The sequence below is a fragment of the Dromaius novaehollandiae genome, chromosome 35 (genome assembly GCF_036370855.1).
Source record: "Dromaius novaehollandiae isolate bDroNov1 chromosome 35, bDroNov1.hap1, whole genome shotgun sequence".
Taxonomy (NCBI): Eukaryota; Metazoa; Chordata; class Aves; order Casuariiformes; family Dromaiidae; genus Dromaius; species Dromaius novaehollandiae.
This window is the reverse complement of record NC_088134.1, coordinates 571,860-815,662: the sequence shown is the minus strand read 5'-3', so window position 1 is coordinate 815,662 and position 243,803 is coordinate 571,860. Positions and strand designations below refer to the sequence as shown.

At 74.1% G+C, this 243,803-nt stretch overlaps 23 protein-coding genes across 49 annotated transcripts; 14 read left to right on the top strand and 9 right to left on the bottom strand.

The window, feature by feature from the left end:
* The first annotated feature begins 1,745 nt into the window (after positions 1–1,745).
* On the top strand, positions 1,746–3,199 carry LOC135325261 (transcriptional-regulating factor 1-like). Its single transcript, XM_064503142.1, has 6 exons — positions 1,746–1,907; positions 1,989–2,064; positions 2,248–2,336; positions 2,440–2,517; positions 2,617–2,687; positions 2,765–3,199. Exons 1-6 carry the CDS (start codon positions 1,746–1,748, stop codon positions 2,913–2,915), a joined length of 627 nt encoding a protein of 208 aa, XP_064359212.1. The 3' UTR covers positions 2,916–3,199.
* Positions 2,982–7,439, bottom strand: B3GAT3 (beta-1,3-glucuronyltransferase 3). 2 transcript variants are annotated; one of them, XM_064503247.1, is made up of 6 exons: positions 7,252–7,439; positions 6,543–6,641; positions 5,765–5,978; positions 4,670–4,997; positions 3,720–4,010; positions 2,982–3,647 (listed from the first exon to the last, which is right to left on the bottom strand). In XM_064503247.1, the coding sequence occupies exons 2-6, from the start codon at positions 6,622–6,624 to the stop codon at positions 3,549–3,551; spliced, it is 1,014 nt and encodes a 337-aa protein (XP_064359317.1). In that variant the 5' UTR covers positions 6,625–6,641; positions 7,252–7,439; the 3' UTR covers positions 2,982–3,548. The 2 variants fall into 2 exon arrangements, with proteins under 2 accessions (XP_064359317.1, XP_064359316.1); XM_064503246.1 differs by lacking the exon at positions 7,252–7,439 and adding an exon at positions 7,087–7,221.
* A 338-nt stretch (positions 7,440–7,777) lies between these two features.
* On the bottom strand, positions 7,778–15,852 carry GANAB (glucosidase II alpha subunit). Of its 3 annotated transcripts, none has more exons than XM_064503197.1 (24): positions 15,770–15,852; positions 14,897–15,010; positions 14,705–14,813; positions 14,316–14,443; positions 13,575–13,754; positions 13,332–13,397; positions 12,893–13,077; positions 12,720–12,816; positions 12,465–12,645; positions 12,240–12,393; positions 11,924–12,159; positions 11,721–11,847; positions 11,570–11,649; positions 11,356–11,499; positions 11,169–11,265; positions 10,993–11,094; positions 10,666–10,909; positions 9,676–9,740; positions 9,519–9,595; positions 9,371–9,445; positions 9,175–9,288; positions 8,988–9,100; positions 8,797–8,897; positions 7,778–8,680 (listed from the first exon to the last, which is right to left on the bottom strand). In XM_064503197.1, the coding sequence occupies exons 1-24, from the start codon at positions 15,787–15,789 to the stop codon at positions 8,571–8,573; spliced, it is 2,919 nt and encodes a 972-aa protein (XP_064359267.1). In that variant the 5' UTR covers positions 15,790–15,852; the 3' UTR covers positions 7,778–8,570. The 3 variants fall into 3 exon arrangements, with proteins under 3 accessions (XP_064359267.1, XP_064359268.1, XP_064359269.1); XM_064503198.1 differs by having other exon boundaries at positions 12,240–12,360; XM_064503199.1 differs by lacking the exon at positions 13,332–13,397.
* Positions 15,853–16,837: 985 nt separating this feature from the next.
* Positions 16,838–19,148, top strand: ZBTB3 (zinc finger and BTB domain containing 3). Its single transcript, XM_064503245.1, has 2 exons — positions 16,838–16,885; positions 17,408–19,148. Exon 2 carries the CDS (start codon positions 17,422–17,424, stop codon positions 18,685–18,687), a length of 1,266 nt encoding a protein of 421 aa, XP_064359315.1. The 5' UTR covers positions 16,838–16,885; positions 17,408–17,421; the 3' UTR covers positions 18,688–19,148.
* A 593-nt stretch (positions 19,149–19,741) lies between these two features.
* RCE1 (Ras converting CAAX endopeptidase 1) lies at positions 19,742–22,462 on the bottom strand. Of its 2 annotated transcripts, none has more exons than XM_064503258.1 (8): positions 22,216–22,462; positions 21,074–21,176; positions 20,898–20,981; positions 20,735–20,813; positions 20,497–20,664; positions 20,312–20,383; positions 20,157–20,219; positions 19,742–20,073 (listed from the first exon to the last, which is right to left on the bottom strand). In XM_064503258.1, exons 1-8 carry the CDS (start codon positions 22,401–22,403, stop codon positions 19,856–19,858), a joined length of 975 nt encoding a protein of 324 aa, XP_064359328.1. In that variant the 5' UTR covers positions 22,404–22,462; the 3' UTR covers positions 19,742–19,855. The 2 variants fall into 2 exon arrangements, with proteins under 2 accessions (XP_064359328.1, XP_064359329.1); XM_064503259.1 differs by having other exon boundaries at positions 21,074–21,140.
* Positions 22,463–23,356: 894 nt separating this feature from the next.
* TOP6BL (TOP6B like initiator of meiotic double strand breaks) lies at positions 23,357–27,031 on the bottom strand. The gene is made up of 11 exons (XM_064503141.1): positions 27,008–27,031; positions 26,247–26,376; positions 25,916–26,025; positions 25,359–25,442; positions 25,197–25,252; positions 24,527–24,933; positions 24,329–24,448; positions 24,131–24,252; positions 23,945–24,055; positions 23,748–23,850; positions 23,357–23,553 (listed from the first exon to the last, which is right to left on the bottom strand). The coding sequence occupies exons 1-11, from the start codon at positions 27,029–27,031 to the stop codon at positions 23,357–23,359; spliced, it is 1,464 nt and encodes a 487-aa protein (XP_064359211.1).
* Positions 27,032–27,652: 621 nt separating this feature from the next.
* Positions 27,653–47,548, top strand: SPTBN2 (spectrin beta, non-erythrocytic 2). 3 transcript variants are annotated; one of them, XM_064503186.1, is made up of 36 exons: positions 27,653–27,750; positions 30,260–30,423; positions 34,327–34,478; positions 34,561–34,734; positions 35,491–35,582; positions 35,689–35,769; positions 35,847–35,962; positions 36,048–36,160; positions 36,260–36,447; positions 36,529–36,646; positions 36,737–36,895; positions 36,978–37,280; positions 37,381–37,534; positions 37,612–38,482; positions 38,561–38,698; positions 39,307–40,063; positions 40,142–40,344; positions 40,418–40,508; positions 40,603–40,749; positions 40,818–41,081; positions 41,321–41,545; positions 41,656–41,745; positions 41,835–42,089; positions 42,174–42,304; positions 42,677–42,881; positions 42,965–43,339; positions 43,622–43,866; positions 43,948–44,086; positions 44,470–44,554; positions 44,641–44,837; positions 44,933–45,081; positions 45,517–45,592; positions 45,710–45,921; positions 46,520–46,693; positions 46,774–46,816; positions 47,146–47,548. In XM_064503186.1, exons 2-36 carry the CDS (start codon positions 30,276–30,278, stop codon positions 47,380–47,382), a joined length of 7,107 nt encoding a protein of 2,368 aa, XP_064359256.1. In that variant the 5' UTR covers positions 27,653–27,750; positions 30,260–30,275; the 3' UTR covers positions 47,383–47,548. The 3 variants fall into 3 exon arrangements, with proteins under 3 accessions (XP_064359256.1, XP_064359255.1, XP_064359254.1); XM_064503185.1 differs by having other exon boundaries at positions 30,228–30,423; XM_064503184.1 differs by lacking the exons at positions 27,653–27,750; positions 30,260–30,423 and adding an exon at positions 30,702–31,541.
* Positions 47,549–48,478: 930 nt separating this feature from the next.
* LOC112996590 (RNA-binding protein 4B) lies at positions 48,479–54,287 on the top strand. Of its 3 annotated transcripts, none has more exons than XM_064503252.1 (4): positions 48,479–48,578; positions 49,172–49,594; positions 52,327–53,025; positions 53,842–54,287. In XM_064503252.1, exons 2-3 carry the CDS (start codon positions 49,183–49,185, stop codon positions 53,016–53,018), a joined length of 1,104 nt encoding a protein of 367 aa, XP_064359322.1. In that variant the 5' UTR covers positions 48,479–48,578; positions 49,172–49,182; the 3' UTR covers positions 53,019–53,025; positions 53,842–54,287. The 3 variants fall into 3 exon arrangements, with proteins under 3 accessions (XP_064359322.1, XP_064359320.1, XP_064359321.1); XM_064503250.1 differs by having other exon boundaries at positions 53,665–54,287; XM_064503251.1 differs by having other exon boundaries at positions 48,513–48,604; positions 53,665–54,287.
* A 2,129-nt stretch (positions 54,288–56,416) lies between these two features.
* On the bottom strand, positions 56,417–65,837 carry RBM14 (RNA binding motif protein 14). The gene is made up of 3 exons (XM_064503224.1): positions 65,374–65,837; positions 59,584–61,222; positions 56,417–58,606 (listed from the first exon to the last, which is right to left on the bottom strand). Exons 1-3 carry the CDS (start codon positions 65,717–65,719, stop codon positions 58,399–58,401), a joined length of 2,193 nt encoding a protein of 730 aa, XP_064359294.1. The 5' UTR covers positions 65,720–65,837; the 3' UTR covers positions 56,417–58,398.
* Positions 65,838–66,297: 460 nt separating this feature from the next.
* Positions 66,298–68,801, bottom strand: CCS (copper chaperone for superoxide dismutase). Its single transcript, XM_064503261.1, has 7 exons — positions 68,657–68,801; positions 67,926–67,998; positions 67,214–67,562; positions 67,064–67,124; positions 66,779–66,856; positions 66,568–66,671; positions 66,298–66,494 (listed from the first exon to the last, which is right to left on the bottom strand). The coding sequence occupies exons 1-7, from the start codon at positions 68,690–68,692 to the stop codon at positions 66,359–66,361; spliced, it is 837 nt and encodes a 278-aa protein (XP_064359331.1). The 5' UTR covers positions 68,693–68,801; the 3' UTR covers positions 66,298–66,358.
* A 411-nt stretch (positions 68,802–69,212) lies between these two features.
* CCDC87 (coiled-coil domain containing 87) lies at positions 69,213–71,586 on the top strand. Its single transcript, XM_064503229.1, has one exon. The coding sequence runs from the start codon at positions 69,473–69,475 to the stop codon at positions 71,426–71,428; it is 1,956 nt and encodes a 651-aa protein (XP_064359299.1). The 5' UTR covers positions 69,213–69,472; the 3' UTR covers positions 71,429–71,586.
* Positions 71,587–71,594: 8 nt separating this feature from the next.
* On the bottom strand, positions 71,595–74,420 carry LOC112996591 (putative nuclease HARBI1). 3 transcript variants are annotated; one of them, XM_064503243.1, is made up of 3 exons: positions 74,338–74,420; positions 72,654–73,381; positions 71,595–72,371 (listed from the first exon to the last, which is right to left on the bottom strand). In XM_064503243.1, the coding sequence occupies exons 2-3, from the start codon at positions 73,369–73,371 to the stop codon at positions 71,974–71,976; spliced, it is 1,116 nt and encodes a 371-aa protein (XP_064359313.1). In that variant the 5' UTR covers positions 73,372–73,381; positions 74,338–74,420; the 3' UTR covers positions 71,595–71,973. The 3 variants fall into 3 exon arrangements, with proteins under 3 accessions (XP_064359313.1, XP_064359314.1, XP_025977946.2); XM_064503244.1 differs by lacking the exon at positions 74,338–74,420 and adding an exon at positions 73,886–74,195; XM_026122161.2 differs by lacking the exon at positions 74,338–74,420 and having other exon boundaries at positions 72,654–73,879.
* Positions 74,421–74,645: 225 nt separating this feature from the next.
* Positions 74,646–79,754, top strand: LOC135325301 (RNA-binding protein 4B-like). Of its 3 annotated transcripts, none has more exons than XM_064503254.1 (4): positions 74,646–74,752; positions 75,161–75,583; positions 77,895–78,593; positions 79,622–79,754. In XM_064503254.1, the coding sequence occupies exons 2-3, from the start codon at positions 75,172–75,174 to the stop codon at positions 78,584–78,586; spliced, it is 1,104 nt and encodes a 367-aa protein (XP_064359324.1). In that variant the 5' UTR covers positions 74,646–74,752; positions 75,161–75,171; the 3' UTR covers positions 78,587–78,593; positions 79,622–79,754. The 3 variants fall into 3 exon arrangements, with proteins under 3 accessions (XP_064359324.1, XP_064359325.1, XP_064359323.1); XM_064503255.1 differs by lacking the exon at positions 79,622–79,754 and adding an exon at positions 79,085–79,216; XM_064503253.1 differs by lacking the exon at positions 79,622–79,754 and having other exon boundaries at positions 77,895–79,225.
* Positions 79,755–80,290: 536 nt separating this feature from the next.
* ZNRD2 (zinc ribbon domain containing 2) lies at positions 80,291–82,539 on the top strand. Its single transcript, XM_064503269.1, has 4 exons — positions 80,291–80,423; positions 80,889–81,040; positions 81,390–81,474; positions 82,154–82,539. The coding sequence occupies exons 1-4, from the start codon at positions 80,408–80,410 to the stop codon at positions 82,501–82,503; spliced, it is 603 nt and encodes a 200-aa protein (XP_064359339.1). The 5' UTR covers positions 80,291–80,407; the 3' UTR covers positions 82,504–82,539.
* A 916-nt stretch (positions 82,540–83,455) lies between these two features.
* Positions 83,456–100,375, top strand: EHBP1L1 (EH domain binding protein 1 like 1). 3 transcript variants are annotated; one of them, XM_064503191.1, is made up of 18 exons: positions 83,456–83,653; positions 86,139–86,196; positions 86,839–86,934; positions 87,698–87,751; positions 88,356–88,534; positions 89,068–89,219; positions 89,873–89,950; positions 90,068–90,165; positions 92,341–92,492; positions 93,215–93,263; positions 93,689–95,704; positions 95,801–95,855; positions 95,982–96,022; positions 97,163–97,274; positions 98,169–98,268; positions 98,502–98,575; positions 99,324–99,438; positions 99,953–100,375. In XM_064503191.1, exons 1-18 carry the CDS (start codon positions 83,550–83,552, stop codon positions 100,038–100,040), a joined length of 3,621 nt encoding a protein of 1,206 aa, XP_064359261.1. In that variant the 5' UTR covers positions 83,456–83,549; the 3' UTR covers positions 100,041–100,375. The 3 variants fall into 3 exon arrangements, 2 of the variants coding, with proteins under 2 accessions (XP_064359261.1, XP_064359260.1); XM_064503190.1 differs by having other exon boundaries at positions 97,154–97,274; XR_010386385.1 differs by lacking the exon at positions 99,953–100,375 and having other exon boundaries at positions 96,396–97,274; positions 99,324–99,397.
* Positions 100,376–101,383: 1,008 nt separating this feature from the next.
* On the bottom strand, positions 101,384–123,716 carry SIPA1 (signal-induced proliferation-associated 1). 3 transcript variants are annotated; one of them, XM_064503193.1, is made up of 16 exons: positions 123,507–123,716; positions 120,156–121,335; positions 118,945–119,069; positions 118,139–118,327; positions 116,974–117,148; positions 116,412–116,515; positions 115,814–115,971; positions 114,232–114,829; positions 111,771–112,045; positions 110,457–110,726; positions 109,474–109,546; positions 109,302–109,407; positions 107,763–107,861; positions 103,489–103,558; positions 103,173–103,245; positions 101,384–102,452 (listed from the first exon to the last, which is right to left on the bottom strand). In XM_064503193.1, the coding sequence occupies exons 2-16, from the start codon at positions 120,874–120,876 to the stop codon at positions 102,300–102,302; spliced, it is 3,189 nt and encodes a 1,062-aa protein (XP_064359263.1). In that variant the 5' UTR covers positions 120,877–121,335; positions 123,507–123,716; the 3' UTR covers positions 101,384–102,299. The 3 variants fall into 3 exon arrangements, with proteins under 3 accessions (XP_064359263.1, XP_064359264.1, XP_064359265.1); XM_064503194.1 differs by lacking the exon at positions 123,507–123,716 and adding an exon at positions 122,219–122,380; XM_064503195.1 differs by lacking the exon at positions 101,384–102,452 and adding an exon at positions 102,496–102,825.
* Positions 123,717–123,913: 197 nt separating this feature from the next.
* Positions 123,914–151,223, bottom strand: PCNX3 (pecanex 3). Of its 2 annotated transcripts, XM_064503188.1 has the most exons (35): positions 150,981–151,223; positions 150,260–150,441; positions 149,449–149,551; positions 149,229–149,268; positions 148,682–148,777; positions 147,834–148,580; positions 146,753–146,876; positions 146,515–146,684; positions 146,343–146,433; positions 145,505–145,640; positions 144,543–144,703; positions 143,740–143,893; positions 143,612–143,644; positions 142,847–143,018; positions 142,629–142,739; positions 142,463–142,554; positions 141,583–141,692; positions 141,376–141,481; positions 140,273–140,365; positions 140,042–140,192; positions 139,814–139,958; positions 138,179–138,356; positions 137,579–137,687; positions 136,692–136,821; positions 136,176–136,234; positions 134,938–135,153; positions 133,172–133,425; positions 130,995–131,225; positions 130,107–130,210; positions 129,880–130,027; positions 128,131–128,361; positions 126,530–126,804; positions 125,511–125,650; positions 124,944–125,191; positions 124,656–124,817 (listed from the first exon to the last, which is right to left on the bottom strand). In XM_064503188.1, the coding sequence occupies exons 1-35, from the start codon at positions 151,131–151,133 to the stop codon at positions 124,725–124,727; spliced, it is 5,586 nt and encodes a 1,861-aa protein (XP_064359258.1). In that variant the 5' UTR covers positions 151,134–151,223; the 3' UTR covers positions 124,656–124,724. The 2 variants fall into 2 exon arrangements, with proteins under 2 accessions (XP_064359257.1, XP_064359258.1); XM_064503187.1 differs by lacking the exon at positions 124,944–125,191 and having other exon boundaries at positions 123,914–124,817.
* Positions 151,224–151,575: 352 nt separating this feature from the next.
* MAP3K11 (mitogen-activated protein kinase kinase kinase 11) lies at positions 151,576–162,466 on the top strand. Its single transcript, XM_064503192.1, has 10 exons — positions 151,576–154,157; positions 154,978–155,158; positions 155,711–155,859; positions 156,524–156,696; positions 157,842–158,097; positions 158,760–158,873; positions 159,479–159,560; positions 159,695–159,771; positions 159,853–161,295; positions 161,931–162,466. The coding sequence occupies exons 1-10, from the start codon at positions 153,548–153,550 to the stop codon at positions 162,119–162,121; spliced, it is 3,276 nt and encodes a 1,091-aa protein (XP_064359262.1). The 5' UTR covers positions 151,576–153,547; the 3' UTR covers positions 162,122–162,466.
* Positions 162,467–163,468: 1,002 nt separating this feature from the next.
* LTBP3 (latent transforming growth factor beta binding protein 3) lies at positions 163,469–187,699 on the top strand. The gene is given in 26 exon segments (XM_064503273.1): positions 163,469–163,705; positions 164,500–164,859; positions 165,392–165,627; positions 166,188–166,293; positions 166,476–166,568; positions 167,476–167,598; positions 168,452–168,610; positions 170,317–170,502; positions 171,637–171,656; positions 172,043–172,124; positions 173,057–173,152; positions 173,918–174,043; positions 175,940–176,071; positions 176,911–177,039; positions 178,227–178,350; positions 178,352–178,560; positions 179,654–179,773; positions 180,405–180,533; positions 181,647–181,814; positions 182,242–182,325; positions 182,650–182,778; positions 183,975–184,112; positions 184,793–184,954; positions 185,586–185,666; positions 186,744–186,875; positions 187,489–187,699. Coding segments are annotated over 26 exon segments (3,714 nt in total). The 5' UTR covers positions 163,469–163,470; the 3' UTR covers positions 187,644–187,699.
* A 1,209-nt stretch (positions 187,700–188,908) lies between these two features.
* Positions 188,909–196,907, top strand: MEN1 (menin 1). Its single transcript, XM_064503274.1, has 10 exons — positions 188,909–188,937; positions 190,132–190,614; positions 191,508–191,716; positions 192,259–192,387; positions 192,847–192,887; positions 192,980–193,067; positions 193,167–193,303; positions 194,012–194,141; positions 194,927–195,097; positions 196,068–196,907. The coding sequence occupies exons 2-10, from the start codon at positions 190,173–190,175 to the stop codon at positions 196,551–196,553; spliced, it is 1,833 nt and encodes a 610-aa protein (XP_064359344.1). The 5' UTR covers positions 188,909–188,937; positions 190,132–190,172; the 3' UTR covers positions 196,554–196,907.
* Positions 196,908–197,472: 565 nt separating this feature from the next.
* Positions 197,473–210,529, top strand: MAP4K2 (mitogen-activated protein kinase kinase kinase kinase 2). 5 transcript variants are annotated; one of them, XM_064503209.1, is made up of 32 exons: positions 197,473–197,653; positions 197,807–197,864; positions 198,509–198,599; positions 198,687–198,751; positions 199,348–199,403; positions 199,515–199,562; positions 199,933–199,975; positions 200,077–200,149; positions 200,263–200,394; positions 200,474–200,536; positions 200,908–200,989; positions 201,076–201,183; positions 202,239–202,317; positions 202,448–202,506; positions 202,721–202,761; positions 202,964–203,002; positions 203,118–203,148; positions 203,237–203,375; positions 203,449–203,534; positions 203,656–203,697; positions 203,791–203,875; positions 204,059–204,138; positions 204,260–204,320; positions 206,359–206,473; positions 207,073–207,131; positions 207,927–208,030; positions 208,107–208,269; positions 208,348–208,416; positions 208,509–208,595; positions 209,307–209,377; positions 209,458–209,513; positions 209,923–210,529. In XM_064503209.1, the coding sequence occupies exons 1-32, from the start codon at positions 197,558–197,560 to the stop codon at positions 210,008–210,010; spliced, it is 2,469 nt and encodes an 822-aa protein (XP_064359279.1). In that variant the 5' UTR covers positions 197,473–197,557; the 3' UTR covers positions 210,011–210,529. The 5 variants fall into 5 exon arrangements, with proteins under 5 accessions (XP_064359279.1, XP_064359278.1, XP_064359280.1 ...); XM_064503208.1 differs by having other exon boundaries at positions 203,425–203,534; XM_064503210.1 differs by lacking the exon at positions 204,059–204,138 and having other exon boundaries at positions 203,425–203,534; positions 207,073–207,127.
* Positions 210,530–211,692: 1,163 nt separating this feature from the next.
* LOC135325290 (splicing factor 1-like) lies at positions 211,693–220,477 on the top strand. 6 transcript variants are annotated; one of them, XM_064503215.1, is made up of 13 exons: positions 211,693–212,362; positions 213,936–214,061; positions 215,109–215,184; positions 216,981–217,133; positions 217,218–217,307; positions 217,390–217,573; positions 217,653–217,768; positions 217,855–217,962; positions 218,056–218,227; positions 218,342–218,583; positions 218,689–218,743; positions 218,917–218,989; positions 219,855–220,477. In XM_064503215.1, the coding sequence occupies exons 1-13, from the start codon at positions 211,726–211,728 to the stop codon at positions 220,178–220,180; spliced, it is 2,358 nt and encodes a 785-aa protein (XP_064359285.1). In that variant the 5' UTR covers positions 211,693–211,725; the 3' UTR covers positions 220,181–220,477. The 6 variants fall into 6 exon arrangements, with proteins under 6 accessions (XP_064359285.1, XP_064359284.1, XP_064359283.1 ...); XM_064503214.1 differs by having other exon boundaries at positions 218,914–218,989; XM_064503213.1 differs by having other exon boundaries at positions 218,684–218,743; positions 218,816–218,989.
* A 996-nt stretch (positions 220,478–221,473) lies between these two features.
* PYGM (glycogen phosphorylase, muscle associated) lies at positions 221,474–243,218 on the top strand. Its single transcript, XM_064503225.1, has 20 exons — positions 221,474–222,263; positions 223,564–223,665; positions 224,396–224,474; positions 224,911–225,014; positions 226,087–226,218; positions 226,857–226,968; positions 227,709–227,791; positions 228,421–228,564; positions 229,359–229,451; positions 229,968–230,114; positions 231,159–231,322; positions 232,337–232,451; positions 233,534–233,635; positions 234,776–234,923; positions 235,970–236,028; positions 236,598–236,739; positions 239,299–239,506; positions 241,323–241,457; positions 242,019–242,085; positions 242,286–243,218. Exons 1-20 carry the CDS (start codon positions 222,021–222,023, stop codon positions 242,436–242,438), a joined length of 2,532 nt encoding a protein of 843 aa, XP_064359295.1. The 5' UTR covers positions 221,474–222,020; the 3' UTR covers positions 242,439–243,218.
* The last annotated feature ends 585 nt before the right edge of the window (positions 243,219–243,803 follow it).

Genomic DNA, 243,803 nt, shown 5'->3' with positions numbered 1-243,803 from the left:
CAGCCTGGACGCCGGGGCCCTCGGGTGCGGGGGGGCCCTGCCCGCTGGGGTGGGGCTCCCCCTGCGCCCCCCCCCACACCCCGGATGCTGCCGGCGCCGGCACCCGCTTTCCGCCCTCCGGAGAGAAGCGGGTGCCGGCGGCGGCAGGGCAGGAAGCCGGGGGGGGAGCGGGCGGGGGGTCACCGCGTGGGGGGGCCCGGACGCCTGGGCCCCCCGGCCTCCCGCCCGCCTCCCCCGCAGCGCCATGGAGCCGCCGCCGCCGGGACCCTTCGGCCCCCTGTTCGGCGCCGCCGGCCCCTTCCCGGCGCCGGGGCAGCCGCTGTGGCCCCCCCCGGGGCCCCCCCCGGCCCCGCCGCCGCCCCCCCGGCGCCTGGACCCCTTCGGCCAGGCCTTCGCCCGCCGCCCGCCCGGCGGGGCCTGGGGTGCCCCAGCGTCCGGGCAGCCCGGCTACCTGCCGCTGCCCTACGGTGGCCCCCCCCCCGAGGAGCCCCCCCCGGCCTGCCTCTACCAGGAGCTGCCGCTGCCGCCCTTCCCGGGCCCAGGTGAGCACCCGGACGCCTGGGCCCGCTGCGCCTCCTCGGGGGGGGCTGGGCGCAGCCCTGACCCCCGTCTCTGTCCCCCTCCCCGACGCAGCCCCGCAGGCGCTGGGGGGGGCCGAGAGCTTCGCCGGACTCCTGGGCCCCCTGGACTGGGGCCCGGACGGCGCTCGGTGCTTCCAGGTGAGCCGGGCCCGGACGCCTGGGCCCCGCGGGGGGCAGCCCGGACGCCTGGGCCCTCCCCGCGCCTCACCCGCGGCTCCGGCAGGACCCCGAGCTGCCCTTCGGCGGCCTCGCGCCGTGGCCGGCGACGTCGGGGGAGCCGGGGGGCAGCAGCGCCGCCCCCCCCGAGGCGAGCGGAGCGCGCCCGGACGCCTGGGCCCCGGCAGCAGACGAGGACCTCGGCCGCCTGGGCCCCTGCGGGCAGGTGGGGCCCGGCCGCCTGGGCCCCCGGGGGGGCTCCGGACACCCCGGACGCCGGGGCCCCCCCGCGGGGCCGTGACCCCCCTCCCGCCTCCCGCAGGCGCCCGCCCGGTTCCGGAGCCGCCTGGGCCTGTGCGGGGGCCCCCCCCGGTACCGGCCGGCCCCCATGCTGGACCCGGCGCGCCGGGGCACCGGGCTCTTCCGGCCGCCGCCGCCGGGTGGGTGCCGCGTCCCCCCGTGTCCCCTGTCCGTCCCCTCATCCCCCCGTGTCCCCCATCTGCCCCCCCGTCCCCTGTGTCCCCGTGTCCCTCTGTCCCCCGTCCACCTCCCCGCGTCCCCCCCGTCCCCCCCGCTGACGTCCCCCCTCGCTCCCGCGCAGGTGACGGGGCCGAGGCCGAGGCCGAGCCGCCGCGGCTGCACCCGTGAGTGGGGCACCCGGGGAGGGGGGGTCCGGGGGGGGTCGGTGCCGGTGCCGGTGCGGTCCCCCCCGACGCCGCTGTCGCCCGCAGGCGCGTCAACGTGGGCCCCGGCTTCCAGGCGGCGGTGCCGGCGGCGCGGGGGGGCGGCCGGGCGCCCCGGGGACCCCCCCGGGCCCAGCTGGCCTGGCGGCCATGGCCGGGGCTGGCGCGGGCCGGGGCGGCACGGCGAGGTGAGCGCGGCAGCGGGGGGGTCACGGTGGCCACGGGGGGGGGTCACGGTGGCCGGGGGGGTCACGGTGGCCCCCCCGCAGTGGAGGCGCTGCTGGACCTGGCCTGCTCCAGCGCGCTGCCCAGCCGTGGCGGGGGGATGTGGGGGCCGGGGGGGTCACGGTGGCCACGGGGGGGTCACGGTGGCCCCCCCGCAGTGGAGGCGCTGCTGGACCTGGCCTGCTCCAGCGCGCTGCCCGGCGGCGGCACCAACCGGGAGCTGGCGCTGCACTGCCTGGCGCGGGCCGGCGGCAGCCTCACGGTAAGGGGGGGCGCGGGGGGGGGGGACGCGGGGGGGGGACAGACGGACTGACACCCCCCCCCCCCCCGTGCCCGTGCCCAGGGCGCCCTGGAGCTGCTGCTGCTGGGGACGCCGGCCTGGCCGCCCGCCCACCCGCTGGCCACCTACCGCTACACCGGTGAGCGGGGGGGGATCCGGGGGGGATCCATGGGGATCTGGAGGGATCCAGGGGGATCCATGTGGATCCAGACCCCCCTGACTCCCCCTGCACGCCCACCGCTACACGGGTGAGGGCTGGGGGGGATCCGGGGGGGGGATCCGGGGAGGATCCGAGGGGATCCAGCCCCCCCGCCGCCCGCAGGCAGCGACGCCTGGACCCCGCAGGAGCGGCGGCTCTTCGCCAGGGCGCTGGCCCGGCACGGGAAGGACTTCGCCCGGATCCAGCAGGCGGTGAGCGCGGGGGGGGCCGGGGGGGGGCTCGGAGGGATCCGGATGCCCCTGGATCCCCCCAGATCCCCCCCATCCCTGGACGGACCGTCCCCCCCCCCCCCAGGTGCCGTCCAAGCGGCTGCCGCAGTGCGTCGAGTTTTACTACCTGCACAAGAGGCGCCTGGGCCGGGCGCGGAGGCAGGTACGGGGGGGGTTGGGGGGGGCCAGAGGGGGCCGTGGGGCGCCGGGGGGGGTCTGGGGGGGCCAGTGCCACCCCCCCCACCGCCGCTCCCCGTCCCAGGCGCTGCCCGGCCCCGCGGCCCCCCTGGATGCAGCCCCCGGCTCCCGCTTCCCCTGCAAGCTCTGCGGCAAGTGAGTGTGTGCCGTGCCGGGGCGGGGGGACACGCGGCGGGGCCCCCCCGGCCCCGCTGACCCCCCCCATCCGCCAGGATATTCCCCAAGGTGAAGAGCCGCAACGCCCACATGAAGATCCACCGGCAGCCGCAGGGCTGGGGGGGGCCGCTGCCTCCCCCCCCGGCCTGGCCCCCGGCCCCGGCGTGCGCCATGGGGGGGGCCGGCACGGGGCAGCTCTTTGCCTGAGCCGCGTGTCCCCCCCCAGCGCGTTCCCCCCCCCCCCCCACCGGCGCGTCCCGTCACACGGCCGAGGATGGAGCCGGCGGTTTATTGCGGAGGAGCCGCGCGGGGCCGGGGAGGGGGCCAGGGAGGGGGCTGCGTCCAGGGCCCCCCCGGCGCGCGGGGGGGGGGTGTGTGTGTGGGGGGGCCGGGGCCCAATAAATAAACGGGAGCGGCGCGGCGGTGCGTCCCTGCCTGCGGAGCGTCCCCGTGTCCCCGCGTCCGGCTGCCAGCGCGTCCCGTGTCCAGAGCGTCCGCGTCTCCGACTGGTCCCTGCGGCCGGGGGGTCCGTGTGTCCCCATGTCAGGGGTGTCCCCATGTCCAGGATGTCCCCGTGTCCTGGGTGTCCGGGGTGTCCGTGTGTCTGGGGTGTCCCCGTGTCCAGGATGTCCCCATGTCCGGGGTGTCCGTGTCCCTGTGTCCAGGATGTCCCCGTGTCCTTGCGTTCGGCGCATCCTCGCACCCGGTGCGTCCCCACATCCAGCGTGTTCCCACCTCCGGCGCGTCCCTCCGTCCAGCGCGTCCGTGTGTCCGCTGTGTCCCCGTGTCCGGCGCGTCCGTGCGTCCGGCGTGTCCCCGTGTCCGGCGTGTCCCCGGGGCTCACACCTCCACGCGGGGGTCGGAGCCCAGGCCCTGGCGCTGCAGCTGCTCCTCCTGCCGCATCTTGGGCTTCTCCGTGCGCGTGTGCCACACCAGCACCTGGGGGGGGCCGGGGGGGTCAGCGGGGGGCCCCGGCGTCCGGGCGGCGCCCGCGGGCCCCGGCGTCCTCACCCGCGTGCAGTTGTCGGCCTTGGGCTCCAGCTGCTCGCGGGAGACGAGCCCCTGCAGCAGGCTGCTCTCCAGGTAGCCGCGCTCGGCGCGCGGGTCGAAGCGGGCGCCCGGCCGCGCCAGCAGCAGCCGCAGCGCCACGGCGAAGCCGGCCATGTCCAGCGGGAAGGGCCGCTCCGGCTTCCAGGCCGCGTGGAAGCCCACGACGCGGCCCCGCTCCACCAGCGGCCGCTCGAAGCGCAGGCCGCCCACCAGCCCCACCGGCCACACCGCCACGCGCCGCGTGCTGCGCATCTGCCCCGGGGCCGCGGCGTCAGGCCGGGGCCGCATCTTCCCCGCGTCGTCCCCGTGTCCCTCTGCCGTCCCCACATCCCCTCGTGTCCCCCCGCCGGCACCGCCTTGTCCCCGTGTCCCTCTGCCGTCCCCACATCCCCTCGTGTCCCCCCGCCGGCACCGCCTTGTCCCCGTGTCCCTCTGCCGTCCCCACATCCCCTCGTGTCCCCCCGCCGGCACCGCCTTGTCCCCGTGTCCCTCTGCCGTCCCCACATCCCCTCGTGTCCCCCCGCCGGCACCGCCTTGTCCCCGCATCACCCCCACTTCCCCGCATCGTCCCCACATCGTCCCTGTGTCCCTCTGCTGTCCCCACATCCCCTCATTTGCCCCTGGCGGCACCGTCTTGTCCCCGCATCGTCCCCACCATCCCCATGTCCCCCCACTGGCACCGCCTCGTCCCCGTGTCCCTCTGCCGTCCCCACATCCCCCTGCGTTGTCCCCATGTCATCCCTGCGTCCCCCCGCCATCCCCTTGCGTCATCCTTGCATCGTCCCTGTGTCCCCCCCGCTGTTCCCGTGTCGTCCCCGCGTCCCCCCCGCATCGTCCCCCCGTCCCCCCCGCTGTCCCCACGTCGTCCCCGCGTCGTCCCTGCGCCCCCGCGCCCCCCCGCGCCCCCCCACCTCCTCGAAGAGGCGCAGGCTGTAGGTGTTGTCGTCGTCGGCGAAGTAGACCACGGCGGGCTCGGCGGGGCGGGTGTCGCGCAGCCACTGCAGCGCCCGGTTGCGCTGCTCGGCGCCGCGGGGCCGCAGCCAGGCCGGGTCGCCGGGGCGGGGGCGGCGCGGGGGGGGCGTCGGCGCGTGCAGGTGGGTGAAGCGCAGCCCGCTCTGCGCCAGCAGCGCCGCCACCAGCGCCGAGGGCCCCGGCGCGTCCTCCACCACCACCCAGTGCAGCCGCGGCACGTGCAGCAGCGTCTGCGACAGCCGCACCAGCTCCGCCTTCTGCACCAGCCTGCGGCGGTGGTGGGGGCACCTCAGCACGCGGGGGGCTGCCCGGGGGGGCTGGGGGGGGCCGGGGGGGGCTGCGGGGGGCTGGGGGGGCTGTGGCACGTGCAGCAGCGTCTGCGACAGCCGCACCAGCTCCGCCTTCTGCACCAGCCTGCGGCGGTGGTGGGGGCACCTCAGCACACGGGGGGCTGCCCGGGGGGGCTGGGGGGGGCCGGGGGGGGGACTGCGGGGGGCTGTGGGGGCTGTGGCACGTGCAGCAGCGTCTGCGACAGCCGCACCAGCTCCGCCTTCTGCACCAGCCTGCGGCGACGGCGGCGGGGGCTCAGCACGCGGGGGGCTGCCCGGGGGGGCTGGGGGGGGCCGCGGGGGGCCACAGGGAGCCAGGCCAGGCTGTACGGGGCCGTGGGGGCTGCAGGGGCTGTGGGGGGCTGGATAAGGCCGTGGGGAGCCCCGTGGGGCTGGGGGGGGGTGGGGGGGGCAATAGGGGGCTGCGAGGTCTCACCTGGCGTAGGTGGGGGGCTATAGGGGGCCATGGGGGGGCTGCGAGGTCTCACCTGGCGTAGGTGGGGGGCTATAGGGGGCCATGGGGGGGCTGCGAGGTCTCACCTGGCGTAGGTGGGGGGCTATAGGGGGCCATGGGGGGGCCGTGGGCTCTCACCTGGTGTAGGTGGGGGGCTATAGGGGGCCATGGGGGGGCCATGGGGTCTCACCTGGTGTAGGTGGGGGGATGTGGGGGGCTACAGGGGGGCCGTGGGGGCGGTGGGGTCTCACCTGGCGTAGGTGGGGGTCACCACGTAGATGGTGGGTAGCTCCGGGGGCAGCTCCGGGGGGGGCAGCGCCGGGGGGGGCAGGCGGGGGCCCCCCGGGCCGGGCGGGCGCTGCCCCCCGCCAGGTTCGGGGCGCCCCGGCCCCGCCGCCCCCCGCTCGCGCCCCTCCCCGCCGTCGGGGGCCCCCCCGCGCCGCTGCCGGCAGTCACAGGGCTGCCCTGGGGGCGCGGGGGGGTCACCGGGGTGGGGGGACGAGGGGGTCGGGGGCCCCCGGGCAGGCAGGGCCCCAGCCCCGGCCGGCCCCAGCGCTCCCAGTTGTCCCCATTTGTTCCTTGTTTGTCCCCATTTATCCCCATAATCCCCGTTGTCCCCACGGGCCCTGTCGTCCCTGTTTGCTCCTCTTTGTCCCCGTTTGTCCCCACAGTGCCCTTTTGGTCTCTGTTTGTTCCCGTTTCTTCCCGTTATTCCTGTTTGTCCCCATCTGCCCCCATCTGTCCCCACGGTCCCCATTTGGTCCCCATTTATCCCCGGTTTGTCCCCGTTAATCCCCGCTTGTCCCCATGGTCCTTGTTTATCCTTGTTTATCCGCGTTTGTCCCTGTCTGCCCTTGTTGTCCGCACGGTCCCCATTTGTTCCCCATTTATCCCCATTCGTTCCCTGCTTGCGCGTTTCCCCCCTTTGGCCCCGTTTCCCCCCGCAGTCCCCGTTTCTCCCTGTTTCCCCCCGTTTCTCCCTGTTGTCCCCGTTATCCCTGTCCCCCCCGCGGCCCCCCCGGCGCTCACCGAGCTGCAGCAGGGCGTACAGCAGCCCCCCCAGGGAGGCCAGGAAATAGGCGACGAAGACGTTCCGCAGCTTCAGCCTCATGGCGGCGGGGGCGGACGCTGGGGGGGGGGCGGGGGGGGGTCAGCGGACCGGCACCCCACGGCGACGCGCCCCGGTGCTCCCAGTGGTCCCAGTGCCCCCCCCCCGCTGCTCCCCGTCCCCTCCAGCGCCCCCGGCGCCTTCCCTAGCACTTTAACGCCAGCCCCAGTGCTCCCAGCACCCCACCGCACCCCCACCAGTGCTCCCAGTCTCCCCCCGCACCCTCACCAGTGCTCCCAGTGCCCACCAGCATCTTGCCACTGCTCCCAATTCCCCCCAGCACCTTCCCAATGCTCCCAGCACCGCCCACCATCAGTGCTCCCAGTGCCCTACCGCACCTTCCCAGTGCTCCCAGTGCCACCCCGCACTCCCACCAGTGCTCCCAGCCCCCCCAGCACTCCCAGTCCCCACAGCGCTCTCCATCAGCGCTCCCAGTGCCCCCCCAGCGCCCCCCAGCCGCCCCACCAGCGCTCCCAGTCCCCCACAGCGCTCCCAGCCCCGCCCCGCCGGGCTCGTCTCCATGGCGACCGCGGCAAGGGCGGGAGCGCGGACGTGGCGCCGCCGCCATGGAGACGGCGGGGCGCCGCCGGGTGGGGGGCCGGCGGCGGGGGCGGCGGTGCCGGGACTCACGGGGCGGCGGCAGCGGCGGGGCCGGAGGGGTCGGACCGGAGCGGGCCGGGCCGGGCCGGAGGCGGGACCGGGGCCGCCGCGGCCGCGCAGCCTCCGCCGGGCCCGTCCACGGCACTTCCGGTCCCTCCCCGCTCCGCTCCGGGCAACTTCCGCCGAGGGTCCGTTCCCGCAGAAGCCCGGCTCGGAAATGCGCGCCTGCACTACAGTTCCGGAGGGAAAGAGCAGTCCCGGACTTCCGGTCCCCTCCCCACTCCGCTCCGGGCCACTTCCGCCCGCGCTCCCGGGGAGGGTCCGTCCCCGCCGAGGCTCGGCCCAGAACTGCGTCCCGGCACTTCCGTTCCGGAAAGGGGAGCAGCACACGCGGACGCCCGCCGCCCCGCCCCCCCCGGGGTGGGGGGGAACGGGGCACCCGGACGCCTGGGCCCTCGCCGGTTTGGGGCCAGTCCCCGGGAAATGGGGGCTGGCAGGAGCGCGGCCGCCCCCCCCCCCCCCCCCCCCCCAGGCAGCAGACGGCAGCACCTCCAGCTCAGTTTTTTTCCTGGTTTTATTGGTCTTTTATCAAAACGCCGCGCGGGCGCCGGCCCCCCCCGCCCCCCCGGCACCGCGCCGGGGCGCTGGCTCAGCAGCTAAAAATGGAGGGGGGGGACGGAGCCCCCCAGGGTGGCGGGGGCCGGGGCCAGGGCAGGACCAGGGGGGATTCCCAGGTGATCCGGCCCCCCAGATCCCTGCAGGCGGCACCACGGCGGGGGCGGAAGGGGGAGAGGGGCTGGAGATCCCCCCCGTCCGCCCCCCGGGGTCACCCGGCCCCAGCCAGGGCCGAGGGAGAAGAGGGGAGGAAGGAAAAAGGAAGAGAGGAGGAAGGAGAAAGGAGGAGGATGCACATGGGGCAGGGAAAGGGGGGGGGACAATAGGGGGCAGGGAAAGGGGGGGTGAGGGAGGAGGAGGAGGCAGGATGTGGGGCAGGGAAAGGGGGAGATTGGGGGGGAGGAAGATTGGGGGGGAGGAAGATCGGGGGGGAGGGTGGGGGGCTCCCCGCGTGGGGTGGGGGGAGCAGCGCTGGCTTGGTCCCCATCTTGTGCCAGCCCGGCCTGGGCCCCACGGCCGGAGGCGCCCCCGACCCCCCCAGCCCCATGGGTGTGGGGGACAGGGCGGGGGGGAACAGGGCAAGGCCCAGAGCAGCGACCCCCCCCAGCCCCCCCAACCCCCAAAACCGCCTGAACAATAACCGCTGTGACGATTCCCCCGGGGGGGGGGTGTCCTGGGGGGCGACGGGGTCCCGGGGGGGCCGTGGCAGCGCCCCCCCCCCCACGGCCCCCCCATTATCGCAGCAGGATGCTCCAGTCGTCGGCCATGCGCACCCCCGGCTTGCGCAGCGTCAGCACCGACGTCTCGGCCTCGTGCTGGAAATCCAGGCGGGTCTCGGGGCCGGCTGGGGGGGGGGGGGGGGACACCGGGATGATGGGGGGGACACTGGGATGGGGCGGGGGGGGAATGGAATGCGATGGGGGGGGCTGGGATGCAGCCCCCCACGCGGCAGGCGCTCACCCGCGGGCCGCAGGACGACGGCGGCCGGCTTCCCCGCGCCGAGGATCACCACGCGCTCCAGCCAGGCCGGCGTGTCGAAGGCGCCGCTGGGGTCCGCGGAGCTGCGGGGGGAGAGGGGGGGCGGGTGGGAGCCGGCCCCCCCGCGCCCCCCGGGACGGAGGGAGGGACAGACGGACGGACGCAGCGGGTACCTGGCCGTCAGGGCGCCGGCGGCGAAGGTGAAGCGCCGGTGCAGGAAGCGGCCCCGCGTCTGGAAGTCGAACGTGCGCCCGTCGTCCAGGAAGAGGTCGCCCTCGGCCGTGCCCTGCGCCGGGGCGGGGGGGTGAGCGTGGGGCGGCCGTGGGGGGGCCGCCGTGGGGCTGGGGCCGCCGCGCTCACCTGGGGGCTCAGGGCCACGTAGAGGGTGAAGGGGTCGCCCCGCATGCACTCGCTCGAGCGTCGCACTCGCTCCTGCCGCGGCACCACGGTGCCGCCACGCTGGAACACCGGCACCTGCGGGGGGGGGGGGGGGGGGGAGCGTCACAGGGGGCCCCGCTGCGCCCCCCCCCGCGGCCCCGGCCCCCCCGCCACTCACGCTGCTCATGGTCACCGGCACGTAGAGCGTCTGGGGCGCGTGGTGCTTCTGGTGGGAGGTGGCGTCGTACCAGACCTGGGGGGGGGAGCGCGGTGAGGGGGTGCTGGCCCCCCCGCGGTCCCCCCGGTGCCCCCCCGGCCCATCTCACCTCTCCGCTGCCGGGCAGGTAGACCTGGACGCCGCGGGCGCCCTGCTCCGTCACCGGGTGCACCAGCAGGGCCCTGTCTGGGGGGGCGGCGGGGTGAGCGGTGCCGGCGGCGCGGGGGGGGGCTGCTGCGCCCCGGCCCGGCCCGGCCCCCCCTCACCGATCAGGTACTGGTCATCGATGGCGAAGGTGGCGACGTCCTCGGGGAACTCCATCCACAGCGGCCTGCGGGGACGGGGGTGAGGGAGGGGACGGGACGGGGGTGAGGGAGGGGACGGGGCGCCGAGGGCACGGGGAGCCGTCGTGGGGGCCGAGAACCCGCCCCAGGGGCTGGGGACCCACCCGGGGACCCACTTGGGGCACCAAGGACCAACCTTGGGGCCCAAGGACCCATCCCGGGGCCCCCAGGACCAACCCCGGGGGCCGAGCACCCACCTGGGGAACCATTCTGGGGCGTCAAGGACCAACCTTGGGGCCCGAGGACCTGTCCCGGGACCCATTCCAGGGTGCTGAGGACCCGAGGACCCATCCCAGGTGCCAAGGACCGACCCCAGGGGCTGAGGACCCACCCGAGGACCCATCCCAGGGCTCCCAGGACCAACCTGGGGCCCAAGGATCCGTCCCGGGACCCATCCCGGGCTGCTGAGGACCTGGGGAGCCATCCCAGGTGCTGAGGACCGACCTTAGGGCCCAAGGACCCACCTGAGGACCCACTCGGGGTGCCAAGGACCCAGGGACCCATCCTAGGCACCGAGGATCAATCCCAGGGGCTGAGGACCCACTTGGGGAACCATCCTGGGGCCCCCAGGACCAACCTTGGGGCCTGAGGACCCGTCCCGGGACCCATTCTGGGGTGCCGAGGACCCAGGGACCCGTCCCAGGCATCGAGGACCGACCCCAAGGGGCCAAGGACCCACGTGGGGACCCGTCCTGGGGTGCCAAAGACCCAGGGACCCATCCCAGGGGGTCAAGGACCAACCTTGGGGCCCAAGGACCAACCTGAGGACCCGTCCCAGGGCGCCGAGGACCCGGGGACCCGTCCCGGGCACCGAGGACCAACCCCAGGGGCCCAATGACCCACCTGGGGACCTGTCCCCGGGCCCCTAAGACCCACCCCAGGGCCCGGGGCGCCGTCCCCGTCCCCGCTCACCTCATGACGGGCAGCCCGCGGCGGTGGCTGTGGTAGAAGGCCGTGTACCAGAAGGGCAGCAGGGCGTAGCGCTGGCGCAGGGCGGCGCGGATCAGCGCCGTGTTCTCCTCGCCGAAGAGCCAGGGCTCGCGGCGCACCGTGTCCATGTGCGCGTGCGCCCGGTAGAAGGGCTGGTAGGCGCCCGCCTGGTACCAGCGCACCAGCAGCTCCGCGTCGGGGTTCTTGAAGAAGCCGCCCACGTCGGCTGCGGCGGGGGAGCGGGGGCTCAGCGCGGCGGCACCGGGGGCCCCGTCCCCGTCCCCCGCGGCCCCTCGGCGCCCCGCTCACCCCCGCAGAAGGAGAGCCCCGCCAGCCCCATGCTCAGGCACATGGCGATGGAGATCTTGAGGTGGTCCCACTCGGCCGTGTTGTCGCCCGTCCACACGGCGCCTGCGCGGAGGGACGCGACGCCGTGAGCCGGGAGCGCGTGGCGGGCGCCCGCGGCACCGTCCCGCCGCGCTCACCGTAGCGCTGGGAGCCGGCGAAGAAGGCCCGGCTCAGCACGAAGGGCCGCTCCCGGCCGCCGGAGCGCTGCACCTGCCCCTGCGCCGTCGCCATGTGCTGCGGGACGGGAAGGAGGGAGGCGGTGAGGAGGGGCCGGTGGTGCCGGAGCCGGAGCCCCGCGCGCGCCCCGAGCCGCCCCGCGCTCACCACGTAGAGGCCGTAGAGGTTGTGGACGTCGCGGTGCTCCCAGCCGCCGTGGTGCACCGCGTCCTTGTGCATGGTCACCTCGGGGCCGCTGAACACCGACGGCTCGTTCATGTCGTTCCAGGTGAAGAGGTTCTCGGCGGAGCCCTGCGGCGGGGGGGCGGTGAGGGGGTGGCGGGGGGGCAGGGGGGTCGTGCGCCCGGCCCCCCCTCCTCACCTCGTACTGCTCGTAGGAGAACATGTCGGCCCACCAGGCGCGCACGGCCGGGTTGAGGAAGTCGGGGTACCCGGCGGAGCCTGGGGGGGTGGCGGCGGTCAGCGTGGCCCCCCCGCCACCGCCGCGGCCCCCCCGCGGCCCCCCCGCTCACCCGGCCAGCACCAGCCCTCGTAGTCGCTGCCGTCCTTGGTCTTGACGTAGAAGTCGCGGGCGCGGAGCTCGTTGTGGACGCGGTAGGCGCTGTCCACCTTGATGTGGGGGTCCACGATGCTCACCATCTGCGGGGGGGGCAAAGAAGAGCCGCGTCAGGGCCGCGGGGGCGGAACCGCGGCCCCCCCGGCCCCCCCGCCCCACCTTGCGCTTCTTGGCGGCCAGGCGCTGCAGCATGGCGCGGGGCTGGGGGAACTTGCTGGGGTCCCAGGTGAAGTAGCGCTTGCCGTCGGCGTGCTCGATGTCGAGCCAGAGCACGTCGCAGGGCAGCCCGTGCTCGTCGAAGCCGCGCTCCACGGCCGCCACGTCCTCCTCGTCGTTGTAGTTCCAGCGGCTCTGGTGGTAGCCCAGGGCGAAGAGCGGCGGCAGCGCCTGGGTGCCTGCGGGACGGGGGGCTGGCGGCAGCGGGGCGGCGGGGGGCGGCGCGGAGCCCCCCCGCCCGCGCGGCGCGGCCCCGTACCGGTGAGCGCGGCGTACTGCGCCGAGACGTCGGCGGGCGCGGGGCCCAGCAGCAGGAAGACGTCGATGACGCCGCTCTCCGACATCCAGCGCACGTCGGTCTGCGGCGTCTCGCCGCCGCCCTGCATGTAATCCAGCACCTTCCCCAAGAGCGTCTGCACGGGGGGAGCGGAGGCAGCGTCGGCGCCGGCCCCGCGCCCCGCCGCCCCCCGCCGCCCCCCCGCACCTTGCCGGCCGTGTTGGAGCCGATGTCGACCCAGGTCTCGGCGGCGTTGAGCCAGAAGAGGCCGAGGGAGCGGCGGGCGCTGTGGGCCAGCAGCAGCGGCACCGAGCCGTACAGCGCCATGGGGTTGCGCAGCTCGTACTGGAAGACGTCCAGGTTGTAGAGGCGATACGGGTCGCCGCCCCTGCGGAGCCGAGCCGTCAGTGCCCCCGCCCGGCCCCCCCACGCCACGGCTCCCCCCCCCGTGCCCCCACTCACTCGGTGGTGCGGAGCCGCAGGCTCTCCGCGTGCTCCGGGATGCCGTAGACGTGCTCGAAGCCCGGCAGCGAGAAGTCCAGCCCCACGGAGGTCGGGCCTGCGGCGGCGGCGGGTGAGCGCGGGCGGCGGCGGCGGGGCGGCCGTGGGGGGGCACGGGGGGCGGCGGGGCTCACCGTGCGGCTTGCTGTCCGTGTGCGTCTTGAACGTCTCCTCCCAGGCGCCCGGCTCCTCGGCCGCCTCCCCGGGGGCCCCCGTGGGCTGCGCGGCGCCGTCGCCGTCGGCCCCCGCCGCGCTCTCGCCCTCGCCCTCCGCCTCCGCCGCTCCCTCCGCCGCCGCCGCCGGCTCCGCGGGGCTCTCCCTGCGCGGGGAGAGGTTTTGGGGGCGCCGGGGGCCCCGGCTCCGCGGCCGCTGCAGGCGGGAGGTGCACGCGGGGACGGCGCGGGGACAGGGACGCGGGCGCGGCGCACTCTGCCTAGCTGCCCCCCCCCCCCCGCCCCGGCCCCCCACCGCGCCCGCCCCGGTGCCGCCGGGAGCCCCGCGGGGCCGGGCGGGGGGCTCGCCGCCCGGGGGGGTGGGGGGAGGCAGGGAGAGCAGCAGAAGCCGTGGATTTACCTACGGAAAAGGCTCTTGATCTTATCCCACAAGCTACCGACCGAGCCACTAAGCTTATCCGAGAAACTGGGGCCCGGCGGGGGGGCGCGACCCAACGGAAACAGAAACACAGCGAGAGTCAGCGCGAGCCCCCGCCCGCCCCGAGCCCCCCGCGGCCGGCAGCACGGCCCCCCCACGCCGGCCCGGCCCCCCACAGCCGGCAGCACGGCCCCCCCACGGCCGGCGCGGCCCGGCCCCACTCACGGGCGCCGGCGAGGGCGCAGGGGCTCGAAGAGCAGCAGCCCGCGGGCGTTGACGCTGCAGAGCAGCTCGCGGCCCCGCAGCAGGTCCAGGCGGAAGGGCTTCGCCGTCACCAGCAGCCGGTGGCCGCCCGCGCCCAGCGCCAGCTCCACGCTGCCCTCGTCCCGCCCCGTCACCGCCAGCCTGCGGAGGGGGGCGGCGCTCAGGGCGGCCTCGGCCCCACGGCTCCCCCCCGGCCCCATCCCCGTGTCCCCGGCCCCACGGCTTCCCCCCAGCCCCATTCCCATCCCTGCCGCTTCTCCTTGTCCCCATCCTTGTGTCCCCCCGGTTTCCCCCCCAATTCCTATCTCTGCATCCTCGTCCCTCTGCTTTCCCCCCATCCCCCCATCTCCGTCACCATCTCGTGTCCCCTCCTGGCCCCCGTCCCCGTCCCTGCGCCCCCGTCCCCGCAGCCTCCCCGTATCCCCCCGTCCTTGTCCCCACAGCTGCCCCACATCCCCATCCCTGCACCCCTGTCCTGCGGCCTCCGCGTGTCCCGGTGGCCCTGGGGCCTCTCTGTCCCCCTGTCCCTGTCCCTGTCCCCATGGCTGCCCCACATCCCCCCGTCTCTGTCTCCGCAGCCTCCCCATGTCCCGGTGACCCCGTAGCCTCTCTGTGCCCCCGTCCCCACGGCTGCCCCCCATCCCTGTCCCCTCATGCACACGCCCCACACCCCCCATCGGCCCCCCGGCCCCCCCGACTCACTGCTCGGCGGGCGGCTCGGCCACCAGCACGTCGGGGACGCGGAAGCGGGGCCGCGCGGGGCTCAGCTCGTCGATGCGCAGCCGCGTCATGTTGCCCCGCAGCCCCCACAGCTCCAGCAGCAGCCGCACCTGCGACGTGGCGGCCTCAGCGCCCCGCTGCCCCCCCGGGTGCCCCCCCGCCCCCCCAGAGCCCCCCCGCAGCCCCCACAGCCCCAGCAGCAGCCGCACCTGCAACGCGGCAGCTTCAGCAACGCGCTGAGCCCCCCAGGTGCCCCCTGGCCCCCCAGGTGCCCCCCACAGCCCCCACAGAGCCCCCCGCGCCCCCCAGCTCCCCCTCACTGCCCCTGGTTCCTCCCCCGGCCCCCCCTCCAGACCCCCCCGTGCCCGGACCTGGTTGGCCTCGTTGACGAGCTGCAGCGTGGCCGAGTCGGGGCCGAGCTGCAGCGACTCCAGCAGCGCGCGGTACGGGGAGCTGCCGGGCTGCAGGCTGCGCTGGCGCCTGGGGGGGCCGGGGGGGTCAGGGCGGCCGGGGGGGCCCCGGGGGAGGGTCCCGGGGGTCCCGCCGTCCCCCCCGCCCCGTACCTGCAGAAGCTGCTCTGCTCGCACGTCTTGAAGTTGCTGCGGTCCACGGCGAGGGCGGCCGCCAGGCACAGCACCGCCCAGGCCAGCGCCGCCGGCCCCCGCCGCGCCCCCCGCCTGCGGGCGCCCATGGTCTGAGGCGGCTCCGCGGCACCGACACGGGGCGGGGGGGGCGCCCGGGGGGGAGAGGGGACCCCGGACCCCTGGGCCCCATGGTGGGGGGGAGAGGAGCCCAGACCCCTGTGTGTGGGGGGGGGACCCCGGACCCCTGTGTGTACGGGGGGGACCTCGGACACCCGGGCCCCATCTCGGCGGGGGAGGAAGGGAACCCCGGACGCCTGGGCCCCATCGGGGGGGGGGAAGGGGACCCCGGACCCCTGTGTGTGTGTGGTGACCCCGGACGCCTGGGCCCCATCTCAGGAAGAGGGGGGAAAGGGGACTCCGGACGCCTGGGCCCCATGGGGGGGGAGGGGCCCGGACACCCAGGTCCCATCTGGGACGGGGAAGGGGGAGGGGCCCGGACGCCTGGGCCCGATCGGGGGGGGAGGGGGGAACCCCGGACTCCCGGGTCCCGCCTGGGAGGGGGGAGGAGCCCGGACGCCTGGGCCCGATCGGGGGGGGGGAGGGGGGAACCCCGGACTCCCGGGTCCCGCCTGGGAGGGGGGAGGAGCCCGGACGCCTGGGCCCCATCCGAGGCCTTGGTGGGGGAGGGGAGAGGGTGCTCAGGCGCCCCGGTGCCACCCGGGGGGGGGGCTCGGACGCCTGGGTCCCGTCCCGGGGCAGCGGGAGGGGGAGGGGCCTGGGCGCCCCGGTCCTACCGGGGGGGGGGGGCGGGTTGGACGCCGGGGCCCCCTCCCCCGCCCACCCCACGCTCACCTCCCCGGCGCCGCCGCCATCTTGGATCGGACCTGACCCTTCACCCCGCCCCTGCCCCCACGCCGCCGCGTCCCACTGGCTGCCCGGAGCCCCGCCCCCTACGTCACGGGTGACCCGCCCCCCGGAGGCGGGGCTGCGCGGGGGCGGTGCCCGGGCCCCATCGGCGCCCCGTCCGCCTCACCTGGTTGCCAGGGAGACGGTCGCCCCGCACCCTCCGCCCCCTGATTTGCGCGCGGCGGCAGACGGATGGGGGCCGGCGCCAATCAGGAAGCGAGTTAGGAAAGCGGCGGGACGGCGTTTGGCGGGACAGGACCTGTGTGGGGAAACGCCGACCAATAGAAGCACAGAAAAACCGAGTGACAGCTAGAGATGGCCAATCAGAGCGCCGCACAGGAAGAAGGGGCGGGAGCAGCAGCAGAGGTAGCGTGGAGGCCGAGGAGGCGGGCCGCGCCTGAACCAACCAATCAGTGCAGGAGAGCAGGACCGGAGCCAATCAGAGGCAGCAACAAGGCCAGAGTGGCATTGCACACCAACCAATCAGGCGTCGAGCTGTCTGAGGCGCCCGGAGAGCGGGAAGGCGTCGAGGCGCTGTGAGGGGGGGGCCGCCATTACCGGGGGCCGGGGCAGCCGCGCGGGCCCAGCCCCGGGGCGCCTCTCCGCCGGCCGCCGCCGCCCTCGGCGCCCTCCGGGGGGGGGGCGGCCGCCAGGTCGGGTCAGAGCCGCTGAGGATGAGATCCCCCCAAATCCCATTTTCTGGCCCCAAACTCTGCCCTCCCCCCCCGGTCCCGCTCCGCCTGTCAGACGCTTCCTCCCGCTGTGCCCCGTCGCCATAGCAACGACGCGCCCGCCTCTTTCCCGCCGATTAGCTCCCCAGGAGGGCGGGAGCAGGAGCAGCCGCCAATCGGCGCGCGGGGGCGCAGGGCCCGCCTCGCCTCCACGGGCCAATCAGCAGGCGGCGGGCGTTGAATGGCGAGAGGCGCCTGCCAATCAGCGCGGGGGCGGGCCGCGGCCGCGTGAGCGGCGGCCGAGGAGGCCAATGGGGGCGGGGGCAGCCGGCGAGCAGGGCCGCCAATCAGCGCGGGCGGGGGCGGGCCTTTCCGCCGCCGCTGCTTTGTGGTGAGTGGGGCCGCGGGCGCCGCGGGACCGGGCCGGGCCGCGCCGGGGCGGGGCGGCGCCGCCCCCGCCGAGCCCCGGGCCCGCCGGCACCGCCCCCGCCCCCGCCGAGCCCGCGCCCGGCTGACACCACCCCCCCGGCCCTGTCACCGGGCCCCGCTGTCCCCCCCGGCCCTGTCGCCGGGCCCGGCCCCAGCCCCCCGCCCCCGATCACCGGGCCCCACTGTCCCTCCTCCCGCCCCCGGTCACGAGGCCCCGCCGCCCCCCCTCAGCCCTGTCCCCGGTTCCCTGCCGTTCCCCCCCCCCCGGCCCTGTCACGGGTCCTGGACCCCCTGTTTCCCCCCCACCCTGATCACCGGGCCCTGCTGTCCCTCCGCCCCCCCGGTCACCGGGCCCTGCCGTCCCCCCTCAGCCCCGCCCCCGGTTCCCCGCTGTCCCCCCCCAGTCCCTGCCGCCCCCCGATCCCCGTCCCTGTCCCCACCGCCCCCCGCCCCGTGCCGACGCGGCGGCGCCGTGTCCCCGCAGGGCGCGGCGGCGCCATGGAGTTCCCGGAGCACGGGCGGCAGGTGCTGCGCGGCCTGCGGGAGCAGCGCGGCCGCGGCTTCCTGTGCGACTGCAGCGTGCTGGTGGGCGGCGCCCAGTTCCGGGCCCACCGCGCCCTCCTGGCCGCCTGCAGCGCCTTCTTCCACATGTGCTACGAGGAGCGGCTGGACAAGGGCGACCTGGTGCGCGTCAACGGCGAGATCGTCACGCCGGCCGCCTTCGGGCTGCTGCTGGACTTCATGTACGAGGGGCGCCTGGCCTTCGGCGACACCCCCGTGGAGGACGTGCTGGCGGCCGCCAGCTACCTGCACATGAACGATGTCGTCAAGGTCTGCAAGAAGCGGCTGCAGGCGCGGGCGCCCGCCGAGGCCGACAGCACCAAGCGGGAGGAGGCGGCGCCCGGCAGCCCCGCGCTGCCGCCCGGCGCCTCCAAGCCGCCGCCGCCAGGCGCTGAGGTGCCGCCGGGGAGCGGCCCGGCCCGGGCGGTGCCGCAGGGCGAGCGGGAGCGGCCGCCGGGCGCCCCCGAGCCGCCGGCGCCCACCGTGGACGCGGCCGACACCACGCAGCCCGGCATGGAGGGCGACTCGCCCCGCGGCCCGCTGCCGGGGGGGCCGCCGCTGCCGGGGGGGCCGCCGCCGCCCGCGGACCCCTCCCTCTCCAGCCCCAGCAGCTCCACGGAGACGCTGCCGCCGCCCTTCCCGGCGCCGGGGCGCCCGGCCGAGCCGCCGGGCCCGGAGCCCTGGGCGCCCGGCGGCCTGGGCGGCTTCGGCGGCCGCCCGCGGGGCCCCGGCGCCGCCGTCAAGGTGGAGGCCATCGTCATCTCCGACGAGGAGCCGGAGCCGCCGGAGCCCGGCGCGGAGCCGCTCTTCGCCCGGCCGCCGGCCGAGGCGCCCGAGGAGGCGGCGGCCGAGGGCGGCTTCGCGCTGCCCTTCGCCGCGCTGCCGCCGCCCTTCGCCGCGCTGCCGCCGCCGCCGCCGCCGCCGCTGCGCGAGCCGCTCTTCCTGCCCAAGTTCGAGGCGGGCGGCGGCCTGGGGCTCTTCGCCGAGGACGTGCCCACGTGCCGCACCTGCGGCAAGACCTTCTCCTGCTCGTACACGCTGCGGCGCCACGCCACCGTGCACACGCGCGAGCGCCCCTACGAGTGCCGCTACTGCCTGCGCAGCTACACCCAGTCCGGGGACCTCTACCGCCACATCCGCAAGGCGCACCACGACGGGCTGGCGGCCAAGCGCTGCAAGACGGACGCCGACAGCCCGCCCTAGCCGCGGGGGACGCCCGGACACCGGGACACGGGGACACCGGGACACGCGGGCACCCAGGACACTGGGACGCCAGGACACTGGGATGCCAGGACACTGGGACACCCGGACACCTGGGATACCCCGACGCTGGGACACCGGGACACGCAGACACCAGGACGCCCAGGACACCGGGAGACCCGGGTGCCAGGACACCCGGACACCCGGATGCCTGGACATCCAGACCCTGGGACACCCGGACAGCAGGACTCCCGGGACACCCGGACACGGGGACACTCGGACACGGGGACACCCGGGTGCCACCACACGGACACCGGACAGGGGCCGTCCCAGGGGTGGCAGCGGTGCGGGCCGGGCGCCAAATGTACGGCGGTGACGTAGCTGCCCGTGACGCGGCTCTGCTGCCCGTGACGCGGCTGCCCGTGACGTAATAAAGCGCCTCCGGTAACGGGGAGCAGACGGTGCCTCCCGCCAAGCGCGGTTGGGGGGGCGGGGCAGTCGCGCCGCGTCGCTCCCCATTGGCTCCCGCGCTGGCCAATGGCGGGGCCGCGCTGCTGCTATTGGCTGGGCGTGCCTCTGCCCGGTTGGCCTCAGCGGCCGCGGGGCGCATGCGCATGGTGCGGGGGGGGGGGTGCGGCAGCGCTTCCGAGTGGCGGCGGGGGCGCCGCGGCGCTCCCTGGCGGCGCGGAGGAGCTGGAGCGGGCGCGGCGCTGCCCGGCCCCACTCCCAGTCCGGCCAGTCCGGACCAGCACCGAGCCCAGTCCGAACCAGGCCTAAACCCGGTTCGGCCCAGGCCTAACTCCAGCCCAGACAGCCCCAGGCCCGGGTCAGGCCTGTCCCGGCCCCAGCGCAGCCTGACCCCAACCCCAGTCCGGCCCAGTTCAGGGCAGCCCCACTCCCAGTCCCAAACCCAGCCCATCCCTGTCCCCATCTAACCCCATCCCATCCCAGTGCTCCCCCATCCTGTCCCCGTCCCCCTCCCAGTCCCCCCCCATCCCATCCCAGTGCCCTCCATCCCATCCCAGTCCCCCCCCCCCCCCATCCAGGCACAGGCAGCTCCGCTTAAAGCACTTTAATCATAAAAATAGATCTCTCTGTGCGGGGCAGGAGCTACAAAAAGGGGTCAATGGGGGGGGCAGGGGGGGTCCGGGGCGGGCGCCCCGCGCCCGGGTCAGGAGCAGACGGCGGCGGCGGGGGGGGCGCAGCCGGGGGGGGCCCCGAAGAAGCGGGGCTGGGTGAGGGGCCGCAGCAGCAGCAGGAAGAGCCCCACGCCCAGCGCGTAGCAGGGCAGCAGCGCCCGGCGCCGCGGGTGCTCCAGCGCCGCCCACACCGCCGGGAACCCCACCGAGTTGCAGAAGGAGTGGCAGAGCACCGGGCCGATGAGGTGCCCTGGGGAGGGGGGGCGCGGGGGGGTCAGGAGGGCGCCGGGACGCCCCCCCGGGCCCCCCCCCGGCACCCCCAGCCACCCTCACCTGTGCGGAGGAAGATGAAGGCCGTGTAGGCGCCGAAGACGGCCGTGTAGGAGAACTGGAACGCTGCGGGGAGCGGCGGGGGGGTGAGAACGGCGGGGGGGGGGCATGTGAGTGGTGCTGCCCCCCCCAGCCCCCCCTGGACCCCCCCCCAGTACCTGCCGACATGAAGATGCTGGCGACGGAGCCCTGGCGGAAGCGGAGCTGCTCAATGACGTGGTGGAAGTGGGCTGCGGGCCGGAGCGGAGGCAGGGGGGTGAGAGCGCGGCCGTGGGGCACGCCGTGGGGCGGGGGGGGTGCCGTGGGGCGGGGGGGGCGCCGTGGGGCGGGGGGGGGCACTCACCGACGCCGAAGAAGAGGGGGCAGGCGACGACGGCGGGGCCGGGGCCGGCGCAGGGCACCAGCATGGGCAGCATGCAGGCGCGGAAGACCAGCTCCTCGGTGAGCGGGGCCACCACCTGGTTGCGCAGCCACCGCACGTCGCCGAGGCACCGCGCCCAGGAGCGGGGGGCTGCGGGGACACCGGGCTGGCACCGGCGGCCCCCGCGCCCCCCCCGGCCCCCCCACCGCCACCCCCTTACCCAGCAGCGCCTTGAGGCCGGCGAGCCAGTCCCAGGGGCAGTCCATGGAGAGCTGGATGAGCGGCCCCAGGAAGAGCACCTGGGGGGCGGGGGGGGCCGGGGGGGGTCAAGGGGGGGTCGGGGGGGCCCAGAGGCCGTGGCCCCCCCCCAGCCCCCCACCTACCATGGTGAGCAGCAGCGGCAGCAGCGTGGCCGGCACCAGCCCCTCCAGGCGCAGGCCCAGCAGCGCCGGCAACGGGGTGTCTGCCTAGCGGGGGGCGGGGGGGGGGGTCAGCGCCGCCCGGACGCCTGGGCCCCACCGTCCCAGACGCCGGGGCCCCCCCCACCACCCCCCCTCACCTTGACGCCCGTCAGCTCCTTCCAGAGCCAGACGAAGGCCGGGGAGATCCCCGAGACCACCAGGACGCTGGTGAAGCGGCGCTTGATCACCGACGGGTGGTCGCTGCGGCCGCGGGGGGGTCAGCGGGGACGTGGGGCGGCCCTGGGGGGGGCCCCCCCTCCTGCTGCCGGGACCGGTCCCCCATAGACCCCCCTGGACCCCTATAGACCCCCCTGAGCCCCCCCTCAGACCCCCCTGAGCCCTCTGGTCCCTCCCAGACCCCCCCCAGGACCCCATGGAGGCCCCCAGGACCCCCCTGGTCCCCCCCAGGACCCCATAGATGCCCCCAAGCCTCCCTGGACCCCATAGAGGCCCCCAGGACCCCCCTGGTCCCCCCCAGGACCCCACAGAGCCCCCTGAGCCCCCCATAGACCCCCCCGAGCCCCCCAGTCTCCCCCAGGACCCTCCCCAGGACCCCATGGAGCCCCCTACTCCCTCATAGGCCCCCCGGTCCCCCCCAGACCTCCCCAGGACCCTATAGAGCCCCCCAGGACCCCATAGAGTTCTCTGAGGCCTCCCATATGCAATAGACCCCCCCTAGATCCCACAGACCCCCCCGGTACTCCACAGACCTCTCCAGGATCCCATAGAGCCCTCTTGTTCGCCAAAGACCCCCCCCGGCCTCCCGAGATCCCCCCAGGACCCCATAGACCCCTCCTGTATCCCCCAAGACCCCTCTCGGTACCCTGCACCCCCCAGTACCGCACTGGCCCCCCCCAGCCCCCCGGCACCCCCCAGCCCCCCCGGTACCCCCCTGCCCGGCCCCAGCCCCCCCGCGCCGCAGCTGCCCCACACGGACCCCGTCCCACAGACCCCCTGGACCGGTACCAGCCCCCCCCCCGGTCCTCCACCCGGTCCCGGGGTCCCCCGTCCCCCCCCCGTCCCGCGGCTGGAGGCTCCCTGCTCCCCCCGGTCCCGCTCCTGGTGCCCGGTGTCGCGGCGGGAATCCCCCCGGTTCCCCCGCCCCCCGGTCCCGTCCCCCCCCCGCGGTGCCCGGTCTCGCGGCAGGGGTCCCACCCCCTCCACCCTGGCTCCCCCGGTCCCGGTCCCGGTTCCCCCCCGTGCCGGTGCCGGTGCCGGTGCCGGTGCCCGCGCCCCGTACCGCGGCAGCGGGCTGCCCCACACGTAGAGGCTCCCCACGTAGGAGCAGGCCAGGCTGAGGCAGGCGAGCAGCGCGGCCCAGCACGGCCCGGCCGCCGCCGCCGCTCCCGGGGCTGGGACGGGGCCCGACCCCGCTGCCGGCGCCGCCGCGGCCCAGGACGAGCCGCCCGCGGCCTCCGACACCGCCATGGCGCGGCGCGGCGCGGGGCGGGGCCTCAGCGCGCGGGGCGGGGCCGCGGGGGGTGGGCGGGGCCTCCGGGCGCGGGGCGGGGCGTGGGCGGGGCCACAGGCGCGCGGGGCGGGGCCTCCGGGTGGGGCGGGACCACGGGGGCGGGGCCGGGCGAGCAGCGGCGCTGGCGCCGGGATCGGCAGCGGCACCGGGGCGGGGGCAGCCGGGGCCGGGACCGGGCAGGGAGACCGAGCCCGGCCGGGGGCCCCGGGGCAGCGGCCCCGGGGCGGGGCGGGGCGGGGCGGGGGGGACCCGGACCGGACACCAGCACCAGGGCCCGGGGCAGCGGCATCAGGACCAGGGACGGGACAGCGGCACCGGGGACAGGGCTGGGGGCGGCACCGGGACCGGGAGTGGGACCGGGCTGGACCGGCGGGTGCCAGGGATGGGGACTGGGACCGACTGGGGAGGACTGGGACCGACTGGGGGAGCCAGGCTGCGGCAGGGGAATGGGAGGGAACTGGGACTAACTGGGGGAGCCAGGCTGGGGCAGGGCAGGAGAAGTGGGGGAAACTGGGACTAACTGGGAAAGTCAAGCTGGGGCAAGGGAACAACTGGGGGACCGACTGGGGGAGCCAGGCCCGGCCAGGGCAGGGGAGCTGGGGGGAACCGGGACTAACTGGGGGAGTCAGGCTGGGGCAGGGCAGGGGAATTGGGGGGAACTGGGACTAACTGGGGGAGACAGGCTGGGGCAGGGCAGGGGAACTGGGGGAAACTGGGACTAACTGGGAAAGTCAAGCTGGGGCAAGGGAACAACTGGGGGACCGACTGGGGGAGCCAGGCCCGGCCAGGGCAGGGGAGCTGGGGGGAACCGGGACTAACTGGGGGAGTCAGGCTGGGGCAGGGCAGGGGAACTGGGGGGAACTGGGACCAACTGGGGCAACTGGGAAGGCCGGGGGAGCGGGCCAGGCCCTCAGGCCGCCCACTCGGCCAGGTTGGCCACCTCCCGCAGCCACGCGGCCCCCTCGGCCGGCGTCGGGGGCCCAGGCGTCCGGGGGGCCCCGGCGTCCGGGGGAGCGTCGTCGGCGTCCGGGCTGGGGGGCCGGGGGGGCCCGTCCTGCCCTGCAGCCGCCTCCCCGCTGCCCTCGCCGGCAGCCTCGGGTGGGGGCCCTGGGGGGGGCACACAGAAACGGGCTGGAAACGGGGCCCTGCGCTGTGGTGTGGGGCGGGGGGGGGGGACGGGGCTGCACTCACCCGCCTGGTCCGGGCCGCGGTGCCGCTCCGCCTCGGCCTCCCGGGGCTGCGGAGGGGGCGGGGGTCAGCGGCGGGGCTGGGGGGGCCGGGGGGGCGCGGGGGGGCCGTACCCACCGCGGCGGCGTCGCAGGAGCCGGCGGGCACCCGGCGGCGGCGGGTGACGTCGTCCAGGCTGCGCCGGGCGGCCGCGGCCAGCGCCGGGGTGTCGGCGGCCTGCGGGGAGGGGAGAGCAGGGGAGGCGGGCGGGGAGCCGGGGGGGGTCGGCGGCGGTGCCCCCCCCCCCCCGCGAGCCCCCGGGGCGGCTCACCTGCAGCGCGCGCAGGCAGCGGCGGCGGAAGCGGGCGCTGGAGCTGGCGGCCGCCACGGCGGTGACGGCCTGCAGGGCCACGGGCAGGCAGCGGGCCAGGCGCGCCTGGCTCTGCCGGGGGGCACGGGGGGGGTCAGGGCGGCCGGGGGGGGCACGGGGGGGTCTGCCCCCCCCCGCCGCCCCTACCTGCGCGCGGCGGCCCAGCGCCTCCAGCACGGGGTGCAGCAGCGCCCGCAGCCCGCGGCCCAGGGCCTCCCGGCTGCTCCGCAGCGTCGCCTCCAGCTGCGACGCCAGCAGGCGCCGGGCCCCTGCGGCGGCACCGGGGGGGGGGTCACGGCGTGGCGGGGGGGGGACGGGGGTGCGGACGCGGGGGGGGGCACGCACAGGCGTCGTAGCCCTGGAAGGGGTCGGCGCGGCGGAGGAAGAGGAAGAGCAGCAGCGTCTGCGGGCGGCCGGCGGCCGCGCCGGGCTGCAGCGCGAAGGCGGCGGCGGGCGGCACCACGTCTGCGGGGACGAGGCGGTGCTGGGGGGGGGGGACACCGCGGCGGGACCCCCCCACGCCCCCCCCCCGCGGCCCCGCACCTTCCTCGCCCGCCGGCACGGCCGCCGGCGCCGCGGCGCAGCCGAAGCGGCCCCAGTCCGCCAGCCACGACGGGTCGCGGAGCAGCCGGGAGCCGCTCGGCGCCGCCGGCAGCCCGGCCGGGTCGAAGCAGAACACGTGGCGCCGGTCAAGGCGAGCAACGGTGCGGCCCGGCCCCCCCGGCCCCCCCGGGCCCCGTCCGGTCCCGCAGGATATGGCGACGGCGGCGAGGCGCGCGGGCAGGTTGGGGTACTGGCGCAGGCAGGGGCACAGCGCGGCCGCCGGCACCACGCTCAGCTCCCCGCCCAGCCCGGCGGCGGCGGCGGCCGGCGGCACCCGCAGCGCGATGGCGGCTCCCGGCACCGGGTGGATCTTGCCGCAGAGCGGGACGTCCCCGGCGCCCGGCGGCCTGCGGCGGGGGGGGGACGGACGGCGCTGGGGACGCGGCCGAGGCCGGGCGGGGGGGGCCCCGCGGTGGCACCGGCGGCGGCGCGGTCTCACCGTGCGAAGTGCCGGCTGCGGGCCAGCAGCCGCGCCGGCCCCAGCTCGCAGACGCTGCCGCGCGGTGCCGGGCTGTGGGACGGGCCGTCGGGGCGGGCGGGCGGCGGGGGGGCCGCGGCGGCAGCGGTGGCGGGGGGGGCCGCGGCGGGGGGGGGTCGTGGCACCGCTCACCCGTAGGCGTGCGAGGACGCGGCGCCGTCCACGCGGAAGCAGTAGTGGAAGGCGAGCTGCGGCACGGGGCGCGGGCTGGGGGGGCGGCCGGGCCGAGGGGGGGGCCAGGCCCGGGGGGGGGGTCCATCCCCGCGGCCCCCCCCCCCACCGCCGCGGCCTCACCTCCGGGCGCGCCACGCTGGTGCCGTGGATGAAGCGCCGCAGAGCCACGCAGCCGGGCCGCAGCGTCCCGCGGCGCGCGCTGAGCTGGGCGCGGGGTGAAAACCCCAATCCCACGGGAAAATGTGGACCCCCCCCCCGGGCAAGGAGACCCCCCCATGGGCAAGGAAACCCCCCCCGGGGTGAGGAGACCCCCTGGGCAAGGGGACCCCCTGGGCAAGGAAACCCCCCCCCAACTGAGGAGCCCCCTCGTTTGCACCCATTTTGGGGACCGTGGGACGGGCAGGTCCCCCCCCCCCGCAGTGGGGCCCCGGTGACCTGCTTCCCCGCAGCCCCGTTTCCCCCCCGCCCCCCCCCGGCCCCCCCGGCGCCCGAAACCAGGCCGCTATATTTAACCGCCCGCCCTAGTTCCCGGCCGGGGTCCCCGGGGCCCCGCGCGCCGTGTCAGCCCGTCCCCGCGTCCCCTTGCCGCAAGGTCGAGGCCGAGCGATGCCTCCATTGGGGGCCGGGGGGGGGCCGGGGGGGGGCACAGGCCGGGGGGGCGGCGGGTCCCGGCCAACCTCGAAGGCCGCGCGCAGCGGGGCGCGATCCAGGACGCGCCGGCAGCACGGGGCCACGGCGCGCGGGGGGGCGTCGCGGGCGCCCAGGGGGGCCAGGGCCTCGCCGGCGCCTGGGGGGGCGAGACGGGCCGGGGGGGGCGAGGACGGTCTGTCCCCATCCGTCCCCGTCCCCATCCGTCCCCCCCCCGGGAGGTTTTACCTCTCCAAATGCCCTCGGAGCGGATTTCGGAGCAGATCTCTCCCGCCGCGGCGACTGCGGGGGGGGGATGGACGTCAGGGCCGCCCGTGCCCCCCCCCAGCCCGGTCCCGGTCCCGGCCCCCCCCCACGCACCGGTCACCGTGCAGCGGGCCGCGCCGCCGTCCCCCGCGTCCCCCTCGGCCGCCAGCGCCACCAGCAGCGTCCCCCCCCCCGGCCCGGCCCCGGCCGGGGGCTGCAGCCGCAGCAGGAGCCGCTCCAGCACCTGGGGGGGGGCACAGAGGCCGTGGGTGCCCCCGCCTGCCCCCCCGCACCGGGGCGGGGGTCCCCGACCGCCCCAGCGACCCCTCTGACCCCCCCAGGGACCCGCTGTTCCCCTTGGAGACCCCCAAAAGCCCCCCCAGGGACCCCCCAGGGACCCCCCAGGGAGCCCCTAAAACCTCCAAGGACCCCCCCTGAACCCCCCAGAGACCCCCTAAAGCCCCCAGAGACCCCCTGAACCCCCCAGGGACCCCCCAGGGCCTCCCTCTTCCCCTCAGGGACACCCTAAAACCTCCAGGGCCCCCCCGACCCCCCCCAAGGACCCCCGACCCAAAGGTACCCCCCAGGCCCCCCCCATCTGACCTTGTGCCCCCCAGGGTCTCCCTGACCCCTCCTGAGACTCCCTGAGCCCCCAGGAGCCCCCCCCCAGGGACCCTCTAAAGCCCCGAGGACCCCCCGAACCCCCCAGGGACCCCCCCCAGGACCCACCCCCTTTGCCCTAGACCCCCTCAGGGACCCCTGGACCCCCCCGGGAGCCCCCCCTTGCCCTGGACCCCCCCGGGGACCCCTGGACCCCCCCCCGGGAGCCCCCCCTTGCCCTGGCCCCCCCCCCGGGCCCCCGCCTGGCCCCGCACCGCGCGCACCGCCTCCTCCACCATGACCCGCCCCCCCCCTTCCGCGAGCGCCCCCTGCCGGCGGGGGCGGGGCTGACACGGACCCCCCCCGGGGACCCGCCCCCGGTCCCGCCCCCGGGACACACCGGGCCCCCCGATAGGCCGCGCCGGGCCCCGTCGCCCGGGCAACAGCGGCGGCAGCGCGCCCCGGCCCCATCCCCGGCAGGGGGGCGGTCGCCATGGCAACAGCTGGGGGCAGAGCCCCCCGCGCGCGGGGCCGTCGCCATGGCAACAGCTGAGTGGCGGGGCAGAGCCCCCCGCGCGCGGGGCAGTCGCCATGGCAACAAATGGGGAGCGGGGCAGAGCCCCCCCCGCGCGAGGCCGTCGCCGTGGCAACCGCCCCTCCCCCCCGCGGCTGCTCCTGGAAGGCGGTAACGGCCCGCGGTCGCCATGGCGACGGGTCCCGTCAGGGCCCGCAGCCGCTGCCCGGGGGGGGTGGGGGGGCGCCCCGGACGCCTGGGCCCCCGGGGCGGGGGGAGGGGCGCGGCGCGGCACCGGGCGCCGCCGGCCGGTTCCCCGGGGCCGCGCGCGGCGCTGAGGGGCGGCGGCGGCGGCCAATGGCGGCGCGGGGCCGGCGGGGGCGGGGCTTGCCGCGGCCCTTCCCGCCCCCGCCCCCGCCGGTCCCGTTCCGCCGCCGCCGCCGCCGCCGCCGCCGCGCGGGGCACGAGCCGCCGCCGCCGCCGCAGCCTTCGCCCGGCGCCCAGGTAGGACGGCGCGGGCGGGCGGCACCGGCACCGGCACCGGCACCGGCACCGGCACCGGCGGGACCCGGATCGGGATCGCGATCGCGCCCCACCGGCCCCGCCGCCCCCGGCAGCATCCCCGCGACCGGCCCCGCCGCATCCCCGGCTCTGCCCCCGACCGGCCCCGCCGCGTCCCCGGCTCTGCCCCACAACCGGCCCCGCTGGGGCCCCCCGACCGGCCCCGCTGCGTCCCCGGCTCTGCCCCACAACCGGCCCCGCTGGGGCCCCCCGACCGGCCCCGCCGCATCCCCGGCTCTGCCCCGCAACCGGCCCCGCTGCCCCCCGCAGCATCCCCGCAACGGGCTCCACAGCCAGCCCCGGCTCTGCGCCCCGACCGGCCCCGCTGCGTCCCCGGCTCTGCCCCATAACTGGCTCTGCTGCATCCCCGGCACTGCGGCACCGCCAGCCCTGCTGCATCCCGCAGCGTCCCCGCGACCGGCCCCGCTGCGCCCCACGGCGCTGCCCCCCAACCATCCCTGCTGTGCTCTCCTGCGCCCCACGGCGCTGCCCCCCGACTGGCCCCACTGCACCCCACAACATCCCCCCGACCATCCCTGCTGCGCCCCACGGCGCTGCCCCCCAACCGGCCCCGCTGCGCCCTACAACGTCCCCCCGACCGGCCCCGCTGCGCCCCACGGCGCTGCACCTAGACCAGCCCCACGGTGCCCCACGGCGCTGCACCACGGTGCAGGGTGCCCGGGGCCTGGTGTCCCCCCCCCCCGGCGTCCCCGTCCCCCCCCCCGTGCCGGTGTCCCGGCGTCCCCACAGCAGCACAGCACAGTGCAGCACAGCGCGCACCGGCCCCGCGGCTTTGTGTGGCCGCCCGGCCCCGTCTCCCCGCGGCCCCCCGGGAACACGCGTGTGCTCGCATGTCCTCCCCTGCACACGCGTGTGCCCGCGGAGCCCCCTCCCCGTGCCAGCGCGGCTCCCGGCTCCCCCCCGCGCGGCCGCTGTGCACGCACGCGTGTGCTGTGTCCCCTCCGTGCACGCGTGTGCCGTGTCCCCCGTGTGCCGTGTCCCGTCTGTGTCCCCCATGTGCTGTGTCCCCTCCGTGCACGCGTGTGCCATGTCCCCCGTGTTCCATGTCCCCTCCGTGTCCCCCGTGTGCCGTGTCCCCTCCGTGCACGCGTGTGCCGTGTCCCGTGTGCCGTGTCCCCTCCGTGCACGCGTGTGCCGTGTCCCCCGCACAAGCGTGTGCCCAGACCCCCATTACATGCAGGGATCTGTGTGCACACGTGTGCCCAGACCCCCCCCAGCACACGTGTGTCTCCGTGTCCCCCCGTGCATGCATGTCCCGGCGCCTCTGCATGCACACGCGTGTCTCCGTGTGTCCCCCCCATGCACACGCGTGTCTCCGTGTTCCCCCCATGCACACGCGTGTCTCTGTGTGTCCCCCCCATGCACACGCGTGTCTCTGTGTCCCCCCTCCATGCACACGCGTGTCTCCGTGTCCCCCCCCATGCACACGCGTGTCTCCGTGTCCCCCCTCCATGCACACGCGTGTCTCCGTGTGTCCCCTCCATGCACACGCGTGTCTCCGTGTCCCCCCCATGCACACGCGTGTCTCTGTGTGTCCCCTCCATGCACACGCGTGTCTCCGTGTCCCCCCCATGCACATGCGTGTCTCTGTGTGTCCCCTCCATGCACACGCGTGTCTCCGTGTGTCCCCCCCATGCACACACGTGTCTCTGTGTGTCCCCCCTCCATGCACACCCGTGTCTCCGTGTGTCCCCCCCATGCACACGCGTGTCTCCGTGTCCCCCCCATGCACACGCGTGTCTCTGTGTGTCCCCCCTCCATGCACACGCGTGTCTCCGTGTCCCCCCCATGCACACGCGTGTCTCCGTGTCCCCCCCTCCCCTCCCAGCCCCCCCGCGCACACGCGTGCCGGACCCCCGCCGCGGGGCTGGGGCGAGGGATTGGGGCCTGCGGCAGCTAATTGCCAGCCGGCACCGGGGGGGGGGGGGGGGGGGGGCGGCCATTTATCCGCGGCCTTAAGAGCCTAAGCTGCCGCCGCCGCCGCGCTCGGCTCCGCGGTAAGCTGGGGGCTGGGGCTGGGCTGGGCCTCCCGGACGCCGGGGCCCCGGGGGGGGGGGGGTTCCCCCCGGACGCCTGGGTCCCCCAGGGGACATTCCCGGACGCCTGGGCCCCCGAGGTGGTTCCTGGATGCCTGGGCCCCCCGGGGGGGGGGGGACATTCCCAGACACCTGGATCCCTGGGGGGGGGGGGACGTTCCCAGACGCCTGGATCCCTGGGGGGGGGGAATGTTCCCGGATGCCTGGGCCCCTGGCGGCTCTCAGCGGGTGGGGGTTGCAGCCTTCCCCCCCCCCCCCCCAGCACGGGAGCCGGGCACAGCGCAGGGCCGCACCTGCGCCGCGGGGGGGGGCCGGGCCGTGGCGGTGACGGCGGTGCCGGTGCCGGTGTTGGCGGCTGTGCAGGGCCGGCGGTGCCGGTGTTGGCGGCTGTGCAGGGCCGGCGGCGGGACGATGCTGTCGCCCACCGACTACGACAGCCTGGAGATCCAGCAGCAGTACAGCGACATCAACAACCGCTGGGACGGCGCCGGCGACGACTGGGACCATGAGGGCAGCTCGGCCCGGCGCTTCGAGCGCTCCCGCATCAAGGCGCTCGCCGGTACGGGGGGGGCACGGGGGGGCCGCGGCGCCGCGGAGAGGGAGGGGCGGCCCGGACGCCTGGGCCCCCTGCGGGGCCGTGGGGTTGGTGCCCCCCCCCGGCTCTGGGGCCCAGGCGTCCGGGCGGCCCCGATGCAGCCTGTGGGCCCCCCCCCCCCCAACGCCCGTCAGCTCGGGGCCCAGGCGTCCGGGTGCTGCGTGGGGTCCCAGCGAGGCCTGGGGGGGACGCGCACACGCAGGCACACGCAGGCACACGCAGGCACACGCAGACACGCACACACACACGCAGACATACAGAGACATGCACATGTACACGCAGGCACATGCACACGCAGACACGCACAGACACGCAGCCCTGCACACGCACACACACACGCACACACATGCACACACTCACGCACACGCAGCCCTGCACACGCACACGCAGCCACGCGCATGGGCACACGCACACACACACGCAGCCCTGCACACACACATGCAGCCACACGCATGGGCACATGCTCATGCACACGCAGCCACACGCTCACGCACATGCAGCCACACGCATGGGCACACACTCACGCACACGCAGCCCTGCACACACACATGCACACGCAGCCCTGCACACGCACACCCAGCCACACACATGGGCACACGCACATGCAGCCCTGCACACGCACACGCAGCCTCACACATGGGCACACGCTCACGCACATGCAGCCCTGCACACGCAGCCCTGCACACGCACATGCTCATGCACACGCAGCCACACGCAGCCACACGCTCACACACAGGCAGCCACACGCATGGGCACACGCACACGCAGCCCTGCACACGCACACGCAGCCCTGCACACGCACACGCACACGCAGCCGCGCAGCCTGCGCCGAGCGGCCCAACCTGTTTTTATGTAAATGCCCCGGCGCCTCCCTCGCCCGCCCGGCGCTGCCAGAGCTCCGGGTCCCGCGGCGCCTGCGTCCCCCCCGCGTCCCCCCCGCGTCCCCCCCCGCGCCCCGGCCATGGCCCGCTGCGAGCCGGGGCCCCCCGAGCCCCCCGGCAGCCCCCGGCTCTCCCCGGCCGCCTTCGTCAACGCGGCCCAGCACGCCGGCGTCCTCGAGGGCCGCTTCAAGCAGCTGCAAGGTGAGAGCGGGGCCCCCCCGGCCCCCCCGGACGGGGATGGGGACCGCCAGCCACCCCCCCCGGACGAGGACGGGGACCCCCAGCCACCCCCCCGGGACGGGGATGGGGAAAGGGACAGACCCCCCCTGGACAGGGACGGGGACGGACACCCCCCCCCCGGACAGGGACCCCACGGGTCCCTCCAGGTCCCCCCCCCCCGTGGGTCCCCTCTGGGCCCCCCCCCAGACCACGCAGCTCCCCCGGAGCCCTATAGGGTCCCTCCGTCCCTATGGGGCTCCCCAGACCCTGCAGGTGCCGCCTGGGTCCTCCCAGGCACTAGAGGTTCCCCCTGTTCCCCCGTCCCCCCTGTCCCTATAGGGCCCCCCTGCCCCCCCCCCCCGTCCCTATAAGGGCTCTGCAGACCCTGCGGGTGCCCCCTGTCCCCCCCCGGGTCCCCACTCCCTTGGGACCCCCTGGGTCCCCCCAGGCCCCATAGGTCCCTCCCGGTTCCCACGGGTCTCCCCGACCCCCCCGTCCCCCCTCCCGGCTCTCCTCCCCCGAAACCGCCCCCCCGCCACCCCCGGACCCCGAAACCGGCACACCCAAACCCCGCCCTGCCCCCGCCTGCGGCACCCCGCCTGGACGCCTGGGCCCCCCCGGGCGCCGGGGTCCCTCCCCACGCGGCCCAGGGCCCCCCCACGCCGGGGTCCCCGGGGGGGGGGGCAGGAGCCGGGGTGGGAGCCCGGATGCCGGGGTCCCCTGGGGGGCGGGAGCAGGGGGCCCGGACGCCTGGGCCCTCCCCAGCGCCGCCCCGGGCCGTGGGCACCCGCCGGTGACACATCCGCGCCCCCGCGGCCGGGATTATGGTGGCGGTAAACAACCGGCCGGGCGCCAGCGCTGGGGGGGGGCCGGGGCCTGTCCTGCCCCCCCCCGGGGCCCGGACGCCTGGGCCCTGCGGCCGGGAGCAGCGAGTGCAGCCGCAGGGCCGAGCGCCCGGCGTCGGGGCGCGGGCAGGAGCCCTGGGGGCACCGGGGACCCACGGCGTCGGTGACCCACGGCGTCAGGGGCCCAGGCGTCCCGCCCGCGGCCCCCCCCCCCCCCCACCGTGCCCCGGGGCCGCGGTGTCGGCTGGACTCTGCTCCCGGGCTGCGGCGAGGGAGGAGCGGGGCCCCGGCGACCCCGGCAGCCGGACCCTGTCCCGGCCCGGCCGGGCGCGTGCACACGCGTGTGTCCCGTGTCCTGCTGCGGGGCGCCAGCCCCGGGGGTGCACGCGTGCGAGCACGGCGCCCCGGTGCACGCCAGGCCCCTCCCTGTGTGCACTCACGTGTGCCCTGCGTGTGCCGGGCCTGTGCATGCGTGTGCACCCAGTGTCTGGCACACGCGTGTGCACCGTGTCCTGGTGCGTGCAATTTGTGCATGGCACACGTGTGTGCACCGTGTCCTGGTGCATGCACTCTGCGTGTCACACGTGTGTGCCATGGCCTGGTGCGTGCTGGCCCTGTGCGTGCACGTGCACCCAGTGCCTGGCACATGCGTGTGCACCGTGTCCTGGTGCGTGCACTTTGTGCGTGGCACACGTGTGTGCACCGTGTCCTGGTGCATGCACTCTGCGTGTCACACGTGTGTGCCATGGCCTGGTGCGTGCTGGCCCTGTGCATGCGTGTGCACCCAGTGCCTGGCACATGCGTGTGCACCGTGTCCTGGTGCGTGCAATTTGTGCGTGGCACACGTGTGTGCACCGTGTCCTGGTGCATGCACTCTGCGTGTCACACGTGTGTGCCATGGCCTGGTGCGTGCTGGCCCTGTGCATGCACGTGCACCCAGTGCCTGGCACATGCGTGTGCACCATGTCCTGGTGCGTGCACGTGCACCCGGTGCCTGGCACACGCGTGTGCGCTGGCGCACACCTTCCCTGCCCACGCTTGTGCAACCGGGCCCGTGTGTGCGACGGGCCGCAGCGCCGGCCCCCCCCGGCGTGTGCAACGGCCCCGCGCGTACGCTCCGTGTGCTCTCACCTCCCGCCCGCGCGCCCCGGCCTGTGGTGCACACGCGTGTGCGAGGCTGCGCCGTGCCCCCCCCGGCCCCCCCGGCTGCCGAGCACCCCCCTGCCGCGCGCCGCCGGGCCCCCCGCCGCCCCCCGCGCCCCGGCCCCAAAGCCTCTTAGCCGCTAATCCGGGGCCGGCGCCGGGCACGGGCCGGCACGGGGAGCCGCGATCCGCCCGGCCGCAGCCCCGTGTGCTGTCGCGGGGCCGCCCGGACGCCTGGGCCCCTGGGGCGGACGCGGCCCCCGGACCGTCTCCCGGCTGCGGGGGGGGCTGCCTGGGGCGGACGAGGGTGGTCACTGCCGCGGTCCCGGGGGTCTCCGGGAATCTCCGGGGGTCTCCGTGTGTCACAGGGGTCCCTGGGGGTCTCCAGGGTTCCTGGGGGTCCCTGGGGGTCTCGGGGTTCCCGGGTGTCTCCGAGGATCTCTGGAGGTCCTGGGGTCTGCAGGGGTCCCTGGGGGTCTCAGGGGTCTCGGGGGTCTGCAGGGGTTCCTAGGGGTTCCCGGGGTTCTCCAGGGGTTCCCAGGAGTCTTCGGGGGTCCCTGGGAGTCTCCAGGGGTCCAGGGGTCCCTGGGAGTCTCTGGGGGTCTCCGGGGGTTCCTGGGGGTCTCCAGGGGTCTGGGGGGGTCCCTGGATGTCTCCTGGGGGTCTCAAGGTTCCCGGGAGTCTCCAGGGTTTCCTGGGGGTCTCCAGAGGGGTCCGGGGGTCCCTGGGAGTCTCCGGGGGTCCCGGGGGTCCCCGCTCACGGCCCGCGCGTCCCGCAGACGAGCGCGAGGCCGTGCAGAAGAAAACCTTCACCAAGTGGGTGAACTCGCACCTGGCCCGGGTGACCTGCCGCATCGGCGACCTCTACGCGGACCTGCGGGACGGCCGCATGCTGCTGCGGCTCCTCGAGGTGCTCTCGGGGGAGCAGCTGGTGAGCCCCGGGGCCCCGGCGTCCGGGTGGGCCCTCCCGGGGGCCCCGGCGTCCGGGCGGCCCTGACCCTGCCCTCGCCCAGCCCAAGCCCACCAAGGGGCGGATGCGGATCCACTGCCTGGAGAACGTGGACAAGGCGCTGCAGTTCCTCAAGGAGCAGCGGGTGCACCTGGAGAACATGGGCTCCCACGACATCGTGGACGGCAACCACCGCCTCACCCTCGGCCTCATCTGGACCATCATCCTCCGCTTCCAGGTACCGCCCCGCGGGGGCCGCGCCCGCCGGGGGTGCCCCCCTTTGCCACGGGGTGCCGGTGCCCGCCGCGGGGTCCCTGCGCCCACCACGGGGTGCCGGTGCCTGTCACGGGGTCCCTGCACCCGCCATGGGGTCCCTGCGCCCACCATGGGGTCCCTGCACCCACCACGGGGTCCCTGCACCCACCACGGGGTGCCGGTGCCCGCCGTGGGGTCCCTGCGCCCGCCGCAGGGTCCCTGCGCCCACCACGGGGTGCCGGTGCCTGTCACAGGGTCCCTGCGCCTGCCATGGGGTCCCTGCACCCGCCACGGGGTCCCTGCGCCCACCACGGGGTGCCGGTGCCCGCCACGGGGTCCCTGCACCCACCATGGGGTGCTGGTGCCTGCCACGGGGTCCCTGCACCCGCCACGGGGTCTGTGCGCCCGCCGCGGGGTCCCTGCACCCACCATGGGGTCCCTGTGCCTGTCACAGGGTCCCTGTGCCCGTCACAGCGTCCCTGTGCCTGCCACGGCGTCCCTGTGCCCACCATGGGGTCCCTGCGCCTGTCACGGGGTCCCTGCACCCACCACGGGGTGCCGGTGCCCGCCGTGGGGTCCCTGCGCCCGCCGCGGGGTCCCTGCACCCACCATGGGGTCCCTGCGCCCGCCGTGGGTCATGAACCCTCCTGGAGCGCGCAGCCCCGGCCCTGGCTCCCCCCTGTGCCGTCCCCGTTCCCTGGGGAGGCCCCGGCCCCGCTCACCCCCCGACGCCGCCCAGATCCAGGACATCAGCGTGGAGACGGAGGACAACAAGGAGAAGAAGTCGGCCAAGGACGCGCTGCTGCTGTGGTGCCAGATGAAGACGGCGGGGTGAGCGCCGGGGCGGGGGCCGGGGCCGGGGCGGGTGCCGGGAAGGGTGCCGGGGCCGGGGCGGGTGCCGGGGGTCCCCGCCAGCCCTCACCCCGCCGCCTTGCAGCTACCAGAACGTGAACGTGCACAACTTCACCACGAGCTGGCGGGACGGGCTGGCCTTCAACGCCATCATCCACAAGCACAGGTCAGCGGCGCGGGGTGACGTCCCGGCGCGGCGCGGGGTGACGTCCCGGCCCGGGGTGACGTCCCGCCCGCCGCCAGGCCGGACCTCATCGACATCGACACGCTGCGGCGCTGCAACGCGCACTACAACCTGCAAAACGCCTTCAACGTGGCGGAGCGGGAGCTCGGCCTCACGAAGCTGCTGGACCCCGAAGGTGGGGGGCGGCCGGGGGGGCGGCGGGGGGGCGCGGGGCGCCGCCGGCCCCGGCTCAGCCCGGCCCCCCGCTCCCCCTCGCCCAGACGTCAACGTGGACCAGCCGGATGAGAAGTCCATCATCACCTACGTGGCCACCTTCTACCACTACTTCTCCAAGATGAAGGCGCTGGCGGTGGAGGGCAAACGCATCGGGAAGGTGCCGGCGCGGGCGGATGCGCGGACGGACCGAGGGGGGGACGGGCAGAGGGGGGAGGCAGACGGCGGCGGGGGGCCGGGGTGACGCCGCGCCCCCCAGGTGCTGGACCACGCCATCGAGGCCGAGCAGCGGGTGGAGAAGTACGAGACGCTGGCGTCGGAGCTGCTGCAGTGGATCGAGCAGACCATCGTCACGCTCAACGACCGGCAGCTGGCCAACTCGCTGGGCGGTGTGCAGAACCAGCTGCAGGCCTTCAACACCTACCGCACCGTGGAGAAGCCCCCCAAGTGAGACCGCGGCGGGCGCCGGGGGGGGGGGGGCCGCGTGGGGCGGGCGTGGGGCTCAGCGCCGCCTCTCCCCCCGCCCAGGTTCACGGAGAAGGGCAACCTGGAGGTGCTGCTCTTCACCATCCAGAGCCGCATGCGGGCCAACAACCAGAAGGCCTACGTGCCGCGCGAGGGCAAGCTCATCTCCGACATCAACAAGGTGCGGGGGGCGGCGGGGGGCTGCGAGGGGCGGCGGGGGGCTGGGGCTCGTGGTGGGGGCCGGGGGCTCACGGCGGCGGCCGCCCCGCAGGCCTGGGAGCGGCTGGAGAAGGCCGAGCACGAGCGGGAGCTGGCGCTGCGCGACGAGCTCATCCGGCAGGAGAAGCTGGAGCAGCTGGCGGCTCGCTTCGACCGCAAGGCAGCCATGCGGGAGACCTGGCTCAGCGAGAACCAGCGCCTCGTGTCCCAGGTGGGGCCCGCCGGAGGGGCCCAGGCGTCCGGGCCGCGTCCCCCGCCCCGGGGCCCCCCTCACCCCCGTCGCCCCGCTCCAGGACAACTTCGGCCTGGACATGTCGGCGGTGGAGGCGGCGGTGCGGAAGCACGAGGCCATCGAGACGGACATCGTGGCCTACAGCGAGCGGGTGCAGGCGGTGAGCGCCGTGGCGGCCGAGCTGGAGGCCGAGCGCTACCACGACATCCGCCGCGTGCTGGCGCGCCGCAACAACGTGGCCCGGCTCTGGGACTTCCTGCGGCAGCTGGTGGCCGCCCGCCGCGAGCGTCTCCTGCTCCACCTGGAGCTGCAGAAGATGCTGCAGGACCTGGAGCACCTCACGGGCTGGATGGAGGAGATGAAGGTACCGCCGGGGCCGGGCGGCTGCGGGGGGCGGGGGGGGGGACGCCGGCGGCCCGTCCCGTCCTGTCCCGTCCCTCACGGCCGCCGCCCCCCCTGCCCAGGGCCGGCTGCAGTCGCAGGATTTCGGCAAGCACCTGCACGGGGTGGACGACCTGCTGCAGATCCACGCGCTGGTGGAGGCCGACATCGCGGCGCAGGCCGAGCGCGTGCGGGCGGTGAGCGCCGCGGCGCAGCGCTTCGCCGGGCCCGGCGACGGTGAGTGCGGCCGGGGGGACGGCCCCGGCCCCGGCCCCGGGGGTCCCCGCCGCCCCCTCACGGCCCCCGGCCCCCAGGGTACCGGCCCTGCGAGCCGCAGCTGGTGCGGGAGCGGGTGGAGACGCTGGAGCTGCGCTACCGGGAGCTGGCGGAGCTGGCGGGGCGGCGGCGGGCCAAGCTGGAGGAGTCGCGGCGCCTCTGGAAGTTCTTCTGGGACGTGGGCGAGGAGGAGGCCTGGATGCGGGAGCAGGAGCAGCTCCTGTCCTCCGAGGACGTGGGCCGAGACCTGACGAGCTCGCTGCGCCTCCTCAGCCAGCACAACGCCTTCCGGGACGAGATGAGCGGGCGCGCGGGGCCGCTGCAGCAGGCGGTGGCGCGGGGCCAGGCGCTGGTGCGCGAGGGCCACTTCGGGGCCGGCCGGGTGGGCGAGCGCCTGCGCGAGATCGAGGGCCGCTGGCAGCAGCTGCAGGCGCTGGCGGCCGAGCGGCAGCGGCGCCTGCGCGAGGCCGCCAGCCTCTGCCAGTTCCAGGCGGACGCCGACGACGCGGAGGCCTGGCTGGAGGACGCGCTGCGCCTGGCCTCCAGCCCGGAGCTGGGCCACGACGAGTACTCCACGCGCAGCCTGGCCAGGAAGCACAGGGAGGTGGAGGAGGAGGTGCTCAACCACCGCCCCGCCATCGCCGCCCTGCACGAGCAGGCGCGGGCGCTGCCGCCCGCCTCGGCCGCCGCCCCCGGCGTCGCCAGCCGCCTGCCCGCCCTCGAGCGGCGCTACCGGGAGCTGGCGGCGCGGGCCGAGCGCCGGCGGCAGCACCTGCGCGACGCCCTCAGCCTCTACACCATGCTGAGCGAGGCCGACGCCTGCGGGCTCTGGGTGGGCGAGAAGGAGCAGTGGCTCCACGCCATGCTCGTGCCCGACAGGCTGGAGGACCTGGAGGTGGTGCAGCAGCGGTGAGCGCCGCCCCGCGCCCCCCCGGCCGCCCCGCTGCCCCCCCGGCCGCCCTGAGCCCCCGTCCCGCCGCCCCGCAGCTTCGAGACGCTGGAGCCGGAGATGAACAACCTGGCGTCCCGCGTGGCCGCCGTCAACCGCGTGGCCGCCCAGCTCCTGGACACCGACCAGCGCAACGGGGAGAGCATCCAGGCCACGCGGGAGCAGCTCAACGCCAGGTGGGCGGCGGGACGCGGCCGGCGGCGGGATGCTCCGGGCAGCGGGATGCTCCGGGCAGGGTGATACCGTGGGCGGCGGGATGCTGCGGGCACTGGGACGCGGCAGGCTGGGCGATGCTCCGGGCAGGATGCTCTGGACGCAGAGGGTTGCTCCAGGCAGGGAGGGATCCTCTGGGCAGGGTGCTCCGGATGCAGAGCGTTGCTCCGGGCAGGGATGCTCCAGGCAGGATGCTCCAGGCAGGGAGTTTTGCTCCAGGCAGGGATGCTCCAGACGGGGATCGTTGCTCCGGGCAGGGATGCTCCAGGCAGGGATGCTCCGGGCAGGATGCTCCAGATGCGGAGAGTTGCTCCAGGCGGGATGCTCTGGGCAGGATGCTCCGGACAGGCAGGGATGCTCCAGGCAGGACGCTCTGGATGCAGAGGGTTGCTCCAGGCAGGGAGGGATCCTCCAGGCAGGATGCTCTGGATGCAGAGCATTGCTCTGGGCAGGGATGCTCCGGACGGGCAGGGATGCTCCGGGCAGGACGCTCCGGATGGGCTGGACGTTCCGGCAGGGCCGCGGAGGCGTCGGCGGGCGGGAGCAGCCCCCTGACCCCGCTGCCGCGCAGGTGGGAGCGCTTCCGGGCGCTGGCCGAGCAGAAGAAGGAGGCGCTGACGTCGGCCCTGAACATCCAGAACTACCACCTGGAGTGCGACGAGACCACGTCCTGGATGCGGGAGAAGACCAAGGTGATCGAGTCGACGCAGGGGCTGGGCAACGACCTGGCCGGCGTCACGGCCCTGCAGCGCAAGCTCTCGGGCGTGGAGCGCGACCTGGAAGCCATCCAGGGCAAGGTGCGGGACCTGCGGGCCGAGGCGGAGAAGCTGGCGGCCGAGCACCCGGAGCAGGCGCCCGCCATCCGCGCCCGGCTCTCGGCCATCGAGGCCGTGTGGGCCGAGCTCGGCCAGAGCCTGCGGCGGCGCGAGGAGTCGCTGGGGGAGGCCAGCAAGCTGCAGGGCTTCCTGCGGGACCTGGCCGGCTTCCAGGCCTGGCTGTCCCGCGCCCAGACGGCCGTGGCCTCCGAGGACGTGCCGGCCACCCTGGCCGAGGCCGAGCGGCTGCTGAGCCAGCACGAGAGCATCCGCAAGGAGATCGCGCACTACGGCGACGACTACCGCAGCACGCGGGCCGTGGGCCGGGAGGTGACGCGGGGCCAGACGGACGCCCAGCACCTCTTCCTGCAGCAGCGCCTCGAGGCCCTCGACACCGGCTGGGAGGAGCTGGGCCGCATGTGGGAGAACCGGCACCACCTCCTCTCCCAGGCCTACGCCTTCCAGCTCTTCCTCCGCGACACCAAGCAGGTCGAGGGCGTCCTCAGCACCCAGGTGAGGAGCCGGGGCGGGCGGGGGGGCCCCGGCGTCCGGGGGGGGCCGCCGCGACGCCCCCGGCTCCCCCCCGCCCAGGAGTACGCCCTGTCGCACACGGAGATGCCCGGCACGCTGCCGGGAGCCGAGGCGTCCATCAAGAAGCACGAGGACTTCATGGCCACCATGGACGCCGGCGGGGAGCGCGTGCAGGGGCTGGTGGCCGCGGGGCGCAAGCTGGTGGCGGAGGGCAGCGTCCACGCCGACAAGGTGCAGGAGACCGTGGACTCGGTGGAGAGCAGGTGAGGCCCCCGCGTGCCGCCCGGCCCCCGCGCCCGGGCTCCCTGCCCGGCCTCACCTCGCGCCCCGTCGCAGGCACAAGAGGAACCGGGAGGCGGCCCAGGAGCTCCTGGGGCGCCTGCGGGACAACTGGGAGCTGCAGCGGTTCCTGCAGGACGGCCAGGAGGTGAGCGCGGGCCCCCGGCGCGGCGGGACGGGGACGGGGACGGGGACGGGCCGGTGCCACGGCCCTCCGCTCCGCTCCGCTCGTCTCCCGGCAGCTCGCGCTCTGGATCAACGAGAAGATGCTGACGGCGCAGGACGTGTCCTACGACGAGGCCCGCAACCTGCACACCAAGTGGCAGAAGCACCAGGCCTTCGCGGCCGAGCTGGCCTCCAACAAGGACTGGCTGGACAAGATCGACAAGGTGGGGCCGGCGCGAGGCCGGGGGGCCGGGCCCCGCCGCCGCCCCGCTGACGCCCGCGTCCCCCCCAGGAGGGCCGGCAGCTGGCGGCGGCGAAGCCGGAGCTGGGGGCGGTGGCCACGGAGAAGCTGGAGGCGCTGCACCGGCTCTGGGACGAGCTGGAGTCGACCACCAAGACCAAGGCGCAGAGCCTGTTCGACGCCAACCGCGCCGAGCTCTTCGCCCAGTCCTGCTCGGCGCTGGAGGCCTGGCTGGCCGGCGTGCAGGCCCAGCTGCAGTCCGACGACTACGGCAAGGACCTCACCAGCGTCAACATCCTGCTCAAGAAGCAGCAGGTGAGCGCGGGGCCGGGAAGCGCGGGGCAGGCGGATGCGCGGGGCTGGGAAACGCGGGGCCGGGGCGCGTGGGGCTGGGAAACGTGGGTCCGGCCCGTGCGGGGCCGGGAAACGCGGGGCTGGGGCACGTGGGGCTGGGAAATGTGGGTCCGGCCCATGCGGGGCCGGGAAACGCGGGGCTGGGGCGCGCGGCCGCCCTCCCGCGCTCACCCGCCGCCTCGCGTGCCGGCCGGCGGCAGATGCTGGAGAACCAGCTGGACGTGCGGGAGAAGGAGGTGGAGGCGATCCGGGCGCAGGCGCGGGCCCTCAGCCAGGAGGACGCCAACACGGCCGAGGCGGAGGCGCAGTTCCGGGCCGTGGAGGAGAAATTCCGGGGGCTCCGGGGGCCGCTCCGCGAGCGCTGCCGCAAGCTCCTGGCCTCCAAGGAGGAGCACCAGTTCAACCGCGACCTGGAGGATGAGATCGTGAGTCGGGGCCCCGAACCTGGGAGAGAACCGGGCCCCCGGGGCCCCCCGCGCCCCCCCCGGGGCCCCCGGCGCCCGGGCCTCCCTGACCCCCCGCCTCGTGCCCGCAGCTGTGGGTGAAGGAGCGCCGAGCCCTGGCCGTGTCCACGGACCACGGCAAGGACCTGCCCTCGGTGCAGCTCCTCATGAAGAAGAACCAGGTGGGCGGCGGGGGGCGGCGGGGGCGGCCGGGGGGTCCCGCCGGAGCCGGCCGGCCCCGGGACGCCCACGGCCGCCCCGCCCGCCCCAGACGCTGCAGAAGGAGCTGCAGGGCCACGAGCCGCGCGTGGAGGAGCTGCTGGGGCGGCGCGCGGGGCTGGCGCGGCCCGCCGAGCGGGTGGCGGAGCTGCGCGAGGCCTGGCGGGAGCTGCGGCTGCAGGCGGAGCGGCGGCACCGGCGCCTGGAGCAGGCCCACGCCGCCCAGCAGTTCTACTTCGACGCCGCCGAGGCCGAGGCCTGGATGGGCGAGCAGGAGCTGCACATGATGTCGCAGGAGAAGGCCAAGGTGAGGCCGGGGGGCGCCGGGGGGGGCCGGGACACCCCCGCGCCCGCCCCGGGCGCCCCTGAGCCGCTCGGCTCCGCTTCGCAGGACGAGCTCAGCGCCCAGGCCATGGTGAGCAAGCACCTGGTGCTGGAGCAGGCGCTGCGCGACTACGCGCACACCGTGCACCAGCTCTCCGGGCAGAGCCGCGAGCTGGTGGCCAGTGGGCACCCCGAGAGGTCAGTGCCGTCCCCGCGCCGGCGCGGCGCGTGCTGGGGGACCGGGGCGTCCCTGCACCATGTCCCATCCCCGTGCGCTCGTCGTGCCACGTCTCCGTGCTGCGTCCCATCACCATACGCATGTCGCGCCACGTCCCCACCCCGTCCCATCCCTATGCGCACGTTGTGCCGCGTCTCCCTGCTGGGTCCCATCCCCGCACACGCATCGTGCCGCGTCTCCCCGTCCCCTCCCCATGCCGCCGCGCTTCCCGCCGCGAGTGCCGAACGCCGCTGGGCTCCTCTGCACCTGCCCCGGCAGCGCCCTGCCCTCGCCGTGCCCTTGCCGTGCCCTCTGCCCTGCCCCGCGGGGCTCACGCGCGGCCGTGCCCGCAGCGAGCGGCTGACGCTGCGCCAGGGCCAGGTGGACAAGCTCTACGCCGGCCTGAAGGAGCTGGCGGGGGAGCGCCGGGCCAAGCTGCAGGAGCACCAGCGGCTCTGCCAGCTCAGGCGCGACCTCGACGACCTGGAGCAGTGGATCTCGGAGCGCGAGGTGGTGGCCGCCTCCCACGAGCTGGGCCAGGACTACGAGCACGTCACGGTGCGTCCCGGGGGCGGCGGGGCCGCGGCGGGGCCCCCCTCCGCACCGCCCCGGCACGGCCCCCTCCGCTCCCCCGCCCGCAGATGCTGCGGGACAAGTTCCGGGAGTTCTCGCGGGACACGAGCAGCATCGGGCAGGAGCGCGTGGACGGCGTCAACGGGCTGGCGGACGCGCTGATCGCCGCCGGGCACTCGGAGAACGCCACCGTCGCCGAGTGGAAGGACGGCCTGAACGAGGCCTGGGCCGACCTGCTGGAGCTCATCGACACGCGCTCGCAGATGCTGGCGGCCTCCTACGAGCTGCACCGCTTCTACCACGACGCCCGCGAGACCCTCACGCAGGTGCAGCACAAGCAGAAGCAGCTGCCGGACGAGGTGGGCCGCGACCTCAACACGGCCGAGGCCATGCAGCGCATGCACACCGCCTACGAGCACGACATCCAGGCCCTGAGCGCGCAGGTGGGCGCTGCCGCCCGGCCAGGGGACCGCGGCGAGGCGAGCGGGGACCGTGGTGCGGCGAGGGGGGACTGCGGCAAGGCGAGGGGGGACCGCGGCGTGGTGAGGGGGGACCGCGGCACAGCATGGCGCAGAGCGGCACAGCACGGTGGGGGGACCATGGCGCGGTGCAGCATGGCACGGTGCAGTATACGAAGGCCTGGCGCGGTGCAGCACAGCCCGGCGCGGTGTAGGAAAGCCCGGCACGGCGCAGCGCGGCCCGTCTCAGCGGCCGTCGCCCCGCAGGTGCGGCAGGTGCAGGAGGACGCCTCGCGGCTGGAGAAGGCCTACGCCGGGGAGAAGGCGGACGACATCCGGCGGCACGAGCGGGCCGTGAGCGAGGCCTGGGCCGAGCTGCGCGGCAGCAGCCAGGGCCGGCGGCGGCTGCTCCTCGACACCGTCGACAAGTTCCGCTTCTTCCGCACGGTGCGCGACCTCATGCTGTGGATGGACGGCGTCTGCCTGCAGATCGAGGGGCAGGAGAGGCCGCGGTGAGGGGCGGCGGGGGCCGGGGGGGCGCGGGGGGGCGTGGGGGGGCCGCCGCCTGACGCCCCCGCCCCGCCGCCGCGCAGGGACGTGTCCTCGGCCGACCTGGTCATCAAGAACCACCAGGGCATCAAGGCGGAGGTGGAGGCGCGGACGGACAGCTTCAACGCCTGCGTGGCCGCCGGCACCGCGCTGCTCGACAAGGGCCACTACGCCTCCGACAAGGTGGGCCCCGTCCCCCCCGGCCACCCCGTGTCCCTGTCCCTGTCCCTGTCCCCATGGCTTCTGCGCTGTCCTGTCCCCCCATCCCTGTCTCCATCCTCCTGTCCCTGTGGGTCCCCCAGGCCCCACACCGTCCTGTCCCCATGGCCCCCGTCCCCACAGCCCCCCGTCCCCGCGGCCCCCCCGTCCCCATGGCCCCCGCCCCTGTGGCCTCCCATCCCCACAGCCCCCCGTCCCCGTGGCCCCCCGTCCCCACAGCCCCCGCCCCTGTGGCCTCCCATCCCCACAGCCCCCCGTCCCCGCGGCCCCCCCGTCCCCACAGCCCCCATCCCCGCGGCCCCCCCGTCCCCATGGCCCCCGCCCCGCGCTCACCGCTCCGCGCTCAGATTTCGGAGAAGCTGTCGCAGCTGCAGGAGCGGCGCCGGGACATCGGGGAGCGCTGGAAGGAGAAGATGGACTGGCTGCAGATCGGTGAGCGCCGGGGCGCCCGGCCGCGGGGGGGGGAACGGGGGGGGGTCCGCCCGGACGCCGGGGCCCACGCCGCGCTGTGCCCGCAGTGGCGGAGGTGCTGATGTTCGGGCGGGACGCCAGCATGGCCGAGGCCTGGCTCGCCAGCCAGGAGCCCATCGTGCGCTCGGCGGAGCTGGGCGGCAGCGTGGCCGAGGTGGAGAACCTCATCAAGCGGCACCAGGGCTTCCAGAAGGCCGCGGCGGCCTGGGAGGAGCGTTTCGTGGCCCTGGAACGCCTCACCACGGTGAGGGGGGGCCGGGGGGGGCCCGGGGGGGTGCTGAGCCCCGGCCCGCTCGCCGCACGCACCCCCGTGCTCACCCCCCCGCCCCGTGTCGGCAGCTGGAGGAGAAGGAGCGCCAGCGGCGGGAGGAGGAGGAGGCGAGGAAGAGGCGGCCGCCCACGCCGCCCCCCCCGGTGCCTGAGGCCGCGGGAGCCCCCCCGGCCCCCCCCGACGCCCCCAACGGCCTGGGGACGGGGGACCTGCACCGGTGAGGGCCGGGGCCGGGGGGGCGCCGGGGTCTGGGACGCACGGGGGGGCTCGGGGGTCGTGGGGAGATATGGGGGGACACTGGGGATATGGGGGGACATGGGGGTCCTGGGGGGGCACAGTGGGACCTGGGAGATGGGGGGGACACAGGGGACATGGGGGGACATGGGGGTCCTGGGGGGCACAGTGGGACCTGGGAGATGGAGGGACATGGGGGGAGATGGGGGGGGACAGCAGGGGCTTGGGGTGTCCCGGGAATGGGGGGACACAGGGGACATGGGGGGTCCTGGGACGGGGTTGGGGGGCAGAGCAAGTCTGGGGGGGGACAAGGGGGGCCTGGGGAAAGGGAGCACGGGGGGGAGCACAGGGGCTGGGGGGGGTGCAGGGGCCGGGGGGGGCCTCGCCCTGGCCCCCCGCCCACCCCAGGCCCCCCCAGGCCCCCGGCCCCGCAGAGCCGCCTGCCCGAGGCGCCGGCCGTGAACGGGATCTGCCCCGACGCCGCCAGCCCCCAGGTAACCGCCCCCCCGGGGCAGAACCTGGACGCCTGGGCCCGTCCCTCCCCCCCCCCCTGCTGCCGAGGGGGCCCCGGACGCCTGGGCCCCCCCGACCGCCCCCGCTGTGCCCCGCAGGTGCCGGGGGGGCCGCTGACCAACGGGGCGCGGGAGCGGGGCCCCAGCGCGGGGGGGTCGCCCCGGGGGCGGCCGCGGGGGGCGCCGGCCCCCCCCGACCCGGCCCACGCGGCCACGCTGCCCCCCCGGGCGCCCCCCGCCCCCGAGAGCCTCGAGGGCGGCCTGTGCCGCAAGCAGGAGATGGAGGCCCAGGGCAAGAAGGCCGCCAACAGGTGAGGCCCCGCCCCATTTGGGACACGCCCCCTTTGGGACACGCCCCTGGGACACGCCCCTACAGGCTCCACCCCCGGGACACCCCCCCCAGAGCCCCCACACCTGCGGAGCTGCCCCATGGGCCCCGCCTCTGGACACGCCCCCATGGGCCCCGCCTCTGGACACGCCCTCCTGGGCACACCCCCATAGGCCCCGCCCCTGGGTGTGCCCCATTGGGCCACGCCCTCCTGGGCCCCGCCCTCTCAGACACGCCCACATAGGCCCCGCCCCTCACAGGCAGGATGGCTGCAGGCCACACCCCCTTGCAGACCCTGGCCCCGCCCACAGGGAGCACGCCCATCACAGGCCACGCCCCCATGGAACCACACCTAGCCACACCCCAGAGCCACGCCTCCTCACACTGGCCACGCCCCCTTCCTTCCCACCCCTCCCTTAAAGGGGCAACGCCTCCGGGTCAGGCCAGGCCCTCCAGCTCCTGCCCCAATGGCGCCGCCGCGTTGTCCCTCCCCGGGTCTGGGTGTCCCCCCCCTCACTCCGTGCCCCCCCCCGGCCTCGGCGCCCCCCGAGCCGGTGCCCACGGCGGCGCCGCCGCGGCAGGTCGTGGCAGAACGTGTACTGCGTGCTGCGCCGCGGCAGCCTGGCCTTCTACAAGGACGCCAAGAACGCCGGGCTCGGGGCGCCCTACCACGGCGAGGCGCCCGCCCCGCTCCAGGGCGCCCAGTGCAGCGTCGCCCTCGACTACAAGAAGCGCAAGCACGTCTTCAAGCTGGGGTAGGGCCGGGGGGGCCGCGGGGGGGGTCCCGGGGGGGGGGGCCGCGGGGCGCCGGGGCTCAGCTGTGTCCCTCCCGCAGGCTGAGCGACGGCAAGGAGTTCCTCTTCCAGGCCAAGGACGAGGTGAGGCCGGGTGGGCGCGAGGGCGGTGGGCAAACGCGCGGCGTGTGCGGACACACGTGTGTGCGGCTGGGCAAATGCAGTGTGCACGGACACGTGTGCGGCTGGGCAAATGCAGTGTGCGCGGACACGCGTGCAGATGTGCAAACGTGCAGCTGTGCAAACGCTGGTGCATGTGCAGACACGTGCGGCTGTGCAAACACCCCGACGCGTGTGTGCGTGTGTGTGCACGTGTGTGTGTGTGCGCGCACTCATGCACAGCCGCGCCAACACCGGTGTGCACACACGTGCTCGGGGCCGTGCGGGTGTAACCATCGCCACCGTGTCCGCAGGCGGAGATGAGCACCTGGGTGCGGGTGATCCACGCGGCGGCGGGCGGCGGCGGCCCGGCGGCACCGCGGGAGGCGGCGGAGGCGGCGCCGGCGGGCGGCAAGGGCATGACGCGGGCCATGAGCATGCCGCCGGGGCCGCCGGCCGGTGTCACCGAGGGCCCCGCGCCGCTCCGCGCCCGCGACGGCAAGGACCGGGACCGCGAGAAGCGCTTCAGCTTCTTCAAGAAGAACAAATAGGCGCCGGGGGGCCGGGCGCGACGGAGGGACGCGGCCGGCCGGGGCTGTGGGGGGCTCCGCAGCCGGCCCCCGCCGCCGGCCGTGCTGCCCCGCGTCCCGGTGATGTCCCCGCGCCCGCCCGCGCCCCGGCTCCCGCCGGCACCCCAATAAAGAGCCTGTGTAGAGACGCCGGCCCCGAGCCCTGCTGCTGCCGGGGGGGGGGGGGACGGGATGGGATGGGAATGGGATAGGGATGGGGACAGGGATGGGAATGGGGAGAGGGATGGGAATGGGAAGGGATAGAGCCAGAGAAGGGATGGCGATGGGAATGGGATGGGGAGAGGGATAGGGATGGGGATGCGATGGGGATGGGGACGGGGATGGGGATGGGATGGGGAGAGGGATGGGAACGGGATGGGATAGAGCCGGAGAAGGGATGGCGATGGGAATGGGATGGGGGGGGAGGGATAGGGATGGGATAGGGATGGGGATGTGGATGGGATGGGATGGGGACAGGGGTGGGATGAGGGCAGGACATGCAAGGGATGGGGATGGGATAGGGATGGGGATGGGATTTGGGATGGGGACCGGGATGGGGATGGGGATGGGGACGGGGATGGGGACAGGACAGGGATGGGGTTTGGGATGGGGATGGGGACGGGATGGGATAAGGACAGGGATGGGGACGGGGATGGGATGGGGACAGGCAGCCCCACGCGTGTGCGCCTCTGGGGGGAGGATCTGCCCCACCAGCTCCCAAAGGATCCCCCCGGTGACCCCTGCTGCGTCCCAGCGGATCCTCCCAGTGACCCGCACTGAAGCCCCGGTGGATCTCCTGGTTCCCGTCACTAGATCCCAGCGGATCCCCCAGGCCCCAGTGGATCGCCCCAGCACCCCCCCGCCAGGCTGCTCTGGCGACCCCTCCTCAGTCGGGAATGGTTTGCTCCAGCCCCCCCGACCCAGTGGGTCACTCCAGCTCCCCCCCGACCCCGGTGGATCGCTCCGCAGGCCGCTCGCCACGCCCCCTGCCCTCTCGCGCGCCTGTGATTGGCTCCGGTGAGGCCGTGGGCGGTCCCGCCCGCGCCGCCACGGCGCAGAGCCCCACCCGGCCGGCGCTTGACGGACAGCGCCGCCAGCCAATGGCAGCGGGAGGGTGGGGCCGAGCCGCGCTGCGTCGCCGCCATTTTGTGAGGCTCGAGCGGCGGGCAGGGACGCAGGTGGGGGTGGGGCTGCGGCGCCGCCGGTACCGGTACCGGGGGGTCCCGGCTCCCCAGGGGGCCGCCTGGGGGGTGGGGGGGTCCCGTAGGCGCGGGGGGGGGCGGGAGGGGCGAGTTGGGGGGGCTCTGGCGCGGCTCTGGCAGCGCGGCCCGGCGCGGCCTGGCCGGCGGCTCGGTGGGGGCGGGAGGCCGGGCCCTGTTCGGGGCTCTGGGGAGGCGATCCGTGGGGCCGGGCGCCTTGAGGGGGGCCCATAGGGGCTGTGGGGCAGGGGGGCCTTTGAGGGGGGCCCATAGGGGCTGTGGGGCAGGGGGGCCTTTGAGGGGGGCCCATAGGGGCTGTGGGGCGGGAGGTTTTGGGGGGGGGTCTATAGGGGCTGTGGGGCAGGGGGGGTTGGGGGACCCATAGGGGCTGTGGGGCAGGGGTGCTGCGGGGTTTGGGGTCCGTACCCCAGTATAAGCAGTGCTGGGGGGGGGCGGGCCCTGCTCATTGCAAGGCTGTGTTTTGGGCGCTGGGGGGTGTCCGTGGGGGGGGGGGGGGGTTACGGCAGTACTGCCCCCCCCCAGCGCCCCCCAACCGCCGCCTCCCGGCGCAGGCTTGGCCACGATGGTGAAGCTGTTCATCGGGAACCTGCCGCGGGAGGCGACGGAGCAGGAGATCCGCTCGCTCTTCGAGCAGTACGGCAAGGTGCTGGAGTGCGACATCATCAAGAACTACGGCTTCGTGCACATCGAGGACAAGACGGCGGCCGAGGACGCCATCCGCAACCTGCACCACCACAAGCTGCACGGCGTCTGCATCAACGTGGAGGCCAGCAAGAACAAGAGCAAGGCCTCCACCAAGCTGCACGTGGGCAACATCAGCCCCACCTGCACCAACCTGGAGCTGCGGGCCAAGTTCGAGGAGTACGGCCCCGTCATCGAGTGCGACATCGTCAAGGACTACGCCTTCGTGCACATGGAGCGGGCCGAGGACGCGGTGGAGGCCATGCGCGGCCTGGACAACACCGAGTTCCAAGGTGAAGCGTGAACCGGGCCGGCGCGGCCTTGCCTGGGAGGAGGAGGAGGTAGCGCCAGGCTGCGCCCCGAGGACGCGGGTCGGGCGAGAACCCGCCGGGAGCAGGGCCGGGGCAGAGTGCCCGCGTTCGGACGCGGCCTCGCCTTTGAGCGGGCTCCCCGGGGCGCAGGTTTGCCAGGGAGGCCAGGGAAGGGGAGGAATCCCATTTTTCTATTCTAGGAAAATACTTCCCGTCCTTCCGGGAGTAGGCTGAGGAGGCCGGGGCTTTCGAAGAGCTCTGGGAGCTTCTTCGTCCCCCATCGGCTGCAGATGCTCCTTGGGAAGGGCAGGGCCGAACGGGGCTCCGGGCAGGACGCCGGCGCTCCCGGCTGGGGAGTGGGGAGGGTGACGATAAAAGCTTATTTCTGCGAGTGCTTAAAACCGTAGGCTGTTAAACGGGAGCTCCTTTGCAAGACGTTAAAGGTGGCCTGCCAAGCGGGGCCAGGGGCTTGCCTGCCTTTCCTCTGCCTTGAATTAAGTGCAAAAGGGTTTTTCTCCATATTCCAGCTCTTGAATTAAGTGCAAAAGGGTTGTTTTTCCCGTATTCCAGCTCTTGAATTAAGTGCGGAAGGTTTTTCCCCATATTCCAGCTCTGCTTGTGCCCCGCAGTGCCGATGCGGTGCACCCGTTTCTTGCACGCGGCGAAGACGAGCAGGTCAGGTCCCAGCTGCAGTGGCCGTTTCCCCTTCCAGGAAGGAAGGCTCTGGCGGAGCGGGCGCTCCTCCGCCCTTTCTCCATAGTCAGCTTGCACGAGGCCTTGAGGTTCCTGATCCTTCCGAGGCAGCTGGAACCAGGGCGTTTCGGATGGGGCCGGGGAGGACGGGACCGACCTGATCTCCGACTTGCCCGGATCGCTGCAGGAGGACGCGGGAGGCCAAGCCCAAACTCTTGTGCGAACGGCCGCTGCTCTGGGTCCCGCCGGGCCCGAGCGACGTGCGAGGCGGCGGGTCCCACCTTCGCAGCGCGAAACCGGGCTGCCTGCCGCTTGTCGCGTTCCCTCCCCAGTGAACGGAGGCGCCTGATGTCCGGTGCCCGCGTCCCCCCGCTTCCGAGGCCCGCGGCCTCCCTCGCTCTCTTGATGTGCGTTCCCAGGCCTCTGCCTGACTCTTGACGACCCGAGACGGGTGACGTTACAGCCTGAGGGATCCCACAACGTTGGCACACATCGCCTTCCCCATGCTGACGCTCCGCTGTCAGCGCAGATTTCCTTAGCCAGCGCCCCGGTCTCTTCCGTAGCCGACGAGCTAACTTAGCAGCTCGGCAGAGCGTCTGGATTTCTGCACGCAGCAAGAATCGGCCTCGTTTATCAGCTGAGCTTTGGTCCCAAGCAGACGGTCACACCCCGTCGGCTGTGGTGGTGAAAAGCCGCCTTCTTCCCCGCGCGGCGCCGAGCGCTTGTGCTTGTGCTGCCTGGAGGCCGCAGCGTTGGGTCCGGCCGGGTCCGAGCAGAGGAAGGCGGTGAACGGAGACGTGTCCGGCGGCGAGCTGCAGCAGTCCCTTGTCTCGAGTCCCGTTTGCTCGTCTGGCCCGCGCTGTGCCGGGACCGGCGCACGAGGCGCTCCGTGTTCCCGGGGGCCACGGGGAGTTCAGCAAACCCCAGTGCCGTTTCCAGGCGTTTCTCAGAGCTGGTAGCTTGCAGGAGAATTCAAACGGCGCTGCCGTCTTCCCGCTCCTGACTCTTGTGCCCCGGCGCTGGCAGGGCTGGCGGTGGCTCCTCGGCAGAATGGCGGTTCACCGCGGGCAGCCCGCTCCAGACCCGCGCGCTGGTTCTTCCCGCCGGAGCGGCGTGGCTCGCTCGGGACACGCTGCGGGTCCGGTTCGGTGTCCCTGTGGGGTGGTCTTCTCCTTCAGCGGGGGTTTGTCCCCTCCGCCTCGCCTCGGGCAAAGCCGTGCCGGCGGCGAGCAGCAAACAACGCTGCTCTGCGAGATCGCGACGAGCTGCTCATCCGCGAACGCCGGCCGTGTCCAGGGCAGCTGGCGAGACGGCGCTCGTGAGGCCGGTGCGGGAGCGGAGGGAGCAGGCGCTCCCCGCCGAGCCAACGCGCTCCCTTTGGAAGGGCTCCTTTCCCAGCAGCTCGGTTCTCTTTCCCTGTGCCGCGCTCGACGCGCGCTCGGCAGGCGGATTCCTGCCTGGGCCTCGCCTGCTCCGGGGCGCTTGGACGCGGCGTGTTCCCCCGAGCGGCAGCGTTTCCGCTGCGCCGAGCACGGCGCGAGGACCGGAACGCGGTTTGCAGTCAGCGAAGCCGCGGGGGCCGTTCAGAGCGTGGTGTAACGCCCAGAGGAGAAAGGGCTCGTTAGTAAGCGGCTAATAAGCCGCTAGACCGGGCTTGGCGCTCCCAGTGTCGTGGCAATGCCGGCGTGCGTACCGCCGCCCCGCTTCCCGGTAAGTCGGTTGCAGTTGGCCAGAACGCGGCTCCACCTCGAGCCCGTCGCTTCGGGCCGGGGCAGTCAGCGCGCCTTCCTCCCGCGCCAGGGCCGCCCTCCTTTCGCCGCGGTGACTCCCAGCGTTGCGGAAAGGGAGGCGCCGGGACCGGCAAAGCCGCGGCGAGCAGCTCCCGGCGTGGATTTCGGCCGGCTGCTGGGGGGAAATGCAGTCGGCTCTGTCCTCATGTTTGAATTACTGTGCTGTTTTTATAACGAATGTTTTGGTGTGGCCTCACTTATAGCAACCCTTCTTGCGTCTGTTTCTTCAAGGCAAGCGGATGCGCGTGCAGTTGTCCACGAGCCGGCTCAGGACCGCGCCCGGGATGGGAGACAAGAGCGGCTGCTACCGGTGCGGGAAGGAAGGGCACTGGTCTAAAGAGTGTCCGGTAGATCGCCCGGGGCAAGTGGCTGACTTTACCGAGGCCTATAATGAGCAGTACGGAGCGGTGCGCACTCCCTACCCCGCGGGCTATGGGGAGACCATGTATTACGATGACGGGTATGGCGGAATGGTCGACTACTACAAGCGCTACCGCGTGAGGTCCTACGCGACGGCCTCCGCGTACGACGCCTACGCGGAGCAGACCATGGCCCAGTACTCGCAGTACGCGCAGTACTCGCAGGTGCAGTCCACGGCCATGGCCGCCACCACAGCCATGGCCAGCCGCATCCCCACCACCCTAGACCCGTACGATAGAGCTCTGCTGCCGACCCCGGGCGCGGCCGCCGCCGTGGCCGCCGCCGCCACCGCGGCCGCCGCGGCCGCCTCCTCCACCTATTACACCCGCGATAGAAGCCCCCTGCGCCGCACGGCAGCCGCGGCCACCACCGTCGGAGAGGCGTACACTTACGATCGTAGTCAGCTGTCGCCGGTCTCGTCGGTCGCTCGGGCCTCCCTCTACGACATGCAGCGGTTCGGGCGGGACCCGTACGCGGACCGGGCGCGGTACTCGGCGTTTTGAGCCGGAGGTGAGAGCGTGTTCAGGTCCAGCTCGGGCGCTTGTCTCCGTTTCCGCAGGGCCGGCGCGTTGTAGCGGGCTCCGCGCGCGGGGCCGCGCTGGGGCTCCGTAGCGACGACCGCTAGAACTAAGCGCCCCGCATCTGTTAAGCCCAGATGCGCCGGTCGAGCATCTAAGCTGTAACTGCTGCTTGGAGCTGGGAGGAAGGTAGAAGGACCCGGCTTAGGCCGGGCCCTTTCGGGGGCCAGGGGCGGACGTTGGGCGCTGAACTCGTAAATCCCTGCCGCGCGCGGGGAGGTGCAGCCGCGGGTGCCCCCGCCACGCCGGGCAGCCCCACGCACCGGGGGGGCACCGGGGAGCGGGCGCGAGCCCGGCTCCCGCCCCGTCCCGTCCCGCCGGCGAGCCGCTGCTTCACGCAGCCCTCCCGGGCCGGGCCGCTCCGCCTAACGAGGAGAGGCCGTCGCCTCCGCTCCGTCCCGCGCGAGGGGCGGCCCCGGCGCAGCCCTCGCCCGTTTCAGGAAGGTTCCGGGCCTCCTCGCCTCCGGGAAGCCGGGCTCCTCCGCCCCCGGGAGACCGGGGCGCGGCCTGGGGCTTTCAGGGCAGCCGTTCGCTTCCAGGCCCCTGAACCCACTGTGCTTTTCTCTTGCAGGTAAGATATTTGCGGCTGGACGTCGGGTTCCTGTTGCACATGAAATCTGTATCACGCGCGTCAAACCGTGCTGGGCTTCAGAGCATACCTATTGCAGCTAACGAATTTGTTCCTAACGGACACTTCGGCTTCTTCGTAGTCTAGCGAGGAGTAACTTAACTTCCCTTTGTTTTTCAGGAATCGCTTTGAATTAGTTTTGTGGCCCCCGCTTCCCTGGCAGCAGCCCTCCCCTCCCCGCTGTCTCCAGCCCCAGGCCGCCCCTAGCTGGTCTAGGCCCAGGTTGAGCTAGCGTAGCCGTAGCTCCAGCTTCGCTTCCCGCTTCCCTCCGCAGCCACGCTCGGAGCTGCTCCTCCTCTGGCAGTTTGCGCTGTAGCCTCCCTTTTTTATTTTTTTAAAGAACGTGTTTATTTTTTAAAGGGTGAATAATCAGTCTTAACTTTTTAATACTAAATGATGTCGCTTTCTTGATACTGCTGAGCCCCGCTCCCTCGAGCCCGGCCCGTGTTGTGCCACCCGTGCGGGAAAGACATTATGTTTGGAACGTAAACTGTGATTCTCCTCTCGGAAGCTTAGCGTCGCTTGAGCGCTCTTTCCAGTAAAATAAACTCTTACATGGATACGAAGCGGTGTCTGCGTGGGTGAAGTGAGCGTCCCGCGCCGCTGCCAGCAACGGGGGTCAGCGGTGCTGGCGGCACGGAGCGGGACGGTTCCCGTTCAAAGGAGCCGCTTCTCCAGCCGCGGGGGGGGGACGAGGGGCTCCCGGCCTCCCCAAACCCCGCGGAGGGGTCAGAGGCGTCTCGGCGAGCGAAAGGCCGCGTGCGGAGGAGCCGGGGCGAGAGCACGGCGCGGTGGGAGGGAGCGGGCGGACGCGTGGAGCCGCCGCGGCTCGTCCCAGCCCCGCGAGCAGATGGTGCCGCGTTAGCCGCGCGGAGCCCCTCGGCCGGCCCCGGGGATGAGCCGGATTGGCGGAGATTAGCGCCGACAGCAGCTCCGCGGGGCGCTGGCGCCCGGCCCGGCCCTCCCCTCCCCGCTCTCGTCTCAATTAACCCCCGGCCTCGCGCGGGTGGTCCCCCTTCCTCCCCCGTAAGCGCCTTGCTCGCGCGCCTCCCCTGCCGGTAAAGCGGCTCTAAGGCTCCCGCGTCTCCTGCCGCGCGTGCGAGCGGGGCCGCCTCGCTCGCTGCTTCCCAGCCCCGGGCTGTGCAAAACCCCGCTGTCGCGGCTCCTCGTTTTGTCCCCCGGCTCCTGCTCGGGGACGCGCCACCCTCGCTGGGGCTGATGGCAAAAGCGGCCCAAAAGGCTAAATAATAGAAATCACCCGGCGCCAGGCCCGGCTGGGCTTCCGGGCTGGGCCGCTCTCCCCAGCTGCTGCGCTGGCCTGGTCTGACGCCGCCGCTCGCCTACGGGCTCATCCAGCACCTGCCTTTCACCGCTCCCTGGGGACGAGGATGGCTTCTAATTCTGGTGTTTCAAAGCGAACTGCGATCTTTGGGGCAGCCTCTCTCGGTGGAGAACTACTAATTTTTGCCACTAGTTCAACTATTTTTTTAAATTTCTTTGGCCGTGGCTGCGACCAGTGGGGCCTCAGCATTTCTTGTGCTTTAGCTTAAAGTACTTCTCGGTCTCTGGGCGCGTCTTGTCTTTGCTCGTTCGAGAGCAGACGTAATTATCCAAGTTTTGGAAAACGAGGGGAAGAACCAGGCTCTCTCCCTGCCTCCCTCCCCTCCCTGTTCCCGAGCTCGTTACCCTGCGCTGGTTAATGATTCTCCTGCTATGGCGATAAGGCGCCGCGTGGCTCCAGCAGCGTCCACGGGGTCGGACTTCCCGATCCGAACAGGACCACGAAACTGGGTCGTTCCAAGTCTTCTCTGTGAGGTGGCTCCGTATTTTTAATTAATAGTTCTCAGCTAGAGGCGATTCCTCCAAAAAAAAAAGACGCTAACGGTCCTCGCGGCTGCCGCCGCGGAGCTACGGCTGGGACAGCGCGCGCAGCGCAAACCTGGCCGCGCGTCTGGTACCAGCGGCAAGCGCGTGGGCGTGCGCTGCTTTTCTGTAAACACCTGAACTGCTGCTTACTGCGGTCTGGCCCCGATAACGTAGGTCGTGCCGACCCGAGGAGGCGCGCGGCGGCCCTTCCACTGCCGTAACACCGCGGGAGACGGGGATGGTCTCGGCCGCGGGCTGCACACGCGCTGGGCGAGCGGCTTCTCCCTGTGCAAACAAGCAGCGACAAAACCGCCCAGCCGGTCCCAGCCGCCCCCGCGAAAGGCGGACGTTAAACGGGAGCGATGCAGCCGACGTGCGAGCGCCCGTATCGTTCCAGGACGCCCGGGAAGCCCCGGGGACGTTTCCCTCCCGCAGGACGGCAGTCCGGGGCCGGGCGACTCGCCGCGACCCTCCCTCCGTCCCGCCGACCGCTCTTACCGCAAGAGGCGCGAGCCGCCGCCGAGCGCTGGACTTCCACGGCAGAGCTGCTCCCGCTTCCTCCGCCTCCGGCTCCCCCTCCGCCGGCTCAGCGACCGCACCGAGCTGCCCCTCCGCAGAGCGGCCGCGGGCCGAGGCGGCGCCGATCTCACCGGAGCAGGGCGCGCGCTCGGCAATGCGGCTGCTGGACGGGGCTATTTAAAAGATCTGCATTTACCAGAAACCTGGGGGTCTCCAGGAAAAACGCAGCCTAAAGAGCGCGAATACCTTTTCTTTCAGAGGAAATGAGCTACTGACTCCCCAGCTCAGAGAACAGATAACGCAGCAGACAAAACGTTTTAGAAACTTTAATAATCGCTCCAGTAGTGAAAAACACAAGTCGGCCTACGAGATACAAGTTGGCCACACGTCGCTAGTTGAATGCACAGAGGAATCATGAACGTTTATCCGGTTATTACTACGCTGATGAAGTTTTGTTTAGTGAGCTGCTCAGATTAAAAGGAAGTATTGGCCTGATAGAAAAGCAATCGAATGTCGTATTTAAACAAAGGCATTTTGGATTCAAAACAAGGGAACAAACAGTAATCTGTATCCTGCAGCACGTCACACATTCAGCTTTTCTTCTCAAAACCAGTTTCTGTAACAAAGAAATGGTACTGGGAATCGGTTACCCGAGACGGATCGTTAATAGCGCGTGTCGGAGATGCCACCTAACGAGCCCGAAGCCACCGAGCAGCGAGCGCAGCTCCGGGATGTCCGCGCCGGCCCGGCGGTCGGCATGCCGCGTCAGCGCTTACCGCGCCGGGGCTCCGGGACGGGGCCGCTCGCTCCGAGTCCGAGCGCGTCTCCGGCGGAAACCGCCTCGGTGCTTTTAACCGCTCGCTTGTCCGCGCTCGTCCTGGGCGGCAGCGGCTCTGCGGCAAACGAGCTGGTTAACGAGCCAGACGGCCGCGGAACGGTTTGCACCGACAGCCGACGACGACAGCGCGCGAGGAGCTGGCGTGCGCTCGCCGGCCCGGGAAGTTGGCGAAATGCCGGGGACGGGCGGAAGCGCCCCGCGGCGCCGGCCCAAAGCCGCTCCTGCGCCGCCCGCGAGCAGCGCCGACCCCCCGGCCCCGGCCCCGGGGGTGCCGCCAACGCCGAGTCCAGCGGGCGCAGAGGCACCTCGGTCCCGCTGCCGGCACCGCGGGGCTCCCTCCGCCCGCGCCCGCTCCCTCCCGTGCGCCGGGCCGCCCCGCGCGCTCGCTCTCCCCGCTCCTCCGCTGCCCCGCCGTCCCCTCCGCACAAATTCCTCGCAGAAATTCACCCCCCAGCTTTCGCCAGCCACATACGACAAGACCGCGCGTCCCCGCTCCCTTCTCCCCTCGCGTCACCACCCGCGCGGTGGCTGCGCGGACGCTGTTTTTCCCTTGGTTCGCCTCTAGCACGAAGGCAAAGGTGCCGAGAGAACGCGGGACGGCATCCCTGAAGCCGCTAAAAACACGGGAGTATCCCTGAAACCGGGGGGAAAGCAAAACAGAAAACACTGGACAACCGTTTCTAAACTGTAAATAGCCCAGCATTTTATTTACAGTCATACAAAATCTCACTCGTTTCCCATGTATCAGTTCTAACGTCACGCCTAGAGCAAACTTAACACTGGTGTAAGAAGAAAAGGGGACTCTCACGTCGTATAAAAGAGCGCTCGCTCTTCCCTTCAGCGGCAGCAATCGCTCGGGCTGTAAAAACAGCGCTGAGCAACAATTGTGGGGACGCCGCATCGGAGCCTGCCAGGAGCAGTCTGCCTTACTAACGAGCCCGAAGACGAGCAAGGAGCCGCAAGCGGAACGATTCCACGTGAGCTACGGCATCGGAGCGCGACGGCAGCGGGAAGGACCCGGCGGCGGGGGCTCCGCCGCGGGCAGCGAACTGCGCAGCCACCCCAGCGCTCCCGGGCTCGGGGCGCCGAGGTTCCTGAAACCGTGAGTTGTATCGTTCTAAAAACCCAACGAAAAAGAAAAAAAAAGAACAAGGCAGCTAAAAATAACCGTCCCCCGCCCCGCGCGGAACGAAGGCCGGGAGGACGCTGAGGCGCTGGACTCCCGCGCTCGCCGAGGAGGGACGCTGGCGTCCTCAGCCAAGCGACACAAGGAGCGAGAGCCAAACGCGCGGCCGCGTCGACACCTGAGAGCGCGGGAGGGGGAGGAACGCGCGATTCGGAGAACCGAAGAGAAAGCGAGCCTAAGAAAGAGGCGGATTGGCTTTATGCTAAGAAAGAACGTCCCGACGGGGAATGTTTAACCGTGGCCCGCACCCGGGATGGGGCCGCCCCCGCTACAGGCGGCGCTGGTAACCGGAGTGCATCCGGGCCGTGTGCATGTAATCGCCATAGCCGCCCGAGTAGCGGGCGTAATCGGAATGTGCTTCTGGAAGGCGGCGGTAATCCATCGGGGACTTTGTCGGCGAACGGCGGTACGCGAGCGGCGAGTCCGCTAAACGACGGTAATCTGAGAGGTCAGATAAACGGCGATCGGAATTGTACCTGGTCGAGAGAAGAGACATTTCGTGAATAGAGCGAGGGGGTTAGGAGAGCCCAACGCCGCGGCCGGGAAGGCGCGCGCGCCGCGGAGATCCCTCCAGGGCCAGACGGGAACCGCTTCCGGCAGGAGGGCGCCCAGAATCCTGAAACGCGCCGGCGCGGAGACGGCTCGTTAGCGCTCGTCTCGCCCGGGCGTACCGCGGGAGCGCGCGGCTCGATCCGCTCTGCTCGGAGCGGTCTGGCCTCGGACAGCGAAACGTTGCTATTTTTAAGCCTCCCGCAGTGGATGCGGGGAGCGCTCGGGACAAAACCGAAGCCAATTTCCCCCAGTTCTCGGGCAGCCGGGAGGCGAGGGGAGGACGGGGCTGCCGCCCGCAGGGATCAGGATTCTGGGCGCCGCGTCGCTGGGCCGCCGCTCCGGATGGGCGCGAGGCGGCAGCCGGCCCCCACGAGCGCGCCCAGGGCTCTGCCCGCCGCCGGGACAGTCGCGCCCTTCGCCGTCTCAGCGGGACGCCGACATCGAGACGCAGCAGCCGCACCCCGCCTGGCCCCCCCCCGGACGCCTCCAGCCCCCCAGCCCGAACCTCGCGCGCGGCTGGCGGGAGGAAGCCCCGCGCGCATCCAGCGCAACCGGCGGATCTGGAAAAAAAGGGGGGTGAGCCCAGCCCCGCACCCCCCCCGGGCAGACGCACCGCGCGCTTCGCACAAGCGGAGGGGTTACGCGAGGGGCTGCGACCGGCGGAGGGGAAAGCCGCTTCGTCGCCTCGCCGGCGTGGTGTGAGTAACGCCCGCGCCCCCCCAGCGCTTCAGAGCGACGCGGTTTAGTGTGTTAGCGGGACGCGCTCCGCTCCGGACGGAGCTCAGAGGCGGAGGCCTGCGCCGCGCCGGGCGCTCGCGCCCTGGACGGCGCGGCGGGATCCTCGGGGCGGAGGCGCTACGCGCGCTACGCGCACGGCACCGTCCCTGGCCTGGGTGCGTACCTTTTAGCCAGAGCAGCCGACTTTTTGTAAGGATCGTCATAGCCAGCGCTCCGGGGCGGGGAGAGGCGGGTGCGCTCGTACGGCGGTGCGACAGCGGCAGCGGCGGTCTGAGAGATGCCCAGGTACGAGGCTGCCTGCTGCCCCAGCTGGCTCGGCCCGTCGTACGCGGTCCCCGGCTGAGCTCGGTAGGCGGCCAAGGAGGCGGCGGCGGGCTGCTGCGCTGCGTACGACGCCGCCATGGAGCCGGAGGCCTGCGCCCTGTAGGCCGCGGCGAGCGGCGCGGAGGCCTGCGCCTTGTAGGACGCCGCCGCGGCCTGGCTGTTGTAGGAGGCGGCCAGCGAGGAGGCGGCCTGGGCGCCGTAGCCGGCGGAGAGGGCGGCGGCGGACTGGGCGCCGTAGGAGCCGGGCAGGCTGGCGGCGGGCTGGGCGCCGTAGGAGGCCGAGTGGCCGGCGGCGGGCTGGGCGCCGTAGGAGGCCGAGAGCGCGGCGGCGGGCTGGGCGCCGTAGGAGGCCGCGTGGCCGCCCAGGGGCTGGCCGCCGTACGCGGCCGCGTGGCCCGCGGCGGCCTGGGCGCCGTAGGAGGCGGCGTGCGCGGCCACGGGCTGGGCGCCGTAGGAGGCCGAGAGCGCGGCGCCGGGCTGGGCGCCGTAGGAGGAGGCGGCGTGGCCCTCGGCGGGCTGGGCGCCGTAGGAGGCGGCGTGGCCCGCGGCGGCCTGGGCGCCGTAGGAGGCGGCGTGCGTGGCCACGGCCTGGGCGCCGTAGGAGGCGGCGGGGCCCGCGGCGGCCTGGGCGCCGTAGGCGGCGGCGTGGGCGGCCGAGGCCTGGGCGCCGTAGGAGGCCGAGTAGCCGGTGGCGGCCTGGGCGCCGTAGGAGGAGGCCAGGGCCGCGGACTGGACGCCGTAGCCCGAGAGCTGGGAGGCGGCGGGCTGGGCGCCGTAGGAGGCCGCGGCCTGGGCGCCGTAGGAGGAGAGGGAGGCGGCGGCGGGCTGGGCGCCGGAGGCCCCCAGGGAGGCGGCCGCCTGGGCGCGGTAGGCGCTGCCCAGCGAGGCGGAGGGCTGGGCGCGGTAGGCGGCCGCCTGGCCGGTGGTGGGCTGCGGGCGGTAGGCCATGCCCAGCGAGGCCGAGGGCTGGGCGCGGTACGTGGCGCCCAGGGAGGCGGAGGGCTGGGCGCGGTAGGCGGCCGGCTGCGCCGTCATGGGGAGCGTCACCGCCGAGTAGCCGGCTCTGGAGGGGGAGCGCCGCAGCGGGCTCCGGTCCCTCCCGAAGTAGGAGGGGGAGGCGGGCCGCGCCTGCGCGTCGAAGGAGTCGTACTTGCCGGCGCCGCTGCCGCCGAAGCGCTGCTGGTAGTCGTACAGCGAGGAGGAGGCGTATCCCGCCGCGGCCGAGGGGAAGGTGGAGTCCGCGGCCCTGCGCTGGTCAAAACCGTCTATCTTGGGCTGAAACTTTTCCCTATACTCCAGACCTATTCTCTTGTTCTTGTCAACAACGATGCCTGCCTGGATAGGCTGGGCCGCTCCCTTTTTCTGAACGTTAGTAGAGAGTTCCACATTGACTCTTCTTCCTTTCACTTCCTTCCCATTAAGATTTTCGATGGCAACTTTTGCATCTGCTTCGTTCTCCATGTGAACAAATGCATAGTCTGATAAAGCAGCAGACAGAGGGTTATCAGTGGGGGAGAAAACAACATTTTGTTACAGGATCGAACTTACTTAACGAGGCGCGCGTCTCTCGGCTGCCGCTCACACGCAGCCCGGCGCGCGGCCCGTCGAACGAGCTGCAGCAGCGCCGCGCGGCTTAGCAAGGTCCGCAGCTGTCACGGTCTAACGAGAACGGGAGAGAGGAACAAGCACTGGTATCTGAACAGGCTCCTTTCACGTCCTACCTGCCCTGCCGCTAGAAAAATCCCAAATCCTTCGAATCCCCACATCTAGCTCGCACAGGGCGGTGCAACTGCAGCCATCTCTGCGGTCACAGCTGCAATTTAAAACAACAGCGGCGTCGACAGCCGGGACTCTCCCCAGTTACTGGGTGAGACTTTGCGCTTCCCACCGATCCGAGCAGGGCGCTCGCTGTTCGAGGCCGTTCGCGACGCGATGAACCCGTCTGCCGGCACCGCGACACCAACCCGCCCGGCGCCACGAGCCGCACCGAGGCCGGCGCTGCTCCGGGGCTCGGGGCGCTCCGGGGCCCCGCCAGCACCGCCAGCCTCCGCGCGCCTCCACGCCCATCGTCTACGGAGACCTGAGCTCGAGCAGAGCAACCTACCGCATCTCAGCTTGTCTGGCTTACGGGAGCAAAACGAGTGTTTTCTTATGACCCAAACTAGCTAATGCCTTGAGGCAACCGCACGTTCTCCCAGTTTAGTACTGGAAAAGCAGGAATCGCCAGGAATTTTAAGGAAGAAGTACTGTTCCCAATGAAATTCACCCCCCACCTATTGTTTCCACACTGCGTCCGTAAGCTCCCAGGAGCCTCGAGTCAGCTAGCGCGCTAGGAGAGCCGACATCCCAGCTAAGAGGGACGACGATAAACAGTAACACAAATATCTGCTGGTTTCGTTAAAACGCTAATTATACCGTGGTGGCAGGAGTTCAGACGAAGCCTCCCCAACACGCACCGGCCCCCTGTGCGCTCACACGGGCCTTCGAGACACAGGTATCCGCTCAATCCGCTCAGGAATTTAACCTCCCGGGAGGGAAAACCGGCCGTGCTCCTTGCTAAGGTCACCAGGGAACAGGGATCACTCAACACACAGGGATTCGCCAAGCCTTTCGGAAGCAACGAGCGTCCCACACCCGAGCGGGCGGCAGAGGCGACAGCTTACGAGGGGCACTGAAGCAACGCCCCACCCGCGCGGGAGGACGGCCGCCGCGCTCAGCGCTGGGGACAGCGGAGAAGGGCGCTGTGACACCGAGGGGGCACCCGGGGCCACCGCAGGAAACTCTGCCCCTTCGGCCGAGTCGGGAAAGTGGAAGCCACGTCCGAGAGCGGCAGAAGCGGAAGCTGGGCACGGCCGTGTTCGGAGGGGGCCTCTCCGCCCGCGCTGCTGGGGCCTGGAGGCTCTTTCAAAGCGCTCACGCCGGGAGGGACGGAGGCCAAGGACAGAGGAACTCGGGTCGGTGACATGTTACACGTGTCCAGAAGCAAAGGAAAAAGGCTGCAAGGAGCCAAGCAAACAACAGACAGCGCAGCGAAGGGAATCATTAACGAGGCATCGAAGCAGAGACGTCGGAAAGCCAGTCAGAAGAGACAGGAGAGAGAAGCGTGAGAGACAGGACAGCTCCAGCCCAGAAGCTCGCTGCTCCCCTGCGCTAGGCTTTGCTCCCGGGGGGAAAGCGGGCTATGCTGCGCGGTGCGGGACGCTGCGGCCAGCCCGGACCCGCATTCACTCCCCGGGGGATGATACCGAAGTGTGGCCTTCCCCTAGAGCCACCACAGCTGATTAATTGAGCTGGCACCGTTAACGACAGCACGTGAGGCAGGAGGCGGCCGGAGGGGGGCTCGAGCCATGCCCGTGTCAGAGCTCAGGGCCGCCGTGGCGCTGATGGAAACGCGGGCCGAGCTCCAGGCCCGTTCCGCGGTCACGTATCCCATAGGAGAGCGGTTCCCTCCTCCGCAGCGGGGGGAACGGGCGAGGGACAGTCGCGTGGCGTGCGCCTGCGAGCGCCGCACTGCCCACGGGAGCCCCCGGCGGCTTCCCGCGGGTCCGGGGGGGGCAGGGAGGGGCTTCGTCCCAGAGTCGCGTCACGACGGGTCCGGGAGGTCGGGAGGCGGCGCAGGGCGCAGCGGGCGTTTTGCTCCGGGGCAGGACGGGGGCTGATTTCAGCACCTCCCTCGGTGGCGGAATCGTGCTGCCGGACAAGCGCGCAGCCCCGGGCTGCGTCCCAGAACCGGCTAGAAAAGCAGAGACACCGCTTGCGGCATCTTCCTTTCCATCCGTGCGCGGTCGCGCGGGCTTACCGCGGCCTCTGGTACGTAACCAGCGCTGGCACAAACGAGCGTGCCCGCTGACAGCTAGCCTAAGTCTACAGCCAGGTCCTTTGCCTCACACCGCTCCCACTTACAGCTTTTCTGGGGCTTTTCTGAGCTTTGTTTCAGCTTTTAGTACCTGGGTTCTAGGACTGAGCAAAAGGGACAGAAAGTTTCAGACAACGCATTCACAGCATTTCAGCACACTCAGAGGTATCGCTCGCTAAGTGACACAGCCAGCGCTAGAGCTGGGTGAACAGCGCGCCATCGTCTCGAGTTCCAGCTAAAACGCAGTAAATTTGAACGTTACTGTGCCTGTCGCTGCTGGTTTTGCTCCTCTTCCTCTCCGCACCAAGATCCCACCCCTCTCTCTGCTCCTTTCAGCGTTTCACAGCAGACTAAGGAGCCGCAGAGCACGCTTGCTGCCGGAGACGACACCGCGTAGATGCTACACCTGACCGACGGCCCCGCGACTGAAAAGCTCCTGCCCTTCCGTCGCACACCTCGTTCCGGCAGCGCCTAGCCCAAACCCCACCTGCTCTGCCCGGTTCCGCCTCCACCCCCCTCCGGGGGCCCTCGGGGAGCCCACAGACCCTCCGGGGGCCCTCGGGGAGCCCACAGACCAAACCCAGACTGAAGCAACGCCAGAGGCACCGCTTAGGTGCCGTTTCTTAATGGTAACGGACTCCACGGGGAAAGTCTGCTCCTGGCGGGGCAGGATGGATCGGGAAGGAGCCTTTGAGGCTGCGACCTGGGACGAGAGAGCAGAGGTAACAAGATCACCTACCCACGAGGGGTTGGAGCTGACGGAGGCGTCCGCCCCGGGAACGAAACCGTGTCCGGAGCAGCCGCCGCACCTGGTGCCTCCCGCTGAGGGGAGGCTCTGCGCCCCGGGCACGACACGTGGGGAGCAGCTACTCCGCACCAAGCTCAGGGGAACGGAGAGCTGTCTCAGCACAGAGCAGTTTGTGCCAGTGACTCTGTGTTCCCCAGTTAAACTGTGCTGACAGGGTCCTCGATGCAGATCAGAGGCCCCTCAGGAACTTTTACAGCGCGTATAAGAGTTTTACTGCTTCAAAAAAGGTTTTTTGCTTCAAAACCGCCGCTCCAGCAGATGGGGGAGCGGCTCGCTACGAGCTGGAGCGGACATGGAGGGGCGCGGGACCCGGGCAGGACCGCGGGACGGTTGCGGCAGGGCAAGGGGAGGCACGGGGCAAACTACGGGAGGACGCAGAGATGTGAGCGGCACGCGCGCGGGCGGTGGGTTATCCCTGCCGAACCAGAGCAGGGCCGGTGAGGTGATGGTGAGAGCTGCAGCCTAATAGCAAAAGCAGGAGAAGGCGACCCCGGTTAGAAGGGGGGCGGGAGGTGGTGGGTTTGAGCGGGGCAGACGGGAGGCGCGGGGCCTAGGAGAGGGAGCGGCACCGGGACCACGGTCCTGGGCAGTGCACGGGGCCGCCACCGGATCAGACGGGAGGGGAAGGCACGACATCCCCTCGAGCCGGACGGAAAACGGGTCATCCCGAGCCCGACCCGGGGGACGGAGCAGCTCCGAGGACGGAAGTTCGCAACCAACCGGCCGGGGCCATGGCGGGAAGCACCCAAGGGACGGAGAGAGGCCCTGGGCGCCCGGCGAGGGCTCGGGGGCCGACCCCCACGCTGGGGGGGGCGGTCGTTAACGGCAGCAAGGGGGGCGCGAGCCCCCGCCCGCACCGCGGCGAGCTGCGGAGGGCGAAACGGCGGGAGAGGGGCCGGGGGGAGGCAGCACGCTGCCTTAAGGGCGGGGGAGAGCGGCCCGGTCCGTGGCGGCGGGTCGGGTACCTTTGACCACGTCGCACTCGACGACGGTGCCGTACTGCTGGAAGAGCGAGCGGAGCTCGCCGCTGGTGCAGGCGGCCGAGACGTTGCCGACGAAGATCTTGCAGGTGTTGGTGGGCCGAGGCCGGGAGGGCTCGACCACGATGCGGCGGCCGTGCAGCTGGTGGCCGTTGAGCTGGGTGATGGCGCGGGCGGCCGCCGCCTCATCCCGCAGGTGCACGAAGGCGAACTGCTTCATGAGGGCGACGCCGAGCACAGGCCCGGCGACGCCGGCGAACAGCTCGCTCAGCTCCTCCGCCGTGGCCTCCTCGGGCACGTTGCCCACGAAGAGCTTTATGCCGGGACGCATGGCGGCGAGCGGGAACGCGGCACCGCGGCGCCCTCACAAAATGGCGACGACACCGCCTCAGCGCGGAGGGGAGCGGCGGCCGCGCACTGCGCCTGCGCGCTGCCCGCCCCCCGCGCGCCGCCCCCCACCGCGCCTGCGCGCCGCCCGCCCCGCGCGCGCCTCCCTCACTGCGCCTGCGCGCCGCCCGCCCCGCGCGCGCGCCTCCCTCACTGCGCCGGCGCGGGCCCCTCCCGCCGGCTTCACTGCGCCTGCGCGCCCCTTCGCCCCGCCCCCCTCCTCCGCGGCGCTTAGCAACGCCCCCATCACCCACCCTCCCCCCCCGGCCACGGCGCGTAACGGTCCTAACGGCCGCCCCGCGGCAGCGCGCATGCGCCAGCGCCCTCCCGCGCCACAAAATGGAGCCCGCCGAGGCCACGCCCACTCTTAAAGGGGCCGCGGGCCACTTCTTCTTCCGCTGGGGAAACGTACAGCGCCAAGCACACACAAACGCGCCTTTGTACAGCGCCAGGCACACACAACCCCCGTGCCGTGCCGTGCCGCGCCGCGCGGGCCCGAGCCCCCAAGAAAGACACGCCAAGGAGGGAGCGGACGGAGGGTTTATTGTCAGCCTAGGGGCGGCGGTGGCGGTGGCGGGCGCTCCTAGAGGTGCGGGGCCGGCTGCCCCGGGGGCCGCTCCCGGTCCCGCTCGTCCCAGAGCGTCAGCCCGTCGCAGGTGCAGAGGCGCTTGGGGTTCTCGAAGAGCCCGGCCGCCCGGGCCACCACGCCGCAGGCCAGCCTGCGGGGAGGGAGGGGTGAGCGGCGCCCCCCCGGCCGCCCCCCGCCCCCCCCCCCGGCCGCCCCCCGCCTACCTGGGCCCCGAGTTCCCCGTCACCGCCGAGAGCGGGTGCGAGCCCCGGCCCAGGTCGTCCTCGCCCGCGTCCACCACCACCGAGCGCCCGATGATGTCCCAGACCTGGGGGCGCAGGCGGCGCAGGGGGGCTCAGCGCCCTCCGAGGGGCCCGTGGCCAGGCTGCAGCCCCCCCGGCCCCCTGCCCCCCCCCCCGGGCCCCCCGGCCTCACCTTCAGGCGCGAGTCCTCCAGGCGGAAGGTGGCTCTGCCCGTGGCGTCGGCCCAGATGTTGCCCAGGTCCCCGACGTGCTGTGGGGGGCGGCGGGAGGGGGTCACATCCCCCTGGGGGGGTCACGGCCATGTCCATGTCCCCATGAGGGGGTCACAGCCACATCCCCATCCCCATGGGGGGGGTCGTGGCCATGTCTCCATCTCCAAGGGGGGGTCACAGCCATGTCCCCGTCCCCACAGGGGGGTCACGTCCCCGTCCCCGCTGCCCCCCGGGGCCCGACTCACCCGGTGCTCGTCCTGGGGTCCCCCATGGCGCTCCCCGTCCGGGTTGAAATGGTCCCCGCAGCTGTCGGGGGGGGACACGGTTTGTGAGGGGGGTGACATCGGGGCAGAGGCATGCCCCGGACGCCTGGGCCCCCCCGCCGCCCCCGTTACCTGTCGCAGGCGTCCGAGAGGTCGCCAAACTCGTGGACGTGGAGCCCGTGGGGCCCCGGCTGGAGCCCGTCGACGGTGCCCTCGACCAGGCAGCGCTGGGGGGAGACCTGCACGAAGCGCAGCAGCCCCCACACCGCCCCGGGGCCCCGCAGCGCCGCCACCGCCGCCGCCACCGGGCCCCCGGGGCCCCCCGGGCCACCAGCGCGCTCGCCTGCGGCGGGGCCGCCCATGCCGCGCAGCACCGCCCGGCGCCCCGAGGCCTCCAGCCGCTCCCGCACCTGCTCGGCCGCCACGCTGGCCTCCACCAGCACCGTCTGCGAGTCCAGGCGCACGTCGAGCACCCGCACGCCTGCCGGAGAGGGCAGGTGGCGGCGGGGCCCGCGGCGGGGACGGGGCACAGGGATGGGACGGGGACAGAGATGGAGATGCGATGGGGACGGGGACAAGGACAGGATGGGGACGGAAACAGGACGGAGCACAGGGATGGGACGGGACGGGGATGAGGATGGGATGGGGACAGGGACAGGACAAGATGGGGATGTGGATGGAACAGGGATGGGGATGGAAATAGGATGGAGCACAGGGCTGGGGACGGGGACGGTCCAGGGATGGGGATGTGGACAGGGACAGGGACGGGGATGGGGACAGGACCAGGACAGGGATGAGGATGGGATGGGGACGAGGACAAGTGGATGACGGGGACGGCGCTCACCTGCCAGCCCCCGCAGTGCCTCCCGCACGGCCTCCACGCAGCTCTCGCAGGTCATCTGCACCGAGAACTCCAGCTGCAAGAGGGGACGCAGGTGAGACGGGCAGGGGCTGCGCCCCAAAATCCCCCTGCTTGGAGCCCTGCCCCCCCAACCCCTCACTGCTTGGGGCCTTGCACCCTCTAAACTGCCCAGCGTGGGGCTCTGAACCCCCAACCCCCCTTGCTCAGGGCCCTGCACCCCCAAAGTCTCCCTGTATGGAGCCTTGAACCCCCAACCTCCCCTGCACGGGGCTCTGCACCCCCTAAACCGCCCAGCGTGGGGCTTTGCATCCCACAAAAAACCCTGCATGGAGCCCTGCACCCCCAAACCCTCCTGTACAGGGCCCTGCACCCCTAAAACCCCCCTGCACAGGACTCTGCACCCCAAAACCCCCCTGCACGGGGCCTTACACCCCCAAATCCCCCCTGCACGGGGCTCTGCACCCCCAAACTCCCCCTGTACAGGGCCTTACACCCCCAAACCCCCTCTGCACCCCCAAAACCCCCCTGCACGGGGCCCTGCACCCCCAAAACCCCCCTGCTTGGGGCTCTGCACCCTCAACCCCCCCCGTACGGGGCCCCAAACCCCCAAACCGCGCTGCACGGGGCCACAAGCCCCCCTGCACGGGGCCCTGCACCCCCAGGCCCCGTCCCGCCCCCCGCCCCGTGCCGCCGCGGCCCGCGGCGCCCCTCACCCGGCAGCTGGTCGCCGCTGGGTCCGGCGTCGCCATGGCCGCGGCCTTTGTCCCCGCCGCGGAACCCCCGCGCAGGACGCGCGGCGCGGCCGGACCGCCGCGGCCACGGACCGGAAGCGCCGCCAGACGGGGGCGTGCCGCCCCCTCGGCCACTTCCGGCGTGCCGTCGCCATGGAAACGTTGGGCCGCCGCCGGGCCCGGGGCGCGCTGGAGCCGGTGCGGGGGGGCCCGGCCGGTGGGGGCGGTTCAAGGGGGATTTGGGCTTTTTTGGGAGTCCTGAGGGGGTGTTTGGGGGGTCTGCGAGGGGGCTGGGGGTCGTGAGGGAGCGTTTTGGGGGAGTTTGGGGGGGTTCAAGGGTATTTTGGGGGTGTTGGGGGTCTTGAGGGGGCTGGGGGATTTTGAGGAGCATTTAGGCGGTTTGGGGGGTTTGAGGGGGTGTTCTGAGGAGGCGTTCGGGTGTCTTGAGGAGGTGTTGGGGGTTCTGGGGGTGTTTAGGGGTCCTGGGGAGGTGTTTTGCGGGGCGTTTGGGGGTATTTGGGGGGCATTGGGGGGCTTCTAGGGCTATTCAGGGGGCTTGGGGGTGCTGAGGGGGTGTTTTGGGGGTATTTGTCCTCCTCAAGGAGGTCAAGCGATTTGGGGGAGTGTTCAGGTGCTTTGGGGGTGCTTTGGGGGCACCACAAAGGGAGGCAGGGGCGGATCTGGGACCCCTGGTTTAAGGGGGAGATTCAAGGGTGCCCGTTGTGGGGGGAGCCTTTGTTGTAGGGTGATTTTGGGGCGGTTCAGGACGGTTCAGGGTGCTCCGCTCCAGGCCCTGCCATGAGCCGAGCCATGGCCCAGGCCCCCAGGGCCAAGCCAGGGCCGCAGCCGGCGGGAGGAGGCGCCCAGCGGCCCGAGGAGCCCGGCTGCCCCGTCCCCACGTCGCTGCCGGTGCCAACCCGGCTGCTGGAGCAGTGCCTGGCGCCGGCCCGGCAGCCCGAGGAGCCGCGCGTCCGGCGCGCTTTCTGCGACACCATCCTGGCCGCCTCCCGGGAGAGGCTGGCGACGGACGTGCGGGAGCTGGGGAGCATCCCGTCGCCGGACCTCAGCCGCGTCCCCCACTGGCTTTCCGCCGGCGGGACCCGCTTCCCGCTGTCGGCGCTGCGGGAGCTGCCCTGCGAGGCGATCCGCACCGCCTGCCCGCAGCCCTCCTGCTCTGACCGCCGCCCCGGCGCCGAGCGGCCCGAGCCCGGCTCCTGCTCGCTGCCGGACCTGAGGGAGGGCCGGCGGCTCCTGGACGAGCTGGGGCTGCCCCGGCCCCCCCGGCGCCTCTCCCCGCTGGCGCTGGCTCCCCGCGGGGAGCCGGAGGCGGCCGGCAGCCTCGCGGCCGTGGCGGAGGATCTCCGCCGGCTGACGCAGCGGGCGGTGGAGCGGGAGCCGGGCGAGGACCCGCGGCTGCCGCCCCTCCTCGCCGCGCTCACACGCCGCAGCCAGGACGACGCTCGGCTCCGGCGCCTCCGGGCGCAGCTCCGGCAGGATGAGCCGCCGCCGCCGCCCCCCGCGCGCCCGCGGCCCCCCGGCACTCCGCGGCCCATCCCGGCGGCGAGGGCGGCCGTGCTGCGGGTGCCCGGCCGGGCCTCGGCGGCCGCGGTGACGCTGCGGGGCTTCGCGCCGCTGTGCGGCGACCTGCTGCGGGACCCGCACGCGGCCGCCCTGGACGCCGGGCTCTGCCCGGGCGCGGAGGTGCGGGAGGTCTACGCGGAGCTGCGGAAGATCCTCCCCGGCGAGCGGCTGCGCTTCGACCGCGAGCCCCTGGTGCAGCCCTCGGCCGCGGACCGGGATCTCTCCTCCGCGGCACTGCCCCGGGCGCGGGAGGAGCTGCCGATCAACGCGGAGCTCCGCACGGCGCTGCCGGCGGCACGGCACGGCTCCGAGGCGCCCGCCGCCCCCGGGAACGCGCCCTGGAAGCAGAGAGGCTCCTGGCAGCGGTGCTGGAAAAGCGCCTTCGGCTTCGATGACTACCTGAAGTTCGTCTCCACCGCGGAGACCGACTACCTGCACGTGATATTCAGCCTGCGCGGCCGAGCCGGCGAGGAGGAGGAGGCGGCGGCGGCCACACGGGTCTGCCGGGAGCAGCGGGAGCTGCCGCCGCAGGAAGCAGAGCAGCGAGCCCCACGGGGCAGCTCCGGTGCGGAGCCGTTCGAGCCGGGGCTGTGGAAACCGGGGGAGCCGGAGCCGCCCAGGGAGACGGGGCCGCTGCAGAGGCGCCTGGAGCGGCTCTGGGCCGCGCTGCGCGTCCCCGGCCAGGAGAAACTCGCCATGGCCGTCAAGTACGGCAGCGGCGCGGGCTCCGCGCTCCTCCCGGCCGCGCTGGAGGCCTGGGAGGCGGCCGCCGGCCGCATCCGGGAGCGCGAGCTCCTGCTCGCTCGGCTGGAGGTGCTGGAAGCGGCCGCCTCCGACCCCAACCGCTTCTTCGCGAGGGAGCCGGGCCGCCGCGCGAGCCGGGCCGGAGAGGCGCGGACCCGGAGGCGCCTGCACGCCGCCATCGCCCGCCGCGACGCCGCGCTCTCCGCCGCCCTGCGGACGATCCGGGCCCGGTTCGGCGACACGGTGACCTTCCGGGGCCGCCCCTACCTGGAGAAGATGCGCTGGGACAAGGTGGAGATGCTCTACTGGCTGCAGCAGCGCCGCCGCGCCGGGCTGCTGGCCGGGGCCCCGCCGCCATGGAGGGAGCCGGCGGGGAGGCTCCCGCCGCTGGGCCACGAGGCACCCGCACGCCTCGCCGGAGGCTCCTGACCCCGAGCCGGGCCCGGAGGGTGTCGGAGCGTCGGGAGAGGGCGGGAAGTGCTGAAAACGGTCAATAAACGGGCGGGAGAGGGGCGGCGCGGGGGTTCCCTGCTGCGAGGAGCCCCGGCAGCCCCCGGCGCGCCGCCCCCCGTCCCAGCAGCAGCCCAGACGCCTCTACTAGAAAAATATGTTTATTTTCCCCCCCGAAAACGAAGGAGTGCCACCAGGGCGGGACGGGGCTCCCGTCTCCAGCGCCGAGGCCGCACAGGGAGTGTCGCCAGCTCCCCCCGGCCCCAGGTCCCCGAGCGCCGGAGGCGTCGTGCTGCCGCTCGCCCCGTCTCCATCACCCCCACGCGCGGGCAGGGCCCGGCGCTCGCTCCGCGTCCGCGTCTGGGAGGCCTCGGGGCGCCCGCTGCCCCGCTGCCCCTCTGCCCGGCGCCCTCCTGCCCCTCAGTCACTAACCTCCACGGGGGGAAGGAACCGGGTTTCCCCGCGGAGCCGGGCGCCCAGCTCGACGCCGGGTCCGGGGCGCTTCGCGGGGCGGCGCGGGCGGCCTAGGCGAGGCCGTCCTTGACCTGCTGCACGATCCGCGCCCGCACGGCCCGGGCCTCGCTGGAGATCTGGACGTAGGGCGTCTGCACGGGCAGCTCAGGCTCGGCGTCGGCGCCGGGCGGCTCGGCGCCCTCGGGCAGCTCCAGGGGCATGCGGCGGCTGAGGGCGATGTTGTGCAGGATGCAGCAGGCCAGGAAGATCTGGCAGACCTTCTGCGGCGTGTACTGCAGCGAGCCGCTGGCCTTGTCCAGGCAGCGGAAGCGCAGCCGGAGCAGGGCGCAGGTCTGGCGCAGTGCCGCCAGCGCCTCGTGGTGCAGCGCGTTGTAGCGCTCCTCCGCCGGGCTGCACGGGAACAGGATGGGCGTCATCAGCCACGTTTTCAGCGGGTAGCTCCGGTCTCCTGCGGACGGGGGGGAAAGGAGGCGTGAGCGCCCACGTCCCCGCGCCGCCGCCGCCGCCTCCAGGAGTGCTGAACCCCCCTGGGAGAGGACAGCCGCTCCCGGCGCTCGTGCGGCGGGGAAGCGGCGTTTGCTCCGTGTTTATCCCCCCTCGGGCTCCTGCGGCTCCCTGCCAACCCTGCGCATCCCGATCCGGCCGGAGACGCCCCGGCCCTGCCGCAAAGGGACCCGCGGGCCCCCCGTCCCGCCCCCTCCCTCCGCGGCCCGGCGGTGCCGCCACTCACCCAGCAGCCAGGCGCCGTCGAGCCGGGCGCCGTCGAGCAGCCGGGCCAGGGCCGAGTTCTCCAGCACGGCGGCGTTGGGGCAGGAGCCGGGGAACTTGGCCACCACGTTGGTGATGGTGCCGCGGGCGTCGCACACCACCTGCATGTTCATGGAGTGGTAGTTGCGGGCGTTGCGGTAGGCCAGCTCGTTCTCGGAGGGCGCCCGCAGCGCCACGTGCATGCTGCCCAGCAGCCCCAGCACGCCGGGGAAGGGCCCCGCCGGCGGCCCCGGCGCCCGGCCCGGCGCGGGGAAGGCGATGTAGCGCGCCGCCCGCCGCTGCAGCGCCTCCAGGAACTGCGCCAGGCAGTTGGACATGGCGGACTGGCTGATGCCGGTGGTGTCCCGCGTGGCCGTCTGGAAGGAGCCGGAGGCCAGGAAGGTGAGGGCGGAGGTGACCTTGACGGCCACGGGCAGCGCGTGGCTGCGGCCCGTGAGGCTCTCCAGGTCGGAGCCCAGCTCGCTGCAGAGCCCGGCGATGGCGGCCTTGTCGAGGCGGTAGCGCCGCAGCACCTGCTCCTCGCTGAGGTCCAGGAAGGAGCTGCGGGCCCGGTACACCCGGTGCTCGGGGTAGAAGCGCCGGCGGCGGCCCCGCTTCCGCCGCGCCCCGGCCGCCGCCGCCGCCGCCGCCTCGCTGCTCCGCTCCCGCACCCGCCGCAGCAGCAGCACCGAGTCCGACATGGCCCCGCGCCTGCGGGCGGGAGGGAGGGGGGGCGTCAGGGCGCGGGGGGGCGCGGCCGACGGGTCCGGGGGGCAGGACGGGGGCAGGAATGGGGCCGGGGGGGGAGGACGGGGGTCAAGGGCTGTACAAGGGGCAAGATGGGGGGCCGGAGGGGGAAGGGGGTCAGGATCAGGGCCGAGGGGGCAGAATTGGGGCCAGGGGGGCAGAACAGGGGCAGGGGGGCAGGATGGGGGCCGAGGGGCCAGAAGGGGGGTCAGGATCAGGGCCGAGGGGGCAGAATTGGGGCCAGGGGGGCAGAACAGGGGCAGGGGGGCAGGATGGGGGCCGAGGGGCCAGAAGGGGGGGGTCAGGATCAGGGCCGGGGGGGGCAGAATTGGGGCCGGGGGGCAGAACAGGGGCGGGGGGGCAGGATGGGGGCCGAGGGGCCAGAAGGGGGGTCAGGATCAGGGCCGGGGGGGGCAGAACAGGGGCGGGGGGGCAGGATGGGGGCCGAGGGCTGCGCAGGGGCAGGACCGGGGCTGGGGGAGGCAGTGGGACAAGGGGGAAGGGACCCTGGAGAGGGCGTGGCCAAGGCGAGGGGCGTGGCCAAGGCGAGGGGGCGTGGCCAGCCCGCTCCAGGCGAGGCCGCTTGAGGCCCGGCGGGGGCGGAACCTCAGGGCGGGGGGCGGGGCTCGCCTTGGGGGCGAGGCCTCCCGGCGGCGGCGAGGGGCGGGGCTCCCCGATGGGGGCCGTTCCAGGCCCGGCGGGGGCGGGGCTCCCCGGTGGGGCGGGGCTCCCAGCGCCGATGAGGGGCGGGGCTCCCCGGCGGGGGCGACTCCAGGCCCGGAGGAGGCGGGGCTGCTGGTGAGGGCGGGACTCCGGCAGGGGCGGGGCTCCCGGTGACGGGCGGGGCTCGCCGCGGGCCCGGCGGGGCGGTTCTCCCCCCTCCCCGCGCCCCTCCCTCCGCCCCCGGCGCCGGCACCGACCCGGCTCCGCCGCTCGCGCCGCTCCGACCCCGCCGGGCTCCGCGGCGCCGCCAGGCCCCGCCCCCTCGCCCCCTCCCCGATTGGCCGCCGCCGCCCTCACGTGACCGGAACCTCCCCCTCTCTCCGGCCCCCGCGCTCCACATCCGGGCCGCCGCGCGGCGCGATTGGCCGCCGGGCGCGCGCGCCTCGGCCCTGACGTCAGCCCGCGCGCGCGCGCGGGCGCGGGCCCGGCCGCGCCCCGCGGCGGCTCGGCCAATCGCGCCGCGGCGCCCGGGCGGCGGCAGCCAATCAGCGGCCGCGGCGCCGCGCGCGGGGCGGGGCGCCGCGGAGGGGAGGGGGCGCCGCGGGGTGGAGCCGCCACCGCCGCCATTTTGTCGCCGTCACCCGTCCCGGCGCGCGCGGAGGAGACGTTGTGGTGAGCGGCCGCCTCCCCCCGGCCCCGCGCGGGCGCCGCGGCCTCCCGGGGCCTCCCGTTGTCCCTGGGCCGCCCCCGGGCGTCGGGGCCTCGCTCTCCGCCCCGAGGCGGCCGCCCTCGGGCCTCCGGGCCCTCCCCCGCCGCGGCCCGCCCCGCGGGGCGGCCCTGAGCGGCGCCCCCCCCCCCCCCCCCCCCGCCGGGCGGCCCGGCCCAGCCCCGTATCAGCCTCCACCGCGGCCCCGCGGGGCGGATGGGGCCCTTCCGCGGCCCCCGGGGCTGCCCGAGGTGTCCGGGGCCGGCGGCGCCGGGGGAAGGGGTCCTGCCCGGGGGCGGGAGCCGGGAGGGGCGGCCCGAGCCGCCGCCGCGCGCCCCGGCGTCCCCGTGACCGGTTGTCTGTCCCCGGCGCAGGCTTGGCCGCGATGGTGAAGCTGTTCATCGGGAACCTGCCGCGGGAGGCGACGGAGCAGGAGATCCGCTCGCTCTTCGAGCAGTACGGCAAGGTGCTGGAGTGCGACATCATCAAGAACTACGGCTTCGTGCACATCGAGGACAAGACGGCGGCCGAGGACGCCATCCGCAACCTGCACCACCACAAGCTGCACGGCGTCTGCATCAACGTGGAGGCCAGCAAGAACAAGAGCAAGGCCTCCACCAAGCTGCACGTGGGCAACATCAGCCCCACCTGCACCAACCTGGAGCTGCGGGCCAAGTTCGAGGAGTACGGCCCCGTCATCGAGTGCGACATCGTCAAGGACTACGCCTTCGTGCACATGGAGCGGGCCGAGGACGCGGTGGAGGCCATCCGCGGCCTGGACAACACCGAGTTCCAAGGTGAAACATGAACCGGGGCCGGTGCGGCCTTCGCTAGGAGTAGGTAGCGCCAGGCTGTGCCCCGAGGAAGCGGGTCAGGTAGGAGAGCAGGGTGCCGAGGCCGTCTCCGAGCGCGGGGAGGGGCCGCTCGAGGCGGGCGCTCCGGCTCCGGCGCAGCTCTCGCCTGCTGCCTGTGCCAGCTGCAGCCCGTGGCAGGGAGCCCCCAGCCTGCGGTGGGGCCCAGTCCCCTGCGCGCTGCCTCCTCCAGGGCCTCATGCCGTCACCCGGCCCTTGGCGGCCAGATTCGGATCCCTCTGGGATCCGCTCGCCCAGGCAGCGAGGGGCTGCCCCTCCCCAAAGGCAGGGAGACAGGGAACCGGGGCCGCCCGCAGCGTCACGGAGCTCCCCGCGGTCGTGGGCCCGCCGAGCTAGTGCAGACCGTCCCGGAGACGTCCCGGGGGAGACGGCAGGCAGGCGTGGGGGGGAGTGTGGGGGGCGGGCGATGGTCCCTGGCCATCGCTGTGGTCTGGGGGGGCTGCGGGGCCCCTCGGGGCTCTGGAGCCAGAAGCTGGAGTCGTTTGTGGCCTCTTGTCCTCCCCGGCAGCACGTGCAGCGAGGGTCAGCTCCTGGCCTCGTGCTGCTGGAGGGAGAGAGGGTAATGGCAGAAAAAGTCACTTTTCCCGAGTTTCCGACACCAAACAAGCAGGCGCATGGACTCAGAGGCAGCCTCTGCCTGTCCCTAGGTGCCCGGCTGCTCTTCCGGCTGCGATCCAACACTGGCCACGCAAAACACTAGCTTGCACGTCCCGTGCTGTCCCCAGCCCGGCCCGTGGGGCTTCTCTGTGCGCAGAGAGGCCCGAGCCGTGCGGACGGTGCTCCGTGGCCGGTGCCGGCAGCCAAAGCCGGCTTCGGTGGCCGGGGAGGGGCGCAGGCGCGGGAGGGAGGCAGGACGGGCGCCGCAGTGGGGAGGGAGTCGCTCCGAAACGGCGCTCCGGCTCCGGGGGACGGAGTTACGCCCCGGCTCCTAGGTAAGAGCGAGGCTGTCGGTGCCGAGAGCCGCGACCCAGAATCCGCTGGTCAAACGCAGGCGCTTTCCCTGAAAACGTGCGGGAAATGGTTCCCCCGGGCTCTGCGGCGCAGCCGGGGCCAGACGGAGCTGCGGGGCTTCCTCCTCCCGGCCTCGAGCCGGGGCTGTGCGCTCCCCCGCTGCAGGCAGGTTTACACGGAAAATCCGGGCGGGAGCCTTTGGCGAGCGACCTTCCCCGAGCTGCCGCCTCCCCTCGGAGGCGGCCGAGTGCGGATGCGGAGCCGCGACGGCTCCGGCCTTAGCGTTCCCGTTAGGAAGAGCCTCGGAAGCAGCGGCGTAAGCGCTGCCTAGCCGGGGAAGCCGTGCGGAGCCGCCACACGCTCGTCTGCTTCTGCCCCTCTGGGCCGGGCTCGCGCGAGCGAAGCAGAGTCCCAAGAGAGGCTGCTTCCGTGCGATTCCTCGTCCCCAGGGAAGTCGTGTCCGCGCTGGTCCTCGTCCCGCTCCCCTCCCTGGGCAGAGCGGCCGTAAACGGCCTCCCGCCGGGGCTCCCCGCCCCCCTCAGCGCCCGCAGCCCTGGCTCTGCTCCCGGAGCTTCCTCGCAGCCTGCTCCCCCTCTTCTTCCCCGTGTCCCGGCGGAGCCCGGCTGCCCTTCCCTGCATCCGCGTGGCCCTGGCCCGGCACCGTGCTGGGAGGCGGCTGCGCTCCCCGGGGAACGGAGAGGCTCTGGTGCGGCGGCACCGCTGGCGGCTCTTCCCCCCAAACCCTTCCGCTTCTCCGGCTCGTGGCTGGCGCCGGGAGGCCGCGGATGGGCTCTCGCCGTCGAGTTCCGGCGCGGAAGCCCCGGGGAGTCGCTGTCGGTGTCCGAGCGGGGCAGACGAGCCCGGTTGGTCCCACGACCCCCGTGGGAAGCGGAACGGGCTGGTTTTATTCCCCCCCTTCCCAAGAGCCTTTTCTGGATGCCGTTTCGCAGCCCGTCTCTGGGGGCAGAGCCCGGCTTCACGCTGGCTCCGAGTCTGGCTCCGCGTCCCCTTGCGGGTTGCGTGGGGTGTCCGAGCGCGCTGCCCGGCGCCGTGCGGCTGCGTCCGCCGGCGGTATCCAGAGCCTCCGGGGCCGCCCGGCTCTGCCGGAGCGCGGTTCCTGCCGGTGAGCCGGGGCCGCTCGGGCCCCGCGCGGAGGAGCGGCCGCCGGTCGGGCTGCCTCGCCCCGCCGGGGCGGTGGGTTCGGCTCGCTCTCGGGTGAATCTCTTGCCTCCCCTCTGTGGCCTCCGTTAATTATAGCAACCCTTCTTGCGTCTGTTTCTTCAAGGCAAGCGGATGCGCGTGCAGTTGTCCACGAGCCGGCTCAGGACCGCGCCCGGGATGGGAGACAAGAGCGGCTGCTACCGGTGCGGGAAGGAAGGGCACTGGTCTAAAGAGTGTCCGGTAGATCGCCCGGGGCAAGTGGCTGACTTTACCGAGGCCTATAATGAGCAGTACGGAGCGGTGCGCACTCCCTACCCCGCGGGCTATGGGGAGACCATGTATTACGATGACGGGTATGGCGGAATGGTCGACTACTACAAGCGCTACCGCGTGAGGTCCTACGCGACGGCCTCCGCGTACGACGCCTACGCGGAGCAGACCATGGCCCAGTACTCGCAGTACGCGCAGTACTCGCAGGTGCAGTCCACGGCCATGGCCGCCACCACAGCCATGGCCAGCCGCATCCCCACCACCCTAGACCCGTACGATAGAGCTCTGCTGCCGACCCCGGGCGCGGCCGCCGCCGTGGCCGCCGCCGCCACCGCGGCCGCCGCGGCCGCCTCCTCCACCTATTACACCCGCGATAGAAGCCCCCTGCGCCGCACGGCAGCCGCGGCCACCACCGTCGGAGAGGCGTACACTTACGATCGTAGTCAGCTGTCGCCGGTCTCGTCGGTCGCTCGGGCCTCCCTCTACGACATGCAGCGGTTCGAGCGGGACCCGTACGCGGACCGGGCGCGGTACTCGGCGTTTTGAGCCGGAGGTGAGAGCGTTGTGGGTTGCAGGACGCGCGCGGTGCTGCGGGCGGTCGGGGCCGCCCCGGCGCCAGGTCGGGCCGCGCTGGGGCTGCCGCTCGCGCCCCTCCCGAAGCGAGCGGTGGTGGTGGGAGCCCGGCGGCGCCGGCCGCTTCTCCGCGGCGCCGAGGACGGGGCTTCTTGACCGGCGGCTGCTCCCCGCCCTCCCGCCCCAGCTCCGCAGCTCAGCTAGAACCCGCGGTGGGAGCGGAGCAGCCTCCGTGCCCGCGCGGAGCGGCACGGCCACGGTGCTATCCCGGCCCCCGCCCTGGGACGGGCCGCGCTCCCGTCTGTCCCCCATCCCCCCCCCCCCCCCCCCCCGAGCCGCCCGGCTCCACCGTGAAGCGCAGCAGCCCCCGCCGGGGCCTCGCGCCGCTCCCGGTCTCCCCCCGCTCCATGCCGGAGCCGCCCCACCGCCTCCCGGCCCGCGGCCCGGTTGTAATCGGCCTTAATCTCCCAGGAGGTGACCCCAGAGAGGAAGAAGCTTGGCAGGAAAATCCCTCCCCGAGGAAGCGGCTCTGGGCTTTCCCCGTGCGCTGGGAATGGCAGAGACTTTGCCGCGGCACCGGAGAGCGGCGCCCGGCGGCGCCCGGAGGCTCGGCGCAGCTCCCGGCCTGGTCCGTAGCCGCAGCGGACGGTGCAGCGTCAGGTTAGACGTGCCCCGGGCCGCCGCCGCCGCCGCGGGTCTCGCCTCGCACAGACAAAGCTCCTTCCCGGCGCGCTCCACCGCGCGGCCCGGCCTCGGGGGCGGTGTGGGGGGAGGCGGGGGCCGAGCCGGTGGCGGACCCCCCCGCCCTGCGGGGCGCTGCGGGCAGCCTGGGAGGAGGAGGAGGAGGAGGAGGAAGGAGCCGCGGACAGCCCCGGCGCCGAGCCGCCCCGCAGCAGCGAGGGAACAGAGCGGCCCGCCGCGAAGCCCGGCCCTGGCTCCGGGGGCCTCGGGGGGCCGCGGCCATGGCCCCCCCGCAAGCGCTTGACCCTCTGCTGTGCTTTCTTGCAGGTCGCGTGTGCCGGGGTGGAAGCGTCCGGCCGGACCCCCCGCGCCCGCCCGCCCGCCGCCCCCCCGCCGCGGGCCCCGCGGCGCCGCCGCCCTGCGCTTTTTTTTATGGAGGTTCCTGCGTCTCGGTCCCGCTGCGGCCCCCCCCCGAGCCCCCCCCTTCCCCCCCCCCCAGTCCCTAATTTAACTCCCGGTGCCCCCCCGACCCTGCTGTGGGCTCGCTGTCTTCCAGGTAACTCGCCCCCGCGGGGCCGGGCGCTGCCCACCCCCTCCACCCCCCCCACCCCAGTAGACGCTGTGTCCATTATTGCCCCCCCCTCCATCTCCCCCCCCCGGCTTTTCCAGTGAAATAAACGTTTCCCACAGAGGCGCCTGGTCCTGTCGTGCTTGGGGGGGGGGGGGAAGGAGGGGTCTGGGTCTGCGGGGGGAGGGAACCCCTGGATGGGGGGTCCCCGGGGGGGCAGGAAGGGGAGGGGTCCCTGCATGCCTCCCCCCCGGGTGGGGGGCTGGTGGAGGGGGCCCCCCTGGCTCTTTGGGGGGTGGGGGGGAGTCCCCCCCTTTCCCCAGTCTCGTGTGTGTGCGTGGGGGGGCCCACAGTGGCCTCCTTATTCCTTTATAGCCCGCGCCCCCCCCCCCCCCCCCCCCGCCTTAGCGCTGCTGCTGGCGGGGGGGCCGGATGCCCGCGTCCCCCGCGGCCGGGGGGACCCATTTCCCGGCCGGACCTGCCCGCCGGCGCCGCTTTTCCGGCCGGACCCGTCCGGTGACGTCACTTCCGGCGGGGAGCGGACCATGGCGCTGAACGCGGGTGCGGGCGGCGGCGGCGGGGTTCCCCCCCCCCCACCCGCGTCCCTGTGTCCCCCCCGGGCCCGGGGCGCCCCCTCGCGGCCGCCCCTCCCGGCACAGGGGCCCCGCGGAGCCTCTGGGGCCCCCGTTACCGTCCCCCCCCCCCATCAACGCGTCCCCGTGTCCCCCCCGCAACTGCCCCCTCGTGACTGTCCCTCCCGGTCACCGTGTCCCCGCGTCCCCCGGTGCCCGTGTCCCCATGTCCCCCGGGTCCCCCACGTTCCCCCCGCCCGGGTCGCCGGGTTCCCTGGGTCCCCACGTCCCCGTGTCCCCCGCGCCGGTGTCCCCTTATCCCCCCCACGCGTGTCCCCATGTCCCCCCCGCCCGTGTCCCCACGTCCCCGTGTCCCCCCCGCCCGTGTCCCTGGGTCCCCCGGCCCCCCCCCACTCCCGTGTCCCCACGTCCCCCGGTGCCCGTGTCCCCGCAGGGGCGTCGGAGCCGGGCTGGGAGCCGCCGCCGGAGGCGGAGCGGAAGGTGCTGGCGGCGCGGCGGGAGCGGCAGGAGCGCATCAGCCACGCCATGGGGGAGTACCTGCTGCGGGGGTACCGCATGCTGGGGGAGTGCTGCCCGGACTGCGGGGTACGGGGGGGCACCGGGGGGGTCTGGGGGGGGCACCGGGGGGGGCACACACACCCCCACCGCCCCCCATCCCGCCCTGCTGCGGGGGTACCGCGTGCTGGGGGAGTGCTGCCCGGACTGCGGGGTACGGGGGGGCACGGGGGGGGCACCGGGGGGGTCTGGGGGGGGCACCGGGGGGGTCACACACACCCCCACTGCCCCCCATCCCGCCCTGCTGCGGGGGTACCGCGTGCTGGGGGAGTGCTGCCCGGACTGCGGGGTATGGGGGGGGCACGGGGGGGGGTATGGGGGGGGCACGGGGGGGGGAAGGGGGGGGCACACACGCTCACCCCCCCGCTCCCCCCCCCAGACCATCCTGCTGCAGGACAAGCAGCGGCAGCTCTACTGCGTCGCCTGCCAGGAGCTGGACTCCGACGCCGACAAGGACGACCCCGGTACGGGGGGGGGGGGACGGGGGGGCTGGGGGCGGGGGGGGATCCAGGGATGGGGACGGGGACGGGGTGGGGGCAGGAATTGGGGAGGGGGATGGGGACGGGGGTCTCGGGATGGGGGCAGGAATTGGGGTCTGGGGTCTGGGGCTGCGTTTGGGGACAGGAATTGGGACCAGGGATGGGGAGGGGGGCGGGAATTGGGGAGGGGGATGGGGAGGGGGGTCTCGGGATGGGGAGGGGGGTGGGAATTGGGACCGGGGATGGGGAGGGGGGCGGGAATTGGGACCGGGGATGGGGAGGGGGGTGGGAATTGGGGAGGGGGATGGGGAGGGGGGTTTCGGGATGGGGAGGGGGGTGGGAATTGGGGAGGGGGATGGGGAGGGGGGTCTCGGGATGGGGAGGGGGGTGGGAATTGGGGAGGGGGATGGGGAGGGGGCGGGAATTGGGGAGGGGGAGGGGGAGGGGGGTCTAGCTGTGGGGCTGGAGACTGGGAAGAAGGTTGGGGTCTTGGTCTGGGGACGGGAACTGGGGACTGGGATGGGGAGGGGGGTCTAGTTGTGGGGTTGGGGACAGGGCCGGGGATCCGGAGGATCCAGGGGGATCCAGGGGGATCCAGGAGGATCGGGGGGATCCGGGGGGATCCGGGGGTCCGGCCCCGCTGACGCCGGCCGGCGCCCCGCAGCGCTCAGCGCCCAGGCCGCCCTCTCGCAGGCCCGCGAGCACCAGCGGGCCGGAGCCTCCCCGGGGCCGCGGCCGGCGGCGCGGCGGCCCGAGCACTGCGAGGGGGCGGCCCCCCCCGAGCCGGCGGCGATGGCGGCAACGGCGGCGGCGGCCCCCCCCCCGGCCGAGCCGGGGCCCCCCGAGGAGGCGGCGGTGCTGGCGGCCGCCCGGGCCGCGGTGCTGCGCAAGCTGGGCTGGGCGGCCCGCGAGCTGCCGCGCTGCTCCTCCGCCGAGGCGGCCGTGCAGCTCTGCGCCCTGGTGCGCGCCTGCGCCGAGGCGCTGCGGGGGCTGCGGGGGCTGGCGCCGCCCTGACCCCCCCCCGGGCCCCCCATAAAGCTCTGCACCCGCCGCCGCCTCCCGCTGCTCATTTGGGGACGGGGCGGGGGGGGGACACACACGCGCGCCGGGGGCCCCTCTTCCCCTCCGCCACGGCCCCTGCACGCTGCCCCGCCGTGGGGCAGGGCCCTGGGGCACATGGGAGGGCTGGGGGGCAGGTCGGGGGGACTGGGGGGCAGGTTGGGGGCACTGGGGGGCAGATTGGGGGCGCTGGGGGGCAGGTTGGGGGAGCTGGGGGGCAGATTGGGGGTGCTGGGGGGCAGGTCGGGGGGACTGGGGGGCAGATCGAGGGGCTGTGGGGCAGGTTGGGGGGCTGTGGGGCAGATTGGGGGAGCTGGGGGGCAGGTTGGGGGTGCTGGGGGGCAGATCGAGGGGCTGTGGGGCAGGTTGGGGGAACTGTGGGGCAGATTGGGAGGACTGGAGGGCAGATCGAGGGGCTGGGGGGCAGGTTGGGGGGCTGGGGGGCAGGTTGGTGGGGCTGTGGGGCAGATTGGGGGCACTGGGGGGCAGGTTGGGGGTGCTGGGGGGCAGATTGGGGGAGCTGGGGGGCAGATTGGGGGAGCTGGGGGGCAGGTTAAGGAACTGTGGGGCAGGTCGGTAGTGCTGTGGGGCACTTTGGGGGGCTGTGGGGCAGGTTGGGGGGGCTGTGGGGCAGGCTATGGCCCGGGGGGGGTATATGGCGCGGGAGGGGCCTATATGGCCCAAGGGGGCGGGGCTATATGGGCCGGGGGGCGGGGCTATATAGTGGGGGGGGACCGGCAGCTGCTTTATCTCCCCCCCCAGCCGGGCAAAGCAGACCGGGGGGGGGGCGGCGGGGAAGCCCGGGCCGGGGGGGGCCGGGGGGGGTCAGGCCGGTCCGGGGGGGGCCGGGCGGTGCCGGGGGGGCGGTGCCGAGGCGGTGCCGGGGGGGGGGGCGGTGCCGGGGGGGGGGGCCGGGCGGAGGCAGCCGCCCGTCGGGGCCGCGCGCGCGGGGCGCAGCGGGGGCGCAGCGGGGCGGGGGGGCCGGGGGGGCCGGGGGGGCCATGGGCTCGGTGTGGAAGCGGCTGCAGCGCGTGGGCAAGCGGGCGGCCAAGGTGCACGTCGTGGCCTGCTACGAGGAGCTGGTGGTGGAGAGCACCAGGAAGTGGTGAGCGGGACGGCCCGGCCCCCCCGGGCCCCCCCCGGGCCCCCCCGGGCTCCCGGCCCCCCCCCGGCCCCCCCGCGGGCACCGCCCCGGCACCCCCCGTGGGAACCGCCCGGCAGCGCCCCAGGGTCCCCGTGGGAACCTGCCCCGGGACGCCCCCCCCCACGTGGGACCCCCCCAGGGGACCTGGCCCGGGGGCACTGGGACCCCCCCCGGGACCCCCTCCAGGACCCCCCCCGGGACCCCCCCCAGGACCCCCGTGGGTACCTGCCCTGGGATGCCCCCCCCCCGTGGGACCCCCCCCGTGGGACCCTCCCCCTTGCCCCCCCCTTTGGGGCCCTGCTTTGCCCCCCCCCCGTCCTGTCTGTCCCCGGCTGCCCCTGCCCTGGGCTCCCCCCGGCGGGGGGGGGGCACCAAGACCCCCCCCCCATCCTGCCCCCACGGCGGGTTTGGGCCCGGGGGGAGGTGACCGGTCCGTACGGGGGCACAGGGACCGTATGGGGGGGACGGGGCCCGTATGGGGAGAGGGGGCCCCTATGGGGGGGCAGGACCCACTTAGGGGGAGGGTCCCTATGGGGGGCTGGGTGCATGTGGGGGGGTGGGTCCCTATGGGGGACAGGGCCCATATAGGGGACAGGACCCATATAGGGGACAGGGCCTGTATGGGGGGGCTGGGCCCTTATGGGGGGACAGGGCCCCTATGGGGGCCAGGTCCATATAGGGGACAGGGTCCATATGATGGGCCAGGGCCCGTATAGGGGCCAGGGCCGCTATGGGGCTGGGTCCGTATGGGGGGGCCAGGGCCCGTATAGGGGCCAGGGCCGCTATGGGGCTGGGTCCGTATGGGGGGGCCAGGGCCGCTATGGGGCTGGGTCCGTATGGGGGGCCAGGGCCCGTATAGGGGCCAGGGCCGCTATGGGGCTGGGTCCGTATGGGGGTGCCAGGGCCGCTATGGGGCTGGGTCCGTATGGGGGGCCAGGGCCCGTATAGGGGCCAGGGCCCGTCCGGGGCCGCCAGTTCCTGCCGGGGCGAAAGGGGAAGCGGGACGTTTCCGCCCGGGCGCCCGGGGGGGGGGCTGGAGCCAGGGGTGCGGGCGGGGGGCCAGGCCCTGCCCCCCCCCGGCTGGGCCCCCGCTGTGGGGCTGGGCCCCCCTGGTGCTGCCCCCCCGCCCTAGACGCTGCCCCCCCCCCCCCGGCCGCAGCTTTCGTTTTGAGCCCAAAATGCCCATAAATGGGGCCCTGGCGGAAAACGGCAAATATTTAGTCAGAGCAGCTAAAAATAGCCCCGGGGGGGGGTGTGGGGCAGGGGCCGGGGGGGCCGGGGGTGTCCGGTTTCCTCCGGCCCCAAATATAGCCCTGACCCCCCCCGGGGGCTAAACTTAGCCCGAGCCCCCCCCCCCCCCCCCAGAGCAGCTGTCTGGGGCTGGGGGGGGCCAGGGCGGGGAGGGGGGGCCTGGGGCAGGGAGCAGCGCTGGGGACCCCCAACTGCCCCCCCCCAGGACCAGGGGAGCCCCCCAACTGCCCCCCCATGGCCTAGGGGCTCCAAACCTGCCCCCCCCCAGGACTGGGGACCCCCCAAACCGCCCCCCCGGTGTGGGGCGAGGTCCCCCCGGGGACCCGGGCCGTGGGTGCCGTGGGGCAGGGCCGGGTGCGGCCCCGGGTGGCTCTTGAGCAACGGGTGACTCACGCCATTGCTGGGGGGGGGTGTGGGGCAGGACGGGGCGAAGGGGCCGGTGGGGGGCAGCAGGGCCTGCCATGGGGCTGGGGGGGGCTGCAGGGTTGCAGTGGGTCTAGGGGTGCTATAGGGCTCCAGTGGGGCCGTTATGGGGGTTGCAGTGGGGCTGGGGGTGCTGTAGGGCAGCAGGGGGGCAGGGGCTGGTGCAGGGGCCGTGGGGCAGGGCAGGAGCCGTGGGGCAGGGTGGCCATGGGCAGGGCGGGAGCCGTGGGGCAGGGCAGCCGTGGGGCAGGGTGGGAGCCGTGGGGCAGGGCAGCCATGGGGCAGGGTGGGAGCCATGGGGCAGGGCAGCCGTGGGGCAGGGCGGGAGCCATGGGGCAGGGCAGCCATGGGGCAGGGTGGGAGCCGTGGGGCAGGGCAGCTGCGGGGCAGGGTGGCCGTGGGGCAGGGTGGGAGCCGTGGGGCAGGGCAGCTGCGGGGCAGGGCGGCCGTGGGGCAGGGTGGCCGTGGGGCAGGGTGGGAGCTGTGGGGCAGGGCAGCTGTGGGGCAGGGTGGCCGTGGGGCAGGGCGGCCGTGGGGCAGGGTGGCAGCTGCGGGGCAGGGCGGCCGTGGGGCAGGGCGGCCGTGGGGCGGAGGCCCTGGCAGCGTCTCCCCGCCGTTATCTCGGGGGCGCCCGGCCCCACGGCGCCGCCCCACGGCCGATAAGGGCTGCCCCACGCCCTGGGCGAGCCGGGCCGGGGCCCCGGGGTGGGGGGCGCGGGGGGGCCGGGGGGGCCGCTCGCCCCTCGTTAGCTAACGAGCCCGGGGGCCGCAGGCAGCCCGACAAACTCGTCGTGGTGTGGACGAGGCGCAACCGGCGCGTCTGCTCCAAGGTGGGGGCCGGGGGGCGGCCGGGGGGCTGGGGGGAGCCAGGGGGCAGCTGGGGGGCTGGGGGCAGCTGGGGGGCTGGGGAGAGCCGTGGGGCAGCTGTGGGGGCAGCCGGGGGGCTGGGGGGAGCCGGGGGGCAGCTGGGGGGCTGGGGGCAGCTGGGGGGCAGCTCTGGGGCAGCTGTGGGGCTGGGGAGAGCCATGGGGCAGCTCTGGGGCAGGGGGCAGCTCTGGGTCTGGGGAAGCTGCTATGGGTCTGGGGGCAGCCATGGGGCAGCTCTGGGGCTGGTGGTGGTTGGGGGTCACCTATGGGTCTGGGGGCAGCCATGGGGCAGCTCTGGGGCTGGCAGTGGTTGGGGGTCACCTATGGGGCTGGGGGCAGCCATGGGGCAGCTCTGGGGCTGGCAGTGGTTGGGGGTCACCTATGGGGCTGGGGGCAGCCATGGGGCAGCTCTGGGGCTGGCAGTGGTTGGGGGTCACCTATGGGGCTGGGGGCAGCCATGGGGCAGCTCTGGGGCCGTGGGCTTATGGGGGGGCTCTGTGGACCCCAGGGTCCGGGGGTGGCTGTGGGGTGGTGTGGGGTGGTGTGGGGCGCCGTGGGGCACCGTGGGGCTGAGGCCCCACAGCTGGCCCACGGCCATGGGGCAGCCCCACAGCTGGCAGCCGGGCATCGGGAACCCGTACCGCGGCACCGTGGTCTGGGTGGTGCCGGAGAACGTCGACATCGTGGTGACGCTCTACCGGGTGCGGCACGCGCGCGGCCACGGCCCTCGCACACGCGGCGGGTCCCCTTGCACGCGCACCGGGTCCCCTCGCACGGCCATGGCCCTCGCACACGCACCGGGTCCCCTTGCACAGCCACGGCCCTCGCACACACGGCGGGTCCCTCGCACACGCACCGGGTCCCCTTGCACAGCCACGGCCCTCGCACACGCGGCGGGTCCCCTTGCACGCGCACCGGGTCCCCTTGCACAGCCACGGCCCTCGCACACGCGGCGGGTCCCCTCGCACACGCACCGGGTCCCCTTGCACAGCCACGGCCCTCGCACACGCGGCGGGTCCCCTTGCACGCGCACCGGGTCCCCTCGCACGGCCATGGCCCTCGCACGCGCACCGGGTCCCTCGCACGCACACCGGGTCCCCTGGCACGGCGGGTCCCTCGCACGGCCAGGCCCTTGCACGCGCACCGGGTCCCCTTGCACGCTGTGTCCCCTTGCACGCGCGCCGGGTCCCCTCACAAGGCGGGTCCCTCGCGCGGGCCGGGGTCCCTTTGCACGCACAGCACCTTGCACGAGGGGTCCCTCGCACGCCCCTGCCCTCGCACGGGTCGGGGCCTTGCACCAGCTGGGTCCCCTCACACAAACGGGGTCCCCTCACGTGGGTCGGGGCCCCTCACAAGGGCCCTTTGCACGCCCCAGTGCCCCCCCAGCCCCCCCCCGGTCCTCGTGTGCTCACGGGGACACCACGACCCCCCCCGCGCTCACGGGGACGCCGTGCCCCCCCCCAGGACCCGCACGCGGACGAGTATGAGGACAAGGAGTGGACGTTCGTCATCGAGAACGTGAGTGGGGCGGGGTGCCCGGACGCCTGGGCCCTCGGCGGTGGGGTCCCCCGGACGCCTGGTCCTGGGGGGGGGGGAGGAGTCCCCCGGACGCCTGGGTCCCCATGGGGGGGGATGGGGTCTCCCGGACGCCTGGGTCCCTGTGGGGGAGCCTGGACACTGGGTCCCCGTGGGGGGGGGGGAGGAGTCCCCCGGACGCCTGGGTCCCCGTGGGGGGGGGATGGGGTCCCCCGGACGCCTGGGTCCCCGTGGGGGGGCCTGGACACTGGGTCCCCGTGGGGGGGGGGGGGAGGAGTCCCCCGGACTCCTGGGTCCCCGTGGGGGGGGGATGGGGGTCCCCCGGACGCCTGGGCCCCTGTGGGGGGGATGGGGTCTCCCGGACGCCTGGGTCCCTGGGGGGGAGCCTGGACACTGGGTCCCCGTGGGGGGGGGGGAGGGGTCCCCCGGACGCCTGGGTCCCCGTGGGGGGGGATGGGGTCTCCCGGACGCCTGGGTCCCCGTGGGGGGGCCTGGACACTGGGTCCCCGTGGGGGGGGGGGGAGGGGCGCGGGGGTCCCCGGGCGCGGGGGCGGCCGCCGGCGCCCCGTGCTGACGCTGCCGGCAGGAGTCGCGGGGGCGGCGCTCGGCGCTGGCGGCCGCCCCGGTGAACCTGGCGCGGTTCGTGGCCCCCGCGCCCGCCGCCGCCGCCCTGTCGCTGCCGCTGCGGCCCCGCTCCCGCAAGGTGGCCGCCGCCTGCCTGCGCCTCACCCTCACGGCCACCGTCCTGCGCGAGGGCCGCGCCACGTGAGTCGCGGCGCCGCGGCCGCCATCTTGGTCGCGGGCGAAGGGGCGGGCGCCCGCGGATGGGCAAGGGCGGGGTGGCCATGTTGGTTGTGGGCGCGGGGCGGCTGAGGGCGGGGCTGCCATCTTGGTTGTGGGCAAATGGACATTCCCCATGGGCGGGGTGGCCATCTTGGTTGTGGGCAAATGGGTGCCCACACAGGGGGGTGAGGGTGGGCCGGCCACCTTGGTGATGGGCACAGGGGTACCCAGGGAGGGGGGACACTGGGGGGACACACTGGGGACACTGGGGGATGCGGGACAGCAGGGGCTGAGGGCGACAGGGATGTTGAAGATGTGGTGACGTGGGGACATTGGGGGACCCACTGGGGACACTGGAGGGGACTTGCAGGACCGCAGGAGACCCATTGGGGACATCGGAGGGGACCCTCTGGGGACATGGGGGGGCTGTTGGGGACATTGTAGAGGACATTGGGGGGCACGGGGACCCCCTGGGGACACGGGAACAGTTGGGGACGGCTGTGGTGCGGCGGCAGGGACGAGGACATGCAGAGCGTGGCCAGTCTCATGAGCATCAAGCCGTGCGACGTGGCCGACCTGGGCGACTTCGCCGAGAGCGACGAGGAGGACGGGGCCGCTGGCGGGGGGCAGCCGCAGCGGGGGGACAGCGCTGCCCCCGCGCCCCACGGTGGGTCCCCCAGCGCCCCGGCTGCCCCAAACGGTCCCAGAATGGCCCCGAATGGCCCTCAACTGCCCCAAATGGCCCCAAATGGCCCCGAACTGCCCCGAATGGCCCCAGAATGCTCCAAACTACCATGATCCTGCTCCACATGGCCCCAAAATGCTCTAAATGGCCCCAGAATGCCCCGAACTGCCACAGTCCTGCCCCAAGTGCCCCCAAACTGCCCCAAGTGCCCCCAAACTGCCCGAAACAGCCTCAAACTGCCCCGATCCTGCCCCAAACGGCCCCAGAACACCCCCAATGGTCCTGAACTGCCCCAAATGGCCCCAGAATGCCCCAGAATGCCACAATCCTGCTCCAAATGGCCCCGAACTGCCCCATACGGCCCTGATCCTGCCCCAAACAGCCCCAGAATGACTCCAAATGCCCCGATCCCGCCCCGATCCTGTCCCAAATTGCCCTGATCCTGCCCCAAATGGCCCCAGTCCTGCCCCGATCCTGTCCCAAATGCCCCAGTCTACCTCCAAACTCCCCAATCTGCCCCTGTCCCTGTCCGGGTGCCCCCCTGTACCTGCCCCTGCCATGGGGCTGGGGGGCTCTGGGGGGCACTGGGAGCAGGGGGGGGTCCCCAATCCTGACATCCTCCCCACCCGCTCCAGAGCCCCCCCGAGAGCTGGACGCGCTGGCGGAGGAGGAGGAAGAGCCGGCGGCGGGGAGAGCTGCCCCCCCGGAGCGGGGTACGGTGCTGGACGCCGGGGTCTCTATGGGGACCCCCCCCCATGCCCCCAGTGCTGGGGAGGGGGGGTCCCAGACACCTGGGCCCTCTCCCTGTCCCTGAGCTCTCTCTCGCGCAGGCTCTGCCATGGCGGGGGGCGACCGCCCGGCCCCAGGGCCCCCCCCGGCGCTGGGGGCACAGGGGGGCCCCCCTGGCCCCAACAGGGAGCCTGACCCTGTAAGTGCAGCCAGTGGGGCTGGGGGGGGTCTGGGGCTGCCCTGAGGGGGCTCTGGGACCCCTGTGCATGGCCCGGGGGGGTTCAGGGTGCTGCTGGGAGCCTTGGGCCCCCCCTTGCATGGTCTGGAGTGGGTCTGGGGGCTCGAGGACTCCTGTGCATGGCCTGGGGGTGTCCAGGGGGGCTCAGGGACCCTTTTACATGGTCTGGGGTCATTCTGGGAGCCTTGGGGACCCCTGTGCATGGCCTGGAGCGGGTCTGGGGGCTCGGGGACCCCTGTGCATGGCCTGGGGGGGGGGGTTCCAGGGGGCTCAGGGACCCTTGTACATGGTCTGGGGTCATTCTGGGAGCCTTGGGGACCCCTGTGCATGGTCTGGAGTGGGTCTGGGGGCTCAGGGACCCCTGTGCATAGCCTGGGGGGGTCCAGGGGGCTTGGGGACCCCCATGCATGGTCTGGGGTCATTCTGGGAGCCTTGGGGACCCCCGTGCATGGTCTGGAGCGGGTCTGGGGGCTCGGGGACCCCTGTGCATAGCCTGGGGGGGTCCAGGGGGCTTGGGGGCACCCGTGCATGGTCTGGGGTCATTCTGGGAGCCTTGGGGACCCCCGTGCATGGTCTGGAGTGGGTCTGGGGGCTTGGGGACCCCTGTGCATGGTCTGGAGTGGGTCTGGGGGCTCAGGGACCCCTGTGCATAGCCTGGGGGGGTCCAGGGGGCTTGGGGACCCCCATGCATGGTCTGGGGTCATTCTGGGAGCCTTGGGGACCCCCGTGCATGGTCTGGAGTGGGTCTGGGGGCTCGGGGACCCCTGTGCATAGCCTGGGGGGGTCCAGGGGGCTTGGGGGCACCCGTGCATGGTCTGGGGTCATTCTGGGAGCCTTGGGGACCCCCGTGCATGGTCTGGAGCGGGTCTGGGGGCTCGGGCACCCCTGTGCATAGCCTGGGGGGGGGTCCAGGGGGCTCGGGGACCCCCGTGCATGGTCTGGAGCGGGTCTGGGGGCTCGGGCACCCCTGTGCATAGCCTGGGGGGGGGTCCAGGGGGCTCGGGGACCCCCGTGCATGGTCTGGAGCGGGTCTGGGGGCTCGGGGACCCCTGTGCATAGCCTGGGGGGGTCCAGGGGGCTTGGGGGCACCCGTGCATGGTCTGGGGTCATTCTGGGAGCCTTGGGGACCCCCGTGCATGGTCTGGAGTGGGTCTGGGGGCTTGGGGACCCCTGTGCATGGTCTGGAGTGGGTCTGGGGGCTCAGGGACCCCTGTGCATAGCCTGGGGGGGTCCAGGGGGCTTGGGGACCCCCATGCATGGTCTGGGGTCATTCTGGGAGCCTTGGGGACCCCCGTGCATGGTCTGGAGCGGGTCTGGGGGCTCGGGGACCCCTGTGCATAGCCTGGGGGGGTCCAGGGGGCTTGGGGGCACCCGTGCATGGTCTGGGGTCATTCTGGGAGCCTTGGGGACCCCCGTGCATGGTCTGGAGCGGGTCTGGGGGCTCGGGCACCCCTGTGCATAGCCTGGGGGGGGGTCCAGGGGGCTCGGGGACCCCCGTGCATGGTCTGGAGCGGGTCTGGGGGCTCGGGCACCCCTGTGCATAGCCTGGGGGGGGGTCCAGGGGGCTCGGGGACCCCCGTGCATGGTCTGGAGCGGGTCTGGGGGCTCGGGGACCCCTGTGCATAGCCTGGGGGGGTCCAGGGGGCTTGGGGGCACCCGTGCATGGTCTGGGGTCATTCTGGGAGCCTTGGGGACACCCATGCATGGTCTGGAGCGGGCCTGGGGGCTCGGGGACCCCTGTGCATAGCCTGGGGGGGTTCCAGGGGGCTCAGGGACCCTTGTACATGGTCTGGGGTCATTCTGGGAGCCTTGGGGACCCCCGTGCATGGTCTGGAGTGGGTCTGGGGGCTCAGGGACCCCTGTGCATGGTCTGGAGCGGGTCTGGGGGCTCGGGGACCCCTGTGCATGGCCTGGGGGGGTTCCAGGGGGCTCAGGGACCCTTGTACATGGTCTGGGGTCATTCTGGGAGCCTTGGGGACCCCTGTGCATGGTCTGGAGCGGGTCTGGGGGCTCGGGGACCCCTGTGCATGGCCTGGGGGGGGTCCAGGGGGCTTGGGGACCCCCGTGCATGGTCTGGAGCGGGTCTGGGGGCTCGGGGACCCCCCGGGGGCCGTGGCTGACCCCGGGCGACCGCAGGGCCCGGGGCCGAGCAGCAGCCGGGCGCTGCTGGAGTGGTGCCAGGCGGTGACGGCCGGCTACCGCGGCGTCCGTGTCACCAACTTCAGCACGTCGTGGCGCAACGGGCTGGCGTTCTGCGCCATCCTGCACCGCTTCCACCCCCGGCTGGTGTGAGTGCGGGGGCACCCCGGGGACACCGCGGGGGCACTGGGACATGCTGGGGACCCCCATGGGGACACTCTGGGGGGAGATGGGGGCACCCTGGGGACATGGGGGACACCAGGAACACCCTGGGGACATGCTGGGGGTGCGGGGGACACCCCGGGGGCACTGGGACATGCTGGGGACACCAGGGACCCCCATGGGGACACAAGGGATGTCTTGGAGACGTGCTGGGGCCAGTGGAGATGCCCATGGGGACGCCAGGGACATGCTGGGGACACCAGGGACCCCCATGGGGACATTCCAGGGGGAGGTGGGGGCACCCTGGGGACATTGGGGACACCAGGAGCACCCTGGGGACATGCTGGGAGTGATGGGGATATGATGTGGACATGCCGGGGGGGACTGGGGACACCCTGGGGACACTAGGGACACCCTGGGGACATGCTGGGAGTGATGGGGATATGATGTGGACATGCCGGGGGGGGCTGGGGACACCCTGGGGACACTAGGGACACCCTGGGGACATGCTGGGGGTGATGGGGGGGACACCGTGGGGATAAGATGGGGACATGCTGGGGGGGGACAGGGGACGCTCTGGGGACACATTGGGGACATAGGGGGGCACCCAGGTGGTCGTGGCCCTGCTGGGGACCCCTTGGGACACCCTGGGGACCACAGGGACCCCTGTGCCACCCCCCCCCCCCGTCCCTTCTCCCCCCCCCTGCAGCAACTACGAGGCCTTGGACCCCCTGGACATCAAGGCCAACAACAAGCTGGTGAGGGGGGGGGCCCGGACGCCTGGGCCCCTTTGGGGGGGGGCAGACATCTGGGTCCCTGGAGAGGTGGCGGGGGGGGTGGGGGTGGGGGGGTTTTCCCTGGATGCCTGGGTCCTTGGTGGGGGGGACATGGGGGGGGGGGTCCTGGACACCTGGGTCCCTGGAGAGGTGGTTGGGGGGGGGGGTGTTGGGGGGGGGGGTGTCCCTGGATGCCTGGGTCCTTGGGGGTGGGGAGGGGACATGGAGGGGGGGTCCTGGACACCTGGGTCCCTGGGATTAGTGGGGGGGGGGTTGTGGTTTTGGGAGGGGGGTCCCTGTGTTGGGGTGCAGGGGGCTGTGGGGCAGGTCCCGGGGGGGGGGGGGAGTGTCCTGGACTTGGCGGGGGCTCCCGGACGCCGGGGCCCACAGCACCCTGCCCCCCCCAGGCCTTCGAGGGCTTCGCGGCGCTGGGCGTGGGGCGGCTGCTGGCGCCGGCCGACATGGCGCTGCCGGGGGGGCCCGACCGCCTCAGCGTCATGACCTACCTGTGGCAGCTGCGGGCGGCCCTGGCCGGGGGGGCGCCCGGCCCCGGCCCCCCCCCGCCCCCCGCAGCCCCCCCGGACGCGGCGGAGGCTGCAAGGGACTCTGGGATGGAGGATGGCCTCAAATATGCAAAGGATGCTGGGAGCGCGGCCGCCCCCGGGGCCGCAAAGCATGCTGGGAGTTTGGCCGACAGCATCGCTGCAAAGGATGCTGGGAGCGCGGCCAACCCTGGGGCTGCAAAGGATGCTGGGATAGTGCCTGTCCTAGAGGATGCAAAGGATGCTGGGAGTTTAGCCGATAGCATCGCTGCAAAGGATGCTGGGAGCTCGGTCGACTCAAGGGCTGCAAAGGATTCTGGGAGTTTGGTCAACTCAGGGGCTGCAAAGAATGCTGGGATATTGGCTGTCCTAGAGGATGCAAAGGATGCTGGGAGTTTGGCTGACTCAAGGGCTGCAAAGGATGCTGGGAGTTTGGCCGATAGCATCACTGCAAAGGATGCTGGGAGCTCCGACAACTCAAAGGCTGCAAAGGATGCTGGGAGTTTGGTCAACTTGAACGCCACAAAGCATGCTGGGAGCACAACCAAAAATGTAGCCGCCAAGGACTCTGGGAGTTCAGTCAGCTCAGGGGCTACAAAAGACACTGGGAGTTTGGCCAACGGCATTGCTGCAAAGGATGCTGGGAGCTCGATCAACTCAGGGGCTGCAGAGGATGCTGGGATAGTCACTGTTCTAGAGGATGCAAAGCACGCTGGGAGTTTGGCCAACTTGAATGTCGCAAAGGATGCTGGGAGCACAGCCAAAAATGTAGCCACAAAGGACGCTGGGAGCTCAGCCAACAGCACAGCTGCAAAGGATGCTGGGAGCTCGGCCAACGTAGATGTTGCAAAGGATGCTGGGAGCTCGGCCAACGTAGATGTTGCAAAGGATACTGGGAGTGCGGCCGCCGCCGAGGATGCTGGGAAAGCACCCGCCAATTGCTTCCCTGCCCCTGCAGCCAAGGGAGAAACCCTGGCTGCAAAGGATGCTGGGAGTGCAGCCAAGGGCACCGCTGCAAAGGATGCTGGGAGCTCGGCCAACAGCATAGCTGCAAAGGCTGCTGGGAATGCGGCCACCCCCGAGACTGCAAAGGACGCTGGGACGTTGGCTGTCCCGGCAGCCCCAGAGGATGCTGGGAGCTCGGTCAACTCAAGGGCTGCAAAGGACTCTGGGAGCACGACCCACAGCGTAGCCGCAAAGAACGCTGGGAGTTTGGTCAACTCAGGGGCTTCAAAGGATGCTGGGATACTGGCTGTCCCGGGGGCTGCAAAGGATGCTGGGAGTCCAGCTAATAGCGTCGCTGCGGAGGATGCTGGGGGCTCGGCCAACTCAGGGGCTGCAAAGGATGATGGGAGCTCGGCCAACAGCGCAGCCACAAGGGATGCTGGGAGCTTGGCCAATGGCGTTGTGGCAAAGGACGCTGGGAGTTCAGCCAACCGAGAGCAAGCAAAGCATGCTGGGACATTGGCTGTCCCAGAGGCTGCAAAGGATGCTGGGAGTTTAACTAATAGCGTCGCTGCAGAGGACGCTGGGACATTGGCTGTCCTAGAAGAGGCAAAGGACTCTGGGAGCTCGGCCAATGGCATCGCCGCAAAGGACTCTGGGAGCTCGGCCAATGGCATCGCCGCAAAGGAAGCTGGGAGCTCGGCCAACTCGGAGGCTGCAAAGGATGCTGGGAGCTCGGCCAGGGCGGGGGGGCCGGGGGCAGTGGTGCCCCCCCCGCGGCGGCGGCGGCGCTCGGGGCGGGGGGAGCCGCCGCCGCCCCCCTGCGCGGGGGGGGCCGCCCCCCCCGCCGCCCCCCCCCGGGGCCCCGGCGCCCTCGGCCGCCTGCGCGACGCCGACCTGCTGCGGCGCCACCGCGGCCCCCGCGCCCCCCCCGCGGTGAGCACCCCCCCACCCCGGCACCGAGGGGGCCCCAAAATGGGCTCCCTGCCCCCCCCCGGCACTAACACCCCCCCCCCCCCCCGGTGTCCCCAGGGTGACGGTGACGGCAGGAGCAGCCCCACGGCCCCCCCAGCCCAGCCGGGCCCCGGTGAGTGCGGGGACGGGGACGGGGACGGGGACGGGGACGGGGACGGGGACAGGGACGGGGACGCCCCCCCCCCCCCCCAGCTCGAAGGTGGCTAATTCCCCCCCCTTCACCCCCCCCCCCGAGCAGACGCCCCGGCAGAGCCCGGCCCCACGGAGGAGGAGAGACCGGTGAGGGGACGGGGGACAGATCGGGGGACGGCCGGGGGGACGGGGGGGGATGGCTGGGGACATGGGGGTGGCCAGGGGGACAGCTGGGGGGGGCGGGGGGGGGATGGCTGGGGGGAGACGGGCAATGGCTGGGGGGACACAGAATGGCTGGGGGGGGGACAGGGGATGGACGGGGGACGGGGACAGCTGGGGGACAGGGGACGGGCAGGGGGGGACACAGGACAGCTGGGGGACATGGGGCGGGCGGGGGACGGACAGACGGGGGTCATAGAGCCGTGGGGCTGGTGGAGGGGACAGGGACCAGCCGTGGGGACAGGGACCAGCCATGGCCGTGGTGGCCATGGTGGCCATGGGGACAGTGTCCCCGTGCCAGCGTTTGCAGGACGCGGGGCAGTACGTGGGGCTGGGGTGGCCGTGGTGGCCGTGGGGACAGTGTCCCCGTGCCAGCGTTTGCAGGACGCGGGGCAGTACGTGGGGCCGGGGTGGCCGTGGTGGCCGTGGGGACAGTGTCCCCGTGCCAGCGTTTGCAGGACGCGGGGCAGTACGTGGGGCTGGGGTGGCCGTGGTGGCCGTGGGGACAGTGTCCCCGTGCCAGCGTTTGCAGGACGCGGGGCAGTACGTGGGGCTGGGGTGGCCGTGGTGGCCGTGGGGACAGTGTCCCCGTGCCAGCGTTTGCAGGACGCGGGGCAGTACGTGGGGCCGGGGTGGCCGTGGTGGCCGTGGGGACAGTGTCCCCGTGCCAGCGTTTGCAGGACGCGGGGCAGTACGTGGGGCTGGGGTGGCCGTGGTGGCCGTGGGGACAGTGTCCCCGTGCCAGCGTTTGCAGGACGCGGGGCAGTACGTGGGGCTGGGGTGGCCGTGGTGGCCGTGGGGACAGTGTCCCCGTGCCAGCGTTTGCAGGACGCGGGGCAGTACGTGGGGCTGGGGTGGCCGTGGTGGCCGTGGGGACAGTGTCCCCGTGCCAGCGTTTGCAGGACGCGGGGCAGTACGTGGGGCTGGGGTGGCCGTGGTGGCCGTGGTGGCCGTGGGGACAGTGTCCCCGTGCCAGCGTTTGCAGGACGCGGGGCAGTACGTGGGGCCGGGGTGGCCGTGGTGGCCGTGGTGGCCGTGGGGACAGTGTCCCCGTGCCAGCGTTTGCAGGACGCGGGGCAGTACGTGCTGGCGGAGCTGCGGGCGCTCGAGGACGAGCAGACGCAGCTCGATGGCCGGGCCGTCACCCTGGAGCGGGAGCTGCGGCGCCTCATGGACTCAGGTACCGGGGACACCGTGGGGACACCGTGGGGACACTGTGGGGACATGGAGACCACTGGGGACATGGGGACCACCTGGGGCACAGGGACACCATGGGGACACGGCCACCATCAGGGACACGGGGACACCGTGGGGACATGGGGGACACCATTGGGGGACAGCCACCACCGTGGACACAGTGACCACTTGGGGCATGGGGACACCGTGGGGACACAGCCACCACCAGGGACACGGGGACTTGGTGACCACTGGGGACACCATGGAGACATGGCGACCAGCTGGGACAGGGGGACACATGGCCACCACTAAGGACACGGGGACCCCACGGGGCGCAGGGGTGACCAGCTGGGACAGGGGGACATGGTGAGGGACATGGGGACCATCTGGGGACACAGGGCGGGGACAAGGGCACCCGGGGTCCAGGTCTCCATCAGCTCTGTGTCCCCATGTTGGGGTCTCAGGCAGCCCCATGTCCCCGTGTCCCCACGTCCCGTGTCGGTGTCCCCACGTCCTACGTTGGGGTCTTGGGCATCCTCGTGTCCCCACGTCCCGTGTCGGTGTCCCCACGTCCTACGTTGGGGTCTTGGGCATCCTCGTGTCCCCACGTCCCGTGTCGGTGTCCCCACGTCCTACGTTGGGCTCTTGGGCATCCCCGTGTCCCCACGTCCCGTGTCGGTGTCCCCACGTCCTACGTTGGGCTCTTGGGCATCCCCGTGTCCCCACGTCCCGTGTCGGTGTCCCCGTGTCCCGTGCCGGGGTCTCGGGCATCGTGTCCGCATGTCCCCGTGGGGGTCTCGGGTGCCGCGGCGTCACCGTGCTGGGGTCGCGGGCACGGCGGTGGCGGTGGCGGTGGCGGTGGCGGTGACGGTGGCGGTGACGGCGACGGCGGTGGCAGGCGCGGACCCCCCCCGGGAGGAGGTGCTCATCCAGGAGTGGTTCTCGCTGGTGAACCAGAAAAACGCCCTGATCCGGCGCCAGGACCAGCTGCAGCTGCTGTGAGTGCCCCCCCCCCCCCCGAATGTCCCCCCCCGACCCCCCCCCGCTGCCCCCCGGGGGGGGGAATTGCCCCGGGGGGGGGGAATTGCCCTCGGGAGGGGTTATTGCCCCCCGGGCTGTGTTCCTGCCCCGGGGGGGGTTATTGCCCTTGGGGGGGGGGTTATTGCCCTTGGGGGGGGGTTATTGCCCCCCCCCCCGGGCAGGCCTGACCCCCCCCCCCGCCCCCCCCCAGGGCAGAGGAGCAGGACCTGGAGAGACGCTTCGAGCTGCTGAGCCGGGAGCTGCGGGCGATGCTGGCCACCGAGGGTGAGCGCTGGGGACACTGGGGACACTGGGGACGTCTGGGGACACACAGGGACACTGGGGACACACTGGGACACCAGGGACACACGGGGACACCGGGGAGACACATGGGGACACTGGGGACACACTGGGACACACGGGGATGCCCGGGGACACCAGGGAGACACACGGGGACACTAGGGACACACGGGGACACCAGGGACACACGGGGATGCCCGGGGACACCGGGGGGACACACGGGGACGCCCAGGAACGTCTGGGGACGCCTGGGGACTTTTGGGGACACATGGGGACAGGGACACCTGGGGATTCCTGGGGACATCTAGGGACATCCGGGGATGTCTGGAGACACCCAGGGATGAGGACGCCTGGGGATGGGGACAGCTAGGGATGAGGACATCTCAGGGCTGGGGACACCCCTGGGCTCGGGGACACCCTGGTCTGGGGACCCCCTTGGTTTGGGGACACCCTGGGCTCGGGGACACCCTGGTTTGGGGACACCCTGGGTTTGGGGACACCCTGGTTTGGGGACATTCCTGGCCTGGGGGATGCTCCTGGGCTTGGGGACACCCTGGTCTGGGGACCCCCTTGGTTTGGGGACACCCTGGGCTCGGGGACACCCTGGTCTGGGGACACCTCTGGGTTTGGGGACATTCCTGGCCTGGGGGATGCTCCTGGGCTTGGGGACACCTTGGTTTGGGGACCCCCCCCAGCTTGGGGACCCCCCGGCCCTGACCGCCGCCCACCGCAGACTGGCAGAAGTCGGCGGCGCAGCAGCAACGGGAGCAGCTGCTGCTGGACGAACTGGTGTCACTGGTGAACCAGCGGGACGAGCTGGTGCGGGACCTGGACCGGCGGGAGCGCACGTGAGCACCGCCCCGGGGGGGGGACACGGGGGAGGGGGGGCACTGGGGAGGGGGGGCACCGAGTGTGGGGCTATAGGGGATGGAGGGGGCACCGGGGGGGGGCACCAGGGAGGGGACACTGGGGGGGGGCATGGGGGGGCACCAGGGAGGGGACACTGGGGGGGGGCATGGGGGGGCACCAGGGAGGGGACCAGTGGGGACACTGGGGCTATAGGGGACACTGGGGGGGGGGGACAAGGGGGGGGCACTGGGGAGGGGGGACATCAGGACGTGGGGCTGCAGGGGATGGAGGGGACACTGGGGGGGACACTGGGGGGGACAGTGGGGAGGGGGGGCACCAGGCATGGGGATGGAGGGGACACGGGGGGGGCACTGGGGAGGGGACAGCAGGCTGTGGGGCTATAGGGGATGGAGGGGACACCGGGAGGGGACACTGGGGGGGGGGGGGCTATGGGGCCGGAGGGGGGGCGTGTCGGGGGGGGCACGGTGGGGACCGGCGGCGCGGCCCCCCCAGGGCGCTGGAGGAAGACGCCCGCCTGGAGCGCAGCCTCGACCTGCGGCGACGCAAGCTCGGCCGCCGCGAGCGGTGCCGGGTGGCCTGAGCCGGACCCGAGACCCCCGGACGGGGACAGCGAGACCCCCCCGGATGGGGACACCGAGACCCCCCCAGACGGGGACAGCGAGACCCCCCCCGGACGGGGACAGCGAGACCCCCCCCGGATGGGGACACCGAGACCCCCCCCGGACGGGGCCACCGAGACCCCCCCAGACGGGGACAGCGAGACCCCCCCCCCGGATGGGGACACCGAGACCCCCCCGGACGGGGCCACCGAGACCCCCCCCGGACGGGGACAGCGAGACCCCCTGGTTGGGGACACCGACCCCCCCCCCCGGCGCTCGGCACCGTCCTGCGGGAATAAAGGCATTTTTTTCCCAAGCGGCCATGGAAGCGCGTCTGGGGGCTATAGGGGACGGGCAGGGGGCTATAGGGGCTGGGTCGGGGGCTACAGGGCCATAGGGGATGGAGAACGGGCTATAGGGGCTGGGTCAGGAGCTATAGGGGCTGGAGAGTGGGCTATAGGGGCTGGGTCAGGGGCTACAGGGCCATAGGGGATGGAGAACGGGCTATAGGGGATGGAGAACGGGCTATAGGGGCTGGGTCGGGGGCTATAGGGGACGGGCAGGGGGCTATAGGGGCTGGGTCAGGGGCTACAGGGCCATAGGGGATGGAGAACGGGCTATAGGGGATGGAGAATGGGCTATAGGGGACGGGCAGGGGGCTATAGGGGCTGGGTCAGGGGCTACAGGGCCATAGGGGATGGAGAACGGGCTATAGGGGATGGAGAACGGGCTATAGGGGCTGGGTCAGGAGCTATAGGGGCTGGAGAGTGGGCTACAGGGGATGGGGTCAAGGGCTACAGGGCTATAAGGGACAGAGAACGGGCTATAGGGGATGAGGTAAGGGGCTATAGGGGCTGGGTCAGGGGCTACAGGGCCATAGGGAACGGGCAAGGGGCCATAGGGGACAGAGAACGGGCTATAGGGGACAGAGAACGGGCTATAGGGGCTGGGTCAGGAGCTACAGGGGCTATAAGGGACAGAGAACGGGCTATAGGGGATGAGGTAAGGGGCTATAGGGGCTGGGTCAGGAGCTATAGGGGCTGGAGAGTGGGCTACAGGGGATAGGGTCAAGGGCTACAGGGCTATAGGGGATGGAGAACGGGCTATAGGGGCTGGGTCAGGGGCTACAGGGCCATAGGGGCCGGAGAACGGGCTATAGGGGATGAGGTAAGGGGCTATAGGGGCTGGGTCAGGGGCTACAGGGCCATAGGGGCCGGAGAACGGGCTATAGGGGATGGAGAACGGGCTATAGGGGACAGAGAACAGGCTATAGGGGCTGGGTCGGGGCCCAGGCGTCCGGGCCCCCCCACAGACAGGACTCGGGTTGCCGCCGACACCTTTATTGCACAGAGGGGGCCGGGGGGGGGTGGGGGGGGTCCCGCCGCGTCCTGCGGGCGATGGACGGACGGACGGACGGACGGACGGAGCCGCAGGGACGGTCCCGGCTCCCGGCTCGGCGGACGGACGGGGCTCGTCACAGCTTGGCTTTCACAGTCGTCGGGGGCCCCGGGGGCCCCGGGCTGGGTCAGTGCTGGCTGGGGGGGGGGGCGGGGGGGGGGCGGCCGGGCGGGGGGGCGGGCGTGCAAGGGGCACGGCGAGCGTGCGAGGTGCCCGTGCCAGGCGCGTGCGTCACCCGCGCACGTGGCGGGGGTGCGAGCGTGGACGTGCACGGCTGGTGCGGGGTGCGGGTGCCCGGGGGTGTACGTGCACAGTGCACGCGTTTGGGTGTGCACGGCACAAGCACTGCCAGCGTGCGGGGAGCGTGTGCTGCGAGCGTGCACGGAGGAGTGCGGGCACGCACGGCGGGTGCATTTCGCGTGTGCATCGTGCACGTGCACGGCACAAGCGTTGAGTGTGCACAGTGTGCGCGTTTGGATTGTGCACGTGCACGGCACAAGCGTTGAGTGTGCGCGTTTGGATTGTGCATGCCTCGTGCACGTGTGTGCACCGTTTGCATTGCGAGCGCACGGTGCGTGCGCATGGTGTGCACGGTGCGAGTGTTGTGCACAGGCGCGGTGCGAGTGGTGCGAGTGTGCACGGAGCGAGTGTTGTGCACAGGCGCGGTGCGAGTGGTGCGAGTGTGCACGGAGCGAGTGTTGTGAGCGTGCAGGGTGTCGCACGAGCGTGTGCGCTGAGCATTGTGCACACACGTGCAAGCACCGCGGCCGGCCAGGGCGGGAGCGGGGGGGGGGGGTCCCTGCTTGTGGGGGGGTCCGGGCCCCCCCCCGGGCCGGGGGGCACTAGGGCCCGGGGGGGGCGGCCGGGGGGGGCCGCAGCAGCCGGGTGACCTGGCCCAGCCGCGCCGCCGCGTCCTCCTGCTCCTGCTGCAGCCGCCGGTTGCTGCGCCGCAGCGTGCGCACCTCCGCCTGCAGCCGCGCCTGCGCCTCCTGCTCCTGCACCCACGGCTCCCTCAGTGCCCCACGGCATGCCCCATAGCGCCCCACAGCACCCCACGGCACCCACAGCACCCGCAGCGTGTGCACCTCCGCCTGCAGCCGCGCCTGCGCCTCCTGCTCCTGCACCCACGGCACCCTCAGTGCCCCACGGCGTGCCCCATAGCGTGCCCCATAGCACCCCACGGCACCCACAGCACCCGCAGCGTGCGCACCTCCGCCTGCAGCCGCGCCTGCGCCTCCTGCTCCTGCACCCACGGCACCCTCAGTGCCCCACGGCGTGCCCCATAGCGTGCCCCATAGCACCCCACGGCACCCACAGCACCCACAGCGTGCGCACCTCCGCCTGCAGCCGCGCCTGCGCCTCCTGCTCCTGCACCCACGGCTCCCTCAGTGCCCCACGGCATGCCCCACGGCACCCCACGGCACCCCACAGCGTGCCCCATAGCGCCCCACAGCACCCCACAGCACCCGCAGCACCCTCAGTGCCCCACGGCGTGCCCCACGGCGTGCCCCATAGCACCCCACAGCACCCCACAGCACCCTCAGCGCGCCCTACAGCACCCACAGGGACCCATAGCACCCTCAGTGCACCCACTGTGCGCCCCACAGCACCCTCAGCCTGCCCCACGGCACCCCATAGCCCCCCTCAGCACACCCTGCTGCCCCATAGCGCCTCACAGCCCCCCACTGCTCCGCGACCCCCCCGGCCCCCCCCACCTCCTGCAGATCCTCCTGCAGCCGCTTCAGCATCGCCTCCAGCTGCGACACCTTCTCCGAGAGCGTCTGGGGCCTGGGGGGGGGGGCCGGGGGGGTGAGCGGACCCCCAGACCCCCCCGGACCCCCCCCGGACCCCCGTGTCCCCCTTGCACCCCCCCTGGATCTCCATGGGTCCCCCAGACCCCCGGGTCTGTCCTGGATCCTCCCTGCCCCAGAGCGTGGGGGGCCTGGGGGGGCTGAGCAGACCCCCAGCCCCTCCGTGTCCCCCCCGGCCCCCCCCATGTCCCCCCCCCCCGTGTCCCCCCCCCGTCCTTACTCGTCCTCGGCGGCCGCCGGCCTGGGGCTCCGGGTGGCCTGGGGGCTGGGGGGCTCTGGGAGCTGCTGCCCTGGGGGGGGGAGAGGGGTGAGACCCCCCGGTGCCACTGTCCCCAGCCCCCCCGAGACCCCCTGAGACCCCCCCCAGCCCAAACCTCTCTCCCAGAGACCCCCCAAGCCCCGCCGGTCCCCCCCCAAGTCCCTGGGCCCCCCCAGACCCCCAACTCCCCCCCCAGGGGCTCCTGGACCCCCCAGACCCTCCCCTGAGTCCTCCAAACCCATCGCGTCCCCCCCCAGCCCCCAGCAGCCCCCCAGACCCCTGTGCCCAGACCCACTGCAGCCCCCCCCGACCCCCTACACCCCGCTGAGGCCCCTGGACCCCCCCAAGTGCCCCCGAGCCCCCCAGACCCCTGTGCCCAGACCCACTGCAGCACCCCTGGACCCCCCCAGCCCCCCCCCGGCCCCCCCCGCGCTCACCCTCCCGTGCCAGCGCCTCCAGGATGCTGCTGCAGCCCCCCAAGACCCCCGACCCCCCCGGCCCCCCCCGCGCTCACCCTCCCGTGCCAGCGCCTCCAGGACGCTGCTGCAGCCCCCCAAGACCCCCGGCCCCCCCGGCCCCCCCCCAGACCCCCCCCAGACCCCCCCGGGCTCACCCTCCCGTGCCAGTGCCTCCAGGACGCTGCTGCAGCCCCCCAAGACCCCCGACCCCCCCCGGCCCCCCCCCAGACCCCCCCAGACCCCCCCCCGCGCTCACCCTCCCGTGCCAGCGCCTCCAGGACGCTGCTGCAGCCCCCCAAGACCCCCGGCCCCCCCCGGCCCCCCCCCGGCCCCCCCCCGACCCCCCCGCGCTCACCCTCCCGTGCCAGCCCCTCCAGGACGCTGCTGCAGCCCCCCAAGACCCCCAGACCCCCCCCAGCCCCCCCGGGCTCACCCTCCCGTGCCAGCGCCTCCAGGACGCTGCTGCAGCCCCCCAAGACCCCTGGCCCCCCCGGCCCCCCCCCAGACCCCCCCCCAGACCCCCCCGGGCTCACCCTCCCGCGCCAGCGCCTCCAGGACGCTGCTGCAGCCCCCCAAGACCCCTGGCCCCCCCGGCCCCCCCCCAGACCCCCCCCCAGACCCCCCCGGGCTCACCCTCCCGCGCCAGCGCCTCCAGGACGCTGCTGCAGCCCCCCAAGACCCCCGGCCCCCCCGCGCTCACCCTCCCGCGCCAGTGCCTCCAGGACGCTGCTGCAGCCCCCCAAGACCCCCGGCCCCCCCGGCCCCCCCCCAGCCCCCCAAGACCCCCCCCAGCCCCCCCCCCGGGCTCACCCTCCCGTGCCAGCCCCTCCAGGACGCTGCTGCAGCCCCCCAAGACCCCCAGACCCCCCCTGCCCCCCCCCAGACCCCCCCAGACCCCCCCCCGGGCTCACCCTCCCGTGCCAGCGCCTCCAGGACGCTGCTGCAGCCCCCCAAGACCCCCAGACCCCCCCCTGCCCCCCCCAGACCCCCCCCAGCCCCCCCCGGGCTCACCCTCCCGTGCCAGCGCCTCCAGGACGCTGCTGCAGCCCCCCAAGACCCCCAGACCCCCCCCTGCCCCCCCCCCAGACCCCCCCCAGACCCCCCCGGGCTCACCCTCCCGCGCCAGCGCCTCCAGGACGCTGCTGCAGCCCCCCAAGACCCCCGGCCCCCCCGGCCCCCCCCCAGCCCCCCAAGACCCCCCCCAGCCCCCCCCCCGGGCTCACCCTCCCGTGCCAGCCCCTCCAGGACGCTGCTGCAGCCCCCCAAGACCCCCAGACCCCCCCAGACCCCCCCCCGGGCTCACCCTCCCGTGCCAGCGCCTCCAGGACGCTGCTGCAGCCCCCCAAGACCCCTGGCCCCCCCGGCCCCCCCCCAGACCCCCCCCCAGACCCCCCCGGGCTCACCCTCCCGCGCCAGCGCCTCCAGGACGCTGCTGCAGCCCCCCAAGACCCCCGGCCCCCCCGGCCCCCCCCGGCCCCCCCCGCGCTCACCCTCCCGCGCCAGTGCCTCCAGGACGCTGCTGCAGCCCCCCAAGACCCCCGGCCCCCCCGGCCCCCCCCCAGCCCCCCAAGACCCCCCCCAGCCCCCCCCCCGGGCTCACCCTCCCGTGCCAGCCCCTCCAGGACGCTGCTGCAGCCCCCCAAGACCCCCAGACCCCCCCCTGCCCCCCCCCAGACCCCCCCAGACCCCCCCCCGGGCTCACCCTCCCGTGCCAGCGCCTCCAGGACGCTGCTGCAGCCCCCCAAGACCCCCAGACCCCCCCTGCCCCCCCCAGACCCCCCCCAGCCCCCCCCGGGCTCACCCTCCCGTGCCAGCGCCTCCAGGACGCTGCTGCAGCCCCCCAAGACCCCTGGCCCCCCCGGCCCCCCCCCAGACCCCCCCCCAGACCCCCCGGGCTCACCCTCCCGCGCCAGCGCCTCCAGGACGCTGCTGCAGCCCCCCAAGACCCCCGGCCCCCCCGGCCCCCCCCCAGCCCCCCAAGACCCCCCCCAGCCCCCCCCCGGGCTCACCCTCCCGTGCCAGCCCCTCCAGGACGCTGCTGCAGCCCCCCAAGACCCCCAGACCCCCCCCTGCCCCCCCCCAGACCCCCCCAGACCCCCCCCCGGGCTCACCCTCCCGTGCCAGCGCCTCCAGGACGCTGCTGCAGCCCCCCAAGACCCCCAGACCCCCCCTGCCCCCCCCAGACCCCCCCCAGCCCCCCCCGGGCTCACCCTCCCGTGCCAGCGCCTCCAGGACGCTGCTGCAGCCCCCCAAGACCCCTGGCCCCCCCGGCCCCCCCCCAGACCCCCCCCCAGACCCCCCCGGGCTCACCCTCCCGCGCCAGCGCCTCCAGGACGCTGCTGCAGCCCCCCAAGACCCCCGGCCCCCCCGGCCCCCCCCCAGCCCCCCAAGACCCCCCCCAGCCCCCCCCCCGGGCTCACCCTCCCGTGCCAGCCCCTCCAGGACGCTGCTGCAGCCCCCCAAGACCCCCAGACCCCCCCCTGCCCCCCCCCCAGACCCCCCCAGACCCCCCCCCGGGCTCACCCTCCCGTGCCAGCGCCTCCAGGACGCTGCTGCAGCCCCCCAAGACCCCTGGCCCCCCCGGCCCCCCCCAGACCCCCCCCCAGACCCCCCCGGGCTCACCCTCCCGCGCCAGCGCCTCCAGGACGCTGCTGCAGCCCCCCAAGACCCCCGGCCCCCCCGGCCCCCCCCGGCCCCCCCCGCGCTCACCCTCCCGCGCCAGTGCCTCCAGGACGCTGCTGCAGCCCCCCAAGACCCCCGGCCCCCCCGGCCCCCCCCCAGCCCCCCAAGACCCCCCCCAGCCCCCCCCCCGGGCTCACCCTCCCGTGCCAGCCCCTCCAGGACGCTGCTGCAGCCCCCCAAGACCCCCAGACCCCCCCCTGCCCCCCCCAGACCCCCCCAGACCCCCCCCCGGGCTCACCCTCCCGTGCCAGCGCCTCCAGGACGCTGCTGCAGCCCCCCAAGACCCCCAGACCCCCCCCTGCCCCCCCCAGACCCCCCCCAGCCCCCCCCGGGCTCACCCTCCCGTGCCAGCGCCTCCAGGACGCTGCTGCAGCCCCCCAAGACCCCTGGCCCCCCCGGCCCCCCCCCAGACCCCCCCCCAGACCCCCCCGGGCTCACCCTCCCGCGCCAGCGCCTCCAGGACGCTGCTGCAGCCCCCCAAGACCCCCGGCCCCCCGGCCCCCCCCGGCCCCCCCCGCGCTCACCCTCCCGCGCCAGTGCCTCCAGGACGCTGCTGCAGCCCCCCAAGACCCCCGGCCCCCCCGGCCCCCCCCCAGCCCCCCAAGACCCCCCCCAGCCCCCCCCCGGGCTCACCCTCCCGTGCCAGCCCCTCCAGGACGCTGCTGCAGCCCCCCAAGACCCCCAGACCCCCCCAGACCCCCCCCCGGGCTCACCCTCCCGTGCCAGCCCCTCCAGGACGCTGCTGCAGCCCCCCAAGACCCCCAGACCCCCCCCTGCCCCCCCCCAGACCCCCCCAGACCCCCCCCCACGCTCACCCTCCCGTGCCAGCGCCTCCAGGACGCTGCTGCAGCCCCCCAAGACCCCCAGACCCCCCCCTGCCCCCCCCCAGACCCCCCCAGACCCCCCCCCACGCTCACCCTCCCGTGCCAGTGCCTCCAGGACGCTGCTGCAGCCCCCCAAGACCCCCGGCCCCCCCCGACCCCCCCCGCGCTCACCCTCCCGTGCCAGCGCCTCCAGGACGCTGCTGCAGCCCCCCAAGACCCCCGGCCCCCCCCCGGCCCCCCCCAGACCCCCCCAGCCCCCCCCCGCGCTCACCCTCCCGTGCCAGCGCCTCCAGGACGCTGCTGCAGGCCGCCGCCAGGTTGGAGATCGACTCCCACTCGGCCTCCAGCGGCTCCCCGGCCTCTGCCAGCACTGCCGGGCGTCGGCCCCGCGGGCCGTGTGCCATGGGTGCCACGGACGCCACGCACACGCCACGCACACGCCACGCACACGCCACGCACACGTGCCATGCACACCATGCACGTAGCGCACACGCCACGGACACCACGGACATGCCACGCACACGTGCCATGCACACGCCACGCACACGCCACGCACATGCCACGCACACGTGCCATGCACACGTGCCATGCACACCATGCACGTAGCACGCATGCCACGCACACGCCACGCACACGCCACGCACACGCCACGCACACGCCACGCACACGTGCCATGCACGCCACACACGCCATGCCCGTGCCGCACACGCGCGTAGCATGTGCCGTGCATGCAGAAACGGCACCCACGCGCGCCCTGCACACGCCCCGTGCCACACGCCTGCACGCGGGCAGCGCCCCCGGCGCACACGCACACGCACACGGACACGGACACGCACACGCACACGCACACGCACACGGACACGCACACGCACGCGCACACACACGCGCACACGGACACGCACACGCCCACACCCACGCACACGCCAACCCGCCCCCCCCGCCCGCGGCACAGGCGCTCAGCGCGGCACACGCGTGCAGGAATGGGACGCCATTCCTGCACGCAGGACACGGGACACGGGACACAGACACAGGACAGGGACACAGGACACGGATGCAGGACACAGACATGGGACAGGGGACACGGACATGGGATGTGGACATGGGACAGGGGACCGGGGATGGGGACACGGGATGGGCACAGGGGACGGGGACAGGGGACAGGGGACAGGGACAGGGATGGGGACAGGGGACAGGGGACGGAGACAGGGGACAGGGACAGGGGACAGGGGACAGGGACGGGGACAGGGGACAGGGGACGGGGACAGGGGACAGGGACAGGGGACAGGGGACGGAGACAGGGGACAGGGACAGGGGACAGGGGACAGGGACAGGGGACAGGGGACAGGGGACACGGGACGGGGACAGGGACAGGGGATGGGGACAGGGACGGGGACAGGGGACAGGGGACAGGGACGGGGACAGGGACAGGGGACACGGGACGGGGACGGGGACAGGGGACAGGGGACACGGGACGGGGACAGGGACAGGGGATGGGGACAGGGACAGGGGACGGGGACAGGGGACAGGGACAGGGACAGGGGACAAGGACACGGGACAGGGGACAGGGACGGGGACGGGGATGGGGACAGGGGACAGGGACGGGGACGGGGATGGGGACGGGGACAGGGACGGGGACGGGGACACGGGATGGGGACAGGGACAGGGGACAAGGACAGGGGACAGGGACGGGGACGGGGATGGGGGACAGGGGACAGGGGACAGGGACAGGGGACAGGGGACAAGGACATGGGACACAGGACAGGGGACGGGGACGGGGACGGGGGCCGCGGCGGCAGCGGGGCGCACTCACTCCTGGTGATGGAGCGCCGCAGCGAGAGGGTCCGGGGCAGCACGGCCGCGGGGTCGCCGGGCTCCGGGGGGGCGGCGGGGGCCCCGGCGTCCGGGGGGGCCGGGCCCTGCGGGGGGGCGGGGGGTCAGGGGGTGGCGGGGGGGCGGGGGGCCGGGGGGGGTCGCACACTCACCGCGTCGCCGTGCGAGGGGCTGCGGTGCGGCAGCAGCAGGTCGGGCGTGGGGTCGGCCAGGGGCGCCGGCGGCCTGGGGGCGCGGGGGGCACGGGGGGGTCACGGGGGGTCAGAGGTCAGGGGGGTCACAGGGGTCACGGGGGTCACTGGGTCACGGGGTCATGGGGGGTCACAGGGGTCAGGGCACAGGGGGTCAATGGGTCACGGGGTCATGGGGGGTCATGGGGGGGCGCAGGGTCAGTCCCGGGGTCACTGGGTCATGGGGGGGGTCATAAGGTGCAGGGTCAGGGTCACGGGGGGGGGTCCCAGGGCCCCGAGGTCACTCATGGGGGGCGGTGACCCGTGGGGGCCTCAGGCCTTTGGGGGGGTCCCAGGGGCTTTGGGGGGTCCCGAGGGTCTGGGGGGGTCCCGAGAGTCTGGGGGGCCCCAGGGGTTTTGGGGGGGTCCCGGGGGCTCTGGGGGGGTCCCATGGGCTCGGGGGGGCCCTGGGGGGATCCCAGGGGCTTTGGGGTGTCCCGGGGGCTCTGGGGGGTCCCATGGGCTCGGGGGGGCCCTGGGGGGATCCCAGGGGCTTTGGGGGGTCCCATGGGCTCTGGGGGGCTTTGGGGGGGTCCTGGGGGCTCTGGGGGGATCCCAGGGGCTCTGGGGGGTCCCATGGGCTCGGGGGGGCTCTGGGGGGATCCCGGGGTCTCTGGGGGGTCCCATGGGCTCGGGGGGGCTCTGGGGGGATCCCGGGGGCTCTGGGGGGCTCTGGGGGGGTCCCATGGGCTCTGGGGGGCTCTGGGGGGGTCCCAGGGGCTCTGGGGGGTCCCATGGGCTCGGGGGGGCTCTGGGGGGGTCCCGGGGGCTTTGGGGGGTCCCATGGGCTCGGGGGGGCTCTGGGGGGGTCCCAGGGGCTTTGGGGGGTCCCATGGGCTCGGGGGGGCTCTGGGGGGGTCCCGGGGGCTCGGGGGGGGTTGGGGTCCCGGCGGGGGGGCACTCACGCGCCGGGGGGGAAGGCGGTGCGCTCCTCGGCCAGGCTGTGGGGGGGCCCCACGGCCAGCGACAGCGACCGCAGCAGCTGCAGGGCGGCCGGGCCCAGCCCCCCCCCGGCCTCGGGGGCCCCCCCGGCCTCGGCGGCATCGTCGCCGCCGTCGTCGGCATCGTCATCCTCGCCATCGGTGTCCCCCACGTCCCCCACGTCCCCCACGTCCCCCGCGGGGTCCTCGCTGCGGCCCTGCTCCAGCGACCTGGCGTAGAGCTCCGAGAAGCTCCTGGGGGCGGGGGGGAAGGGGGGGGACACGGGGACACAGTGACACGGGTGTCCCTGCCCTCCGTCCCCCCCCAGTCCCCCCATTGCCAGCCTCATGTCCCCATCCCCATGTCCCCCCTCCCTGTCCCCATGTCCCCATTGCTGTCCCCCATCCCTGCGTCCCCCGTGCCCGTGTCCCCTTCCCCACGTCCCCCGTCCCCATCTCGGTGGTCCTGTGTCCCCTGTCCCCATGTCCCCATGCCCAGCCCCGTGTGCCCGCATCCCCCCATCCCTCCGTCACCGCGTCCCCGGGGTCCCCGTGTCCCCATGTCCCCATCCCTGTGTCCCCATGTCCCCATGCCCAGCCCCATGTCCCCACATCCCCCCATCCCTGCATCCCCGCGTCCCCCCATCCCCGGGGTCCCAGTGTCCCCGTGTCCCTGCATCCCCTGTCCCCACGCCCATCCCTGCGTCCCCGTGTCCCCGGGGTCCCCGTGTCCCCATGTCCCTGGGGTCCCCATGTCCCTGCGTCCCCGTGTCCCCACGCCCATCCCTGCATCCCCATGTCCCCATGCCCATCCCCGTGTCCCCGCATCCCTGCGTCCCCGTGTCCCCATGTCCCCATCCCTGTGTTCCCATGTCCCCATGCCCATCCCCATGTCCCTGCATCCCCCTGTCCCCCCATCCCCGGGGTCCCCGTGTCCCCGTGTCCCTGCATCCCCTGTCCCCACGCCCATCCCTGCGTCCCTGCTTCCCCCGTGTCCCCGCGTCCCCGGGGTCCCCGGGGTCCCCGTGTCCCCACGTCCCTGCATCCCCTGTCCCCACGCCCATCCCCATGTCCCCGTGTCCCCTGCGTCCCCTGTGTCCCCCTGTCCCCATGTCCCCATCCCTGTGTCCCCATGTCCCTGCATCCCCCTGTCCCCATGGCCATCCCTGCGTCCCCGTGTCCCCGTGTCCCCATGTCCCCTGCGTCCCCTGCGTCCCCATGTCCCCCATCCCCTGTCCCCACGCCCATCCCCGCGTCCCCGCGTCCCCACGTCCCCCGCGTCGCCGCGTCCCTTCTCACCGCCGGGGCCGCCCGTTCTCGTCGGGGGGGACGACGGTGATGGTGACCTTGGGGTGGCGGCGCAGCAGGGCGCGGAGGCGCCGGGGGCCCAGGGCCGGCAGGGGACGGCGGCAGACGCGCAGCAGCCGGGCGCCCGGGCGCAGCCCCGCCGTCTCGGCGAAGGAGAAGCGCTGCACCGCCCGCACGAAGCCCCCCGCGTCCGCCCGGAAGCCCAGGCGGCCCCCGGGGCCCCGGGGTAGCGCCAGCTCCCGCGCCTCGCAGCCCCGCGTCACCGCCTGCGGGACACCGCGGTGACAGACCCACGGCGCCCTGCCCCACGGCGCCCCGACCCACGGCGCCCCGACCCACGGCGCCCCGACCCACGGCACCCCGACCCACGGCGCCCCGACCCATGCACGCGGCCCCCGGGGTAGCGCCAGCTCCCGCGCCTCGCAGCCCCGCGTCACCGCCTGCGGGACACCGCGGTGACAGACCCACGGCGCCCTGCCCCACGGCGCCCCGACCCACGGCGCCCCGACCCACGGCGCCCCGACCCACGGCACCCCGACCCACGGCGCCCCGACCCATGCACGCGGCCCCCGGGGTAGCGCCAGCTCCCGCGCCTCGCAGCCCCGCGTCACCGCCTGCGGGACACCGCGGTGACAGACCCACGGCGCCCTGCCCCACGGCGCCCTGCCCCACGGCGCCCCGCCCCACGGCGCCCCGACCCACGGTGCCCTGCCCCACGGCGCCCCGACCCACGGCGCCCCGACCCATGCACGCGGCCCCCGGGGTAGCGCCAGCTCCCGCGCCTCACAGCCCCGCGTCACCGCCTGCGGGACACCACGGTGACAGACCCACGGCGCCCCGACCCACGGCGCCCCGACCCACGGCGCCCCGACCCACGGCGCCCCGACCCATGCACGCGGCCCCCGGGGTAGTGCCAGCTCCCGCGCCTCGCAGCCCCGCGTCACCGCCTGCGGGACGCTGCCGTGAGCCCCACGGCGCCCTGCCCCACGGCGCCCCGACCCACGGTGCCCTGCCCCACGGTGCCCTGCCCCACGGCGCCCCGACCCACGGCGCCCCAACCCACGGCACCCCGACCCACGGCGCCCCGACCCACGGTGCCCTGCCCCACGGCGCCCCGACCCACGGCGCCCTGCCCCACGGCGCCCCGACCCACGGTGCCCTGCCCCATGGCGCCCCGACCCACGGCACCCCAACCCATGCACGCGGCCCCCGGGGTAGCGCCAGCTCCCGCGCCTCGCAGCCCCGCGTCACCGCCTGCGGGACACCGCGGTGACAGACCCACGGCGCCCCGCCCCACGGCGCCCCGCCCCACGGTGCCCTGCCCCACGGCGCCCCGACCCACGGCGCCCCGACCCATGCACGCAGCCCCCGGGGTAGCGCCAGCTCCCGCGCCTCGCAGCCCCGCGTCACCGCCTGCGGGACACCGCGGTGACAGACCCACGGCGCCCCGACCCACGGCGCCCTGCCCCACGGCGCCCCGACCCACGGCGCCCTGCCCCACGGCGCCCCGACCCATGCACGCGGCCCCCGGGGTAGCGCCAGCTCCCGCGCCTCGCAGCCCCGCGTCACCGCCTGCGGGACACCACGGTGACAGACCCACGGCGCCCCGACCCACGGCGCCCTGCCCCACGGCGCCCTGCCCCACGGCGCCCCGACCCATGCACGCGGCCCCCGGGGTAGTGCCAGCTCCCGCGCCTCGCAGCCCCGCGTCACCGCCTGCGGGACACCACGGTGACAGACCCACGGCGCCCCAACCCACGGCGCCCCGACCCACGGCGCCCCGACCCACGGTGCCCTGCCCCACGGTGCCCTGCCCCACGGCGCCCCGACCCACGGCGCCCCGACCCATGCACGCGGCCCCCGGGGTAGCGCCAGCTCCCGCGCCTCGCAGCCCCGCGTCACCGCCTGCGGGACACCACGGTGACAGACCCACGGCGCCCCGACCCACGGCGCCCCGACCCACGGCACCCCAACCCATGCACGCGGCCCCCGGGGTAGCGCCAGCTCCCGCGCCTCGCAGCCCTGTGTCAACGCCTGCGGGACACCACGGTGACAGACCCACGGCGCCCCATGGCGCCCTGCCCCATGGCACACCTGGCACTGCCCCACTGTGCTGTCCCACCGCATCGCCCCATTGCGTTGCCCCACTGCACCACCCCATTGCACTGCCGCGTTGCACTGCCCCATTGCATCACGCCATTGCACTGCCCCACAGCACCGCCCCATTGCACCGCCCCATTGCACCCCCCCATTGCACCGTCCCACAGCACTGCCCCATTGCATCACCCCACAGCACTGCCCCACAGCACCGCCCCATTGCACTGCCCCATTGCACCCCCCCATTGCACCGTCCCACAGCACCGCCCCCCAGCACCCCCCCATTGCACCGCCCCCCAGCAGCGCCCCACTGCCGCCGCCCCCCAGCAGCGCCCCACTGCGGCCGCCGTCTCACCTGGAGGCGGGCCACCACCTCGGGCAGGGCGCCGGGGGGCAGGCGGAGGCTGACGCAGTCCCCGGCGCCGTAGAAGAGCAGCAGCAGCCCGGGGCCGTCGGCGCAGGCCCAGCCCAGCACGTCGCGGCAGGCGCAGCTGAAGGCCACGGTGCCGCTGCCCGCGGTGCCCCCGGTCCCCCCGGTGCCCCCGGCGTCCCCGGGTGCCGCCAGCACCAGCCGCTCGGCGGCGATGCCCAGCAGACAGGGCAGCTCGGGGCCGCCCGCCCGGGCCCGCGCGCCCCACACCAGCGCCCCGGCCGCCGCCGCCGCCGCCGCCCCGGCCCCCCGCTCCCGCCGGCGGCCCCCCAGCGCCCGCAGAGCCAGGCGGGCGGCGGGGGGCTCCGGGGGGGCGGGGGGGCCGCGCGCCAGCTCCTGCAGGTACTGGCGGCGGGTGCGGGCGGCCATGGCGCCCAGGCGGCCCGAGCGCCCGGCCGCGTTCTCCCCGTTGATGGCCTTGGCCAGCAGGAAGTCGCGCAGCCCCGCGCCCCCGGCGAAGCGCTGCCCCGCGCCCAGCCGCGGCCCGAACAGCGGGATGTCCGAGGAGCGCGCCACCGCCACGCTGCGACGCCACCGCCACCGCCACCGGGATGGGGACGGGGACGGCCACGGGGACGGGGACGGGGACGGGGAGAGAGGCGGCGGGCGCCGTGTCAGCCCCACGGATCCCGTGCGAGCCCCAAAGATCCCGTGCGAGCCCCACGGATCCCACGTGAGCCCCACGGATCCTGTGCAAGCCCCACGGATCCCGTGCACGCCCCACGGATCCCGTGCGAGCCCCAAAGATCCCACATGAGCCCCACGGATCCCATGCGAGCCCCACAGATCCCATGTCAGCCCCACATATCCCATGCAAGGCCCACGGATCCCACGCGAGCCCCAAAGATCCCGTGCAAGCCCCACGGATCCCGTGCACGGCCCACAGATCCCATGTGAGCCCCATGAATCCCGTGCACGCCCCACGGATCCCGTGTGAGCCCCACGCACCCCGTGCACGCTCCATGTGCCCCGTGCATGCCCCTCGGGCACCGTGCATGCTCCACGCACCCCGAGCAAGCCCCACGGACCCTGTGAGAGCCCCACAGACCCCATGCATGCCCCTCGGGCACCGTGCAAGCCCCACAGACCCTGGTGCAATCCCTGCAGCCACTGTGCAATCCCTTCGGTCCCCGTGCAAGCCCCACGGACCCCCTGCAAGCCCCACAGCCCCTGTGCCAGCCCCACAACCCCCACGCGAGCCCCCGGCCCCCGCCTGAGCCCCACAACCCCCGCGCGAGCCCCCCAGCCCCTGCGCGAGCCCTACAACCCCTGCGCGAGCCCCCGGCCCCCGTGTAGTCCCTGCAGCCCCCGTGCAAGCCCCACAGCCCCTGTGCAAGCCCCCCCGCCCGCGCGAGCCCCTGGCCCCCATGTGAGCCCCCCCGCCCCGCGCGAGCCCCCCCAGCCCCCGTGCGAGCCCCCCCGCCCGCGTGAGCCCCCCAGCCCCGTGCGAGCCCCCCCAGCCCCCGTGCGAGCCCCCCCGCCCGCGCGAGCCCCCGGCGGGCCGCACCTGTAGGAGGTGTGGGGCGTGCAGGGCTCGTGCACCCGCACCACGATGAAGACGTGCTGGAAGTGGGAGCGGATGGTGCGGGGGCAGAAGGGCCGGGCCCCCGGCTCCTGGAAGATGATGGTGACGATGTCGTTGCCGATGTGCCGCTTGCGCAGGAGCTGCGGGGGCAGCGAGTCAGCAGCCGGAACCCCCCCGGGACCCCCCGGGACCCCCATCTCCCCCCGGGACCCTCCAGGACCCCCAGAGATGCCCCAGGGCCCCCCAAGACCCCAAAAGGGGCCCCCAGGACCCTCCAAGATGACCCCAGGCTCCCCCATCTCCCTCCAGGACCCCTTAGAGGCCTCCTGGATGACCCGGGTCCCCCTGGGACCCCCCCAGATGCCCCAGGGCCCCCCCAGGGTCCCCAAAGATGCCCCAGAACCCCCCATCTTCCCCCCCCAGGACCCCCCTTTCTGCCCCCAGGACCCTCTGGGACCCCCCCAGATGCCCCAGCCCCCCACCGTGTCCCCCCGGGACCCCCCCAGGGCCCCCGTCTGCCCCCCAGGACCCTCCCCAGGGCCCCCGTCTGCCCCTGGACCCCCCCGGCCCCCCCGCGGACCTGCTGGCGGTTGCTGGGGGTGAAGGGCAGCATGGTGCAGACGTGGAACATCACCTCGTAGCCGTGGTAGGTGGTGTAGAGCGAGTGCGTCCCCGTCGAGTCCGCTGCGGGCGCCCGTCAGCACCGCCGCAATGCCGCCGCGGTGCCCCCCCGGGACCCCCAAACACCCCCAGGACCCCCAAACCCCCTGCGGACCCCTCTTCACCCCAATTCCCCCCCAGCTCCCTTGTTCCTGTGTCCCCATCCCGGCATCCCCGTCCCCGCATCCCTGTCCCCATCCCCATCCCGTCCCCATCCCCATGTCCTTGTCCTGGTCCCACCCCCACGTCCCACCCTGCATCCCCGTCCCCATCCCCATCCCGTCCCCCTGCCCCCATCTCCGTGTCCCCACCCCTATCCCATCCCATATCCTACCCTGCATCCCTGTCCCCATCTTCCTGTCCCCATCCCACCCTGCATCCCCGTCCCCATCCCCATCCCGTCCCCCTGCCCCCATCTCCGTGTCCCCACCCCATCCCCATCCCCATGTCCCTGTCCCCCGCCCCCCCGCCCCCCCGCTCACTCTTGGTGTCGAGCTGGGCCCGGTAGCGGGTGAAGCCGCGGAGCCGCACGCGGGAGCCCAGCAGCGCCAGGAACTCGGCGAAGGGCGGCCCGGCGCCCTCGTTGTTGTACATGTCCTCCTCGGAGCCCTGCCCCGCGCGGCAGTACAGCACGCCCACCTTGCGCTGCGTGCTCACCTGCGGGCACCGCACGGCCCTCGTGCAATGCACGGCCCCCTCGTGCAACGCCCCGTGCAACGCATGGCCCCCTCGTGCAATGCACGACCCCCTCGTGCAACGCCCCGTGCGACGCACGGCCCTCGTGCAATGCACAACCCCCTCGTGCAATGCCCCGTGTGACGCACGGCCCTCGTGCAATGCACGGCCCCCTCGTGCAACGCCCCGTGCAACGCACGGCTCCCTCGTGCAATGCACGACCCCCTCGTGCAATGCACTGTGCAACGCACGGCCCCCTCATGCAATGCACGACCCCCTCGTGCAATGCACGACCCCCTCGTGCAATGCCCCGTGCGACACACGACCCCCTCGTGCAATGCACGACCCCCTCGTGCAATGCCCCGTGCAACGCACGACTCCCTCGTGCAATGCACAACCCCCTCGTGCAACGCCCCGTGCAACGCACGGCCCCCTTGTGCAACACACGGCCCTCGTGCAATGCACGGCCCCCTCGTGCAACACCCCATGCAACGCACGGCCCCCTTGTGCAACGCACGGCCCTCGTGCAATGCACGACCCCCTTGTGCAATGCCCCGTGCGACGCACGGCCCTCGTGCAATGCACGACCCCCTCGTGCAACGCACGGCCCTCGTGCGAATGCACCGCGCCCCTGGGCCTGCGTGCTGCCCTCGTGCACCGCACCGAGCCCTCGTGCCAATGCACCGTGCCATTGCACAAACGCACAGCACCCTCGTGCCGATGCACCCGGCCCTCGTGCCAATGCACCTCGCCCATGTGCGAGCACACGGCATCCTCGTGCAACGCACTGAGCCCTCGTGCGAATGCGCAGCGCCCTCGTGCAAGGGCACGCCGCCCTCATGCAAAGGCACGCCGCCCTCGTGCAAGCACACGCTCAATGCCTGGCGCCCCCGTGTGAGCCCCCCCACGTGAGCCCCCCCGTGCGACCCCCCCGGTGCGACCCCCCCCCCCCGTGTGAGGCAGCACGCTCACCCCCTGCTCGTCCAGCTTGAGGAGGGTCTCGGGCACCTTGGGCGAGGGGGGGGCCAGGCGCAGCCCCCGCAGGCTCAGCGCCGGCGCCAGCAGCTCCAGCAGCTTCCGGGGGGGGGGCCCGCGGGCGCCGGGGGGGCGGGCGGCGGGGGGCAGCGCCGCCTCCAGCACCGACCCCCGCAGCGCCCGCAGCTGCGGCACCCGCTCAGCCGGGGGCTTGGGGGGCCCTGAGACCCCCCCAAGCCCCCCCCCGAGCCCCCCTGAGCCCCTGCACCTTCCCTGAACCCCCCCCGAGGCCCCCCCAACCCCCCTGAGCCCCCCCGAACCCCCCTGAGCCCCCCTGTGCCCTGTGACCCCCCAGAGCCCCCCTGAGCCCCCCCACCTCCCCTGCACCCCCCCAAGGCCCCCCCGAGCCCCCTGAGACCTCTCAACCCCCCCTGAGCCCCTCTGAGCCTCCTCCAACCCCCCTGAGCCCCCCCAAGCCCCCTGACCCCCCCGAACTGCCCTGTCCCCCCCAGGGCCCCCCCAAATGCCCCTGACCCCCCAGGCCCCCCCCAGGCCCCCCCGGCCCCTCCCGCGCCCACCTGGCTGGTGCGCAGGATGATGCGGTGCAGCACCTGGGGCGAGGCCCCCCCAGAGCCCTGGGACCCCCCCGACCCCCGGGCCCCCCCCGGGCCCCCCCCAGGCCCCCCCCCGGGCCCACCTGGCTGGTGCGCAGGATGATGCGGTGCAGCACCTGGGGCGAGGCCCCCCCAGAGCCCTGGGCCCCCCCGACCCCCGGGCCCCCCCCCGGCCCCCCCCGCGCCCACCTGGCTGGTGCGCAGGATGATGCGGTGCAGCACCTGGGGCGCGTCGGGACCCTCCTTCTCCTCCCGCCGCAGCGACACGGCCACCGGCCCCAGGCGCTCGTCCTCCCCGAAGAAGTTCTGGTGCTCTGGGGGGGCCACGGGCGTCGGGGGGGGCGCATGGCGGGGGGGCCCTGTGCCCCCTGTGCCCCCCTGCCACGCAATGCCACGGCGTGCAACACCACGCTATGCCACGCGCCACCGTGCAACGCCGTGAGCTGCCCCACGGCGCTGTGCAACGCCGTGAGCTGCCCCATAGCACTGTGCAACACCGTGAGCTGCCCCACGGCACCGTGCAACGCCGTGAGCTGCCCCATAGCACTGTGCAACGCCGTGAGCTGCCCCACGGCACCGTGCAACGCCGTGAGCTGCCCCATAGCACTGTGCAACGCCGTGAGCTGCCCCACGGCACCGTGCAACGCCGTGAGCTGCCCCATAGCACTGTGCAACGCCGTGAGCTGCCCCACGGCACCATGCAACGCCGTGAGCTGCCCCATAGCACTGTGCAATGCCACGCTATGCCCCACGGCGCCGTGCAACGCCGTGAGCTGCCCCATAGCACTGTGCAACGCCGTGAGCTGCCCCACGGCACCGTGCAACGCCGTGAGCTGCCCCATAGCACTGTGCAACGCCGTGAGCTGCCCCACGGCACCGTGCAACGCCGTGAGCTGCCCCATAGCACTGTGCAACGCCGTGAGCTGCCCCATAGCACTGTGCAACGCTGTGAGCTGCCCCATAGCACTGTGCAATGCCGTGAGCTGCCCCATAGCACTGTGCAACGCCGTGAGCTGCCCCACGGCACCATGCAACGCCGTGAGCTGCCCCATAGCACTGTGCAATGCCACGCTATGCCCCACGGCGCCGTGCAACGCCGTGAGCTGCCCCATAGCACTGTGCAACGCCATGAGCTGCCCCACGGCACCGTGCAACGCCATGAGCTGCCCCATAGCACTGTGCAATGCCGTGAGCTGCCCCACAGCACTGTGCAATGCCGTGAGCTGCCCCACAGCACTGTGCAACGCTGCTCAGACCCGTGCAACACCCTGCAGCACCGTGCAACGCTGCTCAGACCCGTGCAACACCCTGCAGCACCGTGCAACGCTGCACGGGGCCGTGCAACACCGTGACCCCCCCCGCGGCACCCCGACCCCCCCGCGGCGCCCGGCGCGGCTCACCCTTGCCGTAGAAGTACTTTCGGTAGTAGTCGGCGCCGGCGTCGCTGTACTCGATGGCGTAGGGGGGGCGCTCGCCGGGGGGGGGCTCCTCCAGCACGGCCACGGCGGCGTTGGGCAGGTAGCCGGGGCCGGGGGGGCCCCGGGGGGGCGCCAGGCCCTCCTCCTCCTCGCCGCCCGTCTCGCAGCAGAAGTGGGGGCAGCCGAGGAGCAGGGCGCCGTCGCCGGGGGCCCCCTGGGGCTCCTCGGGGCTGGGGGGGGCCAGGCGGGCGGCGGAGGCCCCCGAGGTGGCGCTGGGGGGGCCGGGGGGGGCCTCGCCGGGGTCGAAGAGGATGCTCTGCACGTCGTAGTGGGCCACGAGGCGGCCCCAGGGCGGGCGGGGGAAGGCGTCGGGGCCCCCCCCCGCCCCCCCGGCCTCGCCGCCCCCCCCGGCCTCGCCGCCCCCCTCCTCGGCCCCCAGCCCCAGCAGCAGCAGCGGGTCGCGGAAGCGGGGGGCCGGGGGGCTGCCCCCCGCCCGCGGCTCCTCGTGGCTGTGGGCCCGGACCCGGGGGGCCGCGCCGGCCCCCCCCTCGCCCAGCGCCGCCTCGCTGCTGCTGCGCTGCAGGGCCGCGGCCCCCCCGGGCCCCCCCCGGGCCACCCCGGGCGAGCAGGGGGTGGCGGGGCCGGGGGGGGGCCGGGCCGTGGGGCCCCGCATCTTGCGGACGAAGAAGTCGTCCGACTGCATGGCCCCCCCAGCACCCCGGGGACCCCCCCGGGGACTCCTGGGACCCCCCGGACCCCTCTGGTTATCGCTGTCCCTGGGACCCCCCCGGGCTGTCCCTGACCCCCCCTAATTTACTGCCCCCCCCCCCCGGTTCACAGCTCCCCCCCGGGGATGCCCCAAGTCCCAGCCGCCCCCCGGGGGATTTTTCTCAATGAAGGGCGTGGGAAGGCGGCGGGCGCCCCGATTGGCTCCCCGGGGATTCCCGCCCGGGAAGCCCCGCCCCTTTTCCCACGGCCCCGCGTGCCCGGGGTCAGCGAGGGGGGCGGCGCGGGGCGCGGGGGGGCGGCGCGGGGGGGGCCATGGCCGGACGGGACGGACAGATGGACGGACGGGGACGGAGGGGGACGGACGGACGGGGACGGACGGGGACGCTGGCGGCGGCCGGCTCCGCTCTCGCGCCGGGACGGGCAGAGGCAGGTCCTGGGGGGGGGGAAAGGGGGTCCTGGGGGTGACCTGCCCCCCCGGCCATCGCTCCGCCCCCTCCATCCCCTCCCTCCATCCCCTCCCTCCATCCCTGCCTGCATCCATCCCTGCATCCCTCTGTATCCACCCCTCCATCCCATCCCATCCCATCCCATCCCATCCCTCCGCATCCCTCCGTCCCCCTCCCACCTCTCCCTCCCTCCGTCCCTCTCCGCATCCGTCCCCCAGGCGCAGCCACTTCTGCCCCCTCGTCCCCCAAACCCTGGCGGCCCCCGGCGCCCCCCGGACCCCCCCGACACCCCCCGGTACCCCCAGACACCCCACGGCCCCGGTGCCCCACAGCCCCCCAACCCCGCGGCCCCCCCCGGCCCTGTGTCCCCCCCGGCCGTGCCGCGGCCCCGCGGTCACCGGGGCAGGAAGACGCCGCTTCCTCCCCCGACGCCGCTTCCTGCCCCATCGGGCCGGGGGGGCCCGAGCGCCCCACAGGGCTGGGAGCGACCCCCAACCGGGGCGCAGGGTAGGCCCGGATCCTGCTCGGACGCCTGGGCCCATTCCCACCCGGCGCTGGGTTCTCTCCCCACCCGGACGTTGGGGTCCCTTCCCGCCCGGACGTGGGGGTCCCTTCCCGCCCGGACATTGGGGTCCCTTCCCGCCCGGACGCCTGGGCCCATTCCCCACGCGGATGCCAGGGTGCATTTCCCAGCCGGACGCCTGGGCCCATTCCCGCCCAGACACTGGGGCCCATTCCCGCCCAGACAGCAGGGTCCTTTCCCCACCGGACGTCAGGGTCCTTTCCCCACCCGGACGCCTGGGCCCACTCCCACCCGGACGCCTGGGCCCCTCTGTCGGCCCCCAGCCCCGGGCCTGGCCCGGGCCCTACCTGGGGCCGCGGCGGCGGCAGGACCCGGCTGCACCGACGCCGGCGGCTTCCTGCCGCACGGGAAGTCACTGGGGCCAATGACCTCCCCGGCCCCACCCCGGGCTGGGGACCCCAAGGCACCGGGCGATGGGGCGGGGGGCGGATTTGGGGCAGTTTGGGGGCAACCTGGGGTGGTTTGGGGGCAGTTTGGGGTGATTTGGGGGCGGTTTGGGGTGATTTGGGGGCGGTTTGGGGGCTCCCAGCCCCCCCCGTGCCCTCCAGCCCTGCCCCCCCCGTGACCCCCCCCGGCCCCACTCACGGCGTCGCCCCCCGGCCCCGACGGCTCCTGACCTGCCCCTCCCGCGGGACCCAGGCGTCCGGCCCCCCCCCCCCCCCGCCTCGCACTTCCCTCCTGCCGGCGGCAGCAAACCCGGGCGTCCGGCCCCCCCGCCCCCCCCAGACCCAGGCATCCGGTCCCCCCCCCAGCCCGGCCGAGGACCCAGGCGTCCGGGCCCCTCCCCCACCTGGCTCCCTTAAGCAGTGATTAACCCCGCTAATCCGAGGTCCGGGGGGGGCCGGACCCCCCCGCCCAGTTGCACTGGTTGTACTGGGGGGGCAGCGCCGGGTGCAGGTGGCTGGGAGCGGGGCAGGGACCCAGGCGTCCGGGGGGGGCCCAGGCGTCCGGGTTCCCCATCTAGGCCCAGCCCCACACGGGACCCCCAGTTCCCCCCCAGGGACGAGGCCGAAGGCACCACGGGCCCAGTCGTGCGTCGCACGAGGGGCCTGGTGGTGCGTCGCACGAGGGGCCCGGTTGCACGAGGGGCGACACGCCGCCCGGGTGCTGCACGCGTGCTGGTGCCTCGCACGCGCGGTGCCGAGCGCAGCTCCGGTGGCAGTCGCACGGGGCCGGGGGGCAGCGCACACGCGCGAAGGAGCCGTGCAAGGGGCAGCCTGCGCCACGCTGCGCGTGCAAAGGCTTCGACGCGGGGCCCTCGTGCAAGGCCGCCGTGCAAGAGCGCTGCGCACAGCCCGTGTGCACGGCCCCCGTGCAAGACCCTCGTGCAACCCCCGTGCAAGACCCTGGTGCAACCCCCGTGCAACGCCTGTGCAACGCCGCACACGTGCTCCGCCCCCCCCACCCCGGGGCCGCCCCTTCCCCCCCCGGAGGCTCCCGGGGGTCGCGGCTGCTGCCCCCCCCCCGGGCAGGGCAGCTCCGGCCGGGGGGTCCCGGCGGCCGGGGGGGGCCCAGGAGTCCCGGGGGGGCCCAGGAGTCCCGGGCGGGGCGGGGGGGGTCCCGGCTCGCTCCTACCTCGGCGCCCGCCGCTCCCGACCCGTCCTGCCGCCGCCGCCGCCGCCGCGGGCCCAGGCGTCCGAGGGACCCAGGCGTCCGAGGGAGCCGGGCGTCCGGCCGCCGCTAGCGCAGGGAGGGGACCCAGGCGTCCGAGCTCCCCCCGCCCCCGCCCTGGGAGGACCCAGGCGTCCGAGGCAGCGGCGCTTCCTCCCGCCGGGAGCCGCAGGGAGCCCAGGCGTCCGGGCGGCCCCCGCCCCCACCGGCAGAGGGCCCAGGCGTCCGGGAGACCCCCGCGCGGCTGCGGAGGGGGCCCCGGCGTCCGAGCCCCCCCCACCCCCCCCCGTGTGCCCGGGGAGGGGCCCAGGCGTCCCGGCCCCGTCCAGGCTCGGGGGGGGGGGGGGGCAGGGAAAACTCTTTTTTTTTTTTTTTTTGTATTTTTTTAATTTTTGTATCAACCCAAAAAAAACCCTCGAGAATCAGCAAAAAACCCTCCAAAAGAGTCCGAGCCCCCGGGGGCGGCGGGGGGCTCCGGGGGGCCGCCGTGGGGCCAGGCCAGGGGCTGGGGGGCTCCGGGGGCCCCGGGGGCATCGCCGGGGGGCCGAGGTCCCCGCGGGGGCTCTGAGGGGCCGCCGGCGCTGTGGGGTGTCCGTGGGGCCGCGGCCGCCGTGGGGTGTCCGTGGGGCTGCCGTGGGGCCACAGCGGCTGTGGGGTGTCTGTGGGGCCGGGGCGCCCTAGGCCCTTATTGCTGTCCGTGGGGGGGTTGGGGGGGGGGGTTGGGACCAGCCCAGGGTAGCGGGGCCGTGGGGCGTCCATGGGGCGGCCGTGGGTCCGTGGGGCAGCCGTGGGGCATCCATGGGTCCGTGGGGTGGCCGTGGGGCGTCCATGGGGCATCCATGGGGCGGCTGTGGCTCTGTGGGGCGTCCTTGGGGGGTCCGTGGGGCGGCCGTGGGTCCGTGGGGCGTCCTTGAGGGGTCCGTGGGTCCATGGGGTGTCCGTGGGGCAGCCGTGGGTCCATGGGGTGGCTGTGGGGGTCTGTGGGGCAGCCGTGGGGGTCCGTGGGTCCATGGGGGGTCCGTGGGGGGTCCGTGGGGTGGCCGTGGGTCCGTGGGACGTCCATGGGGGTCCATGAGGGTCCATGGGGCGGCCGTGGGGGTCCGTGGGGCGGCCGTGGGGTGTCCGTGGGTCCGTGGGGTGTCCATGGGGCGGCCGTGGGTCCGTGGGGCGGCCGTGGGGCGGTCAGTACTGGTGCTCCAGCAGGGGCTGCGCCGCGGGGCTCTCCTTGTCGCGGGGGGGCTCCGGGGCCGGGCGGGCGCCGGCGTCCGGGGGGACCTGGGGGGGGGGACGGGGACAGCGATGGGGATGGGGGGGGCCACCCCCGCCAGCACCCAGGGGACCCAGGCGTCCGGGCCCCCAATCCCCCCCCCCCAAGAGGGCCCAGGCGTCCGGGCGACTCACCTGGCCCCTGGCGCCGGGGGTGCCCTGGGGGACGGGGGTGCCCGGGGGGGGGTCCCCGTCGCCGCCCCCCCCCTTGCGGCTGCCCAGGCTCCACTTGCCGCAGGGGCCGTCGTAGGCGAAGGCGGGGGGGGCCCCAGGGCCGGGGGGGGGCCCGGCCGGCGGGGGGGGGCCCACGGGGGGGTCCCGCCGGCCCTCGCCCCCCCCGCGGCCCCCCCAGCCCGGCCCGGCCCCCCCGCTCTGCTCGGGGCCTGCAGGGGCGCAGCGAGACGTGGGGGGGCGGGAGGGGGAGCAGAGCCCCACCCCGCCCCCCCGGGACCCAGGCGTCCGGGTGCCCCCCACCCCTGATATCCAGCCCCCCCCAGGGCCCAGGCGTCCGGGTGCCCCCCCCAAGATATCCAGCCCCCCCTCCCCGGGACCCAGGCGTCCGGGTGCCCCCCAACCCCTGATATCTGGCCCCCCCCCAGGACCCAGGGGTCCGGGTGCCCCCCACCCCCAGATATCCGCCCCCCCCCAGGGACCCAGGTGTCCGGCCCCCCCCACCCCGGGGCCCAGGCGTCCGGGCCCTACCTGCGTGGGGCGGGGCGGGGGCGGGGGCCTCGGGGGGGTTTGCAGCCCCCGGGGGGGCCGGGCCCCCCCCGCCCCCCCCGCAGTCCGAGTCCTCGATGTTGCCGCCGCTGTTGCAGCCGGCGCCGCAGCCCTTCTGCAGCCTGCGGGGGGGCCCCGTCAGCGGGGGGGGGGGCGCATGGGGGCAGGGGGAACGGGCGGGGGGACACGGTGGGACCCTGGGGGTGGTTGTGGGTCCCCGGGGGGCAGCTGGGGCTCCCCTCGGTGCCGGGGGGTCCCGGGGGCAGGTTTGGGGCAGTTTGGGGGGATTCGGGGGCAGTTTGGGGGGCGGCTCGGGGGGATTTTTGGGGCAGTTTGGGGAGGATTTTCAGGGCGGCTCGGGGAGGATTTTGGGGACGATTGCGGGGACTTTGGGGTCTCACCGGGCCCAGGTGGCGGCGAGCCAGGCGGCGATGGCGCGGGCGCTGAGCGGGGCCGTGTCGGGGGCAGGTTGGGGGGCGGCTCGGGGGGATTTTTGGGGCGGTTTGGGGAGGATTTTCGGGGCGGCTCGGGGAGGATTTTGGGGACGATTGCGGGGACTTTGGGGACGATTGCGGGGACTTTGGGGTCTCACCGGGCCCAGGTGGCGGCGAGCCAGGCGGCGATGGCGCGGGCGCTGAGCGGGGCTGTGTCGGGGGCAGTTTGGGGGGCGGCTCAGGGGGATTTTCGGGGCGGTTCGGGGAGGATTTTCGGGGCGGCTCGGGGAGGATTTTGGGGACGATTCCGGGGGGACTTTGGGGACGACTGCGGGGACTTTGGGGTCTCACCGGGCCCAGGTGGCGGCGAGCCAGGCGGCGATGGCGCGGGCGCTGAGCGGGGCCGTGTTGGGGGCAGGTTGGGGGGCGGCTCGGGGGGATTTTCGGGGCGGCTCGGGGAGGATTTTCGGGGCGGTTCGGGGAGGATTTTCGGGGCGGCTCGGGGAGGATTTTGGGGACGATTCCGGGAGGACTTTGGGGACGACTGCGGGGACTTTGGGGTCTCACCGGGCCCAGGTGGCGGCGAGCCAGGCGGCGATGGCGCGGGCGCTGAGCGGGCCGCCCCAGAGGGCGCGCAGCTGGGGGTGGGAGCCGGCGAAGGAGGTGGTGAGGGGCGACACGTAGATGGGGTAGCCCAGCGGCTGGTCGCACGAGGAGTTGATGATGTTGCGCAGCGCCTGCTTGGCGTTCTGGATGCTGCCCCGCTCCGGGTTGCGGTTGCGCAGGAAGACGAGCTCCTGCTGCTGCCCGGCCCACAGCCCCCGCACGCACTCCCGGTTCACCTGCGGGGGGGAATGGGGTTACTGGGGGCACTGGGAGCACTGGGATGGCGCTGGGAGAGCCCACAGCCCCCGCACGCACTCCCAGTTCACCTGCGGGGGGGAATGGGGTTACTGGGGGCACTGGGGGGTTACTGCGAGCCCTGAGACAGCGCTGGGGGCACTGGGATGGCACCGGGACAGCACCAGGGGGCTACTGGGGGCACTAGGATGGCACTGGGGGCACTGGGACGGCACTGGGACAGCACCGAGGGGCTACTGGGGGCACTGGGACAGCACTGGGGGCACTGGGACAGCACTGGGACAGCACCGAGGGGCTACTGGGGGCACTGGGACAGCACTGGGACAGCACTGGGGGCTACTGGGGGCACCGGGATGGCACTGGGGGGTCACTGGGAGCCCTGGGACGGCACTGGGGGGCTACTGGGGGCACTGGGGGGTCACTGGGAGCCCTGGGATGGCACTTGGGGGGCTACTGGGGGCACTGGGGGGTCACTGGGAGCCCTGGGATGGCACTTGGGGGGCTACTGGGGGCACTGGGGGGCTACTGGGAGCCCTGGGATGGCACTTGGGGGCTACTGGGGGCACTGGGGGGCTACTGGGGGCACTGGGGGGTCACTGGGAGCCCTGGGACGGCACCAGGGGGCTACTGGGGTCACTGGGGGGTCACTGGGAGCCCTGGGATGGCACTTGGGGGCTACTGGGGGCACCGGGGAGTTACTGGGAGCCCTGGGACGACACTGGGGGGTCACTGGGAGCCCTGGGATGGCACTGGGGGGCTACTGGGGGCACTGGGGGGTCACTGGGAGCCCTGGGATGGCACTGGGAGGCTACGGGGGGCACCGGGACGGCACTGGGGGGTCACTGGGAGCCCTGGGACGGCACTTGGGGGCTACTGGGGGCACTGGGGGGTCACTGGGAGCCCTGGGACAGCACTTGGGGGCTACTGGGGGCACTGGGGGGCTACTGGGAGCCCTGGGATGGCACTTGGGGGCTACTGGGGGCACTGGGGGGTCACTGGGAGCCCTGGGATGGCACTTGGGGGCTACTGGGGGCACTGGGGGGTCACTGGGAGCCCTGGGATGGCACTTGGGGGCTACTGGGGGCACTGGGGGGTTACTGGGAGCCCTGGGACGGCACCAGGGGGCTACTGGGGGCACTGGGACGGCACTAGGACAGCACCAGGGGGCTACTGGGGGCACTGGGGGGCTACTGGGGGCACCGGGACGGCCAGGGCACGGCCCGCAGCCCCCCGCCCCAGCCCCATTGGCCGGGGGGGGACGAAGGGGGGGACGAAGGGGGGCCCGGTGGCCGGGCCCCGTCGCTGACCTTGATGACGCGGAAGGCGAGGTAGCGGCGGTTGAGCATCACCACCTTGTACTCGTCGCTGGCCTCGTCGAGCACGTGGCGCAGCGCCAGCAGCGCGGGGGCGTTGGCCAGCACCGCGCCGCGCCACGCGGGGTCGCCCTCGTGCGAGATCACCAGCCGCGCCTCGTGCGCCGCCACCGCCTCGTACAGCGCCGCCGCCTCCTCGTGCTCCTCGGGCGCCGTGAAGTGGTCCTGGGGGGGGGGGGAGGGCTGGGACCCCCCCGCGGGCCCCCCCGTGTGTCCCCCGCCCCGCGTCCCCGGCACCTGCTGCAGCTTGAGGGCCATGCACATGCCAGGACCCCCCCCGCGGGCCCCCCCGTGTGTCCCCCCCCACGTCCCCCCGGTACCTGCTGCAGCTTGAGGGACAGGCGCACGCCGGGACCCCCCCCCCACGCGTCCCCCCCCCTCCGTGTCCCCCCGGTACCTGCTGCAGCTTGAGGGACAGGTGCATGCCGTGTCCCCCCCGTGTCCCCCCCCCGTGTGTCCCCCCCCCCGCGTCCCCCCGGTACCTGCTGCAGCTTGAGGGCCAGGCGCATGCTGTGTCCCCCCCGTGTCCCCCCCCCATGTCCCCGGCACCTGCTGCAGCTTGAGGGACAGGTGCACGCCGGGACCCCCCCCCCACGCGTCCCCCCCCCCCTCCGTGTCCCCCCGGCACCTGCTGCAGCTTGAGGGCCAAGTGCACGCCAGGACCCCCCCCTCCGTGTCCCCCCCCCGCGTCCCCCTGGTACCTGGTGCAGCTTGAGGGCCATGCGCACACCGTGTCCCCCCCCGTGTCCCCCCCGTGTCCCCCCCCGGCCCCCCCGTGTCCCCCCGGTACCTGGTGCAGCTTGAGGGCCATGCGCACGCCGTGTCCCCCCCCGTGTCCCCCCCGTGTCCCCCCCCGGCCCCCCCGTGTCCCCCCGGTACCTGGTGCAGCTTGAGGGCCATGCGCACACCGTGTCCCCCCCGTGTCCCCCCCCGGCCCCCCCGTGTCCCCCCAGTACCTGGTGCAGCTTGAGGGCCATGCGCACACCGTGTCCCCCCCCGTGTCCCCCCCGTGTCCCCCCCCGGCCCCCCCGCGTCCCCGGCACCTGGTGCAGCTTGAGGGCCATGCGCACGCCGGGACCCCCCCCTCCGTGTCCCCCCCGTGTCCCCCCCCGGCCCCCCCGCGTCCCCCCGGTACCTGGTGCAGCTTGAGGGCCATGCGCACGCCGGGACCCCCCCGTGTCCCCCCCCGGCCCCCCCGTGTCCCCCCGGTACCTGGTGCAGCTTGAGGGCCATGCGCACGCCGGGACCCCCCCCGTGTCCCCCCCCGTGTCCCCCCCTGTGTCCCCCCGGTACCTGGTGCAGCTTGAGGGCCAGGCGCACACCGTGTCCCCCCCCGTGTCCCCCCCGCGTCCCCGGTACCTGGTGCAGCTTGAGGGCCATGCGCACGCCGTGTCCCCCCCGTGTCCCCCCCCCGGCCCCCCCGTGTCCCCCCGGTACCTGCTGCAGCTTGAGGGCCATGCGCACGCCGTGTCCCCCCCCGTGTCCCCCCCCGGCCCCCCCGCGTCCCCAGTACCTGGTGCAGCTTGAGGGCCATGCGCACGCCGGGACCCCCCCCGTGTCCCCCCCCGGCCCCCCCGCGTCCCCGGTACCTGGTGCAGCTTGAGGGCCATGCGCACGCCGGGGGCCACCACGCATGTCCCCCCCCCCACGTGTCCCCCCCCGGCCCCCCCACGTCCCCGGTACCTGGTGCAGCTTGAGGGCCATGCGCACGCCGGGGGCCACCACGCGGTGCAGCAGGTCCATGTCGGCGAAGACCCACTCGTCGCGGGGCGACGTGATGCGGAAGTCGCCCTTGAAGAGGGCGTGCAGCCCGTAGAGGAAGGGCTCCAGGCTGGGGGGGGGCACGGGGTGAGCGGGGGCGCCCGGACGCCTGGGCCCGCCCCGTGCCCCCCCCGGGAGGGGGGTCTCACCTGGCCGACATGCTGTGCGAGGCGGTGCCCAGCGCCCGGCGGCCGAGCGCGCAGAGCCCGAAGCAGAGGGTGACGAGCGGCGAGTCCCAGTCCTTGTCCACGGGCTGCGGGGACCGCGGGGGCCGCGTGGGTCGGGCCCCCACCCCAGCTCTGTCCCCAACCCCCTTGGGGTCCCCCATCCCCGCCGGCCACCCCAACCCCAGTGCCATTGGGATCCTCCTGTCCCTGACCCCGTCCCCATCCCCGTTGGGGTCCCCTGTCCTCGTCCCCACGGGGCTCCTCCTGTCCCCAAACTCATCCCCATCCCCGCTGGGGTCCCCTGTCCTCGTCCCCACGGGGCTCCTCCTGTCCCCAAACTCATCCCCGACCCTGCTGGGGTCCCCTGTCCTCATCCCCATCGAGCTCCCTTGTCCCCAACCCTGTCCCCATCCCCGCTGGGGTCCCCTCTCCTCATCCCCATCGAGCTCCCTTGTCCCCAACCCTGTCCCCATCCCCGTTGGGGTCCCCTGTCCTTGTCCCCATCAGGCTCCTCCTGTCCCCAACCCCATCCCCATCTGCATTGGGGTCCCCTGTCCTCATCTCCATCCCCGTTGGGGTCCCCTGTCCTCATCCCCATGGGAGTCCCCTGTCCCCGTCCCCATCCCCATCCCTGTTGGGGTTCCCTGTCCTTGTCCCCATCCGTGCAGGGCTCCTGGTCCCCGTCCCCATCCCCATGGGGCTCCCCGTCCCCGTGCGGCTCTCCCCCCGGTCCCTGTCCCCGCAGGGCTCCCCAGTCCCGGTCCCCTTGGGGCTCTCCTCCCACCGGTCCCTGTCCCCATGGGGCTCCCCGGTCCCCTTGGGGCTCTCTCCCCCCGGTCCCCCCCCCCGTCGCCGTCCCCGCGGGCGCACCTGGGCGCGGCGCCCGGCGCAGTGCTGGATCCAGCCCAGGTAGGCCTGCCGGAAGGCCGGGAGGCTGAGGCCGCCCAGGCGGGCGTCGAAGTCCTCGTCCACGTTGAGGTTGAAGGTGGGGTCGGTGTCGGCGTAGCCGGGCGCCGTGCAGGGCCGCAGCCCCTCGCGCACCCCCTCGTGCGCCAGCCACTCCTCCAGCTTCGGCGACCGCGTCACGTAGTAGATGATGCTCTGGGGGGGGGGCGGGGGGGGCTGGGGGCGGCCCGGCACGAGGCCTGCGCCCCCGTGCACGGCGCGACCCCCTCGCGCGTGGTGTGACCTCCTTGTGCAACGTGTGACCCCCTCGTGCAAAGCACGACCTCCTTGTGCAAAGTGCAACCTCCTCGTGCACGGCGCGACCCCCTCGTGCACGGCGCAACCCCCTCGCGCGTGGTGCGACCTCCTCGTGCAACGTGTGACCCCCTCGTGCAAAGCACGACCTCCTTGTGCAAAGTGCAACCTCCTCGTGCACGGCGCGATCCCCTCGCGCGTGGTGCGACCCCCTCGTGCAAAGCGCAACCTCCTCGTGCACGGCGCGACCCCCTCGTGCGTGGTGCGACCCCCTCGTGCAAAGCGCAACCTCCTCGTGCACGGCGCGACCCCCTCGTGCGTGGTGCGACCCCCTCGTGCAAAGCGCGACCTCCTCGTGCACGGCGCGACCCCCTCGTGCAATGTGTGACCCCCTCGTGCGCAGCGCAACCCCCTCATGCAAAGTGTGACCCCCTTGTGCACGGCATGACCCCCTTGTGCAAAGTGCAACCTCCTCGTGCAAAGTGCGACCTCCTCGTGCAAAGCGCGACCTCCTCGTGCAAAGCGCGACCCCCTCGTGCGTGGTGCAAGCCCCTCGTGCAAAGCGCAACCTCCTCGTGCAAAGTGCAACCTCCTTGTGCACAGCGCAACCCCCTCGTGCAACGTGTGACCCCCTCGTGCACCGCGCAACCCCCTCGTGCACGGCACGACCGCCTTGTGCAAAGTGCAACCTCCTCGTGCGCAGCACGACCCCCTCGTGCAAAGCATGACCTACTCGTGCACTGCACAACCCCCTCGTGCGCGGTGCGACCTCCTCGTGCAAAACGCATCCCCCCAATGCAAAGCGCAACCTCCTCATCCAACGTGCAACCACTGCCCGTGCGAGGCACAACCCCCCGTGCGAGGCACAGCCCCCGTGCGAGGCACAGCCCCCCGTGCGAGGCACAGCCCCCCGTGCGAGGCACAGCCCCCCGCGCGAGGCACAGCCCCCCGTGCGAGGCACAGCCCCCCGCGCGAGGCACAACCCCCCGCGCGAGGCACAACCCCCGTGCGAGGCACAGCCCCCCGTGCGAGGCACAACCCCCGTGCGAGGCACAGCCCCCGTGCGAGGTACAACCCCCGTGCGAGGCACAGCCCCCGTGCGAGGCACAACCCCCCGCGCGAGGCACAACCCCCCGCGCGAGGCACAACCCCCCGTGCGAGGCACAGCCCCCGCGCGAGGCACAGCCCCCCGTGCGAGGCACAGCCCCCCGTGCGAGGTACAACCCCCCGTGCGAGGCACAGCCCCCCGTGCAAGGTACAACCCCCGTGCGAGGCACAGCCCCCGCGCGAGGCACAACCCCCCGTGTGAGGCACAACCCCCGTGCGAGGCACAACCCCCCGTGCGAGGCACAGCCCCCCGTGCAAGGTACAACCCCCGTGCGAGGCACAACCCCCGTGCAAGGTACAACCCCCGTGCGAGGCACAGCCCCCGTGCGAGGCACAACCCCCCGTGCGAGGCACAGCCCCCCGTGCGAGGCACAACCCCCCGTGCGAGGCACAACCCCCGTGCGAGGCACAACCCCCCGTGCGAGGCACAGCCCCCCGTGCGAGGCACAGCCCCCCGTGCAAGGTACAACCCCCGTGCGAGGCACAGCCCCCGTGCGAGGCACAGCCCCCGTGCGAGGTACAACCCCCGTGCGAGGCACAGCCCCCCGTGCGAGGCACAGCCCCCCGTGCGAGGCACAACCCCCCGTGCGAGGCACAGCCCCCCGTGCGAGGCACAGCCCCCGTGCGAGGCACAACCCCCCGTGCGAGGCACAGCCCCCCGTGCGAGGCACAGCCCCCGTGCAAGACGCAGCCCCCCGTGCGAGGCACAGCCCCCGTGCGAGGCGCGGCACGGCGCCCACCTTGACGTAGTAGGTGATGAGGATCTTGCGGAGGTCGAAGACCTGCAGCATGGAGGCGGCGTTGTTGTCGCTGATGCTGTAGCCCTCCAGCACGTACTTGGTGGCCGCCACCTCCCAGGCGAGCCAGCGCTGCCCGAAGGCCGCGTTGAAGGAGAGCACGTGGGGCAGGTGCCCCGGCTCGCAGCAGCAGCAGCCCTCGTCCTCGTCCACCCCCTCCGTGATGGCCTCCACCTCCCGCTGCTGGCAGTAGGTGCCTGCAGGAGCGGGCCCGCGGGGGGGTCAGCGGGGATGGGGACGTCCCCGAGCCCCCCGCGAAGGGGACCAGGCTGGGGGACGTCCCCGAGCCCCCGTGAGCAGGACGTGCCCGTGGGGATGTCACCTGGGGCCAGGGATGTCCCCAAGCCCCCGTGAGCAGGACGTGCCCGTGGGGACCTCAGCTGGGGCCAGGGATGTCCCCAAGCCCCTACAAGCTGGATGTGCCCATGGGGACATCGGCTGGGGCCATGGGGTGTCCCCAACCCCCTGTGAGCAGGACGTGCCCGTGGGGACGTCACCGACCCCCTGTGAGCAGGACGTGCCCATGGGGACGTCACCCAGGGCCATGGGACGTCACCGATCCCCCATGAGCAGGACGTGCCCGTGGGGACGTCACCTGGGGCCATGGGGTGTCCCCAACCCCCTGTGAGCAGGACGTGCCCATGGGGACGTCACCTGGGGCCATGGGGTGTCCCCGACCCCCTGTGAGCAGGACGTGCTCATGGGGACGTCACCTGGGGCCATGGGGTGTCCCCAACCCCCTGTGAGCAGGACGTGCTCATGGGGACGTCACCTGGGGCCATGGGGTGTCCCCGACCCCCTGTGAGCAGGACGTGCCCGTGGGGATGTCACCTGGGGCCATGGGGTGTCCCCAACCCCCTGCGAACAGGACGTGCCCATGGGGACGTCACCTGGGGCCAGGGATGTCCCCGAGCCCCCGTGAGCAGGACGTGCCCGTGGGGACGTCACCTGGGGCCAGGGATGTCCCCAAGCCCCTGTGAGCAGGACACGCCCATGGGGACGTCACCTGGGGCCATGGGGTGTCCCCAACCCCCTGCGAACAGGACGTGCCCACGGGGACGTCACCTGGGGCCATGGGACGTCACCGATCCCCCATGAGCAGGACGTGCCCATGGGGACGTCACCTGGGGCCATGGGACGTCACCGAGCCCCTGTGAGCAGGACGTGCCCATGGGGACGTCACCTGGGGCCATGGGGTGTCCCCAACCCCCTGTGAGCTGGACATGCCCGTGGGGACATCACCTGGGGCCATGGGGTGTCCCCAACCCCCTGTGAGCAGGACGTGCCCGTGGGGATGTCACCTGGGGCCATGGGGTGTCCCCAACCCCCTGCAAGCAGGACGTGCCCATGGGGACATCACCTGGGGCCATGGGACGTCACCGATCCCCCATGAGCAGGACGTGCCCATGGGGACGTCACCTGGGGCCATGGGGTGTCCCCAACCCCCTGTGAGCAGGACGTGCCCGTGGGGATGTCACCTGGGGCCATGGGGTGTCCCCAAGCCCCTGTGAGCAGGACGTGCCCGTGGGGACGTCACCTGGGGCCATGGGGTGTCCCCGACCCCCTGTGAGCTGGACGTGCCCATGGGGACGTCAGCGGGGCTGGAGGACGTCCCCGACGCCCCACGAGCGGGACATCAGCCATCTCGGAGCCTGAGCGCCCCGGGGCCGGTGCGCGCCCCGTCCCCGCGTCCCCGCGTCGCCGCTCACCCCTGAACTCGAGGCCGCGGAGCTGGAAGGTGACGAGGCCGTTGCCGATCTCCACGAGGTGCACGAGGGCGTTGAGGTAGTCGGAGGCGAGGACGAAGCAGTCGCCGGCGCCGAAGGGGCCCCAGCGGCCCAGCTGCAGGTCGCCGCAGAGCGAGTGCTGCAGCGAGCGCGTCAGGTGCTCGTAGAAGATGGAGTTGAGGTTGTTGTCGTCCGCGCCTGGGGGGGGGCGCCCCGTCAGCGCCCCGCTCCGGCCGGGGGGCTGGGGAGGGGCTGGGGGGTCCCACGGGGCAGCCGGGGGGCACCGGGGGGCTGCGGAGGGGCTGGGGAGCGGCTAGGGGGTCCCATGGGGCAGCCGGGGGGCTGCAGAGGGCTGGGGGGTGGGCTGGGGGTCCCACGGGGCAGCCGGGGGGCACCGGGGGGCTGCGGAGGGGCTGGGGGGCGGCTAGGGGGTCCCATGGGGCAGCCGGGGGGCACCAGGGGGGCTGCGGAGGGGCTGGGGGGTGGGCTGGGGGTCCCACGGGGCAGCTGGGGGGCAGGCAGGGTCCTGGGAGGATGCTATGGGGCAGGCTGGGGGCTATGGGGTCCTAGGGGGCCCATGGGTCAGCAGGGGGCCTGGGGGGGTGCTATGGGGCAGGCTGGGGGCCATGGGGTCCCAGGAAGATGCTATGGGGCAGGCTGGGGGCTATGGGGTCCTAGGGGGCCCATGGGTCAGCAGGGGGCCTGGGGGGGTGCTATGGGGCAGGCTGGGGGCTGCAGGGTCCTAGGGGGCCCATGGGTCAGCAGGGGGCCTGGGGGGGTGCTATGGGGCAGGCTGGGGGCCATGGGGTCCCAAGAAGATGCTATGGGGCAGGCTGGAGGCTGCAGGGTCCTGGGGGGTCCATAGGGCAGCTGGGGGCCTGGGGGGTGCTATGGGGCAGGCTGGGGGCTATGGGGCTCCCGGGGGGCCCATGGGTCAGCAGGGGGCCTGGGTGGTGCTATGGGGCAGGCTGGGGGCCATGGGGTCCCAAGAAGATGCTATGGGGCAGGCTGGGGGCTGCAGGGTCCTGGGGGGCCCATGGGGCAGGTGGGGAGCTGGGGGTCCTGGCTCTGGGAGGGCGGCTGTGGGGCAGGAGACGCCGAGGCCGTGGGGCGGCCCTGCGGACGCTGTGAGGGTCTCTCTGGGGCGTCCGTGGGTCACCGTGGGGCGCCGCGGGGGTCCCGGGGGTCGCTGTGGGGCAGCCGTGGGGCCCGGCCCGTACCGGGGTTGCGGTCGAGCTGGGTGGCCAGGCGGGTGTTGGAGTGATCGACCCTCTTGGTGCTGCGGGAGCGGGGGGGGCGTCAGCCCCACGGCACCCCCCAGCACCCCATAGTGCCCCCCAGCACCCCCCAGCACCCCCCAGCACCCATAAGACCCCATAACACCCCCCTGCTCCCCACAGCACCCCGTAACAGCCCCACTGCACCCCACAGCACCCGATATGCCCCCGTAGCACCCCCCGACACCCCACAGCACCCTATAACAACCCCCTGGCACCCCATAGCACCCTGTAACACCCCATAGCACCTCCCAGCACCCCATAACACCCCCCTGGCACCCCATAGCACATTGTAACACCTTGCAGCACTCCCCTGGCGCCCCACAGCGCCCCATAGCCCCTCCCAGCATCCCATAGCACCCCACAGCACCTCCCAGTGCCCCATGGAGCCCCATAGACCCTCCCAGCACCCCATAGCACCCCACAGCGCCCCATAGCACCCCACAGCACGGCACCCACTTGTAGTCGCGCTCCCAGAACTTGACGGGGCGGGCGTAGGACATGAGGAAGACGGCGCTGCCCAGCAGCGGGGTCAGCGGGGTGGAGAGCAGCGCCGAGAGCCCGGCCTGCAGCAGCAGCATCGCCGAGTCTGCGCCGTCAAGGGCCACGCGCCGCCCCCGCCCCACGGCGGGGCAGAGACCCGGGGAGGGGGCACCCAGCCCCACGGCGGGGCAGAGACCCGGGGAGGGGGGACCTGGACCCATGGCAGGGAGACTGGGGAGGGGGGACCTGGACCCACGGCGGGGGGTGGGAGAGACCTGGGGAGGGGGCACCCGGCCCCATGGCAGGGAGACTGGGGAGGGGGCACCCGGCCCCACGGCGGGAGACTGGGGAGGGGGCACCCGGACCCATGGCGGGGAGACGCAGGGAGGGGGGACCCGGACCCATGGCAGAGGGTGGGAGAGACCTGGGGAGGGGGGAGCCGGACCCACAGTGGGGCAGAGACCCAGGGAGGAGGGACCCGGACCCACGGGGGGGAGAGACCCACGGGAGGGGGGAACCCAGACCCACGGGGGGGAGAGACCCACGGGATGGGGAGACCCACAGCAGGGGGACACCCCAGGGGGGAGACCTGGACCCACAGGCGATGGGGCCCCACAGAGGGGAGACCCATGGGGTGGGAGAGACCCACAGAGAGGGGGAGAGACCCCAACCCACGGGGAGAGACCCAAATGGAGAGACTGACCCCCAGGGAGAGACCCCGACCCACGGGGAGAGAGACCCATGTGGAAACCCTGACCCACAGGGCCACCCCGACCCACAGGGCCACCCCGACCCATGGGGGGCCCCCCAGACCCACGGGGCCCCCCAGACCCACGGGGCCCCCGCGGCGGGCGCGAGGATACGGGGCACGGCGAAGGGCTGGGCGAAGGCGTGGAAGGCCGAGCCCCAGGTGATCTGCCAGGGCGCGATGTAGGTGAGGACGAAGCGCAGCTTGTACAGCAGGTCCCACAGCTGGGGGGGGGCAGCGTCAGGCCGCCCGGACGCCGGGGCCCTGCCCGGATGCCTGGGCCCCTCTCAGATGCCCGGGTCCCCCCCAGGATGCCCAGGACCCTGCTTGGACCCCTGGGTCCCCGCAGGATGCCCAGATCCCACCTGGACACCCTGGACCCTGCTCGGATCCCTGGGTCCCCCCAGGACACCCAGGTGCCACCCGGACACCCGGGTCCCCCCCCAGGCACCTGGGCCCCTCTCGGACCCCTGGGTCCCCCCAGGACACCCAGGTGCCACCCGGACACCCGGGTCCCCCCCCAGGCACCTGGGCCCCTCTCGGACCCCTGGGTCCCCCCAGGACACCCGGGTCCCCCCAGGACACTCAGGACCCCTCGGACCCCTGGGTCCCCCGGCACAGCTCCCTGCCGGATACCTCGGTGCCCCCGGGCCCCCCCCAGAGCCGCAGGCGGGGACCCCCGGGTGCTCCCGGACGCCGGGGCCCCCCGCCCCACCTTGCTGGCGAGGATGGAGACGAGGAAGTAGTCGAGCAGGAAGCCCTGGGAGTGGCGGGGGAAGTCGCAGCGGAAGAGCAGCGCGGTGAAGGCCAGCGCCAGCCACTGCTGGGGGGGGCAGCAGAAGCCCCCGCGCAGCAGCCGCAGCCCCGCCGCCGTCAGCAGCAGCGCCCGGGCGCTGGGGGGGGGCGTCAGGCTGTGAGACCCCCCGCACCCACGGGCCCCTCGGAGCCCCGCCGCCGGCCCCAGGGACCCCCTGGGGGCCACAGACCCCCCCCCCAGCACCCCTAGGCAACCCTAGACCCCCCGGCACCCACGGGCCCCTCGGAGCCCCGCCGCTGGCCCCAGGGACCCCCTGGGGGCCACAGACCCCCCCCAGCACCCCTAGGCAACCCTAGACCCCCACACCCACGGACCCCTCGGAGCACCGCCGCCGGCCCCAGGGACCCCCCCAGACACCCCTTAGCACCCCTAGATCCCCCTGACACCGATGGACCCCTCAGACCCCTGCCGCCAGCCCCAGACCTCCCTCAGGGACCCCCCCAAGAGGCCATGGACCCCCCCCAGCACCCCCAGACACCCCTTAGCACCCCTAGATCACCCTGACACCCATGGACCCCCCGGACTCCCACCACCGGCCCCAGACCTCCCTCAGGGACCCCCCAAGAGGCCATGGACCCCCCCCAGCACCCCCAGACACCCCTTAGCACCCCTAGATCCCCCTGACACCGATGGACCCCTCGGACCCCTGCCGCCAGCCCCAGACCTCCCTCAGGGACCCCCCCAAGAGGCCATGGACCCCCCCCAGCACCCCCAGACACCCCTTAGCACCCCTAGATCACCCTGACACCCATGGACCCCCCGGACTCCCACCACCGGCCCCAGACCTCCCTCAGGGACCCCCCAAGAGGCCATGGACCCCCCCCAGCACACCCAGACACCCCTTAGCACCCCTAGATCCCCCTGACACCGATGGACCCCTCGGACCCCTGCCGCCAGCCCCAGACCTCCCTCAGGGACCCCCCCAAGAGGCCATGGACCCCCCCCAGCACCCCCAGACACCCCTTAGCACCCCTAGATCACCCCGACACCCATGGACCCCCCGGACTCCCACCACCGGCCCCAGACCTCCCTCAGGGACCCCCCAAGAGGCCACGGACCCCCCCAGCTCTCCCAGACACCCCTTAGCACCCCTAGACCCCCCGGCACCCACAGACCCCTCGGAGCCCTGCTGCCGGCCCCGGACCTCCCTCGGGGACCCCCCTGGTGGCCACGGACCCCCCCCAGCCCCCCTAAAACCCCCTGACACCCATGGACCCCCCCTCCCCAGGGCAGGGAGGGGCCAGGGATCAACCTGGGGGGTGGCCTGGGACTAGGGGGTCCCCAGGCTGGGGGGGGGGTCCCGGACGCCTGGGTCCACAGGCTGGGGGGTGGCCCGGGACTAGGGGGTCCCAGGGCCGAGGGGGGTCCCAGATGCCTGGGTCCCTGAGCTGGGGGGTGGCCCGGGACTAGGGGGTCCCAGGAAGCAGTGGTGGGGTTCAGGGACCCAAGACACCCGTGTGCCCGGGCTGGGGGGTGTCCCGGACGCCTGGGCCCCCAGCAGTGGCCGGGGGGGGCGCAGGGGGGGGGCCTTACTAGAGGCAGAAGTGCTCGGGGCGGGCGCTGACGGCGTGGGCGTCCACGGTGAGGGCGTAGAGCACCACGGCCGGGTGCACGGCGTACTTCTCCAGGCACTGCAGCCAGGCGTAGGCCTTCTCGAACCACATCAGCTGCGCCGCGTCTGCGGGGGGGCGCGGGGGCGAAACGGGGGGGTCAGGGGCGCCGCGGGACCCCCCCCCGGCCCCCCCTTCCCCCAGCACCTACCGCGCACTTCGAACTGGCTGTACTCGCGCGGCTTGAGCACGGGCCCCGCCAGGCAGCCCCAGGGCAGCTGCTTGCGGAGCTGCGGCAGCAGGTAGTGCGTGACGAAGCCCAGCAGCGCGGCCAGGCCGCAGAGCACGTAGCCCAGCACGGACTGCGGGGACACGCGGGGACGCGGTGACGGGGACGGCGGCGGCGCCGGGCCGCCCCGGCCGCCCCCCGAGCCCCCGCTACCTTGAGAGCGATGAAGACGGTGCTGGCGCTGACGGCGAAGGTCAGCACCGCCGCCACCGAGCACATCACCAGGTCCGAGTGCAGCACGTCCCGCTGCGGCGGGCGACGGGGTCAGCGCCGCCCCCTCCCCGCCCCGCCCCGCCCCGCCCCGCCGCGGCCCCCCGCCGTGTCCCCGTCACCTCCACGGTGTCCCCAGCCCTGTCCCCCTCCCCGCCCCGCCGTGTCCCGGCCCCCCGCCGTGTCCCCGTCACCTCCACGGTGTCCCCAGCCCTGTCCCCCTCCCCGCCCCGCCCCCCCGCCGTGTCCCCGTCACCTCCACGGTGTCCCCAGCCCTGTCCCCCTCCCCGCCCCGGCCCCCCGCTGTGTCCCCGTCACCCCCACGGTGTCCCCAGCCCTGTCCCCCTCCCTGCCCTGCGGCGTCCCGGCCCCCCGCTGTGTCCCCGTCACCCCCACGGTGTCCCCAGCCCTGTCCCCCTCCCTGCCCTGCGGCGTCCCGGCCCCCCGTGGTGTCCCTGTCACCCCCACGGTGTCCCCAGCCCTGTCCCCCTCCCTGCCCCGCAGTGTCCCGGCCCCCCGCCGCGTCTCCGTCACCCCCAGGGGGGGTCTCAGCCCTGTCCCCGGCCCTCCCAGTGTCCCCATTTGTCCTGCTACGTCCATATTCCCTGTGGCATCTCTATCCCTGTCCCCGTGGTGTCCCCATCCCTGTCCCCAGCTCCCCCAGCATGTCCCCATCCCCCCCAGGGTGTCCCCATCCCTGTCCCCAGCTCCCCTACCACGTCCCCGTCCCCCCCAAGGTGTCCCCATCCATGTCCCCGTCCCCCCAACGCATCTCTGCTCCCCCCACGGCATCTCCATCTCTGTCCCCGTCTTCCCCGCGGTGTCCCTGTCCCCACCATGTCCCCCCACGGCACCTCCGTCCCCATTTCCCCCCCTAAACGTCCCCCCTGTCCCCATCCCTGTCCCCACCGCCACATCCCCGTCCCCCCCCGGCGTCCCCATTTCTCCTGCCTCGTCCCTGTTCTCGCAGTGTCCTCACCCCTGTCCCCCCCCGCGGTGTCCCCGTGTCCCCCCCACAGTGTCCCCGTGTCCCCCCCCCCGCTCACCAGGGAGCCGCGGAGCTTCTCGGGCAGCGGGTCGGGGATCTCCGCCGGCGGCGTCTCGGGGCTCCGGCTCTCAAACTCGGGGAAGAACTTGGCGCGGATGAGGGACCTGCGGGCGGGCGGGGGCTGGCAGGGGGCTCCGGGGGCCCAGGCGTCCGGCCCCCCCCCCGGCCCGGCCCCCCCGGGGCCCAGGCATCCGGCGGCACAGACCAGAGCACGGTGGGGTCGCTGCTCTGGCGGCTCAGGTGATACGAGGAGGCGACGAGGAGGCCGCAGAAGACGGAGAAGAGCACGGGGACGTGCTGGTCCCCCCAGGGCGCCTGCGGACAAGGGGGGGGGCGTCAGGGGGCCCTGGGGACCGTCCTGACCCCCCCGGGGGGGGGGGGGACCCGACCTCCCGGGGACACCAGGGCAGGTCAGGACCCCCCGGGGTGGGTCCAAACACCCCCCTATAGACCCCGGGGCAGGTCAGGACCCCCCGGGGTGGGTCTGAACACCCCCCTATAGACCCCGGGGCAGGTCAGGACCCCCCGGGGTGGGTCCAAACACCCCCCTATAGACCCCGGGGCAGGTCAGGACCCCCCGGGGCAGATCCAAACACCCTACGAGGACCCTGGGGTAGGCCAGGACCCCCCAGCGCAGACTGGGACCCCCCCGGGGCAGATCCAAACACTCCCCTATGGACCCCAGGGCAGGTCGGGACCCCCCCGGGGCAGATCCAAACACCCCACAGGGACCCCAGGGCAGCTCAGGACCCCCCTGCACAGACTGGGACCCCCCCGGGGCAGATCCAAACACCCCCCTATGGACCCCAGGGCAGGTCGGGACCCCCCCGGGGCAGATCCAAACGCCCTACAAGGACCCTGGGGTAGGCCAGGACCCCCCAGCGCAGACTGGGACCCCCCCGGGGCAGATCCAAACACTCCCCTATGGACCCCAGGGCAGCTCAGGACCCCCCTGCGCAGACTGGGACCCCCCCGGGGCAGCTCAGGACCCCCCAGGGCAGGTCAGGACCCCCCAGGGCAGGTTGGGACCCCCCCCCCGGGGCAGTTTGGGACCCCCCCCCGGGGGCAGGCCGGGCCCCCCCTACCTTGATGGCGCCCAGGCAGAAGCCGTAGAGGGCGGCAGCCACGAGCAGGCTGCGGGCGAAGCCGTACAGCGCCGTCAGGGGGCTGGTGGCGGCTGCGGGGAGACGGGGGGGTGAGCGGGGGCCCCCCGGCCCCCCCTGGACCCCCCCCCCAGCCCCGGGGACCCACCTGTGCCGCCGAAGAGGTGCATGTCGACCTGTTCCAGCAGGTACATGAGGCAGGTGTTGACTTGCGGGAGCAGCCCCAGCAGGAAAACCAGGGGGAAGCAGAGCGTGAAGACTGGGGGGGGCAGAGAGGGGCGGGGGGGGTCAGCGGGGCCGGGCCGCGTCCCCCCGCTCCGTCCCCGGGGCCGCGTCCCCCCCCCCGTCCCCGGGGCCGGGCCTCACCGGTGGCGGCGTCGCGGGCGCCGCGGAAGAAGTCGGCGGAGAAGAGGGTGAGGCCGTAGAAGGGGGTGGGGGGCGCGGGGGGGGCGCGGGCGCAGGCGTCCAGCCCCCAGATGAGGGCGCAGGCCACGCAGAAGTACACGGGGCGGCTGTAGGCGATGAGCCGGTTGTGGCCCTGCGCGGGGAAGGCGTCAGCGAGGGGCCCGCGGGGCCCCCACGGCGTGCAGAGCGACCCTGCGGGGCCATATAGCACGCGTAGGGACCCCCGTGGGGCCATACAGCGCGCGTAGGGACCCCCACGGCACGCGGCGGGACCCCACAGAACCATATAGCTCGCATAGGGAGCTCCAAGGGGCTGTATGGCACCCATAGGAACTCTCTTGGGACCATATAGCACACATAGGGACCTCTGTGGGGCTACGTGGCACCCGTAGGGACCCCGCGGGGCCATATAGCACATGTAGGGACCTCCACGGCACGTGTAGGGACCCCACAGGGCCATATAGCACACGTAGGGACCTCTGTGGGGCTGCGTGGCACCCATAGCGACCTTCTTGGGGTCATACAGCACATGTAGGGACCTCCACAGGGCTGTGTGGCACCCGTAAGAACCCTCTTGGGACCATATAGCACGCATAGGGACCCCACAGGGCCCTATAGCACACGTGGGGACCTCCATGGGGCTGTGTGGCACCCACAGGGACCCTCCTGGGGCCGTAGAGCGCGTGTAGGGACCCCCCGGGGACCCTATAGCAGACGGTTACTCACGTGCATGGGCGAGGCGGCGTCCGGCTGCACGCTCTGCAAGAGAAGGGGGACGCTGGGACCCGGCAGGGCCCCGGTGCCCCGCGGTGGCCTCGCGTCCCCGTGTCCCCCTCCCGTCCCCATGTCCCCACCTTGAGCAGCGAGTACTGGCAGCTGGCGATGACGAGGCAGAACTGGAAGACCCAGATGTCGCGGAAGAAGCCCTGCAGCAGCAGCAGGTAGCCCAGGAAGGCCACCAGGGCCACCAAGGCCACCGCGAAGACGTTCTCCGTCACCTGCCGGTTCCTGCAAGGCCGCGCTGGGGTTGAGTGGGGCTTGAGGGGGCCCCAGGAACGCTGTGGGGTCGGGGGGCTTGGGGACATCCCGGGGGCTTGGGGCTGTCCCCATGGGGGTCCCCACGGCTTCGTGGTGGCCCTGAGGCTCGGGGATGTCCCCGAGGGTCAGAGTTCTCCCCAGGAGTCCTGCTGTGGCTCAGAGCCGCTCCCAGGGCTCAGGGCTGTCCCCAGGAGTGTCCCCCTGGCTCAGGGGCATCCCCAGGGTCCCCCCCAGCTCGGGGGCGTCCCCACGGCTCAGAGCTGTCCCCGGGGGGGTCTGTGGGGCTTGGGGGTGTCCCCATGGGTCAGAGCTGTCCCCGAGAGTCCTGCTGTGGCTCAGAGCCGCTCCCAGGGCTCAGGGCTGTCCCCGGGGGTGTCCCCCTGGCTCGGGGGCATCCCCAGGGTCCCCCCCAGCTCGGGGGTGTCCCCACGGCTCAGAGCTGTCCCCGGGGGGGTCTGTGGGGCTCGGGGGTGTCCCCATGGCTCAGAGCTGTCCCCGAGAGTCCTGCCGTGGCTCAGAGCCGCTCCCACGGCTCGGGGCTGTCCCCAGGGGTGTCCCCCTGGCTCAGGGGCGTCCCCAGGCCCCCCCCCCGGCCCGATGACCCCCCCGCGGCGCTCACCGGTCGAGCAGGGCCAGCAGGGCCAGGCGGTCGTAGCGGACGCGCACCCAGCGCCCCGGCAGCACCCAGTACTTGTAGCAGCGCCGGGGCTTGGCCTTGCCCTCCGCCATCAGCGCGTTCTCCTGCGACTCGGGCACCGACTCCTGGTCCAGCAGGTCGAACTGGGGGGGCGCGGGGGGGGGTGAGGCTGCGTGTGTGTGTCCCGGACCCCCCCAGGACCCCCCCGGGACCCCCCCGCTCACCTCGGGCAGCTCCAGCGGCACGCGGCGCACCTGCATGCCCTGCAGCACCACGGGCCCCCCCGGACCCCCACCCCGTCCCCCCCAAGACCCCCCCCATCCCCCCGGACCCCCCCGGACCCCCCCGCTCACCTCGGGCAGCTCCAGCGGCACGTGGCGCACCTGCATGCCCTGCAGCACCACGGGCCCCCCCGGACCCCCCCCGGTCCCCCCAGACCCCCCCAGGACCCCCCCGGACCCCCCCGCTCACCTCGGGCAGCTCCAGCGGCACGCGGCGCACCTGCATGCCCTGCAGCACCACGGGCCCCCCCGGACCCCCCCCGGTCCCCCCAGACCCCCCCAGGACCCCCCCGGACCCCCCCGCTCACCTCGGGCAGCTCCAGCGGCACGCGGCGCACCTGCATGCCCTGCAGCACCACGGGCCCCCCAGGACCCCCCCCGGTCCCCCCAGACCCCCCCAGGACCCCCCCGGACCCCCCCGCTCACCTCGGGCAGCTCCAGCGGCACGCGGCGCACCTGCATGCCCTGCAGCACCACGGGCCCCCCCGGACCCCCCCCCGGTCCCCCCAGACCCCCCCAGGACCCCCCCGGACCCCCCCGCTCACCTCGGGCAGCTCCAGCGGCACGCGGCGCACCTGCATGCCCTGCAGCACCACGGGCCCCCCCGGACCCCCCCCGGTCCCCCCAGACCCCCCCAGGACCCCCCCGGACCCCCCCGCTCACCTCGGGCAGCTCCAGCGGCACGCGGCGCACCTGCATGCCCTGCAGCACCACGGGCCGCGGCGGCAGCAGCCCCAGCCCCGGCGGCCCCTCGGCCGCCTCCGCCGACGTGAAGCTGGAGGAGTGCGAGTGCCGGTCCCTGCGGGGGGGGGACACGGGTGACCGGGGGGTCCCCACGTCCCTGTCCCCCTCCCCATGTCTCCGTCCCCCCCCGTGTCCCCAGCCCCCTCCCCAGCTCTACCCCCGCGGCCCCGTTTCCACGTTCCTGCCCCCACTTGTGTCTCCGTCCCCGCAGCCCCGACCCCATCCGTGGCCTTGTCCGCGTGTCCCTGTCCCCACTGATGGCCTCGTCTGTGTCCCCCTGTCCCCATCCGTGGCCCTGTCTGTGTCCCCCTGTCCCCATCCGTGGCCCTGTTCCATCTGCATCCCTGTCCCCATCCACAGCTCAGCGTCTGTCCCCGTGTCTCTGTCCCCATGTCCCTGTCCCCATCCATGCTCCATCCACAGCCCTGTCCTCATCCATGGCCTTGTCCGTGTGTCCCTGTCCCCATCCACATCCCTGTCCACGCGGCCCTGTCTCCATCCGTGGCCCTGTCCCATCTGCATCCCCGTGCTCATGTCCCCGTCCCCATCCACAGCGCCACATTCCTGTCCCCGTATCCCCGTGCTCATGTCCCTGTCCCTGTCCGTGCTCCATCCACAGCCCCATGCTCATTCCCATGTCGCTGTTCCCGCGTCCCTGTCCCCATCCCCACATCCCTGTCCCCACGTCCCTGTCCCCCTCCCCACATCCCTGTCCCCGTCCCCACGTCCCTGTCCCCCTCCCCGCGTCCCCGCTCACCAGCCGGTGCCGCCGGGCTCCCCGCCTTGCTGCCCCACGGGGTTCTCGTAGCCGCCGCCGGCTAGCCCGAAGGTGTAGGAGCGCCGGACGCCTGGGGGGGGGGACACGACGGGGAGGGGGGGTGAGCGGGGCCCCCCGGCCCCCCCCAGCCCCCCCGGCCCCCCCGGCGCACCGCTCTCGTCGTAGAAGTAGTGCACGGCGCCCTCGGAGGTGTCGTCGAAGCCGCAGGCCTCGTGCACGGGGCCGCGGGGCAGCAGCAGCGAGCCGGCGAGCTGCAGGGCCGCCGGCAGCGTCAGCGCCCGCCCCGGGGGGGCCGCCCGGCCCCGCGGCAGGTCCTGCAGGCTGCGGGGACAGAGCGGGTCAGGGGGGGCCGCGGGGGGGGCCGGGGGGGCTTGGGGGGGGGCGCTTACCTGGGCGGCGAGCCCATGGCCGAGGAGGGCGGCGTGGGGTTGGAGCCCGCGTGGTGCCGGCGCCGCGTGGCCTGGCCCGGCTTCGCCCCGGCCCGTCGGGCGCCCGCTGCCGGCCCCGGGGCCGCTGCCGCCGCGGAGGGGAAGGGGGGGGCGTCGGAGGCGGCCCCCGGGCGCGGGGGACCCCCCCCCGGCACCCCAAACTGCCCCGGAGACGCGGAGGGGACACCCCCAAATGCCACCGAAACACCCCAAACTGCCCCGGGGCCGCTGCCGCCGCGGAGGGGAAGGGGGGGGCGTCGGAGGCGGCCCCCGGGTGCGGGGGACCCCCCCCAGGCGCCCCAAACTGCCCCGGGGACGCGGAGGGGACACCCCCAAATGCCACCGAAACACCCCAAACTGCCCCGGGGCCGCTGCCGCCGCGGAGGGGAAGGGGGGGGCGTCGGAGGCGGCCCCCAGCGCGGGGGACCCCCCCCAGGCGCCCCAAACTGCCCCGGGGAGGGGACACCCCAAAACGCCCCAAACTGCCCCGGGGACGGGACTCCCTGCAACACCCCAAACTGCCCCAGCCGCCGGGACGGGACGCCCCAAAATGCCACTAAAACACCCCAAAATGCCACCGAAACGCCCCAAACTGCCCCAGGAATGGGGACAGGATGCCCCAAACCACCCCAAAATGGGGCTGGGGCTCCCCCAAACCGCCCCAGGACACCCCAAACCATGCGGAGACAGAGCTGGGGCCCCCCAAACCATCCCAAGACGGGGCTGTGGGCCCCCAAATTGCCCCAGGATGCCCCAAGCCACCCCGGGACAGGGCTGGGACCCCCCAAACTGCCCCAAACCGCCCCGGGATGGGGCTGGGACCCCCCAAACTGCCCCAGGACCCCCCAAACCGCCCCGGGATGGGGCTGGGACTCCCCAAACTGCCCCAAACCGCCCCGGGATGGGGCTGGGACCCCCCAAACTGCCCCGGGACAGGGCTGGGACCCCCCAAACCGCCCCAAAATGCCCCAAACCACCCCGGGACAGGGCTGGGCCCCCCCACCCCATCCCCGGGCGGCCCCTCCCGCGCCGCCCCGCTCACCTGCCGCGCCGGCCCCCCCCTCGCCCGGCGGCTCCCCGCGCCAGCCCGGCCGGTTGCCGGCGGCCTCGGGGGGCGGCAGCGGGGGGGCGGCGCCGGGGGCCCCCCCCTCGCCGCGGGCCTCCAGGTCGGCCTTGGCGAGGGGGGGGCCGGGCCGGGCGGCGCCGTCCCCGCTGAGCACCCGGGCGCGGGCCTTGGCGGCGCCGGGGGCCCGGCGGGCGTAGCGGGGCCGGGGGGGCCCCTCGGCGCGGGGGGGCCGCTGGCGCCGGGCCCCGGCCCGCGGCGAGTAGCCGGAGGCGCTGGAGGAGGAGTCGGAGCTGGAGCGGCGCAGGCTGGAGGCCGGGCTCAGCTCGCTGCCGTCGCTCGAGTCGTCCTCGTCGGAGGCGCGCGGCGGCGGCGGCGGCTCCTTGGGCCGCACGGCGCGGGGGGGGGCCGCCTCGGCCTCCGAGGGGGGGTCGGTGTCGCTGCCCCCCCCCGGGGCGGCGCCGGGGCCCGGCGGGGGGCTGTCGAGGCGGGTGGAGGCCGTGCGCTCGCTGCGGTAGCTGCTGCGGGTGCTCGGCGTCTCCTTGTCGGTGCCGCCGCTGAAGCAGCTGTCGGAGGAGCCCCCCCTGGGGGGGGGCGCCGGCCCCCCCCGGCCCGGGGGGGCCTCGGGGTGGCCCCCGGCGCCCGGCAGCGCCAGGCTGAGGACGCTGCGGCTCAGCCCGGGGGGGCTGGGGGGGGCCGCCGCCTCCGTGCCGCCCGCGGCCCCGTCTGCGGAGGGGGGAGAGGGCTCAGGGCGGGGCCCGGGCGTCCGGGGGGGCCCAGGCGTCCGGGCTGCCCCCCCCCCACTGCGGGCCCCACCCGGCACCTACCGCCGCCCTCGGGGGGGCTCTGCCGCAGGCGCTCCCGGTCGGCCGCGGTGACGATGACGTTGTTGCTGCCCTGCTCCCGCACCAGCTCCCGGATGTCTGCGGGGACGGGGGGGCGTCAGGACGGGGGGGTCAGGGATGGTGACACAGGGACGGGGGACACACGGACGGACGGGGTGGCGTCAGGACGGGGGACACACGGACGGGGAGGTCTTAGGGACGAGGTCAGCGACGGGAAGGACAAGGGGACGTGGGGACGGCGTTGGGGGACGCGCGGATGGGGAGAGGCGAGGATGGAGTCGGGGACGGGGGACACGGGGGCGGGATCAGGACGGGGGACGTGGGGACAGGAGGGACGTGGTGATGGTGACAGTTCCGGGGACATTGGGACGGGGGGAACACAGCGATGGAAAGACACAAGGACAAACCGGGGATAACAGACGTGCGGATGGGAAAACGGGCTCAGGAACAGGGGATTTGGGGACGGGAGGGACCCGGGGTCGGGGACACGAGGTGACACAGGGGGACCCGGGGGGGCTCCGGCACTCACCTCTCGTGGCTCCGGCGTCTTCCAGGTGGGGCAGCAGCTCCTGGGGGGGGCAGAGGGGTCACGGGGGGGGCCCAAACCGCAGCGACCCCCCCCCAAGCGGACGGGACCGTCGTGTCCCCCCCGTGTCCCTGTCCCCGCCGCGTCCCCCGCTTGCGTCCGCGCCTCCCCGCGGCCCCCTGGGTGCCCTGGCCCCCCCCGGCCCCCCCCCCCCCCCGCTCACCGTGACCTGGTTGAAGCCGAACACGGAGTGCTGGGAGCTGCAGCGCACGGGCGGCGTCGAGCCGGGCCGCCGGAAGACCGTCATCTCCACCGCCCCCCCCGGCCTGCGCGGGGTGCCCCGGGGTCAGCGCCATGACCCCCCCGGGCCCCCCCCCAACCCGCGCAGGGTGCCCCGGGGTCAGCGCCATGACCCCCCCGGGCCCCCCCCCAACCCGCGCAGGGTGCCCCAGGGTCAGCGCCATGACCCCCCCGGGCCCCCCCCCAACCCGTGCAGGGTGCCCCAGGGTCAGCGCCATGACCCCCCTGGGCCCCCCCCGACCTCCCCGGCCTGCGCGGAGGGCGCCCCAGGGGCAGCGCCAGCGCCGTGACCCCCTCCCAGGCCCCCCCGACCCCCCCAGACACCCCCAGCAATGCCCCGGGGTCAAGGCCAGCGCTGTGACGCCCAGACACCCCCCCTGAGTCTCCCAGAGATTCCCCCCAGTCCCCAGAGACCCCCAGGGCCCCCCCAGAGACCCCCAGGGCAACGTGACGGGGTCAGGGCCAGTGCTGAGACCCCCCGGACCCCGCCCAGCCCCCCTGGTGACATGACGGGGTCAGAGCCACCAGTGCGACCCCCAGAGACCCCCCCCCAGAGCCCCTCACAGCCCCCAGAAACCCCCAGGGCCCCCCCCACAGACCCCCACGGTGACACAACGGGGTCAGGACTAGCGTTGTGACCCCCACGGCCCCCCCCAGAGACCCCCAGGGCCCCCCCTAGACCCCCACAGCGACACTACGGGGTCAGCACCAGCCCCGCGCCCCCCCTCGCTCACGGGGCCGGGCCGTCGCCGTCGTCGCCGCGGGTGGGGGGCAGCAGGGAGGCGGCGCTGGGCTCGGCCAGCTCGCCCTGGTCGAACATGGCGTGCAGCCGGTAGTTGACCGTCTTCACGGCGGCGAAGAAGGCGGCCACCACGGCGCAGTAGGCGCCGGCCACCGCCATGCTGGGGGGCAGCACCTGGGGGGGGGGGCGGGCACAAGGTCAGGGCTGGAGGGGGGGTGACAGGGCTGGGGGGGCTGCAGGGCCCCAAGGGGACCGTGGGACTGGAGCTGGGGGGAGGCTGGGAAGGTCTCCCGGGGCGGGGGGGGTTACAGAGCCCCAGGAGAGGTGACAGGACCAGGGCTGTATTGGGGGCGGGGAGCAGAATGAGGCCTGGGGGGCTGCAAGGTCGCTGTGGAGGGGGGTGAGAGGCCCCCGGGGGGGGGACGGGCCGGGCCGCAGAGAGCACAGGGGCTGGTGGAGGAGCCAGGACCGGGCCGGGGGGGCGCTAGGAGCCCCGGGGGGGTGATGAGCCTGGGCCGGGGGGGGCCACGGGGACCAGCGGGAGGCGGCAGAGCTGCGGGGCGGGGGGGGACACAGGGCCGGGCCGGGGGGTGTGACGGACCCGGGGAGACCGAGCCGGACCCGGAGGTGCCGCAGGGTCCCGGGGGGGGTCGGGGGGGCCGCAGAGCCCCGGGGGGGGCCCGGGGGGGCGGTGCCGCGGCGGCGGCGCTGACCGTGTAGAGCAGGAGCGGGCAGGCGAGCAGGAAGAGCCAGGCGTAGAGGTGGAAGCAGTTGGCGAAGGCGCTCTGGTGCGGGTCCAGGAACCAGCCGCCCGTCAGCGAGGCCCACACGCCCTGCCGCAGGATCTGCAGCGCCTGCGAGCCCATGGCCGCGCCGCCGCCGCCGCCGCGCCGCCGCCCATGGGCCCGGGCCGCGCTCGGGCCACGGGCCGGGCCGCCGGCGGCCCCCGCCGCGCTTCCGGGTACGGACCGGAAGCGGCGCGCAGCCCCTTCCGGGTCGCGCGGCGCGGTGACGTCGTGGGGCGCCTGCGCCGCAGGCCCGGCCCCGCCCTCCGCGCGGAGCATGCGCGCTGGCGGCGCGGCGCGGTGACGTCACGGCGCGCCTGCGCCGCCCGACCGGCTCCGCCCACCGCACGGAGCATGCGCGCTGGCGCCGCGCGGGGCGTGGCGGGGGGGAGGCGGCCTCGCGCGTGCGCCGGAGCGTGCGCAGCAGCGCCCGGGGAGCGGAGCCCTGCGAGGCGGCGGCAGCGCGCATGCGCCGCGCGGGCCACTCCCCTCCGCCCCCTCCCCCCCAAGCAGCGCGGGGGCGCCTCCACCGCCCACGCGCGTGCGCATGCGCACTGAGCGCGGCGCCGCTCAGGTGGGGGTGGCGCATGCGCGATGTGAGGCGCGCGGGACGCCGTAGTGGGGGGAGGGCGTGAGGCCCGCGGTCGCGCCGGGGGCGGCCCCGGACGCCTGGGCCCCTCCGCGCCGGGGGCGTTGCGCGGCCCCCGGACGCCTGGGCCCGTTGGGGAGCCCCCGGGTGTCCGCGCCCCCGGACCCAGGTGTCCGAGCGCGGGGGGGTCCCAGGTGTCCCGGCTCGGGGGGGGGGGCCAGGCGTCCGGGTCCCTGAGGGAGGCCGAAGCGTCCGGGCCCGCAGCGAGCCCCGGTGTCCGGGCGGCTCCCTCCCTCCCCCCCCAATGCTGAGGAAGGGCCCAGGCGTCCGGGCGCCGTGGTTCCCCCCCCCCCCCCGGCGGACCCAGGCGTCCGGGCCCGCCCCGTCCGGCCCTGGTTCCTTTTCCTTTGTCCCGGTGACAATGTCCCGGCTCCGCCTTCCCCGGGGCCGCCTCCAGCGCCAGCCAGCGCGGGCCGGGGGGGACGCTGCCGCCGCCGCCACCCCCGGGCACCCAGGCGTCCGGGCCGCCAGCCCCGGGGACCCAGGCGTCCGGGCCGCTCGCCGGGGGACGCCGCTTCCTGCCCGCCACGGCACCGGGGGGGGGGGAACCGGGGGGGACAGAAGGAACCGCAGAGGCTGGAGGGGGGGCAGCAGGGACCCCGGGGGGGCCCTAGGGGACAGGGGGCAGCAGGGACCCGCAGGGGCTCCCGGGACCCATAGGGACCCTCAGGGGCCTGGGGGGACCCACAGGGGCCTGGAGGGCCTGGGGGGGCCCATAGAGGCACTGGGGGCCCACAGGAGCCTATAGGTCCTGGGGGGGGGGCAGGGACCCATAGGGGACGACAGGGACCAGGAGGGCTGGGGGGAGCAGCGTAGGGGCCCACAGGAGCTCCTGGGGCCCATAGGGACCCACAGGGGCCTGTAGGTCCTGAGGGGGGGCTGGGGGGTCCCATAGGGGCCTGTATGTCCTGGGTGGAGGGAGTAGGGACGCAGAGGGGCTGGGGGGGCCATAGGGACCCACAGGGGCATTGGGGACCCACAGGGGTCTGCAGGTCCTGGGGGGGGCGGCGGGACCCATAGGGATCCATAGGGGCACCAGGAGCTCCTAGGGACCCACAAGAGCCATAGAGGCCTGTGAGGACCCATAGGACCTGTAGGGACGCATAGAGGTGTTAGGGACCCACGCAGACCCACAGGTCCCATAGGGACCCCCAGGAGCACTAGGGATCCATAGGGGCGCTGGGGACCCAGAGGGGCCCATATGGGCATTAGGGATCTGTAGGGGCCCAAAGGGGCACTAGGAACCCATAGGAGCTATAGGGACCCAAAGGGACCTGCGGGGACACTAGGGGCTTGCAGGGACCCATAGGAGCACTAGGGACCCATAGGAGCCCATAGGAATCCATAGGAGCTCTAGAGATTCCTGGGGGCACAAGAGACCTGTAGGGGCTATAGGGAGCACAGGGACCCCACAGGAGCCATAGGGACCTGTAGAGCCCCGCAGGAGCCATAGGGATCCCGGGGGCCCATAGGGACCCATAGGGACCTGCAGGTGCTGTAGGGAGCCGGAGACCCCTCAGGAGCCATAGGGACCGGTAGAGACCCCCAGGAGCCATAGGGACCCCCGGGGCCCATAGGGACCCATAGGGACCTGCAGGTGCTGTAGGGAGCACAGGGACCCCACAGGAGCCATAGGGACCCCCGGGGCCCATAGGGACCAGTAGGGACCCGCAGGCGCTATAGAGAGCCTGGGGACCCCTCAGGAGCCATAGGGACCCATAGAGACCCGCAGGCGCTATATAGGGAGCCCGGGGACCCCACGGGTGCCATAGGGACCCGTAGAGCCCCCCAGGAGCCGTAGGGACCCCCGGGGCCCATAGGGACCCACAGGGACCGGGGGCGGCCCATGGAGCGGGGCCGGGCGCCGCCGTCCCCGCCACCGTCGCCGGGGGGGTCACGGTCACCCTCGCCGCCGGGGGGGTCACGGTCACCCTCGCCGGGGGGGTCACAGTCGCCCTCACCGCCCGGGGGGGGGTCGCGGTCGCCCTCACCACCCGAGGCGGGGTCGCGGTCGCCCTCGCCGCCCGGGGGGGCGCCGGGCTGGGGGGAGGCGCCGCGGGCGGCGGCGGGGGAGCTGCGGCTGGAGGAGGTGATCGGCGCGGGGGGCTTCGGGCGCGTCTTCCGCGGCACGTGGCGCGGCGAGGTGGTGGCGGTGAAGGCGGCGCGGGGCGACGCGGGGGCGGCGGGGGCGGCCAGCCTGCGGCGCGAGGCCCGGCTCTACGCCCGCCTGCGGCACCCCAACGTGGTGGCCCTGCGCGCCGTCTGCCTGGAGCCGCCCCACCTCTGCCTCGTCATGGAGTTCGCCGCCGGCGGGCCGCTCTCCCGGGCGCTGGCCGGGCGCCGCGTGCCGCCCGCCGTGCTGCTCGACTGGGCGCGGCAGATCGCCCGCGGCATGCGCTACCTGCACGCCGAGGCCCCCGTCGCCCTCATCCACCGCGACCTCAAGTCCAGCAACGGTGAGCGGCGCGCCGGCCGCAGCGGGCACGCGGGCGGTGGGTCACGGGCTGGATGCAACGGGGCGCGTGGTGCTGTGGGGTGCGTGGTGCCATGGGGCGCGCGTGCAATGGGTCATGGGCTGGATGCAATGGGGCACGCGTGCAGTGGGGCGCCTGGTGCCATGGGGCGCGCGTGCAATGGGTCATGGGCTGGATGCAATGGGGCGCGCGTGCAGTGGGGCGCCTGGTGCCATGGGGCGCGTGTGCAATGGGGCACACGTGGTGCAATGGGGCGCGTGGTGCCATGGGGCGCGCGTGCAATGGGTCATGGGCTGGATGCAATGGGGCGCGCGTGCAGTGGGGCGCGTGGTGCGGTGGGGTGTGGGGCGGGTCCCCGGGGCGGGGGGCCCGGACGCCTGGGCCCCCGGCCGGGCTCCGCGGGGGCCGCGGCACAAAGCTGCTTTCTGCTCGGGCGACACAATGGGGCACTTGAGGCGCCGGGGCCGGGCCCACCCCCGCCGGACGCCTGGGCCCCTCGCTGGGGACGGGGGGCGCAGGGGGGGCAGAGCCAGCCGGACGCCTGGGTCCCTGGGGATGTGGGGCACCCGAACACCTGGGTCCCTAGAGAGTGTGGGGCGCCCGGACGCCGGGGTCCCCAGGCGTTTGGGGCACCTGGACACCAGGGTCCCCAGGGATGTGGGTCACCCGGACGCCTGGGTCCCTAGAGGGTGTGGGGCACCCGGACGCCTGGGTCCCTGGGGGTGTGGGGCACCCAGATGCCGGGTCCCCGGGGGTTTGGGGCACCCGGACGCCGGGGCCCGGCGCCTGACCCGCGCCGCAGTGCTGCTGTCGCAGCCGGTGGAGGGCGACGACGTGAGCGGGAAGACGCTGAAGATCACGGACTTCGGGCTGGCGCGCGAGTGGCAGCGCACGACCAAGATGAGCGCCGCCGGCACCTACGCCTGGATGGCCCCCGAGGTCATCCGCGCCTCCACCTTCTCCAAGGGCAGCGACGTCTGGAGGTGCCGCCGCCGCCGGGGCCCCGCGGGGGGGGGCGGGGGGGACCCCCGGACGCCTGGGCCCCCGAGGGGCGGGAGATGGAGCGCCCGGACGCCTGGGTCCCTTGGGGAGGGGATGCTGGGCGCCTGGATCCCTGGAGGGAGGAGGAGGGGGGGCCCGGACACCTGGGTCCCCAAGGGTGGGGGACATCGTGCCTGGACACCTGGGTCCCTGGGGGGCTGGGGGTGTCCTGCCCAGATGCCGGCGTCCCCGGGAGGTGGGGGACGTCCTGCCTGGACGCCGGGGTCCCTGGGGGACGTCGTGCCCAGATGCCGGGGTCCCTGGGGGACGTCGTGCCCGGACACTGGGGTCCCTCAGCCTGGGGGACGTCGCACCCGGACGCCGGGGTCCCTGAGGGCTGGGGGACGTCCTGCCCGGACACCGGGGTCCCCGGGGGACGTCCTGCCCGGACGCTGGGGTCCCTGAGGGCTGGGGGACGTCCTGCCCGGACACCGGGGTCCCCGGGGGACGTCACACCCGGACGCCGGGGTCCCTGAGGGCCGTCGTCCCCGCAGCTACGGGGTGCTGCTGTGGGAGCTGCTGACGGGCGAGGTGCCGTACCGCGGCATCGACGGCCTGGCCGTGGCCTACGGGGTGGCCGTCAACAAGCTGACGCTGCCCATCCCCTCCACCTGCCCCGAGCCCTTCGCCCAGCTCATGGCCGGTACGCCCGGACGCCGGGGCCCGCCGCGGGGGCTCCCGGGCACCGCCGTCCCGGGGGGTGGGGGCTCCCGGACGCCTGGGTCCCCGGGCATTGGGGACACCTGGGTCCCTGGGGGGTGGGGGCTCCCGGACGCCTGGGTCCCCAGGGGGTGGGGGGCTCCTGGACGCCTTGGTCCCTGGGGTGGGGGCTCCCGGACACCTGGGTCCCCGGGGTTGGGGGACACCTGGGTCCCCAGGGGGTGGGGGGCTCCCAGACACCGGGGTCCCCTGGGGTTGGGGACACCTGGGCACCTGGGTCCTCTGGGGGTTGGGGACACCTGGACACCTGGGTCCCTGGGGGTCAGGGGCTCCTGGACGCCTGGGTCCCCTGGGGGTTGGGGGCTCCCGGACGCCTGGTCCCCTGGGGTTGGGGACACCTGGGCACCTGGATCCCTGGGGGTTGGGGACACCTGGACACCTGGGTCCCTGGGGGTCAGGGGCTCCTGGACGCCTGGGTCCCCTGGGGTTGGGGACGCCTGGGCACCTGGGTCCCCTGGGGGTTGGGGGCTCCCGGACGCCTGGTCCCCTGGGGTTGGGGACGCCTGGGTCCCCGGGGGGTTGGGGACACTTGGCCGGCCGGGTGCCCTGCCGGGGCGCGCCCGGACGCCTGGTCCCCGCGCCCGCAGCCTGCTGGGAGCAGGACCCGCACCGGCGGCCGGGCTTCGGGGCCATCCTGGCGCGGCTGTCGGCGCTGGAGGCGCCGGGGCTGGGCCTGGCCCCGGAGTCCTTCCACTCGCTGCAGCAGGGCTGGCGCCGCGAGATCCAGGGGCTCTTCGACGAGCTGCGGGCGCGCGAGAAGGTGCGGGCGGCCGGACCCCCGACCCGGGTCCCATAACTGGGACCCCCTAACTGGGACCCCCAACCCGGACCCCCTAACTGGGACCCCCGACCCGGACCCCATAACTGGGATCCCCTAACTGGGACCCCCAACCTGGACCCCCTGACTGGGATCCGCTAACTGGGACCCCCAACCTGGACCCCCTGACTGGGACCCCTGATCCAGACCCTCTAACTGGGACCCCCAACCTGGACCCCCTAACTGGGACCCCTGACCCAGATCCTCCATCTGGGACCCCCCAACTGGGACCCCTGGTCCAGACCCTTCACCTGGGACCCTCAATCTGGACCCCCTAACTGGGACCCCCCAACTGGGACCCCTGACACAGACACCCCAACTGGGACCCCCCAACTGGGACCCCTGACCCAGAGCCCCTAACTGGGACCCCCAACTGGGACCCATTCCCAGGACCCTCAATCTGGACCCCCGACCCAGACCCTTGATCCCGACTCCTTAACTGGGACCCCTGACCCAGACCCACACTGGGCCCCCCAACTGCCCCCCCCAACTGGGACCCCTGATCCGGACCCCCGAGTGGGACCCCCGGCTGGGATCCCTCTGTCAGGACCCTCCCCAGGGCCCCCCAGCTGGGACCCCCAACCCACGCGGGACCCCCAGGGCTGCCCTGCTGCTGGTGATGGCTGACGCTGTCCCTCCCGTGTCCCCCCGTGTCCCCACACGTCCCTCTGCATCCCCATGTCCCTGTTTGACCCCGTGTCCTTGCACAACCCCATCCCTATCCCGCGTCCCCCATCCCCTCCGCGTCCCCCCGTCCCCTCCGTGTCCCCCTGTGCCCCCCGTGTCCCCCCATGTCCCCACTTACCCCCGTGTCCTTGCACGACCCTGTCCCTATCCCGCGTCCCCCATCCCCTCCGTGTCCCCCATCCCCTCCATGTCCCCCTGTGCCCCCCGTGTCCCCCCATGTCCCCACTTACCCCCGTGTCCTTGCACGACCCTGTCCCTGTCCTGTGTCCCCCCATGTCCCCGTGTCCCCCCATGTCCCCATTTGCCCCCGCGTCCTTGCACAACCCCGTCCCTATCCCGCGTCCCCCATGCTCTCCGCGTCCCCCATCCCCTCCGTGTCCCCCCGTGTCCCCCCCGGGCAGGAGCTGCTGAGCCGGGAGGAGGCGGTGGCGCGGGCGGCGCTGGCGCAGCAGTCGCAGGCCGAGGCGCTGCGGCAGCGGGAGCAGGCGCTGGCCCGCTGGGAGCTGGAGGTGCTGGAGCGGGAGCTGAGCCTGCTGCTGCGGCCCCCCGGGCCGGGCCCCGGCCCCCGCCGCCCCCCCGCCGCCCCCAAGCGCCGCCGCGGCACCTTCCGCCGCCCCAAGCTGGGCCGCCCCGCCGACCACATCAGCATGCCCCAAGGTGCGGGGGGGTCCTGGGGGGGGATATGGGGGTCCTGGGGGTCTGTGCTGCCCCGCCGACCACATCAGCATGCCCCAAGGTGCGGGGGGGCCCTGGGGGGGTCCTGGGGGGGGATATGGGGGTCCGGGGGGGATATGGGGGTCTGCGGGGGTCCTGGGGGTCTGTGGGGGGGATATGGGGGTCTGCGGGGGTCCTGGGGGGGGATATGGGGGTCCTGGGGGTCCTGGGGGGGGATATGGGGGTCCTGGGGGTCTGCGCCACCCCAGCAACCACATCGACCTGCCCCACTGTACGGGATGAGGGATATGGGGGCCCTGGGGAGGTCCGAGAGGGGGGTCTGGGGGGGAATATGGGGGTCCTGAGGGGATATGGGGGTCCTGGGGGGGTCTGCAGGGATCCTGGGGGAGGATATGGGGGTCCTGGGAGGACATGAGGGTCCTGGGGGCAGTTAGCAGAGGTCCTGGGGGGGTCTGCGGGGGTCCTGAGGGTCTGCGCTGCCCCAGGGAGCACCTCAGCACACCCCCGGGTACGGGATGGGGGGTCTGGGGGGTCCTGGGGGGGTCCTGGGGGCTGCAGGGGCCTGGGGGGGATCTACGGGGGTCTGGGGGGGTTGTGGGGCCGCGGGGGGTCCCCGAGGCCCCGCTCTGACGCGGCCCCCCCAGATTTCAAGCACCGCCTGACGGTCCAGGCCTCGCCGGGGCCCGACCGCCGCAGCCGGGACCCCCAGGAGGGGCCGGGGGGGTCGCCGCCCTTCCCCCGCCTGCGCGCCATCCAGCGTGAGTCACCCCCCCGGGTCGTCCCCCCCCCCGGGTCCCCCCCAGCCCCATGTCACCCCCTGGGTCCCCCCCGATCACCCCCGGGTTCCCATGTCACCCCCTGGGTCCCCCCGGTGCCCCCCCGGTTCCCATGTCACCCCCCATGTCATCCCCGTGTCGTCCCTGTGTCCCCCCCCCCAAGTTCCCCCCCTCAACGTCATGAGCCCCACGGCTGCTTGCAGCAGGGGTTGCCAGCCAATCAGGGGTGTGCTAGCTGCGATGTCATAGCTGCCGCTGTGTGATGTCACACCTTTCCAGCCTAGGAAGGACCAGGGTGCGATGACATCATAAGTAGCCCACAGTGATGTCATCTCCCCCCCCCCATTCCATACTTGAGTGCTATCTCTGGGCCGTAGGGATTGGCCCGCTTGGAGTGACATCACTCATGCTCTGTGCTCATTGGCTGACAATATGACATCAGAGCTGATCATGAGAAGGGCGGGTTACAAATGACATCACAGGGCAGGCTGAGATAGGTCAAGGGTGGGTGACATCACAGCGAGGGCCATGACATCATGGCGGGGGGGCGGGGCCTGGCAGCACTGACTCCGCCCCCTGCCCCACAGTGGAGCCCTCGGACACGGAGTCGCCGTGGGGCCAGGGGGGGACGGAGCGCCGCGGCGGGGGCAAAGGCAGCGCCAACGGCAGGTGGGTGCCGGACGCCTGGGTCCCCCCCGGACGCCTGGGTCCCCCGGATGCCTGGGTCCCCCCCGGACGCCTGGGTCCCAGGGGCGCGGGGCAGAGCCCGCCCGGACGCCTGGGTCCCCGGTGCCGTCCCGCAGGCGGAGGTCGCGGCAGGAGGAGACGACCTGGTACCTGGACCCCGACGAGCTCGGCCCGGGGGACGCCGCCCTCAACGGTGAGTCCCGGGAGGGTCCGGGGGGGCCCAGGCGTCCGGGGGCGCCCGGCCCCGCTGACGGCCCCCCGCCCTGTCCCGCAGGCGAGGCGGTGCCGGGCCCCGCCGGGGCCCAGGAGTCCGAGGAGGGCCGGGGCGAGCGGGGCGGGACGCCGCGGCTGCTGCGGCGGGCGCTGCTCCGCGGCTCGGCCCTGCTGGCCTCGCTGGGGCTGGGCCGGGAGCTGCCCCCCGCCGAGGCGCCCCGCAGCCCCCCGCCCTCCCCCGGCCTGCTGCGCCTCTCGCCCCGCCGGCCCGCCCGGACGCCGGGGTCCCCCGAGCCCGCCCGCACCCCCGGCACCCCCGAGCGCAGCTGGCCCGGCACCCCGGAGCCCGGCCGGGCCCGGACGCCTGGGACCCCGGAGCTGAGCTCACCCGGGACCCCGGAGCCCAGCCGGGCCCGGACGCCTGGGCCCCTGGAGCTGAATTGGCCCCGGACGCCTGGGACCCCCGAGCCAAACAGGGCCCAGACGCCTGGGACCCCTGAGCAAGGTCGGACCCGGACGCCTGGGACCCCGGAGCCAAACAGGGCCCGGACGCCTGGGCTGCTGGAGCTCAATTGGCCCCGGACGCCTGGGACCCCGGAGCCGAGCCGGGCCCAGACGCCTGAGACCCCTGAGCCCAGCCGGGCCCGGATGCCTGGGCCCCTGGAGCTCAATTGGCCCCGGATGCCTGGGACCCCCGAGCTGAACAGGACCCGGACGCCTGGGACCCCCGAGCCAAACAGGGCCCAGACGCCGGGGACCCCTGAGCAAGGTCGGGCCCGGCCACCCGGGACCCTGGAGCTCAATTGGCCCCGGACACCTGGGACCCCTGAGCCGAACAGGGCCCAGACGCCTGGGACCCCTGAGCAAGGTCGGGCCCGGACGCCGGGGACCCTGGAGCTAAGTTGGCCCCGGACACCTGGGACCCCTGAGCCGAACAGGGCCCGGACGCCTGGGACCCCTGAGCAAGGTCGGGCCCGGACGCCGGGGACCCTGGAGCTAAGTTGGCCCCGGACACCTGGGACCCCCGAGCTGAACAGGGCCCGGACGCCTGGGACCCCCGAGCTGAACAGGGCCCGGATGCCTGGGACCCCTGAACGAGGTCGGGCCCGGACGCCTGGGCCCCTGGAGCTGAATTGGCCCCGGACGCCTGGGACCCCTGAGCCAAACAGATCCCGGACGCCTGGGACCCCGGAGCCCAGCCGGGCCCGGACGCCTGGGACCCCTGAGCCAAACAGGGCCCGGACGCCTGGGCCCCTGGAGCTGAATTGGCCCCGGACGCCTGGGACCCCTGAACGAGGTCGGGCCCGGACACCGGGGACCCCTGAGCCAAACAGGGCCCGGACGCCTGGGCCCCTGGAGCTGAACTGGCCCCGGACGCCAGGGACCCCGGAGCCGGGAGGGGCCAGGACGCCCCGGACGCCTGGGTCCCCGGAGCTGCTCATCGACCTGGAGTCACCGGGACCCCGCAGGGAGGGAGAAGCCAGCGCCTGGGGCCAGGCCTGGGGTAAGAGCGTCTGTGGGGCAGCTACAGGGGCTGGGGGGCAGCTACGGGGTCGAGGGGGTGGCTATGGGGCTGAGGGGGTGGTTAGGGGGTCTGGGGGTGGTTATGCAATGTGTGGGGCAGTTATGGGGCAGCTACAGGGGCTGGGAGGGCAGTTACAGGGTCAGGAGGGTGGTTATGGGGCAGTTACAGGGGCTGTGGGGCAGCTGTGGGGCTGGGGGGGCAGTCATGGAGTCCAGGGAGCAGTCATGGGGGTTTGGGGGGGCAGTTATGGGGCAGTTACGGGGTCCAGGGGCAGTTGGGGGGCTCTGTGCAGAGGTTTGGGGCCATTTTGGGGCCATCTTGGGGAGGTTCGGGGTTGTTCAGGGGGCAGTTTGGGGCAGTTGGGACCATTGTGGGGCGGCTTGAGCCATCCCGGGCCCCTTTGAGGGCAATTTGGGCCGTTCCGGGATGGTTTGGGGGCAGTTTGGGACATTCTGGGGCAATTCAGGCCAGTTTGGGGCCATTCGGGACAGTTTGGGGGCAGTTGAGACCATTGTGGGGCAGCACGAATGATTCTGGGACGATTCTGCGGCCATTTGGGGCGGTTCGGGGGCCGTTTGGGTCGTTCCGGGGCCGCCGCTGACGCCCCGGCGCAGGCGCGGCGCTGCCGTCGCCGCCGGCGCCCCGGCGCGGCCCCTCCAGCCCCGGCCCCGGCTCCAGCCCCGCGGCGCGGCCCCGGCGCGGCCCCGCGCGGCCCCGCATCGACCCCTGGAGCTTCGTGTCGGCGGGGCCGCGCCGCCCCCCCGCGCCCGCCGCCGCCGGCCCCGACCCCTTCGCCGAGCCCTGAGCGCGCGCCGGACGTGACGCCACGCCGCGCCGGCCGGAAGCCCCGCCCCCGCCGCCAACGGACTGTGCCGGAAGTGGCGACGCTCCCTGCGCGGGGAGCACCGGAAGTGCGGCCCTGGCTGAGCCGAGAACGCCGGAAGTGCCGCCACCTCTGTGCGGGGAACACCGGAAGTGCCTGTCCTCTCCCCGCGGGAGCGCCGGAAGTGCCTGTCCCCTCCCCGCGGGGGACGCCGGAAGTGCCCCCCTCTCTCCGCGGGGAACGCCGGAAGTGCCGCCCCGCGGGGGCCCGGCCGCGGCGCCCCGAGCCCGCGCGCGCGGCCGCGAGAGAATAAACCTGCTGCCGCCAGCGCCGCCTCCGCGGGACCCCGGCGTCCGGGGGGGAGGAGGGGATCCCGACACCGCCAGTGGGGGCCCAGGCGTCCGGGGGAGGAGACCCTGACACCCCCCAAGGGGGGCCCAGGCGTCCGGGGGGGCCAGGCGTCCCGGGGGGAGGAGGACCCCGACATCCCCCCAACGGGGGCCCTGACACCCCCCCAAAGGGGCCCAGGCGTCCCGGGCGGGGGGAACCCTGACATCCCCCCAACGGGGGCCCAGGCGTCCGGGGGCTCTGCACCCCCCACCCTCCAGTGGGCCCAGGCGTCCGGGGTCCCCTGCTCTCCCCAATCCCCCCCACCGAGGACCCAGGTGTCCGGGGACCTCCACACCCCCCCCCCGCCCCTCCAGCGGGCCCAGGCGTCCGGGGCCCCCGCTCCCGCCTCCTCCGTCTTCCTGGTGCTGGAAGCGGACCCAGGCGTCCGGGCTCCTCCCCGCTCCCTCCCACACTCCCCCTTCGCCCCCCCCCAATTGCTGGAGCGGGCCCAGGCGTCCGGACCCTGCTCCCGCCACCCCCCTCCCCGCGCCAGGCTGAGCCCAGGCGTCCCCCCACACACCCCGGCGCCACCGTGGGCCCAGGCGTCCGGGGTCGGCGCCCCCCCCGGCCCCGGGACCCCCCCCCAGCCCATCCCACCCCGGCGCTGGAGGGAGCCCAGGCGTCCGGGTTCCCGCCCACCCTCCCGGTGCCAGAGCGGGCCCAGGCGTCCGGGCTCCCCGCCCACCTTCCCCGTTCCAGCGGGAGCCCAGGCGTCCGGGCCCCCCCGCCCCATTCCAGAGCGAGTCCGGGCGCCCGGTGCCGCAGGGAGCCCAGGCGTCCGGCTCCGGAGCGAGGGGAGGCCCAGGCGTCCGGCTCCGGAGCGCGGGGGGGGGGCCCAGGCGTCCGGGCTCGGCCCCGCCGGGAGAAGCCGGCGCCGCGGCGGGGGGGCCCAGGCGTCCGGGCGAAGGCGGGCGCGGGGGCCGGGGCGGGGGGCCGCGGCCATGGCACGGGCGGGCGCCGGCTGGGCGCTGGCGCTGCTGCTGGCGGCGCTGGGGGGCCCCGGGGGGGCGGCGGTGGCCCGCGAGCGCTTCAAGGTGGTCTTCGCCCCCCTCATCTGCCGCCGGACCTGCCTCAAGGGCCACTGCCGCGACACCTGCAAGCCCGGCACCAACATGACGCTCATCGGCGAGAACGGCCACGCCGCCGACACGCTCACCGGCTCCGGCTTCCGCGTGGGTGAGCCGCCACCGGCACCGGCACCGTGGGGCGCCCGGGGCACCGCTGCCCCCCGGCCCGGCCCAACCTGGCCCAGCCCCACGGCATCGCCACGACGGGCGAGCGGCCGGCACGCGACGGGCGCGCAACTGCATGCAGCGGGAGCCTGGTGGCACCGGGACGGGCGTGCGACGGGCGTGCGGTGGCACCACGACGGGCGTGCAACGAGCATGAGGTGGCACCACGCTGGGCGTGCAACGGGCACGTGGCGGCATGCAGCAGGCGTGCGATCGGCACGCGACGGCACCAGCACGAGCGCGTGGCGGCACCACGGCGGGCATGCGCCAGGCCCGCGGTGGCATGCGACGGGCACGCGGTGGCATGCGACGGGCACACGGTGGCATGTGACGGGCACGTGGTGGCATGTGACGGGCACGCGGTGGCATGCGACGGGCCCGCGACAGCAGGCAGCGGGACGAGGCACCACCGGGGACGGGGGGCACCGAGGGGCGCGGGGCGGCGTGCAACGGGGTCTGGGGGTGCGTGCACGGTGCGGGGGGGTGCATGCACGGTGCAGCGGGTCCATGCACGGTGCGGGGGGGCCGTGCACGGTGCGGGGGGGTCTGGGGGCGCGTGCACGGTGCGGGGGGGCCATGCACAGCACGGGGGGTGCATGCACGGTGCAGCAGGTCCATGCACGGTGCGGGGGGGCCGTGCACGGTGCGGGGGGGTCTGGGGGCGCGTGCACGGTGCAGCGGGCGGTTTCGGGGTGCGGGGGGGCCACGCGCCCCCCCCTGACGCCGCTCTCCCCGCAGTGGTGTGCCCGCTGCCCTGCATGAACGGGGGCCAGTGCACGTCGCGCTCGCACTGCCTCTGCCCCCCCGAGTTCACCGGCCGCTTCTGCCAGGTGCCGGCGGGGCGTCAGGGGGGGCCGCCGCCGCCCCCCCCCGCCGCCGCCGCCGCCGCCCCGGGCCCCCCCGAGGCGCCGGGCCCCGAGGGCGCCAAGGTGGCCGTCTACGCCGTGCAGGTCATCGCCGACGGCCCCGGCGAGCCCCCGCCGGCCCCCGGCCCCGGCGCCCAGGGGGGCCCCGGCCCCGGCCCCGGGGGCCACGGGGGCCACGTCAGCCACGCCACCTTCGTGGTGCCCCTGGGGCCCGGGCACCACTCGGCCGAGGGTACCGGCGGGGGGGCGCGGGGGGGCTGGGGGTGTTGGGGCTATGGGGAGCTATGGGGGTCTGGGGGGATGCGGGGGTTCTGGGGGTCTGGGGGGCTATGGGGGGATGGGGGGGTCTGGGGGGGTCTGGGGGGTATCGGGACATGTGAGGGGTTGGGGGTCCCGGGGGTCCCGGGTCCTGGGGGTGGGGGTCTGGGGGGGCCCATGCAGGGGGTGCAGGGTCTGGGGGGTCCCAGGTCTTGGGGGTGCCCGTGCGGGGGGTGCATTGGAGACCCCAGGGGTGGGGGGTCCCGGGGATCCAGGGGTCCCGGCTCCGGGGGGTCCCAGTTCCAGGGGGGTCCCAGCTTGGGGGGGTCCCGTCTCAGGGGTCCCGGCCCGGGGTGCAGGGTCTGGGGGGTCCTGGCTCCAGGGGTCCCAGCTCGGGGTGCAGGGTCCTGGGGGGTCCCGTCTCGGGGGGGTCCCGGCTCCAGGGGGGGGGTGTCCCACCTCCGGGGGGGTCCCGAGCGGGGTGCGAGGTCCCGGTGCCGCCGCAGCGCAGGCGCCGCCGCCGCTGGTGAACGTGCGGCTGCACCACCCGCCCGAGGCCTCGGTGCAGGTGCATCGCATCGAGGCGCTGCCGCCCGAGGGGGGGGCGCCGCGGGCCCCCCCGCTGCTGCTGGCCCACCCGGCGCAGCCCCCCGCCGGCCTCAAGCCCCCCGCGCCCCACGGCCGCCCCCACGCCCACAAGCCGCTCGGCCGCTGCTTCCAGGAGACCCTGCCCAAGCAGTCGGTGAGCGGCGGGGGGGGGCGCGGGGGGGGGCAGGGAGCACGTGCATTGCCTGGGGGGTGCACGGGGGGGGGGCAGGGAGCACGTGCATTGCCTGGGGGGTGCACGGGGGGGGGCAGGGAGCACGTGCATTGCCCGGGGGGTGCACGGGGGGGGGGGCAGGGAGCACGTGCATTGCCTGGGGGGGTGCATGGGGGGGGCACAGGGGTGCACCGGGGGAGGCATGGGGGGGGCAAGGAGCACGTGCATTGCCCGGGGGTGCCCGGGGGGGGGCAGGGAGCACGTGCATTGCCTGGGGGGTGCACGGGGGGGCAGGGAGCACGTGCATTGCTGGGGGGGCACAAGGGGTGCGGGGGGGGATGCAGGGGGCACAGGGGGTGCACGAGGGGTGCAGAGGGTGCATGGGGCACATGGGGGGCTCAGGGGGTGTCCGGTGGCCGTGGGGCAGCCGTGGGGCGGCTGTGGGGGCGGCTGTGGGGGCGGCTGTGGGGGCAGCCGTGGGGGTTCCGTGGGGCGGCCATGGGGCGCCAGGCCCCGCGCGAGCCCCCCCGCGGCCCCCGCAGTGCGGCAGCAACCCGCTGCCCGGGCTGACGAAGCAGGAGGACTGTTGCGGCAGCATCGGCACCGCCTGGGGCCAGAGCAAGTGCCACAAGTGCCCCCCGCTGCAGTGTGAGTGCCGCCCCCCCCCCCCGGGGACCCAGGTGTCCGGGAGACCCCTTACCCCCCCCCCGGGACCTGGCGTCTGGCAGCTGCTGCTCCCCCCAGCAGACCTCCCCCCTCCTGGGGGGGCCCAGGCGTCCGGGGGGGCTCCCGAGGGGCCCAGGCGTCCGGGTGAGCGGGCGGCTTTGCAGACACGGGGGTGCAGAAGACGGGCCCCATCCGGGGGGAGCTCGGCGGCGACTGTCCCCAGGGCTACAAGCGCCTCAACAGCAGCCACTGCCAGGGTAGGGCACGAGGGGCGTGCGAGGGACGTGCAAGGGCGCGGGGGGCGTGCAAGGGCTGTGCGAGGGGCGTGCGAGGGCACGGGGTGTGTGTGAGGGCTGTGCAAGGGCGCAGGGCAGCGTGCAAGGGTGAGCATGAGGGCCGTGGTGCGTGCATGTGCATGGTGCACACGTGTGCACACGTGTGCAGGCGTGCTCCCCTTGCAGGCATCGCGTGTGCCATGCAGGGCGTGCGGGTGCGTGCACCACGGGGCGCGTGTGCGGTGCCTGCTTGTGTGCGGTGCGTGCTGGTGCGCGGTGCACACGCGTGTGCAGGCGTGTGCAGGCGTGCCAGGCGTGCTCTCCCGCAGACATGAACGAGTGTGCCGTGCAGGGCGTGCGGGTGCGTGCACCGCGGGGCGCGTGCAGGCGTGGGTGCGTGCGTGGTGCGTGCTGGTGCGCGGTGCACACGCGTGTGCAGGCGTGTGCAGGCGTGCCAGGCGTGCTCTCCCGCAGACATCAACGAGTGTGCCGTGCAGGGCGTGCGGGTGCGTGCACCGCGGGGCGCGTGCAGGCGTGGGTGCGTGCGTGGTGCGTGCTGGTGCGCGGTGCACACGCGTGTGCAGGCGTGCCAGGCGTGCTCTCCCGCAGACATCAACGAGTGTGCCGTGCAGGGCGTGCGGGTGCGTGCACCGCGGGGCGCGTGCGTGCGTGGGTGCGTGTGCGGTGCGTGCTGGTGCGCGGTGCACACGCGTGTGCAGGCGTGTGCAGGCGTGCCAGGCGTGCTCTCCCGCAGACATCAACGAGTGTGCCGTGCAGGGCGTGCGGGTGCGTGCACCGCGGGGCGCGTGCAGGCGTGGGTGCGTGTGCGGTGCGTGCTGGTGCGCGGTGCACACGCGTGTGCAGGCGTGCCAGGCGTGCTCTCCCGCAGACATCAACGAGTGTGCCATGCAGGGCGTGTGCCAGAACGGCGAGTGCCTCAACACCCAGGGCAGCTTCCGCTGCGCCTGCAAACCCGGCCACGCGCTGGGCCCCTCCCGCAGCCAGTGCCTCCGTACGGGGGGGTCTGGGGGGGCCGGGGGGGCCCTGGGTCCTGGGGGGGGGCTGAGTGGGGGGGTAGCTGGGGTTCTAGGGAGGGTCCATGGGGGTCCTTGGGGTCCTGGGGGTGTCCAGGGGGTCCCAGAGAGCTTGGGGGGGGTCCCAGGGGTCAGGGGGGGGGTCCCAGGTGTTCATGGGGGTCAGTAGAGGTCCAAGGGGGGGTTCAAAGGGGGTCTATGGGGATCCTGGGAAGCTTGGGGGGGTCCCAGGCAGGTCTTGGGGGTCCCAGGGGGCTCTGGGGGTGCCAGAAGAGGTCAGTGGGGGTCCCAGAGGGATCTTGGTGGGGGTCCCGGCAGGGTATGTGGGGGTCCTGGGGGTCCGGGGGGGCTCTGAGGGGCCCAGAGGGGTCTTGGGGGCGGTCCTGGGCGGTTATGTGGGGGTCCTGGGGAGGGGTCTGGGTGGTCTTGGGGGGCTCCTGGGGGGCCATGGGAGTCTGGGGGGTCCCGGGGGGCTCTGGGGGTCCTGAGGGGGCTCTGAGGGGGCTGGGAGGGGCTCTGGGGGTCCCGGGGAGCTCTGGGGAGGGCGGGAGGGGCTCTGGGGGTCCCGGGGGGGCTCTGGGGGTGCCATGGGGGTCTGGGGGGTCCTAGGGAGCTCGGGGGGGCCGGGAGAGGCTCTGGGGCCTCTGGGGGGGTCCCGGGGGGCTCTGGGGGTCCCGGGGGCTCTGGGCGGGCTGGGAGGGGCTCTGGGGGGCTCTGGGGGGTCCCGGGGGGCTCTGGGGGGTCCCAGGGAGCTCTGGGGGGCCGGGGGGACTCTGGGGCCTCTGGGGGGGTCCCGGGGGGGCCGGGCGGGTGCGTGACCGGCGCCCGCAGCGGAGAAGGCGGAGGAGAAGAGCCTCTGCTTCCGGCTGGTGTCGGGGCCGCAGCAGTGCCAGCACCCGCTGCCCACCCGCCTCTCGCGCCAGACCTGCTGCTGCAGCGTGGGCAAGGCCTGGGGGGGCCGCTGCGAGCGCTGCCCCGCCGACGGCACCGGTAGGGGGGGGCTGCATGCGGCGGGGGGGCGCGGCGGGGGGGGACGTGCGGCAGCGGGGCACTGCTGGGGGGGTCTTGCAGCGCTGCACCCCGTTTTGGGGGGATTTTGCAGCGTTGCACCCCGTTTGGGGGATGTTGCATGCGTTGCACCCCGTTTGGGGGATTTTGCAGCGTTGCACCCCGTTTGGGGGATGTTGCATGTGTTGCACCCCGTTTGGGGCAGCGCTGCAGCGTTGCATGCGTTGCACCCTGTTTTGGGGTGATCTGGCAGCATTGCGCACTGTTTTGGGGTGATGCCGTGCTGCTGCGTGCCATTTTCGGGCAGTCCAGCAGCATTACTTGCCATTTTGGGGTGCCTGGGTGGCATTGCACCCCGTTTTGGGGCTCCCGAGCGGCACTGGATGCAGTTTGGGGGCGCTTGGGCGGTGTTGTGTGCATTGCACACCGTTTTGGGGCAATCCTGCAGCATTGTGCGCTGTTTTGGGGCACTTTAGTGGCGTTGTGTGCAGTTTTGGGGCTCCCGGGTGGCATTGCATGCGTTGCACACCGTTTTGGGGCAGTCCTGCAGCGCTGCATGCGTTGCACACCGTTTTGGGGCAGTCGTGCAGCGCTGCATGCGTTGCACACCGTTTTGGGGCAGTCCTGCAGTGCTGCATGTGTTGCACACCGTTTTGGGGCAGTCCTGCAGCGTTGCATGCATTGCACACCGTTTTGGGGCAGTCCTGCAGCGCTGCATGCGTTGCACACCGTTTTGGGGCAGTCCTGCAGCGCTGCATGCGTTGCACACCGTTTTGGGGCAGTCGTGCAGCGCTGCATGCGTTGCACACCGTTTTGGGGCAGTCCTGCAGCGCTGCATGCGTTGCACACCGTTTTGGGGCAGTCCTGCAGCGCTGCATGCGTTGCACACCGTTTTGGGGCAGTCCTGCAGCGCTGCATGCGTTGCACACCGTTTTGGGGCAGTCCTGCAGCGTTGCATGCGTTGCACACCGTTTTGGGGCAGTCCTGCAGCGTTGCATGCGTTGCACACCGGTTTGGGGCAGTCCTGCAGCGCTGCATGCGTTGCACACCGGTTTGGGGCAGTCCTGCAGCGTTGCATGCGTTGCACACCGGTTTGGGGCACTCCTGCAGCGCTGCATGCGTTGCACACCGGTTTGGGGCAGTCCTGCAGCGCTGCATGCGTTGCACACCGTTTTGGGGCAGTCCTGCAGCGCTGCATGCGTTGCACACCGTTTTGGGGCAGTCCTGCAGCGCTGCATGCGTTGCACACCGTTTTGGGGCAGTCCTGCAGCGCTGCATGCGTTGCACACCGGTTTGGGGCAGTCCTGCAGCGCTGCATGCGTTGCACACCGGTTTGGGGCAGTCCTGCAGCGCTGCATGCGTTGCACACCGGTTTGGGGCAGTCCTGCAGCGTTGCATGCGTTGCACACTGGTTTGGGGCGCTTGGGTGGCTTTGCCCGCTGTTTTGGGGCGCCCGGGCGGCGTTGCGTGATGTTTTGGGGCACTTGGCAGCATTTCACGCGTTCCCCCGTTCTGGGGCAGTGCCGCAGCGTTGCGTGTCGTTTGGGGGCGTCTTGGCGGCGTTGCCCGCCGTTCCGGGGCTCCCGGGCGGGCCGCCCGCCGCTGGGGGTCCCGGGGGGGCCCGGGGGGGCCCGGGGGGGTCACCCCTGCCCCCCCCCGGGGCAGCGCGGCGCTGACGCCCCCCGCAGCGGCCTTCAAGGCCATCTGCCCGGCGGGGAAGGGCTACCACATCCTGACCTCGCACCAGACGCTGACCATCCAGGGCGAGAGCGACTTCACGCTGCACATCCACCCCGACGGGGCGCCCGAGCGGCCCCCCCGGCCCCCCCCGCCCGCCCCCAGCCCGGCGCCCCCCGCCGCGCCCCCGCCCCCAGGTCGGGACCCCCCCCCCGGGACCCCCCCGCACGCCCCCAGGTCGGGACCCCCCCCCGGGACCCCCCCGCCCGCCCCCAGGTCGGGACCCCCTCCCCGGGACCCCCCCGCCCGCCCCCAGGTCGGGACCCCCCCCCCGGGACCCCCCTGCCCGCCCCCAGCCCGGCGCCCCCCGCCGTGCCCCCGCCCCCAGGTCGGGACCCCCCCCCGGCCCCCCCCGCCCGCCCCCAGGTCGGGACCCCCCCGGGACCCCCCTGGCCCCCCCCGCCCGCCCCCAGCCCGGCGCCCCCCGCCGCGCCCCCGCCCCCAGGTCGGGACCCCCCCCCGGGACCCCCCCGCCCGCCCCCAGGTCGGGACCCCCCCCCCGGGACCCCCCTGCCCGCCCCCAGGTCGGGACCCCCCCCCCGGGACCCCCCCGCACGCCCCCAGGTCGGGACCCCCCCCCGGGACCCCCCCGCCCGCCCCCAGGTCGGGACCCCCCCCCCCGGGACCCCCCTGCCCACCCCCAGGTCGGGACCCCCCCCGGGACCCCCACCCGCCGCGCCCCCACCCCCAGGTCGGGACCCCCCCAGCCCCTGTGACCCTCCCCGGACCCCCCCCCGCCCCCAGGCCGGGCCCCCACGACCCCCCCATGACCTCCCACGACCCCCTGTGACCCCCCCCAGCGTCTCCTGTGACCCCCCCGGACACCCCCGTGCCCCAGGTCGGTCCCCCCGATCCTCCCCCGGCCCCCTGTGACCCCCCTCGTGACCCCCCCCACCCCCAGACCGGTTCCCCCCAGCCCCTGAGACCCCTCTGACCCCCTGTGACCCCCCTGACTCCCCCCCCCACCCCCCAGTTCGGTCCCCCACAACCCCTGTGACCTCCCGGACGCCATGTCTGTGCCCCCCCCAGGGTTCCCCGTGTCCCCCCCATGTCCCCCCCCCGTGTCCCCCCCATGTCCCCCCCCATGTCCCTCCCACGTCCCCATGCAACTCCGTATCCCCCCCGGGTCCCCCCCCATGTCCCCCCACTGGGTCCCAGTGTCCCCATCCCTGTCTGTGTCCACCGGCCCCCCCCCCGGGTCCCCTCCGGGTCCTGCCCCCCCCGCGGGGCCAGGACCCCCCCCGGGTCTCACCGTCCCCCTCCCCTTCCAGCCCCGACGCCCCTGGCCATGGTGAGTGGGGACGGGGGGGGGGGACACGGGGGGACATGAGGGGGCACAGGAGATGTGGGGGGCACACGGGGATGTGGGGGGCCCCGGGGAGAGCCCGGGTCTGGGGGGACACAGGGACATTGTGGGGGGGGTGAGGGGACCCGGGGCAACCTGGGGGGGGACATGGGGGGTGACGAGGGGAGGTGAGGGGCCCGGTGGGGTGACGAGGGCCCCGGGGGGGTGACAAGGGATCCCGGGGGGTGACAAGGGTCCTGGGGGGTGCTCAGGGGACGGGGGGGTCCCGGGGGGGTGACGAGGGGACGGGGGGGTCCCGGGGGGTTAATGAGGGGACGGGGGGGTCCCGGGGGGGTGACGAGGGCCCCGGTGGCACCGGTCCGGTCCGGCAGCTCCCGGCGTTCTGGACCAACTCGGAGGAGCAGGCGGTGGAGCAGCTCGACGGGGGCACCACGCCGGGGGGGCGCTACCCGGGTGAGACCCCCCCGGGGGGGGGGGGGACAGGGACGGGGGGGGGACACGGCGCCGGGGGGGCGCTACCCGGGTGAGACCCCCGGGGGGGACAGGGACGGGGGGGGACGGGATGGGGACGGGGACACGGCGAGGGGGCACTACCCCAGTGAGACCCCCGGGGGGGGGACGGGGACGGGATGGAGATGGAGACCAAGACACGCCTGGGGACAGGGATGGGAACCGGGACAGGGACGAGGATGGGGACAGGGACACAGTGGTGGGGATGGGGACACGGGGACAGGGACATGGTGGGGACGGGGACACGGCAGGTGACACCCCGGTCGCAGAGGTGGTGGCACGTCCCACCACAGCGGTGGTCTCGGGGACGGGGACACGGTGGGGACAGGGACACGGTGGGGATGGGGACACGGTGGGGACGGGGACACGGCGGGTGACGCCCTGCTCGCAGAGGTGGTGGCACGTCCCACCACAGCGGTGGTCTCAGGGACGGGGACACGGGGACAGGGACACGGTGGGGATGGGGACACGGTGGGGACGGGGACACGGCGGGTGACGCCTGGTCGCAGAGGTGGTGGCACGTCCCACCACGGCGGTGGTCTCGGGGACGGGGACACGGTGGGTACGGGGACATGGTGGGGATGGGGACACGGTGGGGATGGGGACACGGCGGGTGACACCCTGCTCGCAGAGGTGGTGGCACGTCCCACCACGGCGGTGGTCTCGGGGACGGGGACACGGTGGGTACGGGGACATGGTGGGGATGGGGACACGGTGGGGATGGGGACACGGCGGGTGACACCCTGCTCGCAGAGGTGGTGGCACGTCCCACCACGGCGGTGGTCTCGGGGACGGGGACACGGTGGGGACAGGGACATGGTGGGGATGGGGACACGATGGGGACGGGGACACGGCGGGTGACACCCCGATCGCAGAGGTGGTGGCACGTCCCACCACGGCGGTGGTCTGGCGCGTGGTGGCCGAGCAGCACACCCGCAGCGCCGCCGAGATCGCCCCCACCCAGGTCACTGGTGAGACCCCCGCCCGGCTCCCCGGGAGCCCCCAGACCCACGGGACCCCCCTGAGCCCCCTGGGACCCGCCTGGAGCCCACTGGGACCCCCCAGACCCACGGGACCCCCCTGAGCCCCCCGGGACCCCCCTGAGCTCCCTGGGACCCCCCAGACCCACGGGACCCCCCTGAGCCCCCCGGGACCCCCCTGAGCTCCCTGGGACCCCCCTGAGCCCCCCGGGACCCGCCTGGAGCCCACTGGGACCCCCCCAACCTCCCTGGGACCCCCTGGAGCCCCCTGACCTCCCCACGACCCCCAAGAGCCCCCCTGCGACCCCCCCAAGCCCTCTGGGACTCCCCCAGACCCACAGGACCCCCCAGAGCCCCCTGGGACCCCCCAGAGCCCCCCAGGATCCCCTGGATCCTCCTGTCCTCCCTAAGACACCCCCAAGAGCCCCCCGGGACCCCCCAGAGCTTCCGAGGACCCCCCCAGGCCCACGGGATCCCCCAAACCTCCCCAGGACCCCCAGACCCTCCTGAGACCCCCCAATAGCCCCCCGGGACCCCCAGACGCATGGGACCACCCAGACCCTCCCCCTGGACCCCCATAGCCCCCTGGGACCCCCCAAACCTCCCCAGGACCCCCATAGCCTGCCAGGATCCCAGGCCCATGGGACCACCCAGAGCCTCCCAGGACCCAAATAGCCCCCCGGGACCCCCAATATCCCCCTAGGACCCCCCCCAGGGACCCCCGACCCCCCCCACGCCGACCCCCGTGTGCCGCAGAGACGGACGAGTGCAAGCTGAACCGCAACATCTGCGGCCACGGGGAGTGCGTGATGGGGCTGAGCGGGTACAGCTGCCTCTGCTACCCCGGCTACCGCTGGCACCCGCAGCGCCGCTACTGCACGGGTGGGCACACGCGTGTGCGCGGGGCGCGGGTGCATGGGGAGCGCGTGTGTGCACGGGGAGCGCGTGATGGGGCTGAGCGGGTACAGCTGCCTCTGCTACCCCGGCTACCGCTGGCACCCGCAGCGCCGCTACTGCACGGGTGGGCACACGCGTGTGCGCGGGGCGCGGGTGCATGGGGAGCGCGTGTGTGCACGGGGAGCGCGTGATGGGGCTGAGCGGGTACAGCTGCCTCTGCTACCCCGGCTACCGCTGGCACCCGCAGCGCCGCTACTGCACGGGTGGGCACACGCGTGTGCGCGGGGTGTGGGTGCGCGGGGAGCGCGTGTGTGCACGGGGAGCGCGTGTGCACGGGGAGCGCGTGTGCATGGGACACGTGTGCGTGGGGAGCGCGTGATGGGGCTGAGCGGGTACAGCTGCCGCTACTGCACGGGTGGGCACACGCGTGTGCGCGGGGCGCGGGTGCGCGGGGTGCGCGTGGGTGCACGGGGAGCGTGGGTGCACGGGGAGCGCGTGTGCATGGGACACGTGTGCACGGGGAGCACGTGTGCACGGGGAGTGCGTGATGGGGCTGAGCGGGTACAGCTGCCTCTGCTACCCCGGCTACCGCTGGCACCCGCAGCGCCGCTACTGCACGGGTGGGCACACGCGTGTGCGCGGGGCACGGGTGTGTGCATGGGGAGCGTGGGTGCACGGGGAGCGCGTGTGCACGGGGAGCGCGTGATGGGGCTGAGCGGGTACAGCTGCCGCTACTGCACGGGTGGGCACACGCGTGTGCGCGTGCATGGGGCCCTGCGTGTGCGTGTGACACGTGTGTGCAGACGTGAACGAGTGCGAGGCGGAGCCGTGCGGCCCCGGGCGCGGCGTGTGCATGCACACACGCGTGTGACACGTGTGACACGCGTGTGCAGACGTGAACGAGTGCGAGGCGGAGCCGTGCGGCCCCGGGCGCAGCGTGTGCATGCACACACGCGTGTGACACGTGTGACACGCGTGTGCAGACGTGAACGAGTGCGAGGCGGAGCCGTGCGGCCCCGGGTGCGGCGTGTGCATGCACACACGCGTGTGACACGTGTGACACGCGTGTGCAGACGTGAACGAGTGCGAGGCGGAGCCGTGCGGCCCCGGGCGCGGCGTGTGCATGCACACACGCGTGTGACACGTGTGACACGCGTGTGCAGACGTGAACGAGTGCGAGGCGGAGCCGTGCGGCCCCGGGCGCAGCGTGTGCATGCACACACGCGTGTGACACGTGTGACACGCGTGTGCAGACGTGAACGAGTGCGAGGCGGAGCCGTGCGGCCCCGGGTGCGGCGTGTGCATGCACACACGCGTGTGACATGTGTGACACGCGTGTGCAGACGTGAACGAGTGCGAGGCGGAGCCGTGCGGCCCCGGGCGCGGCGTGTGCATGCACACACGCGTGTGACACGTGTGACACGCGTGTGCAGACGTGAACGAGTGCGAGGCGGAGCCGTGCGGCCCCGGGCGCAGCGTGTGCATGCACACACGCGTGTGACACGTGTGACACGCGTGTGCAGACGTGAACGAGTGCGAGGCGGAGCCGTGCGGCCCCGGGTGCGGCGTGTGCATGCACACACGCGTGTGACATGTGTGACACGCGTGTGCAGACGTGAACGAGTGCGAGGCGGAGCCGTGCGGCCCCGGGCGCAGCGTGTGCATGCACACACGCGTGTGACACGTGTGACACGCGTGTGCAGACGTGAACGAGTGCGAGGCGGAGCCGTGCGGCCCCGGGCACAGCGTGTGCATGCACACACGCATGTGACACGTGTGACACGCGTGTGCAGACGTGAACGAGTGCGAGGCGGAGCCGTGCGGCCCCGGGCGCGGCGTGTGCATGCACATATGTGTGACACGTGTGACACGCGTGTGCAGACGTGAACGAGTGCGAGGCGGAGCCGTGCGGCCCCGGGCGCGGCGTGTGCATGAACACGGGCGGCTCCTACAACTGCCACTGCCACCGCGGCTTCCAGCTCAAGGTGCACAAGGGCGTCCGCTCCTGCGTCGGTGAGTGACGCGGGGACACGCGGGGACGCGGATGGGGACACGGGGACAGGGATATGGGGATGGGGACACGGGGATGGAGCTGGGACACAGGGACATGGGGGTGGGGACATGGACAGGGACACGGGGATGGAGGTGGGGATGGGGACACGGGGATGGGGACACGGGGATGAGGACGGGGACACAGGGCCATGGGGATGGGGACATGGACAGGGACATGGGGATGGAGGTGGGGATGGGGACACGGGGATGGGGACACGGGGATGGAGCTGGGGACACAGGGCCATGGGGATGGGGACATGGACAGGGACACGGGGATGGAGGTGGGGATGGGGACACGGGGATGGGGACACGGGGATGAGGACGGGGACACAGGGCCATGGGGCTAAGGATAAGCTCAGGAATGGGGACAGGGCATGGTGCTGGGGACACGGGGATGGGGACACAGGGACGGAGATGGGGTCACAGGGACATTGGGACAGGGAGGGGGATGACACAGGGACGGGACCGGGCTCTGGGGACATGTCTGGGGCTGGGGACACAGGGACGAGGCAGGGGATGGGGATGGGGACATGGCAGGGGATAGGGACACGGGGACACGGGGACACGGCAGGGGCCAGGGGCCGGGCTCTGGGGACATGGGGACACGGCAGGGGCTGGGGATGGGTCTGGGGTCTGGAGACACGGGGACACGGCAGGGGGTGGGGACATGGGGACACGGCAGGGCAGAGGGGCCGGGCTCTGGGGACACGGCAGGGGCTGGGGACGCGGGGACGCGGGGACGCGGCGGGGTCCGGCTCCGAGCCGGGTCGGCGCTGAGGGGGGGGCGCTGGCGGGGGCAGACGTGGACGAGTGCTCCAAGCCGGACATCTGCGGGGACGGCGGCACCTGCGCCAACCTGCCCGGCCACTACAAGTGCGAGTGTCACCCGGGCTATCGGCGCAAGAGCGCCCGGCAGCCCCTCTGCGAAGGTGGGCGCGCGGGGACGGGGACACGGGGACATGGCATGGGGACACGGGGACAGGGACGCACACGGGGCGTGGGGACACGGGGATGGGAGCATGGGGACGTGGCGGTGGGCATTGCATGGGGACACGGGGGTGGGAGCATGGGGACAGGGGGTGGGCATGGCATGGGGACACGGGGATGGGAGCATGGGGACATGGGGACATGGGGACCCAGATATGGCGTGGGGACACGGGGATGGGAGCATGGGGACACGGGGTGGGCATTGCATGGGGACACGGGGATGGGAGCATGGGGACACGGGGTGGGCATGGCATGGGGACGTGGTGGTGGGCATTGCATGGGGACACGGGGGTGGGAGCATGGGGACATGGGGACATGGGGACCCGGATATGGCGTGGGGACACGGGGATGGGAGCATGGGGACACGGGGTGGACATTGCATGGGGACACGGAGATGTGGGGACATGGCATGGGGACAGGTATGGGGACATGGGGATGGGGACACGGGGACAAGGAGGCATGGGGGGGTGGGGACACAGGGACACAGGGACACGGGGATGTGGGGAAATGGGGACACACAGTAGTGGGGACAGAGGCCACCAGGACAGGAGGGCAATGGGGACCCCAATGATGGGGGGTGATGGGGACCCACAGCCATGGGGACCCCAATGGCAGGGGATGATGGTGACCCCCAGTGATGGGGACCCTGATGATGGGGGGTGATGGGGACCCCCAGCCATGGGGACACGGGGACCCCAATGATGGGGGGTGATGGGGACCCCCAGTGATGGGGACCCTGATGATGGGGGGTGATGGGGACCCCCAGCCATGGGGACACGGGGACCCCAATGATGGGGAGCGATGGGGACCCCCAGCTGTGGGGACCCTGATGATGGGGGGTGATGGGGACCCCCAGCCATGGGGACACGGGGACCCTGGTGACGGGGACGATGGGGACCCCCAGTGATGGGGACCCCAGTGACAGGGGATGATGGGGACCCCCAGCCATGGGGACACGGGGACCCCGATGATGGGGGGCAAGGGGGACCCCCAGCCATGGGGACCCCAATGACGGGGGGCGATGGGGACCCCCAGTGATGGGGACACAGGGACCCCCGATGACGGGGGGCGATGGGGACATGGGGGGGGCCTGCGGTGACATGCAGGGTCCCCCCCCGGGTCCCCACAGACATCAACGAGTGCCTGGACGTGGGGACCTGCCCCGAGGGCAAGTGCGAGAACCAGCCGGGGACCTTCGTGTGCAGCCCGTGCCCCCCCGGCTTCCGCGGCCACAACGGCGCCTGCCACGGTACGGAGCCCCCCGGGGCCCAGGCGTCCGGGAGCCCGCCCATCCCCCCGCCCCGGGGCCCAGGCGTCCGGGCGCTGACGGGCTGCCGCAGACGTGAACGAGTGCGAGGCCGGGGGGCTCTGCCCCAGCGGGGTCTGCGTCAACACGCTGGGCTCCTTCAAGTGCCAGTGCCCGGCGGGGCTGCACGCCGCCAAGGACCGGCCCCGCTGCGAAGGTGCCGCCGCGCCGGGGGGCCCGGGGGGCTGCGGGGGGCTGGGCATGGAGCCGGGGCTGCTCATATGGGGCTGGGGGCTGGGCAGGGGGGGGCTGCTGGGAATATGTGGGGCGGGGAGGGGGTATAGGGGGTGCAGGGGCTGGGCATGGGGGGTTATATGGGTCTGGGGGGGTATAGGGGGTGCAGGGGCTGTGCATGGGGGGTTATATGGGTCTGGGGGGGTATAGGGGGCATAGGGGCTGTGCATGGGGGGTTATATGGGTCTGGGGGGGTATAGGGGGCACAGGGGCTGTGCATGGGGGGTTATATGGGTCTGGGGGGGTATAGGGGGCACAGGGGCTGTGCATGGGGGGTTATATGGGTCTGGGGGGGTATAGGGGGCACAGGGGCTGTGCATGGGGGGTTATATGGGTCTGGGGGGGTATAGGGGGCATAGGGGCTGTGCATGGGGGGTTATATGGGTCTGGGGGGGGTATAGGGGGGTGTATGGCCAGTGCACGGGGGTCTGGGGGCACGTGTGGGGTGTGGGGGCTGCGCACGGGGGGCTGGGGCAGATATGTGGGGCTGGGGGGGATGTGTGGGGGCTGCACACGGGGGGCTGGGGCGGCTCTATGGGGCTGGGGGGGTTATGTGGGGTGCGGGGGCTGCACGCGGGGGGCTGGGGCGGCTCTATGGGGCTGGGGGGTTATGTGGGGTGTGGGGGCTGCGCACGGGGGGCTGGGGCGGCTCTATGGGGCTGGGGGGGTTATGTGGGGTGCGGGGGCTGCGCACGGGGGGCTGGGGCAGCACTATGGGGCTGGGGGGGCTGCACACGTGCTCGGGGGGGGCTAGACGGGGGCCCGGGAGGGGCCCCGGGGGCACTGGGCGCCGTCGGGGACAGGCTCGGGGGCGGGGCCTCAGAGCATCGGGGCGGGGCCTCGGGGGCCTGGGGGGGGCGGGGCCTGGGGGGCGGGGCCTCGGAGCATCGTGGGCGGGGCCCGGGGGCGGGGCGGGGCCTCACGGGAGTGGGCGGGGCCCGGGTCGTGGGCGTGGCCTCGCAGAGTGGGCGTGGCCGGGGGCGGGGCGGGGCGCGGGTCAGCGGCGGCGCCCGCAGACATCGACGAGTGCGAGTTCCCGGCCGCGTGCGTGGGCGGCGAGTGCGTGAACACCGTGGGCTCCTACCGCTGCCTCTGCCGCCCCGGCTACAAGCTGCTCAACGGCCGCAAGTGCCACGGTGAGGGACCCCCCCGCGCCCCCCCCGTGCACACCCCACGTGCATCCCCCGTGCACAACCCCCCGTGCATTCCCCACGTGCATCCCCCGTGCACCCCCCGTGCACAACCCTCCGTGCACACCCCACGTGCATCCCCTGTGCATTCCCCCCGTGCACAACCCCCTGTGCACGCCTTACGTGCACAACCCCCCATGCACAACCCCCGTGCATTCCCCCCCGTGCACAACCCCCCGTGCACGCCCCCCATGCACAAGGGTGGTGAGGCTGGGCTGAGCGTGTGTTGCACGGGAGCACGTGCGAGGCCCGTCCTGGCTGCGCGTGCGTCGCACGAGGCTGCATGCGAGGCCCAGCCAGGCTGCGTGTGCGTTGCACGAGGGCATGTGCATGCAGCCTGTGCTGGTTGAGCGTGCATCGCACGAGGGCGCATGCGAGGCCCAGCTGAGCATGTGTTGCACGAGGGCACGTGCATCGCACGAGGACACGTGTGCAGCCTGTCCCGGCTGCGTGTGCGTGGCGCAGGGGACGTGGGACCTGCGTGAGCGTGCGTTGCACGAGGGCGCGTGCGTGGCGCGGGGGGCACGAGGGCGCAGGGGGGCCCGGCTGAGCGTGCGGGGCCCCGGGGGGGGCGCAGACATCAACGAGTGCGCGCTGGACCCCGGGCTGTGCCTGCCCCACGGCGCCTGCGAGAACGTGGAGGGCTCCTACGTGTGCGCCTGCCGCCAGGGCTTCGTGCCCGCCGAGGACCGCCGCAGCTGCCACGGTCGGCCCGCCCCGGGGGGGGGCTGCGGGGGGGCTCGGGGGGTCTGGGGGGTCCCTGGGGCTCAGGAGGATCCCTGGGGGGCTCTAGGGGACCCGGGAGGTCTGAGGGGGACCCCGGGGGTCCCTGGAGTGCTCAGGGGGGTGCAGAGGGTCTGGGGGGGTCCCTGGGGGCTCAGAGGGGTCCCTGGGGGGCTCTAGGGGGTCCCTGGGGCTCAGGGTGGCTTCTGGGGGGCTGTGGAGGGTCTGGGGGTCCCTGGGGGCTCAGGGGAGTCGCTGGGGGTCCCTGGGGGGCTCTAGGGGACCCGGGAGGTCTGAGGGGGACCGCGGGGGTCCCTGGAGTGCTCTGGGGGGTGCAGAGGGTCTGGGGGGTCCCTGGGGGCTCGGAGGGGTCCCTGGGGGGCTCTAGGGGGTCCCTGGGGCTCAGGGTGGCTTCTGGGGGGCTGTGGAGGGTCTGGGGGTCCCTGGGGGCTCAGGGGAGTCCCCGGGGGTCCCTGGGGGGCTCTAGGGGACCCGGGAGGTCTGAGGGGGACCCCGGGGGTCCCTGGAGTGCTCAGGGGGGTGCAGAGGGTCTGGGGGGGTCCCTGGGGGCTCGGAGGGGTCCCTGGGGGGCTCTAGGGGGTCCCTGGGGCTCAGGGTGGCTTCTGGGGGGCTGTGGAGGGTCTGGGGGTCCCTGGGGGCTCAGGGGAGTCCCCGGGGGTCCCTGGGGGGCTCTAGGGGACCCGGGGGGTCTGAGGGGGACCCCGGGGGTCCCTGGAGTGCTCAGGGGGGTGCAGAGGGTCTGGGGGGGTCCCTGGGGGCTCGGAGGGGTCCCTGGGGGGCTCTAGGGGGTCCCTGGGGCTCAGGGTGGCTTCTGGGGGGCTGTGGAGGGTCTGGGGGTCCCTGGGGGCTCAGGGGGGTCCCCAGGGGTCCTGGGGGTCCCTGGGGGACTCTAGTGGATCTGGGAGGTCTGGGTGGGTCCCTGGGGGTCCCTGGGGGTGGCCGGAGCCCCCGGAGGGTCACTGACGGGGGGGCACGCAGAGCGGGGGCCGCCGGCCCCCAAGAAGCAGTGCTGTTGGGGGGGGCTGTGCAGAGCCCCCGGAGGAGCACTGATGGCGGGGGGGGGGGGCACATGCAGAGCGGGGGCCGCCGGCCCCCAAGAAGCAGTGCTACCTCAACTTCGACGACTCGGTCTTCTGCGACTCGGTGCTGGCCACCAATGTCACCCGCCGCGAGTGCTGCTGCTCGCTGGGCGCCGGCTGGGGGGACCACTGCGAGGTGTACCCCTGCCCCGTGCACTCCTCCGGTGGGTCGGGGGGGTCCCGGGGGGGTCCTGGGGGGGTCTTGGGGGTCCTGGGGGAGTCTGGGGGTCCTGGGGGGACCACTGCGAGGTGTACCCCTGCCCCGTGCACTCCTCCGGTGGGTCAGGGGGGTCCCGGGGGGGTCTTGGGGGTCCTGGGTGGGTCTGGGGGTCCTGGGGGGACCACTGCGAGGTGTACCCCTGCCCCGTGCACTCCTCCGGGGGGTCGGGGGGGTCCCGGGGGGGTCCTGGGGGGGTCCTGGGGGGGTCCTGGGGGGACCACTGCGAGGTGTACCCCTGCCCCGTGCACTCCTCCGGTGGGTCCTGGGGGGGTCTCGGGGGGGTCGGGGGGGTTGGGTCCGGGTGGTTTTGGGGCGCAGGGGGTGGTGTTGGGGTGAGCAGCCCCCCCCGGCTGACAGTGCCCCCCCCCCAGCCGAGTTCCTGGCGCTCTGCCCCGACGGGAAGGGCTTCATCCTCGACGACAACGTCCTCAACTACGGCGTCCCCGCGCACCGCGGTGGGTCCCCCCGTGTCCCCCCCGTGTCCCCATGTGTCCCCCCCGTGTCCCCCCTGTGTCCCCCATGTCCCCCTGTGTCCCCATGTCCCCACATCCCTGTGTGCCCTGGGGTCCCCATGTCCCCATGTCCCCTGGGGTCCCCATGTCCCCATGTCCCTGTGTCCCTGTGTCCCCCTGTCTCCACGTCCCTGTGTCCCCCGGGGTCCCCGCGTCCCCGTGTCCCCTGGGGTCCCTGCGTCCCTGTGTCCCCGTGTCCCTGTGTCCCTGCGTCCCCCGTGTCCCCCCGGGCGCCCCTCGCCCGGCCCCACGGCGCGGCTGCCGCAGACATCGACGAGTGCGGCCTCTTCGGGGAGGAGATCTGCAAGGAGGGGAAGTGCGTGAACACGCAGCCGGGCTACGAGTGCTACTGCAAGCAGGGCTTCGACTACGACAGCAACCTCCTCGAGTGCCTCGGTGGGTGCTGCGGGGTGCTATGGGGTGCTATGGGGCGCTGCGGGGTGCTATGGGGCGCTGCGGGGGCCGGGGCACCCGGTGCTACTGCAAGCAGGGCTTCGACTACGACAGCAACCTCCTCGAGTGCCTCGGTGGGTGCTGCGGGGTGCTGCGGGGTGCTGCGGGGTGCTATGGGGTGCTATGGGGTGCTATAGGGTGCTATGGGGTGCTGCGGGGGCCGGGGCACCCGGTGCTACTGCAAGCAGGGCTTCGACTACGACAGCAACCTCCTCGAGTGCCTCGGTGGGTGCTGTGGGGCGCTATGGGGTGCTGCGGGGTGCTATGGGGTGCTATGGGGTGCTATGGGGCGCTGCGGGGGCCGGGGCACCCGGTGCTGCTGCAAGCAGGGCTTCGACTATGACAGCAACCTCCTCGAGTGCCTCGGTGGGTGCTGCGGGGTGCTATGGGGTGCTGCGGGGTGCTATGGGGCGCTGCGGGGTGCTATGGGGCACTGCGGGGGCCGGGGCACCCGGTGCTACTGCAAGCAGGGCTTCGACTACGACAGCAACCTCCTCGAGTGCCTCGGTGGGTGCTGCGGGGTGCTATGGGGTGCTATGGGGTGCTATGGGGCGCTGCGGGGTGCTATGGGGCACTGCGGGGGCCGGGGCACCCGGTGCTACTGCAAGCAGGGCTTCGACTATGACAGCAACGTCCTTGAGTGCCTCGGTGCGTCCCCACGGGCGCCGTGGGGTGCTGTGGGGTGCTGTGGGGCGCTATGGGGTGCAGGGTGGTGCTATGGGGTGCTATGGGGTGCAGCGGGGTGTAGCGGGGTGCTATGGGGTGCAGAGGGATGCTATGGGGAGCTATGCGGGGTGCTATGGGCTGTTATGGGGTGCTGTGGGGTGCAGAGAGATGCTATGGGGAGCTATGGGTGGTGCTATGGGGTGCAGCAGGGTGCTATGGGGTGCTGTGGGGTGCAGAGAGATGCTATGGGGAGCTATGCGGGGTGCTATGGGGTGCTATGGGGTGCTGTGGGGTGCAGAGAGATGCTATGGGGAGCTATGCGGGGTGCTATGGGGTGCTCTGGGGTGCTATGGGGTGCAGCAGGGTGCTATGGGGTGCTGCGGGGTGCTATGGGGAGCTATGGGGAGCTATGCGGGGCGCCATGGGTGCTGTGGGGGGGAGCTGTGGGGCGCTCTGAGCCGCCCCCCCGGCAGACGTGGACGAGTGCCTGGACGAGTCGAACTGCGTGAACGGGGTGTGCGAGAACACGCGGGGCTCCTACGTGTGCACCTGCCCCCCCCCCGCCGTCTACGACCCCGCGCACAAGCGCTGCCTGCCGCCCCCCGACCCCGGTGAGCACACGCGCGTGCGAGGGCGTGCGGGGGCCTGCGAGGGCGTGCGGGGGTGTGCAAAGGCGTGCAAGGGTGTGTGAGGGCCTGCGAGGGCGTGCAAGGGTGTGCAAGGGCATGCGAGGGCGTGCGGGGGCGTGTGAGGGCGTGCGGGGGTGTGCAAGGGCGTGCGAGGGCCTGCGAGGGCGTGCAAGGTTGCACGAGGGCACGGGGGTGCAAGGTCCGTGCGAGGGTGCACGAGGGTGGAGAGGCGGCGTGCAGGGCCCGTGCGAGGGTGCACGAGGGGGTGGGGGGCCCGTGCCAGGGTGCACCAGGGCACCAGGGCCACATGCAGGGCCCGTGCAAGGGTGCACGAGGGTGCGGGGGCCGCGCACGGGGCTCGCACGAGGATGCACGAGGGCACCGGATCCGTGCAAGGGTGCACTAAGGCGCAGGGGCTGCACGCAGGCTCCGTGCAAGGGTGCACGAGGGCGCACAAGGATGGAGAGGCAGCGTGCAGGGTCCGTGCGAGGGTGCACGAGGGCGCAGGGGCTGCACGCAGGCTCCGTGCAAGGGTGCACGAGGGCACACAAGGATGGAGAGGCAGCGTGCAGGCTCCGTGCGAGGGTGCACGAGGGCGTGGGGGGGGCGTTGCGGTCGCGTGCGAGGCGCGTGCGAGGCGGTGCGAGCGTGTGCGTGCGCAGAGCGGGGCGCGGAGCGGCGCGACGTGTGCTGGCAGCGGCGGGGCGAGGACGGCATGTGCGGGGGGCCGCTGGGCGCCGGGCCCCTCTCCTTCGAGGACTGCTGCTGCCGCCTGGGCGCCGGCTGGGGCTACCACTGCCGCCCCTGCCCCCCCCGCGGCCCAGGTGACCCCCACGCCCCCCCGGGGGGGGGCAGGGGCTGTGGGGGGGGCCATGGGGTCTGGGGGACCCAGGGGCTATGGGGGGCTGGGGGGTCCCATGGGCTATGGGGGGGTCCATGGGGTCTGGGGGGGTCCCATGGGGTAGAGGGGTGGGGGGGCCCAGGGGCTATGGGGGGCTGGGGGGGGTCCAATGGGCTATGGGGGGGTCCATGGGGTCTGGGGGGGGGTCCATGGAGTAAGGGGGGGTCCCATGGGATATAGGGGCTGGGGGGGGTCCCATGGGATCTGGGGGGTCCATGGGGTCTGGGGGGGCTTTGAGGGAGTCCCCATGGGGTGTAAGGGCTCTGGGGGGGCCCATGGGGTAGGGAGGGTCTGGGGGGGGTCCCATGGGCTATGGGGGGTCCATGAGGTCTCGGGGGGCTTTGGGGGGGGTCCCCATGGGGTAGGGAGGGTTTTGGGGGGGTCCCATGTGGTGTTGGGGCCTCCCATGGGCTACGGGGGGCACTATGGGGGCAGCGGGGGGGGGTCCCAGCCATGGGGTGATGGGGGGGTCCCATCTATGGGGCACCTGGGGGTCCCGGCCATGGGGCGCCCGGGGGGGTCCTGTCCATGGGGTGACGGCGCGGCCCCCCCAGGCCATCAGTGCACCTCGTCGCAGAGCGAGAGCAATTCCTTCTGGGACGTGAGCCCCCTCGTCCTGGGGGCGCCCCGCCGAGGTGAGCCCCCCCCCCCGGGCCCCCAGACCCGGACCCCCACCCCCAAACCGATGCCGGAGCCCCCCAACTGCCCACCTGGGACCCCGCAGCCATGGACCCCCCCCAGCCGCCTCTGTGGGGACCTCCAAGCTGGGCTCCTGGGACCCCCCCGACATCCCTGGGGACCCCACGCTTTGGGGACCCCAAACCTGCAGCCGTGGGGACCCCCATGGCCTGGGACCCCCCCCATCCTGGGGACCCCAAACCTGCAGCCGTGGGGACCCCCATGGCCTGGGACCCCCCCCATCCTGGGGACCCCAAACCTGCAGTTGTGGGGACCCCCATGGCCTGGGACCCCCCCCATCCTGGGGACCCCCAACCTGCAGCCGTGGGGACCCCCATGGCCCGGGACCCCCCCCATCCTGGGGACCCCCAACCTGCAGCCGTGGGGACCCCCATGGCCCGAGCCCCCCCCCATCCTGGGGACCCCAACCTGCAGCCGTGGGGACCCCCATGGCCCGAGCCCCCCCCCATCCTGGGGACCCCCAACCTGCAGCCTCAGGGACCCCCATGGCCCGAGCCCCTCCCCCCATCCTGGGGACCCCAAACCTGCAGTCGTGGGGACCCCCATGGCCCGGGACCCCCCCCATCCTGGGGACCCCAAACCTGCAGTCGTGGGGACCCCCATGGCCTGGGACCCCCCCCCCATCCTGGGTACCCCAAACCTGCAGTCGTGGGGACCCCCATGGCCTGGGACCCCCCCTATCCTGGGGACCCCAAACCTGCAGTCATGGGGACCCCCATGGCCCGAGCCCCTCCCCCCATCCTGGGGACCCCAAACCTGCAGTCGTGGGGACCCCCATGGCCCGAGCCCCCCCCCATCCTGGGTACCCCAAACCTGCAGCCGTGGGGACCCCCATGGCCTGGGACCCCCCCCATCCTGGGGACCCCCAACCTGCAGCCTCAGGGACCCCGACATCCCCATGGCCCCGGGGACCCCATGGCCAGGGGCCCCCCCCCCGGCCCCCCCAAACCCCCGCACTGGGCCCCCCCCGTGCCGGCCCCGCGGCCCCCAGCCCCGCGCCGTGCCCCCCCCAGGCGAGGACAGCTCGGAGGAGGACTCGGCCGAGTGCCCCTGCCCCGGCGGCCGCTGCCTCCGCTCCTTCCCCGGCCGCGGCTGCGACTGCCCCCCCGGCTTCCAGCCCGACCCCAGCCGCACCCGCTGCCTGGGTGAGCCCGGACGCCTGGGCCCTCGGGGGGGGGGGGGGGAGGGATGGGGGCACTCAGACGTCTGGGTCCCTGGGGGGGGGGGGTTGGCAGGGCCACTGGGATGCCTGGGTCCCTGGGGGGGGGGGGATAAGGGCACCGGGATGCTGGGGTCCCAGGGGGGGAGTGCGTGTGGGGTGGACCCCCACCTGGACACCTGGGCCCCTGGGTAGTGGGGTGCAGGGGGGGATGGACCCCCACCCGGACACCTGGGTCCCGGGGGGGGGGGAACGTGGCCCCCTCCCCATGGATGTTTGGGTGCCCTGGACGCCTGGGTTGTGGGGTGCGGGGGGGGGGGGCGGTGTGGGGCAGTGTGACCCCCCTCCCAAATGCCTGGGCCCCTGGGCTGTGGGGGGGGACGGACCCCCCCCCCCGGAACCCCTGGGCCCCCCGGGGGAGGTGGGGGGGGCTGTGGGGCAGCACGATCCCCTCCCAGATGCCTGGGTCCCGGGGGGGTGGGGAGCAGGGGGGGTGGCAGCCCCCCACCCAGACCCCATGGGCCCCGCGGGGGAGGCGGGGGGGGGGGGGCCGTGGGGCAGCCCGGCCCCCCCCCCGGACGCCTGGGTCCCTGGCGCAGACATCGACGAGTGCCGGGAGCTGAACCAGCGGGGGCTGCTGTGCAAGAACGAGCGGTGCATCAACACGAGCGGCTCGTACCGCTGCGCCTGCAAGCCGGGCTCCGTGCGCTCCCGGCCCCACGGCGGCCTCTGCATCCCCCAGCGGCGCCGGTAGCCCCCCCCGGCGCCCCCCCCGCCCGCCCCCGGCCCAGTAAACGCCCGGGAACCGGCCCCGCGCACGGCTCGTTCTTGGGGGGGGGGGCACTGCTGGGGGAAGCTCGCAGCCCTGAGGGCACTTGGGGGGGGGAGGTCTTGGCCTTTGGGGCGCTTTGGGGGAACTTTGGGGGCAGATCTTGGTCTTGGGGCATTTTGGGGGAACTTTGGGGGCAGATCTGGGCCTTTGGGGTGCTTTGGGGGCACTTTGGGGGCAGTTCTGGGCCTTTGGGGCATTTTGGGGGAACTTTGGGGGCAGTTCTGGGCCTTTGGGGCGCTTTGGGGGAACTTTGGGGGCAGATCTGGGCCTTTGGGGCGCTTTGGGGGCACTTTGGGGGCAGTTCTGGGCCTTTGGGGCGCTTTGGGGGCACTTTGGGGGCAGATCTGGGCCTTTGGGGCGCTTTGGGGGGCAGTTCTTGGTCTTGGGGTACTTTTGGGGGCAGTTTTTGGCCTTTGGGGCCCTTTCGGGGGCAGTTCTGGGCCTTTGGGGCCCTTTCGGGGCATTTCCTGACCTTTGGGGCCCTTTTGGGGGCAGTTCTGGGCCTTTGGGGCCCTTTTGGGGGGCAGCTTGCAGCCCCACAGCACCTTTGGGGGAAGTTCTTGGCCTTCGGGGCCTTTTTGGGGCATTTCCCGACCTTTGGGGCTCTTTTGGGGCAGTTCTTGGCCTTTGGGGCACTTTGGGGGCAGTTCTGGGCCTTTGGGGCCCCTTTGGGGGCAGGTTGCAGCCCCAGGGCATCTTTGGGGGAAGTTCCCAGCTTTTGGGGCCCTTTTGGGGGCATTTCGTGGCCTCTGGGGCCCTTTGGGGGAAGTTCTCGGCTTTTGGGGCCCTTTTGGGGGCAGTTCTTGACCTTTGGGGCCCTTTGGGGGCAGTTCTGGGCCTTTGGGGCCCTTTCGGGGGCATTTCCTGGCTTTTGGGGCCCTTTCTGGGGCAGCTCACGGCCCGGGGGCACTTTGGGGGGGAACTCGCGACGTCTGGGGCGCGTTCGGGGGCAGCTCGGGGCATCGGGGCCCTTTTGGGGGAAGTTCTCGGCCTTTGGGGCCCTTTCGGGGACAAGTTCCCCCCCCGCTCCCAGAAGCCCTCGCGCGCGGCCGGGCGGGACTACGTTTCCCGGCAGCCCGCGCGCCCCGGACTGCGTTTCCCGGCAGCCCCCGCGCGGCGGACTACGTTTCCCGGCAGCCCCCGGGCGCGGCGGGTCCGCCCCAGTCCCGTGGTGCCCCGCGCGCGGCAGGGCCCGCGCTGCCCGGCGGCGGCCACGGTGAGGGGCGGCGGGGCCTGTGGGGGGCTGTGGGGCCGGGGGGGTCTCCGTGGGGCTGGCTGGGGGGGAGGGGGTGTCTCCGTGGGGCTCCCCTGGTGGCCGGGGGGGCGCGGGGGGGATCGGGGGTGTGTGTGGGGCTGGCTGGGGGCGGGGTGTCTCTGTGGGGCTGGTTGGGGGGGGCGGGGGATGTGTGGGGCTGGCTCGGGGAGGTCTGGGGGGCTTGTGGGGCTGGGGACCAGGTCTGGGGGGGGCTGTGGGAGCGACGTGTGGGGCTGTGCGGGTAAGGGGTCTGCCCCTGCCGCCTGCCCCACAGCCTATGGGCCCTGGCCCCCCGCCCTGCCCCACAGTGGGTTCAGGACCCTCCCTGCCCCCCCTCCCCTGCCCCATGGCATGTGGGGCCCTCCCCGACCCTGCCACCTGCCCCACGGCGCAGCTGGGGCCCTCTGCATCCCCCTGCCCTGCCCCACAGCAGATGGGCCCATCCCTGCCCTGCCCCACGGCGCAGCTGGGGCCCTCCCTGCCCCACAGGGCCCCTCCCTGACCCCCTCCCTGCCCCACGGGGACCCTCCCTGCCCCACGGGGACCCTCCCTGACCCCCTCCCTGCCCCACAGGGCCCCTCCCTGACCCCCCCCTCGCCCCCCAGCGCGGCGCCATGGGGCTGAAGGCCTGGCAGAAGGCGCTGTTCCCGCTGCGCTCGGTGGGCGCCGTGGTGCGGCTCTTCGAGACCCCCCCCGCCCCGCCCTGCCCTGCCCCACGGGGACCCTCCCTGCCCCACAGGGCCCCTCCCTGACCCCCTCCCTGCCCCACAGGGCCCCTCCCTGACCCCCCGCCTGCCCCCCAGCGCGGCGCCATGGGGCTGAAGGCCTGGCAGAAGGCGCTGTTCCCGCTGCGCTCGGTGGGCGCCGTGGTGCGGCTCTTCGAGACCCCCCCCGCCCCGCCCTGCCCTGCCCCACGGGGACCCTCCCTGCCCCACAGGGCCCCTCCCTGACCCCCTCCCTGCCCCACAGGGCCCCTCCCTGACCCCCCGCCTGCCCCCCAGCGCGGCGCCATGGGGCTGAAGGCCTGGCAGAAGGCGCTGTTCCCGCTGCGCTCGGTGGGTGCCGTGGTGCGGCTCTTCGAGACCCCCCCCGCCCCGCCCTGCCCTGCCCCACGGGGACCCTCCCTGCCCCACGGGGACCCTCCCTGCCCCACAGGCCCCCTCCCTGACCCCCCGCCTGCCCCCCAGCGCGGCGCCATGGGGCTGAAGGCCTGGCAGAAGGCGCTGTTCCCGCTGCGCTCGGTGGGCGCCGTGGTGCGGCTCTTCGAGGCGGAGCTGCGCCAGCCGCAGCCCGACCTGGTGCTGCTCTCGCTGGTGCTGGGCTTCGTCGAGCACTTCCTGGCCGTCAACCGCGTGCTGCCCACCAACGTGCCCGGCGTCAGCTTCGAGGCGCGCCCCGGCCCCCAGCCCCACACGCTCGCCTACTTCCCCGTGGCCGAGCTGTCCATCGTGGCCGCCCTCTACGCCCGCTTCACGGCGCAGATCCGCGGCGCCGTCGACCTCTCGCTCTACCCGCGCCCCGGCGGCCTCTCGTCCCGCGAGCTCGTCAAGAAGGTCTCCGACGTCATCTGGAACAGCCTCAGCCGCTCCTACTTCAAGGACCGGGCCCACATCCAGTCCCTCTTCAGCTTCATCACCGGTGAGGGGCGCGGGGGGCTGCCCCACGGTGGCCGGGGGGGCGGGGAGGCCTGGGGGGACACCCCATAGCTGCGGGGGGCTGCCCCACGGCGGCCGGGGGGGCGGGGAGGCCTGGAGGGACACCCCATAGCTGCTGGGGGCTGCCCCACGGCGGCTGGGGAGGCGGGGAGGCCTGGAGGGACACCCCATAGCTGCTGGGGGCTGCCCCACGGCGGCCGGGGGGGGCGGGGAGGCCTGGAGGGACACCCCATAACTGCTGGGGGCTGCCCCACGGCGGCCGGGGGGGCGGGGAGGCCTGGAGGGACACCCCATAGCTGCGGGGGGCTGCCCCACGGCGGCCGGGGGGGGCGGGGAGGCCTGGAGGGACACCCCATAGCTGCTGGGGGCTGCCCCACGGCGGCTGGAGGGGGCGGGGAGGCCTGGAGGGACACCCCATAGCTGCTGGGGGCTGCCCCACGGCGGCCGGGGGGGCGGGGAGGCCTGGAGGGACACCCCGGGGTGCTGGGGGCTGCCCCACGGCGGCCGGGGGGGCGGGGAGGCCTGGAGGGCTGCCCCACAGCGACCAGGGGGGCGGGGAGGCCTGGAGGGTCGCCCCATAGCTGCTGGGGGGTGCCCCATAGTGTCCTGGGGACTGCGGACTGGCCCTGGGGGGCTGCCCCACGGCGTCCAGAGGCCCGGAGAGCCCTCAGACCACCCCACGGCCACCAGGGCCCCACCCCAGCGGCCGCCCCACGGCGTCCGGAGGCCCGGGGACCCCTTGGGCCACCCCACGGCCACCAGGGCCCCACCCCAGCGGCCGCCCCACGGCGTCCGGAGGCCCGGGGATCCCCGGGGCAGCGGGGGGGTGGCTCCAGCGGCCCCCCCCCCCAGCCCCCCGCCCCCGCCCCCCCGCAGGGACGAAGCTGGACAGCTCGGGGGTGGCGTTCGCGGTGGTGGGGGCCTGCCAGGCGCTGGGGCTGCCCGACGTGCACCTGGCGCTCTCCGAGGACCACGCCTGGGTCGTCTTCGGGCGCGACGGCGAGCAGACGGCCGAGGTCACCTGGCACGGCAAGGGCAACGAGGACCGGCGCGGGCAGACCGTGCACGCCGGCGTGGCCGAGCGGGTGGGCCCGGGGGGGGGCACGATGGGGACGAGGGGGGAGCTGTGATGGGGACGGAGGGATGCGGTGGGGATGGGGACGTGGGTGTGATGGGGATGGGGAGTATCTGGGGGGGACAGAGAGGACCCAGAGGATACAGAGAGGACCCAGGGGGACAGGGACAGTGACAAGGGGGCACCTGGGGGGGGATAAGGGGGCACTGAGGGGGTCAGAGGGGGCCCAGGGGGACGGGGACAGGGACAAGGGGGCACCCGGGGGGGGGATAAGGGGGCACTGAGGGGGTCAGAAGGGGCCCAGGGGGATGGGGACGGAGACAGGGGGGCACCCAGGGAGGTCAGAGGGGACCCAGGGGGATGGGGACAGGGACAAGGGGGCACCTGGGGGGTCAGAGGGGACCCAGGGGACGGGGACAGGGCCAAGGGGGCACCCAGGGGGTCAGAGGGGACCTGGAGGGACAGGGGGGACTGATGGGGATGGGGACAGGGGGGACACAGGGGTTGGGGGGGCCGGGGGCCCTGCGGGCGCGGGGCTGACGGCTGCGGCAGAGCTGGCTGTACCTGAAGGGCTCCTACCTGCGCTGCACGCGGCACATGGAGGTGGCGTTCATGGTGTGCGCCATCAACCCCGCCATCGACCTGCACACCGACAGCCTCGAGCTGCTGCAGCTCCAGCAGGTGCGGGGGGGCTGCTGGGGGGCGGCTGGGGGGCTGGGGGGCAGCATGGGGGGCTGGGGGACTGGGGAGGGGCTGCTGGGGGGGGCTGGGGGGGGGGCACATGGAGGTGGCGTTCATGGTGTGCGCCATCAACCCCGCCATCGACCTGCACACCGACAGCCTCGAGCTGCTGCAGCTCCAGCAGGTGCGGGGGGGCCCGGGGGGGGCTGCCGGGGGGCTGGGGGGAAAGCTGGGGGGCTGGGGAGTGGGCTGGGGGACTGGAGCACAGGCTGGGGGGCTGCCTGTGGGGCTTGGGGGCTGGCCATGGGGCTGGGGGACCGGGGGGCAGGCTGGGGGTCTGGCTGTGGCGCTGGGGGGCTGGCCATGGGGCTGGGGGACCGGGGGGCAGGCTGGGGGCTCTGGCTATGGGTCAAGCTGTGGGGCAGCCCCCAAGCCCTCTTTTTCTTCTCCCCCTTGCAGCGCCTGCTGTGGCTGCTCTACGACTTGGGGCACCTTGAGAGGTGAGTGGGGCCGGACCCCCGCGCTGTGGGGTGACCCCCGTGCCGTGGGGCTGGACCCCCGCGCCGTGGGGTGACCCCTGACCCCCGCGCAGGTACCCCATGGCCCTGGGCAACCTGGCCGACCTGGAGGAGCTGGAGCCCACGCCGGGGCGGCCCGACCCCCTCACCATCTACCACAAGGTGGGTGCGGGGACGCCGTGGGGCGGGCGGCGCCGTGGGGCAGGCGGTGCCGTGGGGCAGGCCCCCCCGGCGCCCCCCCGACGCCCCCCTGCCCCCCAGGGCATCGCCTCGGCGCGCACCTACTACAACAACGAGCACATCTACCCCTACATGTACCTGGCCGGGTACCACTGCCGCAACAAGAACGTCAAGGAGGCGCTGGAGGCCTGGGCCGACACCGCCACCGTCATCCAGGAGTGAGCGGGGGGCGGCCGTGGGGCTGGGGGCGGCCGTGGGGCGGCCGTGGGGCTGGGGGATCCCCAGTGCAGCCGTGGGGTGAGCCCAGGGCTGGGCTCGCTCCGGGGTCCTCGTCCCTCCCTGGGGTCCCCGTCACGCTCTGCGGCTCTGGGGCCCGTTGGGATCCCTTCCTTGGTGCCATGGGGCAGCTGTGGGGCGGCCGTGGGGCTGGGGAGCAGCTGGTGCAGTCGTGGGGGGAGCCCAGGGCTGGGCTCGCTCCAGGGTCCCCGTCCCTCCCTGGGGTCCCCATAGCCCTCTGGGGCTGGTTGGGACCCCCTCCTGGTGCCGTGGGGCAGCCATGGGGCTGGGGGCAGCCGTGGGGCAGTTGTGGGGCTGGGGAATGACTGGCGTGGTTGTGGGGTGAGCCCAGAGCTGGGCTTGCTCCAGGGTCCCTGTCCCTCCCTGGGGTCTCTATTGCTCTTTGTCGCCGTGGGGCGGCCGTGGGGCGGCCGTGGGGCAGCCGTGGGGCTGGGGAGTGGCCGGAGCGGCCATGGGGCGAGCCCAGGGCTGGGCTCCCCGGGGTCCCTGTCCCTCCCTGGGGTCCCCATCGCTCCCTGCAGCCATGGGGCTGGCCACCCCCCCCCGGCGCCATGGGGCAGCCCCACGGACCCCCCCGGCCCCCCGGCGCTGTGGGGCAGCCCCACGGACCCCCCCGGCCCCCCCCCCAGCTACAACTACTGCCGGGAGGACGAGGAGATCTACAAGGAGTTCTTCGACGTGGCCAACGACGTCATCCCCAACCTGCTCAAGGAGGCGGCCAACGCCGCCGAGCCGCCGCCCGAGGCCGAGGGTGCCGAGGTGGGGCTGCCCCCCACGCGGGGGGGGCCGTGGGGTGGGGTGCCCCCCCGTGTGGGTGCGGGGGGTCGGGGAGTCCCCCGTGGGGGGTGCGATGCTTCGAATGGGGGGTGCTGGGGGGGGACGTGTGGGGCGTCCCTGGTGCGAGGCGCCGCGTTTGGGGCGCCCCACGCGTGGGGGGCTGGTGTCGGGGAGGGCTCTTGGGGGGGGGGATGTGTGGGGCTCTCCTCTATGGGGTGCCCCACATCTGGGCTGCCCCACACTTGGGGAGCCGATTCCCCAGTGCCCGGGGAGGTGCCCCGCAGAGGGGGCTGCGTTTTGGGGGTGTCTTGGGGGGGGCCATGTTCGGGGGTGCCCCACAGAGGGGGCTGCGTTTTGGGGTGCCCTGGGGGGGCACATTTGGGGGTGCCCCACAGAGGGGGCTGCGTTTTGGGGTCCCTGGGGGGGGCACGTTTGGGGGTGCCCCACAGAGGGGGCTGCGTTTTGGGGTCCCTGGGGGGGGCACGTTTGGGGGTGCCCCACAGAGGGGGCTGCGTTTTGGGGTCCCTGGGGGGGGCACGTTTGGGGGTGCCCCACGTAGGGGGCTGCATTTTGGGGTGCCCCGGGGGGGGCATGTTGGGGGGTGCCACCATCGCACCCCCATCCCGGGGGGGGGGATATTTTTGGTGCAAGACACCGTGTTTGGGGCTGCCTGGGGGGGATTGTGCTGTGTTTGGGAGTGCCGCGTTCGGGGGGGGCCCCGTTTGGGGGCACCCCGCTGACCCCGGCGTGGGGGGGGGTCCGGCTAGGCGGCCCCCTGCCCGGGGGGGGGCTCGGCGCTGCAGGACCCCGAGTGCTTCGCCCACCTGCTGCGCTTCTACGACGGCATCTGCAAGTGGGAGGAGGGCAGCCCCACGCCCGTGCTGCACGTCGGCTGGGCCACCTTCCTCGTGCAGTCCCTGGGCCGCTTCGACGGGCAGGTGGGTCCCGGGGGGGGGTCCCGGGGGGGTCCCGGGGGGGTCTGGGGGGTCCCGGGGGCTGCGCGGTGCCGTGGGGCAGCCCCACGCCCGTGCTGCACGTCGGCTGGGCCACCTTCCTCGTGCAGTCCCTGGGCCGCTTCGACGGGCAGGTGGGTCCCGGGGGGGGGTCCCGGGGGGGTCCCGGGGGGGTCTGGGGGGTCCCGGGGGCTGCGCGGTGCCGTGGGGCAGCCCCACGCCCGTGCTGCACGTCGGCTGGGCCACCTTCCTCGTGCAGTCCCTGGGCCGCTTTGATGGGCAGGTGGGTCCGGGGGGGTCCTGGGGGGGCTGCGCGGTGCCATGGGGCAGCCCCACGCCGGTGGGGTCCTTGAGGTCCTCCCCGTCCTCCTTGAGGTCCCCCCACATCCTCCATGGGGTCCTCGGGGTCCCTGGGGTCCTCCTGGGGTTCCCCCCACACCTTCTATGGGGTTTTGGGGGTCTTCTCAGGGTCCCCCCCCACCCTCTATGGGGTCCTTGGGCTCCCTGGGGTCCCCCCACACCCTTTATAGGGTCCTCGGGGTCCCTGGGATCCCCCCACACCTTCTGTGGGGTCCTTGGGCTCCCTGGGGTCCTCCTGGGGTCCCCCCCACCCTCCGTGGGGTCCCTGGGGTCCCCCCCATGCTCTCCATGGGGTCCTTGGGGTCCTCTCAGGGTCCCCCCACACCCTCCTTGGGGTCTCTGGGGTCCGTCCCCCCCCTTAGGGTCCCTGGGGTCCTGCCAGGGTCCCCCCCCACCCTCTATGGGGTCCTTGGGCTCCCTGGGGTCCCCCCACACCCTTTATAGGGTCCTCGGGGTCCCTGGGGTGCCCCCACATGTTCTGTGGGCTCCCTGGGGTCCTCCCGGGGTCCCCCCCCACCCTCCGTGGGGTCCGTGGGGTCCCCCCCACCCTCCGTGGGGTCCCGCGGGGCACCCACAGTCCCCCCCCCCCCCGCAGGTGCGGCAGAAGGTGACGCTGGTGTCGCGGGAGGCCGAGGCGCCCGAGGACGAGGAGCAGGGCGGCGAGGAGCCGCGCGAGGGGGGGGGCCGCCGCCGGGGCCCCCGCCGCGAGTCCAAGCCCGAGGAGCCCCCCCTGCCCAAGAAGGCGCCCGAGCGGCGCCGGCCCCCCCCGACCGCCGCCACCGCCGCCGCCGGGCCCCCCCGCCCCGACCGGCCGCCGGGCGAGGACCCCGCGCCCCCCCCCACCGCCACCGCCGCGCCGCCCCCCGCCGCCCCCCCGGCCGCCCCCCCCGAGGGGCCGGTGCTGCTCTTCCAGAGCGAGAAGATGAAGGGGATGAAGGACCTGCTGCGGGCGCCCAAGATCAACTCCAGCGCCATCAAGCTGCAGCTCACGGCCCAGTCGCAGGTGCAGCTCAAGAAGCAGAAGGCCTCGCCCAGCGACTACACGCTGGCCTTCCTCAAGCGGCCCCGCAAGGGGCTCTAGGGGGGGGCACCGTGGAGACCCCCCCCCAGCGACTACACGCTGGCCTTCCTCAAGCGCCCGCGCAAGGGGCTCTGAGGGGGGGGCACCATGGAGACCCCCCCCCCGAGAAGCAGCAGGCCTCGCCCAGCGACTACACGCTGGCCTTCCTCAAGCGCCCGCGCAAGGGGCTCTGAGGGGGGGGCCCATGCAGGACCCCCCCCCCGCCGGGGGGGCTGCACTGGAGCAGGGGGGGACGGCGGGGAGCCGCAGGGCTGCAGTGGTGGTGGGGGCTCTGGGGGGGCCCTGGGTCGCTCGGGGGGGCCTTGGGGGGCTCTGGAGCAGCACCAGGAGCTGTGGGGGGCTCTGGGGGGGCCCTTGGGTCACTCTGAGGTGCACGGGGGGGGCCCTTGGGGGGATCTGGGGCTGTTTGGGGGGATCTGGGGGTGCTCCGGGCACCTGGGGGGGCAGGAGGGGGGTAGGATTAGCCCCCCCCCCGCGCCCGCTGTCCGTGGCGCCGCGTCTCGATTTCGGCAATAAAGCGCGTTTTTAGCTCTGGTGCCTCTTTCTCGGGGGGGGGGGGGGGGGGGGGGGGGTGTTAGGAGGAGGGGCGGGACCGAGGTGGGCGGGGAGTGGGAGGGGCCCGGCGACTGTGGGCGGGGCCGAGGGCGGGACGTGGGCGCGCAGGGGGGCGGGGAGTAGGCGTGGGCGGGGCAGTGCCCGGCAGCGCAGTGGGCGGGGCCGGAGGCGGGTGGGCGGGAGCTGGACGCGCAGTGGGCGTGGCCCGGCGGCGCAGGCGGGCGGGGCATAGGCGGGAGGGCGGGGGACAGGGGAGCGGGGGCGTGGCCCGGCGGTGCGAGGGGCGTGGCCGGAGGCAGGTGGGCGGGATCTGGGCGCCCGCGAGGGGCGTGGCCGGAGGCGGAGGGGCGTGGCCGGAGGCGGAGGGGCGTGGCCGGGCGGCCCGGCGGCGCGGGGCTTCCTGCCGGGGCTGCGGGTGCCGGGGGGCCGCGCGGGGCCCCGCCGCCGCCATGAGCCTCCTGCGGGACGTGTCGCTGCTCGACCCGCGGCTCCGCTACGAGCTGGTGCAGCGCGTCGGCGCCGGCACCTACGGGGACGTCTACAAGGTGCGGGGGGGCCGCGGACGGGGGGGGGCCCGGGGGTCCCGCCGGGGTGTTCGGGGGTGGGGGGAGCCCGGACGCCTGGGCCCCCCCCGGGGCGGGGGTTGGGGGGGCTCTGGATCTCGCCCCCCCCATCTGGGAGCGGCCGCTCTGTTGCAGGCCCGGGACACGGAGACGGGGGAGCTCGCTGCTGTCAAGATCATCAAACTGGACCCAGGTGCCCCCCCGGGACCCCCCCTTCCAGGAATCCCCCCCCGGAGGGACCCCCCCGTGACCCCCAAGGGATCCCCCCCCAAGATCCCCCCCGAGGGACCCCCAAGGGATTCTCCCCCCCCTCCAGGGACACCCCTAGGGGTTTCCCCCCCCCAGGACCCCTAGGGATCCCCCCCGGGACCCCCCTTAAGGATTCCCCCCCCCGGGATTCCCCCCCCCAGGACCCCTAGGGATCCCCCCCGGGACCCCCCCAGGATCCCCCCTAGTCCCTCTGGGGGGTCCCGGATGCCTGGGTCCCCTGAGGGAGGGGGTTGTGGCCTCCCCCGGATGCCTGGGCCCCCCCCAGACACCTGGGTCCCCTGAGGGAGGGGGTCGTGGGCCCCCCCTAGATGCCTGGGTCCCCTGAGGGAGGGGTTTGTGGCCCCCCCGGACACCTGGGCCCCCCGGGTCCCCTGAGGGAGGGGGTCATGGGCCCCCCCTGGACGCCCGGGTCCCCTGAGAGAGGGGATGGCGGCATCCCCGGACTCCTGGGCCCCTGGACGCCCGGGTCCCCTGAGGGAGGGGACTGCGGCCCACCCGGACGCCTGGGCCCCCCCCGGACGCCTGGGCCCCCGGACGCCGGGTCCCCGACGGCCGCTCGCCTGGCAGGGGACGACATCGGCTCCATCCAGCAGGAAGTGTCGACGCTGCGCGAGTGCCGCCACCCCAACGTGGTGGCCTATTTCGGGAGCTACCTCCGGTGAGGGGGGGCGGGGGGGCGGCGGGGGGGGCCCAGGAGTGCCCAGACCCCCCCGCTGATCCCCCCCCCCCTCCTCTGGTGCCGCAGGAACGACCGGCTCTGGATCTGCATGGAGTACTGCGGGGGGGGCTCCCTGCAGGAGATCTACCTCGGTGAGGGGGGGCCGGACGCCTGGGCCCCCGGGGGAGCAGGGTGGAGCGGGAGCCCCCGGACGCCTGGGCCCCTGGGGGGTGGCGGTGGCTGGAGCGGGGGGGTTTGGAGCCCCCGGACGCCTGGGCCCCTGGGGGGCGGCGGTGGCCGGAGCGGGGTGGTTTGGAGCCCCCGGACGCCTGGGCCCCTGGGGGGCGGCGGTGGCCGGAGCGGGGGGGTTTGGAGCCCCCGGACGCCTGGGCCCCTGGGGGGCGGCGGTGGCCGGAGCGGGGGGGTTTGGAGCCCCCGGACGCCTGGGCCCCTGGGGGGTGGCGGTGGCCGGAGCGGGGGGGTTTGGAGCCCCCGGACGCCTGGGCCCCTGGGGGGTGGCGGTGGCCGGAGCGGGGGTGCCAGCGCACCTGCGGGCCCAGGCGTCCGGGCGGCAGCGGCAGGATGTCGCAACGAGCCGCCGTCGCCGTTTGGCGTCTCGTCCCTCTCGTTTCCTGTTTGCGCTGGGAGCCGGTTCCTCCCGGGGGGGCGGAAGTGGGGGGCAGGGCTGGGGGGCACTGGGAGCACTGGGCCCCCCCCCCCCCCAGCCCCTCCCCGCCTCTGTCCCCAGCCGCCGGGCCCCTGGCCGAGACGCAGATCGCCTACGTGTGCCGGGAGACCCTGCAGGTGGGTGCGGCCCCCCGGACGCCTGGGCCCCTCGCTGCGGGGGGCTCCCGGACGCCTGGGCCCCCTGGGCGGGGGGGCTCCCAGCCCCGCTCACGCTCTCGCCTCCCCCAGGGGCTGCAGCACCTGCACGCCAAGGGCAAGATGCACCGGGACATCAAGGTGAGCCGGCCCCACGGCCCAGCCCCACAGCTCAGCCCCACGGCCCCCCCGCCCTACTGCTCAGCCCCACAGCCCCCCCTGCTCCTTGCCTCAGCCCCACGGCCCAGCCCCATGGCCCCCCTGCCCCACAGCTCAGCTCCATGGGCCTTCAGCCCCCATGGCTCAGCCCCACATCCTCCCCCGTCCCACATTCCAGCCACTCAGCCCCACAGCTCAGCCCCACGGCCCTGCCCTACAGCCCCCATGGCTCAGCCCTACATCCGCCCCACCCCACGGCCCAGTCGCGCAGCCCCTCAGCCCCACAGCCCAGCCCCACAGCCCAGCCCCACAGCCAGACCCTCTCCCGCTAACTCTCCCCTTTCCCTCGCAGGGAGCCAACATCCTCCTGACCCACAACGGGGACGTCAAACTGGGTGCGGCACCGCCGGCCGGACGCCTGGGCCCCCCGCGGGGGTCGCCGGACGCCTGGGCCCCCCCGGCCTCCCGCCCCCCAACCCCTCTCTCTGCCCCGCAGCGGACTTCGGGGTCTCGGCCGAGCTGACGGCGTCCGTGGCCAAGCGCAAGTCCTTCATCGGGACCCCGTACTGGTAACGCCGGGGCGGCCGGACGCCGGGGCCCCTGCGGGGGCGGGGGGGGGCACCGCTGCGGCGGCCGGACGCCTGGGCCCCACCGGCGGCGTCCCCCCCCTCCCCCCCCCCAGGATGGCCCCCGAGGTGGCGGCGGTGGACAAGAAGGGCGGCTACAACCAGCTCTGCGACGTCTGGGCCGTCGGCATCACCGCCATCGAGCTGGCCGAGCTGCAGCCCCCCCTCTTCGACCTGCACCCCATGAGGTGGGGGCCCCCCCCGGCGCCGCCTGCCCCCCAACCTGCCCCCCAACCTGCCCCCTAACCTCCCCCCGCCTCCCCCCAGGGCCCTGATGCTCATGTCCAAGAGCAGCTTCCAGCCCCCCAAGCTGAAGGACAAAAACCTCTGGTGAGCGGGGGCTGTTTGGGGTGAAAGGGGGCGTTTTGGGGTGCGAGGCGATGTCTGGGGTGCAGTGGGGTAACTTGGGGTGTGGGGGGTGTTGGGGTGCTGTGGGGTAACTTGGGGTGCGGGGGGTGTTGGGGTGCTATGGGGCAACTTGGGGTGCTATGGGGCAACTTGGGGTGCTGGGGATTTTGGGGTACAGGGGGTTTTGGGGTGCAAAGAGTTATTTGAGGTGCAAAAGGGGCAATTTGGGGGTGCAATGAAGGCTATTTTGGACGCAAAGCAAGCGGGATAGGCGTCATTTTGGGGTGCCGGGGGCCTTTTGGGGTGCAGGGCGGGCCTTTGGGGCACCCCCATGCAGTGACCCCCCCCCCCAGGTCCCCCATTTTCCACCAGTTCCTCAAGCTGGCGCTGACCAAGAGCCCCAAGAAACGCCCCACGGCGGAGAAGCTGCTGCAGGTGAGGGGGGGTTTGGGGGGGTTGGGGGGCGCCGGGGGGGTTTGGGGACCCCCCCGACCGTGTGCGTCCCCCCCCCGTTTGCCCAGCACCCCTTCACGGCCCAGCCGCTGCCTCGCCGACTCGGCCTCCAGCTGCTGGATCAGGCCCACAGCGCCAGCGCGGCCCCCCCGGACCTGGACGACGGGGACCTCGAGGTGCCCCCTGCGCCGTGGGGCTGGGGGGGGGGCGGGGGGGCAGGGAGCAGGGTTTGGGGTCCCTGGGAGCAGGGTTTGGGGGTGTTTAGAGGGGTTGGAGGTCCCGGGGCGGGGGTTGGGGGTCTCTTTGGGGGATTTGGGGTCCCTGGGAGCAGGGTTTGGGGGTCCCTGGGAGGATTTGGGGTCCCTGGGGGGCTTGGGGGTCCCTGGGGGGGTCTGGGGTCCCTGGGAGCAGGATTTTGGGGTCTCTTTGGGTGGCTTGGGGGTCCCTGGGAGCAGGGTTTGGGGGTCCCTGGGGGGGATTTGGGGTTGCTGAGGGGGTCTGGGGTCTCTATGAGGGTTCTGGGGTCCTTGGGAGCAGGATTTGAGGTCTCTTTGGGGGATTTGGGGTCTTTTGGGGGGGGTCTGGGGTCCCTGAGAGCAGGGTGTGGGGGTCCTTGGGGGGGTCTGGGGTCTCTAGAGGGGTTTGGGGGTCCCTGGGGGGGGTTGGGGTGCCTGGGAGCAGGGTTTGGGGGTCTCTTTGGGGGGTTTGGGGGTCCCTGGGGGGGTTTCAGGGTCCCTGGGGGGGTTTGGGGTCTCTATGGGGGTTCTGGGGTCCCTGGGAGCAGGGTTTGGGGGTTCCGGGGGGGGGTTGGGGTCCTTGGGAGCAGGATTTGAGATCTCTTTGGGGGATTTGGGGTCTTTTGGGGGGGTCTGGGGTCCCTGAGAGCAGGGTGTGGGGGTCCCTGGGGGGATTTGGGGTCCCTGGGGGGGTCTGGGGTCTCTATAGGGGTTTGGGGGTGCCTGGGGGGTGTTAGGGTCCCTGGGAGCAGGGTGTGGGGGTCCCTGGGGGGATTTGGGGTCCCTGGGGGGGGTCTGGGGTCTCTATAGGGGTTTGGGGGTGCCTGGGGGGTGTTGGGGTCCCTGGGAGCAGGGTTTGGGGGTCCCTGGGGGGATCTGGGGTCCCTTTGGGGTCCCGGGGGGGTTGGGGCACCCGGGGGAGGTCTGGGGGGGCTCTGGGGCCGGTTTGGGGGGGTCCCGGGGCCCCGCTGACCCCCCCCCCCCTTCGCCCGCAGGACGACGACGTCTTCCCGGACAGGATCCGGTCGCGGGAGGGGCCCGGCGCGGCCGAGAGGACCCTCTCCGAGATCCAGTGTGAGCGGGGGCCCGAGACCCCCCCCGGCCCGGACGCCTGGGCCCCCCGGGGACCTGACCCCCCCGGCCCGGACGCCTGGGCCCCGGGGGCAGCTCAGGGCCCCCCCGAGCCGCTCTGTTTCCCTCCCAGTCAATCAGGTGAAGTTTGGGCCCCCCCGGCGGAAGGAGACGGAGCCGTGCTGCGACCCGGTGAGCGGCCGTGGGGCGGCCGTGGGGCGGCTGTGGGGCGCTGGCGGGAGGTGTGGGGCGGCCGTGGGACTGCGGGGACCGTGGGGTGGCTAAGGGAGGTGTGGGGCAGCCGTGGGACCACAGGGACCATAGGGCAAGCGTGGCAGCCGTGGGGCAGCCGTGGGGCAGCCGTGGGGCGCCCCACACTCACCGCGATGCTCCTGCTCTCCGGCAGGGCGAAGATGACGACGACTGGACAGTGCTGGGGGAGGAAGAGTGAGTGCCGGGGGGACACGGGGGGGCCCCGGATGCCTGGGTCCCTGAGGGGGGCATGGGGGGGGGCCCCGGACGCCTGGGTCCCTGGGGGGGCATGGGGGGGGGTCCCGGACGCCTGGGTCCCTGGGGGGGTCCCCGGGGGGGCCCCGGACGCCTGGGCTCGGGGGGTGCCTGAGCCCCGTCTCCTCCCTCCCCTGCGCAGGAGTTTGCTGCAGTCGGTGGAAGAAGCCCTGGAGGAGCGGTGAGACCCCCCCGGGGGCCCCCCCGGACGCCTGGGCCCCTGGAGCTGGGGGGGGCGGTTGCCAGGGCCCCCCCCCCGGACGCCTGGGCCCCTGACCCCGCTGTCTCCCCCGCAGGAGCCTGACGATCCGCCCGGCAGCCAGGCAGGTGGGTGCCCCCCCCCCCAGGACCCCCCCCGGGGGTGCTGCCCCCCCCAAAACCGTGGCTCACCCCTTTCTGCCCCCCCCCCCCGCAGGCCCCCGCCGCCCCCCCGGCCCCCGCCGCCCCCCCGGACTCGCTCTGGGACTTCGGGGACTGGGAGCTGGACCCCCCCGGGGGGGGCCCGGACCCCCCCGGCGGCAGCCCGGAGCCCCCCGACTCAGCCAGCCCCCCAGGTAGGCACCGGGATGGGGGTCCCGGGGGGGTCCAGGCCCCCCCCCTCAGCCCCTCAGCCTCTGTCCCCCCCAGGCAGCCCCCCGGGGGGGTCCCCGCGGCCCCCCAGCTCGCCGCTGCCCCTCGCCTGGGCCACGGCCAAGAGGAAGGAGGAGCCCGAGGTGGGTGTCAGCGTCCCCCCCCCGCCCCGGCCGGACGCCTGGGCCCCCCCCAGCCGGACGCCGGGGCCCCCGTTCCCCCCCCCACGCCGGGGGGGGGGCTCACGGCCGCCCTCTCTTGCAGAGATCCCGCTGCCACGGGCTGCCCCCCACCCCCAAGGTCCACGTGAGTATTGGGGGGGGCCGGGGGGGGGGGGCTTTGGGGCGGGGGGGGCCGTGGCCTGTCCTGACCGTCCCTCTGTCCCGTGCCCCCCCCCAGATGGGCGCCTGCTTCTCCAAGGTGTTTAACGGGTGTCCGCTGAAGATCAACTCCGCCGTCACCTGGGTCCACCCCGAGACGCGAGGTACGGGGGGGCCGGGGGGGCGCGGGGGGGCCCAGGCGTCCGGGGCAGGCTGAACCCCCCCTAAGCCCGCTCCTGGGGGGGCCCAGGCGTCCGGGGCAGGCTGAACCCCCCCCAGCCTGCTCCTGGGGGGGCCCCGGTGTCCGGGCCCCCCTGACCCCCCCGACCCCCCCCGTGTCCCCGCAGACCAGTACCTGGTGGTGGGGGCGGAGGAGGGGATTTACACGCTCAACCTGCACGAGCTGCACGAGGACACGCTGGAGAAGGTGGGGCTGCCGGGGGGCTGCCGTGGGGCTGGGGGGTGCTGTGGGGCTGGGGGTGCCGTGGGGCTGGGGGAGCTGTGGGGCAGCCCCGCCGGGCGCTGACCCCCCCCGTCCCGCCCCCCAGCTCGTGCCCCACCGCTGCGCCTGGCTCTACTGCATCAACAACGTGCTGCTGGCGCTGGCAGGTGGGGCTGGGGGCTATGGGGAGCTATGGGGCTGCGGGGCTGCGGCGTGGGGGCCAGGGGCTGTGGGGCAGCGGCGTGGGGGGCTGGGGGCTATGGGGAGCTATGGGGCTGCGGGGCTGCGGCATGGGGGCCAGGGGCTGTGGGGCAGCGGCGTGGGGGGCCGGGGGCTATGGGGAGCTATGGGGCTGCGGGGCTGCGGCATGGGGGCCAGGGGCTGTGGGGCAGCGGCGTGGGGGGCTGGGGGCTATGGGGAGCTATGGGGCTGTGGGGCTGCGGCATGGGGGCCAGGGGCTGTGGGGCAGCGGCGTGGGGGGCCGGGGGCTATGGGGAGCTATGGGGCTGCGGGGCTGCGGCATGGGGGCCAGGGGCTGTGGGGCAGCGGCGTGGGGGGCTGGGGGCTATGGGGAGCTATGGGGCTGCGGGGCTGCGGCATGGGGGCCAGGGGCTGTGGGGCAGCGGCGTGGGGGGCCGGGGGCTATGGGGAGCTATGGGGCTGCGGGGCTGCGGCATGGGGGCCAGGGGCTGTGGGGCAGCGGCGTGGGGGGCCGGGGGCTATGGGGAGCTATGGGGCTGTGGGGCTGCGGCGTGGGGGCCAGGGGCTGTGGGGCAGCGGCGTGGGGGGCCGGGGGCTATGGGGAGCTATGGGGCTGTGGGGCTGCGGCATGGGGGCCAGGGGCTGTGGGGCAGCGGCGTGGGGGGCCGGGGGCTATGGGGAGCTATGGGGCAGGGGGGCCGCAGCATGGGGGTCAGGGGCTGTGGGGCTGCGGTGTGGGGGGCGGGGGGCTATGGGGCTGCAATATGGGGGGCTGGGAGGCTATGGGGCAGGGCAGCTGCAGTGTGGGGGGCCGGGGGGCTGGGGGGCTACGGCATCGGGTCTGGGGGGCTATGGGGCTGCAGTGTGGGGGGCTATGGGGCTGGGGGCTGCAGCATGGGGCCCTGGGGCGCTATGGGTCCCCAGGGTGCTATGGAGCCATGGGGTGCTGTGGGGCCTGGCATGCGGCCATGGGGTGCTGTGGGGCTGGGGGCTCTGGTGTGGGGCTGAGGGGCACTGTGGGGCCCAGCGTGGGGCGCTATGGGGCGGCAGGGTGCTGTGGGGCTGGGGGCCTGGTGTGGGGCCGTGGGGCGCTGTGGGGCTGGGGGCTCTGGTGCGGGGTTATGGGGCGCTGCTGTGGGGCCCGGTGTGGGGCGCTGTGAGGCCATGGGGTGCTGTGGGGCCTGGTGTGGGGCGCTGTGGGTCTGGTGCAGAGTTGTGGGGCGCTGTGGGTCTGCCGTGGGGCACTGTGGGGTGCTGTGGGCCTGGTGCAGAGTTGTGGGGCGCTGTGGGTCTGGTGCGGGGCGCTGTGGGTCTGTCGGGGGGTGCTGTGGGTCGGTCGTGGGGTGCGGTGTGGGGCACTGTGGGTCTGCCGTGGGGCACTGTGGGGTGCTGTGGGGCGTGGCATGGGGTGCTGTGGGTCTGGTGCAGAGTTGTGGGGCGCTGTGGGTCGGTCGGGGGGTGCGGTGTGGGGCACTGTGGGTCTGCCGTGGGGCGCTGTGGGGTGCTGTGGGGCGTGGCATGGGGTGCTGTGGGTCTGGTGCAGAGTTGTGGGGCGCTGTGGGTCGGTCGGGGGGTGCGGTGTGGGGCACTGTGGGTCTGCCGTGGGGCACTGTGGGGTGCTGTGGGGCGTGGCATGGGGTGCTGTGGGTCTGGTGCAGAGTTGTGGGGCGCTGTGGGTCGCTCGGGGGGTGCGGTGTGGGGCACTGTGGGTCTGCCGTGGGGCGCTGTGGGGTGCTGTGGGGCGTGGCATGGGGTGCTGTGGGTCTGGTGCAGAGTTGTGGGGCGCTGTGGGTCTGGTGCGGGGCGCTGTGGGTCGGTTGGGGGGTGCTGTGGGTCGGTCGTGGGGTGCGGTGTGGGGCACTGTGGGTCTGCCGTGGGGCGCTGTGGGGCGCTGTGGGTCTGGTGCAGAGTTGTGGGGCGCTGTGGGTCTGCCGTGGGGCGCTGTGGGGCGCTGTGGGGCGCTGTGGGTCGGGGGGGGTCCGTGACCCCCCCGTGCCCCCCCAGGGAAGGCGCCGCAGCTGGTGTCGCACGACCTGCCGGGCCTCTTCGAGCGGCGGCGGCAGCACCGGGCGCCCCTGGCCCTGGCGGCCACCCGCCTCTCCGCCCGCCTCGGGCCCCGGTAACGGCCCCCCCGGGATGTCCCCCCCCCCAGGGACCCCCCCGGGACGTCCCCCCCCCCCCAGGGACCCCCCCCGGGATGTCCCCCCCCCCCCCCCCAGCACCGGGCGCCCCTGGCCCTGGCGGCCACCCGCCTCTCCGCCCGCCTCGGGCCCCGGTAACGGCCCCCCCGGGACCCCCCCGGGACGTCCCCCCCCCCCAGGGACCCCCCCCGGGATGTCCCCCCCCCCCCCAGGGACCCCCCCGGGACGGCACCCCCCCCCCCCCCCAGCACCGGGCGCCCCTGGCCCTGGCGGCCACCCGCCTCTCCGCCCGCCTCGGGCCCCGGTAACGGCCCCCCCAGGGACCCCCCCGGGACGTCCCCCCCCCCAGGGACCCCCCCGGGACGTCCCCCCCCCCCAGGGACCCCCCCAGGACGGCGTCCCCCTCCCCCAGCACCGGGCACCCCTGGCCCTGGCGGCCACCCGCCTCTCCGCCCGCCTCGGCCCCTGGGACCCCCCCCGTAACCCCCCTCCCCTGGGAGCCCCCCCCCCGGATGGACCCCCCCCCCCGGGAATGGCCCCCGCAGCGGGGGGGGACTCACCCTCTCCCCCCCCCCAGGAGATTCGCCGTCTCCTCCAAGGTCCCCGACACCAAGGGCTGCCTGGGCTGCCGCGTGGGTGAGGCGGGAACGGGGGGGGGCCACGGGAACGGGGGGGGGCCACGGGAACGGGGGGGGGCCACGGGAATGGGATGGGGATGGGGGGGGCATGGGAATGTGGGGGGGCTGCGGGAACAGGGAGGGAGTCGTGGGCAGGGGGTGCGGATGGGGGGGTCAGCGGGAAGGGGGGGGCTGCAGGAATGGGGTGCGGATGGGGGGGCCCACAGGAACAGGGGGGGGTCCTGTGGGAGTGGGGTGTAGATATGGGGGGGCTCCTATGGGAATGGGGGGTCCCGGGGTCAGGGGTGCAGGTGGGGGGGTCCTGTGGGAGTGGGGTGTGGGTATGGGGGGGTCCCGTGGGAATGGGGTGCAGGTACGGGGGGGCTCCCGTGGGAATGGGGGGGTCCCGGGGTCAGGGGTGCAGGTATGGGGGGTCCCAGGTTTGGGGGGGGCAGGAACAGGGGAACCCCCCCGGTCTGGGACTGGATAAGGGGGGGGGGTCCCCAATCTGGGACAGCAGAGCGGGGTCCCGGATTGGGGGTATAGACATGGGGGGGGTCCCAGGTTGGGGGGGGCTCTTACGGGGCTCCCCCCAGTCTGGGGCCACAGATGGGGGGGGGCACGGATATGGGGGGGGGCACGGATATGGGGGGGGGGCAGGAACAGGCGGTTCTTCTTGGTTTGGGACCATGGATAAGGGGGGGGGGTCCCCAATCTGGGACCGCAGAGCGGGGTCCCGGGTTGGGGGTACAGACATGGGGGGGGGTCACCCCCGCTCCCCCCCCCCCCAAATCCCCCTGTGCCCCCCCCGCAGTGAGGAACCCGCACTCGGGCCAGACCTTCCTGTGCGCGGCGGTGCCGGCCGGGCTGCTGCTGCTGCAGTGGTGCCCGCCGCTGCGGCGCTTCGGGCTGCTCAAGGTGCCGGGGGGGGGGCCGGGGGGGGGGGCCCGGGGGGGGCCGGGGGGGCGCTCTGACCCCGTGCCCCCCCCCCCAGCACGTGGCCGTGGCCCTGCCGGCCCCCCTGGGGCTCTTCGAGCTGCTGGTGACGCCGGCGGAGGAGCACCCGCGGGTGTGCGTGGGGGTGGCCGACGCCGGCCCCCGCCTCCGCTTCCGCCTGCTCGCCCCCGACGCGGGGCCGCCGGGCTGCGGCCCCCCAGGTACGGGGGGGGGGGGCGTCCTGGGGGGGGGCTGTGAGCCCCCCGCCCCAAAATAACCCCCCCCCCCCCCGCTTGCAGGCGCCCCGGGCCGCGCGGCCACCCACGTCAACCAGGTGGACCGCGACACGGTGCTGGTCTGCTTCGAGCGTGAGTGGGGTTTGGGGGGGTCCGGGGGGGGGGTTTGGGGGTGGGGGGGGGTTTTGGGGGGTGCTCCGGGGTGTGACCCCCCCCCCTCGCAGGCTGCGTGCGCATGGTGGACCTCCGCGGGGACCCCCAGCCCGCCCTGGCGCCCGAGCTCACCTTCGACTTCCCCGTGGAGACCCTCGGTGAGTGGGGGGGGCCCGGGGGGGGCCTGGCCCCACTGGGGGGGTCACGGCTCCGTCTCGGGGGTCCCGGCCCGGGTGGGGGGGGTCTCGGGCCCATTGGGGGGAGCCTGGCCCCATTGCATGGGGGTCCCAGCCCCATGGGGGGGTCACGGCTCCGTCTCGGGGGTCCCAGCCCGGGTGGGGGGGGTCTCGGGCCCATTGGGGGGAGCCTGGCCCCATTGCATGGGGGTCCCAGCCCCATGGGGGGGGTCCCGGCCCCACGGGGGGGTCACGGCTCCGTCTCGGGGGTCCCGGCCCGGGTGGGGGGGGGTCTCGGGCCCATTGGGGGGAGCCTGGCCCCATTGCATGGGGGTCCCAGCCCCATGGGGGGGGGTCCCGGACCCATGGGGGGGTCACGGCTCCGTCTCGGGGGTCCCAGCCCGGGTGGGGGGGGTCTCGGGCCCATTGGGGGGAGCCTGGCCCCATTGCATGGGGGTCCTGGCCCCATGGGGGGGTCCCAGCCCCATGGGGGTGCCCTGGCCCCATGGCGGGGGGGGCCGTTCCCATTGCGAGGGGGTCCTGGTCCCATTTGGGGGAGTCCTGGTCCCATTGGGGGGGTCCCAGCTGTACTGGGGGGGGGTCCTGCCCCATGGGGGGGTCCCAGTTCCACCGGGGGGGTCCCGGCCCCCTTGCGGGGGGGTTTGGGGGGGCTCACCCCCCCCCCCGGCGCAGTGTGCCTTCAGGACAGCGTGCTGGCCTTCTGGAAGCACGGCATGCAGGGCCGCAGCCTGGAGGGCAACGAGGTGAGGGGGGGGCACGCGGGGGGGGCACGTGGGGGGGGGCACGTGGGGGGTCTCCTCCTCACCCCCCCCCTCGCCCGCAGGTGACGCAAGAGGTGACGGATAAATCCCGGGTGTTTCGGGTCCTGGGTGCCAACAGGTGAGGAATGGGGGGGGTCCTGGGCTGGGGGGGGGGATGGCTTGAGGGGGGGTCCTGGGCCGGGGGCAGGCTCGAGGGGGGGCTTTTGGCAGGGGACAGGCTCAACGGGGGGGTCATGAACCAGGGGCAGGCTCGGGGGGGGTCTTGGGCCAGGATACAGGCTCGGGGGGGGTCTTGGGCCAGGATACGGGCTTGAGGGGGGGTCCTGAGCCAGGACACAAGCTCGAGGGGGGGCCCTGAAAAAGGGGATGGGCTTGAGGGGGGGTCCTGGGACAAGGGACGGGCTTGGGGGGCGTCCTGGGCTGGGGGGCAGGTTTGAGGGGGGGGTCCTTGACCCCGGGATGGGCTCGAGGGGGGACTCCCTCGGCTGGGGGGGTCCATGCCCACCCCCTGCGTCCCCCCCCCGCAGGGACATCGTCCTGGAGAGCCGCCCCACGGACAACCCCGAGGCCCACAGCAACCTCTACATCCTCACGGGCCACGAGAGCAGCTACTAGGGCGGCCCCCCCCCGCGGGGGGGTGCGAGCTGCCGCGGCCTGACGTCTTCCTGAGACCCCCCCCGGGTGACGGGGACACCCCCCCTGGGTGACGGGGACACCCCCACGTGTCCCTCCCCCGGGGGGTCCGAGCGGCCGTGGCGTGACGTCTTCCTGAGACCCCCCCGGGGAGGATGGGGACCCCCCGGGGGCGATGGGGACACTCCTGTGTCCCCCCCCCCCCCCCCGGGGGTGTCACCCCCCGGGTTTGGCAATAAGTGACTGTTCCCCAGCCGGGGCCTGCCTGTGCCTGCTGCCCCCCCATGTGTGCCCCCCCCCATGTGTGTGTCCCCCCCCCCCATGTGTGTCCCCCCCCCCCAGACCTTTCCCTGCCCGCGGGGATGCGGGACGGGGTCGCCCCAGCCCCCCCCATGTCCCCCCCCCCCCCCCCCACGTCGTGGATTTGTCCTATTTTTTTACACTGGATCCTGCTGCGAGAAGAAACGGGAGATATTTAAGAATAAAGAGAAAAGGTGGAAAGTTGTGGGGGGCCGTGGGGGGGGCTGGGGGGGGGGTCATGGGGCCGGGGGGGGTCTGTGGGGCCATGGGGGGCTGGGGGGGGTCATGGGGCCGGGGGGGGCTGTGGGGCCGGGCTTTGGAGGCAGGACGGGGATTGGGGGGGATTTGGGGTCAGGGTTTGGGATCAGGGTGAGGATTTGGGGGGGGATTTGGGATTGGGGTGAGGATTTGGGGTCAGGATTCGGGATCAGGGTCGGGAATTGGGGTCACAGTGACGATTTGGGGTGGGATTTGGGATGAGAGTCGGGATTTTGGGGTTGGGATTTGGGGTCGGGATTCGGGATCAGGGTCGGGATTTTGGGGTCAGGATTCGGGATTTGGGATCACGGTGACCATTTGGGGTCAGGGTTTGGGGCTCGGGGTGAGGATTCAGGGCTCTTCCCCCCCCCCCAGTACAGCCCAGTTTGCCCAGTGCCCCCCCCCGGGTGAGAGGGGGCTGCAGGGGACAAAGGGCCTTGGGGGGGGGGGAGAGAAAATGGCCGCGCTCCCATGATGCTGGGGGGGGGGGGCGGTTGGTAGGACTCCCATGATGCTTTGCGGCGGTTTCTTTGGCGGGCCGTTGCCCGCGGCACGAGGCCGCCCCCCCCTCGCCGCTCTCCGCCAATCAGCGCGCGCCTTGCCTGCGGGACGGCGCAGCCCGCCAATCGGGCGGAGGCGGCGGCGCTGACGTCACGCCCAACCGCCCCCGCCTGGCACGGGGTCTTCCAACGTCCCGTCCAGAGCGTCTCGGGCGCGTGGCGCTCGGGGCGGGGCGGGCCGCAGCCAATGGCGCCGCGGCTCGCCCACGCCCACGCCCGCCCTCCGTCGCTCCGCCCAATCCCCGCTCGCCCCCTCCCCCGCCGCGGCCGCCCAGCGCGCGGCGCGCCCAATCCCCGCCCCCTTCCCCGCTTCCCCGCCCTCCCTGCCAACCCGGCACCGCCTCCCTTTTGAGCGACGTCCCCTCCAGCCTATGAGCGCCGGCGCCGCCCCCGGGCCAATCGCAGCCCCGCCGCCCGCCCCCCCGCCAATCAGCCGCGGCGCCGCGCGGACGGACAGCGCGGCCGGCCAACGGCGGCGCGCGGCGGCCTTGATCGACGCGCGGGACGGCCAATGGGCGCCGGGCGTGCGCCGCGGCGGCTTGGAAGGTTCGCGAACGCCGGCGGCTGAGGGGAGGCTCTATGGCGACCGGGGCGAACGCCACGCCGCTGGGCAAGCTCCACCCGCCCCCGCCGCCGGGGAAGCCGGGTTACCCCCTGCCGCCGCCTCCCCCGGGCCCTCCCGGCCTCGTGCTCCCCGGGCCGCCACCGCCGCCGCCTCCCGGAGCCGGCCAGGCCCAGGCCGCGCTGCTGGGCCCCATGGCGGCCGCCGCCTACCCCTTCGCCGCGCTGCCGCCGCCGCCGCCGCCCCCCCCGCCGCCGCCGCCGCCGCCGCAGCCCCAACCGCCGCCGCAGCAGCCGCAGCCGCCGCCGCCCCCGCCGCCGCCGCCCCCCCCGCAGCAGCAGGCGGCCGCGCAGCAGCAGCAGCAGCCGCCCTCGGCGGCCGCCCAGCCGCAGCCGGCGCAGGGCGCCGCGCCCTACGGGCAGTACCGCTACCCGTCGTCGTCGCCGCCGCCGGGGCACGAGCAGCCGCAGGCCCCGCAGCCCTCGGCCGCGCCGCCCCCGCAGCAGCAGCAGCCGCCGTCGCAGCAGCCGCCGGCGGCGGCCCCGCCGCAGCAGCCGCCGCAGCGCCCGGAGGAGAGCGGCCCGGCGGGCGGCGGCGGGCAGAATGAGCCGGCGGCGCGGCCCGCCGGGGGGCACAAGCCGTCCCGGAGGTCAGGTACGTACCGGGGGGGGCGAGGAACAAAGAGGAGTCGGGGGGGGGGGTGAAGACGGGCCCGGGGGGGCGAGGAGCGAAGAGGGCTCCGGGGGATATTGGCAGGGCGAGGCCAAAGAGGCGGCTAGGGAGGCTGTGGGGAGCCCGGGGGGGGGGACATGGGGGTCAGGAGTAAGGAGGGGATCTGGGGGGGAGTCCGAGGGGGGGTACATGGAGATCAGGAGCCAGGAGGAGGATTGGGGGGGTTCAGGAGCAAGTAGGGGATTTGGGGGCCTGTCCAGGGGGGGTACATGGGGGTCAGGAGATAGGAGGAGGATTGAGGGGGGGTCAGGAGCAAGCAGGGGATCTGGGGGGAGGTGTCCGGGGGGGTACATGGGGGTTAAGAGCGAGAGGAGAATCGGGAGGGGTGTCTAGGGCGGGGGTACGTAGGGGTCAGGAGCTAGGAGGAGAATTGGGGGCCTGTCCAGGGGGGGTACATGGGGGTCAGGAGCCAGGAGGGGATCCGGGGGGGTGTCCGGGGGGGGTACATGGGGGTCAGGAGCTAGGAGGGGATCGGGGGGCCTGTTTAGGGGGGGTTACATGAGGGTCAGGAGCCAGGAGAGGAATTGGGGGCCTGTCCAGGGGGGGTACATGGGGGTCGGGGGGGAGTACATGGGGGTCAGGAGCCAGGAGGGGATCGGAGGGGGGGTGTCCGGGGGGGTCAGGAGCAAGCAGGGCTCCTGGGGCGCTCGGCGAGGGGAAGGGAGAAGAGGTTTGAGGAGCCCAGGCAGGGCCCGGGGGGATCTCGAGGCCTCCAGGGCGCGGGGGGGTCCGGGGGGGCCCCAGGGGAGAGGCGCCGGGGCGAGGGCTGTAGCCGAGAGGCGTCTGGGGCAGGTGGCGGTGGCAGGGAGCAGCCCTGGGGGGGCCGGGGGGGCCTTTCGGCAGCCCCGGCCGGGCCTGGGGGCTCTCGGGGCGCCCGAGCCGCCGCTGCGGGCAGAGCCGGTTCCGCGGCCGGTGCGTTTCGGAGCGGCTTCTCCGGGGCCGGGGCCGGAGCGGGGGCCGAGCGGGACACGGGAGCGCAGGGGAGCGCAGCGGGACACGTGTCGCGGACACGTGCGGGTCGGGGGCTGCTCCCCCCCCTCCCCGGCCTCCGCGCCGCGAGCGCGGCCCGGGCGCGCACCCAAAATGGAGGCGCGGGAGGAGACGGGGCGGAAGGAGCCGTTGCCGTGGGCCCCGCTCGCCCCCCCGGGATCTCCCCGCTGAAACCGTCCACCGGGGCCCGCGGGGAGCCGCAGCTCGAGCCCAGGCGCTGCCGCCATCGCCCCCGCGCCCGACATGGAGCCGCGGGCGGCGGCGGCCATGTTGCGTTGCTGGGCCGGCGTCGCCTTGACGCCCGTCCCGCTGCCCCGGCGGCCTTTGAAACGCTTCGCCGCCTCTCCCGGGGGGGCAAAGTCCAGCTTCTCCCCCCTCCGTGTCCTTTCGGGCCGCTCCTAACCGCCGCGCGCGGGAGGCCGCCATGTCGCGGTCCCGGGACGGGGGGGGCTCCCCGGGGGCTGGCGGGAGGCCGCGGAGCCTGAGCGGAGCCGCTCGCCCGCAGACTTCCCCAAGAAGCGGAAGAGGAGCCGCTGGAACCAGGACTCGCTGGACCAGAAGACGGTGATCCCGGGCATGCCGACGGTGATCCCGCCCGGGCTGACGCGCGAGCAGGAGCGCGCCTACATAGGTAACTCCACGTTCCGCCGCTGCCGCCCGCGCGCGGCCCTTCTCCGCAGGTCCGGGGCCGCCCGGCGCTCTCAGGTCCTTCAACGCCGTTGCTTTAAAACGTCGCTGTTACAATCGCACGCGCGCTGGTCGCAGGGTCGAGCCGCTCTTGCTCCCGCGAGGAAAACGCAGCCGCCGGCTTCCGTTGGGGCGAGGCCGCGGCGGGGGGCAGCCGGGGCCCGCGGTGCCGCCGGCCGCTCCGGGAGGACGCAGCGCGCCGCCGGCCGTCTCCGCACCGAGCTCTTAACCCACTTTGCCTCCAGCCGCCGGCGCCGACCCGTCCCGGCGGCCTCGCGCTCCCCTTTGCGCGGCGCCTGGGAGTTTGGGGGGCGCTTGGCGCTCGGCCCCGGGGCCCCTTGCGGCCCCCCCGGAGCCCCCGCGCTCCTGCCCTTCTCGGGCAGCCGTTAAGCGCCCGGACCGCCCCCCCGCCGGGGGGAGCAGGGGAGGCAGGAGCGAGCGGCGCGGGGCCCTTCCCGGCGGCTCCGTCCCCCTGCGGAAGCGGAAGCGGCAACAAGGCGCCCGCCTTCCCGGCGCGGCCCGGGGAGCCGCCGGGGGGGCAGGTTCGGGGATCGGGGCGCCCCGAATTCTCAGCGCGCGCAAAGGGAAGGAGCGGGGCGACGCCGGCGCTCGAGCCGGCCGCGGGCGGAAGCGGCGCCGGCCGGGCCGGCGATGCGCGGCCGCCTCTGCGGCGCGCCGGGCTTTAACCGCGGCCCGGCCCGGCCCCCGCGCGCCCGCCTGCGCCGGCCTCGGGGGTCTGAGGGCGCCCGGGGCAGCGGCGAGGCCCGAGCCCGAGCCCGAGCCCGGCGGCAGCGCTAACCCCTCCGACAGCCGCCGCTTCCGAGTTGCCGAAGCTCCTCGAAGACGCCGGTAGCCGTAGCGGGGCCGGGGGGCCGTGCGAGGGTCCTCGCCCGGCGCCCTTCCTCGTGCTTTGACGTGCAGAGTTGAGATGTTTTGTGGTAACCTTGTCTTTTTTCCATCCTTTTTTCTTTCCTAACCTGGTTTCTTCCAGTGCAACTGCAGATAGAAGACCTGACTCGCAAACTGCGCACGGGAGACCTGGGCATCCCCCCTAACCCTGAGGACAGGTTGGGAAACAGTTTTAACCAGCTGACAGTAACTTTTACCTTTTCTCGATACGTTTTTCTGATGGCATCGTAACGTGTCAGGTCAATGCAGGCCGGCAGGTGCTCGCTGGGACGGCCGGGGGGGCGGGGGGGCGGGGAGGGGGCGGGGGTCAGCGGGGAGCCCGGCCCCGCTACGCGCCCCGCAAATTGTCTTCATTTTTGCTTTTATCGCTGAGTTTGGGCGGCCTGGGAGCGACCAGCCGACGTGCGGGGCTCCCGGCGCCTGAGCAGCTTTGGGGCTTTTTAAATTCTTTTTTAAATTTTTTATTCTTTTTTTTGAATCCAAATGAGTTTTTTCCAACCCGTTTCTCCGCCGGCAGCCGCCGCGCAGCTCGGGCCCTCGGGGGACGAGGGGGCCTGGCGGGAGGCGCCTGCAGCCGCAACTCGGCCCTTTTTCTTTCTTTTTCCTCCAAAAAGCGGAGGCGTTCCCCGATTTCGCAGCGGGGTTTTGGGGCCGCGGCCCGGTGCACCGCAGTTAACGCGGCCGCCGCAAAGCCGCCTTTCGGCCCTTTCCGTAGATGCGGGTCGACCCTCTTCCCCGTGCTTCCGCTTCGGGGGGATTTGGGGGGTTTTTGGCGGCGGGGCGGGGGCAGAGGGGCGCTTCCCCGCCCCGCGGAGCAGCCCGGCCGGGGCAGCCGCCGTCCGGGCGCTCCGCTCTCGAGGCGGCCGCTCGGCAGCCCCCCGCCGTCGCAGCGAGCAGCCTGGCCGCGCCGGGCCCGCGTGGGCGGCCGGCACCGGGGGCGCAGCCCCTTGGGGGGGGGCGGGGGGGGGGCACACGGCACGGCGCGGCGCGGCCGGGCGTCCGCAGGAGTCTAACTGTGATTGCTCCTCCGCAGCGCCGCCGAGCCCAGCGCGCCGCACGCTCTGCCTTACGGCGCGTCCCAGCCTCGGGCGCTCCCGCACCGCCTGCCGTAGCCGCGGGGGGAGCGGGGCGGGGGCGGCCGTGGCCGCGGCCGCGGGGGGGTCGCTGTCTCCGCCCGGGCCGCCTTGCCGAGGCACAGGCGCGACCCAGGCGCGACCGGCTCTGCTCAAACCTGACCTTTTATTCCATGTGCTGACGGTTCCCTTTAGGCCGAGAAGACAGTGGGATCGGATCAGCCGATTTTAATCCTCGTTCTAACCGGCTAGAAAGTTTCTTTTAACCTAAACCGAGGGCGTAGGTTTCCGATTACTTCGGGGATGTATTTTTTGATAACCGTGATCCACATAATCTCTTCCCTTCTTGCAGCTAATCCTAAATTTTCATCCAACATGTTTTTGAAAAGGTCCATAACCTAATCCAAGTCGTAGGAGTGTGACTTTTTTTTGCCTTACCGCAAACACAGCTGTGGTAAACCCGACTGACTCTTCCCTTTTAGCTTGGCGACACTCGCTCCTAAAGTAGGCAGAGCCAAGGCATCCGCTTCCCGGGCGTCTAGACCCCAGGAGAACCCAGGGCTCGGGCAGGGGCGCGCGGCGCAGGCCCGCGCCGGCCTCTCGCCCTCGGGCGCAGGAGCAGGTTGAGAGCCGGCCCCGAAGCTGCGGCGCGAGGAAGGAGGAGCCGGGCCGGGGGCCGCGGCCGTCTCCCTGCGGCGGGGCGGCGCCGGCAGCGTTAGGGGCCCCCGCGCCCCCGCGGCCGCCCCGCAGGGAGACGGGCCCCCGGCGAGCGGCGCGCCTCGGCCCCGGGGAGCAGGCGGAGCGGCGGGCGGGCGGGCGGCGGCGAGGGCGGCCGTGCCGGCGGGCGGCGGCCGCGGCGGTGACGCCCCTGTCGCCCGCAGGTCGCCTTCCCCCGAGCCCATCTACAACAGCGAGGGGAAGCGGCTCAACACCCGCGAGTTCCGCACCCGCAAGAAGCTGGAGGAGGAGCGGCACAACCTCATCACCGAGATGGTGGCGCTCAACCCCGACTTCAAGCCGCCGGCGGACTACAAGTGAGGGCCGGGGGCGCGCGGGGGGGCTCCCGGGACCCCCGGCTCCGCCGCGGGCGCCCACCGCCGGCTCCTCTCGCCCCCCAGGCCCCCGGCGACCCGGGTGAGCGACAAGGTGATGATCCCGCAGGACGAGTACCCCGAGATTAACTTCGTGGGGCTGCTGATCGGGCCCAGGTGAGCCGGCGGGGCGCGCGGGGGGCTCCCGGCTTGGCGGCGGGCGCGGGGCTGGGCGCGGTAACGAGCCGCGGCGCCGCAGGGGCAACACGCTGAAGAACATCGAGAAGGAGTGCAACGCCAAGATCATGATCCGCGGCAAGGGCTCCGTCAAGGAGGGCAAGGTGGGCCGCAAGGACGGGCAGATGCTGCCCGGCGAGGACGAGCCCCTGCACGCCCTCGTCACCGCCAACACCATGGAGAACGTCAAGAAGGCGGTGGAGCAGGTAACGGGGCGCGGGGGGGCGGCGGGGGGGGGGCGGCGGGGACACGGGGCCGCTCAGCCCCCGCCGCCCCCCCCCGCAGATCCGCAACATCCTCAAACAAGGCATCGAGACGCCGGAGGACCAGAACGACCTGCGCAAGATGCAGCTGCGGGAGCTGGCGCGCCTCAACGGCACGCTGCGGGAGGACGACAACCGGTGAGCCCCCCCCCGCCCCCCCGCCGCGGGACCCCCCCCGCCGCGGCCCCCCCGGCCCCCCCTCACCGCCTCCCCCCGCCCCGCAGCATCCTGCGGCCGTGGCAGAGCACCGAGACCCGCAGCATCACCAACACCACCGTCTGCACCAAGTGCGGCGGCGCCGGCCACATCGCCTCCGACTGCAAGTTCGCCAGGTAAACCCCCCCCCCCCCGCCCGGTGCCGCCCCCCCCCCGGGACGCCGGGGCCCCCCCCGGCGCGTCCCCACGGCCCCCCCGTGCCCCCCCAGGCCCGGGGACCCGCAGTCGGCGCAGGACAAGGCGCGCATGGACAAGGAGTACCTGTCGCTGATGGCGGAGCTGGGCGAGGCGCCCGTCTCCCTGAGCACGGCCGCCCACAACAACAGCCCGCTCTCCTCCCGCTCCAACGCCTCGGCGCAGGGCAGCAGCCAGCCGCCCCCGGTGAGCCCCCCCACCCCCGTGGGCCCCCCCTGCGCTGGGGGGGCCGCCTCCCTCCCCCGGGACCCCCCCGGGGCGCAGCCAGGCGCCTAACAACCCCCCCCCCCCCCCCAACAGAGCCGCCCGCCCTGGATGAACTCCAGCCCCTCGGAGAACCGGCCCTACCACGGCATGCACGGCGGGCCGGGGGGGCCCGGGGGGGGCCGCACAGCTTCCCCCACCCGCTGCCCGGCATGGGGGGCACGGCGGGCACCCCATGCAGCACAACCCCAACGGCCCCCCGCCCTGGATGCAGCCCCACCACCCGCCCATGGGCCAGGGCCCCCACCCGCCGGGCCACCCGGGCCCTCACCACATGGGTAAGTACGTTCCTGGGTGCGGGGGGGCGGGGGGGGGCTGCGGCGCGGCGGGGGCCCCCCCGCGCCCCCCCCTAAGGCCACGGTCTCTCATTCCCTCAAGATCAGTACCTGGGAAATTCGCCTGTGGGCTCTGGGGTCTATCGCCTGCATCAAGGAAAAGGTGAGCGGCCCCCCCGGCGCCCCCCCGCCGGCGCCCCCCCGCCCCCCCTCACCCCCCCCGTCCCCCCCCCAGGTATGATGCCGCCGCCGATGGGTATGATGCCCCCGCCGCCCCCTCCGCCCAGTGGTCAGCCCCCCCCACCCCCCTCTGGTCCTCTCCCCCCATGGCAGCAGCAGCAGCAGCCGCCTCCGCCGCCGCCTCCCAGCAGCAGTTTGGCCTCCACTACTCCCTTGCCATGGCAGCAAAGTGAGTAAGAGCCGCGGGGGGGGGGGGGCGGGGGGGCCCCGGTTCCGCCTCGTCCCGGCCTCTGCGGTCGCTCTGTAGCCCCCCCCCCCCCCATTGCCCCTCGGCCTCGGAGCCTGGGCTTTGTTCAGTGTTATTTCTTCTTCTTCTTCTTCTTCCATCCCCTTTTGCCGCTTTACAGCCCCCCCTTTTCATTCCTTGCCCCTCGGGCTCAGAGGCCGGGGAGTATTGTTATTATTAATTATTATTATTATTATTATTCCATCCTTTTTCACCACTTTATAGCCCCCCCTTTTCATTCCTTGCCCCTTGGGGTGGGAGGCTGGGGCTTATTATTTCTTCTTCCATCCTCTTTTGCTGCTTTGTAGCCCCCCCTTTTCATTCCTTGCCCCTCGGGCTTAGAGGCTGGGGATTATTATTATTAATTATTGTTATTATTCCATCCTTTTTCGCCACTTTATAGCCCCCCCTTTTCATTCCTTGCCCCTTGGGGTGGGAGGCTGGGCTTTATTATTGTTTATCATTATTCCATCCTCTTTTGCCGCTTTATAGCCCCCCCTTTGTCGCCCCTCAGGCTGGGAGGCTGGGCTCTATTTCTTATTATTTACTATTATTTGTTGTTATTATTATTATTCCCTCCCCTTTCGTCACTTTATAGCCCCCCCCTTTTCGTTCGTTGCCCCTTGGGGGGTGGGAGGCTGGGGCTTGTTATTGTTGTTATTATTATTACTCTTTCTCCTAGCCCCGGGGGGGGGGGGGTGTCGGGAAGCAGCCCACGGGCCCCCTCTGCAGCCCCTTAACATGAGAGACCCCCCCCCCCGTGCCGCGGCCCCCCCCCCCCAGCTGACCCCCCCTTGTCTCGGCGCAGATACGACGACCACCACGAGCGCTGGCACCGGCTCCATCCCGCCGTGGCAGCAGCCGGCGGCGGGGGCGGCTTCTTCGGGGGCCCCCCCGATGCCCGGCAGCCCCTCGCTGGTGCCTTTGCCGCCCGGGGTGCAGCCCCCGCTGCCCCCCGGGGCCCCCCCGCCGCCCCCGCCGCCCCCTGGCTCCGGGGGCATGATGTACGCGCCGCCCCCCCCGCCGCCCCCCATGGACCCTTCTAACTTCGTCACCATGATGGGCATGGGGGTGCCGGCCCTGCCGCCCTTCGGCATGCCGCCCGCGCCCCCCCCGCCGCCCCCCCAGAACTGACGGGGGGGCCCCGCTCCCCCCCACCCCCCGAACCGCCTTTTGTTACTGCCCTTCCCCGCGGAGGGGGGGAGCGCCCCGGCGGGGGGGGCACGCAGATGGGGCGGCCCCGCTCCCCCCCCCCCCCCACCGCGGCTCCTTCCTCCTCCTCCTCCTCCCCCCCCACCCTCGGGCTGCTCCGGGCCGCGCGCAGCCCCCCCGCGCCCCCCCCGCGCCCCCCCGCTTTCTTTTGTGTATGAGTAAAGCCGCCCTGCGCGCGGGGAGGCCCCGCCAATAAAGGCAGCTGGTTTTTACCCGGGATATTTCTGCCCTCCCTGTTGCCGAGGCGCCTTGGCCCCCCCTCGCCCCCCCCCCCCAAACGGGCTATTTTGGGTGCTGCTCGGAGCCGGGGGGGGGCCTTTCCCTGCCCCCCCCCCCTTCCTGGCCCGGCTCCCGGCGGATCAGGTGTCGGGTTGTTTTCCTGCAGGAAACCCGAGCCGGGGGGGGGGCGGGGGGGGGGTGCTGTGGGGGGGGGACAACATGGCGTGGTGCCCCCCCCCCCCGTGTCCCCTGCGGTTGTCACTCACGGCCCCCCCGGCCCCGAAATGCCACGACCTTCAGGGCCACCCGGGTGGCACTGCGGCACCCTGGGCCTTGTAGTCGGGGGTGTCCCCTGCCCCCCCCCGGACCCCCCCCCAGCCTTGGCCCCGCTGCGCCACGGGGGGGCGATGGGGGGGGGAGGGAGGGAGGGAGGGATGGAGAGAGGATGGAGGGAGGGAGGGAAGGAGGAATGGGGAGAGGATGGATGGAGGGACGGGAAGGGGGGATGGAGGGATGGAGGATGGATGGATGGATGGAGAGATGACCGGGGGCCCAGAGGGATGAGGGGAGGGAGGAAGGGGGGATGGATGGATGGAGGGAAGGAGGAATGGGGAGAGGATGGATGGAGGGATGGGAAGGGGGGATGGATGGATGGAGAGATGACCGGGGGCCCAGAGGGATGAGGGGAGGGAGGGAGGGAGGAAGGGGTGTGTGAGTGGCCGGAGAGATGGAGGGGGTGAAGGAGTTGATGGAGAAGTGGATGAAAGAGCAGAGGGAGAGGGAGAGATGAACGGGGTGGATGGAGGGGCGGGTTTGAGGGGCAGAGGGAGGAGGGGAGGGAGGGAGGAGGGGAGGGAGGGATGGAGTGGAGGGAGGGATGGATGGGGCAGATGGATGAGTGGAGAGGGGGGTGGAGGAGGGATGGGCTCGAGGGAGGGAGGGATGAAGGGGGGGAGGGAGGGAGGGAGGGAGTCGCCGGAGCCACCAGCTCCCGGGCAGCCGCGCGGCGCCGCCTCCTCCCCCCCCCCCCACCGCGGGGGCGGGGCCTCGCCAAGGGCGCAACCCCCAGCGGGGCGGGGCCTGCCGGGCGGCCCCGCCCCCTCATGAATAATGCAGGAGGCGGGGGCTCATAGCGGCCGGGGCGCGGGCACCGCCGCCTCCCCGCTGCGCCCCGGCCTGTCCCGTCCCGCCGCCGCCTCCCCGGGACCCCCATCGCGACCCGGGACATCGAGCCCATCCCGGGACCCCCATCCGGACCGGCACCTCCGTCCCAGGACCTCCATCCGGACCGGGACCTCGACCCCGACCCGGCACATCCATCCCCTCCCGGGACACCCAGCCCAGCCGGGACCTCCGTCCCATCCCGGGACCTCCATCCCGGCGCGTCCCATCCCGGGACACCCGTCCCCTCCCGGGACCTCCGTCCCATCCCGGGACCTCCATCCCAGCGCGTCCATCCCATCCCGGGACCTCCATCCCATCCCGGGACCTCCGTCCCGGCGCGTCCCACCCCGTCGCCCCCCCGGCCCCCCCCGGCGGCACCATGTCGCGGCCGCTGAGCGACCAGGAGCGGCGGAAGCAGATCAGCGTGCGGGGCCTGGCGGGCGCCGAGAACGTGGCCGAGCTCAAGAAGAGCTTCAACCGGCACCTGCACTTCACGCTGGTCAAGGACCGCAACGTGGCCACCGCCCGCGACTACTACTTCGCCCTGGCCCACACCGTGCGCGACCACCTCGTGGGGCGCTGGCTCCGCACCCAGCAGTACTACTACGAGAAGGACCCCAAGGTGGGGGGGCTGGGGGGGGCTGGGGACACTGGGGACACCGGGGGGGTCTGGGGACACCAAGGGGACCGGGGACACCAAGGGGACCGGGGACGCCGGGGTCCGCTGGCTCCGCACCCAGCAGTACTGCTACGAGAAGGACCCCAAGGTGGGGGGGCCGGGGGGGTCTGGGGGGGCCGGGGGGTCTGGGGACACTGGGGACACCGGGGGGGTCTGGGGACACCAAGGGGACCGGGGACGCCGGGGTCTGCTGGCTCTGCACCCAGCAGTACTGCTACGAGAAGGACCCCAAGGTGGGGGGGGCCCAGGGGGGCTGGGGGGGTCTGCGGGGGTCTGGGGACACTGGGGACACTGGGGGGGTCTGGGGACACCAAGGGGACCGGGGACGCCGGGGGTCTGCTGGCTCTGCACCCAGCAGTACTGCTACGAGAAGGACCCCAAGGTGGGGGGGGCCCAGGGGGGCTGGGGGGGTCTGCGGGGGTCTGGGGACACTGGGGACACTGGGGGGGTCTGGGGACACCAAGGGGACCGGGGACGCCGGGGTCTGCTGGCTCTGCACCCAGCAGTACTGCTACGAGAAGGACCCCAAGGTGGGGGGGGCTGGGGGGGGCTGGGGGGGTCTGGGGGTCTGGGGACACTGGGGACACTGGGGGGGGGCTGGGGACACCAAGGGGACCGGGGACGCCGGGGGTCTGGGGACACTGGAGGGTCCAGGGGCACCAAGGGGTCTTGGGGACCCCGGAGGATTTGGGGGCACCAGGGGGGCCGGGGACACCGGGGGTCTGGGGGGGTCCGGGGGGGTCTGGGCGGGTCTGGGGACACTGGGGGGTTCAAGGGTCACCAGGGGGTCTGGGGACACCGGGGGGTCTGCAGGGGACTGGGGACATTGGGGACACTGGGGACCCTAGAGGGTCTGGGGCCACCAAGGGCTCTGGGGACATGGGGGGGGCAGGGACGCCGGGGGGGGTCTGGGGGCACGGGGGGGGGCAGAGGGGTCTGTGGGTATTGGGGGGGGTCCTATGGGGGGGTGCTATGGGGGGTTATGGGGGTCCCTGGGCACGGGGGGTGCCGGGGGGGTCCCGGGGTGCCGGGGGGGTGCAGGAGGGGTGCGGGGGGGGGCCGGGGGGGGCCCCGGTCACCCGGGGGCAGTTAAATTTAAGCTGACCTTTGCCGGTGACCTGCTGCCATTTGCTGCGCGGAAGGGCCGGGAAACCGGATAGGGCCGGGGGGGGGGCGGCCGGGGGGGTCCCGGCGCGCCGGGGGGGTCCGGGCCGGCTGCTGACCCCCCCGCGCCCCCCCCCAGCGCATCTACTACCTGTCGCTGGAGTTTTACATGGGCCGGAGCCTCCAGAACACCATGGTGAACCTGGGGCTGCAGAGCTCCTGCGACGAGGCCATCTACCAGGTGGGGACACGGGGGGGGGACACGACACGGGGGGGGGGACACGGGGGAGGACACGGGGGGGGCACGCAGCGGATGCAGAGGGGACCTGCAGGAGGACACGGGGGGGACGAGTGGGGGGACATGGGGGGGACATGGAGGGGACACAAAGGGGGACATGTATGGGGACAGAGAGGGGACATGCATGGGGACATGGGGGGGACATAGGGGGACATGGGGGGGACATGGTAGACACACAGGAGGACATGCAGGGGGACGTGGAGGGGACACGGGGACATGCAGGGGGACATGGGGGGGACACAGGGGGACCTTGGGGGGGACACGGAGAGGGACACGGGGGGACATGGAGGGAGATATGGAGGAGACATGCATGGGGACACCGAGGGGACACGGGGGGGACACAGAGGGGACGCAGGGAGACACGGAGGGGGACATGGAGGGGACACAGAGGGGACACGGAGGGGGACATGGGGGGGCATGCAGGGAGATATGGAGGGGACGCGCATGGGGACAGGGAGGGGACACAGAGGGGACACGGAGGGGACACGGAGGGGGACACGGGGGGGACACAGAGGGGACGCAGGGAGACACGGAGGGGGACATGGAGGGGACATGGGGGGCATGCAGGGAGATATGGAGGGGACGTGGGGGGACATGGAGGGGACACGGGGGGGACACGGGGGGGACACGGGGGGGACGCCGCCGGTGCCTGACCCCCCCTTGCCCCCCCCAGCTGGGCCTGGACATGGAGGAGCTGCAGGAGATGGAGGAGGACGCGGGGCTGGGCAACGGGGGCCTGGGCCGCCTGGCAGGTGGGGGGGTCCAGGGGCTGGGGGGGTCTGGGGTCCTGGGGGGGGGCTCTGGGGTGCTGGGGGGGTCCAGGGGCTGGGGGGGTCTGGGGTGCTGGGGGGGGCTCTGGGGTGCTGGGGGGGTCCAGGGTGGGGGTGGGGGTCTGGAGCACCTGGGGGGGGGGGCTCTGGGGTGCTGGGGGGGGTCCAGGGTGGTGGTGGGGGTTTGGAGCAAGGAGGGGGGGGTCTGGGCTTTGGGGAGGGGTCTGGGGTGCTGGGGGGGTCCAGAGCACCTGGGGGGGGGGTCTGGGGTCTTGGGGGGTGTCTAGGCTGCTGGGGGGGTCCAGGGTGCCTGGGGGGGGGTCCAGGACACAGAGGGGGCTCCAGGGTGCTGGGGGGGCCCCTGGGGGGGCCGGGGGGGTCTCGTCCCGGCGTGACGCCCCCCCCCCGCGCCCCCCAGCCTGCTTCCTGGACTCGATGGCCTCGCTGGGCCTGGCCGCCTACGGCTACGGCATCCGCTACGAGTTCGGCATCTTCAACCAGAAGATCGCGGGGGGCTGGCAGGTGGGGGGGGTCCCGGGGGGGCTGGGGGAGGGTCCTGGGGGTCTCTGGGGATCTCGGGGGGGGGTCCTGGGTGTCCCAGAGGGGGTCCTGGGGGGCACTTGGGAGTCCTGGGGATCTTGGGGGGGGTCATGGGCATCCCTGAGGATCTCAGGAGGGTCTGGGGGGGGCCTGGGGGAGACCTGGGGGTCCTAGGGGGGGTCCTGGGGGGTCTCTGGGGGTCCTGGGGGGGGTCTGGGGGTCCCAGAGGATCTCAGGAGGATCCAGGGAGGCCTGGGTGTCCCAGAGGGGGTCCTGGGGGGACCTGGGGGGGACCTGGGGGAGCTAGGTCATCTTGGGGGGGATCTGGGGGTCCGGGGGGGGACTTGGGGGGCTCTGAGGAGTCCCAGGGGGGTCCTGGGGGGCAGGTGAGGGGTCTCCAGGGGGTCCTGGGGGTCTTGGGTGTCCTGGGGGGCAGGTGGGGAGACTCCGGGGGGATCCTGGGGGGCTCTGGGGGGTCCTGGGGGCTCTGGGAGATCCAAGGAGGTCCCTGGGGGGCTTGGGGGGGGTCCCGGGGGATTCTGGGGGTCCTGGGGGGTTCCTGGGGGTCCTGGGGGGCTCGGGGGGTCCCAGGGATCCTGAGGGGATGCCGGGGGTCCTGGGGGGGTCTAGGGGGCTCTGGGAGATCCTAGGGGGTCCCTGGGGGTCCTGGGGGGCTCTGGGGGGGTCCCAGAGGTCCTGAGGGATTCTGGGTGTCCCAGGGGGGCTCTGGGGGGTCCAGGGGTGCCGGGGGGGTCCCAGCAGTCCTGGGGGGGTTCCTGGGGGTTCCTGGGGTCCCTGGGGGTCCTGGGGAGCTCTGGGGGGGTCCCAGAGGTCCTGGGGGATTCTGGGGGTCCCAGGGGGGCTCTGGGGGGGTCCGGGAGGTGCGGGGGGGGTCCCAGCAGTCCTGGGGGGGTTCCCGGGGGTTCCTGGGGGTCCTGGGGAGCTCTGGGGGGGTCCCAGAGGTCCTGGGGGATTCTGGGGGTCCCTGGGGGGCTCTGGGGGGGTCCGGGAGGTGCCGGGGGGGGCGCCGGGTCCCAGCCGTGCCCCCCCCCAGGTGGAGGAGGCCGACGACTGGCTGCGCTACGGGAACCCCTGGGAAAAGGCCCGGCCCGAGTACGTGATCCCGGTGCAGTTCTACGGGCGCGTGGAGCACTCGCCCGACGGCGCCAAGTGGGTCGACACCCAGGTGAGGGGCGCGGGGGGGCGCGGGGGGGGCACCGTGGCCGTGCAACGCTGCCCGTGCGCGTGGGCGCTGCACGAGGAGGGAGGGAGCGTGCAAGGGTGCAAGGTGGGCGTGCAACGCTGCCCGTGCGCGTGGGCGCTGCACGAGGAGGGAGGGAGCGTGCAAGGGTTCAGGGTGGGCGTGCAACGCTGCCCGTGCGCGTGGGCGCTGCACGAGGAGGGAGGGAACGTGCAAGGGTTCAGGGTGGGCGTGCAACCCTGCCACGCACGTGCACAGTGGCACAAGGAGAGAGGGAGCGTGCAAGGCCTGGAGTGAGCGTGCAATCTTGCCTGTGTGCATGCACGCTGCACGAGGCAGCGGGGCCGTGCAAGGCCTGGGACGAGTGTGCAACGGGGGCCGTGCAACACTTCTGTGCGTGTGCATGCTGGTGCAAGGCAGGAGGGAGTGTGCAAGGCCTGGGACGAGTGTGCAAGGCGACCATGCAACGCTGCCATGCGCGTGCACGCTGGTGCAAAGCAGGAGGGAGTGTGCAAGGCCCAGGATGAGCGTGCGGGGGGCCGGGCAGGCGCGAGGAGGGGGCACACGCGCGTGTGCAGGGGGCACACACGTGTGCGAGGGGCTGAGGGCCCCCCCCCCCCCAGGTGGTGCTGGCGCTGCCCTACGACACGCCGGTGCCCGGCTACCGCAACAACACGGTGAACACGATGCGGCTCTGGTCCGCCCGGGCCCCCAACGACTTCAACCTCAAGGACTGTGAGTGCGGCCCCCCCCCGGGCCCCCCCCAAAATCCGTCCCCCCCAAATGCTCCCCCTGCACCCCCAAAGTGCTCCTTTGCACCCCCAAAATGCCCCCAGCACCCACCAATGCCCCTTAGGGCCCCCCTTGCACCTCCAACCCCCCGTTTGCACCCCCTAACTCCCCCCAGAGCCCCCCCTGCACCCCCAAAATACCCCCCTTGCACCCCTGAATACCCCTTAGGCCCCCCCTTGCACCCCCACCCCCCCCATGAACCCACAGATGGCTCTTGGGGTTCCCCTTTGCACCCCACAACCCCCCCTTGCACCCCCAAAACACTGCTTAGACCCCCCCGAGAGCCCCCAGCCCCCCCTTGCACCCACAAATACAACCTTTGAGCCCCCCCTGCACCCCCAACATCCCCCCTTGCACCCACAGATACCCCTTAGGGCCCCCCCTTGCACCTCCAGCCCCCCCTTTGCACCCATAAATGGCCCTTTGGGTTCCCCTTTGCACCCCACAACCTGCCTTGCACCCCCAAAACGCCCCTTAGACCCCCCCGAGAGCCCCCAACCCCCCCTTGCACCCACAAATACAATCTTTGAGCCCCCTTTGCACCCCCCAAACACTCCTTAGACCCCCCCCAAGAGCCCCCAACCCCCCCTTGCACCCACGAATACCCCTTAGGGCCCCCCTTGCCCCCCCCCAGAGCCCCCCAGAGCCCCCCGGACCCCCCTGAGAGCCCCCTCTGCCCCCAGTTAACGTCGGGGGCTACATCCAGGCCGTGCTGGACCGGAACCTGGCCGAGAACATCTCCCGCGTGCTCTACCCCAACGACAACGTGAGCGCCCGGACGCCTGGGCCCCGGGGCGGGGGGGCCTGGATGCCTGGGCCCTCGGGGCATGGGCTCCCGGACGCCTGGGCCCCGGGGTTCGGGGTCGCACGGGGTGGAGCAGGGGCTCCCGGATGCCTGGGCCCCGGGGTTTGGGGTCGCGCGGGCCGGAGCAGGGGCTCCCGGACGCCTGGGCCCCGGGGGGTTTGGGGTCGCGCGGGGTGGAGCAGGGGCTCCCGGACGCCTGGGCCCCGGGGTTTGGGGTCACACAGGGTGGAGCAGGGGCTCCCGGACGCCTGGGCCCCGGGGTTTGGGGTCACACAGGGTGGAGCAGGGGCTCCCGGACGCCTGGGCCCCGGGGTTTGGGGTCACACAGGGTGGAGCAGGGGCTCCCGGACGCCTGGGCCCCGGGGTTTGGGGTCACACAGGGTGGAGCAGGGGCTCCCGGACGCCTGGGCCCCGGGGTTTGGGGTCACACAGGGTGGAGCAGGGGCTCCCGGACGCCTGGGCCCCGGGGTTTGGGGTCACACAGGGTGGAGCAGGGGCTCCCGGACGCCTGGGCCCCGGGGTTTGGGGTCGCGTGGGGTGCAGCAGGGGCTCCCGGACGCCTGGGCCCGGGGCTCAGGGCGGCCGCGCAGTTCTTCGAGGGCAAGGAGCTGCGGCTGAAGCAGGAGTACTTCGTGGTGGCGGCCACCCTGCACGACATCATCCGCCGCTTCAAGTCCTCCAAGTTCGGCTGCCGCGACCCCGTGCGCACCTCCTTCGACGCCTTCCCCGACAAGGTGCCGCCCCGCGCCGTGGCCCTGTGCCGTCCGTGTCCCCGCGCCGTGTCCCCACGCTGCATCTCCATGCCGTGTCCCTGCACCGTGTCCCCATGCCACGTCCCTCTGCTGTGTGTCCTTGTGCCGTGTCCCCATGCCATGTCCCCACGCTGTGCCATGTCCCCACGCCATGCCGTGTCCCCATCCCCTGTCCCCATCCCCTGTCCCCATGCCATCTCCCCACGCTGTGCCATGTCCCTATGCGGTTCATGTCCCTATGCCATGTCCCCATGTCATGCCATGTCCATGCATCATGTCCCCATGCCGCGTCCCTCTGCTGTGTGTCCTTGTGCCGTGTCCCCATGCCATGTCCCCACGCTGTGCCATGTCCCCACGCCATGCCGTGTCCCCATCCCCTGTCCCCATGCCATGTCCCCACGCTGTGCCATGTCCCCATGCCATGTCCCTATGCCATGTCCCCATGTCATGCCATGTCCCTGCATCATGTCCCCATGCCGCGTCCCCATGCTGTGTCCCCATGCTGTGCCATGTCCCCATGCCCTCTCCTCATGCTGTGCTGTGTCCCCGTGCTGTGTCCCCACGCGGTCCCTGTCCCCATGCCGTGTCCCTGCGCCGTGTCCCTGTGCCACATCCCTGTGCTGTGTATCCCCATCCCGTGTCCCCATCCCGTGTCCCCATGCCGTGTCCCCATGTCACGTCCATGTGCCGGGTCACCATGCTGTGTCCCCATCCCGTATCCCCATGCCATGTCCCCATGCCGTGTCCCCACACGGTCCCCGTCCCCGTGCCGGCAGGTCGCCATCCAGCTCAACGACACCCACCCGTCGCTGGCCATCCCCGAGCTCATGCGGATCCTCGTGGACGAGGAGAAGCTCAGCTGGGACAAGGTGGGACCGGGGGGGACGCGGGACCCCCAGATCGGGGGTCACCTGGGGCAGGGGGGCCCCAGCGCCGCGGGGTGACGGTGACGTCCCCAGGTGCGGGACACGATGGCGCGGACCTGCACCCGCACCACCCACCCGGTGCTGCCGTGGGGTTGCAATGGGGCAGGGGGTCCCCGGGGCCGTGGGGCGCCGTGGGGCCGGGTGCCTGGCACCATGGGGTGACAGTGACGTCCCCAGGCGTGGGACGTGACGGTGCGGACCTGCACCACCCACCCGGTGCTGCCGTGGGGTTGCAATGGGGCAGGGGGTCCCCAGGGCCGTGGGGCGCCGTGGGGCCGGGTGCCCGGCGCCGTGGGGTGACGGTGACGTCCCCAGGCGTGGGACGTGACGGTGCGGACCTGCACCTGCACCACCCACCCGGTGCTGCCGTGGGGTTGCAATGGGGCAGGGGGTCCCCGGGGCCGTGGGGCGCCGTGGGGCCGGGTGCCCGGCGCCGTGGGGTGACGGTGACGTCCCCAGGCGTGGGACGTGACGGTGCGGACCTGCGCCTACACCAACCACACGGTGCTGCCCGAGGCCCTGGAGCGGTGGCCGGTGCAGCTGCTGGAGGCCCTGCTGCCCCGGCACCTGGAGATCATCTACGAGATCAACCAGCGCTTCCTCGACGTGAGCCCGGACGCCGGGGCCCCTTGGGGCGGGGGGGAGGGAGCCCGGACGCCTGGGTCCCCGGGGAGCGGGGGATGAGGGAGCCCGGACGCCTGGGCCCCCGGGGTGGAGGGGGCCCCGCTGCTGCCCCGGCACCTGGAGATCATCTACGAGATCAACCAGCGCTTCCTCGACGTGAGCCCGGACGCCGGGGCCCCTTGGGGCGGGGGGGGAGGGCGGCCCGGACGCCTGGGCCCCCGGGGAGCGGGGGATGAGGGAGCCCGGACGCCTGGGTCCCCGGGGTCCCGGGGTGGGGGTCGGAGGGGGGCCCGGACGCCTGGGCCCCCAGAGGGCACGGGGGCCCGGACACCCGTATGGGGAAGGGGACGTGGGGCGGAACGGGGACGCCTGGGCCCCCCGGGTCTGGGGGTGGGGGTCGGAGGGGGACCCGGACGCCTGGGCCCCCAGAGGGCACGGGGGCCCGGACACCCATGTGGGGAAGGGGACGTGGGGCGGAGCGGGGACGCCTGGGCCCCCCGGGGTCCTGGGTTGGGGGTCGGAGGGGGGCCCGGACGCCTGGGCCCCCAGAGGGCACGGGGGCCCGGACACCCGTATGGGGAAGGGGACGTGGGGCGGAGCGGGGACGCCTGGGCCCCCGGGGTCCTGGGTTGGGGGTCGGAGGGGGGCCCGGACGCCTGGGCCCCCAGAGGGCACGGGGGCCCGGACACCCATGTGGGGAAGGGGACGTGGGGCGGAGCGGGGACGCCTGGGCCCCCGGGGTCCTGGGTTGGGGGTTGGAGGGGGGCCCGGACGCCTGGGCCCCCAGAGGGCATGGGGGCCTGGACACCCGTGTGGGGAAGGGGACGTGGGGCGGAGCGGGGACGCCTGGGCCCCCCGGGATCCCGGGGTGGGGGTTGGAGAGTGGCCCGGACGCCTGGGCCCCCAGAGGGCACGGGGGCCCGGACACCCATGTGGGGAAGGGGACGTGGGGCGGAGCGGGGACGCCTGGGCCCCCCGGGCACGCGCGGGGGGTGGCCCGCCCCGGACGCCTGGGCCCCCGCGCAGCACGTCTACGCCACGTTCCCCGGGGAGCACGAGCGGCTGCGGCGCATGTCGCTGGTGGAGGAGGGCAGCGTGAAGCGCATCAACATGGCGCACCTCTGCATCGTGGGCTCCCACGCCGTCAACGGCGTCGCCCGCATCCACTCCGAGATCCTCAAGAACACCGTGTAGGTGCCCCGCCCCGCCGCCGCCCTCCCCGTCCCGCCAGCCCTCCCGCCCTCCAGCCCTCCAGCCCTCCAGCCCTCCCGCCCTCCAGCCCTCCATCCTTTCATCCTCCATCCCTCCATCCCTCCATCCCTCCATGCTCCATTCCTCCATCCCTCCTTCCTTCCATCCTCCAGCCCTCCATGCTCCAGCCCTCTCTCCTCCACCCCGGCCCTCCAACCATCCATCCCTCTGTTCTCCATCCCTCCATCCTCCATCCTTCCATCCCTCCATGCTCCATCCCTCCATCCCTCCATCCTTCCATCCTCCATCCCTCCATCCCTCCATGCTCCAACACTCCATGCACCATCCCTCCATCCCTCCAACCATCCATTCTCCAGCCCTCCATCCTCCATCCCTCCATCGCTCCAATCCTCCATCCCTCCATCCTCCATGCTCCATCCCTCCATCCCTCCAACCATCCGTTCTCCAACCCTCCCTCCTCCCTCCCTCCATCCCTCCCTCCTCCATCTCCCATTCCTCCATCCCTCCTTCCCATCCTGGTCCCTGTCCCAGCCCCAGCCCCATCCCCGTTGATGGCCCCATTGATGTCCCTCTCCCCATCCCGTCCCCGTCGATGTCCCCACCCTGTCCCCATCCCCATCAATGTCCCCGTCCCCATTGATGTCCCTGTCCCCATTGATGTCCCCATCCTGTCCCCATCCCTGTGGACGTCCCTCTCCCCATCCCGTCCCCATCGATGTCCCCACCCTGTCCCCATCCCCATCAATGTCCCTGTCCTCATTGATGTCCCTGTCCCCATCGATGTCCCCATCCTGTCCCCATCCCTGTCAATGTCCCCACCCCGTCCCCATCCCTGTCGATGTCCCCACCCTGTCCCCGTCCCCGTCCCCGTCAATGTCCCCATCCTGTCCCTGTCCCCGTCCCCATCGATGTCCCCACCCCGTCCCCGTCCCTGTCGCTGTCCCCGTCCCGTCCCCGTCCCCGTCCCCGTCGATGTCCTGCTCCCGGCCCAGGTTCAAGGATTTCTACGAGTTGGAGCCCCAGAAGTTCCAGAACAAAACGAACGGGATCACGCCGCGGCGCTGGCTGGTGCTCTGCAACCCGGGGCTGGCCGACGTCATTGCCGAGGTGTGGGGCGCTGTGGGGCGCTATGGGGCGCTGTGGGGCGCTGTGGGGCACTATGGGGTCCCTGGGGGTCCGGGGGTCCCGGGGGGCCGCGGCGCTGGCTGGTGCTCTGCAACCCGGGGCTGGCCGACGTCATCGCTGAGGTGTGGGGCGCTGTGGGGCACTATGGGGTGCCATGGGGTGCCGTGGGGTGCCATGGGGTGCCATGGGGTGCTATGGGGTCCCTGGGGGGCCGGGGGTCCCGGGGGGCCGCGGCGCTGGCTGGTGCTCTGCAACCCGGGGCTGGCCGACGTCATCGCCGAGGTGTGGGGCGCTATGGGGTGCTATGGGGCGCTATGGGGCACTATGGGGTCCCTGGGGGGCCGGGGGTCCCGGGGGACCGTGGCGCTGGCTGGTGCTCTGCAACCCGGGGCTGGCCGACGTCATCGCCGAGGTGTGGGGCGCTATGGGGCGCTATGGGGTGCTATGGGGTGCTATGGGGTCTCTGGGGGTCCCTGTGGGTGACCGTGGATCCCTGTGGGGGTCCCTGGGGGTCCCCGTGGGGGTGGCCGTGGGTCTCCGTGGGTCGCCGTGGGGGTCCCTGGGGGTCCTGTGGAGGTCCCCGTGGGTGGCCGTGGGTCACCGTGGGTCGCCGTGGGTCCGGCAGCGCATCGGGGAGGAGTACGTGGTACGTGGGCTGGGTCCCTGGGGGTCCCGTGGGGGGGTCCCGTGGGGGGGTCCCCGTGGGGGTGGCCGTGGGTCACCGTGGGTCGCCGTGGGTCCGGCAGCGCATCGGGGAGGAGTACGTGGTACGTGGGCTGGGTCCCTGGGGGTCGCCGTGGGTCGCCGTGGGGGTCCCTGGGGGTCCCGTGGGGGGTTCCCCTTGGGGGGGTCCCGTGGGGGGGTCCCCGTGGGGGTGGCCGTGGGTCACCGTGGGTCGCCGTGGGTCCGGCAGCGCATCGGGGAGGAGTACGTGGTACGTGGGCTGGGTCCCTGGGGGTCCCGTGGGGGGGTCCCGTGGGGGGGTGGCCGTGGGGGTGGCCGTGGGTCACCGTGGGTGGCCGTGGGTGGCCGTGGGTCACCGTGGGTCGCCGTGGGTCCGGCAGCGCATCGGGGAGGAGTACGTGGCCGACCTGGACCAGCTGCGGCAGCTCCTCAACTTCGTGGACGACGACAGCTTCATCCGCGACGTGGCCAAAGTCAAGCAGGTACCGGGGGGGCGACGGGGGGGGGGGACATGGGGGGCCATGGGGGGACATGGGGGGGCCATGGGGGCTGGGGGGGCCGGGGAGATGGGGACGAGGGGGCCATGGGGGGCAGCAGGGGATGGGGGGGGACAGGGATGGGGAGGGGGGGCAACGGGGCACACGGGGGGGTCCCTGGGGGATGGGGGGGGTTGTGGGGCCCCTGGGGGCTTATGGGGTCCGGGGGTGCAGGGGAGGTTATGGGGTGTCCTTTGGGGTCCCAGGGGGATATGGGGGGGGTTTGGGGTCCCTGGGGGTGCAGAGGGGTTATGGGGGGTCCCTGGGGGACGTGGGGGGGGGTTATGGGGTCTTGGGGGGGTTATGGGGTCCCAGGGGGTGCAGAGGAGTTATGGGGGGTTCCTGATGGATGTGGGGGGGTTATGGGGTCTTGGGGGGGGTTATGGGATCCGGGGGGGGGTTATGGGGTGCAGGGGGGAGCTATGGGGTCCAGGGGGGGTTATGGGATCCGGGGGGGGCTATGGGGTCCCGGGGGGGTTATGGGGTCCGGGGGGGGGCTATGGGGTCCCGGGGGGGCTATGGGGTCCCAGCGGGGCTATGGGATCTGGGGGGGGTTATGGGGTGCAGGGGGGAGCTATGGGGTCCGGGGGGGGCTATGGCATCCGGGGGGGCTATGGGGTCCCGGGGGGGGTTATGGGGTCCCGGGGAGGGCTATGGGGTCCGGGGGGGGGTTATGGGGTCCCAGGGGAGCTATGGGATCCGGGGGGGGGCTATGGGATCCGGGGGGGGCTATGGGGTCCAGGGGGGGTTATAGAGACCCAGGGGGGCTATGGGGTGCAGGGGGGGATTATGGGGTGCAGGGGGGGCTATGGGGTCCCGGGGGGGGGTTATGGGCTCCAGGGGGGGTTATGGGATCGGGGGGGGTTATGGGGTCCAGGGGGGGGCTATGGGGTCCGGGGGGGGCTATGGGGTCCGGGGGGGGCTATGGGGTGCAGGGGGGGATTATGGGGTGCAGGGGGGGCTATGGGGTCCAGGGGGGGCTATGGGGTCCAGGGGGGGTTATGGGGTCCCGGGGGGGTTATGGGGTGCGGGGGGCCTCGGGAGGGCCCTGCGGCCGGGGTCTCACCCCTGCCCGTCCCCCCCCAGGAGAACAAGCTGAAGCTGGCGGCGCTGCTGGAGCGGGAGCAGGGGCTGCGGCTGAACCCCGGCTCCCTCTTCGACGTGCAGGTCAAGCGCATCCACGAGTACAAGCGGCAGCTGCTCAACTGCCTCCACGTCATCACCCTCTACAACCGTGCGTGCCGGGCCCCCCCACGCCCCCCCCCGGGGTCCCGGGGTCTGGGAACCCCCCCGACCCCTCCACGGGGTCCCAGGGTCTGGGAACCCCCCCCGACCCCTCCACGGGGCCCTGGTGTCCGGGAGACCCCTCCAAACCCCCTGGGGGCCTGGCGTCCGGGAGTCCCCCCGACCCCTCCACGGGGTCCCGGGGTCCAGGAACCCCCCCGACCCACTAGGGGCCCCAGTGTCCGGGAGTCCCCCCCGACCCCTCCACAGGGTCCGGGAACCCCCCCTGAACCCCCCCGGGGTCCAGGAACCCCCCCGACCCCTCCACGGGGTCCCGGGGTCCAGGAACCCCCCCCTGACCCCCCCCCCCCGGGGTCCAGGAGTCCCCCCGACCCCTCCACGGGGTCCCGGGGTCCAGGAACCCCCCCCGACCCACTAGGGGCCCCGGTGTCCGGGAGTCCCCCCGACCCCTCCACGGGGTCCCGGGGTCCGGGAACCCCCCCGACCCCTCCCTGGGGTCCCAGGGTCCGGGAACCCCCCCCGACCCCCCCCCCCGGGGTCCAGAAACCACCCCTGACCCCCCCCGGGGTCCCGGGGTCCAGGAACCCCCCCGACCCCTCCACGGGGTCCCAGGGTCTGGGAACCCCCCCGACCCCCCCCCCCGGGGTCCCAGGGTCCGGGAACCCCCCCCCGACCCCCCCCTTGGGGTCCAGAAACCACCCCTGACCCCCCCCGGGGGTTTGGAGGGGTCTCCCGGACCCCTTCCCAGGGTCCAGGAGCCCCCCACAAACCCCCTAGGGGCCCTGGGGTCCAGGAACCCCCCCGACCCCCCCCCGGGGTCCCAGGGTCTGGGAACCCCCCGCCGACCCCCCCCCGGGGCCCCGGTGTCCGGGAACCCCTCCAAACCCCCTAGGGGCCCCGGTGTCCGGGAGCCCCCCCCCAAGGCCCCCGGGGGCTCAGACACCCAGGACCCCCCCGACCCTCCTGGGGACCCAGGTGTCCGGCCCCCCCCCCCCCCCCCCCCCCGCTGACCCGGGATCTCCTTCCCCCCCCCAGGGATCAAGAAGGAGCCCAACAAGCCCTTCGTGCCCCGCACCGTGATGATCGGGGGCAAGGTGAGGGGCCGGGGGGGCTCGGGGGGGGCCCTGGAGGTGCTGGGGGGGATCCTGGGGGGCCCCAGAGGTGCTGGGGGGGATCCTGGGGGGTCCCAGAGGTGCTGGGGGGGGTCCTGGGCAGGCCCAGAGGTGCGGGGGGGGACTCATTGGGGGGCCCTATAGGTGCTGGGGGGGTCTCAGGACATTCTGGGGGGCCCTATAGGCACTCGGGGGGGTCCTGGGGGGCTCTATAGGCACTTGGGGGGGTCCTAGGGCATCCTGGGGGGCCCTATAGGCACTTGGGGGGCTCGTGGGGGGCCCTAGAGGTGCTGGGGGGGTGCTGGGGGGGCTCTATAGGCACTTGGGGGGGTCCTAGGGCATCCTGGGGGGCCCTATAGGCACTTGGGGGCCTCGTGGGGGCCCTATAGGTGCTGGCGGGGGGTCTGGGGTGGCCCAAGGGGGCTCTGGGGGGTCCCAGGGGGTCCCAGGTCTATGGGGGGGGTTCCTGGGGGGCTCTGGGGGGGTCCCAGGGCTATGGGGAGACGTGGGGGGGGTCCGGGGCGGCCCTGACCCCCCCGCCCTGCCCCCAGGCGGCCCCCGGCTACCACATGGCCAAGATGATCATCAAACTCATCACATCCATCGGGGACGTGGTGAACCACGACCCCATGGTGGGCGACCGCCTCAAGGTGCTCTTCCTGGAGAACTACCGCGTCTCCCTGGCCGAGAAGGGTACGGCCCCAAAACCGCCCCAAATCACCCCAAAACCACCTCGAACCGCCCCAAAATACCCCCAAAACACCCCAAAACTGCCCCAAAACCGCCCCGAAGGGCCCTCGAGGTGCTCTTCCTGGAGAACTACCGCGTCTCCCTGGCCGAGAAGGGTACGGCCCCAAAACCGCCCAAAATCACCCCAAAACCACCTCGAACCGCCCCAAAATACCCCCAAAACACCCCAAAACTGCCCCAAAACCGCCCCGAAGGGCCCTCGAGGTGCTCTTCCTGGAGAACTACCGCGTCTCCCTGGCCGAGAAGGGTACGGCCCCAAAACCGCCCAAAATCACCCCAAAATCACCCCCAAAACACCTTGAACCACCCAAAACACCCCAAAACACCCCAAAACCACCTTAAAACCTCCCCGAAGGGCCCTCAAGGTGCTCTTCCTGGAGAACTACCGTGTGTCCTTGGCTGAGAAGGGTACGGCCCCAAAACCGCCCAAAATCACCCCAAAATCACCCCAAAACACCCAAAAACACACCAAAACCACCCCAAACTGCCCAAAAACCACCCTAAAACCTCCCCGAAGGGCCCTCGAGGTGCTCTTCCTGGAGAACTACTGCATCTCCCTCGTCGAGAAGGGTACGGCCCCAAAACCGCCCAAAATCACCCCCAAAACACCTCGAACCGCCCCAAAACTGCCCAAAATCACCCCCAAAACACCCCGAACTGCCCCCACACCACCCAAAATCACCCCAAAGCTGCCCCGAACTGCCCCCACACCACCCCAAATCACCCCAAACCACCCTGAAACTGCCCCAGCCTCCCCAGCTGCCCTCAAATCACCCCAAACTGCCCGTGGTGTCCCCCCGGTCCCCCCCACGTCCCCGGTCACCCCCGCGGTGTCCCCTCGGTCACCCCGCGGTGTCCCCAACGTCCGCAGTGATCCCGGCGGCCGACCTCTCGGAGCAGATCTCCACGGCGGGCACCGAGGCCTCGGGCACCCCGGGACCCCCCGGTCCCCCCGGTGACCCCCACGTCCCTGGTCCCCCCGGTCCCCCCCGCGGTGTCCCCTCGGTCACCCCGCGGTGTCCCCAACGTCCGCAGTGATCCCGGCGGCCGACCTCTCGGAGCAGATCTCCACGGCGGGCACCGAGGCCTCGGGCACCCCGGGACCCCCCGGTCCCCCCGGTGACCCCCACGTCCCTGGTCCCCCCGGTCCCCCCCGCGGTGTCCCCTCGGTCACCCCGCGGTGTCCCCAACGTCCGCAGTGATCCCGGCGGCCGACCTCTCGGAGCAGATCTCCACGGCGGGCACCGAGGCCTCGGGCACCCCGGGACCCCCCGGTCCCCCCGGTGACCCCCACGTCCCTGGTCCCCCCGGTCCCCCCCGCGGTGTCCCCTCGGTCACCCCGCGGTGTCCCCAACGTCCGCAGTGATCCCGGCGGCCGACCTCTCGGAGCAGATCTCCACGGCGGGCACCGAGGCCTCGGGCACCCCGGGACCCCCCGGTCCCCCCGGTGACCCCCACGTCCCTGGTCCCCCCGGTCCCCCCCGCGGTGTCCCCTCGGTCACCCCGCGGTGTCCCCAACGTCCGCAGTGATCCCGGCGGCCGACCTCTCGGAGCAGATCTCCACGGCGGGCACCGAGGCCTCGGGCACCCCGGGACCCCCCGGTCCCCCCGGTGACCCCCACGTCCCTGGTCCCCCCGGTCCCCCCCGCGGTGTCCCCTCGGTCACCCCGCGGTGTCCCCAACGTCCGCAGTGATCCCGGCGGCCGACCTCTCGGAGCAGATCTCCACGGCGGGCACCGAGGCCTCGGGCACCCCGGGACCCCCCGGTCCCCCCGGTGACCCCCACGTCCCTGGTCCCCCCCGCGGTGTCCCCTCGGTCACCCCGCGGTGTCCCCAACGTCCGCAGTGATCCCGGCGGCCGACCTCTCGGAGCAGATCTCCACGGCGGGCACCGAGGCCTCGGGCACCCCGGGACCCCCCGGTCCCCCCGGTGACCCCCACGTCCCTGGTCCCCCCGGTCCCCCCCGCGGTGTCCCCTCGGTCACCCCGCGGTGTCCCCAACGTCCGCAGTGATCCCGGCGGCCGACCTCTCGGAGCAGATCTCCACGGCGGGCACCGAGGCCTCGGGCACCCCGGGACCCCCCGGTCCCCCCGGTGACCCCCACGTCCCTGGTCCCCCCGGTCCCCCCCGCGGTGTCCCCTCGGTCACCCCGCGGTGTCCCCAACGTCCGCAGTGATCCCGGCGGCCGACCTCTCGGAGCAGATCTCCACGGCGGGCACCGAGGCCTCGGGCACCCCGGGACCCCCCGGTCCCCCCGGTGACCCCCACGTCCCTGGTCCCCCCGGTCCCCCCCGCGGTGTCCCCTCGGTCACCCCGCGGTGTCCCCAACGTCCGCAGTGATCCCGGCGGCCGACCTCTCGGAGCAGATCTCCACGGCGGGCACCGAGGCCTCGGGCACCCCGGGACCCCCCGGTCCCCCCGGTGACCCCCACGTCCCTGGTCCCCCCGGTCCCCCCCGCGGTGTCCCCTCGGTCACCCCGCGGTGTCCCCAACGTCCGCAGTGATCCCGGCGGCCGACCTCTCGGAGCAGATCTCCACGGCGGGCACCGAGGCCTCGGGCACGGGCAACATGAAGTTCATGCTCAACGGGGCGCTGACCATCGGCACCATGGACGGGGCCAACGTGGAGATGGCGGAGGAGGCGGGCGAGGAAAACCTCTTCATCTTCGGCATGCGGGTCGAGGACGTCGAGGCGCTCGACCGCAAGGGGTGGGTGGCCGCCCCACGGCGCCCCACGGCGCCCCACGGAGCCCGGGGACCCCCCGTGGTGCCCATGGACCTCCACGGTGGCCGTGGACCTCTACGGTGCCCATGGACCCCCTTAGCGCCCCATGGTTCCCCATGGTGCCCCTCAGCGCCCCATGGTCCCCACAGCTCCCCATGGCTCCCCACGGCTCCCCACGGCACCCCTGGACCCCTGTGGTTTCCCCATGGCATCCCAGGGTTCCCCATGGCTCCCCACGGCTCCCCATGGTCTTCGTTGCTTCCCATGGCGCCTTGGGGTGCCCATGGCTCTCCATGGTCCCCCATTGCTCCCAGTGGCACCCCATGGCTCCCCTAGGTCTCCCCATGGCTCCCCATGGCTCCCTGGGGCCCCTAGGTCTCCCCATGGCTCTCTGTGGTCCCCAGGGCTCCCAGGTCTCCCCATGGCCCCACCATGGTCCCCTAGGTCTCCCCATGGTTCCCATGGTTCCCATGGCTCCCTGGGGCCCCTAGGTCTCCCCATGGCACCCAATGGCACCCCATGGCTCCCCTAGGTCTCCCCATGGCTCCCCATGGCTCCCTGGGGCCCCTAGGTCTCCCCATGGTCTTCATTGCTCCTCATGGCTCCCCAGTGCCCCTAGGTCTCCCCATGGCTCTCTGTGGTCCCCATGGCACCCCATGGCCCCACCATGGTCCCCAGGGCTCCCCATGGCTCCCCAGTGCCCCTAGGTCTCCCCATTGCTCCCCATGGCCCCACCATGGTCCCCTAGGTCTCCCCATGGTCCCCAGGGCTCCCCATGGCTCCCGGGGCCCCTAGGTCTCCCCATGGTCCCCATGGCACCCAATGGCACCCCATGGCTCCCCTAGGTCTCCCCATGGCTCCCCATGGCTCCCTGGGGCCCCTAGGTCTCCCCATGGTCTTCATTGCTCCTCATGGCTCCCCAGTGCCCCTAGGTCTCCCCATGGCTCTCTGTGGTCCCCATGGCACCCCATGGCTCCCCATGGCTCCCCAGTGCCCCTAGGTCTCCCCATGGCTCCCCATGGCTCCTCATGGCACCCCACGGCTCCCCATGGCTCCCCAGGCCCCTAGGTCTCCCCATGGTCCCCATGGCACCCAATGGCACCCCATGGTTTCCCTGGGTCTCCCCATGGCTCCCCAGTGCCCCTAGGTCTCCCCATGGCTCTCTGTGGTCCCCATGGCACCCCATGGCCCCACCATGGTCCCCAGGGCTCCCCATGGCTCCCGGGGCCCCTAGGTCTCCCCATGGTCCCCATGGCACCCAATGGCACCCCATGGCTTCCCTGGGTCTCCCCATGGCTCCCCATGGCTCCCCGGTGCCCCTAGGTCTCCTCATGGCTCCCCGGTGCCCCTAGGTCTCCCCATGGCTCCCCATGGCCCCACCATGGTCCCCACGGCTCCCCATGGCTCCCCGGGCCCCTAGGTCTCCCCATGGCTCCCCATGGCTCCCCATGACTCCCAGGTCTCCCCATGGCCCCACCATGGTCCCCACGGCTCCCCATGGCTCCCCGGGCCCCTAGGTCTCCCCATGGCTCCCCATGGCTCCCAGGTCTCCCCATGGCCCCACCATGCTCCCCATGGCTCCCCATGGCTCCCCGGGCCCCTAGGTCTCCCCATGGCTCTCCGTGGCTCCCCAGTGCCCCTAGGTCTCCCCATGGCTCTCCGTGGTCCCCATGGCTCCCCACGGCCCCACCACGCTCCCCACGGTCCCCATGGCTCCCCGGGGCCCCCAGGTGCCCCCCATGGCCCCCCCGGCCCCCCCCGGCCGGGCCGTGGGGCTGGGGGTGACGCTGCGGCGCCCAGGTACTGCGCCCACGACTACTACGAGCGGCTGCCGGAGCTGAAGCAGGTCATCGACCAGCTCAACAGCGGCTTCTTCAGCCCCCGCCAGCCCGACCTCTTCCGCGGCATCGTCAACATGCTCATGAACCACGACAGGTCCGCCCGGACGCCTGGGCCCCCCGCCCCGCCCGGACGCCTGGGCCCCCCCCGGCCCGGACGCCTGGGCCTCCCGCCCCACCCGGACGCCTGGGTCCCTGGGGGGTGGACACCTGGGTCGTGGGGGCCCGGACGCCTGGGCCCCCCGCCCCGCCCGGACGCCTGGGTCCCTGGGGGGTGGACACCTGGGTCCCTTTGGGGAGTGGGCACCTGGGTTGTGGGGGCCCGGACGCCTGGGCCCCTCTGGGGGTGGGCACCTGGGTCGCTTTGGGGAGTGGGCACCTGGGTCGTGGGGGCCCGGACGCCTGGGCCCCTCTGGGGGTGGGCACCTGGGTTGTGGGGGCCCGGACGCCTGGGCCCCTCTGGGGGTGGGCACCTGGGTCGTGGGGGCCCGGACGCCTGGGTCCCCGGGGGGGAGGACACTGGGGTCCCTGGGAGCAGGGGGGGTGCTGAGGTCTTGGGGGCCCGGACGCCTGGGTCCCTATGGGGGGGGAGACACCGGGGGCCCGGACGCCTGGGTCCTCGGGGCTCCCCTCACCCCCCCCCGCCCCGTCCCCGCAGGTTTAAGGTGTTTGCAGACTACGAGGCCTACGTGAAATGCCAGGAGAAAGTCAGCGCCCTCTACAAGGTGGGGACCCCCCCGGGCCCCCCCAGAGCGGGGGGGGGGCAGGAGGGGCCGGGGGGGGCCCCAAAGCGGGGGGGGGGGAGCAGGAGGGGCTGGGGGGCCCGGAGCCCTGGGGGGATGGAGGGGCCGGGGGGGGGAACGCAGAGGGGTCTGGGGGTCCCGGTGCCCCCCCCGCGACACCGGTGTCCCCCCCCCCCGCCCAGGACACGCGGGAGTGGACCAGGATGGTGATCCGCAACATCGCGGCCTCGGGGAAGTTCTCCAGCGACCGCACCATCGCCCAGTACGCGCGGGAGATCTGGGGGGCCGAGCCCACGCGCCACCGCATCCCCGCGCCCGACGAGCCCCGCGAGTAGCGCCCGGACGCCTGGGCCCCCCCGATGCTCCCTGCCCGGATGCCTGGGCCCCCCCGATGCTCCCTGCCCGGATGCCTGGCTCCTCCCAGTGCTTCCCCCCCAGCGCGAGGATGCTTCTGCCCGGACGCCTGGGCCCCCCAGCTCTCCCCGCCCGGACGCCTGGGCCCCCCGGCGCTCCCCACCTGGACGCCTGGGCCCCCCAGCTCTCCCCGCCCGGACGCCTGGGCCCCCCGGCGCTCCCCACCCGGACGCCTGGGCCCCCCAGCTCTCCCCGCCCGGACGCCTGGGCCCCCCGGCGCTCCCCGCCCGGACGCCTGGGCCCCCCAGCTCTCCCCGCCCGGACGCCTGGGTCCTCCCAGGGAGAGGCAGCCCCTTCCCCCCCCCAGCATGTGCTATTTTGGGGTCCCCAAATCCCCCCCTTGGGGGATCCCCCCCCCCACTGCCCCCCAGGTCCCCGTCTCCCGCCAGCCGGACGCCTGGGCCCCTTGCCCAGCTCGGGGGGGGGGGGCTGCCCCGGAGGGAGCCCAGGCGTCCGGGCGCTCCCCGGCTGCTCAGGGCTGCGTTGCCTGTTTTCTCCTTTTTTTTTTTTAATGGTCCTTTTTAATTTATTTGGGGGGAAACGCTACTGCCCCCCCCCCGGGAAGCCGTCGGCTGGAGGGGGGGGGCTGGGCCCAGCATCCGACTGGGAGAACTGGGCTCCCCTGTACGCGGGGGGGGGTCGGTGGCCCCCGGCCCCCCCCGGGCTGAGTCGTCGCTGGGAAATAAAGCTGAGAAACCGCCGGCCCCGGCTCGTTCCTCGGCCGGACGCCTGGGCCCCGGGGGGGCTGACCAGGACCAGGACGCCTGGGTCCCCTTTGGGGGGGGGGGGGGTTGCTGAGGGGGGCCCGGACGCCTGGGTCCCTCGGTGGGGGCTGGGCAGGGCCCGGACGCCTGGGCCCTCCCCGGCGCCGTGTGACCTTTGCGGGCTGCAGCTCTTGGGGACCCACCTGTCGCAGATGCCACCGAGGGCGGGGGACAACCCCCCCCCCCCCCCCCGGGGACAGTTGGTCCCAACGTCCCCAGGGCTAAAAATACCCCTGCGGCCGCAGGGGGAAGTGGGAGCCGGACGCCTGGGCCCCCTCGGGTGGGGGGGGGGCAGGGGGGGGGGGAACCTGCCCGAGGGCCCAGGTGTCCGGGCCCAGGTGAGGGCACTTAGGGGCCGGGCTGGAGCCTCGTTAGCTGCTAACGAGCCCTCGTCACCCCGAGATGGGGCCCAGCTGCGCCCGGACGCCTGGGCCCCTGGGTGAAGGGGGGCACACAGGGCTCCCGGACACCTGGGCCCCCTGGGAGGGGGGGGCGGGGGGGGACCTGCCCGAGGGCCCAGGT

Excerpts from the sequence above, each read along its gene's own strand:
- LOC135325261 (XM_064503142.1), top strand. The coding sequence starts at position 1,746 with ATGTGGGGGCCGGGGGGGTCACGGTGGCCACGGGGGGGTCACGGTGGC. Across the intron at positions 2,065-2,247 it reads GGCCACCTACCGCTACACCG|GCAGCGACGCCTGGACCCCG; the intron begins GTGAGCGGGGGG and ends CGCCGCCCGCAG. Across the intron at positions 2,337-2,439 it reads TCGCCCGGATCCAGCAGGCG|GTGCCGTCCAAGCGGCTGCC; the intron begins GTGAGCGCGGGG and ends CCCCCCCCCCAG.
- B3GAT3 (XM_064503246.1), bottom strand. The coding sequence starts at position 7,189 with ATGGCGGCGGCGCCACGTCCGCGCTCCCGCCCTTGCCGCGGTCGCCAT. Across the intron at positions 5,979-6,542 it reads GTACGCCCTGCTGCAGCTCG|GGCAGCCCTGTGACTGCCGG; the intron begins GTGAGCGCCGGG and ends CCGCGCCCCCAG. Across the intron at positions 4,011-4,669 it reads GCCTGCGCCTCTTCGAGGAG|ATGCGCAGCACGCGGCGCGT; the intron begins GTGGGGGGGCGC and ends GCCCCGGGGCAG.
- GANAB (XM_064503197.1), bottom strand. The coding sequence starts at position 15,789 with ATGGCGGCGGCGCCGGGGAG. Across the intron at positions 13,755-14,315 it reads GCCGAGCCGCCCGCCGAGCA|GCTGGCGGTGACGGGGCGGG; the intron begins GTGAGTCGGGGG and ends CCCCCTCCGCAG. Across the intron at positions 12,817-12,892 it reads CACGGACAGCAAGCCGCACG|GCCCGACCTCCGTGGGGCTG; the intron begins GTGAGCCCCGCC and ends CCGCCGCCGCAG.
- ZBTB3 (XM_064503245.1), top strand. The coding sequence starts at position 17,422 with ATGGAGTTCCCGGAGCACGGGCGGCAGGTGCTGCGCGGCCTGCGGGAG.
- RCE1 (XM_064503258.1), bottom strand. The coding sequence starts at position 22,403 with ATGGCGGTGTCGGAGGCCGCGGGCGGCTCGTCCTGGGCCGCGGCGGCG. Across the intron at positions 20,384-20,496 it reads CCCCCTCTTCTTCGGCGTCG|CCCACTTCCACCACGTCATT; the intron begins GTGAGTGCCCCC and ends TCCGGCCCGCAG. Across the intron at positions 20,220-20,311 it reads CAGCATCTTCATGTCGGCAG|CGTTCCAGTTCTCCTACACG; the intron begins GTACTGGGGGGG and ends CGCTCCCCGCAG.
- TOP6BL (XM_064503141.1), bottom strand. The coding sequence starts at position 27,031 with ATGGTGGAGGAGGCGGTGCGCGCG. Across the intron at positions 26,026-26,246 it reads GGCCCGCTGCACGGTGACCG|GCGCCGGCGAGGCCCTGGCC; the intron begins GTGCGTGGGGGG and ends TCGCCCCCCCAG. Across the intron at positions 24,934-25,196 it reads GCGTCCTCGCACGCCTACGG|GCCGCCGGGCGCCGGGGACG; the intron begins GTGAGCGGTGCC and ends CCCCCGCCGCAG.
- SPTBN2 (XM_064503184.1), top strand. The coding sequence starts at position 31,316 with ATGCCCCGGCGCCTCCCTCGCCCGCCCGGCGCTGCCAGAGCTCCGGGT. Across the intron at positions 42,882-42,964 it reads AGGACTACGAGCACGTCACG|ATGCTGCGGGACAAGTTCCG; the intron begins GTGCGTCCCGGG and ends CCCCGCCCGCAG. Across the intron at positions 44,555-44,640 it reads GATGGACTGGCTGCAGATCG|TGGCGGAGGTGCTGATGTTC; the intron begins GTGAGCGCCGGG and ends CTGTGCCCGCAG.
- LOC112996590 (XM_064503252.1), top strand. The coding sequence starts at position 49,183 with ATGGTGAAGCTGTTCATCGGGAACCTGCCGCGGGAGGCGACGGAGCAG. Across the intron at positions 49,595-52,326 it reads GGACAACACCGAGTTCCAAG|GCAAGCGGATGCGCGTGCAG; the intron begins GTGAAGCGTGAA and ends TGTTTCTTCAAG.
- RBM14 (XM_064503224.1), bottom strand. The coding sequence starts at position 65,719 with ATGCGTCCCGGCATAAAGCTCTTCGTGGGCAACGTGCCCGAGGAGGCC. Across the intron at positions 61,223-65,373 it reads CGAGTGCGACGTGGTCAAAG|ACTATGCATTTGTTCACATG; the intron begins GTACCCGACCCG and ends CTGCTTTATCAG. Across the intron at positions 58,607-59,583 it reads TCGGCTGCTCTGGCTAAAAG|GTACAATTCCGATCGCCGTT; the intron begins GTACGCACCCAG and ends TCTCTCGACCAG.
- CCS (XM_064503261.1), bottom strand. The coding sequence starts at position 68,692 with ATGGCGACGCCGGACCCAGCGGCGACCAGCTGCCGG. Across the intron at positions 67,563-67,925 it reads GGCACTGCGGGGGCTGGCAG|GCGTGCGGGTGCTCGACGTG; the intron begins GTGAGCGCCGTC and ends CCTCTCCGGCAG. Across the intron at positions 66,857-67,063 it reads GACCCCAGGACGAGCACCGG|CACGTCGGGGACCTGGGCAA; the intron begins GTGAGTCGGGCC and ends CGCCCCCCACAG.
- CCDC87 (XM_064503229.1), top strand. The coding sequence starts at position 69,473 with ATGAGCCGAGCCATGGCCCAGGCCCCCAGGGCCAAGCCAGGGCCGCAG.
- LOC112996591 (XM_064503243.1), bottom strand. The coding sequence starts at position 73,371 with ATGTCGGACTCGGTGCTGCTGCTGCGGCGGGTGCGGGAGCGGAGCAGC. Across the intron at positions 72,372-72,653 it reads CGACGGCGCCTGGCTGCTGG|GAGACCGGAGCTACCCGCTG; the intron begins GTGAGTGGCGGC and ends CCCCGTCCGCAG.
- LOC135325301 (XM_064503254.1), top strand. The coding sequence starts at position 75,172 with ATGGTGAAGCTGTTCATCGGGAACCTGCCGCGGGAGGCGACGGAGCAG. Across the intron at positions 75,584-77,894 it reads GGACAACACCGAGTTCCAAG|GCAAGCGGATGCGCGTGCAG; the intron begins GTGAAACATGAA and ends TGTTTCTTCAAG.
- ZNRD2 (XM_064503269.1), top strand. Across the intron at positions 81,041-81,389 it reads AGTGCTGCCCGGACTGCGGG|ACCATCCTGCTGCAGGACAA; the intron begins GTACGGGGGGGC and ends TCCCCCCCCCAG. Across the intron at positions 81,475-82,153 it reads CGCCGACAAGGACGACCCCG|CGCTCAGCGCCCAGGCCGCC; the intron begins GTACGGGGGGGG and ends GGCGCCCCGCAG.
- EHBP1L1 (XM_064503190.1), top strand. The coding sequence starts at position 83,550 with ATGGGCTCGGTGTGGAAGCGGCTGCAGCGCGTGGGCAAGCGGGCGGCC. Across the intron at positions 83,654-86,138 it reads GTGGAGAGCACCAGGAAGTG|GCAGCCCGACAAACTCGTCG; the intron begins GTGAGCGGGACG and ends CGGGGGCCGCAG. Across the intron at positions 89,220-89,872 it reads CGCTGCCCCCGCGCCCCACG|AGCCCCCCCGAGAGCTGGAC; the intron begins GTGGGTCCCCCA and ends CACCCGCTCCAG.
- SIPA1 (XM_064503193.1), bottom strand. The coding sequence starts at position 120,876 with ATGCAGTCGGACGACTTCTTCGTCCGCAAGATGCGGGGCCCCACGGCC. Across the intron at positions 117,149-118,138 it reads TCAAGCTGGACGAGCAGGGG|GTGAGCACGCAGCGCAAGGT; the intron begins GTGAGCGTGCTG and ends CGGTGCCCGCAG. Across the intron at positions 114,830-115,813 it reads ACGCCCCACACCTCCTACAG|CGTGGCGGTGGCGCGCTCCT; the intron begins GTGCGGCCCGCC and ends GTGGCGTCGCAG.
- PCNX3 (XM_064503187.1), bottom strand. The coding sequence starts at position 151,133 with ATGGGCTCGCAGGCGCTGCAGATCCTGCGGCAGGGCGTGTGGGCCTCG. Across the intron at positions 130,028-130,106 it reads TCGCACAGCATGTCGGCCAG|CCTGGAGCCCTTCCTCTACG; the intron begins GTGAGACCCCCC and ends GCCCCCCCCCAG. Across the intron at positions 128,362-129,879 it reads TGGCCCTCAAGCTGCACCAG|GACCACTTCACGGCGCCCGA; the intron begins GTACCGGGGACG and ends CCCCCCCCCCAG.
- MAP3K11 (XM_064503192.1), top strand. The coding sequence starts at position 153,548 with ATGGAGCGGGGCCGGGCGCCGCCGTCCCCGCCACCGTCGCCGGGGGGG. Across the intron at positions 154,158-154,977 it reads CGACCTCAAGTCCAGCAACG|TGCTGCTGTCGCAGCCGGTG; the intron begins GTGAGCGGCGCG and ends CCCGCGCCGCAG. Across the intron at positions 156,697-157,841 it reads AGCTGCGGGCGCGCGAGAAG|GAGCTGCTGAGCCGGGAGGA; the intron begins GTGCGGGCGGCC and ends CCCCCCGGGCAG.
- MEN1 (XM_064503274.1), top strand. The coding sequence starts at position 190,173 with ATGGGGCTGAAGGCCTGGCAGAAGGCGCTGTTCCCGCTGCGCTCGGTG. Across the intron at positions 193,304-194,011 it reads ACCGCCACCGTCATCCAGGA|CTACAACTACTGCCGGGAGG; the intron begins GTGAGCGGGGGG and ends CCCCCCCCCCAG. Across the intron at positions 195,098-196,067 it reads TGGGCCGCTTCGACGGGCAG|GTGCGGCAGAAGGTGACGCT; the intron begins GTGGGTCCCGGG and ends CCCCCCCCGCAG.
- MAP4K2 (XM_064503208.1), top strand. The coding sequence starts at position 197,558 with ATGAGCCTCCTGCGGGACGTGTCGCTGCTCGACCCGCGGCTCCGCTAC. Across the intron at positions 199,563-199,932 it reads AGATGCACCGGGACATCAAG|GGAGCCAACATCCTCCTGAC; the intron begins GTGAGCCGGCCC and ends TTTCCCTCGCAG. Across the intron at positions 204,139-204,259 it reads ACGAGGACACGCTGGAGAAG|CTCGTGCCCCACCGCTGCGC; the intron begins GTGGGGCTGCCG and ends CCCGCCCCCCAG.
- LOC135325290 (XM_064503213.1), top strand. The coding sequence starts at position 211,726 with ATGGCGACCGGGGCGAACGCCACGCCGCTGGGCAAGCTCCACCCGCCC. Across the intron at positions 218,584-218,683 it reads CCCGGGCCCTCACCACATGG|ATCAGTACCTGGGAAATTCG; the intron begins GTAAGTACGTTC and ends CATTCCCTCAAG. Across the intron at positions 218,744-218,815 it reads TCGCCTGCATCAAGGAAAAG|GTATGATGCCGCCGCCGATG; the intron begins GTGAGCGGCCCC and ends TCCCCCCCCCAG.
- PYGM (XM_064503225.1), top strand. The coding sequence starts at position 222,021 with ATGTCGCGGCCGCTGAGCGACCAGGAGCGGCGGAAGCAGATCAGCGTG. Across the intron at positions 223,666-224,395 it reads GCGACGAGGCCATCTACCAG|CTGGGCCTGGACATGGAGGA; the intron begins GTGGGGACACGG and ends TGCCCCCCCCAG. Across the intron at positions 242,086-242,285 it reads AAGTCAGCGCCCTCTACAAG|GACACGCGGGAGTGGACCAG; the intron begins GTGGGGACCCCC and ends CCCCCCGCCCAG.